This window comes from Monodon monoceros, unplaced genomic scaffold, assembly GCF_005190385.1.
Source record: "Monodon monoceros isolate NGI ecotype Baffin Bay Population unplaced genomic scaffold, NGI_Narwhal_1 Super_Scaffold_21, whole genome shotgun sequence".
Classification (NCBI taxonomy): domain Eukaryota; kingdom Metazoa; phylum Chordata; class Mammalia; order Artiodactyla; family Monodontidae; genus Monodon; species Monodon monoceros.
The window spans coordinates 142,223,257-142,510,293 of NW_021703778.1; the positions used below are offsets into that span (position 1 = coordinate 142,223,257).

General features: G+C 46.0%; 4 protein-coding genes, 1 non-coding gene and 1 pseudogene across 20 annotated transcripts in view; 3 read left to right on the forward strand and 3 right to left on the reverse strand.

Moving 5' to 3' along the window:
- Nucleotides 1-3,897: 3,897 nt before the first annotated feature.
- Nucleotides 3,898-9,240, forward strand: SRSF5 (serine and arginine rich splicing factor 5). Of its 6 annotated transcripts, none has more exons than XM_029238387.1 (9): nucleotides 3,945-4,192; nucleotides 4,519-4,858; nucleotides 4,959-5,100; nucleotides 5,429-5,499; nucleotides 5,637-5,735; nucleotides 6,016-6,085; nucleotides 7,307-7,380; nucleotides 7,830-7,940; nucleotides 8,414-9,239. In XM_029238387.1, exons 3-9 carry the CDS (start codon nucleotides 4,975-4,977, stop codon nucleotides 8,682-8,684), a joined length of 822 nt encoding a protein of 273 aa, XP_029094220.1. In that variant the 5' UTR covers nucleotides 3,945-4,192; nucleotides 4,519-4,858; nucleotides 4,959-4,974; the 3' UTR covers nucleotides 8,685-9,239. The 6 variants fall into 6 exon arrangements, with proteins under 6 accessions (XP_029094217.1, XP_029094219.1, XP_029094218.1 ...); XM_029238383.1 differs by having other exon boundaries at nucleotides 3,951-4,192; nucleotides 8,411-9,239; XM_029238384.1 differs by lacking the exon at nucleotides 4,519-4,858 and having other exon boundaries at nucleotides 3,898-4,067; nucleotides 8,411-9,240.
- A 2,576-nt stretch (nucleotides 9,241-11,816) lies between these two features.
- SLC10A1 (solute carrier family 10 member 1) lies at nucleotides 11,817-35,143 on the reverse strand. Its single transcript, XM_029236202.1, has 5 exons — nucleotides 34,630-35,143; nucleotides 23,962-24,172; nucleotides 16,332-16,510; nucleotides 14,611-14,807; nucleotides 11,817-12,736 (listed from the first exon to the last, which is right to left on the reverse strand). Exons 1-5 carry the CDS (start codon nucleotides 34,983-34,985, stop codon nucleotides 12,630-12,632), a joined length of 1,050 nt encoding a protein of 349 aa, XP_029092035.1. The 5' UTR covers nucleotides 34,986-35,143; the 3' UTR covers nucleotides 11,817-12,629.
- Nucleotides 35,144-90,306: 55,163 nt separating this feature from the next.
- On the forward strand, nucleotides 90,307-241,115 carry SMOC1 (SPARC related modular calcium binding 1). 4 transcript variants are annotated; one of them, XM_029237733.1, is made up of 12 exons: nucleotides 90,307-90,677; nucleotides 154,660-154,825; nucleotides 155,953-156,065; nucleotides 185,595-185,694; nucleotides 187,809-187,856; nucleotides 202,029-202,085; nucleotides 204,112-204,192; nucleotides 221,366-221,558; nucleotides 222,114-222,196; nucleotides 223,958-224,063; nucleotides 233,729-233,973; nucleotides 239,206-241,115. In XM_029237733.1, exons 1-12 carry the CDS (start codon nucleotides 90,579-90,581, stop codon nucleotides 239,220-239,222), a joined length of 1,308 nt encoding a protein of 435 aa, XP_029093566.1. In that variant the 5' UTR covers nucleotides 90,307-90,578; the 3' UTR covers nucleotides 239,223-241,115. The 4 variants fall into 4 exon arrangements, with proteins under 4 accessions (XP_029093566.1, XP_029093567.1, XP_029093564.1 ...); XM_029237734.1 differs by having other exon boundaries at nucleotides 239,209-239,580; XM_029237731.1 differs by having other exon boundaries at nucleotides 90,338-90,677; nucleotides 201,996-202,085.
- LOC114905284 lies at nucleotides 158,251-158,352 on the forward strand. Its single transcript, XR_003796138.1, has one exon. It is a non-coding gene; the product is annotated as a U6 spliceosomal RNA (small nuclear RNA).
- Nucleotides 173,879-174,726, reverse strand: LOC114904177 (annotated as a pseudogene).
- A 13,205-nt stretch (nucleotides 241,116-254,320) lies between the features above and the next one.
- The window catches only part of SLC8A3 (solute carrier family 8 member A3), a 127,566-nt gene continuing 94,849 nt past the window's right edge, over nucleotides 254,321-287,037 (reverse strand). Inside the window, exons 2-7 of one of the 8 annotated variants that reach the window (XM_029239073.1) lie at nucleotides 268,031-268,134; nucleotides 263,167-263,184; nucleotides 259,047-259,162; nucleotides 258,433-258,532; nucleotides 256,504-256,776; nucleotides 254,321-254,697 (exon numbers count right to left, since the gene is read on the reverse strand). In XM_029239073.1, the coding sequence (XP_029094906.1) occupies nucleotides 254,321-254,697; nucleotides 256,504-256,776; nucleotides 258,433-258,532; nucleotides 259,047-259,162; nucleotides 263,167-263,184; nucleotides 268,031-268,134 (988 nt within the window). Of the gene's footprint in view, nucleotides 254,698-256,503; nucleotides 256,777-258,432; nucleotides 258,533-259,046; nucleotides 259,172-261,996; nucleotides 262,006-263,157; nucleotides 263,185-265,950; nucleotides 265,971-268,028; nucleotides 268,135-270,619; nucleotides 270,727-287,037 lie in introns of all 8 variants that reach the window. The other 7 variants (XM_029239070.1, XM_029239069.1, XM_029239071.1 and 4 more) reach the window with 7 other exon arrangements.

Sequence of the window (287,037 nt, forward strand, 5' to 3'; positions counted from 1 at the left end):
GGTTTTTATAGAGAACAAAAAAGTGAGTTCCTGAACCTAGGTCAGTATTAGAGAATACTCCTGGCTGAGTATTAGAATCACCTGCAGTCCTTACTAACAAGCTGGGACTCCTCCCCAGGCCAATTAAAGCAGAATTTTCTGCCAGGAGGACTCAGGCAGCAGAAAGCTTCAAACACGTCCCAGGTGATTTTAATATACAGCTGGTGCTAAGAAAGACTCATCTAGGGACTCAAATTAAAGTAATGGGTTCACAGGTATTTTAATTACTGTGCACTATATTGAACAACAACAACCAAAGCAGGATGTAGCAATAGAAAGAAGTCAGATGAGTATGTAGGGGTGAATCTGAGTCAAAAATCGAACATTTGAAAAAAACATAAATTTCCAAGAGAAATTATTTAAGGATACTTATTCTTTAAAAAAATTGTTAGTATTATTATCTAGAAGCAAGGAAGTCAACACTTCTAGTGTTGGGAGTTTTGGATAGGAATTTTTAAGCATCTGGTGATATTTAGGACATTTTTGGAAAAACGGAATTGTTGGTCAGAATGAATATTTTTTCCTTAGGCATATAGTTGTGTCATATTAAGTGGAAAACAGATAAAAATTTGAATATACACTTTTGATCATAAATATATTAAAGAAACATGGGAAAATGCCCATGATTAAGTTTTATGAATAAAACCCCTCATGATACCATTTCTATATATGAGGATGATTCGTATTTTGAAAATACAGTTGTGCTTATAGAAAAACACTAAAGGGAAATTATAAAAAAACCTAAGTAGTTATCCCTTAGGGTTGGAAATAAGAATGACCTTTTAAATTCTCATATCTATATTTTAAAAAATGATGAGGCATTACTTTTGAATTGGAAAAAAAATTAAACAGTCAGAAAAAAAATCACACACACACGAAAGAAATACAGCAAAATATAAGCAGAGGTTGATTTGATGAGATGAGATTGTGAGCATTTCCTTCTTTCGATTATTCTTCCTGTTGAACATTTTTGTGACAATGAGTATTTTTTTAATAATTGGAACAAAAGAAACTCTATTGAAAAATAAAGATCAAATCCTGTCTCCTTGTTTATGAGTTTACTTTCTGACAAAGGGAGTTGCGTGAAGCATTTACAGAGCTGCTTGAAGTTTAGGAATCACTTAGCTCAGGGGTATGCAAACTTTTTCCGAAAAGGGCCAGGTAGTAATTATTCTAGGTTTTTTGGTCTATATGGTCTCTGTCGAAAGTATTCAGCCCTGCTTTTGTGGCAGGACAACAGATATAGACACTAAGCAAATGAACAGGAGTGGCTGTGTTCCAAAAACACTTTATTGATGGATACTGACCTTTGAATTTTATATAATTTTCATGTGTCATGAAATATTCTTCTTCTTTGGATTCCCCGCCCCCCATTATTAAAAATGTAAAATCATCCTCAGGCCATACAAAAACAGTTGAGAGGCTGGATTAGGCCCAAAGGCCATACTTTGCTGACTCCTGAGTTAGATAAAAATCAGGGATGTGATGAAGGAAACTTCCCACAGTTACGCTGAAAGTCTCCCAAAGAGATGGCTTTGATAAACTCTGTTTATTTTAATCTGTAATTTCTTTGCATCTTTTTTCCTTTACTAAAGATTTGCTACTCACTTGGATGTCTTAGGAAAAAGATGCCAAGTCATTTTGTTGAAACATTAATATAGGAACAGGAACACCTGAAAGAAATGCTAATGCAAACCCAGGTCTACAAATACTGTCTTTTCTGTGCTAGGCATTCCTGGAGACAAAAACATGAATAACACATATCTTTATTATAAGTCAGTGATGAAGGAATTATAGGGGTGTACACAGAATATCGTAGGATCACATAGAAGGGAGAGTAATTCTGCTCATGGAAGATGACCTTGTGTTTATTGGAGAAGTTGGTAAGAAAATCTGGTAGGGAGACAGGCAGTTTTCACTGAAAAAACGAACACTGCAGAAGACAAGTTGTTTAAAATAGAGTAGATTAAGTCACTAGGAACTACTAATGAACAATTTGTGGAAGTCACAAACTTTTTAACAGTAAATAAATCAAGAGACTTTATTAAAAAATTAATCCTGAAGAAAATCAGAACACCTCGGGCTGAAAGCAGCTACTTTTTTTTTGGTGTACAGCACCATCGTTCTTCTTTTTCACCGCAGAAAATATTTTCCAGATTACTTTCTCTTATTGCAGCGAAACTAATGTTTAGTGAGTGAAATCACAAGATGTTGCTTCCATATTCAACACAGAATGTAGAAAATAATTGGGAGGCTGATTTTCTTTTAATTATGCAGAAAGCAAACAAATGCAATTAAATAAGTACAGGTTTGGAACAATTTGTGCATGATAAAATGCCTATGTTTATCAGGCTAGCAGCTAAAAGTAAGTGTTTTAATTTAACAAATACATATTTTCTTTTAAATCCATCCTTAATTGGCCACACCATAACTAACTTCACAATTTTGGTCTGTACTCGCAGAGGCGCTTTTTAAAAATAAACATACAGGGCTTCCCTGGTGGCGCAGTGGTTGAAAGTCCACCTGCCGATGCAGGGGACACGGGTTCGTGCCCCGGCCTGGGAAGATCCCACATGCCGCGGAGAGCTAGGCCCGTGAGCCATGGCCGCTGAGCCTGCGCGTCCGGAGCCTGTGCTCTGCAACGGGAGAGCCCACAACAGGGAGAGGCCCACATACCGCAAAAAAAAAAAAAAAAAAAAAAAATAAAATAAACATACAAACGTATGAATGGATGAGTTCATGCCATACAAACTGTCCAAGTTCTAATCCAGAGTTCCCAAGGGCCCTGGAGGTCAGAGTAAGGGCTGGTAGCTCTGCTCTTTCTTGAACTACTTTATTTCTGTGTAACTCTAGTTGCAAGCAGCAACCCTAGATTCTGGGCATCTCTCAAAAATGGGGTTAAATTAAAGAAAAGTAACTTTTTCACCATCATTCTCTTTATTGCCTAAGTTTCTAAGCCTGCCAAACTTAAAATGCAAAGTTAAGAATGTGAAGGGCTACCGTTTCACACTTACTCTGAAAACACACTTTCTGTTTCTGAAGAATGGTAGACTTTTATGTGTTACATTACAGAAACCGGAACAGGAGTTAACCAAATACCGTTTGGATTTAAAAGTAGCTTGAAACACCTTCTTAGCCAGCACAGTCCTAGAGTGTGGAAAAGCAGAGGTCTGCATTCTGGCCTCAATTTCAGGTGGCCTTCTAGCCACAGTCCCAATTTCAGTATTTCATGACCCCCAAACATTCCATTTAAACAATACCGCAGCTCCTTAGACTTCTTACTATAACTAACCCGTAAGTCCGTGATATGGTTAAAATATTCACTTGAGCATCAGGGAGCGCCCTCCAAAGTGCAACCGTAAACTGCAAGCAGCAAGGGGTCAGAGATGGCCAGATATTTTTGCAAAGCCTGAGTTTCTTTCACCCAGTATGCTTCAGGGTATTAAAAAAAAACTTAAGATAAAGAAGAGGTGTGGGGACTTCCCCGGTGGTCCGTCCAGTGGTTAAGAATCAGGGTTTCCACTGCAGGGGGCACAGGTATGATCCCTGGTCGGGGAACTAAGATCCTGCATGCCGCAGCACGGCGAAAACAAACAAACAAACAAAAGGTGTCATTTGCCTTAGGGTGTTTTTATGGGGGAGATAATTATGAACCGAACTTCACGGCCTAACGGGAACCAGCCAGTCTTCCACCGTGGTCCCTCCGGCGCCGAGAACCTGACGGCCACGCCCATACCAGGTCCCTCCCCTCGGCCCCGCCCACCTCGAGGGCGGGTCACTTAGGCCGTCACCATAACGAGGTCCGGCCCCCCGACACCTCTGTCCCCGACCCAATGGGGCGGTGCCAGGGGCGGTCCCGGAAGTGACGCAAGGACGCGCCCTCCATTTTGTAGGACGCCAGAACAGCTAAGTGCGTCAGTTGTGGAGAGACGTAGACGAGTTGAGTCCTGGTCTGCGGGGAGGCTGCCGGCTCCGTTGCAGACTACGGACCTCTCTGGGTCTCAGCTGCCAAAGATCCTGTCCGGTAGGTGAGTGGCTCACTTTGAGGGAAAGGCTTCTCGGATCGAGGCTTCTTCATGGCCGCTCAGTTCGCGAGTGGTCAGGGCTGCTCTCTGTGCGGAGGACGGCGTCCAATGAGCGCAGTTTATTCGAGGTGGGCGCTGGGGCACGTCTCCCTTTGGGTATTGTTTGAGGGGACCTGACGGGGGAAGGGCGGTCCTGGTCACGGTCGTTTTTACAGAGGGGTCGTGTGCCCCTCCCTGCCTCCTTACTTCACTCTCCGAACCCGGAGAGTAGTGGGCCGAGACCTTTGCTCGGGGTGTGGTCGGGGCTGTCCCGGGGCGGGTACAGTGACCCGGAGCGGTGGGGTCGGGAGGGGGGGAGGGGACAGGGAGTTTGGCACGGGCGGCTGTCCCCACCGCCGGCTCCGAGGCCGCCATTTTGTGACTGCTCCGCGGCCGCCCGCCGCCGTCTGCGCAGGCGAGGCGGTGGCGTCGCGAGATTCCGGCTTCCATCCGCTGTGACTCTCCTGGGAGGCGGCGACGCGCGCGCAGCCCGTCGCCATTGGGCTGGCCTTGCGGAGGGGGGGTCGGCTCCGCCCGCACTTCTCGGCCTTTCCTGACTGCGGCAGACGGGAGGGGGCCAGAAGAGCCGGGGAGAGAGTGCGGCTGCGCAGTTCCAGAGGCGGCAGTGGGCGTTGCGGTTGCTGCGGTCTGGGCCCAGGGAAGGATCGTGTTGGGAGCCGAGTTTTAATTTTGTCTGCAAGGGACCTGGCCTAGTTAAGAGGCACTCTTGGCAGTCTTGTTTATAACATCACCGGGTAAACATTTTATTTTATGCCGTTTATGTTTTTGATCCCTTGACCAGACATTCTTCTGACATTTCACCGGTGTTATCTCAATTGAATTATTTCCTGACAGGAGGTACTAGCGGGACATGAGTGGCTGTCGCGTATTCATCGGGAGGCTAAATCCAGCGGCCCGGGAGAAAGACGTGGAAAGATTCTTCAAGGGGTATGGACGAATACGAGATATTGATTTGAAAAGAGGCTTTGGTTTTGTGGTGAGTATTTAGAACTGGTTGATTTATCTGTTGTTAAGTGCGTAAAGATTGTGGTAAGCAGTGCCTTTGATTTTATTGAGTCCAGGTAGAGTATCTTTAGGAAATGCTTTGCATCATTGAGGCAGTGAATTTTCTTACGGGATAAAAGAGCCTCACTACTGGCTGAGAGAAATCACTGCTGGTCGCTTTTTGATGTGGCTGAGCTATATGCTGTTGTCATTAAGATACTCTGCCTAGGCTCTCACAGGTATTTACTGGTTTTAGTGGGTGGTAGAATACACTTTTAAAGGTGTATGAAGTATCTGGGTTTTTCATGTTTGTACTTTAGGAATTTGAGGATCCCAGGGATGCAGACGATGCCGTGTATGAACTTGATGGAAAAGAACTCTGCAGTGAAAGGTGAGGATCTTCTTTTTAGTTTTATCACTAGTTAGCACTGCAGAAATCGAGCAGACTAGGTCAGCTGGGTGTTTATTTCTAAATAGTTTCTGACGTAGCTTAAGTGGATAATGAAGATGTTTCTTTTCTTTCTGTAGGGTTACAATTGAACATGCTAGGGCTCGATCTCGAGGCGGAAGAGGTAGAGGACGCTACTCAGACCGTTTTAGTAGTCGCAGACCTCGAAATGATAGACGGTATGTGATGGATGGTGGATGGCTGCTTTGAACAAGCGTTACTGCAGGAGGAGTCTTTAATGTTTAAAAACCATTAGCAATAAGCGATTCTGCTGTTTATGTATAATCAGTTCTGTTACGTCCACTGATCCTGTGTGTGTCATAAAATAATGCAGAAACTGTTGGCGGAAGTCATTTGAATGACTTGTCATATCTGATTGCTTGAACTTGCCCACAACTGAACACAATAAGTGCACGTTGCTTCATTTCTTCCATTGTGAGCGCTCATTTTCTTCCTCAGAAATGCTCCACCTGTAAGAACAGAAAATCGGCTTATAGTTGAGAATTTATCTTCAAGAGTCAGCTGGCAGGTTTGTTGAAATACAGTTTTGAGATATTGTAATGTGGCTTTTTAAATATTAGTGGGTAGCTAATGTTTTTATTAATGTTTTATTAAAAGTAATTTTAATTTTAAATTAATGGACTTAATCGTAATTTTAAAATTTTAATTAAATGTAATTGGGGGATATTTCAAACTTTAATATTAGTGATCAAATGTAAATGTTTTGAGGATATATTTTCTTGTTTTTTAAAATCAATTTTAACCAAATATTAAACCCTTTATTTGCCAGCCTATCTGTGTCGTTGGCCTTATGACGAGGAGTGCCTGTGGGTTATCCTAATCGTTGTCTTGGTCACTCTTGGTTGGGCCTGGTTGACTTTGCCAGTCAGCTCCTACAGTGATCAATTGGCCACCTCTAGATCTGTGTTTGCCGGTCTAGACGTAATCGGTGCACTTCCTTGAAGTGCCAGGTTGCAGCGATCCCAGAGCGTTGATAACGTGATCTGATCCCTAAGTTGAGAGCTGTCTTCCTGTAACGCTTCCGAATAAGAGGTCCTGGTCGAAAAGAGTTGAAAGATACGAAATTAGGTGGTCGTTGGAATCCTGATCGCAGTAAAGTGGTCCTTGGTAACTACACAAGAGTAGAACATGTCTGCATCCGCCAGTAGTCTGCTAATAGGGAGGGCTGTGCGATTAAAGGCTTCCATCGATTGGGTAGTGTCCTTCAAGTGGGTGGCGAAGAGCCAGTCGGGCATATGTCATGAAGGTTTCTCCGACCGATTAATGGTTTGCTGCTTGACTAGCCTAGGGAAATAATAATAAAGGTAAAGTAAACTTTTTTAATGACATATGGGGCACAAGATAACTGGTGTCTTGTAAATGTTTTGTTTTTAAATATAAAATTTCTACTTTAGTCTTTACTTTAAAAATATGTATTGTTTCTTTTTCTTTTGTTTTCGTTTTTTTTTGTTTTGTTTTTTTCCTTTTGTATTGAGCTCAGTATAGACTAATACTACTTTAATGTTAAAATCTGAATTTCCTGGCATTTTGCTTAAAAGCAATATGCTATTTGCTTATTTCGTGCCCTGACATATATTATTTTTAAATTCTGATAGAATACAAGTGTGGTAAATACCATGTTTGTACTTTATCTAACATCTTCTCTTTCAGTAGTCTTGTTTTTATACAATGTGGTTGTTTGTGTGTCATGTTTCCTTTTCTCTGCTTAACACAATCGTCTTGTGTTAAGGATCTCAAAGATTTCATGAGACAAGCTGGGGAAGTAACCTTTGCGGATGCACATCGACCTAAATTAAATGAAGGGTGAGTATGTACTGGAGTATGAGAGCCTTTTAAAATATTCTGAAAGTTTTACTCTGAATGTTTGAGCTCTCAAAATTTGGACATGCTGGAATGTAGCAGTTCTCAGTCAGGGTTGAGTTTGCTCCTCAGGGTGCATGTGGCAGTTCTGGAGACCTTTTGGTTGTCATGATTGAGGGTGCTGCTGGCATCTTGTGAGAAGAGGTCTGGGATGTTAGTAATCATCCTATAATGCACAGGAAAGCTTCTCACCCCCAAAGAATCATCTAGCTTAAAATGTCAGCGGTTTGGATGTTGCAGAGTCTTGCTCTCATGTTGTTTTATCCGTAAAGGGATGACTCAATATAGCAATAGCAAAATGAACATTAAAGAGGTACTTAAACTAGACTGATAACATAGTTTGTGAGACTACAAGAAGTATAACTTTACAAATGGCATTTTTTTCTTTGTAGGGTAGTTGAGTTTGCCTCTTATGGTGACTTAAAGAATGCTATTGAAAAACTTTCTGGAAAAGAAATAAATGGGAGAAAAATCAAATTAATCGAAGGCAGCAAAAGGCACAGGTATCTCTTTAAATTGTTTTTTAATATAAATTTATTTTATTTTGGCTGTGTTGGGTCTTTGTTGCAGCGCTTGGGCTTTCATAGTTGCGGCGAGCAGGGGCTACTCTTCATTGTGGTGCGCGGGCCTCGCATTGCGGTGGCTTCTCTTATTGCGGTGGCTTCTCTTATTGCGGTGCACGGGCTCTAGGTGCTTGGGCGTCAGTAGTTGCAGCACCTGGGCTCACTAGTTGTGGCTTGCGGGCTCTGGAGCGCAGGCTCAGTAGTTGTGGCACACGGGCTTAGTTGCTCCGCGGCGTGTGGGTTCTTCCTGGACCAGGGATCAAACCCGTTTCCCCTGCATTGACAGGAGGATTCTTAATCACTGCGCCACCAGGGACGCCCTGTTTAAATTTTTAGGACAGAGTTTTATTTAATGGATTGTAGGGCCTGCTACTTAGTGTTTTTTGTTTTCTGTTTTCTTTCTTTCCTAGTAGGTCGCGAAGCAGGTCTCGTTCCCGGACCAGGAGTTCCTCCAGGTCTCGTAGCCGATCTCGTTCCCGCAGTCGCAAGTCTTACAGCCGGTCCAGGAGCCGGAGCCGGAGCCGGAGCAAGTCCCGTTCTGTTAGTAGGTCTCCTGTGCCTGAGAAGAGCCAGAAACGTGGTTCTTCAAGTAGATCTAAGTCTCCAGCATCTGTGGATCGCCAGAGGTCCAGGTCCAGGTCCCGGTCCCGGTCAAGGTCCAGATCAGTTGACAGTGGCAATTAAACTGTAAATAACTTGCCCTGGGGGCCTTTTTAAAAAAAAAAAAAAATTCCCAAACCATACTTGCTAAAAATTCTGGTAAGTATGTGCTTTTCTGTGGGGGTGGGATTTGGAGGGGGGTTGGGTTGGGTTGGGTTGGGCTGGGCTGGGTATCTTTGTAGATGTGGACCACCAGGGGTTGTTGAAAACTAATTGTATTAAATGTTTTTGATAAGCCTTCTGCTCACATTTTTGTGAATGTCTGAAGTATATAGTTTGTGTATATTGACAGAGCTCTTTTATAACTAAAGCAAATTAATTTTTTTGTACTAGAAAAAATTTGAACGTTTTAGTTCCTGGTTATTCAAATATGTTAATACAGAATTAGTTTAATGCCTCACTTAAACTAATTAATAGCTTTGGACACTTAAAAGAGCTCTAAATTTGCTTGTACGTAAAGGCTTAATTTGAGTTTTCCTTGTTAGGGTCAAGGGTGTCCGTCCCCCCACCCTTTAACAGCTGCCTGGCAAAGACGTTAAAGCAGCTGTTTGTTATTGATAATAAAAGATTATAAAACTGCTTTTGTCTGTTTGTTTGAAGGAAGTATGGCTACATCCTCCTTCCCCATGCACATTTGACACATTTAAAATCCCTGGTAGAGAAGGCTGTAGTAGTGAGGTATGGTGAGCCTTTTTTAAAAAAATTAGTACTGTTGACATTTCTTGGCTAGTCAGAAGATGGGCAAAGAAGCGTGAACTGTTCAAAACAGTGATAACCAACAGTTGTTATGACGGTTTCCCTTGTGTGTGATCCTCCTGTTCTTTAACCACCCAGTTTTATTTGGTGTCACATTATTTAGGCCTTCCATAGCCAAGAGAAGGACAATTTGGGAAGGAAGATTGTAAAATTTAATGTTTCATGCCTAACTTAAAGGTTGTAATATAATTTTGATGGTCGGAGATCATCACATAAAACTTTTAAAATCACTGCATATGAATGCTTTAAGGGGCTTTCACATGATTTTTCTTGTCCTGAGACATGGATGTAACAGTCTGTAGGGAAAACAGTTGGGTAGTGAAAACTGCCTAAGGTTCTACATCTATCTCTGTTAAGTGTTAGAGCCCTATACCTATAGGAAATTAGTTTTATTGTTTCTTCTAGGAATTTCATAGACTCATTTGAGTGCTAGTCTACATAAATACTTGTAAGCATAACAGTGAATAACAAATAGTAGCCACTATTAAGTCCCTTGTCTGTATAGTCACTGAATCCTTAATTATTATATGTAGTATATATATAATTCCTGGTATTAGAACCCAGGAAGTCTAGTTCCAGAACCCCCAAACCACTCCACACTCATCTGACCTAACCTTTCAGGGATTTTGAGGAATGCAGAATTAGAAACTCTGGGAGGATTGGGCTTCTGCAAAGGTGGGGATTGGGTAGTGGGAATCTCCATATGTGGAGGCTAGGGTTAAAAGTTCTTGGCATGAAAGCTGCCCCGTGTTCAAGACTGCAGGACTCAGGCCATAAAATTGTGAAGCTGATCTTTTTAACGCAAACTCTTCCGGGGAGAGTTTGTGTGGTATACTTGTTTATTCACTTAGATGTGGGGTACTCGGCTTACTAAATGGGAACCTAGGTTTTTTTTCTTTACAGTGTATCTGAAATGGAAAGGCACAATTATTTTCCCCCTTGGGCTTTTTAGATATGGTAACTCAGGGTGATATGGTGTAGTTCGGCGTTTTACCAGTGACTTTTCACCTCTCTATCATTAAATAGGTAACATCAGTGGCTTACCACTTTAATAAACAAGGTAAAGCCCTTTCTTTGAACAAATGGCAGAGATGACTAAGTTATTTTGAACTGCTAAGTTGGCCTGAATTCCCAGATACAGGACATGAGAAGTAATGAGTGTGGGTATATAATCCTAAGCAAAGTTCTAGGACCAGGTTTTGCAGGGCGTAATGTAACTCGTTTTGTGTTGGGCTGTGCTGCGGGGAGTGTGGGATCTTAGTTCCTGGACCAGGGATCGAACCCGTGCCCCCTGCAGTGGAAGCACGGAGTCTTGAGCACTGGACCGCCAGGGAAGTTCTTGTAGCTCGTTTTTTATATACAGTTGGCCCTTGAACAGCACAGGTTTGATCTTCATGGGTCCACTTATATATAGACTTTTTTCAACAAATAACGCGTTGCTGTATTACATGATCCATGTTTGGTTGAATCAGTTGACGTGGAATCTTAGATACAGAGGGCTGACTAAAGTATACTCGAATTTTCAGCAACATGGAGGTTGGCTGTTCAGGGGTCAGCTTAGTCCTCTAAGGAAAGTTTGAGTGTAATATATCTCAAGTTCAGCCATTCCTTCCTCAAAAAGCTGAACTTAACACTTGTTTTGCCCCACCCAGTCTACTAGTAGATGATGTCAGCTAGATATGAGAGCAAACAGTTTGAACAGATATGTAAATGTGGGTAAAATATGTAAGGCTGATGGGTGGTAGATCTTCTCACAATTTTTTTTTTAAATTTGCATTTTTAAGACGTTGTTAGTGACCCAAATTATTGGTGTTCTGGTGCTGGGAGTACTGGTAGTTCTGGACATTTGCCAGACCTAAAATTTACTTGTCTTGGTTTCAATCGAACCTAATCACATTAAGTGGTATGAAAATTACAAGAAACTCTAGGCATGGTCAGCTGTTTGCAAGTGTTCTTATTAGTTTGTTAATCTTTCACTTTTTTTTTTCCTAGATTTATTTTATTTATTTATTTATGGCTGTGTTGGGTCTTCGTTGCTGTGTGCGGGCTTTCTTTAGTTGCGGCGAGCAGGGGCTACTCTTCATTGCGGTGCACAGGCTTCTCATTGCGGTGGCTTCTCTTGTTGCAGAGCATGGGCTCTAGGCACACGGGCTTCGGCAGTTGTGGCTTGCGGGCTGTAGAGCGCAGGCTCAGTAGTTGTGGCGCACGGGTTTAGGTGCTCCACGGCTTGTCGGTCTTCCTGGACCAGGGCTTGAACCCGTGTACCCTGCATTGGCAGGTGGATTCTTAACCACTGCGCCACCAGGGAAGCCCTTTCACCTGTACTTTTATGCCTATGAGCCAGATGGAAAATGTCTGAATTTCATTGGGGAAAATTTGAAACTTAAGGATTTTAGTTACTTTACTTTGACTTAGCAGCCGCTGATTTGGGCAATAGCGTACAGTACTCTGAATTTGGAGGGAGCATAATGGGAAAACTACTGATACCTAATGAAGGCGTGGGATAGATGATTAGTGAAACTCTTCTGTTGGTATTTGTACTTTCTTGGCTTTTCTTTTTTAAAGTTTTCGTTCTCTTCTGGAATTGTGTTCTTCAAAATGTTCTTTCATTTGATTATGGCTGAGGTTTTGAGTTTGTCTTATCCAAGTGTTTTTGCATTTTATTATGTCTGCTTTTGCGTACTTGGTGTCATGTTCTCAGGAGCTTTAATTCCAGTGACGTCAAAAGGGAAGGAATGGGATCTGAATATTTAAGGTTAGAAAGGACTTCTGAAGTTTGTTAATCCTACAGTACTCTGAGCTTGTATTTCCCTTTTGGGTCACAAAACTTGGAACAGAATTTGGGTATTTGATTTTAGGGTAAGAACCCATTTATTGACTAGTTCAGAAATTGCTTTTTTGTGCCTATCAGGCACTATTCTAGAGATGCAAGGGCAAAAGACAGTTTTGGTTCCTGCCTTTGTAGGGCTGTCATTGAATAAGTCTTTTATTTTTTAAACAAGTATCAAGTTGTAAGCTGGGAATAGGTGAGGCTTTTTGGGGGAGACTCCCACTTTGTCCTCCATGCAAGGCTTGATGATTCTGATAGTTTATGGTGGAAATGCTAGAGAAAGAGACCCCACTGGTGGTGGTTCATCTTTCTGCTCTCTGTATAGTTTGCCACGTTGGCTTTCTGAATTGCCTTCTGACTAGAATCCAGGTCACTGGGGAAGGCTAGGCTGTGCAAGGGGGGCACGCCTCCCCTCTGTGGGTGCCATTTCCCAGAGCTGTTGGAATGGTTTCTTCAGTTGTGTCAGCTTTGTAGATCATTTTTGTTTCATCTGTAAAGTTGAAGAGGGTCATAGGTTAGGAAGAACAAAAGAATAGTTAAAAAACTTGTTCTATCTGGGAGATAAAAGAATACCAACTTACTCCTAGGGTGTCCTGTGTTTTTGTTTTTTCCCCCATCTCTTTACCACCTCTTCTCCCGTGACAAACTGAGGAAAGATTTGCTTTCCCCTCAACATCCCTAATGGTAATACTAGTAACAAAAGGTCTAATAAAGAGCACTGACTCTTCATCACTCCATCTCTGACTTCTTAGTACACACGGTACAGATGGGGAGTTGAGTTTATGTACGCAAAGGTTGACTGTTGCCTTCTGGGAGCCAGTGGGGGCAGGGAGGAAAATGCATTAAGTGGGAAGTCTTCCAAGGGGTGTTTCCATACCCCATCATTGTGGTGTTGGGTCTACTCCTTTTTCTGCCTGCATGGCGGTGGCGAGCTATGATTATGGTCCCCCTTTCCTGTTCTCCCATCTCTCTAGAAGGGTACAAGGGTCAAAAGCACAGAAACTTGTGACAGATTCTTTAACTTGAGCATTGCTGCTTGGGCCCAGACAGTACAAGAGCTCCAAAGAGGTGAGTTATTTGCACTTAGTTTTGCCACAGAGGTCTTGCTAGGTACATTGGTTTTGAGAGCCATAGACTCAAAATATGGCCTCTTGAGCACATTTCAGGCCTTTCTGGGACTAAAACTGCAAATCTGGAAATCTTCTTTTGTTAAAGAAGGTGGAGTGTTCAATGGGTAACAAATATCTTGAGTTGCTCTCGAGAAGTATCAGATTAGATTCTTTTCCGTAACTCCACTGTAGTATTGAGCCAAAGCTTAGTAAAAATGGTTCTGAAGTATGGTTACTTATTTATTGGTTTCTTTTTGGCTATTTGATAACCAATACTACATCTTTTAAGTTAATTGTAAGTCTTCATTTGCTACTATAAGATGATAAATTCTACCAGGGTAAGTTGTATCTTTCTCATAGGGTGTAAATCAGTCTCCAGGGTCTAGAGGTCTCGAAGGCATCTTCAAGTTTGTGGGAAATGAGTCAGTTGAAGGATTTGAGTGGTTGAGATGAATATACTAATGTTTAGAGTTATAAAATACTGAAATATGTTACCAACTGAGATTTGAGTTTTCTGGTTTGAAAAAAAAACGGGGGGGTTTAAGGCCCACTAAGGGACTCGGTGGGCTTTCTGGAGGTTTCATTATATCTTGAAGAGAATGAAATACTCTAAGCCTCTTAGGTGCTGTTGGCTAGGAAGTTATTTAATCCAGTGGTAATTACATTAAGTTATATTAAATCTAGACTTGATAGTTGTTATCAATTTAATAAGCTTATACCTAAGTTTTGTTTACTGTGTAGCCAGAGTTGGAATCCTCACTTTTCGATTCTGGATTATTGGGCTGCATTGCTTTCATGTTTTCTCATATAGGAGTGCCAGTGGTGCTGGGGCTCTGACCTGGCTCCATGGCTTGAGAACCTACTCTTAACATGGAAACTTAGTGACTTCTTGTGAATAGGACTTTTCACACAACATCTCACAACTATGTAATGTCCAAGACAGTTCTGTCCTATTTCTATACCCTGAGTCCTACATGGTCTCCTGAGTCCTGCATGGTCTCCCCAGTTAAAGTAGCAAAAATCGCCTCTGTTCTATGAGGCAAACTCCACAGCTGATTCTCCCAGCAAAAATGAAGTGCCGTTATTATAGTTAGTCATGGCTCTTTGAAATCCCTTCCTGCCTATTGGTGCTGCCTGGTTCCTAATGACTTTATGGGTTACAGCCCTATCCAAAAGGTCCTTGCTAGAGATGGTTGCTGGCAGAATCATGTCCAAAATGGGAGCAGAGCTCAAAGGGGAACAATTCAGTACTTACGCTTGGAAGGCTTGATTTTCTCATAGCACCGAAAGATGGCAATGAGGAGAAGCCCTTCTCCAAGCTGGAAAATCATATAGAGGAGAGGAAAGAAGAAAAGTGGTCCAATGACTTCAGGGGGGAAGGTCACGTTGAGGATGGTGGAGCAGAGTTGAATATTTTGGCATCCAGTCTCCATGCTGACAGTGCGTCTGCACCTGTGTAGGTTAAAAAAACCACCCCGTGTGCCCTCAGAGAAGGGACGTGAGGGTGCAACTTCACTGGCTCATCTCCTTTCTCCCAAATACTCTAAGAGAAACTGACAGTCCAACACAGGAAGACGAAAATGAGCCACGTGTGGAGTGCACGGTTTTGAGAAAAGTCGAGTTGGCCCATCTCTTAAATCACCAATCCAGCCTTGTGGGAGATGGGGACTGTTAGGTTCCTGTTGGGGAGTTTTTATGAGGGAATTTTTGAGTCGCTTGGAAATCTACAATTTGTCACTTGTGGGATTATCAAAGTGAATTTTGGAGAAATGTCTGGCTGGAGGGATAAAAGGAAGATGGGAGCCAGAATCATTCATTGGCATATGTTGGGCTTACATATAGGACAGTTAGAATTTAAATGTAAAGTAGAAGATTGTCTAAATGTCTGGGAACCTTGCCCTGTGGTCCAGTTTCTGGCTTGGACATCTTTAACTCCAAAACACAATGATTAAATAAAAGCTTGGTTCCATTATCTGTCTTTGGAACACATTCTCGGTTTTGCTTTCCATTTTATGGATTAAAGAATGGAATGTTTGTTAACATTTAATACATTTTATTCACTGAAGTGCAATTAGTATATTAAAATAGTTCTTTGCTAAAAAAAGTCGCCAGCCCTGTCTCAGCACATTTACTATGAGGGAGACTACTGTGGGCCCTTGATGCTGTGGCCATTTATCACGACCTGTATCATTCTGTCTTCGTGAAAATTCATGAGTGGTCATTGGCAGCCTCTTGACTACTATATCACCATGTGTTGCATCCTACAGTAATTTGTTCTTTATTAAATTAGCCTGGTTTTTGAAATGGATAATTATTTTAAAATTGTATTTTAAAAACAGCTCTTCGGGGCGTTGTGGTGCGAGGCTGGAGTGCAACTGTTTAGACCCCTGCGTAAACATGTCTGCCATGTGGCTGAAAATAGGAAATCTTGAAATGGGGTACCACGCTGTATAGACAGGGTGCCTGATGTGTCCAAACCCGGCGCTCAAGCTGACTGTTCCCCTAAAGTAGCAGGTGTGTCTGTGAATTGGATTAGGCTCTAGCAGAGGCCTGCAACTACTTCAGCTCCGAGTGGCACTTAGCAGAGTTGCCACCCAAGGTGGTGTGTCAAGACTAAAACCTAGACAGAAAGGGAGGAGAGGTGGGAAAGGGATTGTCAGCGCTTGTCATGACATGGAGCCACCAGGGAGTTGGGCGGGAGGTGGAACCTAGGCTCTGGAGGGAGCACTTTGCCATGAACTGCTGCCCTTTGGATGATTCGATGCCTTTGGTCTTTGTGTTTTGTTTCTGGATCTGTGTTATTCATTCAGTACCTTCCCTCCCCAGTATTTCTCAGTCCAGAGTTCATTGTTCAGTTGAGACATTTGAATATATTGCTTGAAAAACGCCTTCCTGAGATCATGGATCTTACCTTTTTCTGAGAGACAAGGATGAGCATGAGACCCGTGGGACAGTGGGACCTAAAATAATACCTACCGTCTGTTGAGGCGGAACAGAGCAGAGAGAACGTAGCCTAGCAGGAAGCCGATGAAAGGCATCAGGGAGGAGGTGGCCAGCAAGTGTGGTGTCATGACAAACAAAATGCTCTTGCCCACGTTGAGGACAGAGAGCACTACGACAGCCACACTGCACAAAAGCAGGAGGATCATCCCTCCCTGTGAATAAGGACAAGGAGGAAATGCAATTAGAAGGATACTGGGCATGTGGAAGAGCAGAGAGGGCTGGGGAAACACTGGTGGGTATTGGAGGTGGAAAACACTTTAATAAATGTATTCGAAGTGGGAGGGAATGTGAAAGACCTTTATCTTTCATCTTTTTGGATTTCTTATCCGTAGCTAGGAAGCTTCCTGGAGGTCATAGATCTGATTAACACGTTAGGAAGACTCAGCCAAGCACAGCTTCTGATTGACATCTCTGTATGGCAGGTTTTCAGTGAAGTGCTATGGCTCTGAGGGATGAGACTATTCAGTCCTCTGGCAAAGTGAATATTGTAAATGAAAGTTCTCTTTCAAAGTCTCTGAAGCCCGTCTACATATCCCTACAATACTGCCATTGCTGTGGTCATTTTGGAGCTCAGTAGAAGTTATTCTTAGAACCTGTCATACTTGTCTTGAATACCTCCATTACGGGTAGGGACTTCAACCATCCATTTTACGATGAATTTAACTTCTGGAAATTGCCAAAGTCATTTGAACCAAAGCTGGTTAAAGCAGGTAATGAAGTCAGGTAATGTGGTTTTAGATCCTAAATGATATATAACTGTAAAGGGATGAGCCTACTTTCTTGAGTGACCTGCAGATTGGATGATAAGGAAGTTCCCAAAAGGAGTTTCAGAATGGCTCAGGCAATAATGGCATCATTAGAAGCAGTTCGGGTCCCTGTTGGTGGGAATGTGAATTGATACAGCTGCTGTGGAGAACGGTATGGAGGTTCATTAAAAAACGAAAAATAGAACTACCATACGACCCAGCAATCTCACTATTGGGCATATACCCTGAGAAAACCATAATTCAAAAGGACACATGTACCCCAGTGTTCATTGCAGCTCTATTTACAATAGCCAGGACATGGAAACAACCTAATGTCCAACGACAGATGAATGGATAAAGAACATGTGGCACATATATACAATGGAATATTACTCAGCCATAAAAAGGAGCGAAATTGGGTCATCTGTAGCGACGTAGATGGACCTGGAGTCTGTCATACAGAGTAAAGTAAGCCGGAAATAGGAAAATACCGTATAGTAACGCACGTATGTGGAATCTAGAAAAATGGTACAGATGAACCTATTTGCAGGGCAGGAATAGAGACGTAGACTAGAGAACGGACATGTGGACTTGGGGGGAAGGGGAGGGTGGGACGAATTGGGAGATTAGGATTGACATATATACACTACCATGTATAAGGCAGATAGCTAGCAGGAACAGGCTATAAAGCACAGGAAGCTCAGCTCGGTGCTCTGTGATGACCTAGATGGGCGGGATGGGGGGGGTGGGAGGGAGGTCCAAGAGGGAGGGGATACAGGTATACATATATAGCTGACTCATTTCATTGTACAGCAGAAACTAACACAACATTGCAAAGCAATTATACTCCAATTAAAAAAAAAAAAAAGTGCAGGTCCACCCTGCCTCAGGTAAGTGCTGTGAAAGCAACTGTCATCGGGAACAATGGTATGTTTTTATATGTTTTAAAATACATTATTTTATAGTTAACATCTTACCATTTAAAGTTTTCAATAGGCAGATTTATGAAATTAGAATGTTAAGATTTTTCAGCATGTAACAAGGATGCAAGCTTTCAAAGTGTGCTTACATGTCTGTGCATTTTAGAGGATGACACACTAAACTGAGGAAACATACACATACACCTAAGCCTCTGTCCCTCTCATCTTCTGAGTAAAAGGATATATAGCAAACTTTTCTTGAACTTACCGTGTTGTTTTGTAATGGTTATATGTTTTGGTTCCGTTTCCAGCTCATTCGCACATGTGGGGTTTTATATTTCCTACTACCATTTTTAAAAATTGTGGTAAAATACATATAACACAAAAGTTGCCATTTTAACCATTTTTGAGTGTATAATTCAGTGGCATTAATTACATTACAGTGTTGTCCTAGCGACATTTTAACATTTATTTATATTGCTCTGATTTCAGCTGTACAGTTCTGCATTTCTGTGTTTTTAAGCCATGTTGCAACTGATAATGATCATATGAAACATCACCTGTACTGATGGTGGTCCTGTCCCAGGAAAGGAAGGCATCTCACCAGTAACAACATGCTTCAGGTTTTATTGAAAGGCTGATGAGCTGCTTGGTTTGCCCTTGCATTTTGAGTTAATTTCTGCCTTTTGGGTTTGTCGTCTACCTAATGTCCAGTTTTTGCCCCTATCAAAAGAGTGTAATGGATAACATAGGGTGTACTGGGCTACAGGGATTGTGAATGAATCCAGAAGCCCTCTTTCTCTGTGTGAGTATCACTCTCATCCCCTCACTTTCGTACTCCCAGTCTTGGGGCCTTTGGAGTGGTGAGCACAGACAATGGTGTGACCCAGGTGTGAAAGCCATCCTCAAGACGTGTAAACTGGTGAGTCATGCAACCTCTCTTGAGTGAGGTTGACAGCACAGGACCTGGCATATTAGAACCACTGACTAAATTGTAGCTCCTATTACTACTCATAGGGAAAAGAGAGGAATTTGACATCCCAAAGTTTTTTGTCACTCTCAGTCCTGCTATTTGTGGCGATCTCGTGTCCATGACCTGTTGAGAAAAGAGGCCATAGGTGGGTGCTTCTTCATAGGTCACCATGTTTTCTACCACCTGCACTGTCCTGTCATCGCTGATTGAAGCTGTGATGAGTGTCCATTCATGGGTAGGCGACTCAGCTTGCCAGTGATCCAGGAGATAACCTGGCCCAACTCTTCTTGCATCGGTGACCTAGGCAGGTTGAAGAATGACCTAACTAGTGAGATCCTTCCTCTTGTTTAGGGAGTTTGAAGAGTTACAGAGACGGAAGCAAGAGCAGAGGCAAGTGTTAAAATTTTGACACAAAGGCCTGGGAGCAGCAGAAGCCACGAGTTGGCAGAAGCTGTGAGATTTAGGAGAGTCAGGTCAGTTCATCCGTAGCAGCAGGTATGGGAAAAGCATAGGTAGAGTGGTTGAGTCAGTGTCAGGGCGGGATCCTTATTGAAGAGTGATGGATGGCTTATGGTAAGAGTGGCTCTTAGACCATATGTCATGCTCAGGTTCACCAACTTTCTAACCACGTAGGCTTGAATAAACCCTTGCATGGGTAAGTTAAAGTATTACTTGAATTGCCTTTCCAAATGGGGCATCCCTGAAATTGTATCTTGGCGTGTTTAAATGTGACCTCCTTCTAGGGAATGTAACTGGTTGAGCAGAGTTTGAGCAGATAACCCTAACCTTCTGCCAGAGCCAGTTACCAGAAGTTGGATAATTTTGATTTGAAAGTCTCTAGGAGTGTTCGGTGTGCAAAGAGGCTGGGACAATTGTTTGCTCATTTTCCAGCTTGTAACTCACTACATTATGAAACGGGGAGATTAAGGATGAGCACAGTCCTCAAAGAAATGTAACACGAGGAAACTTCAGCGTTTGCATCTTGACCACTTGTTTTTCTCTGCATCCTCACAGGAGTGATTCCTGTTTGGGAGTAATTGATAAACGGAGCTGTTGCCCTTCTGCTTGTCTAACCTTGGAGGTTTGGCCAGCGGCAAAGTGTCCCAAGATACACCTGCACTTTATGTGATTCTTTGTTACTGACCTCTGTCTTTCCAGCCCAAGTATATCTCAGCCCTTTGAATGTTCTCCGGGGCCTTTTTTTTTTTTTTTGCGGTACGCGGGCCTCTCACCGCTGTGGCCTCTCCCGTTGCGGAGCACAGGCTCCGGACGCGCAGGCTCAGCGGCCATGGATCACGGGCCCAGCCGCTTCGCGGCATGTGGGATCCTCCCGGACCGGGGCACGAACCCGTGTCCCCTGCATCGGCAGGCGGACTCTCAAGCACTGCGCCACCAGGGAAGCCCCTCTGGGGTCATTTTGACTCCATTTTTTGCTGTGGAATTGAGTCATGGATGTGTAACACAAGAGGAACAGGAGTAGAATGAGAATAAGGCAGGAGACTGAACTTCATCTTGAAGGGCTTTATCACTTTAAGATCTGAGATTCTTTTTGCATCCTCAGAAGAACACTTTTTTTTTTTTAATTGAAGTGTAGTTGATTTACAATGTTGTGTTAATTTCTGCCATACAGCAAAGTGACTCAGTTATACATGTATATATTTCATATTCTTTTCCATTATGGTTTATCACGGGATATTGAATATAGTTCCGTGTGCTATACAGTAGGACCTTGTTGTCCATCTATTCTATATATAATAGTTTGCATCTGCTAACCCCTAACTTCCACTCCATCCCTTCCCTACCCCCTGCCCCCAGCAACCACAAGTCTTTTCTTTACATCTGTGAGTCTGTTTCATAGATAAGTTCATTTATGTCTTATTTTAGATATCACATATAAGTGATATCATATGGTATTTGTCTTTCTCTTTCTGACTTACTTCACTTAGTAGGATAATCTCTAGGTCCATCCATGTTGTGCAGATGTCATTTCATTCTTTTTTAAGGCTGAGTAGTATTCCATCGTATTTATGTACCACATATTTGTATTTGTCTTTCTCAGAAGAACACTTTATTCTGAGGTAAGCAGACATGTTCTCATATCAGTTGCACTTGGGTTTCTAGTCTTTGGTTTCACCTATAAAGTGGAGGGGGGCAGAGCTGCTTTAAGTGATATCAGGAGTCACTTCACATTTTTATGTTCTGTGATTTATTTGTCTTTATTCCTGTATCCCACAAACTATCTTGAGTAACTGAAATGATAGACACATGTTTCTGGTTTTTTGTTTGTTTTTGCTAATGTGTGGGAGAGCCGGGGCTTGCCCTTTACTCCTTTGTTTGTTCTCAGGTATCAGCTGTGCGTGTTGAGAATTCAGTGTCGGCGCACAGCCTTAGGATGTTGCTTCTTGCAGGTGGGTGGGGAGTGAGAATGGAGTGGGTATTTGTAATACAGTATGATACATGTTGTTGCAGTGGTGTTGGGTGACACGGGAGCAAGTAGCACAAGCATCCTGCCCAGGCTTGTGGCTTAAGGAAAACTTCCTAGAGGAGGTGCTAATTGTGTTGAGACTTGAAGGGTGAGTAGGAGTGAGTCCAGCGGGGCATGTGCAAAGAAGAGAGCTGACACTGGAGGGGTTGGCTGAGACCGAATCAAGAAAGGGCTGAGGAGCCACATGACTCCTGGGGGAGTTTAAAGAACCAGTGAAGGCCTTTAAGCAGTGGAGTGACATGATAGTTTCTTTCCAGACTCAGGTTAAAACTGGGTCAGGGAGCCAGGTTAGAAGGCTGGGTTGTCTAGTGAGAGAGGAGAGTGCCTGAATGAAGACAGTAGACACAGGGATGGAGAGACATGGGTTCAAGCAAAAGAAGGCAGAATTGACGATCCCTGATTTGTGTGAGTGGGGAGGGAGAGGATGTGGAGAATGACTGTCTGGTTTCCGGCTCAGGCAGTGGGGCACGTTGTATGCCATTCATTGAGATAATCACACAGTGGGAGGAGGGGAAGAGCAGGCTTAAGGAGGTGGTTTAAATTTAAGACATACTGAATTTTAAATGCCTGAGGCATATTCAGGTAGAAAGATTTGGCAGTTAATAAATGGATTCAGGAGTCAGGAGAGAGCTGAGAGCTGAAGATACTGTTCTGACAGTCATCAGCTTGTAGATGGCTGTTGAGATGGACCAGATCTCGTGGTGGGGAGGTCCTGGGCTTAGGGAAGAAAAACAAGAAAACCAGAAAGCTTGGGCTGAATGCAGAGAAGTAACTTTTACCAGAGGAACTCACAAGGGAGTCTGAAAAGCAGTGCCAAAGACGTGGTAGGAAAGCAGGTGCCCTGCCACTGAAGCTGAGGAAGAAGATTTTTGAGAAGGAGGCAGTGGTCAGCCATACCAACAGCTGCTAAAAGAAGAGTTGAGACATGTCCATTGGATTTGGTGAAGAAAGTGGAGCAGGTGGTCATCAAGATGCTGAGTGAATCGGAGGCCAAGGAGTAGAGACTGTTGAGGCCTGGCCACTGGAGAACTGTCCTGCGGGCCAGTGTGGTGAGAGTGGAAGGTGGGTGGGGGCAACGGGTGACTCCCAGGAGCACGGCTCGGAAGGGGAGGAAAGAGAGGTGTTGGCTGGAGAGGGAAGTAGAGTTCCGTGACTCTACTTAGTAAAAAAAAAAAGGAGAGATGTGAACCAGTATCAACGTTGGCTGTGAAGAACTAATATGGAGACGTTCTAGAAATGAGAGCGACGGGGAGGAGGCTATGGGGGTAGAGGACATGATCAATAAAAGGAGATTTCTGAGAAGTAAGGGTGGAGAGAACGGAAGATGCCATCCAGAGCAGAGTGGGGTGATGAGCCGTTTGGCAGGAGGAGGAATGACTTCACATCTTCAACAGGTGGGGAGGGGGACTGTGGCCATGGTATTAGGACTACACCGGGACAAGGGCAAAAACTACCCTTGAACAATGGGAGTGTGAAAATCAAAAGACCCTGGAAACCTGACCAAACCTCTTTGTTCCAGGCCCAAAGCTGCTGGAAGCCTTGGGCCTCCAAGTAGTATGCCCTGTAGCCCGGCCCAAAGGCATAGATCCAGGGGTGGGGACAACAACACGCCTTCAGGAGGCGAGTTTTTCCTGAGGACGGGGATGGAGCCTGGGATCCTGGGCTGAGCAGGGAGCCAGAGGAGAGACTGATGGGAACTGAGCTCCAAGGTCACAAGAGTTGGTAGAGGAACCACTCACTCTACAAGTCCGATTTTTCCATAGGCAGGGCAGTGGCGTGATGCCCTCATAGCACACTCCTACACCTGCTGGGGCCATCTCACTCCACTTTTCTCCCATCACACTCCTAAAGTGATACAAGTGTGCCTACCACCTCTCCCCCTGGCCTCCTCCCCTCTGGCTTCTCATCCAGTCAGCCATGTTTGCCCGTGGTCTCCCTTGGAACTCCTCTATTCAGGCATCTCCCTAGGCTTACCCAAATCCAACCCTTTCTTCATGGTCTGGCTGAAACCGTGCCCCCTCCTTCCATCCTCTAGGGAAGCCTTTCTTGACCGCCTGGCCCTCACTAACCTCACCTCCTTACATTCTGCCAGTACCTGATTGTACATTGTGTTGGATCTTGTTTCTCATCTATTACTGACTTTCTGCAAACAAACTTCGAGGACAGTGGCTCCTCAGAGAGTGTAGCATAAAACTTAGCAGCTACTAGGTACATGATAAAAGTTTAATTTTATTATTAAAATAATGATTATACCTTATAGTTGTGTGTGGTGTTTTACTGTTTTTCTCCTAACTTCAAAAATATTCTCATGTACATTACAATCCCATGAAGTAGGTTGTACCAATAGCAGCAGACTTCTTTTGTTTTTTTTAAACACGGAAGGAAACTGACACAGAAAAAGCCCAAATGACTTGCCTCAAGCCATTCACTGCCATGATGGTGGTGTTCTCGCTCCCTGCCCAGGCCCCCAGGTTCTTACCTTGGTGACATAAGGTACGTATTGTGGCCGTTTGGATTTGAGGATGATGCCTATGGTGCAAGGAATGAGAATCAGGATCAGTGATATCATGATGTTGCCATAGGGCACCTTGTCCTTCAGGGTCCCATCATAGATGCCCCTGGAGTAAATGTACAGGAGGAGGGGCATCATGCCCAGGGCAAAGAAGGTAGAGCAGGTGGTCATCACGATGCTGGGTGGGAGACATAGGAAGAGTGCAGAGAGAGAGAGAGCCCGTTAATATAGGCACAACCTCATTTTATTGCGTTTTGCAGCTGTGTTTTTTTTTTTTTTTTTTTTTACAAAGTAAGGGTTTGTGGCAACCCTGCATCAAGCAAGTCTATCGGTGCTATTTTTCCAACAGTATTTGCTCACTTCATGTCTCTGTCACATTTTAGTAAGTCTCGCAATATTTCAAACTTTTTCGTTATATTATGGTGATTTTTGATGTTACTATTGTAATTGTTTTGGGGCACTGCGAATCACGCCCATGTAGGACGGTAAACTTAAAGGATATAAATGTTGTATGTGTTCTGACTGCTCCACCAACTGGCTGTTCCCCCTTCTCTCTCTCTCCTGGGGCCTCCCTATTCCCTGAGACACAACAACATTGAAATTAGACCAGTTACTAACCCTACAATGGTCTCTAAGTGTTCAAGTGAAAGGGAGAGTCACATGTCTCTCATGTTTTTAAATCAAAAGCTAGAAATGACTACACTTAGTGAGGAAGGCCTGTGGAAAGCCCAGATAGACTGAAAGCTAGGCCTCTTTCCCCAAACATTTAGCCAAGTTGTAAATGCAAAGGAAAAGTTCTTGGAGGAAATTAAAAGTGCTACCCCAGTGAACACTCAAATGATAAGAAAGCAAAAAAGCCTTAGTCCTGATATGGAGAAAGTTTGAGTGGTCTGGAGAGAAGATCAAACCAGCCACAACATACACTTAAGCCAAAGACTAATCCAGAGCAAGGCTCGAGCTCTCTTCAATTCTAGGAAGGCTGAGAGAGGTGAGGAGCCTGCAGAATAAAAGTTTGAAGCTAGCAGAGGTTGGGTCATGAGGTTTAAGGAAAGACATCATCTCCACAACATGAAAGTGCAAGGTGAAGCATCAAGTGCTGATGTAGAAGCTGCAAGTTATCCAGAAGATCTAGCTAAGATCATCAGTGAAGGTGGCTCCACTAAACAACAGATTTTCAGTGTAGACGAAACAGTGTTCTACTGGAAGAAGATGCCATCTAGGACTTTCATAGCAAGAGAGGAGAAGTCAAAGCTTCAAAGGACAGGCTGATTGTCTTGTTAGGGGCTAATGCAACTGGTGACTTTAAGTTGAAGCCAGTGCTTATTCCAAAAATCCTAGGGCCCTTAAGAATTATGCTAAATCTACTCTGTGCTCTATAAATGGAGCAACAAATCCTGGATGACAGCACATCGTTTACAACTTGGTTTACTGAATACTTCAAGTTCACTGTTGAGACCTACTGCTCAGAAAAAAGATTCCTTTCAAAATGTTACTGCTTATTGACAATGCACCTGGTCACTCAAGATGTACAAAGAGATTCATGTTGTTTCATGCCTGCTAATACAAAATCCATTCTGCAGCCCATGGATCAAGGAGTAATTTTGGCTTTCAAGTCTTTCCATTTAAGAAATACATTTTGTAAGGCTATAGCTGCCATAGATGGATCTGTGCAAAGTTAGTTGAAAACCTTCTGGAAAGGATTCACTATTCTAGATGCAATTAAGAACGTTTGTGATTCGTGGAAAGAAGTCAGAATATCAACATTAACAGGAGTTTAAAAGAAGTTGATTTCAACTCTCAGGGATGACTTTGAGCAGTTCAGTGGAGGAAGTAACTGAAGATGTGGCGAAAATAGCGAGAGAGCTAGAAGTGGCGCCTGAAGATGGGACTGAATTGCTGCCATCTCCTGATAAAACTTGAATGGATGAGGAGTGCTTCTTACAGATGAGCAAAGAAAGTGGTTTCTTGAGAAGGAATCTACTCCTGGTGAAGATGCTGTGAAGATTGTGGAAATGACAACAAAGCATTTAGAATATTACATAAACTTAGTTGATAAAGTGGTGGCAGGGTTTGAAAGGATTGACTTCAATTTTGAAAGAAGTCCTGTTCTGGGTAAAATGCTATCAAATGGCAAAATCATTCATGAAAGGAAGATTCAGTCTTGTCTTATTTTCAGAAATGGCCACGGCCACCCCAGCCTTCAGCATCCACGACCCTGATCAGTCAGCAGCCATCAGCATGGAGGCAAAACCCTCTACCAGTAAAAATTACAACTTGCTGAAGGCTCAGATGACGGTTAGCATCTTCTAGCAATAGAGTATTTTTAAATTAAGGTATGTAAATTTTTTTAGACACAATGCTGTTGCACACTCAGTAGACCACAGTATAGTTTAAACATAACTTTTATATGCCCTGGGAAACCAAAAAATCCACGTGACTCACTTTATTGTGATATTCTGCTTTATTGCAGTGGTCTGGAATTGAACCTGCAGTATCTCCAAGGTATGGCTGTACAGACTACTTTGTGGAGTGCCTGCTTTGTGCCAGGCATTGTGCTAAGAACCTTGCATACATTGCTTTATTTCCTTTTCCCAGTAGCTTAGGAGGTAAGCATACTATCTCTGTTTTGCTATTGAGGAAGCTGGGGACTTGAAGAGTTGTGACTTGCCCAGGATCACACAGGTAGGAAGGCTGAGGCAGGATTTGAACCCAGGTCTGTCCAACTGCTTCAGTCCCTGTGTGCTTCACTGTGGAAGGAGCCATTCTGATCTCCTCTGTAGTAGAACTCTTTTTGCTCTCTATACTTGACATAGCACAGCCCATTTTGAAGAAAGCTGTGTGAGCCCATCACTCTGGCTATAGCCCATTGGAACATAGAATAACACCTGACCTACTAAGTTGCTAAGTGCCTGCCTTAGAGCCTAGGGGATGGCTGGACATAGTGATTCTGTCTAACTAAGATAACAAGGATTAAGTACATCAAGAGCATTTTCTCACTTGGGGAGTTTGAATGTGTACACAGTGATAGAGCACTTGGTTTTGGAGAGGCATGGGAGGCATGTTCAGGCAAAACCCAAAAAACATGCAAAGAAAAAGCAGTAAACAGAGGCCATGATTAGGAGGACTGTAAACAATAGCAGCAAAGCAGTAAAAACAGAATAATGGAGGGACCACAATGGTGGAGCTGTAGAGAAGGCAGCAATAGTTACCCATTGTTGAGTAAGTGACAAGATAATCTGGTCATCAGACCTGTTTTTTATCTTGAATAATATTCTAGTCCCCAACACCAATATTCTCATGTTCTTTACTTTCTGGTTTATCCTTAACATTATTTAAGAGAAATTGAGTGTGAGTCTCAGATCCTGAAAAAGAGTATACCCTCCCAACTCTAATCTGTATCCTAACTGTCCTAAATGTCCTATTACCATCTCCATTTGGAATCTCATACATGTTAATCCCAGGACCCTGTGTAGGAAGAGGCCCTCCAGAAAGACCAACCGAGAGAAGAAGCCGCTAGGGAACCTTCTTGGGTTTGTAGACATTCACCTTACAATATATGCTCTGGCTTCCATTCTAGTGGGAAGGTTGGGGACGAGGGCTTGACAAGACTGCAGGAAAACCACACTAAGTGTGTGTCCCTCCTCCCTATAGCCCTATTCACTATCTACACCTCTTCATTGTTTCCATAGAGGTCAAATATGGCTTAAATGAATATCAACTACATCCTAGTCCAAAGGGTCTGGAGTATAGCCATCAAGAACACAGAGTTATCATATGTCCCAGTGACTCTACTCCTAGGTATATACCCACGAGAATTGACAGCATATGTTTACACAAATACTTGTATACAAACGTTCATAGCAGCATTATTTATAATAGCTAAAAAATGGAAAACAAAATATCAACGGATAAGCAAAATATGGTGTATTCATGTAATTCAATATTCTTCAGCCATAAAAAGCGATGAAGTACTGCTATATACTATCACAAAGATGAACCTTGAAAACATTATGGTAAGTGAAAGAATCAGAAACATAAAAGGCTAGATATTATATGATTCCATTTACCTGAAATCTATAGGGACAGAAAGTAGATTAGTGGTTGCCAGGGGCTGGAGTGAGAGAGGAATGGGAGTGACTGACTGCTAATTGGTATAGGGTTTCATTTGGGGATGATTAAAATGTTCTGGAATTAGATACTGGTGGTAGTTGTACAACCTTGTGAATATACTATAAACTACTGACATATACTTTAAAAAGGTGAATTTTATGGTATATAAATTATATCTCAAAAATAATTTTAAAAATCTAGGGAGCAGCTAAATTAATTCTTAGAGGAAAATGTATAGCCTGAAATGTTTATATAGGAAAAGAAAGATTAAAAATTAATGAGCTAAGCATTTCACTCAAGAATTGAAAAGAAAAACAAAGTAAACCTAATGAAAGCAGGACAAAGAAAATATTAAAGACGAGAGAGTAAACTTTAAAAATTATATAAATTAACTGAGAATCAATTAAACCAAGAGCAAGTTCTTTGCAAAGTCTAATAAAATAGACACTGCTGGCGAGACTAACCAAGAAAAAGGAAAGAGGGCACAAATTGATGTTATGAATGCAAAAGGAAACATAATTTCAGATACAATAAAGATTTTAAAGAGTCACAGAAGAAATCAAGGACAGTCTTATACTTTCATTTTTCTATTCAGATTGAATGGACAATTTCCTGGGAAATATAATCTACAAAAACTAACTCAAAATGAAGCTGAAAACCTGAATCAACTTAGAATCACCAAAGACATTTAATCAGTAGTTTGAAACCTGTCATCCAACCCCCACACGATGTACATATGGTTTTACAGTAGAGTTCTACTAAACATTCAAAGTACAGATAGCCTCAGTATTATATAGAGAGCAAAAAAAGTGGAAACATGTCCCAAATTATTATATATGAATAATAAAATTTTACAACCAAAGGTAGAAAATCACATTATGAGAAAGGAAAATTAGGGTCCAGTCTCACTTATGAACACAGAAGCAAAAGTCATAAATAAAATGTTACCAAATGAATCTAGCCATGCCTTTAAAAAATAATGCAATGAACAAAATGGGTTTATCCCAGCAATATAAAAATGGTTTAACATTAGACAGTCTACTGATATATATCACTGTATTATCAGATTAAAGAAAAAATGGTATCATAGATGCAGAAAAGTGCCATTCAACAAAATTCAATGTTCATGCATGATAAAAATTAGCACGCTAGCAACAGAATGGAAATTCCTTAACCTGAAAAGGGTTATCTGTCAAAAATCTACAGGAAATAGTAAACCTAATGGTGAAAAATTAGAGGAATAAAGCAAGGATACCTGTTCCCATCACATCACCTATTGTAAATTATACTATATAGGTCTTTGCTAGCACAGCAAAACAAGAAGTAGAAAAAACATATGGATGGGAAAGGAAGAAACTAAACTTGCATTATATGCCAATGATAGGACTGTCCACAGAGGAAATCCAAGTGAATTTCCATTACAACTAGTAAATAAGAGAATCCATGAAATTTTGATTACATTAGCAATAAAAAAATCAAGTTCTGATATACCAGAAAAATAACTAGCAAATGAATTTTTAAAAAAGATACCATTTATAATATTCATAAAAATGATAAAATATTTAGAAATAAATATAAAAGAGATATGCAAGATCTTTATGAAAGAAGTTATAAAACTCCATAGGTATAAAATAATGATTAGTAAAAGAAAATCTGTACCATTTTCATTTTCATGGATGGGAAGATTCAGTATTATAAAGATAGCCTCTAAATTTATCCATAAATTTAAAGCAAATTTAACCAAAATTCCAGAAATGGTTTTTGTAGATGTGAGACTTAATCCCAAAATTCAAGTGAAAGAGTAAAGGGCCAAGAATAGCTAATGTAATTTTCAAGAACAACAAGGTAGGGCAACTTTCAGATATCAAGATTTATTAAAAGGCTGTAATTAAGAAAGTGTGATATTGGCTCAAGGATAGAGACATAGAACAATAGAACAGAAGGGAGATCCCAGACACAAACTTATGCTTATTTGTGAATTTGGTCAACGAGAGAGATGGAATTAAAAGTTGATGGAGAAAAATTCACTCAGTGGTCCTGGGAATTTTCTCTATTCATATGGAAAAGATAAAATTAGATCACAGCATACATAATAATAAATTCTAGGTTGATCAAAGATCTCCATGTGAAAAGCAAAACTGTAAAACTTTTCGAACATAGGTGAATATCTTTATGACCTTCAAGGCAGTAAAGGATTTCTTAAAGAAACCCCCAAAACATAAACTGCCAAGGAAAAATATTCGTATAGTTGGTTAAGTTAAAATAAGCATTCTGTTTTATAAGACATCATTATCAAAATGTAAGGATAACCCCAAAACTGTGAGTAGACTGTTGCAACATGTAAAAACAACAAATAACTGTAAATTAATGAGAAGAAAACACCATAGTCCCATAGAAAAATAGGCAAACGGCATTGTTTTCAGAAGAGGACACCCAAATGGCCAACAGTATTTGAAAAGTTGCTAGACCTCCCGTGAAATTAAATTTAAAACCACCGTGACTCATTTCACTCTCACCAGATGACAAAATTTAGAAGTCTGACAATTTCGAATACAGATGAAGACATGGAACAACAGTCTTCATACACTGCCCTGGGAAGTGTGAAGTGGAATAACTACTTTGGAGACTTGTTAGCTGCAGATGTGCGAACCTCAAGACCCAACACTCCTGCGTTCATTATGTGTTCTCTCACATGTGAGCACAGGGGGAGCATGCATAGGACTTGCTCATGCAACAAAACATGAAATCCATGTAAATGTCTGACAACAGGAGAATGGATAAATGCAAGCAAACTATACTGCAGTTCAAATGCATGAAGTAGCTCTTTTATTTATATACCTATTATCTCAAAAAAGCAAGCTGTCAAATGATATGGGCAGTATGATACCATTGATATAAAATTTAAAACCATGTAAATGCAACAGTGTATCTTGTTGATGGATATATACCTATGTAGTAATAGTGTAAAAGGGTCTGTGGAAGTGCTGAAAGGCAAATCCTGGGAGGTGCTCCCTTCAAGGTGAGTAGAGGGGAATGAGATTGGGAAGGGCACACAGGGGGCTACAGTGCTAGCTATTGATTTCTTCTTAGGAGAAAAGCCACACAAAACTTGTGTGCTTGTTCTGATGTCCTTGAACAGAGGAGTCATGCTTACTTTGGCTTGGCATGTCGGGAGCTTTGGAATTTGCTCTGAGTCTTGGTGAGCCTCATGCACTGAGGTGTGTGGGAGCTATGCTCCCAGACCCCCGAACCTCCTCCGCATGTGTGAGTGCTGGGCACTGGTCCTAACTTTCTGGTATCTGTGACTGTCATGATCCTGTTACCCTGAAGGATAGGGATGGGAGGCAACTTCCTGACTCTAGCTCTGAGATTGGAATCTGTTCCATAGTAACATTGTGGACCTGGATGCTTCTCAGGGGTCCAGGGACCAGGGAGAAAGGAGCACATTTGGTTTTTTCTTTACCTTTCCTGCTTAAGTTCTTGGAGCACTGCATACAGCCTGCTTTGGGGCATCGGTACACCCTGCTTGAGGAACAGTTTTTGAACTGTCAATAGAGGCACTGGAGGTGGAAGCTGAGAGAGTTGTGAGGGGACCCATTAGAGACTCTGTGGTGAAGTGGGAAACTTCTGGGAACCAGGGTAGCTTCTGTCTCTTCCTGCTTAGTCTCCCTCTGTCATGGTGGGGAGAGCTGTGGGAATCCTTGGGTTATCCCCTCAGCCATTGGCTCTGGTCTCAGCTGTGAGCTGGCTGGAGGGGAGAGGGGGAGCAGGTGAACTGGAGGCAGAGGTGGCCATCAAAGGGGCCCAGTTCCTTCTGGCACTCTCTCCTCTGTCCCTGATGAGGGCACTTTCTCTTTCTCTTGTGGGACACCTGCCTTTTTTGGAGCATGTCTAGCAGCATCCTTGAGGAAGGAGCTGCTGGGCCTGGCTGCCTTGAGAGGTCCACCTTGCGGCCCAGCCTCCTTGAATGTGCCCGACGCCCTGTGACGGCCGCTCCCCGAGGCTTACTCCAGCTGTGAGGCAGAATGACTGGGAAGAGAGAGCCCAGGAATGGCTCCAGACACAACTGGCCCACAGATTCTCGGGAAGCCTCTGGAAAGTTTCTGGACTTCCGCTTCCTCATGTGTAAAGTGGAATAGGCGTCCTAACATTCCTTTCTGCTCTAGATGGGACATCGCGTGGTGTTGTACACAGATCTCAAACCCATAGCTTCTGTGTAACATCTGGGCCTCTGTCATGTCCTGTTTGGCTTGCACAGTGTTTTAAAAACTTGGAGCGAGTTACCAATAATTAAAAATTTGGAGATTTCACATAAAAAGGGGGACTCCATCTTCTCCTGAAAAGCAGGGAGCTGTGCAGGCACTGAATCCCCGTTCCCACAACACCCATGGCAGAGATGCATGGCATCTGCCCCGTGTAGGGCGGCCTGTGTCTCCGAGGCTGGCGGTCACCCTCCAGCCACTCAGTTCCTTTATGTACACACCCGACCCTGAAGATAGCACAGGCTTTGGAGCCTTCAGACCTTGGACAAATGTATTAACCTCTCTAAGTCTCAGTTTCCTCATCTCTAGAATGGGGCTCTTTACAGCACCTCCTCATGGGAAGCTGTAAGAGGATCCCATGTAAAGTGCTTGGCCCGGTGCCTGGCTGTCTTTTATTATCAGCACCATTCTCATTATTATAATACATGTAACAAGTTGTCCCAGATGAAGAACTCAATTTGGAATTCGAGGTCTGGCGGCACGTGATGGTGGAGGATGAGATTCACGCTCCTCCAGTGGGGTCAGAAGCCTGGTTTAACGTGCGGGGGAGGTTTGTCTGCGGGTAGGGGCGTTATGCTAGAAGGTGGCCGTCCCAGCAGAGCATTGTCTCTTGAGGGTCTAGGTGGAAGTGACAGTTCCCAGGTGCCCAGACCAGGAGGCCTAGCAGGAGAGCATGAGTCACTGGAGGCTCTGCCGGAGGAGGCCTAGAGCCTCAGAAACGCAGGTGTTTCAGAAGAGACCTCATTGGCATCCACTGGCTCAAAAGGCTGGGACATCTGGTCACTCACACTTAGAGGCTCCCCCATGATATTTTACGCTGTCCCACCCAGCGCTGCCGCTTCTACAGAGCCACGAAGCCCTGAGTACCCCTTTCCTGACCTGCAACCCTTCTACAACAGAATTAAGGTGTAGTCCAGGTTTCTCTGTCCAAGACACAGAGGCTGCAACGGGCCTTGTCCACAGGCTAGATCAAGACCAGGAGCTTGTTTTGCAGCAGGAAGGACTTGGATTAGATAGAGGGAAGAATTTCCTCACAGTGAGGTGGTCGAACATGGATATGTTCCCATGGGAGACTGTACAAGCCAAGCTCTCTCTCCATCGACCACCTCAGTAAGGGTCAAATCATATGGGTAGAGAGTCCAGAGCTTCTCAGATGGCAGGTCCAGGGAACCCCCAATGATCACTATCATTTTTTCATCTAATAATCAACCCCAGCATCGCTTGGCATCTCCAGGAGGAGGCTTCCGTACCTGGCTAGTTTCCTTAGTAAATTTCAGCCAGGGACAGGATACTGACAGGCACAAGCAGATGGACTGTCTGAATTTACTGCCCTGCCCGGCATGGAAGAGTGGATCGAACCAGAAGAGACCGGCTTGAGACGGAGGCTTAGATAAAAGCAAGAGCTTTTATGCTGGTGAGTTTTCTTTAGCCAGCAGGGGCTGCTGTTGCAGCTGGAGCAGGCCTGACGCGGCCTCACCCTGGGAGGCATTCCAGACCAGAGTCCCACCTGTTTGGAAGGACGGGTGTTCAACTAGCCCCTGCAGGAGGGAGCCCTCGCTGATTTCTGCTGTGATGAGCTGGGTGGGGTTGCTGCTGTTTCCCTCCTACCACTTTGGCCGAGGCGAGGCCCATCATGACTTGGGACCCCGACCTGGTCCTGGGAAACTCTAGGATCTACCTGGCTGTGTCTTTGCATCGAAGTGTTCCTGCGTCTGATGGGCGGATGGGGGAAGTTCAGAGAAGACAGCCCAGACAGCTGGGGGGAATCTTTGGAAGTTCCTTCTTGCTCTGCAGGAATTGGAGGTGCTCTTTGGTTCCGAGCCACCTTGATCTCCCTGGAGATCTTTGAAACTAACCTGCGCTCCCTTTCATATCTCTGGCCTCAAAGCAGACAACTTGCCCCGCCTGGCAGACAGGTAAAAGTTCTCCAGAGGTCCCTTTGCTTTAAGTCAGTGCAGTACTCCTTCAAGACAATCCTTGTGCCCCATTCGAGACAACTCTGGGAGTAAGGGGGCTCTCCAGGGTGCCCCTGGACCAGCTGGGCCCCTTTGGCTTGGTGCTTAAACCCAGATGTACCCCAGATCCTGTCCCCAGCCCAGCATGAGCTCTTGACAATCAATGCCTGCCACCCCCTGCCCTAGCACCCACCCAGCCCCCACTCACTCATGCTTCTGGCTTTAGCCCCCCTCTTCGCCTTGATTGTGATCTCCCATGCAGCCGCTGTCCCCAGATTGCTCCTTCTTCCCCCCCCCCCCCGTCCTACCTGAGGTTCATGTCCCCTTTCATGGCCAGAGTGAAGACGTTGGAGAGGGTCCCCCCCGGCGAGCAGCCGCAGATCAGGATGGCCAGTGCCTCGACGTTGTTCAGCTGGAAGACCTTGCCCAGTGCAAAGGCAGTGAGGGGCATGATGCCATACTGTGCCACCAGGGCGATGGCCAGCCCCTTAGGCTTCCAGAAGTGCACCTTGATCTTGCTGAACTCCATGGTGCAGCCCAGCGAGAGCATGATGGTTAACAGTATGATCACCAGGATGACGCTCAGCGCCCAGTCGGTGGGCCGCTTGCCGAAGTTGTGCGGCAGGGAGAAGTTGAACTGGGCAGACTCATTGAGGGCCTCCATCCTCCTGGACAGCAGCGGTGGAGAAAAGGCTGAAAACCCAGCACGCCCCTTGCTCGCCTGCTGACTCCCTGCCCTGCCCAGTCCTTGCTGAGTGCCTTCCTCAATCACCTCCCAGGGCAGGGAGCTTCAGGACAAAACGTAGATCTGAGCAAATAGAAGGATTATGCAACTGGCTGTGCTTTCTCTGGCTTTGGCCCCAAAGGAGAGAAAGCCCAGAGCCTTATCTGCAGGGCTGTTCCGGCCTCTCCTGAGCTCTTCAGCCTCTGCTGTCTTCCTGGGTGTCACTCACACCCCTCCCTCACCTCTTGGCTGCTTCTGGGACAAGAGGGCTTATATCCACCCCCCCATCCCCCGCCCCCTGCTGAGCACGCCCACAGGCATTCTGTTTCTTGGAACCAATCCAGGTCCAGCCCCTCTCGTTCTCTGCTCAGCCCCTGAGGCCTCAGTTTCTTATTCAGGGGAAGGTGTCTCCCCATGCCCAGGCGGTCACGCGCATCTTCCCCCAAACCCCAGGGAGTGACAAGAGTTGAGTTTTACCTTTCCTTCCTGGAAAGGGGGGTGTGGGACAGGGTAGGGGCAGGTGAGTTGCTGGCTTCCAGGAGAAGTTGTGTCCATGACCCTTGTCCTGGAAAAGGAGAGGTGCCTGTGTCCTTCTCACTTGTGCTGGGAAAACTTGGTCCTATCCCCAAACCTGACGGCACGGCTCCCGGGGGAGGAACATGCTCCCACACACACCTAACTCCAGGGAAGAGCCTGCTGCGCTGGCTGAGGGGCTCTCGGGAAGACTGGGGGCACGTTCCCCAAAGGGCAGCTCTGAAGGAGCCCTGGCTGGGGAGATTTATTTCTGCCCAGGCTCTTTGGCCAGCAGCCCGAGGAGGCCCATTGCTTGGGAAACTTGCCGAGAAGGAAGCAGGAACGCACAGCCTTTTCTTTCCGATGTCCTGACTGCTCTACCTTGGCTCTGCGCCTGTCCGGGAGCCAGGCTCTGGCTGAGCGGGTGACAGTGGACAGAGGCAGGCACGCCTGGTGTGTGTGGCGTCCCGGGCCTCCCTCCTCCCACCCCAGCCTAGGGATAAGCACCTTCAGAGGAAGGACAGGGAACAGCCTTCAGAAGAATTGCGTCTAGGCGGGGCTGGAACCCAAGAGGCCTGAGTGGGGTCTCATAGTTTCGTATTTGCTAGAACATGAGATTAGGCTTTTTGTGTGGGACTACAGAGGACAGGATGAGGACCAGGGTGCGAACCACTCTGTGGGGGTGGGGAGTGGCTTGGTATGAGGAAGCACCCAAAAATAAAAGCTCTCCAACAATGGCCCCAGGGCCTTTAGAATCCTGCATAGATAAGGGCTGGGATAGGATCCATGCATTGGGCAGCGTGGCTCAAGAAGGCTGCTCTCTGGGGTCCTGCAGGTCACAGGGCTACATCCTGTGGCCTCAATGACAAGAACTTGAAGCTCCTTTCCCTCTGAGAGTTCTAATATTAATGATTTCCTGGTGCTTGAATTGATCTGGTCTCAAGGGGAGGGCGGGCCGAGTGGGGTTTACTAGATGCCGATGAGGGTGGGTGGAGCTTGGACTGAGTATGCCTGGAGGGTCAGGGTCAGGCCCAAAAATGCTGGTCAGAAGAGGCCCCCTAACAGAGTTGCTAAGAGAGAATAATTATGTTTTTAAAAATTTATTTATTTATTTTTGGCTGCGTTGGGTCTCCGTTGCTGCGCGCAGGCTTTCTCTAGTTGCGGTGAGAGGGGGCTACTCTTCGTTGCGGTGCGCGGGCTTCTCATTGCAGTGGCTCCTCTTGTTGCGGAGCACGGGCTCTAGGCGCACGGGCTTCAGTAGTTGTGGCACACGGGCTCAGGAGTTGTGGCTCGCGGGCTCTAGAGCGCAGACTCAGTAGTTGTGGCGCACGGGCTTAGTGGCTAGGCGGCAGGTGGGATCTTCCTGGACCAGGGATTGAACCCGTGTCCCCTGCATTGGCAGGCAGATTCTTAACCACTGTGCCACCAGGGAAGTCCCAGGGAGAGTTACTGATCATCAGCTGAGTGCCAAGCACTTGTGGGAGTATAAAAAATTATGTAATCCATGTTCCTGCCCTCGGGAACCTTGTGGTCCATATGGTGGTTCACAATGCAAAGCAAAAAATATTTGAGGGTGGAGTCCAGGCAGGACTGCCACGTACAGTTGTGCCAGCTGTGCACTGAACAACGCTAGGGACACCACCCATTCAGACATCCTGTGCAACCAGTTTTTATACATCTGTCTTATGCCCAAGGGGGTGAGGAGTAATCAATCAGTATCTGTTAAAAGATCAGGGGTTTGTGACGTGACTATTGATCGTATCATGCCCATAGAAAGAGGAGAGTGCCCATTAACACACCTGTAACCTGAATACTAAGCCATTTAATCTCCACCAACTCTCCCCCCTTGCCCCTTCTCAGAAACCCAAAGCTCTACCTCCTACTGTGGATGTTTCCTTCAGGAAATCTTCTTGCCCTGACCTCACTTCCCTCCCCTCTCTTCCCTTATCCATTCTGTTTGTTCTCAGCAATATGCTTTTACAGATAATAGGAAAATCTCTTCCTGGAAGCTGCTAAACTTCATCCTTTTCTCCATGTCTCCTCTGCCCCTACTCTAATGCCATAAAATTTGGAAGGCAGGAAGATCTTTTGTGTTATATTAACAATAGCTGACCGTTATTGAGCACATGTTATGTGACAATTACATTTCTTATTTAGTCTTCACAATAGCCTCATGAGATAGGTACTATTACTATCCTTATTTTACAGATTAGGAAAGTAAGGCTCAGAGAGGTTAAGCGATCTGTCCAATTTGCACAGCTGTTGATTGGTGGAATTGGTATTCACACACAGTCTGAGAGTCTGGGTATTGACACCCAGCCTGGTTCTATGCCCCTAACTGTGGTGCTGTGCTGCTTTGTTGGGTTCCTTGTTCTGCCTCATCCTACCTCTCTACTTACCCCACTTTTTGAGACCAGGAAGCTTCAACTGGAAAAGTCCTGGTAATTACATATTTCTATCCAAATTGGACTGGACTGGCTTTTTCACAGACTGGATACGCCAAGCAACACAACAGCCCAACACTAAGGGCTGAGGGAATTTACTTAAGGGGCACTGTAGCTTCAGCTCTAGCAAAATGAGCTGTTTTGCCACATTCTGAAGTGGCATAAAAATCCTTCAATCAGCCATTGCCCTTGACCCCAAAATTCTACTTGTAGAAAATTATCCTACAGAAATATGTGTTTGAGTGTGAGAAGGTTAGATGTAGAAGGATTTTCACTGCAGCACTGCTTGTCGCAGTGAAATGTTGGGAGCAACCTTAATGTCTATTAATAGGTGATTGGTTATGGTGCATTTAAAAGAATGTAGCCATTTAAAAAATATGGTGGTGACGTGCTATGAAAGTGGCTGTAGAAATCAGCATTCTCCTCTCTTTTCTTGGAAATCATTCAAAAACAATAAGAAAAGTGGAGGGGAAAACCCACAGACAATATTTTTTGGTGAAACTCAGGGACAAATATAATTTGCAGACTGTAAAATATGTAAAAAGCCTGCCAAATTGCCTGATATGAGGCAGAAATCCCAGAAAAGAAAGTGAAGGAAGAGGGATGAAATGTGACATGCAGGAGGGCTCAGAGGGCACAGAGGTGAGACAGCTCCAGAAGTATCTACACCTCCTAAAGGTGGAGGATGCAGCCTCAAGCAGTTATGGGAACTGGGTGAGCAAAGCTGAAAGCAGAAACCAAATGTCTAGGTTCACACCACCAGTGGAGGTGGGTGTTTCGGTTATCCATTGCTGTGTAATGAACTTAGTGACTTTTTTTTTTTTTAACATCTTTATTGGGGTATAATTGCTTTACAATGGTGTGTTAGTTTCTGCTTTATAACAAAGTGAATCAGTTATACATATGACATATTTTTTTTTTTTCTTTTTTTCAGCCGCACGGCATGTGGGATCTTAGTTCCCCAACCAGGGATCGAACCCGTGCCCCCTGCATTGGAAGCACATAGTCTTAACCACTGGACTGCCAGAGAAGCCCACAAACTTAGTGACTTAGTTAGAACAACAAGTTATTATTATCTTTCGCAGTTCTGGGATGTGACAGGCTCAGCTGGTGGCTTTTGCTGGGGGCTCCTCATACGGTTGCTGTCAGATGGTGCCTAAAGATGAGTCATCTGAAGTCTCCTTCACTCACGTGTCTGGTGCCTCGGTTTGTCAGGCCTCTCCCTCCACGCGGTCTCACTACGCAGCCAGCTTGGGTTTCCTCAGAGCATAGTGATCTCAGGATACTCAGACTTCTTCTGTGGTAGCCGACTTCCCCCAGAGCAGTACCTCCGAGTGGCCTGGGCCAAAGCTGAAAGGCATATTATGAGCTAGTTTGGAAGCTACACAATGTCACTTTCACCACATTCTATTTGTCAAGCAGATTACTAAGACAGATTCGAAGGATGGGAGGAATAGATTCCACCCCGAATGGATCAGCAAAGAATTGTGGCCATCTTTAATCCTACATGTGGGGCTGCACAAAGAATCACATGGATGGGCAGTAGTCATAAGAAGCAGGCCTGTGTCTGTGGCTGATGGAGGTGGGGAAAACCAGCTAGCCTGGAAGGCTACCCTGGGCCCTTCTGCAGGAGCCTCAGGCAAATATCTGGCCCATTCAATGAGTAATATACGGCATCAAACTAAAGTCAAAGAGGAAAAGACTACCAAGAGTTTCCAACAGCTAAAGAATACTCACCAGGAAATGTTGCCACAGAGCAGATGAAAACTGTCCAAACATTATGCCATTGAATTTTTTTGATTTATTTTAATTAATTTATTTATTTTGGCTGCACCGGGTCTTAGTTTGGGTACGAGAGATCTTCTTTGCGGCATGCGGAATCTCTTAGCAGCAGCATGCGGACTTCTTAGTTGTGGCATGCATGTGGGATCTAGTTCCCCGACCAGGGATCAAATCCGGGCCCCCTGCATTGGGAGCGCGGAGTCTTACCCACTGGACCACCAGGAAAGTCCCTATGCCATTGAATTTTAAAAAGTGAACGCAGTAATTGCTTCTATGAAGGAGGACTACAAAACAGAAGTACAAGAACACAATTAATTTTTAAAAACTCATCATTTTGGAACCTCTAATGTAATAGTTAATTCAGGTAAGGACCATCAATAGATCCTAAAACCTTTAGGTAAAATGTAATTGGGGAACAGAATATCCATGCAGTGATAAAGTATCACCTTATAGTTTAATAAGTAATTATAGAGGGAAGATACCTACTTTACTTTGGTGAAACCTGGCAGCTAGCCACCTTAACCAAGTGATCAAACTTGGAATTACTAATAGTGAGAAACCCAGACATTATGTGCTTCCTGATGGAATGCAATATCAAATGCACAATATAATTACAGCCAAAACTGTTTAATCTGAATCTAATGTCTTTAGACCTAGCTAGCACTTTATTGGAAATCCAAGTGTTAGAAACACAAATGAACTATAAAGAACTAATCAGACAAATCTAGAATGTGGGGCATTTTACAAAATAACTGGCATGTATTCGCTCTCTCTTTTTTTTTAAAGGATGGAAGACGTGGCTTCCGTGGTGGCGCAGCGGTTGAGAATCTGCCTGCTAATGCAGGGGACACGGGTTCGAGCCCTGGTCTGGGAGGATCCCACATGCCGCGGGAGCAGCTAGGCCCGTGAGCCACAACTACTGAGCCTGCGCGTCTGGAGCCTGTGCTCCGCAACAAGAGAGGCTGCAATAGCGAGAGGCCCACGCACCGTGATGAAGAGTGGCCCCCGCTTGCCACAACTAGAGAAAGCCCTCGCACAGAAACGAAGACCCAACACAGCGAAAATAAATAGGCCAAAATAAAAAAGGGTGGAAGAGGTGAGCCTGGGGTGGGAAGTAGGCAGTGCTTTTTTTTTTTTTTTTGTGGCCTTGCTGAGAGGCCTGTGGGACCTTAGTTCCCTGACCAGGGATTAAACCTGTGCCCCCTGCATTGGAAGCATGGAGTCTTTTTTTTTTTTTTTTTTTTTTTTTTTGTGGTACGTGGGCCTCTCACTGTTGTGGCCTCTCCCATTGCGGAGCACAGCCTCCGGACGCGCAGGCTCAGCGGCCATGGCTCACGGGCCCAGCCGCTCCGTGGCACGTGGGATCTTCCCGGACCAGGGCACGAACCCGTGTCCCCTGCATCGGCAGGTGGACTCTCAACCACTGCGCCACCAGGGAAGCCTGAAGCATGGAGTCTTAACCACTGGACCGTCAGGGAAGTCCAAGGCAGTGCTTCTTCTGTGACAGTTCTGCACTGCTTCCACACATAAGTTCAGCTTCCAAACTTCCATTGTTTTTATTGAAAGGCATGTACTCTTTTTTTTTTTTTAATATTAGTTTTTTTAAAATTTTTATACTGCAGGTTCTTATTAGTCATCAATTTTATACACATCAGTGTATGCATGTCAATCCCAATCGCCCAATTCAGAAAGGCATGTACTCCTAAATGAGTAATTGTTGTAACAGAAGTTGGGGGTCTGTTCTACATTAAAAGAGGATAAAGAGACATAGCAACCAATGCAGTATATGATTGAATACTGGATTTAAAGAATATCTAAAAACATTTTGGGGGTAGTAGAGAAATTTGAATATGGACTATATAATAGATGATATTATGGAATAATTATTAAATTAGTATTGTGGTTATATAGGAGAATGTTCTTGTTTTAGGGGATGTAGGATGATGTTTTTATGGATGAAGTGTCATGATGTATGCAATTCATTTTAAAATGGTTTCTAAAAAGTGTTTGTGTATTGTGTGTATGGAGAGAGCAAAAGCAGATATGGCAAAAACGATAACAACTGGTGAGTCTGTGTGAAGGATATATGGATGCTTATTGTATTATTCTTCCAATGTGTTTGTCAGCTTGCAATTTTTCAAAATATAAAGTTGAAGAGAAAAAGAACACAGGAAAAGAGATGGTGAGATAACCGGAGGAGATGAAGCATGGGCTGGCAGAGCTCAGGAAAAACTAAGTATCAGAGAGATAAAGATGAAATGGAAGAAATACAAATAATAGGCAATTAAGAAAACCATAATAAGGGACATGGAGGAGAGAAATGAGAACGGCAAACAAAATAGAACGGAAATGAAGATTTAAAAAAAGAGTATAGAGAAAATGATCGATATAGAATACAGGAAAAGAAGATTTAGTATTATTTATATAATTGGAGTTTCTCTAGAAGAAAACAAAAACAATGGAACATATCAAATAGGAACATGATTTTTGAAAATATAGAAGACTTTAATTTATATCCTGTATCAGGGCAAATTAACCCAGAAGAGTTAACTTAGAGATAATGTCCTAGTAAAGTTGTTAGACTTCAAAGATGATCAATCAAGCAAAATGATCAAGCCTCTTATAGGGGAGAAAAATCGAGCTTGCCTCAGAGTTCTCTACAGCAACATTCACTGCCAGAAGATGGTGGTGCAATACTTAAAAGATCTTCAAGGAAAAAGTGTTACCCAAGGACTTCATATCCAGCCAAATTACCCTTCAACTGTAAAGACTACAGATAGTCTTGAACGTGAAAGAATTCAGCGAATATCAATTTTATGAACGTTTCTTAAGGAAATAACCAGAGGATGAATGTCAGCCAACTAAGAGATAATTGAGGAAATTATGGAAAAAGCAAGTTTTGAATACATTTACTGTGGACTAATGCTAAAATAACTCTACACATTAGGGTGATTGAAAAGGATGTAAAAATGATGTGTCCTGAGAATATATAAACACTGTAATTAGCAAATACTTGCAGAAGAAGCGAGAGAGTAGGTGAAACGTAGAATAAGTTTACTGATTGCTACACCTTTAATAACTGGGAGCCAAAAAACATTCCTTAAAGCTGACAAACCAAGTAATAAAATAGCACTTTTAAATACAAAGATAAACTCTGAGAAAGATATTATTGACTAAAACTCACCAGGAGAGGAGAGGAAGGAAAGAAGAGGAAATGTGCTTACTTTGTTTTTAAATTGTTCATAGTAAGGAACTAATAGACATTTGTTAAATAATAGAAAACTAGAGGTATTAAAGTTTTCATTGTAAAAGTAACTTCTGAAAACTTTCAAAATTTGAGGATTACTCACAGCAACAAGGACACAGACTACATAGTAAAAGATTTTAAAAAACTGTCAAAATACAAAGTATAGTATAATATTCACATGATAGAACTAAGGCTAACATATGTGACTTATCAATAAATGTTTAAATAGGCTTAACTCACCTATTGAAAGAAAAAATAATTCAGACTGTATTCCTAGGCAAAACCGACCTTATGCTGTTATCAAGCAAATGACCCATCTAGGACAAAGTGTTTTCCAAAAGCCTGAAAATAAAAGTATGTATAACGCTGCATGAGGCAAATGCAAAGAAAAGAAAACACAAGTCCTAACCTCAATATCGCATCAGGTGAAGATGAAGAGAGGCACTTTCTAACATTCAAAGGTGCAATTCACAATGAGGTTATAACAGTTATGAATGCCCGTGTACCAAATAACAAAGCACAATATTCATAAAGCTAAAATTACAGGGGATACGGAAGAAACAGACAAGCAAACAAAGAGTGGGAGACTTTAATTCACCTCTCTCAATCAGTGATCTAGATTACCTAGAAAAAATAAATTGGGATGTAGAAGGCCAAAATATCATATCTGAAGAAACACATACAGGTTCACAATTTCTTATCCAAAACCCTCTGTAATTTTTCAAAGTTTGGAAAGGTGATATAGTACATATATCATACATTATATAACATCCCAATTGGGGTTCGGGGCAGTACCATAATCAAACACATTGATATGTCTGCAGTAAATCGTATGATGACTTAAATAAAGACCATAAATCACCTCATACCAGTTCATTATAGGGTTTGCTGTCAAAAGAATGAGAAAAAAACGTTCAGATTTCAGAACATTTTGATTTAGGAAATGCAGAGTTGGGAAAGTGAATCTGTATTTGATTCTCTAACTGAGCGAGGGCTTGTGTGCTTGAGGCTCAGAAAGCCAAACTCTGACAGCAGGTGTTTGCAGCAAAGTAAGGAATTTTTCTTTCTTTTTTTTTGCAGGGCACTAAGCAAGGAGTGGGAGACAAGTATCAGACCCACTCCATCTTGGTCTTTGAGTTAGGGATGTTTTAAAGGGGAAGAACAAAGAAACTGGAATTAATCATCGTCTTGTGACATTTCTGTGATATTTCTTAATCGTGGTTTCGGCAGTCAGGATGTCTTTGGTTTACAATTCTCTGGGCAGCTGGTCCATGGCTTGAGGGGTCTGTGAGCTCATCTTGCCCTGGAGAAACAACCTGAGTTTGTACATTAATGGTGATATCTATAATAGCAATTTTAGTACATTAACGATGTTATCAACCACTGCAATCTCAGTCATCTGACTGGTTGATTAGTGTTTAGTTAGCACAGGGTTGAGGTCAGAGAGGACAAGAAAGGGATTGAGGCCAGAGGAGACAAGCAAGGAAATAAAGTTTTGGATAGAGTAATCATAAACTCAGTAAGGTAATCCGGTTCTGTGGGGCTCAGTTTCAATTCCATATAGGGAAAACTTTTAACCTGTAGCTGTCTAAAAAAGGAATGAAGTATCTTGAAGTGCCTGTCACGGGGCTGGGGGCAGGTGGGTAGGTGAGGTTCAGGCAGAGATGACCATTTTCCTGAGACTCAAGTATAAGGATCAATCCAAACAGAGATTCTAGGGTTAGACTGGTTGGGGGAGGGGAATATGTTAGAGAAGGAGGATGAACAGAAGGGGTCCATACCATTGTAAGCATCGCCTGTTAGTTATAAGTCTGTTGTGGTTAAAGCAAAATGGTACCTGCTCAGTGTTGTAACATGTGGTTGGGAAATGTGTATACAATACGGCAAGCACTGTCTTTCAAACACTCTCAGAGGACTGATCTCATTACAAAGTAAATATGAAATGTGCTGAAAGGTACATGTGGGGTGCTGAAAGAACAGCTATCCGGTCCTCGTGTTTCCTGGAGTAGAGATACCACTGGAGAGAGTGATACCGCTCCTGGAGTATTTCTGGACACTTTCTAGTCAAGAAAACACATCTGTAACTGTCTGAACTGGGGGCTTCATAGCTGGGGCCCCAGCAAAGTTTCAGGTAGTCAAGTGACACTGATAATCAAGGATGTGGCCCACCTCTGTGAGCTCAGAGGTCACGTGGATTCCCTTGAGAGGAGGCAGTGGTGGGTGGAGGGCATTAGGCCTTTGATGGACCGTGATTGGCTGACTTGATGATTATGAGCTAGAACTGGGGGATGAGGAAGACAGCTCCCAGTGTCTTACAACTTTTACCGAAGAAGTTCTTCCATGATCCTCCCAGAATTGCTCAGGCTGTGATTACTGCCACGCTCACTATGGATCCTACACCACTCAGCCCGGAAAATGGTGAGGTTGGTTGAGTGGAGTTTAGCTTCACCTCCTGAAGCACTCTTACCTACCTGTAAATGTAAGCAAATATTCCGTGGCCAGGAGAGAGCAAAGTGCATGGGAGACTAAAGTCCCTGGGGGCAGAGAGACATGGACCCAGAGGGTCAGCAGTTCTTTATAACATTGATTTCTGTTCAGCTTACACAAAATTACACAAGGCGCACAGGTGGATTTTAGAGTAGGCAGAAAGTGACGATAAGCACGGAGAAGAAAATAAAAATCTCACCACCTGCAACGAGCATGGTTAATATTTCAGTCTGGTGGCTTCCAGCTGGGTTCCTGGAGGACCCAGGATTCTGTGGAGGTGCTTTTAAGACTCCATAAATGCTAGTTAGAATTTAATCAAAGACTGAGAAAAATAACCACATAAAAGTTGCAGTAAGCAAACATACAGCAATAACCTCGTGGGGACCACCAACATAGGAATATGTGCATCTCTCTGCTGGCTCTGGGCATTCACTCACACTTTGTCATAGACGTGCCCCTGTCGGCAGGCTGGAGCCTGGTGGGAAGGTGCACCCGTGGGAAATCCCACAGTAGCACAGGCAGCTCACGTTGCAGGTCCGGATTAAAGGTCTCCAGGCTCAGGCCCTTCCCTTTCGCACGTGGATGTTCACCTTTCAGGGAAGTCACGGCTTTGCAGCGAAAGGTGAATTTGTAACACATCCTGATGCTGTTGCTGTTGTTGTTGTAAAATGATACGATGGATCATTTTAGCATCGGTCTTTTATGTTTATTATTGAGGCATGGTAAATATCTTTGAACAGAAATAACTTTTTATAAGTGGCAGGATGATAATGCTGAATATTAACCTTCCCCATCCCTAAACCCACACAGTCCTGCATCCTGAGGTCCTTCCCCTGCCTGGCCTTTAGAGGAGGATTTCAGAAATGCAGAGAGAAAGAAGCAAGGGAATACTCAGCTTTTTATTTGAAACTTAGAGAGGAGTCTTGATCGCTTTCAAGACCAAGGTCTGAACAACAGTCTCAGAGGATCTGGGAGTGGGAGGAAAGAGAATCAGAGAGGAAGCCAGAGAGAAATGAAGCCCCTTGGAAAGGGGTTGCATCCTGTCCCCCCAACCCACTCAGGGTCACGACCCCAGGTTGGGGATGGTCATCTGAATAAATCTGGGGGCTCTGGGGGCAAAGAGGACCTGTGATCTTTCCTGGGCGGGGCCTGGGGGAATCCACTGTGATCTAGGCAGCCCCCTCCCTGCTGTGGGCACAGAACCCAGGTTTAGAAAAGTAATTCTGAATGAAGGGTGCCAAGGGACCCTGTATCCTCACCGGGGTGGCAGGCCAACCCCAAACCCTGCCGGTTCTTGTCTATTTCTAGTGTGATCTGACCCTCCAACCTCCTGTGAATTCTGTGAAAACCCCTCTTTTCTTCTACCCCGCCCCCCTTTTTGTTTAAGACCATCAGAGTTTTTTGTTTTTTTTTTTCCTGTGGTTTTCAGTCAGGCACTCTGGACCGCACAAGATGCAAAAACATTGTTATATTGGATTCCCCTTGTTGGGGGTAGGGGATGGTGGGGGGAGAGATACAGCACACAGGGCCTTACAGGTCATTGTCAGGGTTCTCTTTCTTGATCTGGGGGATGCATACTGAAGTAGATATTTTATTGTTCATTATATACATGCAGTCTGTTCGGTGCAGTGCTAGGTCACACTACCAGCCCTGACAGCCGTTTGAAATCAGCTGAACTCAAAAAATCATGGCGTAGCATTATCATAGGGGTGATGTATTATCTACATTTTAAATCCTTAAATTTGCCTCTCAGAAAGTTGCCCAATTAGGAATATTGTAAAAGAAAACAGAAGAGGGAAGAAATATAGGAAAGTTGGAAACATTTTGTTTACAAAGTCAGAAAGAAAATGTTTAAGCAGTTTTGGACATTGTTTTATATCTGTGTGCTTGTAAATGATCTCTTTCCTTGGTTACGTGTGAATGATTAGAGCTTTATATGAGTACTTGGAGGAGATTTCTTACTTGAGCGTAAGGAATGATACAATTTCTGTTTTTATTAAATAGAGGATCCCTACTCCAACTAAACATATGTTAAAACAGGTTGAGGGGTCGCCAAGTTATCATCAACTTCCAGGAACCCAGATGTCTCCATCTGATTATGGGAAGGAGTGCGGGTGTGTTGGTCCACCCTTACACTCCCTGTAACCCCTAGAGTGCTGTTAGATACATGTTTGCTGCAACTGCAATCGTATTGCAATGTATAAATGTATCAGCTCAAAATGGTTTACACCTTAAACTTACAGAATGTTCCATGTCAATCATATCTCAATTTTTTAAAAGATGATTTGTGCGTGCTAGATCTCGTTCTGTCATTTTTACCAGAAAAATCAAACGAATACAAAATTTTAGCTGCCCTTACCAATGCTGCCACCAGATGGCAGCAAGTCACCTCTGATGGGATTGCCCTACACCCAGGACTGCTGGGGCTGGGGGACCAGGGAGTAAACAGGGGTGTGTGTAGAGGCCACGAAAGGGGTACGGATGGCATTTTGTTTGTTTGTTTGTTTTGTTTTGTTTTTGTTTTGGGCCATGCCACGTGGCTTGCGGGATCTTTTTAAATTTTTTTATTTTTACTTTTTATTGACGTAGAGTTGATTTACAATGTTGTGTTAGTTCCTGCTGTACAGCTAAGTGATTCAGTTATACATATATATATATGTGTGTGTGTGTGTATATATATGTTCTTTTTAATATTCTTTTTATTATGGTTTATCACAGGATATTGAATACAGTTCCCTGTGCCATACAGGAGGACTTTGTTGTTTATCCAATCTAGTTTGCATCCGCTAACCAACCCCAAACTTCCAATCTATCCCTCCCCCACCCCCTCTCCCCCTTGGCAACCACAAATCTGTTCTCTATGTCTGTGAGTCTGTTTCTGTTTTGTAGATGTGTTCATTTGTGTCATATTTTAGATTCCACATACAAGTGATATCATATGGTATTTGCCTTTCTCTTTCTGACTTACTTCACTTAGTATGATAATCTCAAGAGGCATTTTTAAATGCATAAGTTTAATCTGTGACATATCTATAGTTATTGGCTACCAGTTTCTTGAGACCCAGTGGAAACTCCCCAAGCCCTGATGGAGCTTGCCCAGCCAGGTGCCGCTGGCTCTGAGCCATGTCTCCAGGTGGCCCCTAATCTCTGCCAGGGGAAAGCTGCATTTGAGGAAAGACCTTGATTTCCTTTAGACAGAGAAAATTTCTGGGCTTCCCTGGTGGCGCAGTGGTTGAGAGTCCGCCTGCCGATGGGGACATGGGTTCATGCCCCGGTCCGGGAAGATCCCACGTGCCGCGGAGCGGCTGGGCCCGTGAGCCATGGCCGCTGAGCCTGCGCGTCCGGAGCCTGTGCTCCGCAACAGGAGAGGCCACGGCAGTGAGAGGCCCGCGTACCGCAAAAAAAAAAAAAAGAAAATTTCTGATTGTAGGAGGTTATCTCCTGCTTTATGCTTCTGGGCTTATCGCGTCTTGAGGATCTTAGAAGCAAACAGGTGATGCTTGCGGGATCTTAGTTCTCCGACCAGGGGTCGAACCCGGGCCCCAGGCAGTGAGAGTGCTGAGTCCTAACCACTGGACCGCCAGGGAATTCCCAGGATGGTGTTCTGATATAGAAAATTCTTTGTAGAAAAGGCAAAAACCTGTGAGAAGTATAACTCAGCCTTACACAATTCGCAGCATCCTACAGCACTATGTATAAACAACTTTTTTGTTGATTAGCCTAATTTAAGACTATTTTTCTACACATCCATTTTTCCTCTTCATCTTTTATGCACAGTAGTTCTGAAATATCATAAGCTTCTCTTGCTTTCACGGTTTAAATATTCTCTTCCAAATTCCAACACTTTTAATTGATTTGTAAAAAGACCGTGAAGAATTCAAAATTGGCTTACTTTCCCATTTAAGAAGCACCTATAACCTTTGTGGGAGACCTACTTTGTGTGAGGCATTTTACATATCAAGTTCCTTTTATTTCTCACAACAGCACTGTGAAATATTTACCATTAACCCCATTATACAAATGAGAAAACTGAGGCACAGGGAGATTTAAAGATGGGTCCCATAACCAGTCAGTGGAAGGGCTGGGGGGCTGAACCCCAAACCTGTCGGCCTCCACACTCATGCCTGTCTCATAAGGTTTTTCCACATCAGCACTGCTAACACTTTGGGCTGGGTAATTCTTTGTTGGCAGGGCTAGGGGTGGGGGCAGTGTGGTCTTTATCCTGGTTATGGCAGGATGTTTAACAGCACTGCTGGCCTCTACCCACTAGATGCCAGCAACGTCCCTCTCCCGACTTGTGCCAACCAACAATGTCTGCAACGTTGTCAAATGGCCTCTGGGAGGCGAAGCCGTCACCAGTTGAGAACCACTGATGAATTGGAGGCTTTGGCTGGGCTTCTGGGTGCTGCCTTAGAGCAGGGAGACAGGGCTCTGCCAGGTGCTGGCTGTTCGAGAGTCCTGCTCTGGCCGCCTTCCAGCTGCTGCCCTCCCCACAGGGTAAGGAGTCCACGAAGCCAAGGAGACATGCCCCCCTGGAGCAACCCCACCCTCCTGGACCATGTTCTGTTCTCCAGGGCCCATGAGGACTTACTGCTAGTTCTCCCGGCAGATGGAGTGTGCAAGCCTACCCCCGAGAGGTGGCCCAGCATGTCGGCTGAGCGGGGAACAAGGCATCCTAGACGTGCAAACTATGTGTTTTGGATGCAAACATGCACACAAGGCTCCTCCGATGAAGGATGGTGGTGAAGGTAGGAAGAGAAGGGTGGTGGGCTATGGGCAGGGGCCTCCACTGGAATCTTGTGGAATCAGCCTGCAGATGTTTGGGTGGCCTTTCCAGACCCCAGCTGCTGGTGTAGCTGGCGGGCGGTGTGGTTGTAGGTCACACATTTTTGACCCATCAGCTTGAAGACCTCAGAATCACCATATTTGCCAACAGAAAAGGGCTCTTAGGCTCCAGGCTTTCTCCTGAATTACATTTTCTGCAGAGAAATTTTCACTATATTTCTTCCTCACTTGATGGTCACTTCTTACCAAGAAACAGCGTTTTTCTCCTGTAAAAGCAGAAAGGAGTCAAACCAACAAAGACACACAGAGAGGTGGGGCTCAGCTGGGCTGTCTCACCCACAGCAGGCTCCTAAGGGGTATAGCCAGCTCTGCAGAGGAGAGATGATGGCTTGGAATGATGGCCCTGCCCCAGTTCCCCCAAAATGGATCTATCTTGAGGAATTCACACTGAGATGACCTCCAGGTATACTTGGTCACAATTAATACAGGGGTGGGAAAGTTTTAACTCATTTGGAATTACTTAAAGTACAAAGCCTACCTATAATCCCCATTAATGGATATTTATAAGGTTTTCAGTTAAATTTTTTTATTGAGATATAACAGCACAATAAGTCTCGTTAACATCTGTCACCGTACATAGTTACAGAATTCCTTTTTCTTGTGATGAGAACTTTTAAGATTTATTTTCTTAACAAGTTTCAAATATGCAATACAGTGTTATTAACTATGGTCACCATGCTGTACATTACATCCCCGCGACTTATAACTAGAAGTTTGTACCTTTTGACCCCTTTCACCCATTTTTCCCACTTCCCACCCCCCAACTCTGGCAACCACCAGTCTGTTCTCTGTATCTGTGAGCTGTTTTCAGTGTTTTGAACATTATAAATAATACATGTCTGTCAGTGGAGGACTGGTTATTCATTTATAGTATATCCACAGGCTGGAAACCAAGGCAACCATTACAACCAGTGGCAAGCTTTAAAAGACCAGCTAAGATTCATTTCTTCATTTATCCATGTAACAGATATATTCTGAGCACATAGTATGTGTTGGTGCCGGGTTAAGCACTAAATAATAAAGAAATACATGTTTTAACTTGCAAAGATGTCCATAATAGAATAGTAAATTAAAAAACTCCAGCTCACAGTGTATAATGAAATCACATATATGCTATCATGTATTTGTATAACCATAATAGTAACCATTTACTGAATGCTGAGATCCATTATGCCTGAAATACTAGGCTAAGAACTCAGACATGATAATTACATTTAATCCTCATATGTATGAGGACTGTATTATCCTATCTATTTTACAAAAGAGATAGCTGAGGCTTTAGAAGGTTAAGTAGCATGGCTAAGGTCCTCCATACAACCTTAAGCTGTAGAGTTGGGATCAGTTCCGACTAAAGAGCCTGAAATCTCTGCCACTGTGCTTTACAGCTTTCTCAGAAATGTGTACACACGTAAGATGATCCAGTAAGACCGTCGAAAGAAGCAGTCTGTGCTGTTTAGGATCGTGGGCAAATGGCAGATTACACTTCCTCTTTTCTATGTTTAAATGAATTATATAATAAATTTGTCAAGTTCCAGAAAGAAATTTGGGATTTTGATTAAGATTGCATTTAATTTATAGAATACTGTGGATAGAATTACCATATATAACAGTCAGAATTCCTATCTAGGATTATGGCGAACTTTCCCATGTATATTCAAGTTATTTCTGCCCTACACTTAAATTAGGTGTGATCATTTAAAATGCCTGGACCTCACATCTTTCCTGTTAAGTTTAATCCTAGGTAATTCATGGTTTCTGTTGCTGCTTTAAAATGGACTTTCCCTCCAGTTTCCTTTTCTAACTGGGTATTTCTGTTCTATGTCAAGGTAACTGATTCTTAGGTGTTAATTTTCCATTCAGCCACTGTATCGAACCATCTTATTTTTTAAATTGATATGAAATTCATATAAAATTAACCATTTTTAAGTGAACAATTCAGTGACATTTAGCACATTTACAGTGTTGTGCAACGCCCACTTCTGCCTAGTTCCGAAACATTTAATCACCCTGAAATCAACCCCCATGCCCATTAAGCTATTATTCCCCATGAACCATATTATTTTTTTGAATTGGTTATTAGGAACTGGGCTGTGAAACCCATGGATGTCATAGGCTACGTGTCATTGCCACCTGATGGAGGTGGTAGTGATGGTGCTGTGACGAGAGAGGCTGTGGATCTCCTTGTCTCCTAAAGTGTGCAAAACCCCACAGATGTGGAATTTTTTCCATTACAGAATCTCACTCGGATTCCAACCTTCCCTCCTTACAGCCGGCCCTCCCCAGTTCCAAGATAAAGCTGAGGCCCTGCTGACCTGCTTCCTGGGCTCTGCACTGCCTCTCCTGTTAGGACTAACTCCTCAAACTCCATGGAAAGCCCTGGACATGTGGTTTGGGATGAGCCAGGTCGGGAAATGAAATGGGCCTAACGTTTCTCCAAGTCTTAGACTCAGCTCTAGGTCCATTCTAAGTCTGCTTGAAAATAAATTGTTCAAGAGATTCACACTGAAATGACCCTCAGACCTCCTTTGGCCAGTCACAAGCCTGGGTCTTGCTGCCAAGGAAAATCAGTGCTTCCGCACGGCTGGAGCTGAGCTACGTGCTGCCAGGCTGGCCAAGAAGCCCTGGTGACTTCTTGGTGAAGGTGGAGGTTTGGGAGTGAGGGCAAATGCCTGGAAAGCCTGTTCGGTTTGCGATTGTCAACACTCAGGGAATATTCGCATGATGTCTCATATTATTTGTATAAACTGAAATTTATTCTTAGTTAAATCTCCCACATTCTTAAAAAAATTTATGTTTAATGACACAAATAATACATGAAAACCTTCCAATGTTTTTACTGTTATTGTAAGTCTGTTTCCTATTCGACTTTTCATCCATCACTGGGTCCAGGTTGCTGTGTGTGTGTGTGTGTGTGTGTGTGTGTGTGTGTGTGTGTTGATCTGGGTGCCATACCCTGTGCTAGGCTGAAGATATTAAGACAATGTTTTTAATGAGCTTCTTTTGGGAGGACTAGATTCCCAACTCCCTTGGCTTCCACCTCCATCCCATGTGACTTCTCTCTCTTTCTTCACATGCAGCCACAGCTGGGCTTGTGGGACTGGATTAATTACATCGAGCAGAGATGAGGTATGAGGTGAAGTACGCTCATAAATGAAGAATCAGCTCCCAGTGGATCCCAGTAGTGCCGGGAAACTTGTGACTCTTAGTGAGTGTGTGGAGACCCTGTGCTCTCTCAGCCCCTGCCTTGGGGTTTGGTGTCTGTTACAGACTGAATGTCTGTGTCACCCCCAAATTCATATGCTGAAACCCTACCTACCCCCAAAGTGATGATATTAGGAAGAGGGGCCTTTGGGAGGTGATTAGAATTAGATGCAGTCATGAGGATGGAGCCTCATGAATGGGATTAGTGCCCTTTAAGAGTCATTAGAGAGATGGTTTCCTGTCCCTGCTTTCCACCGTGTGAGGATACAAAGAGAAGCTGGCAGTCTGTAAGCCAGGGGAGGACTTTCACCAGAACTCAGCTGTGATCTCAGACTTCCAGCCTCCAGAACTGTGAGAAATACATTTCTGCTCTTTATAAGCTGCTCAGTCTATAGTATTTCTGTGTTCATAGCTCAAATGGACTAGGACGGTATCTAATGCTGGTATTCCAGCAGTACCATGGGCTTGCATCTAGGCAGCAGTGGGTGAGGACCCCTTCTGGGTGGGGCAGGAGACTGATCCTAGAAGACCTTCTAGATTACGCCTGGACTGGCTGGTTCAGTTTTCCTTTCCATCCCCTTCCTGGAGCAACCTCAGAGTCTATGCTGATGGCCCCTCTACCTGCTGGTCTCACAATTCCTACCTTACCTCTCCCATCCCCTCACTTGCTCTCTTTTTCAGTTGTGTATTTTCTTCATGGATAACTTAACTAATTTTCTGAGATATTTAATGTGTTGAGTAAATTAAGCATTCAATAATTTGCCAATGATCTTACTGTATTGAGGAAATAAATATCAATGGTAAAATTTTCATAGAAAATAGAGTGAAACAAGGTTTAAAGTGGAATCAAGCAACAGAGAGCTGCCACGGAGGCAAAATGATCCACAAAGGTGAGCATTGGAACCCAGGACTCAGGTCATGAGATCTCAGTTACACCTGTTACCTCATATGTTATGTCTAGAGTTCTACCTATATGTAAGTCAACAGAAAAATTTTGTGCCAGCCTTTGTAACTACCATGGCCAGTAGAGTATGGTGGAAAAGATGCTATGTGACATCTGAGGCTGGTTCTTGAAAATGCCATGAACTTTTATTGGTGTGTTTCTTTATATTTTTCTTGCAAATGTTATAGTTTCTTCCTTATGAACGTCGTTGTTGTATATTAATAACTTTATATCTTCATGGTGAATTATAGGCTTTATCATCATACAATGCTCCTCTTTGTCCCTTTTAATGTCACTCCTCTTGTTTTTTACATTTATGTATTCCCTGCATACCTTTGTCCATTTAAAAATTGTTAACCTATCTGAATTTCTTTGTTTTAGGTGTGTCCTTTGCACATAGCGTCAGTAGGTTTTCATTTTGTTTTGTTGGCCAATCTAAAAATCTTTTCCTTTTCACACATGAGTTAAAAGGAAAATGATATGATCAATATGTTTGGCTCATTTCTGTCATATTATTATGACATATGTCATATATCTCTTTTATCTTTCATATGTTTTGTCATATAACTTTCACTATGCGGACTTTTACATTCTTTCTCTCTCTCTTTTTTTTTTTGCGGTACGCGGGCCTCTCACTGCCGTGGCCTCTTCCGCTGCGGAGCACAGGCTCCGGACACACAGGCTCAGCGGCCATGGCTCAAGGGCCCAGCCGCTCCGCGGCATGTGGGATCTTCCCGGACCGGGGCACGAACCCGTGTCCCCTGCATCGGCAGGCGGACTCTCAACCGCTGCGCCACCAGGGAAGCCCCCAAATAGTACTCATAAGGCAATCAGCATGCTTATTCTACTTTTCGTACCCGCTCTCCATTCTTATCCAGTTTATGATAGTTGCATTTTATTTACATTGTCAGAGCATGTAAGCATCACATGCCATCCTGTCTCACTTATAACCATCATTTGGTCTTAATTTTACAGGTAAATATACATTTAGTGCCTACCACCAGTGCTCGTGTGGGTATCTTTTCAGTCTTTTTGTTTGTTTGTTTGTTTTCTAAAACTAATTTTCTAGTAGATTCCTTAGGAAAGGATCATGGAAAAATACTCCTGAGTTCTTGCATGTTATCAAAAGTTTTACCTGTGGCCTTTATACTTGAAGGTCAGTTTGGCTGGATATAAAATCCACAGCTCACATTTTCTTTTCTTGAGTGTCTTAAATATGCTATTCCATTGTATTTTGGTAAAAAGCATCACTGTCAGAAGGTCTGATGACAACCTCATTTTCTTTCCCTTGTAAGTGATTTGGTCTTTTTGCCTGGATGTTCAAACAATCCTCTTTTTTTGGGGGGGGGCTTGTCATGTGACTTGCGGGATCTTAGTTCCCCAACCAGGGATTGAACTTGTGCCCTTGGCAGTGAAAGCACTGAGTCCTAACCACTGGACCACCAAGGAATTCCCAAACAATCCTTTTCTGTTACTACTATTTTTTTTTTTTAAAGTGAATTGAGTATTTTTGGAGAAAGTGTTGAGTCAAAAGAGTTTTGTAGCTTCTTGGTTCTAGAGCTCCTTCTTCTGTTGTTCTTGCAAAGTGATAAAAAATATGGTCTGGCATTTTCTGACGTTTCCTCTACTTCACTCTCCTACTTTTATCTGACTTTATCCTTTGCTCCTATTGTCCAGTCCTGTTCTATTTGGATACTATCTCCAGCACCTCCTCTTCAGTGTGGGGCTTCCTCTGCAAAGGAGTTTTGGCTTGTTAGTTTTGAGAGTTCACAGGGCCCAGCCTGCTCTAGCACCACCAGCCAACACTGCATTGTGGTGCCCTTGTCCTGACCTGTGGATGGGTCCTGCAAAAGACCCTCTAGGTTTCAGCTCCTCATCTTAGATCGACTTGCTTCATTTTCCAGTGAATTTTTAGGATTTGGGGGTACTTAGTGGTTTGGGGGTATCTTGTCACCTAATACTGTTGTAGATGTTGTCTGGGGCCTCTGACTTTGCTCTCCTGAAAACTCCATCTGTGTATGGGAGATTAAAAAACTGTGCCCCTGCCACTGTTTTCTCCAAATCCATTCTTACCCCCACTTTTTAATAATAAACTGTATCTTCGAAGACAGTTTTAGATTTACAAAAATATTATAAAGATAGTACAGAGAGTTCCCATATATTCTGCCTCTGGGTTTTTCCTCTTATTAACATCTTACATTAGTACAGTACATTCATTATAATTAATGAACCAATATTGATGCATTATTATTCATTGAAATCCATATTTTATTCGGATTTCCTCACTTTTTACTAACGTCGTCTCCAGTCCCAGGACCCCATCTAGGACACCACATTACCTTTAGTCGTCACGCCTCTTCACGCTTCCCTTGGCTGTGGTGGTTGCTCAGACTTTCCTTGTTTTCGAGGAGTATTGGTCAGGTATTTTGTAGAATGTCCCTCAAGTGGATTTGTCTGATGTTTTTTCTCATGATTAGACTGAGTTTACGGGTTTGGGGAGGAAGACCCCAGAGGTAACATGCCATTCTCTTCCCATTGTAGCAAGGGTACAGGCTGCCTCAGTTTCCTTGCTCGTTCTGATTTCTCGGCCCAGCTTAGAGAATACAAGATTTATTAAACTTGAATAATATCTCAGAGGTAGAAAGTGGCAGAATCCAGGAATCCAACCCAAACTCAGTCTGCTTTACCTTGGAGCCTGTACTCTTAACCACTCTGCCATGCTTGTTCTAGGAATTAAGTCATTAATTTAGCAAAGGCCTCACACCACTGTCTTCTTTCTAGTTCCTGCACTGTGCCCTCTCCCCAGAGCCCCTCTCATCCAGGGGCCATGCCTCCCCTCCTATCCTTGCTTTATGAAGGACGTCCACTCTTCCTCCCTACCCAGGGGCCAGGCCATTTCTCCCTTGCCCACCTCCCCCCATCAAGCTGCCAAGAGGCCCAGTGATGAATGGGAAGGGAAAGCGGAAGGGGAGGGAGGGGGGTAGGAGGTGGGGGAGGAGGAAGAGGGGGAGGAGGGGGGGCGGAGCAGTCAGAGTGGGATGGAGGGGGGGCCAGAGTGGCAGAGCCACAAACTCTAATTTAATCACAGGGCCCATGCTCAATTTAACAGACACAAGGGCTCAGAATGGGGTCCCTGTGTGACGGAGGGGCAATCAGCCCGCTGCGGTTCCTGGGAAAGCATTAATTGCGGATGACAATGTGTAAACAGTGGGGATGAATGGAGCGTGCAGGTGTGAGTGGCTGGGGCCAGCGGGGTTGTTTTCACACGAGCTGCAGCCCCTCCACTGCTGACCTGCTCCCCAGAGCAGGATTAGTGGCAACAGTTGGGGACCGTTGAGAGTGCTGGAGTTTGGCACAGAGCAAGAGGCTGAGAGCAGAGGGGAAGCGGGGGAGGGTCTGGGAGGGCAGAGGCCTGGGAGACCAAAGGCGGTGGAGGGTGTGTGTGTGTGTGTGTGTGTGTGTGTGTGTGTGTGTGTGCGTGCGCGCGCGCACACGTGCATCTGACCTACCCCCAGCCAAGCCACCGGCTCTCTGCAAAGCAAGGCTGACCTTTAAATAACAGCTGAAGGTGTCAGGGCCTGTCCACCGGGCCTGGGAAGCTGGAGAGAGGCCCCTGAGGTCTTGAGGCCTGAGGGTCTGAGGGCCCGGAGGTGTCTTGGGGAAGACCAGGCAGTGCTGGGGCCCCGGAGCAGCTGGGCCCTCCTGAACCAGCACGAAGACGCCCAGAACATCTGGATGGGAAAGCAGGGGTGCTGTGTGGAATTGGAGAGTTGCTGAGAAACAAGTCCAGAAAAGCCTTGATATTCAAACATCTTTCATCTCAGGATCCCAGAGCTCCTTTCCAAAGCTGTCTCCACTTGACAAAGGTAAAAAAACGTAAATTCCCAGAGTGTGCAGGATGGGGGTGGGTTCTCTGTCTGGCCACAACTGGCTCCTGGAATCTGCCTGCTCCACGCACCTCAAGATTTTGACTCATAATATCCTATAACAATAATAGCGCTGTTTGTTACTATTACGGATTCTGCTATGTGCCAGGCCTTCTGCTAAACACTACTTCTATAAACCGCTGGGTCTGCTTCATGGACAGCTTCCGATGTGTCTCTGGTCTTCCCAGGTCTGTTGTGACTTTCTGGGGACAAAAGCAATGCCCCCCATTTCTCTCGTCTCTCCCACAATTTCTAGAACACAGCTGGGCCCTCAGGAATCCCAGGAGTTCTTCAGCCTTTACCCGGTAGGCACTGGAGGTCCATGGCCTGTTTCGGGTAATTGTCATTGGGTTTCGGATGACCCTGGCCACCGTGATGACTGAGAGGATGGAGGAATGACTTGGAGGTAGACAGGATGCAACAATTATTTTGCGAAGAAACTGTGGGCCCAGTTCCACCAGGAGCTTCTGCAGCCTCCACAAGGGTGTCTATCCAGAGAAAACTATAATTCGAAAAGATACACGCACCCCAATGTTCATCGCAGCACTATTTACAACAGCCAAGACATGGAAGCAACCTAAATGTCCATTGACAGTTGAATGGGTAAAGAAGATGTGGTGTATATATATATAATGGAATCTTACTCAGCCATAAAAAGGAACGAAGTTGAGTTATTTGAATGAGATGGATGGACCTAGAGTCTGTTATACAGAGTGAAGTAAGTCAGAAAGAGAAAAACAAATACTGTATGCTAACGCATATATATGGAATCTAGAAAAATGGTACTGATGAACCTAGGGGCAGGGCAGGAATAAAGACGCAGACATAGAGAACGGACTTGAGGACACAGGAAGGGAAGGGTAAGCTGGGACAAAGTGAGAGAGTAGCATTGACACATATACACTACCAAATGTAAAATAGATAGCTAGTGGGAAGCAGCCGCGTAGCACAGGGGGATCAGCTCGGTGCTTTGTGACCGCCTAGAGGGGTGGGATAGGGAGGGTGGGAGGGAGACACAAGAGGGAGGAGATATGGGGATATATGTATACATGTAGCTGGTTCACTTTGTTGTACGGCAGAAACTAACACAACATTGTAAAGCAATTATACTCCAATAAAGATGTGGAAAAGAAACCCCAACACAGTGAGATACGACTACATACCTACTAGAATGGCCGAATTTTTTTTAAAAAGATGGTACAAGTAGTGGTGAGACAGTGGAGTAATGATAACTCTCATACATTGCTGATGGGATAGCACGATGGCACAAGTCATCTTGAAAAACACTTCAGCAATTTCTTAAAAAGTTAAAGATATAGTTATCATTCAGCCCAACAATCCTACTCCCAAGAGAATTAAAGTATTTAATGTCCAAACAAAAGTCTGAAAGTGGATGTTCAAAGCAGCTTTATTTGTAATAGCCAAAAACTGGACACCCAAATGTCCATCCACCGGTAAATGGATAAACAAATTACAGTACATCCATCCGTACAATGGAATGTTCCTTAGCAATATAAAGGAATGAACTCTTGATACATGCAACAACATGTATGCATCTCAAAAGCATGAGGCTAAGAGAAATAAGGCAAGCTCAAAAGGCTACATACGGCATAATTACAATACATTATATGACATTCTAGGAAAAAGAAGACTGTAAGGGCCGAAATCAGATCAGTAGCTGTCAGGAGATGGGGGTGGGAGAAGGGGCTTGACTACAGAGCAGCACGAGGGAACTTTTTGGAGTGATTAAAATATTCTATATTTTGACGAGGATGGTGGTTACATGACTGTGTGCATTTGTCAAAATTCATCAAACTGCGTCCCTATAAAGAGCAAATTTTACTGTGAATAAATTATTGTACCTCAATAAATCTGAATTTAAAAGAACAAAAAGAGATGTGGTACATATATGCAATGTATATAAAAAAGAATGAAGTAATGCCATTTGCAACAACATGGAAAACCCGCAGATTATCATACTAAGTGAAGTGAGCCAGACAGAGACAAATACCATATGACGTCACTTACATGTGGAACACCCTCACTCCACACATGATGTACGTGAACTTATTTACAAAACAGAAATAGACCCATAGACATAGAAACAAACTTACAGTTATCAAAGGGGAAAGGGGGGTGGATAAATTAGGAGTTTGGGATTAAGATATACACACTACTATATATAAAATAGATAACCAACAAGGACCTACTGTATAGCACAGGAATCTCTACTCAGTATTTTGTAATAACCTATAAGGGGAAAGAATCTGAAAAAGAATAGATATATATATAATATATATATATGAATCACTTTGCTGTACACCTGAAGCTAACATTTACATTTACGCGACATTGTAAATCAACTACACTTCAATAAAAACAAAGGAGTTGCCACAAACCAGGTGAGGGGTGAGGACAGGTGAGGCAGTGGCATTGTGGAGGAGCAGGCAGCATTGACGGACATGGAGGAGATGAATTCCCAGGACTCCAGGGCTGGTTGGCTATGGGGTGTGACAGCCCAGGGCGCTGGTTTGAGTGACTGGCAGGGCATACAGACTGAAGTGTGGGTTCATAGTGCAAGATAATGAGCTGGGTGTAGAATGACTTCCTTTCTGACGATTACTGTGGACTCAAGGTGGGTGAGCATGAACTGAAAGCCAAAAAAGAGTCCCATGGGCATTTTCTGGAGGACAGTCAGCATGCTGGGTCCCCACATCTCCTTTCAGTCGAGAGCCCTGGACCAGGCTGAGTCCCCAGCAGGAAGGTTTCCTGCCTGGGAGTGCCAACCTCATTCTGAACACCTGCTGGGTGGCAGCCAGTAACTGGGGAGCCGGAGCAGGGTGAATTGATTATACAAACTGACGACAGGCCAGAAGAGGAAAAGAAAATCAAGCTGGCTCTAAAATATCTCACGTATAACCGAAGGAAAAACAACACACAGATGTGAATTGAGTTCAGGACCTTGAACCTGCGCTTTTTTCAGGTAGACTGTGCCCTCTCTCCCCACCTGTTTTTTTTTATTTCCTTTTTTAGAGAGAGAGATGAATTATTTTTTTCCCCTGCAAGGCACCTGAAGTGAAGTGACTTTCCAGCCAAAGGAAGGTCACTGGTAATCCAGGCCTAAAATACTGGGTGTGAGAAGCTGGATACTGAGTCCTATCTGTATTTTGGGGTCATTTTCCTATTTTAGTTTTTAAATAATGGTTTCTGGTATAGTGGTTCTGGAGTCAGAGCCTGGGATCAGATCCCAGCTCTATCACTTGCCAGCTGTGTGATTTGGGGCAAGACCTAAGCACTCTCTGCCTTAGTTTCCCCACCTGTAAAATAGGGATAGTGATACCTACCGCATGGCCCTACCGTGAGGACCACGGGAGTTCATGCACATCCTTGCTGAGAAGTGTGTCTGGCTCATCCTAAGTATCACTAAATATTATTATGACAACGGGGGGTTTCTCAGCTTTTCCTGCTTCGGCCCAAGAGGGGCTCTTCTCGGGGACCCTTCTGGCTTTTCTGCTCCATCAGTCCCTGTACAGATGCATCAGCTTCTGGGGCCCTCAAGATGAAGTCCTAAAAGGAGGTCAGGGCGGTCTAGTAATTCATCATTCCCACTCTCATCTGAGATGGGTTAGCTCCGTGGGCCAGACTTGAACAGTGGTTCCTCCATGTTGAGATTTATTAAATCAGATTTAAAAATAAAAACTGATAGACGGATATAGAGTATTAACTATTTGGGGAAGTGGGAATATTAAAGAAAGAATACTCATCATTTCATACAGGGACATTTTAGCACCGAAAATGTTGAAAGGGAACATTGGACATTGATGAGTTTTGACCACCAAGCATCCATGTACCTGCTTTAGGTAACAGCCCCTATTTTGGTATGTCCATCTCTCCCCAACAATCAGCCCCTGACTCAGAGTTGAAGCCTGGGACAGGTGTAAGCCCATCAGGGCTTCTCTCACCTCGGGCCCCAGCAATGCGGTTCAACCAGATGCAGTGAGGCACAGGATGACCAGGATTCTGGGGAGGAAGCAGCTGCTCCTTTCTGCTGAGCTCGGACCTGAAAGTGCACAGCGTGGAGGTGGTGCCGCCATATTGCTAGCTTGGGAGCCTGAGGCCAACAGGCAGGAAGGCAGAGTCAAAAGGCATGAGCATGTTATTGGAGCTCCAAGTCCAGCCACGCCGGAAGCTTCTGGATTTTTGTTTTAATATAACCTTATTTATTTTAAAATAGTTTTAGATTTACAGAAGCATTGTGAAAACAGTACAGAGAATTCCCATAGATGCCATACCCAGTTTCTCCTATTATTAACATCTTACATTAGTGTGGCACATTTACCTCAATTAATGAACTGATACTGGTACATTATTATTGAATGAAGTCCATATTTTATTCACGTTTTCTTAGTCTTCCCCTAATGCCCTTTTCTGTTTCAGGGGCCTTACTTAAGGAATGGTTATATTTATTCTTTAAACACTCTTTCAGAAAACCTTAAGGATGCCTCACTTTACAATGGCTGGACACTGTCAAATTATTCTTTTATCGCCCTTTCCATACTGTTCCTTTTGGAAAGAAGTCAGTATGTGCAACCCATGCTTAAGGAGTGGGGATTTGTGTTGCTTTTTTTTGAGGATGGAGTATCTACATAAATTATTTGGAATTCTTCTGTATGGGAGATTTCTCTTCTCCCCCATTTATGTATTCATCCTTTATTTATGTACGTATGGACTCTTGCATATTCATATTATGCTTTGGGATAGAATCCAGTGCTACTTTATTTGTTTTGTTGCTCAGACTATTCCAGCTTTGAGCACTGGGAGGGTCTCTCAGTTGGCTTCCATCATTGTGGTCACCTGGGCTTTTCAGTGACACGAACTATCAATTTCTATTTAGTCTAAGTCTTTTTAGTCTTTTTATACTTTTTAAGTCAGTTTAAGTGAAGGTTTCTGTCGCTTATAACCACAAGATTCTTTTTTTCTCCCCACTCAGAACCTTGATATGCTTATTTAATTAATTAATTTATTTATTGGGGTATAGTTGCTTTACATGCTGTGTCAGTTTCTGCTGTACAGCAAAGTGAATCAGCCATACGTATACATATATGCCCTCTCTTTTGGATTTCCTTCCCATTTAGGTCACCACAGAGCACCGAGTAGAGTTCCCTGTGCTACACAGTAGGTTCTCATTAGTTATCTATTTTATACATAGTATCAATAGTGTATATATGTCAATCCCAATATCACAGTTCATCACCCCCCTTCCCCTTGGTATCCATACGTTTGTTCTCTACGTCTAGCGTCTCTATTTCTGCTTTGCAAATAAGATCATCTATAACCACCAGATTCTTCACAAATCTTAAGAGAGAGTGCCTAGGTTGTATTACTTGTTGAACATTTCACATGTTGCCAATCCTTCTCTTATGTCAATGCAGCTGAATGACCATTTTACCCTGGAAAGAACCAATTCTCCCTTGGGCTGTGGCGACCACTTCGCTGAGCACTGTGATAATAGCAGGAGGCTTGGGAGACCGGGGCCGTGTGTGGTTCAAGTTTCAGCCTCGTGCTCATAGACAAGTCACGTAACATCTGAGTTAGAAAAGGGGCACAGAGATGAGAGGGGATTAAGTGACATCACACTGTTGTAGTGTCATCTGGAGGCCAAGACTGTACCCCTCATCTGCTGAACTGGCTGCTGGGGAGTATGAATGAGGCTCCCCCAAACTAGGCTGCCAGATGAAATACAGGACACCCTGCCAACTGTGAATTTCAGATAAGTAATGAAGAAGTTTTAGTACAAGTATGTCCCAAATATTGCGCAAGTATATTGTGTATAAGCACAATATAGTTATACTAAAAAATGTATTCACTGTTTATCTGAAATTCAAAGTTAATTGCGTGTCCTGGGCCCCTGCCCCAAATGCCCTCCCATGTTTAGACTCCTCAGGGCGTGTACCCCAGGAAGGTAACTCTGCAACTTCAACTTGACCGCATGGCTCAAGCTATGTGGTGTCCTGGGAAGTGTAAGACTTTGTCAGACTCTAATGAGTTCAAATCTCACTACCCCCTGCTTTGAGCAAGCTGCTTGACAATTCTGAGCTCAGTTTCCATACTCCATCGTGCAATGGGCTGATAATTCATGGATGCCGTTATAACACTTTATAGGGTTTCTTTTTTTCTTAATATATATATATATATATATTTAATTAATTAATTAATTAATTTTTGGTGCGTTGGGTCTTTGTTGTTGCACATGGGCTTTCTCTTGTTGCGGCGAGCAGGGGCTACTCTTCGTTGCGGTGCGCGGGCTTCTCATTGCGGTGGCTTCTCTTGTTGTGGAGCACAGGCTGCAGGCATGCGGGCTTCAGTAATTGTGGCATGCGGGCTCAGTAGTTGTGGCTTGCGGGCTCTAGAGCACAGGCTCAGTAGTTGCGGCGCACGGGCTTAGTGGCTCCACGGCATGTGAGATCTTCCCGGACCAGGGATTGAACCTGTGTCCTCTGCATTGGCAGGTGGATTCTTAACCACTGCACCACCGGGGAAGTCCCTTTATAGGGTTTCTGTGCGGATTAAATGGTCTGACATTTAGTGGGCACTCAGTCAATGGTGGCTGCTGTTGATGTTACTCTCATCTGGACAAGCGAACAGGAAGTCCTGAGAAGGCAAGAGAGGAGATTCAAGGTCATGGCAAGTCAGCCTCCTCACTCCTAACCTGTCCCCTTCTCTGAGCCAGAGGGCATGCCGAATCCCAGAGGCAGAGGCTAGGGGTGCAGATGCGGTGAGGCTGCTCTGTGAGAACTTCTCTGGGGCCTGGGCTCTGTGCTGGAGCTCTGCATCCCATCGGGGTCCAGCTTTCCAAGACATTGGGATCCTCCAGGTGGTGCTGGGCTTGAGGCTGAAGGCAGGAGCCTGTGTTGATAGGGTTTGCAAGGGGCTAGTCCTGGGGGACAAAAGAGGAAACTGCTTCCTGGGGAAAGCTGAACTTTCTTTTCATAAGCAGGGCAGGTACACAATAATGAGGATAGCTAAATTTACTGAGCACTTAGTATGTGCCAGGTACTGTTTTAGACACTTTTATTTCCAGTTCTTTTTTTTTTGTTATCAGCTTTGAAATTTATTTTTAAAGGTGTTTTGCAGTATGCTGTATTATGATTATTTCCAATTTTTTTGAATTTTATTTTATTTTTTTAATATACCAGGTTGTTATTAGCTATCTTTTTTTTTTTTTTTAAAGAAGATGTTGGGGGTAGGAGTTTATTAGTTAATTTATTTATTTTTGCCGTGTTGGGTCTTCGTTTCTGTGCAAGGGCTTTCTCTAGTGTGGCAAGCGGGGGCCACTCTTCATCGCGGTGCGTGGGCCTCTCACTATCGCGGCCTCTCTTGTTTCGGAGCACAGGCTCCAGACGCTCAGTAGTTGTGGCTCACCGGCCTAGTTGCTCTGCGGCATGTGGGACTTTCCCAGACCAGGGATCGAACCCGTGTCCCCTGCATTAGCAGGCAGATTCTCAACCACTGCGCCACCAGGGAAGCCCTTAGTTATCTATTCTATACATATTAGTGTATATATGTCAATCAGAATCTCCCAATTCATCACCCTCACCCCACTTGCACCCTTGGTGTCCATACGTTTGTTCTCTACATCTGTGTCTCTATTTCTGACATGCAAACCGGTTCATCTGTACCATTTTTCTAGATTCCACATATATGTGTTAATATAGGATATTTGTTCTTCTCTTTCTGACTAACTTCACTCTGTATGACAGTCTCTAGGTCCATCCACATCTCTAAAAATGACCCAGTTTTGTTCCTTTTTATGGCTGAGTAATATTTCATTGTATATATGTACCACATCTTCTTTATCCATTTGTCTGTCGATGGGCATTTAGGTTGCTTCCATGACCTGGCTATCGTAAATAGAGCTGCAGTGAACATTGGGGTGCATGTGTCTTTTTGAATTATGGTTCTCTCAGGGTATATGTTCAGTAGTGGGATTGCTGGGTCATATGGTAATTCTATTTTTAGTGTTTTAAGGAATCTCCATACGGTTCTCCATAGTGGCTGTATCAATTTACATTCCCACCAACAGTGCAAGAGGGTTTCCTTTTCTCCACACCCTCTCCAACATTTGTTGTTTGTAGATTTTCTGATGATGGCCATTCTGACTGGTGTGAGGTGATGCTTCATTGTAGTTTTGATTTGCATTTCTCTAATAATTAGTGATGTTGAGCAGCTTTTCATGTGTTTCTTGGCCATCTGTATGTCTTCTTTGGTCTATTTAGATCTTCTGCCCATTTTTCAATTGGGTTTTTTTGTTTTTTTAATATTGAGCTGCACGAGCTGTTTATATATTTTGGAGATTAATCCTTTGTCCATTGATTCGTTTGCAAATATTTTCTCCCATTCTGAGGGTTGTCTTTTTGCTTTGTTTATAGTTTCCCTGGCTGTCAAAAGCTTTTAAGTTTCATTAGGTCCCATTTGTTTATTTTTGTTTTTATTTCCATTACTCTAGGAGCTGGGTCAAAAAAGATCTTGCTGTGATTTATGACAAAGAGTGTTCTTCCTATATTTTCCTCTAAGAGTTTTATAGTGCCCGGTCTTACATTTAGGTCTTTAATCCATTTTGAGTTTATTTTTGTGTATGGTGTTAGGGAGTGCTCTAATTTCATTCTTTTACATGTAGCTGTCCAGTTTTCCCAGTACCACTTATTGAAGAGACTGTCTTTTCTCTATTGTATATCCTTGTCTCCTTTGTCATAGATTAGTTGACCGTAGGTGCATGGGTTTATCTCTGGGCTTTCTATGCTGTTCCATTGATCTATATTTCTGTTTTTGTGCCAGTACCATATTGTCTTGATTACTGTAGCTTTGTAGTGTAGTCTGAAGTCAGGAAATCTGATTCCTCCAGTTCTGTTTATTTCCCTTGGCTATTTGTGGTCTTTTGTGTCTCCATACAAATTTTAAGATTTTTTGTTCTAGTTCTGTAAAAAATGCCATGGGTAATTTGATAGGGATTGCACTGAATCTGTAGATTGCTTTGGGTAGTAGAGTCATTTTCACAATATTGATTCTTCCAATCCAAGAACATGGTATATCTCTCCATCTGTTTTTGTCATCTTTGATTTCTTTCATCAGTGTCTTATAGTTTTCTGCATACAGGTCTTTTGTCTCCCTAGGTAGGTTTATTCCTAGGTATTTTATTCTTTTTGTTGCAATGGTGAATGGGATTGTTTCCTTAATTTCTCTTTCTGATCTTTCATTGTTAGTGTATAGGAATGCCAGAGATTTCTGTGCATTAATTTTGTATCCTGCTACTTTGCCAAATTCATTGTTTAGCTCTAGTATTTTTCTGGTAGCATCTTTAGGATTCTCTATGTATAGTATCATGCCATCTGCAAACAGTGACAGTTTTACTTCTTCTTTACCAATTTGTATTCCTTTTATTTCTTTTTCTTCTCTGATTGCCATGGCTAAAGCTTCCAAAACTATGTTGAATAATAGTGGTGAGAGTGGACATCCTTGTCTTATTCCTGATCTTAGAGGAAATGCTTTCAGTTTTTCACCATTGAGAATGATGTTGCTGTGGGTTTGTCATATATGACCTTTATTTTGTTGAGGTAGGTTCCCTCTATGCCCACTTTCTGGAGAGTTTTTATCATAAATGATTGGGTGTTGAATTTTGTCAAAAGCTTTTTCTGCATCTATTGAGATGATCATATGGTTTTTATTCTTCAATTTGTTAATATGGTGTATCACATTGATTGATTTGCATATACTGAAGAATCCTTGCATCCCTGGGATAAATCCCACTTGATCATGGTGTATGATCCTTTTGATGTGCTGTTGGATTCTTTTTGCTAGTGTTTTGTTGAGGATTTTTGTATCTATATTCATCAGTGATATTGGTGTGTAATTTTCTTTTTTTGCAGTAACTTTATCTGGTTTTGGTATCAGGGTGATGGTGGCTTCAGAGAATGAGTTTGGGAGTGTTCCTTCCTCTGCAATTTTTTGGAAAAGTTTGAGAAGGATGGGTGTTAGCTCTTCTCTAAATGTTTCATAGAATACACCTGTGAAGCCATCTGGTCCTGGACTTTTCTTTATTGGGAGATTTTTAATCACAGTTTCAATTTCATTACTTGTGATTAGTCTACTCATATTTTCAATTTCTTCCTGGTTCAGTCTTGGAAGTTTATACCTTTCTAAGAATTTGTCCATTTCTTCCAGGTTATCCATTTTATTGGCATAGAGTTGCTTGTAGTCAACTCTTAGGATGCTTTATACTTCTGTGGTGTCCGCTGTAACTTCTCCTTTTTCATTTCTAATTTTATTGAGTGCTCTCCCTCTTTTTCTTGATGAGTCTGGCTAAAGTTTTATCAATTTTATTTATCTTCTCAAAGAACCAGTTTTTAGTTTTCGTCATCTTTGCTATTGTTTTCTTTGTTTCTATTTCATTTATTTGTGCTCTGATCTTTATGATTTCTTTCCTTCTACTAACTGTGGGTTTTGTTTGTTCTTCTTTCTCTAGTTCCTTTAGGTGTAAGGTTAGATTGTTTATTTGAGATTTTTCTTGTTTCTTGAGGTAGGATTGTGTTGCTATAAACTTCCTCTTAGACCTGCTTTTGCTGCATCCCATAGGTTTTGCATGGTCGTGTTTTCATTGTCATTTGTCTCTAATTAGTTTTTGATTTCCTCTTTGATTTCTTCAGTGATCTCTTGGTTATTTAGTAATGTATTATTTAGCCTCCATGTGTTTGTGTTTTTTACGTTTTTTTCCCTGTAATTGACTTCTAATCTCATAGTGTTGTGGTCGGAAAAGATGTTTGATATGATTTCAATTTTCTTACATTTACCAAGTTTGATTTGTGACTCAAGATGTGATCTATCCTGGAGAATGTTCCATGTGCACTTGAGAAGAAATTGTAATCTGCTGTTTTTGGATGGAATTCCTATAAATATCAATTAAATCTATCTGGTCTATTGTGTCATTTAAAGTTTGTGTTTCCTTATTAATTTTCTGTCTGGATGATCTGTCCATTGGTGTAAGTGAGGAGTTAAAGTCCTCCACTATTACTCTGTTACTGTTGATTTCCTTTTTTATAGCTGTTAGCATTTGCCTTATGTATTGAGGGGCTCCTATGTTGGGTACATATATATTTATAATTGTTATATCTTCTTCTTGGATTGATCCCTTGATCATTAAGTAGTGTCCTTCCTTGTCTCTTGTAACAGTCTTTATTTTAAAGTCTATTTTATCTGACATGAGTATTGCTACTCCAGCTTTCCTTTGATTTCCATTTGCATGGAAAATCTTTTTCCTTCCCCTCACTTTCAGTCTGTATGTGTCCCTAGGTCTGAAGTGGGTCTCTTGTAGACAGCATATATATGGGTCTTGTTTTTGTATCCATCCAGCAAGCCTGTGTCTTTTGGTTGGAGCATTTAATCCATTCACATTTAAGGTAATTATCGATATGTATGTTCCTATTACCATTTTCTTAATTTTTATGGGTTTGTTTTTGTAGGTCCTTTTCTTCTCTTGTGTTTCCCACTTAGAGAAGTTCCTTTAGCATTTGTTGTAGAGCTGGTTTGGTGGTGCTGAATTCTCTTAGCTTTTGCTTGTCTCTAAAGCTTTTGATTTCTCCATTGAATCTGAATGAGATCCTTACCGGGTAGAGTAATCTTGGCTGTACGTTCTTCCCTTTCATCCCTTTAATATGTCATGCCACTCCCTTCTGGCTTGTAGAGTTTCTGCTGAGAAATCGACTGTTAACCTTATGGGAGTTCCCTTTTATGTTATCGTTTTTCCCTTGTTGCTTTTAATAATTTTTCTTTGTCTTTAATTTTTGTCAGTTTGATTACTATGTGTCTCAGCGTGTTTCTCCTTGGTTTTATCCTGCCTGGGACTTTCTACGCTTCCTGGACTTGGGTGGCTATTTCCTTTCCCATGTTAGGGAAGTTTTTGACTATAACCTCTTCAAATATTTTCTCAGGTCCTTTTTCTCTCTCTTCTCCTTCTGGAACCTCTATAATGTAAATGGTGTTGTGTTTAATGTTGTCCCAGAGGTCTCTTAGGCTGTCTTCATTTCTTTTCATTCTTTTTTCTTTATTCTCTTCCATGGCAGTGAATTCCACCAGTCTGTCTTCCAGGTCACTTATCTGCCTCATTTATTCCGATATTGATTCCTTCTAGTGTATTTTTCATTTCAGTTATTTTATTGTTCATCTCTGTTTGTTTGTTCTTTAATTCTTCTAGGTGTTTGCTCTTCAATTCTTCTAGGTCTTTGTTAAACATTTCTTGCATCTTCTCGACCTTTGCCTCCATTCTTTTTCTGAGGTCCTGGATCATCTTCACTATTATTATTCTGAATTGTTTTTCTGGAAGGTTTCCTATCTCCACTTCATTTAGTTGTTTTTCTGGGGTTTTACCTTGTTCCTTCATCTAGTACATAGTGCTCTGCCTTTTCATTTTGTCTGTCTTTCTGTGAATATGGTTTTCGTTCCACAGACTGCAGGATTGTCATTCTTCTTGCTGTCTGCCCTCTGGCTGATGAGGCTATCTAAGAGGCTTGTTTATCTAAGATGCAAGCTTCCTGATGGGAGGGACTGGTGGTGGGTAGAGCTAAGTGTTGCTCTGGTGGGTAGAGCTCAGTAGAACTTCAATCTGCTTGTCTACTGTTGGGTGGGGTTGAGTTCCCTCCCTGTTGGTTGTTTGGCCTGAGGTGACCAAGAACTGGAGGCTACAGGCTCTTTGGTGGGGCTAATGGCGTACTCTTGGAGGGCTCATGCTAAGGAGTACTTCCCAGAACTTCTGCTGCCAGTGTCCTTGTCCCTGTGGTGAGCCACAGCCATTCTCTGCCTCTGCAGGAGACCCTCCAACACTAGCAGGTAGGTCTGGTTCAGTCTACTATGGGGTGATTGCTCCTTCCCCTTGCTCCTTCCCCCTGGGTCGTGATGTGCATACTACTTTGTTTGTGCCCTCCAAGAGTGGAGGCTTTGTTTCCTCCAGTCCTGTTGAAGTCCTGCAATGAAATCCCTCTAGCCTTCAAAGTCTGATTCTCTGGGATTTCCCCCTCCCGTTGCTGGACCCCCAGGTTGGGAAGCCTGATGTGGGGCCCAGAACCTTCACTCCAGTGGGTGGACTTCTGGGGTATAATTATTCTCCAGTTTGTGAGTCACCCAGCCAGCAGTTATGGGATTTGATTTTATTGTGATTGCGCCCCTCCGACCATCTCATTGTGGCTTCCCCTTTGTCTTTGGATGTGGGGTATCTTTTTTGGTGAGTTCCAGTGTCTTCCTGTTGATGATTGTTCAGCAGTTAGTTGTGATTTTGCTGTTCTCACAAGAGGGAGTGAGAGCACATCCTTCTACTCCGCCATCTTGAACCAATCCCGATTTCCCTGTTTTACTGAGATATAATTGACATAATATTGTACTCGTCCAAGCTGCACTACATAATGATTTAATAATTGTATCTATTTCAAAATGAGCACCACAGTAAGTTCAGTTAACATCCATCACCTCCCAGTTACTATTTTTTTTTCTTGTGATGAGAACTTTTGATATTTATTCTCTTAGCAACTTTCAAATCTACAACACAGTATTGTTAACTAGAGTCACCATGCTGTCCATTATGTCCCCAGAACTTATTCATCTTATAACTGGAGTTTATACCTTTTGATTTGTTTCACCCATTTTACCCACCCGCTACCTCTGGTAACCACCAATTTCTCTTCTTATCTATGAGTTTCTTTGTTTGTTTGTTTTAAATTCCACAAATAAGTGAAATCATACAGTATTTGTCTTTCTCTGTCTGATTTATTTCAGTTAACATAATGCCCTCAAGGTCCATCCATGTTGTTGAAAATGACAAGATTTCATTCTTTTTTACGGCTGAATAACATTCCATAGTAAAGGTTGTTTTCATGTCTTGGCTATTGTAAATAATGCTGCAATAAACATGGGAGGGCATATAACATTATCCTCACTATCCTGTTCTTATCTTCCTTTGGGTATATACCCAAAAGTGGGATTCTTGGATCACAGGGTAGTTTTAATTTTTTTAAGGAACCGCCATATTGTTTTCCATAGTGGCTGCACCAATTTACATTCCCACAATGGTGTGCAAGGGTTTCCTTTTCTCCACACCCTCACTAGAATGTGTTATCGGTTGTCTTTTTGATAATAGCTATTCTAACAGATGTGAGGTGTTATGTACTTTTTATGTATGACTTCATTTAATCCTCACAGCTTCCTATTTTATTGGTGGAGAAACTGAGGCACAAAAGAATTAGGAAACTTGCCCAAGGTTACACACTTAGTAAATGGGACAGCCTGGCAGCTGTGTCCTAGCCACACTCTGTGCCCTGTGAGCCGCGGGGTGAAGCTTGCCCTACATTCCCCTGCCAGCCCCACTAGCTTGGTGGGAGCTGGGCCTCAGTTAACAAGGAGGGATGTCTAGGTGCTAGCCATCTGGGAAGCCGGTTGCATATCTTGTTTCATTTAGTTCTCACAACTGCCCTCTGAGGTCAGTAGGATTGTATCTTTATTGTGTAACTGAGGACTCTGTGGTTTATACAACTTTCTTGGGGCCATGATTTCACACGTGAATTTCCAACTTGGAGGTGTCAGGGAGGGGAGGAGGAGGCCAGTGATGACCTTTCCCCTTCGCACCAGCTCTCAGAAGAGGTGGAAGAACGTCCCTTATTCCTTTGATTTAGAGTGGGGCATGGGGTTTCGTTCCGCTGTCAACTTAGGAAGCCACTTGAAGATTCTATTAAAAGAAAATTGCCTTGTAATTTATAATAGTGGGGGGGGAAAAAAGAAACCAAAAGACAAACCCCAAGCAAAGAGGAAAACAATTTAAATGATCAACAATGGGGGAACCCCTTCACTCAATTATGGTACAAGCCCTTGATGGTGTATTTTGCAGCCAGTTAAAAATGTTTTCAAAGACTATTAACATAGGAAAATGCTCCAGATAAAGTAAAAGCAGGAGATACAAACTTACTACCACATACCTGAGTAAACGATGATAAAGTTATATGTGACTTATTTTTTTTCTGATACATTTACTTCTAATCTTTTTTTTTTACATTTTATTTTTTTAATTTATTTTTTTACATCTTCATTAGAGTATAATTGCTTTACAATGGTGTGTTAGTTTCTGCTGTATAACAAAGTGAATCAGTTATACATATACATATGTTCCCATATCTCCTCCCTCTTGCGTCTCCCTCCCACCCTCCCTATCCCACCGCTCCAGGCGGTCACAAAGCACAGAGCTGATCTCCCTGTGCTATGCGGCTGCTTCCCACTAGCTAGCTATTTTACGTTTGGTAGTGTAAATATGTCCATGCCTCTTACATGTGGCTTATTACACATAGAAAAAGGCCAGGAGAAAAGACTCTGTAATATCGATAGTGGTTCTCTCCCCGCTGTGAAATTAGCAGCAATTAAAAAACTTTAAATTATACTCTTATGTACTTGCCACATATTTTACAACATAGAGACCACTGGAGTTGAAAGGCATCCAGGTGGCATCCAACCACGGCATTTTAAAGGTGGGGAAACTGAGGCCCGAGCCTGGGAAGGTGGTTCAGGCTGGCGGGGAAGCCAGGCTCCTTGCCCTGAGGCCCTGCCCGGAGGGGGTCAGCCTGCACCTCCAACTCGCCGGATGGGGGCGACTGCGTGGGGCGCCCCCTCCAAGGGGGAGGGATGGAGCACAGGGGAGGGGAGGAGGGAGGGGAGAAGGTGGGTGGGGGCCGGCTGGAAGCGAAGATGGGGGACCTTTCAAAAAATGGAAACCAGATGAGCCGTTCAAAGGGGAGCACATTCTCCACGGCGCGCTCCTTTGTTGAGAGCGTGTGAGGCGGTGGCAGCTGCGCGCCTCACCCCCGGCCCACGGCCCGATGGGGCGGACACGGATAACTGCATTAGATGCACTCAGCTCTTTTCAATAAAACGCTCTTGTTGGCGGCACAATAGGGGGAACGAGGCAGCAACCCCAGGCCGGGCCCGGGGTGCCCTGCCCTCCCCGCGGAGAGCCCAGAGAGCTCTCATTTTTCAGGGCTCTGCTAATTGACGTTGGGTCGCTGTGGGTTCAAAAGAAAAGGCCGAACTCAAGTCCACTTCCACCGGAAATGAGGCCGCCCTCCCCGCCCCCCCTTGGGTCAGTCTCTGGGGGCGCAGCTGGGGGCCACAGTGCAGCTGGCCACAGGCGGCGTGGGAGACGCGCACCCTGCAGAATCCTTTCCCCAGTGTTGCTTTGATCGGAAGATCAGGTGTCCAGAAGGTGTCTCCCCAAGGGCTTGGGCGCCCCGCCTTCTAGTTTCTGTGGGAGAAATACATCTGGAGAAGGGGGCTGGTGACAGCTGCGAGTGTAAAAGACAGTTTCGAGGCTGGAAGACTTCATTAGAGTTTACCAAATGCCACATTCTTTTAGTGATTCTAATAAAGATAGCCCAGAACATTCTTTATAAGTTTTTTTTTTTTAAAAAAAGGAAAGAATGAGTACAATGCTTTATCTAGGAGTGAGGTATTTACCATCCCTGTTTTACAGATGTGGAAACCAAGAGGTTATTGACTTGCTAAAATTGCAATTAGGAAATGGCCGAGCTGGAGTTTGAACCCAGGTCTGTTGACTTTAAGGCAGCGTTTCTCAACCCTGGCACTATTGACATTTCGGCCTTGATAGCTATTTGTTGGGGGACTGTCCAGTGCACTGCAGGATGTATGGCAGCACCGCTGGCCTCCACCTTCTAGATGTCAGTAGCACCCCTTCCTGGTCATGGCAACCAAAATGTCTCCAGACATTGCCAAATATCACCTAGGGGGCAAATTCACCCCCTGTTGAGAGGCAATGTCTTAAAGCAACCCCTGCATGCTGCACATCCTGGTATGCTGGTTTACATTGGGCTCAGTATTTCGTCTTTTGGGGAAACCAATTGGACCAGCAATGTGGGATTCTTTTCATAAAGATCAGCTGTGTGGTTTGTAGAGGGTATGGCAGAAGAAGAGTTGGCTGAATCAGACAAAGACCAAACTGTCTGGACACCAGAACCCAAAGCTATGTTGAGTGCTGGGGGTATTTTGAATTGGGTGTCTGTCTGTCTGTCTGTCTGGAGTGGCCCTCAGACCCTTCAACTGTTCTCTCCATTTCTCTCTGCCAAGACAGTTCCACAGAGGGTGAGCCAACCTCCCGCCTCCGTTCACTCTGTCAAAGAGCAAACGTAGCCTTGTCCACTAGAAGGGCTAAAATTTTAGGGAACGCAGTCTGTGAAGGCAGCATGGAGGAAGGTGACATTACCCGTGCAAAACAGAGCCTGAGCTTTACTGTGAAATAAGAGGACCTTGTTGCGGGCAGCCAGCTGCTCTGTTGGCTCACGATGATGGGAAGGGGCTTGAATCTGACTTTCGTAAGTAAGTGCTCACAACATTTCTAGCTGCAACTTATGTGTGACCCTTCCTCCACCTCCTCGTCCTGCTGTGGCCCGCTGCTCCTTTAGCTTACTCAGTGGTTCCACTCCCCAGTCCCCAGAGCTGCTTGGGTCACTCAAAAGCCAACCCCAGGCTCTAGGGCCATACTGAACTGAGGCCTGTTTCAGTCCAACTGCCTCCTTCTCACTTAAAGCTGATTGATAACTGAGCTCCATCATATTTGTTTTTCCAGTTCTGACCTTCCTACCACCCAAATGGCTGTGTTGACTTTTTACTGGAAATGCCATTTACAAAAGACCCTCTGGGAGGAGTGTCAGATCCGCAGGGAAGTCAGAGACATCAGGGCCTACCAGGCTTTACCCTTGTCCCCAGTACCCTCCCGGGCTGTGGTTCATGGGGGGGTCGGGTGGCTCAGAGACTCGGGGATGGGGTCTTATCTTTTTTGATGGAGCCCTGTCAAGAAAGCATAGAGGATAAGGACTCAGAAGAGTTAAAAATAACAGACATCTGGATAGAAAGGAAGTGGGAGATTGGGATAGTAACAAGCAATCAACATTTCAGATAATGAAGGGTTAGTACTTTCAATAATTGAAGTTTGTATCTTGCTCTTCCTCTAACATGCCCATATGCCTTTGGGGCAAGCATAAAAACGTGTAAGCTGTCCCTCAGGATTGGTTCCAGGACACCCCCCCACCATACCAAAATCCACAGATGCTCAAGTCCCCTATAGAAAGTGCTGTACTATTTGCATGTAAACTATTCACATCTTCCCATACACTTTATACTTTAAACCATCTCTAGATTATTAATAATACCTAACACAGTGTAAATGCTACGTACATAGTTGCCAGTGCAGCAAATTCAAGTTTTGCTTTTTGGACTTTTCTGGAATTAAAAAAATATATTTTTTTGATCTGCAGTTGGTGGAATCTGTGGATACAGAGGGGGCGGACTGTGTGTGCAACACACACACACACACACACACACACACACACACACACGCATCCTTAGTTTGGCCCAGGACTCACATCTTTTCTGTTTCCCCTCTTAGCCAATAATACAGATTTGGTGGCCACAATTTCCTTCTAAAAGGACCATGTTGAAGAAGGAAGACACGAAAATGAGTGTATGTGTGCCTCCACCACATGTAACTGCTTTTCTCTGCTCATTCCCCCTCCCCTGGGCGGCTCACACTGGCCGCCCTTTTGCTGAGATAATTTGCACTCTCCACCTTCATTAGTTGCAACCCCATCCTGCCTGGGACAAAAAATAGGGCCAAACTGTTCAGAAGAACACATGGAGACCCCATTAATGCGGGCCCTAATTGTGCCAATTCAACCCCCTCAAGAACTCTAATTAAAACCTGTCTTGTGCGGGGCACTGAATGGCTACACAGCTGTTATTTCAGACAATCCCATGACAGCTATGAAAAAAAAGAGGCTCTAGATGCAAATTTTGGGTGGTGGTTGTTATGCAAAGGGTCAGTGGAAGAGGATTAAGACAGGGGTGCAGTGGGTCTGGGGACCTTGAAAAAGTCTTCTCTGTCAGGTCACAGTTTGAAATCCAAAGACCTTTAGCTTTTCCCGCTGGCTTCCCCCTCCTTTTTCTCCCCCCAGGGCAGGAACACCTGCGCACTGACTGGAAGGGGCCATGACCACCAGACACATGGATACCACAAGTTGACTGAAACATATGAAAGAAAAGGAAAAAAACAAAAAACCAAAAACCCAGCCAACAAAATCGCACACCCAAACCCCAGAAAGAGCTTTTTTCTCTGCTTCCACCCTTGTCTGTTAGGACCCAGCTGCACTTTGCTGGGCACCATAAATAACTCTGTAATTACATTAATTGGTTGCATATTTGTTGACACTGAAGGAGCAGCCCTTGAGGTTGGGGGAGGTGGGTTCTGGCTGCCATTTAACACTCTCCGCCTCTGCCCTCCCTCCAGGTCTGATCTCCAGCCACCCCGTTGGGTTTTTCTGGATGGAGGGAAGCAGTGGCTGCCAGGCCCATTTCTGAATGAGCCTTGACAGCCCCCAGTCACACTTACCTGCTGGCTGTCCCTGGACCCGTTTGTCAATCCACTGGGTTTAGAAGTTACATCCCACTGTGGGAGAACTGAGAGATGGGTTCCTGGCAACACTCGACAGGGTTTAATTCCCTTTGGGGGCAGGGGGTGTGGTGGGCTTATTGTTTGGATCAAATGAGTACTGGCTAGACCTTTGTCTGAATCCCCAAACCCATCTTGGATGCTTCCAACGGCTTGACCCACCCTATGGAGTCTCTTGAATTCCATTCCTTGGGAAGCAACAGAATCTTAGTTACCTCATTCACTCTACCTCAGACGGTGGGCAAGAGTAGGAGAGTTTGATTTGAAAACCAGCTCTCTGTTATCAGGGAGGATTTCACAGAGTGCGGTGGAGAGCAAGGTACTGAGCCCCAGCTAGCAGTTCAAAGTTGGCTGCGGACCAGAAACTCGGGACTCATTCTCCTTCTGCCAGAACCAGAATGGGAGGAATTCCTCTGGGGTCCTGGTCTGGGGCTGGAGGGTGGGTGAGAGTACATGTGACACCCTGAGGATGTGTGTCTTGGAAGTGGCCCTGCTGAGTGATTGGAGCCATCCTTGGAAGGAGAGACTGTGTCTGTCTTATTCATCACTGTATCCCTACAGTGGCCAGCATGAGCCCAGCACACAGGAGGCTCTCAGCTAACACTGGATGGATGGATGAAGACCTGAAGTCTGGTTTCCTGGTGCTCTGTGCTCTTAGGAAGGAGGGAATTACATCAGTCTGAAGTCATATGGTTTACTTTTACATGGCATGATGGAAAGCGCATAGGCTTTCGAGCTAGCAGACCGTAACTTTAAAATCCCCACTTTTCAGAGACATTGTAAGGATAAATAAGGTCAGGTAAGTAAACACAACAAAAATTACTTCCTTTTCCTCTCTCTGTGAAACCAGCGAGCAGAAGAACTTTCTGAATTGAGGTCTCTGATTTCCTCACTGTAAAATAAGGATAATATGGTCCTGAATATTAGCAAAAGGGAAATCAGGCTTGAGAACCTGAAAGGCAGGCCAACCTGGTCTCCAGGCACACTCTCACCATTAGGTCTTTGTATTTGCCGTTCTCTCCCCCTGGAATGCTCTTCCCCCAGATCTCTGCAGGGCTCTGCCCCTCACTCCTTCAGGCCTCTGCTCAAATGTCACCCACTCAGAGTGGTCTCCCTCTAGCACCCTACCCAAAATAGCACCCCTCTTGCCCGTCACTCTCTAGCTCCCTTACCTGCTTTATTTTTCCTTGTGGTGCTTATCACCCCTGTCATATTACATATTAGTTGTTTTGTTTGTTTTCAATCTTCTCATTACATTCTTAGTTTTATGAGAATAAGAACTTGTTTTGTTCATTGCTGTATCCATGGTACTTAGAACAGTGCCTGGCACATAGTAGGTGCTCAGTTAGTATTTATTGAATGAATGGATGAGGGGCTGGTGACAGTCTCTGATCACCTACCAGGAAGAAAATACTTGGCCCTAAATATTTGCTGGGTCAAGTTATTTCATGAGAAATGCATTGTAAGAAGGTGGTGCTTCTCTCTTTGGTTTCCAATCTGGGGTTCCTAGAGCAGTGGTAAGGTCACGGCCTTTGGAGTCAGATAGCTCTGGATTCAAATCTTGGCTCCAACCCTCAACAGTAATTCGAACCTGGGATAATCACCCAGCACCTCTGAGTCTCAGTTTCCTCCTCTGAAGATAGTAATAATAGTCCCATAGGGCCATGGGGTGAATTGAGGTAACGTTTGAAAGTGTTTATGACAATTCTTGGCACAAAGTACGTGTACAACAAATGGGGTACCATTGTCGTCATGGTCATGGTCATCTTCATTATCTTGACGCTGAGATGCTTCATAACTGAGAGTGGGGCTGGTCTAAGGCCCGGCAATACCATGCGGGGAGTGACGAAAGGCAGTGTAGACTGCTATTTCAAAATCCTCTCCCCCACTAGTCACACTTAGGAGGATGCACCAAGCCGTGTTTTGTTGCCTCTATTCCTCTGTTCTCTTATTTTTAAAACTTGCATTTGGTTGCCAGTCACTCAGTCACGTAGATGCAGAGGGACCATAAATTCCTCACTGAGTTTGTTCCCTCCAGCTTGGACAGCTGGTGCAGACGGTCCCAAATGGTATTTGGGTCATTATCACCTTGACAAGAAATTTGATTCCTCTTCAAACAAGAACAGTTTTCTGTCCAAGGCTGGAGTAAATGCCCATTCCTTCAAAGAGGCCAAACAGATGAGTCAGAAGCAGACAAATCTGTTATTTTTCAGTGTCCCTGGGAGGTTATGAGTGGGCATACCCTCATTCCTTACCAGCCACCAAGAGCTGGTCTCAGGTGTGGGCCGAGGAGAGGGTCTGCTCCAGGGACTGTCAACCTGTCAGTCCGTGTTTGGACCTATGGCTTTTCTGGAACATGTCAGCATTTCCCTACTCAGTTCCTTATGTACCCATTCACTCTGTATTCATCTATACTGCACGAATAGATATGTATGTTTACGTGCACATAAGGAAACACACGTTATACATGCAAACCCTAGTCACTCCCTGCTTTTGGAGAGCTGGAAACAGTGTGGGTTTTGGAATTATCTAGACCTCAACTTCAAATCCTAGCTTTGCCACATAGTAGATTTGTGACCCAGGTCAAGTCACTTACTCTCCCTAGAAGCAGAACTGGTCGAAAGGTCCTAGATGGAAAATCCAATGCAGTTCCACCTGTGTGAACACTTTATACATTAAAAGGAGCTCTCCTTATTTCTCCTGGCAGGAGAGGTGGGGCTGCAAAATCTAAGCAAAAACTGGGTTCCTGGGTAGGGGAAGAGGGGAGGGGAAGGGGACAAGTACTGTGGAGAAGGGAGAGACCTACTGGGTGTGGAGAGTGGGGATGAAAGAGCAGTGGAGAATCATTCCCCAGAGCAAGACTCCGCCCCCACTCCGGATCACCCTGTGAGGCTGGGGTCGGCGGCCCAGCTGTGCCCAAGGGCACTAAGTGCTGCTCACCCCAGACAGCATGGCCCTTCGTGGTGTGCAGACCCCAGTGCAAGACATGACCTTGGCTCAGCTCTCAAGCAGGGCATGCTGAGCAGCAGCAAGCGGATTGAGGAGCAGAGAAAGATCCCTATTATGGAGACACTGGAGCATCAAAGAACTTTATTGATAAGGAGATTGCAGTTGTTGCTCAAAGGTGGCCCCAAGACAGTCTTCTGGACAGTCGGAAGAGAAGAGTAGAACTTCTATTTGTAGTCTTCCTAAAGACAATAAACCCAAGTCCTTATTAATGTTCAATCACAGAGTGGCTCTTATTCCCTCCATCAGTCCATACAACAGATGCTTTGCGCCATGCCGGCTGTGTGAGTGGAAAGCTATGTATCAGGAGGGAGTGCCCTCATCCTTTTCCATGCTTCCAGCATGCTGTGATATATTATAGTATGCTTGAGCCTGTTAATAATCATTTACGAAGTATAATATTTAGCTTGAACTAATAGCTACCCTCACAAAGTAGACAGGCAGCCTTAAAAGATTCCGGCAAAAGAAAACTATTTTAAAGATAATATTAATAATCTAATATGGTTTTGCAAGCAAAAACAAACAACGACAATGGCTGAGCTGAGACTTCTCTAGCTTTTCTTATAAATTCCTCTTTTCGGCCACATTACGAGGTAAAAACAATGATCTGGCAAGAAATCAGTGACAAAAAACAAATGGAAATTATCTTAAGTCTACTTGAAAAATGGATTTACAGCAACAGTGAAGAGTCTTGTCCTAAGAAAATATTTTGCCTTGAAATATTAGTGAGTGATAAATTGAAGCCATTATGGTTAATAAAACATAAGAATACCATTGATTTCACATTTATTTTATCGTTTAAAATTCTCTGTATGTTGTGTCTGGAATATATCAGTACAAACAGTACAGTACAACTAGAAATACGTATAGTGGGAACGAATGCTCAAAATGTTTTTACTGAGAGAGGCATACAATAAAAAAAGTTTGGAGCCCACCCATCCAGACTGCCCTTCTGGTTGTAGAGATGAAGTAATTGAGGGGAAAGAAATCAAGCCATGTGTTCAGGCTCTCACTGTAAGCTAGTCCTGGGTACCACGTAGGCACTCGGTCTCTGGTGAGTGCCTGTCTAGAGCTTTTTAGCTGTATGGGATTTTGTTGTTGTTCTTAAGGATATAGCACCTCACAGCTACTTACTGTGCAATCGTGGAAAGAGTATAGGGTGTTTTGTTTTCTCTGCAGTTCAGCTATATCTATAAAAAATGAGATGGTGCCACTGACCAGATTGTGTCCAGAAAATGTCACCTCAAGAATAAGAACTTTTAATGGCAACACGTGCATGCTAATAACTAATATACAAGTTATATTTAATTCATATCTATCAAAGACTTTGAGTGCTGTTGTGCTGTAACTCTTGGTAGGTAGTGTATATTCTATTTATTCATTTATTTTTGGCTGTGTTGGGTCTTCATTGCTGCACTCGGGCTTTCTCTAGTTGAGGCGAGCGGGGGCTGCTCTTCGTTGTGGTGCGCGGGCTTCTCATTGCGGTGGCTTCTGCACGGGCTCTAGGCATGCGGGCTTCCATAGTTGTGGCACGCGGGCTCAGTAGTTGTGGCGCATGGGCTTAGTTGCTCCGCGGCATGTGGGATCTTCCCAGACCAGTGTTCGAACCCATGTCCCCTGCACTGGCAGGCGGATTCTTAACCACTGAGCCACCAGGGAAGCCCAGGTAGTATATATTCTAGAATGCAATAAAATCGAATTTCTTTAGACACTTTCCATTCACCAAGTATTTGGAAATATTCCATTCATCAGGGTTTTGAGTGATGGGACTGCTGTTCCTCCTTTGGGGAAGAAAGAGAAAATTTTACTGGAGCTCAGAAAAGTGCTGGGCACTGAGAGGAAGAGGCTGCTGCGAGTGAGCTGGACAGAAGGTATGAAAGGGAGGTGTGGGTGGCAGCACCGCATGGAGGGAGAGAGAAGAGTGAGTCTAGGAAGAGAGAGCTAAGCATGGTGGAGGAGCAAGGTGGAGAGGGGCGGGGAAAGTGTGGGGAGGGGGACCCTGGGGAGGGAGGACCACTGTATTGGGCTCACTACACTCCCGGCTTCTATTAATCCAATTAAAGTGTTGAAAATCAGATCATATGTGAAGCTTTTAGCATGTCATTATGTCATGGGAGGGGGTGTGTGGAGGAGGGAAGTAGGAAGCACCAAAAATCGTCACATGGGGATGGGAAGGCCCCCTATCCTCTCGAGGACACTCAAGCCTGTGTGACGCTGGGCCTCTGGTCTCCTCCCTCAGGTACCTCTGCCCTCTCTTTATTTCCTTTAACCTCTGACCGCCCCATTCTGTGGGTAGGGCGCTTGGCAGAAAGGGTATTGGTATTGCTGATAAGGATACTGGGCCCCAAAGGCAAAGGAGAAAGGAGTAAGATACCAATGCCTGCTACCATACATTGAACCCCCATCTGCTTCAGGACTTGGTGTGAGAAAAATAGCTCAGGAACCCCAAGCACGCAGAAATGTCCCTTCTGATCCTGGGAAAACATCACAGGAAAGAGAAAAGGTTCACTCAGGTGGGAAGGGCAGCTCTCCTTTCCCTCGGTGGCTCCCCTTCCATACTTTATGCAGGCGACTAAAAAACATGTACAGGCCAGACTTGACACCTGGCACTGTGCTAGCTGCCGGGGCTCCAGCCCTGAGCTTGCGGTGTCCTGTTGGGTGAGACAGACCATGACCAAGTGAGCAGACACGTTCCTTCAGATTGTCCTGCGTGGGACGAAGGAAATAACCCAATCACACATCTTACTGGTTTCCGGTCTTGCTTCATGGCCTCCCTAGTTGGAGAGCAGGTAGAGGGCCAAGCTGGGGCAGTGGTCCCAGGTCGCCCAGTGAGCTGGTGGAGCCCGGATGAGAACCCAAACTATGCCTCCTTTAGGTTCCTCCTCGGACCCCGGATTTCCCTCCAAATTAAGTTTGTTGTGTGGTAAATAAATCTGGTAAATTAAAAAAAAGTCGAGAGGGAAGTCACATCTGGCCACGTTCAATGTGGTGCACTGATCTTTCCAGGGTACTGGCCTCTGCGCCCTCCCAGGTCTGATGGAGGGATGGAGCAGGGCCGTGGTGAGGTGAACGATACCCTGGTCACCGGGTGGGCTCTTCCCCTTGAACTCCACGCTCCAGGCTCCCTTCCCCTTCTGTGTGAGGGTGGGGCACCCTCCCCGCCACATGGGGTTTAATCTCTGCCAGGCCTCCGAACCGCTGGGCCTGCTGCTGTGTGGTCTTCCACACTGATGTGCCCCTGCAGCTGGAACTAGTGAGGAGGGAGGGGGGATCGCGAGCTTAAAACCCTGGCACTTCTCAAAACAAAACGAATGACTCCAGCTTTTAATCAGTTTAGGGCTGAGGCCAGGGAATTGCATTTGGTTTTACATCGACAAAGCCCTTTTTTAGGTCTCTGCTGAAATTTCAGAGGAATCTTCAACTGCCTTTTCTGCAAGTGGCCACAGCAGCCTGGGCAGGAGATGCTGGGGCTGGTTTAAGCCGGCCCTGTGGGGAGGAGGCCAGACCCTGGGGCCCAGGGTGGTGATTTGGCCTTTATCAATGGGGCCCCTCTGTCTGCAGTGCCCTCTGGTATGCGTGACCGCCCCTCCTGATCTCTGAAGCCAGGAGAAGCACAGTTTTTGGGACCGTGGCTGGCACTGCCTTCAACTTTGACAGGTGGACGCCTTCAAAAGTGGGGCTGGACATTTAAATTTTTGTGTGTGTGTGTGGTACGCGGGCCTCCCACTGTTGTGGCCTCTCCCATTGCAAAGCACAGGCTCTGGACGCGCAGGCTCAGCGGCCATGGCTCACGGGCCCAGCCGCTCCGCGGCATGTGGGATCTTCCCGGACCGGGGCACGAACCCGTGTCCCCTGCATCGGCAGGCGGACTCTCAACCACTGCGCCACCAGGGAAGCCCTAGGATGCCAAAACTTTTGATGTGCAAGCCAAATTTCAAGACTACCCTTGGTAAAGTAATCTACTTGGTTAAGCCTCAGTTCTTCATCTGCACAATGGGACTAATAATACTGACTTCATATGCTGAGCCTGAGGGATGAGATCATGTAGGGAAAGTGCTTAGCAAAAAATTCAGCTCTTGATGGAATAAGGTGGATTGGGCTCAAGTTCCGATTCTGCTATTTGTTTCTGGCTGAGTTATGTAACCTCCCCAAGTTTCCGTTTCTTCATTAATAAAACGGGGGAAATGATGGTACCTACCTTGTAGAGTAAATGCAAGACTGTGTATTAAAGTCTTTGTGTTACTGCTGTATTAGTAATTTTGAAACCAGTTCACAGAAAAGTAACCAGGTGAAAAGAGAGATTTCCCTATAGGTGGATGAGGGAGGGAAAGAAACAGAAGAATACAGACCACAGCTAAGAATATTTTCACGAAGATAGCGTTATTCCCGATGGTCCTAATTGACTGCTGGTCTCTTCAGGGGGCTTCTTTCTTGCCACCCTGGCACTACGTGGCTTGAGCTTCATCCAAGTATGTTCTCAGATCCTCCCACTTGAAGGTGCCTAAGAGAGGGAAATACCAGAAGTAAATTTTTGTGGCATCAAGAGTCTGCATGTCTGGCCCTAAGGTTATTAATGTTTTGAGCATGAGGGAGCTAGATGTGCAGAGCTAGAGGAAAGCCACAACTAAACACTCTGGACTGCATTGCATTGTCCATGGTTCCTTCGCTTGGCAGCTCAAGATATGTTAATGATGATGGTGATGATATTATGTTAACAAGGATGGCCCCCACTGCCAGATGGCCCCAGGATTTTCTCCTTCCTTGGTAACATAAACCCGGATTTTCAGCTGGATACATGTGGCCACCTTGAATTAAGAATACAATTTTTTTTTTTTTTTTTTTGCAGTACACGGGCCTCTCACCGCTGTGGCCTCTCCCGTTGCGGAGCACAGGCTCCGGACGCGCAGGCTCAGCGGCCATGGCTCACGGGCCCAGCCGCTCCGCGGCATGTCGGATCCTCACGGACCGGGGCATGAACCCGTGTGCCCTGCATCGGCAGGCGGACTCTCAACCACTGCGCCACCAGGGAAGCCCAAGAATACAACTTTTTTAGCCTTATTTGTAGCTAGATGTGGTCATGTCACTAAGTTCTAACCAATGAGATATAGTGAAATGTGACTGCTGGGAGTTATCCTTAAAGAGAGGAGCATGCTATTCTCTTCCCCGTTTTCCTCCCTGCGGGCTGGAAAACAGATGTGATGGATAGAGCTTGAGCAGCCATCTTGGACTATGAGGGAGAAGCTGCTTATTAAGAATGACAGACTGATACTAGAAGGAGCCTAGATTAGAGAGTGCTATCCTAGACTTTGAAGGGAGTTTGTGTGCAAAAGAGATAAATAATCTTCCAAATTGTTTGTCATTCTAATTATTTTTGTCATGTATATATATATTTTCAGCTTTATTGAGGTATAACTGACAAAATTGTAAGATATTTAAAGTGTACAATATAATATGTATACATTATGAAAGGATTCCCCCCAACGAGTTAATTAACACATCCATCACCTCACATATTTACTTTTGTTTGTGTATCAGTTGTCATGTATATTTAAAGTGTAAGCACTGACCTTGGTAAGATTAACTTCTGTGGGTCAATCTCACCTGCGTAATGGGACTAATAATAACTATCTCAGCCCAATGTCGGTGTTACAGCAAGTTGTCATAAATTCAGAAACAGACCCCAGGATTCTTGACGTCCCAGGCTTCTGAGCTTAGTAGTACTTGAAAAGAGTCCTGAACCTTAGACATCACTCACCTTTCTCTGTCCATAGTGGTGTCACAAGTGAAGCAAGTATGAATCAAGGTATGTTTCTATTATAGAAGCACTTTTTTTCCAAAGCACTATTAAAGACTCACCTTCCTGAAACCTTCCCTGCCCATTAGGTTTATAGTGGGTCCCTGCTCTCTGAGTCCCCAAAACACACTGCAGTCTTTGTTCTTAAATACAGTCTCCAGGTATCTGTTTGCTGTGTCTTAAATTAGATTATAACCTCTCAGAGGGCAGGGTGTACATCCAAAGATCTCATAATAATGAGCATTGTGCTGGGCACAGAAGGAGATTCATCAAAATGCTTGTTAAAATGAATAGAAAGATTCGACTCTGAATATGAGACAAGACTCCTGGACTGGGGCTTCCCTGGTGGCGCAGTGGTTGAGAGTCTGCCTGCAGATGCAGGGGACACGGGTTCGTGCCCCAGTCCAGGAAGATCCCACATGCCGCGGAGCGGCTGGGCCTGTGAGCCATGGCCGCTGAGCCTGTGCGTCCAGAGCCTGTGCTCCGCAGCGGGAGAGGCCACAACAGTGAGAGGCCTGTGTACCGCAAAAAAAAAAAGACTCCTCGACTATACAAAAACATATATTGAAATGGGCGTTCCTAGCTAGTACTAAATATTTGAGGCCCTCAGACCTCAGTATGGGATATAAAGTATTATTTTTCTTCACTGAAATATCCCCTTGCAAACAGAAGTCCCACAGGACAAGGAGCATGGCTGAAACTGGACAGACCAGATGCCAGGAGAGCTAGATTTATTTTTGGACCATAAGCTTGGCCTCCAGGGAAAGAAGGAACTTGTCAATTTCACTTTTTTGCTTGGATCAGACGATTGAGCCTGGCAGAGAGACACTCTTTGGGACTAGTAGTTCTCTGGAATTTCTAACCTTCTCTGGGCTTGGGAGGAGTTGGGAGAAGAAAATGCATCATTTGAATGATGGCCATGGTTACGGCAGGCCTCGCATGCCAACCAGAGGGAAAGAAAATACTTGCTGAGCAAAGTAACTGGAAAGCAGTTACTCATATTTTAAACTAAGCTACATGGTTGAAATCCAGAATAATGTAGACTTTTGGACCAGCGACTACTTGGAAATAAGCTTTCTGGCTGGAGAGCAGCCTCTGGTGTTGTGGATGGAAAGGACTACTGCAGTGTCTTTTCCCTCAGTGCTTTTGTGCTGCCAGATGCTGGGGGGGTCGGCATCTCAAGCATTTACTTACTCCAGTAGATGTCTCAATAATTCCAGCAACAGAAAGGAGTTGATCACTTTGATGGGGGTGCTTGTGGCCATGTGGTAGAGTCAGGACAAACCCGTCAGACCACTGACCCTGATAGTGACATTTTCATCCCTCCAAGCCCCTGGTGGAGGAGCACTTAGGCAGGCACAGGGAAATTGATGTAAGTGCTTCACAAGGCACAGGAGAAATGGACAAGTCCAGCTGGGCAAATTCCCAGGATGCCAGATCATAAGGGCTGTTTCCAGGAAGGGCTGACCCTTGCTGGAAGGGCTGACCCTTGCTTTTCCCTGAAGCTCAGTGCCGCTAAGAATCTCAGCTCCCTTGTAGGCCACTGAAAAAATTCCCAGTAAGCACACAGGAACTGTTGAACCCTACAGCATTTGCGATTGCAATTACCAGATGATGGAGGAAGAATTAGATTCTGAAAATCTGGGCTTGAATCTTCCCTGTCATTTACCAGCCAAATGAGGCCAGGCAAGTCCCAATCGCATGGAGTATCCGTTTACTTACCTGTAAAGTCGGATCTCTCTGTCTACTTCACAGGATCGTTCTAAGGATAAAATGAGATGAGGCATTTGTCCTGCCCTCTTCATATGCCAGATGGTGATATTTATAACTTAGTCATTCTAAGGGCTTTATATACTTCATCTCCTTCAATCCTGAGAACACCTCATAACGTGGACACTATTTTTATCCCCATTTTACAGACAGGAAAACTGGACCCCAGATTAAGTAAAGTGACTGATGCAAGGTTACACCACTAGGTGGCAGACCCAGGATTTGAACCCATCCTGACAGGCTCCAGAGAGCATGTCAGACTGTTACACTATTTCCCAGCAGAGGAAGACAGGCGATTCTCTTAGAGCAGTTCTTCATTTTTGTTTGGAGAACAACCAGTACTTTGTTATTGTTTCAGCAACCAGTCAGGGCTTTCTGATCTGAGGGCGCTGGGGAAAGTTGAAGCCTTTTAAGCAGAGTGTGGTGATTCAGGTCTGCTTTTTAGAAGGATGACTAGCTGCCTGGTGGAGGCTGGATGGCAGACAAGGGGAGTGGGCAAAACTGAGTGCAGGAGTTGGGTGAGAAGCTTGTTTATACAATCCAGGAGAGAAGCAGTAAGGGAAAGGAGTTAACCTTTGTCTGGACCTCTCAAGCCCACAGGGAGAGGAGTTAAATTCTGGCACTGCTTCCAGCCTGGCTGGAGAAAAGTATCCCTCCCCTTGAAGTGAGCGGTCCATACCGATGAAAATAAACACTAAGGGCTGTATTCCACATAAGAAGGTAAACCATGGTTCTCTTGGGTTGAATGCAGTGGACCACCTGGTTCCGTTGAGAAGCTGGTGTGATGTGTCTGTGACCATTCCCAAGATGAACCCCTGGGGACTGCCCTGGGCAGAGCCTTCCAACATCCTACGGGCACTCAGGAGAGGTCTCCCTCCCTCCTCTGACCCATCTCTGGGGTCTTTGCACCCACAGACTACTCCTCCTACCAATGCTTTTTCCTCTCTCTCCCCCCACCAGGAAACCACCTCCCCTCGAACCTCTCCTCCCAGGGCTCCTAGGCCTCAGAGAGGCTGCCTGTTGGCCCTCCAGTTCCAGGCAGGGAGCCAGGACGCTTGGGTTCTAATCCCAGATCCACCACAGGGCCACGGGTCGGCATCATCCCATACCCACAGGGGCCCTCCCCAGCAAGGAGATGCCCAGCACGTGCTTTCTCTCTCTTCTCGACTCTGCTCCCGGGGCAGCCGCTGTAGGACTTAAGTGTGTCACCCGCTGGAATCTTGTTTGCAAGCAGCGAATGCGCCTAATCCCCACGCCCAACCCCGGTCACAGCCAGCGCTCTGTGCAGATGACCTGGCGACTTCCCAGTTGTTCTTGGTGTTGATGCAGCCAGGAGGCAGATTTCTGAACCCCTCTGCGCCCTAGTACCCGCATCTGAAAAAACGAGGCGAGGAGTGTTTTCCCTGCCTATTTCATCCGGCTGTTGTGACAAGTCACGTACTCGTGCAGAAAACGGTACATGCTTAAGGTGTTATCATTAGCCGGGCGGGCATTCTGGTAGGTTCAGGCTGCTGGAGCTCTCGGAGGCTTCACCAGACCCAAGGGCCAAGAGGAAGTTCCTCTTTATCCCGCTCTCTCCTGGCGCCCACTTCTGCCAAGCCACCGAGAGTCATTCCTCAGTGGGGACGACCGCGAGCCGCCCCTCTTTCCTCTCTCCCATTGGCTTTCACCTGCCAGAGGGGCGGCTGCCACGGGCCTCTCGGCCCGTCAGTCAGGGCCGTCGGGCTCCGCCCCACCCCTCCCGGGGATTTATAACGGGAATTCCCATGGCCCAGCTCTGGCGTCCAACCTGCTGCCGCCGCGGCCCGGCCGAGCCGAGAGCACCACACGCAGAGCACACGCTCGCGCTCAGCTCCCCTCCGGGGCGGTTCATGAGCGCGCGCTCCGACCGCAGCCTCCGCGAGCTCGCGCCGCACCGCCGCGGCCCGCCGTCGCCAGGGCCCCCCGGGGGAAGGAAGGCAGGAAGGCCGGCGCGGCCGTGCGCCCCGTGGAGCCCGCCACCCCTGTCCGCAGCCGGCTGCCCGGCCCGCCTGGCACCATGCTGCCCGCGCGCTGCGCCCGCCTGCTCGCGCCCCACTTGCTGCTCGTGCTGGTGCAGCTGTCCCCGACTCGCGGCCACCGCACCACGGGCCCCAGGGTAAGTGCGCCCCCAGCCGCGCGCCCACCTGCGGAAGGAGACCCAGGTCGCTGACCCTCCTCCTGTGTGGGGGGGAGGTCGCTGACCCTCCTCCTGTGTGTGGGGGAGGTGGCGGAGAGGGGGAAGGGAGGCGTCAGACCTCGTCCCCCTCCTCACCTACTACCCAGTCCCCCGTGGGCTTCTCGGCGAAGTTGCTGAAATAAAAATTTCTCCCATTGTTACCCCCGCCCCCCACCCACCCATTCTTTCTTGCAGCACCGATTCTGCCCGCTCCCTCCTGCCCTCCTCCCCCGCTGTCACTGGTGCGTTCTCTCTCCCAGTCTCTTCTCCCAGGGCCTTTTGCTCCAAGACCCTTAGAGGTGCCTTCCGCCTCCGAGGTGCCTCATGCTGCTTGCGGTCCCGGAGCGCTGGTGCTCTTGGCAGGCGGCGGTGGGGGGCAGCTCTGCCTCCAGGGTTTTAGGTTACCCGAGAGCCACACAAGGACCTTGTGTTGTTGCTGTTTTAAAAAGCGATCGCTGCTCATAAAACCCGCAGCAGATAATTTTAATGCTCCCTCCCGCTAGGCACAGCGGCGGAGGAGGGGTAGAGGTGGAGGCTGGGGAGAGCTGGTGGAGAGGAGCTGGCAGTGTTCAAGGGTCTCTTCCCCTGCGTTCGGGCGCGGGAGGTTGAACTACTTGTTGAACCTTGGTCTGATTGGAGTTCCTGAACGATGTGAAACGTGCCAATTCTGTGCACAGGCCAGGCTGTTCAGGGCATTCTAAAACCTCCCGGAACCGACGGCATTGTGTGCGTTGCTGGGCTAGGTTATTGCTCCCATGCGCCCACTCGGTCTAATGAAGGATTCCACTGGCTTAACAAGTGTCCTCTTAAACCGCTTAGGTGTTCATTTGATCAAATTTATCCAGACAATCTCTGGCCGAGGATTAACGTATGTCAGGGCAGTTGTCTATGGAGATAGCTGCTTGCCTCCGCCAGGCAGTGGGAGAGTCCATGTGGAAGTAGCTGGGATCTTTGTGAACAGGTGGGCTCCTTAACCAACTCACGCTTTCCTGGGTATTGTTCGGCCTAGCCTGTTGCCACCTGTTCCGACTGCAGGTTCTTTATTCACAGCTCTTGCTACCACGAGAGTCATCTTTATAGCTGTCGTGTGTGTGGGAAAAGCCTTGCAGAGCTCGATGAGCCGTCATGACCGCCCAGGTGCTGGTTGATTACATCCGAGCCCGGCTATCACTGTGAGATCAGATTTGCAGCCACTTAGGAAAGAAAAGTGTTTGTCCCCGTGTTGGGCCGGCCCTTGCTTTTATGACCAGATGTGCAACAGCAGCAGTTAAAGTGCGGCCGATTAGATCCAGGGCGTGTCATAAATCCTCGACAGCAGGCGTTCCCAAAGCTGGGGCAAGTCAGGGCTCCAGGAGTGACTTTTATGGATGCAGATGAGCATATGCCTTTTCAATGAAGCTGCTTGGTTTGATACTAGGACTCACAGCTCTTAAACTCTGAGGTCAGGAGAGCCACGGCGTTCCCTTCAATAATTAGGAACAGTCAAGACAAGAGACGCAGACCAGAGCACCCCAACTGAAATCTGGATGCCCGCCCACATGAGAGGCCCGGAGACAAATGGCGGGGGGCTCATTTGCTGCCGGGCGGGTCTAGCGTCTCAAGCCATATGGCTCTCCTTCCTTGCCTCCTGAATCTGGGGGAAGCAGCTCTTAGGGGAAAGCTAGGGACTTCAGGGGAAAATAGAGACATTGGTTCGTTTCCCCTCCAGCTTCTTTAGTTCATTAATTTGACAGAAATGGTGGAACACAAACAGGAACTGTAAATAGGCTTATGTGTCCCAGCTGCATTTTCTCTCTCTCTCTCCTTTCCTCTCTCTTTCACACACACACACACACACACACACACACACACACACACTTAGAAAGTACCAAGAGGAAGCTACCGCCTTGAGCGTGTGGTTACCTGGATGCATTTATAGGCCCCATTGAAAGCCACCACTTATGAGTTCTTGAGCTGGGCACTTTCCATGATCACTTATGTTTATAAGAACAAGAAGATGGGTCTTTTTAGTGTCATTTTGCAAGTGAGACTTAGGGAGGCTAAAAGCCTTGCTTGAAACACTCATGGTGCATCCACAGCAGTGGGAGCCAAATCCCAGTTTATACGGATGTGCAGGTCGTGTGCTTTCCATACCACCCAGAAGCTGCGGGGAGTGTTCATCCAACTAGTCATGCCGTTCCTGTTAAATGGGCATCAGGCGAGTCTGTAAGAAAGCATTACTGATACTTTTGGGTGTCTGTATCACTAAAGGGTGATGTCTTTGAGTTTCAACCTATTCCAGAAGACTGCAGTTCTCTTCTCTGTCTTCTTGGTGGCCTCAGAAATGTGGCCCTGGTTGTGAATGGCAGTGTCACAGGAGGAGCAGAAACATCTGGCTGTTGCAGTATTCCCTTGGGCATCCCTGGGTCTCTTCTGCTAATCCTTTGAGTGACAGAGGCTTAAGGATTGGCATCTTTTCCAGCTGGCTTTCTAGGAAACCGAGAGCATGCCCTTTCGGTTTAACTTTATCTGGCTCACTAATTGAGCTCCCCCGAGGCCTAGACCCCAATCCTTGCCCCTTTATTTGTTTCCTGCCTTCATAAAATGCCTGACATTTGTTTGACTCTGGAAACCAGCAGCTATCAAGTATCAGATTGGAGGCTATTATGTAGAAAGCACCTGATTTCTTGGCCTCTCAGCTCTGAGCAGCCGCGTGGCTACCTGGGATGCTGGCCAGGAGCCTTTTAATTATGGAGGAGACAGCCATTTCTTTAATCCTGCACACTTTACTGAAAACCTTTCTGTGGAGGATTGAATGGGGGAGGGGCTCTGCCAGGCTGATGGAGTCTGACTAATGCCTGTCTTTGTCTAAACCTCTGTCTGCCTGGCAGACTGGGAGCTGGGTGAGGGCAGGAATCGTGCCCGTCTTGTCCATCGGTGTATCCCCAGAGCTCAGCACAGGGCCTGGCACTTGTGAAATGAACAAATAAATGCAGATAATGCATGTTTAACAGTGATTCACAGGTTCCACCTTCTTGGTGCAGGACTGGAGGCAGGAAATAGATTTAAGAAGTTTGGGCTTCCCTGGTGGCGCAGTGGTTGAGAGTCCGCCTGCCGATGCAGGGGACACAGGTTCGTGCCCCGGTCCGGGAAGATCCCACATGCTGCGGAGTGGCTGGGCCCGTGAGCCGTGGCCGCTGAGCCTGCGCGTCCGGAGCCTGTGCTCTGCAACGGGAGAGGCCACAACAGTGAGAGGCCCGCGTACCATAAAAGAAAAAAAAAAAAAAGTTTGAGAAATAGGAGAAAAGGTCAAGAAGTCTAAGAAATTTTATTTCTTAATTGTTTTAGCTATATTATTTAACTGTCCTCTCTCCTCTCACATACTTGATTCATCCTTTAAAACCTAGTTCTAGCATCACTCTCTGGGAACTTTCCTGCACAAAAGCATTTTGGTTAGAATCGATCACTCTCACCTTTGTACAACTTCGGTATCTCTTTCACTTGTCTTCCAGCTTTTGCTAATTCTTCTACAGTGAGCATCTTGAGATCAGACCAGCATCTTCATCTTCTCAGCTCTAACTTGCCCCTTCGGCACTCCACGCATAATTCTGTCTTGTTAAGTGAACAAGCTCACAACCTCTTGAGGGCAGAATAGAGATGTTATTTGTCAGTGTGCTGGTCATACTGCAAAGTGTTCTGTAAATATTTATTGAAATGAATTCGACTGTGATGTCCATGCTGGACTCCCTGCTCTCATTTAAATGTGAAATTGGTTACTTAACAAACTATTATTTTTTTTCCATTTTAGGCTTTTGTTCCTTGTTTAAAAATAAGCATGTGGGGTGGTTATAGGAGGGGTGGGGGAGGAGAGACTGAGCAAGCGGACTTGGATGGGGGAACAGGCTTTGACTCCACCTAAACCCTTTCTAAAAAATCTTGCATTTGCCAAATGTGAAGCAGCTTGTAGACAGTTCCCTTCTGTTTGACTAACCTGTCTCAGTGTCTGGACCAGGGTGTGTCCTTGTGTCTGCAGAGATGCCTTTCTTATTGTCTGTGTTCAGGACAGAAACCTTTTTTTTCCACATGGGGGTTTTAGCTGAGGGGCTACTCAAGGTGTTAGACCAAGAATTTCATTTAAATATTTTGATAGAGCTGACATGTGAAATTTAAAGAAATAAAACTGAGGAAGACAGGAAGAGGAGACAATCATCTTAGAAACTCTAGGAAATTCAATCAAATGGAAAACACTTTGATATTATCTCCTAAAGTGGAACATTCACTTTTTTTTTTTTTTTTGGCCGCCCCTCTTGGCTTGTGGGATCTTAGTTCCCCGACCAGGGGTTGAACCTGAGCTCTTGGCAGAGAAAGCACGGAGTCTTAACCACTGGACCGTCAGGAAATTCCCCGAATGTTCACATTTTTTAGAGCCCAGGGATTCCACTCCTAGGTGTATATGCCCAAGAGAAACTCATGTCCAGAAGGAGACATATGCAACCGTGTTCACGCTATCACAAGCCTGGAAAGAGCTCCAGTACCCATCAGTAGGAGGGTAGATGAATAAATTGTGATGTATCCACACAATGGAGAATTATAGTCAGTCAAAACAAATGAACAACAGTGACACGCAAAAATATGGACGCATCTGGGTAATATGATATTAAGTAAAAGAAATGCACTGAAAGATGCAGCGTGACATCTTTTATAAATTTATAAATAGCTAAAATTAAATAAAAACACTTTTAGGAATACATATAGCTGCAAGAAAACTATATGAAAAGAAAAACAAGGTACACAGGATCGGGGGAGGTTAGGGTGAAGCAGAGGGTTGGATTGGCCAGGAAAATCATATGATTTGTGTAAGTTAGTATCAATACTTTACCTTCTTTTTTGGGGGGGGGCGTGAGTTTGAAAGTATTTGTCCATTGGTAAAGATCAATAGCTTATTTAATAAAAAATAAGAGTGGCTCCTGCTTAGACCAATGTTGAGTGTGTCACGAGCCAAAGATTATGTTTAATTCCATTCTTTGCACCTGAGGTCAGGCAAACACAAATTCCCTTTGTAGAGACTCCTTTCTTGCCTCCTCTGCTCCCTCCTCCCCCTTTCCAGATGTGCATCTTAGAAAATACCACGTTAGGGAGTGATGATTGGTTTTTCTTTGAATTCTTGGCTGGTTAGACCAGGGGCCCCAACCCCGGGAGGAGGAGGACTGGTAGGGGTCCGTGGCCTGTCAGGAACCTGGCCGCACAGCAGGAGGTGAGCGGCGAGTGAGCGAGTGACGCTTATCTGCCACTCCCCATTGCTCCCCGTCGCTCGCCTTACCGCCTGACCCATCGCCGCCCCCCATCCGTCCGTGGAAAAATTGTCTTCCACGAAACCGGTCCCTGGTCCCAAAAAGCTTGGGGACCGCTGGGTTATACCCAGAGCCGGCCCAGGCTCCGGCGTAAATGTCTACATCAGCTGGCCAATGAGCTCATTTGCAAAGCTGAGCCCGCGGTAGGCAGTCTTCTCTCTCCCTTGTTCAGGGGGATCAACCCTGTACATCTGAGTCCCCAGCCCTGCAGAGTAGAAAAGTTCACCAACTGACGCTTGGGCCAGAAGCCTTATTTGCCAGCGGGGGTGGGGGAGGCGTGTTTCGGGCTGATCGCTGCCTTCATTCCAACCTCCTCCCTCGCCTGCCTTGGCAGAGGCTGGGGAGGGGAGCATGGCCCCGCTTAGCAGGTACAGGGCACCCTTTCTCTCCCGACCACATAGAGATCTATTGTTTAAGCAGCCAAGTTCCTGGCATTGCTGGGGGGTGGGTATGTCCATGTGGAGGGCCCCTTCCTCCTGAGCTTGTCACCGCGGAGCAGTTTGGGAGAGGACAAGGGTTAAGCTGCGGATGGGAAATCGATCGGAGCTGCTTGTGAGGCATGCCAAACAGGGTTAGCATTGTACATATGTGCTGTGCAGGAGCCCTGAGTCACTGAGGGGATAGGAGAACTGGATCTCCACCAACACTCCCAACGGCCTCACAGAGACGCCAAAGCGACATAGGTCAGTATAGCAATTAATTGGATTTCCTTCTGCACCTGACGTCATTCTAAACTCAATCGCTAGATCACAAATTAATCTTACCTTTGGCAGACATCTAATCACGTTAGGTGTGGAGCTCTATGTACTTCCCAGCCGTTGCCTTGATTGATTTTGGCCTCCTTCTTCTGGAGCCAAAGCAGGGCAGCCTCTACAAAGCAGGAAAGGCCACTCAGAAGAGCTGGAGCCTCAGAAGAGCCCCTGCCACCATCACGGAGGACCGGGGTGGAGCCAGGTTCTGGGAGATAATGTGTCAGGTGCTTTGAAACCTGACAAATACTCTGCAAATGTGAGCGACTGTGTCCCTTCCCCTTAAAAACCATTTCTCACTGCAGCATTGATCTGATTCCGTTAGATAAGGGCCAAATGTTATTTTTTGTTTGTTTGTTTGTTTTCAAGTATTGGCAGTGGAGAAAAACTGGACCCACTTCCCGGAACGGTTCATTTTTAGGACTAGATAACATCTCTAAGACAGCGCTGGGAGTTAAAAATATTTTGGGGGCATGTTTATCATGCATCGCTTCTTGAAAAATTCTGCAAAACCCCAGGGGAGAGGACACAAAAGCAGTAACAAGTAAGAGGGTGAGGTGGGCAGTGTTATAAAAGGACATTGAGCCTGCTTTCAGGAGCACAGTGCCCCTGACTGGCTCAAAAACAATGACTCCAACGACTCCCCTTCGTCAGTGGTGCTGTCCGATAGACCTTTTTGCTAGGATGGAAATGTTCTGCATCTGCACTGTCCAATATTAGACACATGTGGCTATTGAAGGGTTTTTTGTGGGTTGGTTTGTTTGTTTTTGTGGGGTTTTTTGCTATTGAATTTTAAATGTGGTAAGTAAAACTGAGGAACTGACTTTTAAACTTAATTTGATTTCAATTAAGAGTAAATGTTAATAGCCACGTGTAGCTAGTGGCTGTCATACTGGACAGTGTTGGTCTCTCACCGAGGTGCCCAGCCTTACCTCTCACTGTATATCCCCACCCTCATGTGCCCCAGACTTTGGTTGCACTTAACCACATTGCATTTCCTGACCTCTCCTTCCCTCCTCATCTCTGTCTGTCCGAATCCCGCTCATCATTCAAAAGCCTCCACACAGTCCTCCCAGCCTCGCCCCAGGAAGGGTTCTCTCACCCACTGTGCTTTGCTTACCCCTAGGATAGTGCGTGTCCCCATCTGCCCTGTGTTCTAGCTGACCGTAGAGGGAGGGTAGTGGGGCAGCCTCAGCACAGGCTTTGGAGGTAGACAGACCCAAGTTTGAGTCTGTCTCTGCCACTGTGAGCCTGGGCTAATAAGTTAACCTGTTGGGTCCTCGGTTCCCTAGTTTCTCCAATGGAAGGCATAGCATCTCTGTTCCAGGGTGGAGGGAGGATGAAGTGGGAAGTCTTAGCTTCCTATTCCTATTCCTGTTGTAACACATAGCACAAACCTAGTGGCTTAAGCAACACAAATTTTTGGAGGTCTGAAGTCTAAGACAGATCTCACTGGGTTAAATAATCAGCAGAGCTGAGTTCCCTTCTGGAGGCTTCAGGGGAGAATCCATTTTCGTGCCTTTTCCACCTTCTAGAAACTGCCTGCATGCCTTGGCTTGTAGCCTCTGTTCATCTTCAAAGCCAGCAATAGCTGGTCAAGTCTTTTTCATGCTTCCATCTCTCTGGTTCTGACTCTTCTGCTTCTCTCTTCTCCAGTTAAGGACCTTGTGATTTCTGACCCTTGGGCCACCAGGAGAGCCCAGACTGTTCTCCTTATTTTAAGGTCAGCTGATTAGCAACCTTAATTCCTCCTTGCAGTATACTGTAGCACTATTAGGATTAGGACATGACATCTTTCGGGGGGCCATTATTTTGCCTACCACATTCATTAAGGGTCTGATACAGTGCCTGGCTCATACAGGGTGCTTGATAAGTGGGGGCCATTATTATGACCTTCATCTATGAGTTTCTTTCGTTTTAGCCTGGGGGTCTTGCAATGGTGGTGTTGCTTAGTTTTCTTTATAGACTCCATCCTGTTCAAGAACAGGTGCTTAGTAAATATTTATTGAATAACAGAATTTTTGGTAAATGTAGATTATTTCTTTCCTTGTAAAGAAATATTACACAGTAAAAAGGGTCAAATGCAACCCAAAGTACATAATCCCCTTTGTGCAAAAAAAAAAAAAAAAAAAAGTTGGCTTATGATTTTTTACGGAACTAGAACAAAAAATCTTAAAATTTGTATGAAGACACAAAAGACCCCGAATAGCCAAAGCAGTCTTGAGGGAAAAAAACAGAGCTGGAGGAATCAGACTCCCTGACTTCAGACTATACTACAAAGCTACAGTAATCAAGACAATATGGTACTGGCACAAAACCAGAAACATAAATCAATGGAACAAGATAGAAAGCCCAGACATAAACCCATGCACCTATGGTCAACAAATCTATGACAAAGGAGGCAAGGATATACAATGGAGAAAAGACAGTCTCTTCAATAAGTGGTGCTGGGAAAACTGGACAGCTACATGTAAAAGAATGAAATTAGAACACTCCCTAACACCATACACAAAAATAAGCTCAAAATGGATTAGAGACATAAATGTAAGACCAGACACTATAAAACTCTTAGAGGAAAACATAGGAAGAACACTCTTTGACATAAATCACAGCAAGATCTTTTCTGATCCACTTCCTAGAGTAATGGTAATAAACACAAAAATAAACAAATGGGACGTAATGAAACTAAAAACTTTTTGCACAGCAAAGGAAACCATAAACAAGACAAAAAGACAACCCTCAGAATGGGAGAAAATATTTGCAAATGAATCAATGGACAAAGGATTAATCTCCAAAATATATAAACAGCTCATGCAGCTCAATATCAAAAAAACAAACAACCCAATCGAAAAATGGGCAGAAGACCTAAATAGACATTTCTCCAAAGAAGGCATACAGATGGCCAAGAAACACATGAAAAGCTGCTCAACATCACTAATTATTAGAGAAATGCAAATCAAAACTACAATGAGGTACCACCTCACACCAGTTAGAATGGGCATCATCAGAAAATCTACAAACAACAAATGCTGGAGAGGGTGTAGAGAAAAGGGAACCCTCTTGCACTGTTGGTGGGAATGTAAATTGATACAGCCACTATGGAGAACCGTATGGAGGTTCCTTAAAAAAATAAAAACAGAATTACCATATGATCCAGCAATCCCACTACAGGGCATATATTCAGAGAAAACCATAATTCAAAAAGACACATGCACCCCAATGTTCATTGCAGCACTATTTACAATAGCCAGGTCATGGAAGCAACCTAAATGCCCATCACCAGACGAATGGATAAAGAAGATGTGGTACATATATACAATGGGATATTAGCCATAAAAAGGAACGAAATTGGGTCATTTGTAGAGATGTGGATGGATCTAGAGACTGTCATACAGAGTGAAGTAAGTCAGAAAGAGGAAAACAAATATTGTATATTAACGCATATATGTGGAACCTAGAAAAATGATACAGATGAACCGGTTTGCAGTGCAGAAATTGAGACACAGATGTAGAGAACAAACGTATGGACACCAAGGTGGGGAAGTGGTGCGGGGTTGGAGGTGGTGGTGTGATGAGTTGGGCGATTGGGATTGACATGTATACGCCGATGTGTATAAAATTGATGACTAATAAGAATCTGCTGTATAAAAAAATAAATAAAATTAAATTAAAAAATTAAAAAAAACTAATACTAAACTTTCTTTGGGTTATTTGTATGGAAATATGTTAATATAAATGTTTCAGACATTACATGAAATTCCTAAAAATCTTATATGTTCTGGTATAATGTTATAAGTCATAATTCTAGTTATTATTTTAAAATGTATATCTCAGAAATAACTAAATTTCCTTGTCAATTGCATTATTATGAACTTCCCTCAAATCTTTAACCGTGGTCACTTTTAAGTCTTTGGTCATTTACAGACCGTTCTGGGTGTACTCTGAAGCTTTCACAAAAATGTTCCTATAAAAGCGTTTCATCTTCAAGGAATTCACGGAAAAGACTCTGACAAGTACAGGTTTCTGGTAACTGACTATACTGCTCAACTGAATGAAGAAGCATTTTCAGAACTCTAATGGAAAACTGATGAATTCATAAAAGTGCGAACAAAAGATCAAGACGAAAAAAAATTAATCACACGGGACTGAGCGAACTGATGAGGATGATTATAATTTCTGGGACTTTCTGTTTGAATAAAAAAAATTGATGACTAATAAGAACCTGCTGTATAAAAAAATAAATAAAATTAAATTTAAAAAGTTGGCTTATGTATAGAAAAATTGTGTGGATTATATGTCATGCTGTTAATGGTATTCATTGGGGGATATTCCATTTCTATGCGATGTGTCTTAGTAACTAAAATAATTTTGTTTACAATGAGCATATTTTAATCTTAGAGGAAAATAATGAAGATTAAAACTTGCATGATTTAAAGAAATCCCCAAAGCTGTCTCAATCCAGCCCAATCCCCATCTACATCAGACACAGCCAGCTCATGTTCGTGTTGGGTTGATTTTTAGGGTTAGTAACTATTAGTACCAGGCCTCCGACTCAATTTCTGCTTGCTTTGAACTCAGTCTGCTTTAAAGGAGAGTTTTCAATTAACCTCAGCAGGATGTAACTGTAAAAAATGCATTTATTGATGCTGGTGGGAATATAAATTAGTCCAATCACTTTGTAGAATTACAGTTGAAGTTGCACACACTCTTTGAGCTTGTAATTCCACTCCAGCATATACCCTAGAGTAACGCACTGACATGTATACTAAGAGACATGTTTAAGTATGTTCACAGCAGCAATGTTTGGTAGTAGCAAACCTTGTAAACCAGCTAACTGTCCGTCAACAGGAGATGAGAAATAGAAATTTTGGTATATTCAAATAATGGAATATTACACAGTGCTGAAACTGACTAATATAAAGCACCACTCATTATTATGGATCAATTTCATAATCAAAATGCGGGGTGAAAAAAGGCAAATTGTAGAATACATATGTTATGCTGCTATTTATATGAAGGATGAAAGCATGTGACAACTATACGTATTTTATTTAGGGGTGCAAACATATGTAAAAAATGTATGAAGGGGCTTCCCTGGTGGCACAGTGCTTGAGAGTCCGCCTGCCGATGCAGGGGACACGGGTTCGTGCCCCGGTCCGGGAAGATCCCACATGCCGCGGAGCGGCTGGGCCCGTGAGCCATGGCCATTGAGCCTGCGCGTCCGGAGCCTGTGCTCTGCAACGGGAGAGGCCACAAGCAGTGAGAGGCCCGCGTACCGCAAAAAAAAAAAAAAAAAAAAAAGTATGAAAATTGAGGGCGATGATAACTCTGAAGCTCAGGTTATAGTGGTTACCTAGGGTGCGAGGGCAGGAGGGAGAGAACCATTGGCTGGTGATGTTTTATGTTTTTAAAATGGAAGATGAGTACACAGATATTTAAATTCCTTTTTGTGTGTATTACATAATACATCATAAAATTTTCCATAAAAGATAAAAATGCATTTGGATAGATCACAGCAAAGTTTTAAGAGCAAATAATAAAAGTGTTGCTTCTGCACGGGGTCCTCTGCTCCAAGCCGCTGATCATATTTTTCCTTTCCCCTGAAGACAATGCTCAGGGCCATTCAACCAAACTTGTGACCCCATTGCCTCAAGTGCTGGCTACCTCCCTCCTGCCCTCGTGAGGCCCTAAGGTCATGCCTCCTCCCCTGAGCTCCAGGTGGGCCAGGTGGGTGCAGGTGCAGTGTCCTTCTTCCGCCCCTGCCTGGTGGGACCTCTGCTCTTTTTGCTGTATTTGCTCTCCCTTGATAATTAGAGCTGAGGTTGATCATTTTCTCAAATTTATTGGCCATTAGTTAGGGTTGCCAGAGTTGGCAAATGAAAAGTAGGATTGCCTAAATTGTAAATTGCGTAAATTGGAATTTAGATAAACAACAAGTAGTGTTTTAGAATAAGTATGGCCCAAATTATTTGTTATTTATCAGAAATCCAAATTTAACTGGGTATCCTATATTGTATCTGGCAGTCCTACATTAGTTCCTTCTGGGAATCATCTGTCCCGAATTTTTGCTGATTTTTCAAACAGGAGTGGTAGTTTTTTTTTTTTTTTCACCTCACAGACTGACTTGGGAAGAGGTTTTTTGTTTTTTTAAATACTAAGATATTAATCTGTTTTGCTGTCATGTCTGGCAAATGCCTTTCATTATGAAAAGACACTGGTTTCAATCTTCTAAATTTTACATCTTTGTGTAACTAATCTGTCATTATGGTTTCTGTCCTTGGTGTCAGGATGAGAAAGGTCTCTCCCTGCTAAGATTATGGAAATTAAGGTGAATAAGTTTATGAAGGCTCAGATTGCACAAGCAGCAACAAATACAATACACAGGTCAAACATTGATTTAATGTTTGATATGAATTTATATAGTATTTTCTGTGAATTAAACTTCTTAATGTAACCCTGTGGGAGGAGTGCTTGTCCTGTGTTTCAGAAATTCTCAATAACATTTGGAAAGAAGATGTGTCAACCAGAAGTATTCTGTCAAGGTAATTACTTGGGGAAATTTATATAGAAAGTGTTACTTTGAGTAAACAGGCTTTCTTGGAAATGACACTAGGACTTTGGCAAAGAGCTTAGACTCTCCTTCATCTTTGGGTCCTTTCTCTTCATTAAAAAAAACATTTCTTTGTTATGAAAACTTCCAAATATATACAAAAAAGCAGAGACTAGCATTAGTGAATTCTTATGGAACCCTCACACAGCTCCAACAACAGCTCGATTCTTCCACCCATCCTCTAGTCCTCTGACCATATTATTTTGAAGCAAGTTCAGACATTATATCTTATCATCATAAATATTTTCATATATATCTCTAAAAGAAAAAGACATTAAAAAACACCTAACCACAAAACCACATCACAACCAAAGAATATTAACAACCATCCCTTAATATAGGGATTGCAATGTAGAATTCAATCAACAGTCAAATCTCCCTGATTATGTCTCAGATCAAGATCCAATTAAGGTCCACGTATTGGCTTCTCTGTATCTTAATCCTCTTTTAATCCACGAGTTTCCTCTCCACCTCCTTTAACTTTGTAATTTATTTGTTGAATAAACAGGTGTTCTAGGGTTTTCCACACTAGCTTTTGCTGGTTACATTTCCATAGAGTTGTGTAACATGTTCCTGTATCCTTTATATTTCCTGGAAAATGATAGTGAGATCCAGAGGCTTGATCAGATGTAGATTTGATATTTTTTCGGGCAAGTATGTTTCATGGCAGTTGGTGTGTACTTCCATCAGGAGGCACATAACATCTGTGATATTAGCACCCAGCGATGGTCATTTTGGGACCATTAATTTGTTAGCTGTTGTCACTGATTTTTTTTTTTTTTTTGCGGTACGCGGGCCTCTCACTGTTGTGGTCTCTCCCGTTGCGGAGCACAGGCTCCGGACGCGCAGGCTCAGTGGCCATGGCTCACGGGCCCAGCCGCTCCGCGGCATGTGGGATCTTCCCGGACCGGGGCACGAACCTGTGTCCCCTGCATCGGCAGGCGGACTCTCAAGCACTGTGCCACCAGGGAAGCCCTGTCACTGATTTTTAAACAAGTAATAGGTGATACTGAAAAGCACTTCTACCTTTTGCGTGGCATTGCCGTCTTTCGGTCTCTGTGTTGGCATGGAGGGGTACAGAGGAAGGGGGCCTGGGGGCCAATGTTCCCTTCTCAGCATTGGCCTCCCGGTGGGGAGGCTGCACGTGACCCCAGCACTGTGAGAGAAACTCTGCCTGAATTCTTGGTTGGTGGCCTAGGAAGGGAGTCTCCTTGGTTTCTGGTGGAAATAGTAAGAGCATGAGGGAGCTGGTTTTACTCTCTGGTGCTAATCGGGAGGCCTTTGAAGTGTAACTGTAGATCAGCTTTGTGTGTGATCTTTGGTACGTACACATTAGTTGGGAATTTATCTTGTAAGAAACAGATACCATGTTTTGAACTGGCTTATCCATGAAGGGGATTCATTGGCTCAAGTAATAGAAGGTACAGATACAAAGTAGGTTTCAAGATTGGTTTGATTTGGTGACTTAACGGTGTTATCAAACACTCAGTGCATTTATGTCTCTTCCCTCCGCCTTTTTGTGGTGTCTGTTAATCTGAAGCCTAGCTTTTCCTGGTGGCAGAATTGCTGCAGTGGTTCCACGCTTCATATCTAAACATCACACTTTCTAGGGGAGGGAAGAGAGAATTGGCTTCCAGTCACCCTTTCCTAGATACTCTCAGAAAACTTTGGCTCTCAGCTTATTGATCTAAGTTGAATCAAATGCCCATTTTTAACCAACCCCTTTGGCCAGGAGAGTGCCATGCTGTGAGTGATGTAGGCCTAAATTCCTTAGACTGATCTCTGTGCAGGGTAGGAAAGAAGATACCCATTTCTGGAGCTGGCAGTCAGGTTATTTTTCCTACCTCTTCCTGACCACATGGCTGTATAAGGTGGAAGGGTGGAAAGGACGCTGGGGCAACAAGCACAGTATCCATCTGGGGATTTGTCACATTCGTAGCCCAGCAGAGTGGTGGGTGGGACGTGTGGTGAGAAGTGTGCCGACATTCATGGTCAGAGCCCAGAGAGGGAGATCTCCTGTTACTGTGTGACCAGTTCCCTCATCATTACAGGAAGAATAAGTGACCTCCAAGGTGACCACCAGTGCAGACATCCCAAGGTTAGGAGCCGATAAGAAAAAGCGAACGTAGGAAAAGTTTGGATACTTTCAGAGTAGAATCGGCCGAATGAAGATGATTCCAGAGGGCCCCCAACATGAAGAGAACATGACCACATAGTCCCATAATTGGAAGGAATCTCAGGGGTCCTTCATTTTACATTAGGTAAGGACTGTCCTGAGTCCACACAGCTAACTGGTGGCAGAGCCGGAGCCAGAGCCCAGATCTCCACTCTCCATTGCTCTGTCCCTGACTTTTCCATTCAAAGGTGTCCTGGAGAACTTGGGAAAGTGGCAAAAGTCTGGCTGAGGGCAGGAAAAAACCTGAATTTTAGGAGAGGATTATATTTCTGAGTTGCCTTTGGCCAATTCACCAATGTACAGTGGTTGGAACATGTGGCCAAAAAACTCAGGACATGCAGAATCTTCACCATCCATGTTATTATACCTTCCATTTCATAGGGTTCTGGTTTTTCAGTCCCTTAAAGACATGGATTCCGGTTTCTGCAAATTCTGAAGATTTCAGTTAAGAAATGTGCAGCTGAGCAAATAGAACAAGTGACCTGCGATAGATACAGTTTGAAGTGAAGGTAGATCTTGGCGTAAGACTCTCCATGCTTGTCAATAGCAGTGCAATCAGTGCAGATGTGCCCAAATTAAATGGCAAGTGGTCTAGAGCACAGGGAATGTGGTTTTTGGTTGGCACAATATTTTCCTGGGAGACCTTTTCAAATCAATACTCAATTTGAGGGTTGAAGTGGAAACCCTTTATGTTTGTTGAAGAGCGTCTGAAAATGTCCAGGGCTCTCCTTCTGTGGATGGTTTTTCCCTGTCTCTTGGGGCAGATTCACATCTGCACTGGCCCAGGCAGCCTGAAGTCAGGAGCTGCACAGAGGACAAGATGCATCATTTCCATCCTTCTCATCTTTTCCTTTGCTTTGAGGATCACGTGCCCTCTCCTAGTGGTGTGTTATTGTACTTTCTTCTCCCGTCAAGGGGGAGGCTTAGAAAAAGACTGGGCCCACATCTGTTGCTGATTCTCAGTTTGTATCTTTTCTTTCATTAAAGCTGCATTTACCTGGAGAATGAAATGCACCTCCCGTCTCACTGTTGGGTGACGGGAGAAGTCTGAGCTGTTACCGTTTGAGGCTTTCTTGCCCATCCAGAGTCAGTGCAGAGTAGTGGTTTGGGGGCCAAAGAGACCTAAGATTAAGCTACTTTCTGCTGGCTCTGCTGCTTTCTAGCTGTTGTGTCCTTGGGCAAATTAACTAACCTCTAAGCTTCAGCTTCCTTATCTGTAATTTGAAGATATTTTGTACCTCATTGGGTCATTGTGGAGCTTAAATGAAGTAATGGCAGGAGGCTCAGTAAATGTTAACTATTCATAAAAAGAACAGCGGTAACAAGAAAGATGACTCCTATGAGAACCAAACGTTTTTTCCCTATAGTTTTCCCTCTTGGAGTTAAAGCTAAAAAGCTCATCAATATGTGGAAGATGTCTAATTTGTGGTTCTGTTTCCTTTTGTTTAAAACAAAGCTAGTTTTTTTGTGTGCAATAAATCAAATATCTCCCTCCTCTTATGCCTTTTCCATGAGGTCAGGAGGACCCCCTCATGGAAACGTGTGGAGGAAAGATGCTCTTTGGCGAGGTCTTCCTCCATATGCCATGTGGCCATGTCTTCTCCAGACAACTGTACACTGTCTCCTTCCTGAAGTCTTCTTTCATTTTCTTTCTTTCCTGGCATGGTAAGTTGCTGGTAAGAGGTGACCAGAAGGCCCTCCTCATTATTTCTGAGCTCAGGGTCATAAGGGTCAGGCTGCCCAGTGACTGCCCAGTACGTGCCCAGATCCGGTCCCCAGGCAAATTCCATGGAGCTAGAGGAGCAGCGCCTGGTTTTTCTAGGCCTCCTCCTCCGCTCACTGGATGCCTAGCTTTCCCTTACCTGGAGTTGGGAAGCCAGTCCCATCAGAGCCTGTGGGTGGGCCTGCATCTGATCTCCAGGCTGCTTTTAGAGCATTTCAGAAACAAAAATCCTTGCTGTTAGCATGACTTCCTGGAGGGCTATTTCCAGATAAGGGGCTTGTGCCAACCACACGCACTTTTTTCCATCTAAATACTTTTAATTGCTGTATTTAGACCATTGACATTTAAAGTGATTATTGATATCTTTGAATTAATATCTCCCATATTTGCTACTGTTTTCTATTTGTTGTTCATGTTCTTTGTTCCTATTTTTGTCTTCCACTTTTTTTTCTGCTCTTGTGTTTTTAATTGAGCATTTTACATGATTTCATTTTCTCTCCTTTCTTAGAATATCAACTCTCTCTCTGTCTGTATATATATATTTTTTATTTTTAACTTTTTTTGTAGGTGCACTAGAATTTGCAATATACGTTTACAACTAATTCAAGTCCACTTTCAAATAACACCATACTGCTTCATGGGTGGTGCAAGTACCTTATATAATAACAAAGTATTCCTAATTCCTCCCTCCTGTCCCTTGTATCATTGCTGTCATTCATTTCGCTTATACATAAGCTATCATCATTGAATACATTGTTGCTGTTATTATTTTGAACAAATTGTTATCTGTTAGATCAAATAAGAATAAGAAAAATAAAAATTTTTATTATTTCTTTAATGCTACTCCTTTCTTTATGTAGATCCAAGTTTCTGACTTAAGTAATCTTCTTTCTCTCTGAAGACCTTCTTTTATCGTTTCTTATAAGGCAACAAATTCCCTCAGTTTTTGTCTGAGAAAGTCTACTTCTTCTTCATTTTTGAAGGATAATTTTGTAGGTTACAGAATTCTAGGTTGATTTTTTTTTTTCCTCTCAACACTTTAAATATTTCATTTCACTGTCTTCTCACTTGGATGGTTTCTGAGGAGAACCCCAATGTAATTGTTATCTTCGCTTTTTTATAGGTGAGGTGTTTATTTCTTCTGGCTTTTTAAAAGTTTTTTTCTTTATCTTTGATTTTCTGCACTTTGAATATGAAATGCTTAGGTGTCGTTTTTTGGAATTTATCTTGCTTGGTGTTCTCTGAGCTTCCTAGACCTGTGGTTTGGTGTCTGATGTTTATTTGGGGAAAATTCTCAATTTTTGTTTCTTCAAATATTTCTTCTGTTCTGTCTTTTTTCTCCTTCTGATATTCCCATTACATGCATGTTATGCCTTTTGTAGTTGTCCAATAATTCTTGGATATTATGTTCTTTTTTTTTTTTTTTAGTCTTTTTTTTCTTTGCTTTTCAGTTTTCTGTTTGAAGTTTCTATTGCTATATCCTCAAGCTCAGAGATTCTTTCCTCAGTCGTGTCCAGTCCATTAATAATCCCATCAAAGGTGTTCTTAATTTCTGTTACGGTGTTTATCTCTAGCATTTCTTTGGGATTCTTTCTTAGAAGTCCCATTTCTCTCCTTACATTACCCATCTATTCTTGCATGTTGTCTGCGTCTTCCATTTGAGCCCTTAGCATACTAATCATAGTTTTTAAAAAGTTCCTGACCTGATAATGCGAACATCTCTGCCATATCTGAGTCTGGTTCCAATGGTTGCTCTGTCTCTTCAAATTATGATTTTTCCGTTTCAGTAAGCCTTGAAATTTTTAATTGAAAGTCAGGCCTGATGTACTGGGTAGAAGTGACTGTAAATAAATAGACCTTTAGTGGTATGGTGGTGAGGTGCAGGGGCCAGAGAAGTGTTCTACAGTCCTATGATCAGGGCTCAGTCTTTTAGTGAGCCTGGGCCTCTGGACTGTGAACTTCACAAGTGCTTCTCAGTGTGTTCCTCTCCTTAGGTGGGTAGGATGGCTACAAGGGGCTGGAATTGGGTATTTCTCTTCCCCCAGGTTGGTTAGGCTCTGATAAAACCCCAATGAGTTAGGCCCTGGTAAAATAGTTTCTCTGGAGGGCCGGCCTCGTTCACAGCATGAACAGAATGCTCTGGCTGTTTCAAAAAGGCTGCTTCTCCTCCTGCTGGAAGCATGAAGGGATTTTTCTCTGATGTTTGTTGTGAGACCCTGGGACATATTCTTGCCTGTCCCCAACACCCAAAGGCTCTCACCTTGTATTACCTGTGAAAAACCTGATAACCAGGTATTCCCCAGAGCTAAAGCAAGTCGGTTGTGCATCACAGTGTAGATTGCTTGCCCATACCTGTCCTAACCAAGGCTGGTTGGGCTTATGACCATATACCCCCAATAGCTTCATCCAACTCATGGAGTGTTTAATTTTGCCAGCTCTGAGGAGCTGAGACCCAGCAGATAAGAATCTTGTTACATCCTGTAGATGTGCATTTCTTAAAGAGTATATTTCCTAAAGTATAGTCTGTAGCTCACCTGAGATGCTGGAGGGTCCAGGAATCTGCATTTCTAAAAAGTACCACAGGTGATTCTCATGCATACTCTAGTTTGAGGCTTCTTTAGGCTAAAATTTTAGAAAGGAATAAATGGACTGGAATCCATGGCCTATGCAACCTGTGACTTCAAAGAACATAAACAAATGTAAATTCCATTTGCTCTTGCCAGTAGTTACTTACATATATCAAGACAAGCTCGCTGGAAGGAAGGGAGCTTCTTGAAGTCTCTGGCCTCTACACTTCCAAGTGTTAAGTTCATGTTTGAGGGTAGAGGAGCATCTTGTTTTGGGGTTGGAGCCATTCCTGTACTGGCATGAACTTGAGAATCTTATCTGGGCAGCAGTTCTAAAAGGTTAGTGTCCAATTCCGTGGAAGACAAGTCTTAAGGGCCACATGCAGCTGCTTTACCACGTGATAAAATTTAAAACGAAAATTGCTTCTTCCAGTTCCTTGTCCCATACTCAGGAGAAGTCCATGAAGATGAAAAGATGAAAGCTCCAGTGTAGATAAGTACAGCAGAGTCCAAGAGCTTCCAAAGAGACAGACTGGTTGGATTTCTCCATGACCACCTTTGCTCCCTGTACCTGAGGGCTTTGGATCTGACCACAGCTCTAGTTAGGGAGGGGTATTTTGATTCATTCTCTCATTCATTTATTCATTTATGAGTTGGCCCTTGATGGGACCGTGGGAGGCAAAGGGGAAATTGTGTTTGCATCTGATCCAGAAAAACCACTGAGTTAAAAGACAAAGCATCCTGCTTCCTACTAGGGAGGGGCATCTTTGGGAGCAATGTGACAAATGCCCAAGAAAGGACATCTTTTGCCAGATGGAAGAATTGTGCAAGTGCATGGCGCCAAAGGCTTTGTCTGACGTCTTTGTTTTTCAGATGTGCAACAAGTCATTCAATGGTTCACATACTGCCCCAGTGGGAAACTGGGACTTTTCGGCTGGCCTAGTTGCATGATGCATTGGGAGAGAGCCGTTCACTGCATTCTGTGGGGACTCTGCCCTGTGACCTACTGAGAAGCCTATTGTAGTAAACATCTGTGGTTTTGGTCTGCTTAATATCTACTCGCTCTTTCCTGGTAATAGAATCTCTACCTTCTTCTGGGAGAAACCCCTCCCTTACTCTCAGTCCCCATCATCGAAGTGCACTGATCCCACCTCCCAGTTGCTGGGTGCGGGTGTGACCTGGGCTTGGTCAATGAGTGTGTGCTCTCTCTCTCGGGTCAGGGATGGTCACGAGACCCAAGCTGGGCCCATGAATTCAATTCTGGGACTTTTTGTTGCAACTGTTGGGGAAGAGAAACTCTTGGCTGGGCTGGGACACTGTGAGGATGTAGGCCTAGAGTGGTTGGTGGTCACTTGGTCCTGACGAATGAACAGGAGAATAAAGCCAGCACAGAGCAAAACAAAGCTGAGAGAGGAAAGAGCCCGATTTCTGATAATATGTTGTGAGCATCTGGATACAGCTAGGCTTAAAGCTCCCCTGTTTTTCCCATTTATATGTGCCAATAACTTTCTGTGGTGGCTAAAGCATGGCCACAGTTCTTTTGTGGCTCCTTCCATTAAGAGGTGGAGCCTATGACCCCACCTCTTGAATCTGGGCTGGCCTGTGTCTTGCCTTGACTCATAGAATGTGTTGAGAGCAACCCTGTGTGAGTTCTGGAGACTGGGCCTCAAGGGGCCTTGCAGCTTCTGCCTTCACCCTCTTGGACTTTTGCCCTGAGGCCACCATGTAAGAAAGTCAGTCTTTCTTACATGAGCGGCCATGTGCAGGAGAACAGGAGTGCTCCAGCCAACTGCTGGTACCAATTGCCCACCATGTCAGGAAGGCCAGCTTGGACCTTCCAGCCTAATGGGCATGCCAGCTGAATACAGCTGCATGAGTGAAACTAGCAGAGGAAGATCCCAGTCAGCCCACAGAATCATAAATTATTTCAAGCCACTAAATCTTGGAGTGGTTTGTTATACATCAATAAATAGCTCATATACTCCTTTTTTGGCTTAAGTCAGTTTGATGTTAGTTGCTGTCATTTTCAACAGAGACTGATTTGCAACAGTTCTGACTGATGTAGTTATGTCATAAACTAAGCTTTACAAGAAATGAACCTTTGTGGAACTTCTTCCCACCTCTGTCGTCGAGGCAGTGAAGTCAGCTGTCTCCATCTAGATCTTCACTTGTTGGGTGTGTGCATGAACTCACTTGTTGGTGGAATGCATTTCTTGCTCGTGTTAGGAAACTTATCTGAATGATAAGTGCCACTGTCTCCAAAAGGACAGATTTCTCCAGCACAGGCACCTGAGGGGAGACCACTCAACAACTCTTTGAGTCCTTCATGGAACAGAGAAGAACTATCCCCACTGTGCCGTTTCTGGATTCCTGACCCACAGAATCTGTGAGCATGGCAAAATTGTTGCTTTAAGTTACTGAGTTTTAGAGTGTTATGGATTGAATGTTTGTGTCCCCCCCACCCCAACATTCATATGTTGAAATCCTAACCCCTCAATGTGATGGTATTAGGAGGCGGGGTGGCCTTTGGGAAGTGATTAGGTCATGAGGGTGGAGCCCTCATGAATGGGATTAGTGCCCTGATAAAAGAGACCCCAGTGAGCTCTCTTGCCCCTTCTGCTATGTGGGAACATAGTGAGAAGATGCCATCTAGGAAGCAGGAGTTGGGTCCTCACCAGACACAGAATCTGCTGGTAAGGACAATGTGCCACTAATTCAGTGACAGTCAGTAAAAATGAGGGTGGATAAGACAGAAACAGAAGAGAAGAGTTAAGAATGAACCTAAATAGAAAGTAGGTAAGTTGTGGCATAGACCTGTGGCACAATCTATAAAAATTGTGCTTTGTTTTTGACATGGATAAGTTCACAATGGATTTAGTGTGGAAAAAAGTGGAGGTCCATACATTGTATATAGTATTGTAGAGTCCCATTTTGTAAATGATAAATATGCACAGAAAAAGAATACACATTAAAATGTTGATAGTTTCCTCTGAGTGGTGGGGTTATGGAGATTTTCATTTTCCTTGTTTAAAAGGAAGCTGTAAGTTGGTGCAACCACTGTGGAAAACAGTATGGAGGCTCCTCAGAAAACTAAAAATAGAATTACCACACGATCTAGAAATCCCACTCCTGGGCGTATATCCAGACAAAACTATAACTCAAAGAGATACATGCACCCCTATGTTCATAGCAGCATGAGTTACAATAGCCAGGACATGGAGACAACCTAAGTGTCCATCGACAGATGAATGGATAAAGAAGATGTGGCACTTATGTACAATGGAATACTACTCAACCATAAAAAAGAACGAAATAATGCCATTTGCAGCAACATGGATGCAAATAGAGATTACCATACTAAGTGAAGTAAGTCAGAAAGAGAAAGGCAAATACCATATGACATCACTTATATGTGGAATCTAAAATGAACCTATCTATGAAACAGACACATAATCACGGATGTAGAGAATAGACTTGTGGTTACCAAAGGGGATGGGGGTGGGAGAGGGATGGATTGGGAGTCTGGGCTTAGCAGATGCAAACTGGTATATATAGAATGGATAAACAACAGGGTCCTACTGTATAGCACAGGGAACTATATTCAATATCCTGTGATAAACCATAATGGAAAAGAATATGGAAAAGAATATACATGTATAACTGAGTCACTTTGCTGTACAATAGTAATTAACACAACATTGTAAGTCAACTATACTTCAATTTAAAAAAAAAGGGGACACAACTGGAGACCAAGTTTCTTTTTATTCCCTCACATATCAGTTACCCCTTTGAACTAGGTTCCCTGACTTGGAGCAGATGGTTTCCTCCTGGCCTCTGATCATTTGCCTCTGCTTTCTGTGTTAGCGATGTTTTCAGGTTGACGTGGGTTAATTCCAGATAGAGGCAATTACCTGGGGGAAAGGATTCTTAAATGTGATGAGCATGTTTTATGAGTCAAGTCTATGTTAGATGTTTTACATAGACTCTCATTTCTGTCAACAGTCCTGCAGAGGGGACCAGTTATCCCCGCTGAAAAGTGCACAAGCTAAGGTTTGAGAAAAGTGCTCCGGCCCTAGGAAGAGACTGGACTTGAATCCAAGTCTGTCTATTACCAAGTCCTTGTGTTTTCCAACACACGACTCTGCCTTCATAGCACATCAGAGCGGGCTTCAGGTTACCAAGCATAGGTGGGTGGAAAGAAACAGTTGGGAAGAAATCTTTCTGTGAAGGTTTTGACTGTATTTCAAGCATGTAGGGTGGAGTTTATGATGGCCAGGCAGGAGGCCTGAAGCTGGCAAGCTACTCTGGCACCTTGTGCCCGCAAGACAGGCTCTGTTTATTTCATGCCAGCTAATGTGGAGGGTGCCATAAATGATTTATGTTCGAAGGATTTGTTTTTTGGTTGACAAAAGTACCCCTATTGCAATAAGTCTCGGATACTCAAGTTTTAGTAAACCAGGCTTAGTAGCTGCATAAGGTTAAGAGAGACACACTGTGTTTATGCAGAGGAGGTGTCTAGTCAAGTGTGCCCCTGGTCGGAATCCCTCCTTAGCTGATGGATTTTCCATGGCTTGACTCTCACGGATTAACCCTGGACATTCAAAGTTTTCGGGTACAGTGTCCTCTGGGAGGTCATCAGGAAAACTGTTAGGAAGCCTGAAGCTGGGGGACTCCAGTGGGAGTGGGTCTGTTGTCTATATTATTACCAGGGGGTTTCCAAGGATTGAGACTGTTATGAGCTATAGATTTAACTGACATATTGAACTGTATCCAGACTCCACGTTACCCTGGGCAGATCCTCAAGTCCTGGCAGTTGGGCAGCTGCAAAGGCCAGTAGCAGGGAGTCACCATGGAACTTGTTGCTAATGTTTATGCAGTGGCTTGTATGGGGCCGCATACAATATGGCTATTGTTCTGAGTTTCAGGGGTGCCAGTTAGTGGCTGGTGTTAAAATGTGTCCAGGATTTAGCAGAGAATCCTCTCTGCCTACCACTGTATTAGATGCGGGGGAGGGGATGTCCAGACGGTGTCTGGGGTGGGGACTGGGGATAGAATGGATTGGGGCAGACGTTGAGGCTGGAGCTAAGGAGAACATCCCAGGAAAGCCATGCCCAGACCTATTTTCCTGAAGGGCATTCATTTAAATTTTTTTAAAATTTATTTTAAAATTTACATAGAGTAAATGAAACACTTTTTGGTGTACAATTCTATGACTTTTTGGCAAATGCACAGAGTTGTGTACCACAATAAAGATACAGAGCAGTGCTACCACCCCCCAAAATTCTCTCATGTTGCTCCTTTTAATCGACCCATCCTCCTTTAACCTTTGACAACTGCTGATCTGTTTTCTGTCCCTGTAGTTTTGCCTTTTCCAGAATATCCTATAAATGGAATGATGTGGTCTTTTGAGCCTGGCTTCTTTCATGTATTATTATAGTGCATTTGAGATTCATCCATGTTATTGCATGTATCAATAGTTTGTTCCTTTTTATTGCTGAGTATATATCACGGTTTGTTTATCCACTCACTACTTGAAGGATATTTGGGTTGTTTCCAGTTTTGGGCCATTTTGAACAAAGCTTTGAACAAAGCTGCTAGAAACATCCATGTACAGGTTTTTGTATGCACATGAGTTTTCACTTCTAAGAGTGGGATTGCTGGGTCATAGGGTAAGTGTATGTCTTACTTTATGAGAAGCTGTCAAACATTTTTCCAGAGTGGCTGCACCATTTCGTATTCCCATCATCAGTGTATGAGGGTTCTAGTTGCTCTGTGTCCCTGTCAGCACTTGGTATTGTCATGATTTTTAATTTATTTATATTTGTTTTCAGCATTCTAGTAGGTATGTGGCATCTCATTGTGGTTTTAACTTGCATTTCTATTTAAATGTTTTGGATATTGCTTCCAAATGAGGTTACAATTTTCAGGATTGAAAGAGGTAAATAGCACAATTATAGTAAATTGCATTTTATGTGTGGAAAAAGCCCATTCATTTGTCAAGTGTATATATTTAAAATGTAATACAATTTTGGTAACCTTGTTTTAGTATATCTTTATATTTTGATATACCCTGAGCCTCTAGTGTTTAGGAGTGGTGTCTGGCTGCAATTAACAGAGACTCAACTATTGTCAAGGCTTCTTTATATCTGGATTTATTCACTCACATAAAGGAACTCCAGATGTTTGGTGGTTCTACATGGTTCTACATCATTAGGGACCCAGGTTCTTCTATCTTTCTGTACCATCATCCTTACACTGTGGCTTCCTTTCACAAGGTCACAAGATGGTTTCTAGAGTTCTGGCTATAGCCTTACCTTCTAGGCAGAAGAGTAGGAATGGGAAAAGGCTCTTTCAGCTTTTTCTCCTTGGCTTATCCCTTCCCTGTTAAGAGAATTAAAAAAAAAAAAGAGTTGTGTGTCTTTTTCTCAAATAGCTGTTTTTACATTTGAACCTAAAGTTAGAACAGAAAAGCTCAAGTTTACTACAGAGTCATGAATAAGATCTTCATGAGATGAGCACGGTAGACCAATGTGGACATATTCTGGGTTTTATCTAAACCAGTGGTTCCCAAAGTGTGGTCCCTGAACCAGCAGCACCAGTATCACCTGGGACCTTGTGAGAAATGTAAACTTGGGCCCCACCCCAGACCTATTGAATCAGATACTCTCAGTGCTGGGCCCAGTAATCTGTTTTTTTTTTAAAAAGATTTAACTTTTTATTTATTTTTGGCCGCGTTGGGTCTTCGTTGCTGCACACAGGCTTTCTCTAGTCATGGCGAGCAGGGGCTACTCTTCATTGCGGTGTGTGGGCTTCTCATTGCAGTGGCTTCTCTTGTTGCGGAGCACGGGCTCTAGGCACACAGCTTCAGTAGTTGTGGCTCACGGGCTTAGTTGCTCTGCGGCATGTGGGATCTTCCGGACCAGGGCTCGAACCTGTGTCCCCTGCCCTGGCAGGTGAATTCTTAACCACTGCACCACCAGGGAAATCCCCCAGTAATCTGTTTTTAACAAGTCCCAGAAGAGGTTCTGATGCATGGTAAAGTTTGCAAACCATTGCTCTAAATCAGAGGTAGGCAAACTTTTGGGTAAAGGACCAGATAGTAACTATTTTAGGCTTGCGGGCCACAGGGTCTCTGCTACTCAACTCTGCTAATTGTAGTGTGAGAGCAGCTACAGACAATAAGTCGAAGAGTGGGTGTGGCTGTGTTATAAAGTCAATACAGCTTTGCATTCACGAAAACAGGGAGCTGGACCAGATGTGTCCCCCGGAGTAGTTTGCTGACCTCTGCAAAAACTACAACGCCTTCAGGGTAGTCAGCCTTGCTGTTCCTTGCCTCTTCTATGCATTGACAGATGTGAAATGCTCCTAAACAGCCAGTCAGAAGTGGGAGACACCAGAAGGAAGAAGGAAGAAAAAACAAAACAGGGCTGCCTGGGTCTGGTGAAGTAGCTGCTGTCGTAAGACAAGGCTCCCTCTTGAGGGGCCCAGTGACTAGAATGTCTTGGTCCATCTGTAAGTCTTACCCTGTTTCCAACTGGAATGCTCACTGATGAGACCCTTCTGACTGTCCTCACTGAAATTTGTTGCTGTTTATCCCAAGGGCTACCTGGCAGTCCTGTTCTGTGTCTCTAGCCCATTCAATCTCCCTTTGTTCTAGAAGACTAGTCCACACATTCTCCTCAAGGACACACATTCTCCCCTCAACCTCCAGCACATCCACCTCCCTCCTCATCCTCAGGTCATGGCCTTGCTTCTTCTTTCACTGAGAAAATATAGGCAAGAGAAAAGAACCTCTGCAGTCTGCCATTCCTACATCTCCAGACCTAGAGGCCATGCCCATCCCCAGAGGCTCCATCTGTCCTCCCATCACGGCGGATGAACTGCCCTTGCATCTCTCCCAGGCAGGCCCTCCGCTCTGGCACTAGATCTCATCTCCCTGCACTTATGAGGACATTATTTTAGCGTTTGCCTCCCTGTGTTCTGTATCACTATTTCTCCCCCTCTCTACCGGACCATTTCCTCCATGTCCACCCTGCTATAATTTCTCCCATGTGTCCTTCTTGCTACTACCCTGTTTCTCTGCTGCCCTTGACAGCAAAACTCTCTGGAAGGGTTGTCTATACACACTTTCCCCAAGTCCTTGCCTCTGTCTTCATTTTGAACTCACACCTATCAAGCTTCCCTCTTCACCTCTTCTTTGAGACTTGTCAATGTCACATTGACCTCCAGGCTGGCTAATTCCATGGTCAGTTCAGTCCCCATCTTACTGGGCTTTCAGCAGCACTTGACACACCTGTTCTCTGCCTCCTTCATGATACACTCAGTTCTCATCTTACCTTCCCGGATGTTCCCCATCCGTCTCATTTCCAGTTCTTCCTCATCCCCTGGTTCCGCCTCTGACTAGTGGAGCTCCTCAGGGCTCGGTCCTTGGAACACCTCTGTATCTATACTCGTTCCTTTGCCGATCTCATCTAATTGGATAGTTTAAACAGCATCCGTATGCAGAGCGATCGCAAACCTATGTCTCTAGTCTGGATATAGCCATACACCCACGTCCTACTCAACGAATCTCCACGTGGATGTCTAAGAGGTATCTGAAACTAATAGTGACCAAAACCAAATTCCAGATTTTTCCCACCACCCCACCAAACAAACCCATTTACCCTGTCCTCTTCCAAACTCAATCAGTGACAAAGCCATCTTCACACTTGTGACAAAACCATTGGAGTCATCCTTGATCTTTCTCTTTCTCTCAGCCCCCAAATAATATCCGTCAGCAGATTTTATTGACTCTAAAGTGTGTCCAGAATCCACCCACTTCTTACCTCCTCTGCCACTTTACCCTGGTGCACGCCTATTTCTCTTAATAGGATGACTGCGATAGCTGCCATGTGGTCTCCTTTCTTCAGCCTTTGCCCCTCTTTGCTGTCAACACAGCAGCAGAGTGAGCCTTCTGTGACCAGAATCGGCTCAGTCACTGCTCTGCTTCCCATCTTCCCATCTTACCGCGGCTTCCAAAGCCCCGTGGGATTTGCTCTCTGCTGCCTCTTTGATCTGACCTCCTGGTGCTGCCCCTTTGCTCCAGCTGCTACGGCCTCCTTGCTGCTCCCTGAGTACTCCAGGTACACTCCCTCCTCAGGGCCTTTGCACTTGCCATGCCCTCTGTGTGAAATGGTCTCCTCCCAGAAAACCGCAGGGCTCGCTCATTCAGTTTTTTCGGGCCTCTGCTCATGTGTCACCTTCTCAGAGATTCTTCCCTGACCAACCTGTGGATAAGAACTGACATCCTGTGTCTGGCTTTGTTTTTCTCCCTAGCAACCTCCATACCTGTTAGATTAGAGATTTACTTGTTTATTAGCTATGTCCTTCCACTAGAATGAAAGCCCAATGAGGGCAGGGACCCAGTGCCTAGAACAGTGCCTGAGATCTAGAACATGCTGGCAGCATGTGGAACGAATGGTTTCACTTCTCAGACTTAAACTGCATTATCATAGGGCAGTGACCTTCAAACTTTTAAAAAGAAAGATAATTCTTCTTCCAAAAATTTTGGAAGGAACTTCAGTCTGCAGGACAGATATCAGTGATATTTGATTGGTTCGAAGTTATCTGATTTTTATCTTGTTTTTGTTGTCTTTTTGTAAAGTGTTGAGAAAGTCTGGATTTACATTGCAGTAGCAGAATGCTTTTGAGTTAAACTGACCCAGAAGTATGAAGGAAGGATAGTAAGATACTTTTAATTTCAAATTACTAGTAGCATTTAACAGCTGTTCATTCTCCCCGCCTCCCCCCATACGTCAGCCAGGGAAGAAGTATCCAGGTTTATAATAGAGTCTCAAACTGTCAACAGCGGGCTGTTATTATGACGTGTTAAGTTACACATTCATGGGTTCTCAAGCAATTGACCCAAACGCTTTGAGGAGAATACTTGCTGAGTATATGTGCCTGCGCATTTGACCTAGTGCACATGTGCTGATCGAGTGACCTTTACTTGTTTCTAGAATTTCACGTGAACAGACATGTGCAGCCTGAATGAAAACGAAACACAGACCCATAGTTTCTTAATCAATGAATGACACATTTAGGAAGCATCTAAATATTGCACAGCAATAACCCGGGAGAAGTTCTGTGACTGAGTGTTCTGCAAAAGCCTCGTGTACAGCATGAGACAGCACGTTTGCAGTCTTCTGTGTGTTAACATTTGGACTGCAACACATCAGCCCGTTTAAAGAATGGCTTAACACAGCTGTACTCTTCTGGCGTATTCTCTTTCTTAACCCTCTTTTTTAAAACGGCAAACACTGTTTTTCTGGTTTCTACATGAACAAAATCCTCTGAGCAAAGTGCAGTAGGCCAGTGAACTTGGATGTCTTTTCCAAGGGGCTTGTAGGGACGATTCCAAAGTCTAAACACACAGTAGACGCTCAGTTAATGAACATCAGATGTTGAATGAACACAACGGAAGTCAGAAGGAGAGACAACATGAAGTGTCCTCTTTAAAAGACAAAACCTTACCTCACCTTCCTTCATGCCTGTAGGATGTGGTTTTGACCATGAACCCTAGCGTCAGACTGGTTGGATTCCATTCCTGGCTCCATCACTTACCAGCTGATGACCTTGGCCAGGGAACAGAACTTCTCTGTGCCTCAGTTTCTTCAACTTTAAATTCTGTAAAAAAAATACCTGTCCCACAGGACTGTTTTGAAGGTTAAATGAATTAACACATTAACTACCTAGAACGATGCCTGGCAATAAAAAATGTTTGTTTTTCTTATTATTACTATTATTATTCTGAGAGGTAACACTTTTCATAGCTGCCCAGCTGGCAAAGGCCATGGGTTATTGAGAACAAAGTTTCTCTGTCCCTTCTGACATGTAGCATTTTGTGGTGCTTTGGGTAATTCTCAGGGCACCAAACACACCCAGGCAAATGATACAGGGATGAGGACACGTCCTCTTTCCATTAACGTGGATATCAAGGGGGTGGTGATTGTGGTGCCTTTGATTCCTGCTTCTCTAGAGTTTAAGCTGTATGTTTTCTTTGCTGCTGCCTCTGGGGGCCCACACCCTTGAGGTGGAGCAGTGCTGACTTAGGGCTATTTTTATAGAAGGGGGTAGAATCTTTTTTCTCATGGAGCGGGCTTCCCATTGGGAAACCCTGTTGCTGCCTGGTACAGCCAGGTCAGGCCCATGGGAAGAACTGGGCTGAGCAACCCTCCCCCATCCTGGGGCAGAGTGGACGCTCAGAAACCCATGTGTTCCTATGGGCTGAAGAGTGACACCCAGCTCCCTGGTGTGGCCCTCCCAGCCCCTTCCTCCCATTTTGGACTCTGCCTCCCAGCATTTCATGTCCCTTGTCCAGCTTGTGTTCCAGCCAACGGGGGGAGTCACTGTTCCCCACACATACCCTGAAAGCTTTGCGTTATGTGCTTTCAAAAATGATAACGATGATTATTTCAAACACAGCAGTTATTACTGCTAATACTTATGGAGACCTAGAAGGTGCCGGGCACATGCAGCATCCTCACAGACCTGTGATGGACATACAGAGGAAACTGGGGTCTTAAACTTGACCTAAACCCAAGAGCACTTGGCCTGTGAATGTGAAGCTGGCCTTCAAGCTCTTATGGCAACTTCAGATTTCATGCTCTTAACCCACCATTGTCAGACTGAAGTTGGGCTCGGATGGACCTAAGACCCACAGGGAGTTCTACTTCATTCCCTCTCCTGGCTTTGAGGAATTTAGTGGAAACCTGCCAGAAGTAGATTTGTCAAAAAGTGTGTTTTTGTTATGTAATTATTCAACATAAATTTGGAGGATTAGCCAATATAGAATTAACACAACCACCTGGACTCAACTGTCCTATTAAGACAACACACAGGCACACACACACACACACACAGACACACACACACACACACACACACACTCCTGGAGTGGAGGTAAGAAGCAAACATCATACCTTAAGACCAGCGTGGGCGCCTGCCATACACACCGTGTCCTGGGCGGTGTGGGTGGGCTTCCTCTCTCCGTAGTGGCTGCCGAGGCTGTGGCTATAGAATGGATTCATTTTGAAGGATCTCATCGGAGCGAGGCCCAGAGCCCTGATATTCTGTTGTGGGAAACTCCTTTCATGACTGGTTTCTCCAGGGCTTTGCTGTGATTGACTCTTTGTGAATGAATGAACCCTAATGTGCTGATAAGATTAGTGCCCAGGCCGGCTCTGTCCTTGCCACCCACCTGGCTGTAGGTTTTACCAATATGCAAATTAGGCAGGTGCAGATGAGAAGGGGGGTCCTTCCCTGGGAGCCTGCAGCCCCCATGTTATTATTGATTGATAGCTGTTGCCACAACTGGGACTTAGAGCCGTAACTCAGATGCTCATGCATCACGGCCTCTTCCTGCCGTATCAAACTATTTGCTCCACCCCAAACGCCATTACTCTGTCCTTCCAACCTTATTCTAACGTTCATCCAGCACATTCGCTTCTGCTCTGTGCCAGACTCAGCCACAGGTGGGGATGCAATGATGATGGCGAAACAGACATGGCCCTCAGTCGTGGAGTTGGTATCTAAGTCAGGGATGCAATAAAATAATCACAGAAACAAAATACAACTTGCGCGTGGTGAGAGCTACAGAGGAGAGCTGCTTGGCCCCAGAGCTTTGATCCTATCTGGAGGGTCAGAGGGGCAGGAGGGTTTCCCTGAGGATGCGCTGCTCCAGGTGAGGTCTGGAGGGGGAGGTGGACTTGCTCAGTGAGGGGAGGGGAGGCGAGCGCTCTAGGTCAAGGGCAGGCATGGGGAAAGGCTTGGAGCCTGGAGGTGGCCTGTTGCAATTCCACCCACCCTTTAAGCCAGTTCACAGTCACCGTGCAGATGGGGAGCCCTGCTCTGTGCTTTTTAACACTGGGTTCCTTAGGGTGTTCGACACACCCTGGGTCCTTTGAGACAATTCCTAGGGGCTGAGAGCCCACATTTGGCTGCTGGGAATGGGCCCTGAGCTACCCCCTTTCACACCAGCTTCCTGCCGCAGGGCTGGCCAGATGCCTCCTGAGCTCTGCTTCCAGCCTGAGTCACAGCTTGGGGAGGCCGGGGGCAGGGAGGGGAGTGAGCTTGACTCTGCGGCCCGTAGCACCACAGCCTTCTGCCTTGGTCACTCCATCGTGGGTGAGATCTTGCAGGCTTGGGGGGAGAAGGAGTGGCCTGAACAGCCCCTCGCATCTCACACAGTGTGCCTGGACTTTCCCAGGTCACGAGGCTCACAGCCAGCCCTGTTTTCCATTTCTACTTACTCACCGCAAAATTTAGAGTGATGCGTTCTTCTCTGTTCTGGGCCAAGTTTCCCAGTAGAGCAGAAGGAGACATCAATTCATTCAACAAACATTTATTGCACACCCCTGATGCGTCATGTTCCGGGTCTCTGGGCTCTGGGTCCCGGGGCCTCAGAGGTGAACAGGCTCCACCCTCTGTCCTCTGGGGCTCCCATCCTGGTGACAGTGCAACCTCCCCCTCTCTGGACTTGTCTGCGAGGTGGGTGAATGATATCCCATGTCTGTCCAGGGCTTTGTATTCTGGGAAGGGAGACGGCTGACATAAATCCCAGGAGAATCTTATTAGTTTTCTGTTTCCAACGAAAGAGCATTCCCAGGGGCTGGGCTGGGGCCCTAACTTGGGTGGTCTCACTGCGTCGTCTAGCTGGAAAATGAACCAATGCTTCTCATGTGTTTCTTTCCTTTTATAAAACGCTCCGTCAGTCTTGAAGCCTCCAGTACTTTGTGGTGAAAACCAGAAACATCAGGCTAGGCATCAGAATGGGGAAAAATGGGGGCCGAGGGAAGAAGGCCTCCTCTCTCCCTCAGGATCCCTGAAGTGCCCCTGGTGAATTTGGCTGGTCGTGGTCATGGGATGCCCCACCAGGCATACTGCTCCTATCTGCCCCACCCTCTCCCTCCCGGGACCCAGTGCTCTGTTGCAGAATCAGGCAGTGCCCAGCGCAGAGCAACTCCATTAGCTCATCAGATGTCAGGACACAGAGTGCAGGCTTCCGGGTGGGACTCCCTTTGTACCGGCTGTGCTGTCCTGGATGAGTAATTTAACCTCTGCAGCTTTCTCGTTCGTAAGATATAAGGGCAAATACGACAAGCTGTACAAATAGACTGAAAAAGGCACTTCATGTCCTTCGCACGGGCCTGGCATAAAGTCAGCAAACTCGATTAACAGAGGTGGATGTGGCTACCTGCTTCTTTTACTCTTCCTATCATGCTTCAGGCTGTCAAGGTTCTGCGCATCACTATGTGTTCAGGCACTGTACGTGCTGTTGCTGGAAATGCTGGAGTAGGGCCCGGGGTTAGCTGAGCCCTGCCTGCTGCAGGAACAGGCTTTTCTGGGGGAAATCATGGCTCAGGTTGACCTCCTGCTGTTGCCTTGGATCCTTGCTGTTGGGTGTAATGTGTTCTCTACACCCTTGATGCGCAAAGCGTGGTCCCCAGCCAGCATCACTGACATCCCCTAGAGGCTTATTAGAAATGCAGCATTCTGGGTCCCCTCCAGACCCGCTCAGTGAGAATCTGCATGTTTATTAGTTCCCAGGTGATGCATATACCTTAAAGGTTGAGAAGCACTGCTCAACATTGTTTCAGCTCATGGGCATAGAGGCCTCCTCACTCTGTTTTTGGTGTGTGGAGAGGGTTCCTCTGAGAAGAGGAGGTGAGTGGAATGAGCAGATGAGATAACTGAAAGCCAACAGAACTTGACCCATGACTTTCTGCATCCCATCAGTTGTCACACTGAACCTCACTTACTTGCTGACTCTCTCCTCCCCTAGGTGAGCTCCCGGGGCAGGGTGTGTAGTCTTTTTTTTTTTTTTTTTTTGCAGTACGTGGGCCTCTCACTGTTGTGGCCTCTCCCGTTGCGGAGCACAGGCTCTGGACGCGCAGGCTCAGCGGCCATGGCTCACGGGCCCAGCCAGTCCGCGGCACGTGGGATTCTCGCGGACCGGGGTACGAACCCGCGTCCCATGCATCGGCAGGCAGACTCTCCACCACTGTGCCACCAGGGAAGCCCAGGGTCTGTAGTCTTTACACCCGCCACACTGGCTCACTGCCTGGCTCACTGTGGGATCCAATAATGTTTGAGTGAACACAGCAATTCTATTTCCACGGAAATGTAGTTTCCTCTCCTTGGTTCTGAAACCTGGGTGCAGATGGTGGGTGTGGTGGAAGCGTATGGGACTTAGTGTGTACTAGAAGGAGCGAGAGACTTGCTGGCCCTCCTGTGATCTCGCTGGGTTTTCCTTGTCAGTCTCCGTGGCTGCCTCCTCCCACTCTGCCCCTTCTCGGTGTGGGGTTGCCCCAGGCCTTGGTCCTGGACCCTCTGTCTCCAGCTATATTCTTTCCCCCGATGATCTCATCGAAGCCCATGGCTTTACATCTGTGCCCTGATGACTCTCAAGTTTACATCTCTAGCCCTCACCCCCAGACTCCTATGGGACATCTTTGTTTAGGCCTTGTCTTAGTTTGTGTTCCCTGGTTTCAGACAGAGCCTGAGACAGGGATTCTGGTGCAGGATTTATTGAGAACATGCTCTCCGAGGAAAGGGAGTAAGGGAAGCAGGATAGGGCAGGGAAGAGGCTAAGCAAGGATGTGGTGCCACTCCCTTACATGTGGAATCTGAGAAAGTCAAACTCATAGGAACAGAGAGAAGAATGGTGGTGGGGTTGGGGGAGGGTGGGGGAGATGGGGAGATGTTGATCAAAGGGTACAGACTTCCAGCTATAGGAGGAATAAATTCTAGGGATCTAGTGTACAGCATGGTGACTATAGTTAATAATAATGTACTGCATACTCGAAAGCTGTTGGGAGAGTAGATCTTAAGTGTTCTCACCACACAAAAAAGGTAACTATGTGAGGTGATGGATGTGTTAATTACCTTGATTGTAGTAATCATTCCACAATATATATCTTTTTCAAAACATCATGTAGTATACCTTAAATATATACAATTTTTGTCAATAATACTTCAATAAAGCTGGGAAAAAATGATATGGTGCCAGGAGATATCTGGCTTTGGCCTGAACTACTGGATGGGGGTGTGGGGACAGGCACATAACTTCCCTGGTGTCCCCGGGGGGAGTTGCTGCCTTCATTGAGGCAGTTCTGTAGAGAAGTTCTGCAGTACTTTGAGCAATTGAGGGATGGACACACCGGCCTGAAAGGGGATCTAACACTGATGTCCAATAAGCATCTATAAGTTCATAAGTCCCAAATTGCTCTTCCCTTGCAAACTTAATCCTTTCCAGACTGTCTGGTCTCAGTAAATGGCACCACCACTCACGCATTTGCTCAAGCTAGAAGTCTAGAGATCACTCTTGGTCCTTCTTTTTTTTTTTTCTTAACCACCCACATCTGGTTCATCAGTAAATCCTGTTGCACTACATCCCATCTGCAGTGACTACTTGCTCTCTCCACTGACACCATCCTGCTCTGAACTGATGTCCCCATCTCTTGGGCCTGGACACCCTCAATAACCTCACTATTTTTTTTGTGTGTGTGTGGTACACGGGCCTCTCACTGTTGTGGCCTCTCCCGTTGTGGAGCACAGGCTCCGGACGCGTAGGCTCAGTGGCCATGGCTCACGGGCCCAGCCGCTCCGCAGCACGTGGGATCTTCCCGGACCGGGGCACGAACCCGTGTCCCCTGCATCGGCAGGTGGACTCTCAGCCACTGTGCCACCAGGGAAGCCCAATAACCTCACTATTGATCCCCTTGCTTCTTATCCTTCTTCACGTAGCAGCTGGGGTGAATCTTTTAAAAATTTTTTTAAAGACTATTTTTTAGAGCAGTTTTAGGTTTTCAGCAAAATTAAAAGGAAGATACAGAGATTTCCCATATACTCCCTGCCCTGACGTATGCACAGCCTCCCCTATTATCAGTTTCCCCCACCAGAGTGAGACATTTATTACAATTGATGAATGGACATTGATGCATCATTACTACCCAAGGTCTGTTGTCTATATCAAGGTTCACTCTTGGTGTTGTACTTTGGGTTTGGACAAATGTTTAATGGCATGTGTCCATTATCATATTTTGATACGAAGTATTTTCACTGCCCCAAAAATCCTCTGTCCTCTGCCCATTCATCCCTGTTCTGCAACTCCTGGCAACCACTGATCCTTTTTCTGTCTCCATCGTTTTGCCTTTTCCAGAATGTCCTGTAGTTGGAATCCTACAGTGTGTGGCCTTTTCAGATCGGCTTCTTTTACTTAGTAACATGCATTTATGTTTCTTCCATGTCTTTTCATGATACCTCATTTCTCTTTAATGGTGAATAATATTCCATTCTCTGGATGTGCCACAGTTTAGTTATCCATTCACCTACTGTTTCCAAGTTTGAGCAATGATGAATACAGCTGCTACAAACATCCATGTGCAGGTTTTTGTGTGGACATAAGTTTTCATCTCCTGTGGGTAAATACCAAGGAGCATGATTGCTGTATTGTATAGTAAGAATATACTTAGTTTTGTTAGAAATCACCAGAGTGTCTTCCAAAGTAACTGTACCATTTTGCATTCTCACCAGCAGCCAACAAGGGTTCCTGTTGCTCCACATCCTCACCAGCATTTGATGTCAGCGTTCCAAGTTTTGGCCATTCTAATGGCATATAGCGGTATCTCATTGTCGTTTTAATTTGCATTTTCCTGATGATGTGGAGCATCTTTTCATGTACATATTTGCCATCTGTATATCTTCTTTGGTGAGATGTCTGTTAAGGTCTTTGGTCTACTTTTTTTTTTCTTTTTTGCGGTACGCGGGCCTCTCACCGCTGTGGCCTCTCCTGTCGCGGAGCACAGGCTCAGGACGCGCAGGCTCAGCGGCCATGGCTCACGGGCCCAGCCGCTCCGCGGCATGTGGGATCTTCCCAGACTGGGGCACGAACCCATGTCCCCTGCATCGGCAGGCGGACTCTCAACCACTGCGCCACCAGGGAAAACCCTGGTCTACTTTTTAATTGGATTGCTTTGTTTTCTTATTAGGGGTGAATCTTTTGAAAAAAAGTTTATCAAATCACATCATCTCCTTGCGTAAAACCTTTCAATGCCTTTCTACGGCACTTGGGATGAAATTCAAACTCCTCAACCTGGGCTGCGTTGAGTCCTACATAATCTGACTGTTGCCCCCCTCTCTCCTCCCCCACCATCTCCCACCTCCTGCATCAGCTAGGATATGGTAAGGTAGGTAAGGTGGGATGTGTCTCTTGTGTTTGTGCATCTTTTCTCCTCTACTAGACGGGGAGGCTCTTGAGGGGAGGAGCCATGATCTTCCCCGGATTTTGTGTGGGCAGCACATTCTTGACATGTATGTCTGTGCTCAAATGTCATCCACCCTCCAGTCTTGCCTTGACCACATGACCCAGACACTTGCTGTGCCATCAACTGTTTTATTTTCTTCAGAGAACAAATTCCTGGCTGAAAGAGTATGTCCGTTGCTTAGTGTATGTGTCTGTCTGTCTCAGCCCCCTAAGATGTGAAGCCCATGAGAGCAGGGGCCTGGTGTGTATTTTGCCCACCACCGTATCCTCAGCACTAACAACGGTGCTGGGCACACACTAGGTTCAAGTATGTGTTGACTGAATGACTGAACACTGGGAGGAGTGAACAAAGAGACATGAGGGCTGCGAGCTCTCTGGGAATCTATCTCCAGGGGCCCATTTAAGGTCAGGCAGCTCTATCCAGAAAGTTCATTGTAGGTTAGAAGCTGTTCTTTTTCCAGCTTTCTTCTTATCAAAATAAGCAGAGAAGGGAACGCAACCCAGTTTCCTGCTTATACCTCAGACCACCAGGAAAGACAGATGGATCTGGAAAGAATCTGAGCACACACAGAAAGGGTGTCCTGGCTCCTCCCAAGTGAAGACACACCTCCCCAGGGATGGCTCAAAGGGGCTTGTCTCAGGGACCCTCTGGCACCGAGGCCTAGGAGGTGGTTAACATCACAGCCTTTTTGAATTTTTTTTCCATCTCCCGACTTGATATTACCAAAACCCTGACAAAGTCTGGAAGTCGCACGTCCAGAGAACAAACACAAATGAACTACGTTCTCCAAATGCCAGCTTTGTTTGAAGAGCAAGAAACAGGACTTTTCTGATGGGAGAGCCTTAGGGTAGTAATGAAGCTAAGCCGGCCAGGCCTCTGAATTGTATCCTGAGGAGAAGTTCCAGAAGGAGAGGCCTCAGTCCTAGGACCAGTCAAGCCCCTGCAGACTAGGTTGGATTTCAGTATTGGATTTTGTGCCAGGGGGTCAGGGAGGACTGAGCCAGCCTCCCTGCTTCAAGCTGCGGGTCAGGCCATGGGGCAGGAAAGGTCCTTTTTCCTCTGAGAGCATGGGGAAGGGGAAGTGGAAAAAATAGGGCTCCAGTGGCCAGGCAGCGGACGCAGGAGAGATTTGGAGTCCTTCTCTTGCTGTATCTCTCTCTCGTGACCTCCAATCCTAGAGGCTCTGCCGAGGACAAATGGCTTTCTTTTGAGGCAGCTGAGCCCTGCTCTGTCCCACAGCCAGCACCTCTGACCAAGCCTGTCCAACTGCCCCCAAACCAGCTTGCTCTCTTCACACGTTCTGCTCCTCCAGGGGGCGTAGTCGGGGACCACGTTTGCCTTGCTAACTATTGTAGCTCCTTGAGCAGAATGGCGCATAGGTGTCAAGCATTCCTGGATGTTGAATGGTGGGAAATATGTTGGAGGAAGAAGACCTCACTGAAAGCTCTGTTCTAGCCCTTCTTTCCGTGGTGACCTTGAGGAAGTTGCTTGACCTCTCTGAACCTCCGTTAATCTCTGCCAGGTTGCTGTGAGAGCCTAAAGGTGGTTATGGTGGTGACAAGAACAATGGTGAACATTTACTGAGAGCTGTCTGACGCCAGGCGTGATTTTACATGTCCTCACTCGCATTTTATTTTGCTTAAGAAGTATCCTGATGTGGTGGTTCTATTATCACGTGCATTTTACAGATGTGGACTACGGCACAGGTACCTTAAACACCATGTCCAAGGCCACAGACCAGAGCTAGGGATTGAACCCACGCCTGTATTTCACACGACCAGTTGAGGTAGTACGTGTAGGATGTGCTTTGGCAAGTGCTGGCCAACTTCCGGTTGCTTTGGTATTACATATCCAAGGAGGCCTCGCAGGGTCCAGGCCTTGGGTTCGGTCTTGGAGGTCATTGACAGCTGAGCATGTGCCGTGTGTGTGCTGGGCCTGATAAACGCCAGGCAGGAAGGGCTCTGCAATCACTTGAGAGTGAGAGGGGGCCGGCAGGATAAGGAGCTGGACTCAGTAAGGTGATAAGAGGAGGCCTCTTCCCCGTGCCAGGGAACCTCAGGGGAGGTACAGGATTGCTCGGGGCCAGGCTGCTTCTCCAGCCATTGCTCTGGTTTTCTGGACGGAGGCTGGAAGGGCCTGGTCCTTCTTCCCTGCTCACAGCTGAACCAAGCAGTTGGCAGGACTGCTCAGCCAGCAGGACCTCCAAGCCACCTCGGCCAGGGGGAGTGGAGCAGAGTTCCTTTCTGTCCTGTAACATGAGGTTAAGAGAGAGCCCTTGATGAAACGAGAAGGGGATTAAACAGAGGCAGGGGTGAGTGTGGGGAAGAGAAGGTGACCGGGAACTGGGCAATGAAGTCAAGGAGGGCTGCTGGGCTTGGTGCAGTGGGATTCCTGCCAAAGAGGAGAGATGCCTTGAGTAAATGCAGGAGGCTTCAGACCTGAGACCCAGATGGGAGAAGAGACTTACCCAGGGCCAGGCCTGGGGAAATGTCTGTGGCTGGCACCCAGGTTGGGAAGCAGGAGGTCAGGTTGACCTCGAATAGGCCTCCTCTCCGGGAAGCAGGCTTTGTCGTGCCCGTGTGCAGCCAGCGCTGATTCTTTTCGAGATTTTCCTCGTCTGTATCATCAAGAGATGATTTTTCTTGGCAAGCTGCAACTTTTTCAGAAAGCAAGACTGCAGTCTCCTCATAGCCTGGGTCAGGGTAATCCCCTGTTTGTTTCTGCAGGCTCAGTGTGTTTGAGGCCAGAGCCAGAGCCAGCCAGGGGTGAGGGTCCAGCCCAGGCCAGACAGCTTTGTAGCTGGATTTACAAACTCCAGGGCGGCTCCAGCTCTGGATCCTTCTGATCCTTGGTGCACGTAGTCTGGCTGGGTCTTGGGTTTTCTATGTGCCCTACTTTGTGGTGCTCCTTGGTGGGCCCTTTTTCTGCTTCCTGGGACCTTTATTTCAGAGTGCAAGTGAAATAAGAACCTGCCTCACGTAACACCTTGGGAGGAAAATCTAGATTAATTCATTTTGCCCAATTCAGGTGTGCATCTGGGTAGACTGATTTACATTACATATATTCAGAGCCCAAATAGTTAAACCACGCATATACATGCATCCTATGCTTGCATTTATTCTTGTTTTGCACCTTTATCATAAACTCTCCAAGAGCAAGTCAGGAAACATAGCTCTTGAACCAACAAGTGGTAGATGGTGTGAGTGCTGGGATACTTGACGAGGACAGAAGCGTTTCTGGACAGGGAACCATCCTCTGGAAGTCCCTCTATGCTGGAGCAACAACCCTCTGGAGGGTCTGGATCTCTCAGGAAGACCTCTTTCAGGGACAGGAGTCTCTTCAGGAGAGACAGGTTCTCAATGATCACAGGAAGAGACCTTTTTGGGGCCAGCATCTGCCACATCTGAGGTTCCTGGAGGCTCTATGCTGACCCTTAGCAGAGGAAGAGGAAGGAGCCAGCTGGAGCCACCCATGTGCTGAAGTCTTTCTTTTCCATTCCCTACTCCCTATGCCTCCCCGGTCCTGTTTTGGTCTGAGGGCAGTGGAGTGGTCCTAATAGACATAGCTACTGTTTATCAAGTGTCTACAGTGTGCCAGGCATGTGCCGAGTGCTTTATACGCATCATTTCACTGGTCCTTGTGACAAATCCATGGAAGGGTGTTATTCTTATTTTACAGATGAAGCAGCTGAGGCTCAGAGAGGTTAAGTGACTGTCCCAAGGTCACACAGCGAGTGAGTGGTGGAGCTGGTTTTGAAATTCTGCTCTGCTTGATTCTAAAGGTCATGCTCTTAAATATTGTGCTGCACTGGCCACAGAAATGCCTGAGAAACTGAGTACCTTCTGGGATGTTGGGGTGAGTGTCTTAGAGAGATGTTCTGGAAGCCATTTGAGAGTTAAGTCTGGGACACAGGGTACTGAATCTTGGAGGCTTCTTTAGGAACCTGAGCTCCCAGAGAGGGAGGGCTGAGAGAAGTGGTCTCCAGGGGAAACTACAAGCCAATCAAGAGCTTCTTGGGCCTGGATTAAACACAGGTGGGACTTCTTAGTAGTACTAATTGGGAATTTGGCTAGACTCTGTGGGGCTTGTTTCTCAGTGTGGACACGGAAGGCGACAGGCCCAGGGGTGCTGGGCGGGTGAAGGAGGAGAAAAGTCTTTTTACAAGGAAACCTCTTTGTGGTATCTGGACCGAGCTGGACACAGTCTGTCTTTTGGAGGTTCGACCAGGGTCTGGTGCAGAACTTGACAAGGGCCCACTCAGCTCCGCACCCACAGTGATCCTCCTCTAAGGAGGTCAGCGGGCGTGGGGTGGGTGGCCAGGAGATGTCACAGGCCCTGAGAGAGGAGCCCGACTCCCAAGTCCACCTCGGAGACTGGGCTGCAACATCCACACATGCTTCTGCTGCCCTTGCTTCTGGATCGTTCCTGGCTCTGTTCTATCTTCTCCCTCCCACCTCCCCTTGGCCCCTGGCGACCAACACCCCTGACGGAACCCTTCCCACCTCTGCAAGTCTCCAGTGGGTCCCGAGAGGCAGCTGCTGGGCCGCCTCACTCAAGAAGCGCGTGTCGCGCTGGCCTTGTACCGAGGACATTTCTGAGGGCAGACGGATGTGTCCTTGGGGCGAGGGTCAGGGGATACCCAGTCGTCTTTTGTGGGACATTAAATTGCCTGAACCAAACTGTGGCTTTGGGGAAGGTGTCTTTTTCCCTTTGGTGGCCGACAGGGTGCAGAGTAACACCACCCAGCCACTTCCAAAGACTTCGGGGTGGGAGCCAGCAGCTGGGTCCCCGGGCTAGCGTTTGGAGGGCCTGAGGTCTGAAGAGGGTCCCCCAGGACACTAGAGAATGAGTCAAGGGCCGGAGTTGCTGGCCTCCGGGGTTGGGCTTTGGAATGGTAACTCTGGAGTTACCGTTCTGCGGTTTGGGGGAGGGGGTTAGGGTTTTTTTTTTGTTTCTTTTCTTTTCTTTTTTTTCTTTGCTTTGCGTTAGGATGCTCTGATCTGACTTTTTTTTTGTTTTTGTTTTTTGTGTTTTTTTTGCGATACGCGGGCCTCTCACTGTTGTGGCCTCTCCCGTTGCGGGGCACAGGCTCCGGACGCGCAGGCTCAGCGGCCATGGCTCACGGGCCCAGCCGCTCTGCAGCATGCGGGATCTTCCTGGACCGGGGCACGAACCCGTGTCCCCATCGGCAGGCGGACTCTCAACCACTGCGCCACCAGGGAAGCCCTGATCTGACTTTTTTGATATGAACACAAAAGTGCTAGATGCTCTTGTTGAGTTCCAGCAAATGGGATGGGGGAAATATAGCAGTTCTTGGTAAATTCCTTTATAATAATGGTTTGATTTTTTTATTTCGAGAGAATCTTCTTTTCCAATGTATGCTTTTTTCCTTTTTGCCCGGGAGGCCCTGGAGGGACCGTTCCAAGAGGAGCCTGGCTGGAGAGAGGGCACTCGTGAAGCTTGCTCCTGACAAGCTTACACATCCTCCAGCGCCTGAAGCAGCTCTTGGCCTGGAGCGGGGAAGGCAGGAGGTGACCCAGTTGCATCGCATTTACTGAAGCGGGCTGGAAGCAACAGATGGTGATAGCCATTTCCAGAAACTTGCTCTACACAATCTCCCGAACTGATTCTTTCTTTCCATCCCCCTTGCCACTGGGTAGCCCAGATCCCTGTCAGCACCTCGGGTCTGGTTTTCTGCCAGTGCCTCTTAACGGTCCATTTTGCATTTATTCTCTTTCCCCTTAAGTCTCTGCTACCCACAATGGCCAGAATGACTAGCTGAAAATACCATTTTTATGAAGTGACTTTCCTGCCCAAGCCTCCCAGGGTTCCTTCTGGCCCGTAGGACCGAGGGACCCCACCCCGTCCTCACACAGACACTCTGCTGCAACCACTTTGGTCTCTCCTCTGTCCCCTGCACATGCCTGGTCATTTTGCTCAAGGCGCTCTGCCTTCCTTCTCTCAGCCGTGAGCACAAATCACATCTGCCCTCCAAGGAGGTGCCCACGTCCTCTGTTCTGTGTGCAGTCCCCTCAGCTGCCCCAGCTTGTACTTCTCCTCACCCTGTAGCCCGCTTGCCATCACTGGTCTTGGCAGTTAGGGGATGAGGCAGGCAGGGTCTGGTGCCTTCCTGTTTGTCCATCTTTTCTCCTCAACCAGAGCATTGGCTTCTGGAAGGAAGGAGCCAGATCAGGTTCTCTTGTAGCCTGGGGTGGCCCTGGGTCAGGCCTCTAAGGGGGTACTCGAGAAATAATTGTTGGATTAATCAATAAGAAATATTAACCAATAAGAAATATTGCAGTTTAAAAAGCTTAAACTGCAGTGTGAGGGATTTATTTATTTATTTTTAATATTTGTTTTTTAAAATTTATTTATCTATTTGGTTGCGCCAGGTCTTAGGTGCGACCGCGGGCTTCATAGTTGCGGCATGCATGCGGTATCTACTTCCCTGACCAGGGATCGAACCCAGGCCCCCTGCGTCAGGAGCGCAGAGTCTTAACCACTGTGCAACCAGGGGAGTCCTGTGAGGGATTTAGATTAGACTTAAGGAAGGCTTTCTAGACGGCAGTTAGATGTTTCAGATGTTTCGAAACGATGACTGGGGAAGGCTGTAGCAGTACTAGGTCTTATAACGTTTACGAAAAATAAGAGAAAATTCTCCTGCGAAATGTCGTCAGGGTATGTGGTGGCAGCAGTGGCAGCAGCAAAAGGGGATGAAGAAGAAAACGGCCATGTCCGGTCGTAGCCTCCTGTTTACAGAGGCTCTCTGCCTCTTCACTGCCGCTTCTTGTCATTGGCTCAGGGCTTTCTTGGCTTTTGCCTCTTGTTACCCAGCCTTGCTGTGGCCGTAAGTGAACTGGATTCAAGGGGTGGGGAGAGAAGGGGAGAGGAGGCCGGTGGGGGGCAAAACCTGGCCAGGGCCAAAGCCTCAGAGCCATTTGCATGTTCTGGGCGTCCCCAACCAAACAGTGGCTTTGCCATCCTGTCCCCTGAAACGTGAGCTGTTCATCAGCCAGCAGCCAGGTGTGCGGCCGTTGGAAGGTGCTGGAAGGTGCTGGCATGCTCAAAGGAATGGAAACACCACTCTTCACCACTATCCCCGCATTTCCCCAAACTCAAGTTGGCCACCAGGGAAGTGGGAGGGCTTTGGTTTGCCAGAGATGTGTGGAACCACGGGTTTAGCTCCTCAACAGTCAAAGCCTCTCAAAGGGCCTATTTGAGGAGTAGGTGGGACGTATTTTGCAGTAGAATGCATGCCTGCCAAGCTAGAATAGGCTGTGCCCCAGGGGTGACCTTCCTCTGCTGTTCGGGCTGCTTTCGGAGCACACTTTCAGACTACTGCCTGCTCCCCCTGTCCCCAACCCCGTGCTCCCCTATCTCCCCACGGGTGGGCTGGGGGGCACTGAGGGAAGGGAGTGGGAGACGGGAAAAACAAAGGAGTCAGGAGGAAAGGGGTAGTGGGAGCCAGAGGAGCCTTTCGGTACCCATTTGGGTTATAGATGTAGCATTGTTCACATGGGTGCAGCCCTTTTTCCCCGCTCGCAATGGCCAGATTAGGTGCATCCAGTGGGCCTCTGCTGCTCTGTTCATTCAAGGGCCGTTCTGTAGGTCTGGGGACTGATCCTTCTGCTTTGGGAACCCCTGGGCCTGAAGATGAGAGATGCTGGCTGGCAGGGCCGTGTCGGTTGTCTCCTGGTGACCGCAGGAGCTGGGATGGGGAGGATGAAGGGAGGGGGCAAAAGTGCTCTGTCAGGCGGGGCTGAAAGATTTGGGGAGATGGGGATATTGGTTCTCCTACTGTCACCTTCTGTTCACCCCACAAGGAGTTCTGAGCGATTGTGAGATGAGCCACATAAGACCAGACCAGCCTAGGGCAGCAGTTCTGAGACTTCTTGAATACATGGCACTCTTACATTAAGTCAAACCATATTTTAGTGTGTGTAGGGGGACACACATATTATGATGTACAAAGCGAAACTTTAAAAGTGATATGCTTCTCTGACATTCATGTTGCAACAAAGCTGTACCCTCTGCGCAAGCAAAAAAGGGTACAGTTTTGTTGCAACATGAATGTTTAAGTTTTTATCGTACTCTTCAAGCCAGTGACCCTTACTGGAAAGAATGAGGTCTAAATAGAGTGTTTGGAGGAGGAGTATTTACTTATTGTGGGAGTCAGATGGCAATTGTGGGTTTCTAGGAATATTATTCTCCCATTGAAAAATATTCATTGTTGCCCTCTCCATAAAGACGTTTTGATTATAGTTAGTAATTGTGGCACTGTTCTTTAATTTGAAACTTTTTGGAACTTAAATATTTTCCACTTCTTTTTGCCATGGCTCTGGATGATACTGCTGTGAGTTGAAAATCACTGTACTATAAAATTAGAAAGAAATGCACTCACACAAATGGAAAATACAAAGAAAATGGCCAATTTCACAAAATATCCAAAGTTTACCTTTTTTTGCCAAACAGTCCCCAAGGGTCTTTAGTGAGAACATGTGAAACTCAGAATGCAGTTTGAACAACCCTGATTTAGTTGATAATAGAAGTAATAATATAGTAGTAGCTAAGATTTATCAAGAACTTTTAAGATACCGACCTACTCTTTTATTCTCAGTTTTACTTTTGATAGTAGAACTGCTACATTTCCAGTCTTAACAGATGAGGAAACTGAGACTCATAGAGTATCTTGACCGAAGTCCACAGTCCAGGGACTGGATCCCGGGACTCAAAGTCTCTGCCTTTAACACCTGCATTTTCTGCCGGGTACAGAGCACTTTACAGATAGAACCTTCTTTGCTGTGTTCTGTGAAAGGCTCAGATCTGGTTCCTATTACAAATGTCACAGCTGCCTGACAGTTGGGGTATTGAGTTAGTTTGTCATCCATCTTCCCCCGGACTCATAAAGAAGGACAACCCCCTTTCCCCACATCAGAAATAGAATGGCATTGACTCTGAACTTTACCCCCGTTATTTTCACCTGACTCTGTCAGAGAGCAGCTCCCCGAGAGAGACAGAGCAGCCCCCAATCCAGCTGGAGGAGCTGGGAAGATGGGACTGAGCTAGACCACAGGGGTGGGAAGTGTGGGGTACTGGGAAAAGTGCCTCTGGGGACCAGCTGTTGCGGCCTGTGAAGGATCCAGAGTCTTTGTTTAGTCCTACTCTTCCTCACTGCCCTCCTGTCCCATCCTTTTATAAGGGGGTGGGTGGGACGCAGTGAGACTGTGGTGACAGGGTATTAGAAGTCTACATCTTCTTTACTCAGTTATGTGTGAGGACATAGCCACGTCAGATTGCATTTTTCGGATTGCTGAGCATTTATGTAGGCCAAGGCTAGATCAGGTAACTCTTGTGGGTCCTCAAACGGTTCTCTGGTCCTTGCTGGCTGTGATATTATGCAGTCATAGCTCTGGGCTTGGATTCTGACTGTGTAACCTTGAGCAGTTGCTTAACTTCTCCGAGCCTCAGTTTCCTCACCTGCCAAGCAGGATGCGAAGTATTATCTCTTGGGTTGTCAGGGCCACTGAAAATAATTTATGCAAGACGCCTGGCACTGTACCTCGCACATAGAAGTCAATACAACAAATGAGAACCCCCTCTCTCTTTTTCCCTGCAATTTATTTCTGTTATGGCCCCATCCCCTCCAACTTTCCCTTAGAGTGCTTTGAAATTTTAGCTGTGCAATTAGGTGTTTTATAGCCTAGGTTAGATAAATATAGTCTTCTTTCTTGGAACTTCCACACTAAAATATAGGGTTTTTAGGCAGTTTTCTGGTGGATACTGAGACCCCAACAGATTTAGATCTGGCATGGAGAATCTATTTAAAGTAAAGATGCTTCTTCTTCAGAAATGTTTTTTAAATGCGTTAAGACTTGGGAGGACACACTCTATTCAGGTAAAAAGGGGCAGTTGGGAAATTGTCTTTTTCTGCTTGCCCTACGAAGAACAGTTTCCTCAAGCGCTCCAGCACATTACCTTAGCCCTGTCTTTTTGGAGGCCAGGCTGGGAGGCAGTCTCCCCTGGATCTTGACACTGTCTGATCTTGACACTGAGCAACGTCAGGACTTGGTCTGGGGGCCTCATGAGTCCCTCTAATAGCCAGTTTTCTGGGCTCTCTTTAGGCCCGATCTGTTTCTCTGGATAAGCTCAGGAATGGCACTGTCTTCTGTGTGTGGGATCAGCCGTGTTAGGGTTCAGACCAAGAAGAACCTTCCCCGAGGAGTCTGTTACGTATGGGTGGCATGTCCTACTTTGACTTATTCCGACTCTGAGATCTGTGCCTGGGTCTCGACTCTGTAGGGCTTGGGGGTACCTAGGCTCTAGAAGAACATTATCTGTATGTGAAATATGAGCAGGAGGGTTGTAGAGACTCAGCGCAGCCCTCGAGGGCAGGGACCATATCACTGTGGCCCTCACTGCGCCCAGTGCCCAGCACCAAGCCTGGTCCATAGGAAGGTTAGTAAATATTTATCCCATGAATGAATGCGGCAATTTGTGGAGCCAGGATACAGAACTACTTTGCAAGTTTTGATTCATTTTGCAAGGAAGGAAATGCAAGGACATTTTTGTTCTAAAAGGCATCTTGCAGGAATGATGGGAGAGCAGATGGCCCTCTCTTTCCCTCCCATACCTGAAGCCACAGCTGCTTGTCCCCCCAAGGCCTCATTTTTAGCCATGGATTTTCACTCCTCCCGCATCCCCACAGATGACAGCATACTCACCACCCGTCATCACCCTGCAGTGTGATGGTTGATGCCAGCTACATGTGTGCCTTTGGAAGGCTGCTGAAGGCTGCTGGAAAACCCTGTCACTACATCGCTTTGGACTGGAAGATTAGAGTTCATTCCGATGGGTGAGATTCAGAGTTCCTTCAGTCGGGAAGGCTGGAGACTGGCTGGGCCACCTGAGCTGAAGCAGGAGATGACATGGTGACAAGGCTGTTGCCTGGATGGATGCTGCTCTGGGATCATCCGGCCCAGCATGACACCCCGTGGAAAGGATGCTGAGTTGTTCTGTGTCTTCTTTACGAGAGCTGTGTGTGTGGTGCAGAACAGGAAATCTGATCAGACGCCAGGAGATAAAGAAGCCCAGAGGAAGGCACCCTGCCCTCCCACTCCCAGCTAGAGCAAGTTCCTCCCAGTGCCTGGCCTGGGTGGACCTCTGGCTCTCAGGCTTTGATGATCCTGAGGTGACATCAGAGCTTGGGCTAGAGTTTTGAAGGCAACTTTGCTTAAGAGGCAGGCCTGGGTCAGTGGAGTTTTGTGTGTGCTTCCCTTTCAAACTCCCTTGAAGCTAGCATATTGTAGGAACCTTGGAAAATAAAGAAAAGTGAAAAGGAAAATACCAATCAAACACATCTATATTCCCAGCATTCGGAGATAGCCACTGTTAACATTTTGGTGTATTTCCTTCTATCTTTTGTCCTCTCTCTTTCTCTCTCTCTCTCTGGAGTGGAAGGAAGATATACCTAAGTAAACATGTGTACATGTATGTATTATGTATATGCATGTATGTATGTGTGTGTATATATACGTGCACATTTATCTATCTCTCTAGTATTATCTATCTATCTGCACACACATATATATGTTTGATATTCTACTTTGGTTTTATTTCGCTTTATATTGTGAGCATTTCCTTGGCCTTGAGACCGCCCTTGAGGCCTGGATTAACAGTCTTTAGTGCGCAGTCTTTGTGGGCACTGCACCTCACAGCACAAAGGAGGAGTCCCATTCCCTGGGAGTGGGCGGGCTTGCTCTGTGGGCCCTGCAGGCTCTGCTGAGTAAATCTAGCCTGCCCCTTGCTGCCTCGTTTCCACAGGATTGCTTACCTGATGGGATCTGCTAAGTGCAAAGGTAGATGTCCTCTCAATCAGGTCACCTCATCCAACATTTGAGGGAGATCTGAACTTAAGGGTTATAAATGTCTGGACTAAAAGAAAAAGGTCCTCACAAGTCAAATACAAGTTTTTATCCTTAAAAGAAAGACTTTCTCTGTGCCCGGGACCTAAAAGGGTTGGAAAACGGAAGAACCATTCTTTCGGTCTCTCTCTCTCAGGAATGGGCTTGTTCTGGGTTTCCACTCAAGACCATCCCTGCCTGTAGAATTTGACATGGTTTTATTGACTTTTCCTTGGCCCAGTTTGGGCAGGATTTCTCTCCTGCCCGGAACAGCCTCAGACTTGTGTGAAGTAAGATGTGAGCCCGGGCTCTGGACAGCAGTAATTAATCCTTGTCTGAGCTACGCAGTGGGGATTTTCAGCCCGAGACAATGTGACAGCATCAGGTTTCACGTGGCACATGGCAGTCCCACATGGGCCCACCTCTTTCTTCTCTTGTCTGTAAGTGACTTTAAAGGCATTGGGTGTGTGTGTCTATGCTTGTGTGTTTGGTGTTTGGTGATCTGGAGCCCAGCATACTGCAGCAGGATCTCAAGATGACAGTGGAAAGAGCAATAAAAGGAAACACACAGTTTAAGCACACATAGCCCCGACATAATTCGATGACATAGCAAGACTGGGATTTCCTCTTCTGTTTGTTTTAGTCTGTACTTGCTCAGCTCTCATCCCCAGGGCTTAGTGCTGTAAGGGAGTGGATTTCCTCAAGTGCTGTGGATAAAACGTTTCTTCCTCTGTTATCTCCCTTGTCAATATAAATTGCTCCACTGTGTAAGTAGAGACGAAGATGCGCCTGTGTGTATATGCCATAGTATCTGGCCCAAGCGAAATGGGCATTAAAATGACATTTTCCTCCGCGATAATCCCGTGACATTGAAAGTATACCAGTTTCTCCATTTAGTTATCGTGGAGCCATGGAATAATTCCCAGGGGCTGGGAGTAATACTCCTGCCTCTCCTTCCCGTTATGTTTATACTTTGTGTGGAAGCCTTTTATCTTGGGTGGGCTGTGGTGAGGCTCTTTGGGGCCCTTTTGTGGTGATAAGGGGAGCAGTAAGTGGAAAAGGCTGGAGGACTCACTGCAGAATAGGCAAGTGGACAAATATCTTCTAAGGGCAGAAAACTAACAGCAGCAGCATCAAGAATCCCAAGTGGCGGATGGTGAGGGCTAAAGGTGGCCCTCTAGCAAGATGAGGAAGGGGACGCGGCCAAGACGAGGGTCTGTTTTTCAGGTTAAGGGGTTCAGTCCCGAAGGGGGCTTTGGGGCCTCTCCACCACACAGGATGCTGCGGGCTCTCGGTGTGAGGGGTGTGGACAGGAAGCTGGTTGGGGATCTCACCTGCACAACTCACCCATTGTCAGGGGGAGGGGACCAGGAGTGTCTGATCGTGACCTCTCTGGGTGCAGGAGTGTCTGATCGTGACCTCTCTAGGTGCTGTGGGGTTCACTAAACAGTGTCCATTCCCCTCCTATGGGGAACATTTGGTGGTGTTGAAGGACTTACAGCTGACAGCACAGAGCAAATCCACAAGGAGAGGAAAACAAAGACTTCCAGAGTCATTGTTTTTGCACGTAACTTAGCTAGCAGCTTTCTCCCCTAATGTTCTTCACTCTGCACTCTTGAACCAGGGGTGATAATTGCGCCCCGCAAAAGATTACTTGCTAAGGGCTCTTAGTAAGTGTGCGAATGTGCGCACACACATGTGCGTGTGTCCGTACAGTGGACACACTCAGGTCTTAGCTCACGAACAGGTTCAGCTGCCCAGCCCTTTCATTTGGGGGACTACCTGACTCCCACCCCTCTGTTCTGGGCTGCGTGTTAGTTGCTTTATTTTAGCCACATAATGAGGTACTGAGGCATTTTGTTGACCAGCCTGGGAGCCTGACAACCATATCAAGTGTGGCCATTTTGGAAAATGGATTTCTGGATGCTCAGTTGGCCTTTGCAAATTCTCCTTAAGTTCAGGCTGCTTCTTTTGACTTCTGCAGCCTGCTAAGTGGGCCTGCACTCCTTCTAGCGTCTTTCTTAGAACTGGTATTTCCAGGTCTCTTCTGTCTGTTGAGGACAAAATGGTGACACATTGAGCTTTACTCCCAAATTGCAATGACTACAAGACCCTCATCTACTCAAACGGCAATTCCTCTCAGTCCCTTCTTTGGGGTGCTTTACATATTTCCACAAACTAGTCATAATTTTACCCTTTGCCCAGAGGAACCTCATTGCTGGCAGTGCCCATAATGAGAACATCCGCGTCTGTGCCAGTGCAGCTATCTCCAGCTGCTGCCAAAGCTGTTGATTCAGTTGCCAGAGCAGGGCTGGGTTTCAGGCAGAGATGGGGAAAGGTCCTGCCTCATTTCTGTGTCTCTTTGTCACCTAGGCCCTGAAACAGCTCTGTGTATGCCTAGAATCTCTCAAAGTGGTCTGGAACCTCTTGAACACACCCTTTTCAGATTCTGCATCTCCTACTTTTCCCAGAATCTCACCAAGCCTCCTGTGAAAACAGTTCTGTTTGGGGACCTTGTCCTTCCAGCCAGAGGGTCTCAGTCACTGCCCAGCACCCAGCTGGATCAGGACCAAGCCCAGTCATCTCTCACCGTAGTCATTACCCCCAGTCCTGACCAGTCTCCTTACTCATTCCCCTGGTTATAAACCAAATGTCACACATCACAAGGCATAAAATGCTACTAGTGAGGGTGGGACTGAGTATGGTGGGGCAGGGCCAGGATGTGCAGGAGTCGTGTCTGGGCCCCATCGCCACTAGCCAGGATGCTCAGTGATGTGTGAGATAGTTCCGTTCTTAGTAATACCCACTGGAAACTTGAAGCATGTCCCTGGGCAGAGCCTGTGGGAGTGTCCAAGGATAACCTTGTAAGGAACCACTAGCCTTGGTGGAATAAATTGCTCTTGCCAGGTAGAGAGGTAGTGCTAATTTAGCAAACGCTGACTGCCAGACGTGTGTGTCATTGAGATGAATTGGCACTTAGAGCAAAACAGGTACTTAAGAACACCTTCGCTGTCTTCTTTGCTTTGCATCCCAAGTCTGAGTTCTCTTGTAATCCACCATCTCTTGGATGCACCCTGAGTACAAGACCACTTTGTTGTTCCTTGTTAATATCATCAACGTAACCTTTATTTTTTTCCGGGGCTAATGGGCTGAGAGAACTGAAAAAAAAAATCTGGGTCCTGAAGAGCACTCTGTTTATTTGATTTGGAGAGCAAGGTGTTTTTATTTACACTGGTGGCAGAGTTTGAGGGATGCGGGGTGGGGGGATGGGCGAGTGACTTTCTCTATGCCCTCGCTTCCTGAGTTCCATTGGCTAGAATTTAGTGACTGGGGTCTTGCAAGCGGGAAACAAAAATAAATGCTTTGTGCCTCTGATCAGAAGGCTTGTCTCCCTGTCGGTGATCGAGGAGGGCTAAAACCTAAACGGTTTTTAAGCTAAGGGATCCCGCTCGTTCAAAGAAATATTTTCATCTCTACCTGTTCTCCGTGTCTCCTTCTTCCTTGCCGACACGCGTGCTTGTGGCATCCCCCTGCCCCGCGCCCCCGGCCTTTCCCTTCCTAGCCTCGCGGAAGTCCCTCCGGGCTGTGATGGAGAACACAGAGCATCTCCACCGGGCCGCAATCCCACTCCCCACAGACAGCAATTTGGTTCTTGGTGCTTTTATCTCACCCAGTTGTCTCACTCAGCCACTTCCTTGGCTCATGTATGCCCCCTCTTCTCGAAATTCCTCCTGCTTTTATGTTCAGCTATAGTAACCCCCTAATCAGTCTCTCTGTTGTCTTTCGCATCCCTGCCAGAGGTTTCTAAAGCTCACGTCTGATCTTGTCTTTTACTTTTTTCACTGGCTTCCAATTCTTTAAGGAAACAAAAGGTAAATGGGAGTTTTAAGACCCTCCATGATCTCACCCCAAACCTGGCCGTAAAGCCTTATGTCTTCCATAAATGGTCATTTCAAAACTATCTTTCGAATTTGCTTCTATACTTTTGTGTACCTGTTGCTGTTGCTTAGAATGCCCTTAACAACCCTTCCTGCTTGTCGAAATCCTTTACCACCCAGTCACGGCCCCTTTTCTGAGAAATCCTCCTGCATCCTTGCAGCCTGCATTAACCTCTCGCTCTGACCCCTCAGAACATGGGGCCAGCTGCTCTGTCCCCAACACTCAGCATAGGTGCTCAGTTATTCTTTGCTGAATGGATGCCTCTTTTTCCTTCCTCTCCTCTCCTCTCCTCTCTCTCTTAAAGAGTTAGCCATCTCACATCTTGGACTTCCTGGCGTCCCATTTTCAAATAGTCTGTCCTTTTGTCTGTTTGTGACTTAGGCTTTGATTCCTGGTTGCTGGTTTTGAAAATGATGTCCTGATGGAGTTAGCTGTACACATGTCCGTCTTGGCAACCGGATCCACTTTTGGGGGCAGGGCCTTTGTTCCTGTTTATTTTCATAACCCCCAATGCACCTAGCCTGACTCCTGATCATTGAAGGGGGTGGGAGGAGAAATCTCCAGAAACCTCTTTGTGTACCTATGGGAGGTCTGATGTTTTTCTTTAGTTTTGTGCTTTTCTCTTTTTTGTTTATTGAGATAGGATTTATACACAGTACACTTCACCTTTTTTTTTTTTTTTTTTTTGCGGTACGTGGGCCTCTCACTGTTGTGGCCTCTCCCGTTGCAGAGCACAGGCTCTGGACACGCAGGCTCAGCGGCCATGGCTCACGGACTCAGCTGCTTCGCGGCATGTGGGATCTTCCTGGACCGGGGCACGAACCCGTGTCCCCTGCATCGGCAGGCGGACTCTCAACCACTGCGCCACCAGGGAAGCCCCACTTCACCTTTTTAAGGTGTACACTTTGATGGTTTTTAACAAATTTATGTAGTTCCATCACCACCACCATAATCAAGATAGAGACTACTTCCACCTCTCCCATTCTCTCATACTTCTCCCCCTACCTCCAATCCCCGGCAATCACAGATCTGATTTCTATCCGTATAGTTTTGCCTTTTCCAGAATGTCACATAAATGGACCCAGACAGTATGTAGCTTTTTGAGTCTGGCTCCTTTCACTTGGAAGAATGCTTCATATTTTGGAAATCTGATGACCTGGGCCCTAACCCACACTTGATCTATGCCCACCTTTCTAATAGACTGACATGGGGCATGGTTTGGGGGCGTGGACAGGGTCTGTGTGAGTTAGAAGCTTTACCTTTGCAACCTTGTTAGTGCCTCTTTCCATCCAGGGTCCCAGCTGCTATGTCAAACCCACTGACCCTCCCCCACCCCTCCCCCACAACGGCACCTGGTGTAAGACAGCCTTGTCCCCTGGGTCCTGCTCCATCATCCCTGTACTGTGGGGGGCGCAGTGGAGGAGGGAAACTGGGTGGACAGGCTGGGGTGACCACGAAATTCCTCCCTTGGGGAGGGGGTGGGGCTGGGGTGACAGGGGTCAGGCCTCTCCTGGCTAAAGCAACAGAAGTGGTTCCAGCTGCCAAACAGCTGGAGGGGGACGTCTGCTTTCCCTCACCAGCGTGAAAAGCCCTTTAATCGGGCGTGCTGTTGTCAGGCCTCGCTCGTGGAGGTGTGGAGAAGAAGAGCAGACGCCGCTGACACTGCAGACCTCCCCTTCCCTTTGACCTCCCTTATCTCCCCTCCTCCATCTCCGGGAGCCGCACTCTGAGGCCGGCCCTGATCGAGGCCCTCCTTTGCACCTGTGTGAATGCCGTGGCTCTGGGGTCAGGGAAGGGTGAGAGCGAGCTGGCAGAGATGGGGATGTGGATTTTCAGGGCAGATGGTGGGTTAGGTAGAGGGTGGGTGAGTGATGTTCTCTCGTGAAACGGCTCCTTGTTCCCAAAGACGCGGTCCTCGGAGAAAAAGGCCAAAGTCTGGTTGTGAGGATGGTGAATCCGGTGACGGGAGGCGGACAGTGCCTGACTGGAGAGTGAGCGGCCGAGCTGCATGCAGCTAGACGTCCGGAACGTGGTTCTCGACTCTTTTTTTTTCTTTTTTTTTTTTTGCGGTACGCGGGCCTCTCACTGTTGTGGCCTCTCCCGTTGCGGAGCACAGGCTCCGGACGCGCAGGCTCAGCGGCCATGGCTCACGGGCCCAGCCGCTCCGCGGCATGTGGGATCTTCCCGGACCGGGGCACGAACCCGTGTCCCCTGCATCGGCAGGCGGACTCTCAACCACTGCACCACCAGGGAAGCCCCTGGTTCTCGACTTTTTGTTCCAGGCACTGCTATTCCCCCTTTCAAGAGCAGACATACCTCCCAGAAATGCTCTTTAGTGCCTGAGGTCTAAAAACTTGAGCTGGACTTGGACTTACAAACATAACGGGGAAAAAAGAAATCCCTCCTTGCGGAAAGCTCCCTTTGCTTGCCGAGTCCTCCTCCTCTGCTGTCCACCAGAGGGGCCGCCGCCAAGACCCCAGCCACTGATGCCAGAGCTAACAACAGACCGCCCCCAGCTCCACCCTCCGGGGCTCAGCGCTCGCCATCCTGCCCTGAAGGAGGCAGTGAGGTGTAGCAGAAAGAATCTGGGCCAACGAGTCAGACTGAGAGGCGTGGTCTACCACTTACTAGCTCAACCTGGCCGAGCCTCAGTTTACTCTTCATTCATTCACTCAATAGATATTTATTGCATCTATTGGGCGAGGCCCCTGCTGGGCACTGGGGATCCAGCAGGGTGACACCCAGCAGAGTGTGGTTCTTGCCTGCAGGGAGCTTTCAGCTTAGTGGGGAGGAGGGGCAAGGAACATATAATTAAATAGTTGGTTATTTAATTACATACGTGACCCAGGCCACAGTGGAGAGTGCAGGGTGTGTGGAGGCTTATCACAGGGTCCTGGCTTAGCAGAGAAGTCAGATGCCCTGAGGAGGCAGCAGCTGCACTGAGACTGAAGGATGAACAGGAGTTTATGAGGTGGAAGCACAGTCCAGGGAAAAGGGCCCACACGCGCCAAATCCCGAGGCAGGAAGGAACAGCACAAGGGGGCCAAGGATTTCCGCCCAGTTCGGGGGGCTGGCACTGGGGGCCTTGACCGTGCCCGTTACCTACTCAGCAGGCACACGGGGTAGGGCTCCTCCTTCTCTTCCTTCCAAGTAGACATTAGCAGATTGGGTTGGGACGCTCACCATTATTTATAACATTGATTCTATGGAAAAAATACATTCAGGGTGTCAAAAATATGATTAATAAATGAATCTGGCTGTTGTTCTTACTCAAGTACGTGCATATGGTAGCTCAGAAAAACCAGAGTGCTAATCACATTGGCTGTTAAATTGTCAGAGTTTCCTGCCTTAACATAACTCACTTCAGGCTTAGCAACCTTGGGCATCTCAGATGACTGCCAGACTTATGGGTGACATGACTTATCTGCAGGGTGGTGGAAAGCCTTCCAAGGCCTTGTGAGGAAAATTCTCAGGCTAAGGCCAGTTTCACTGGGAATGAATTCTAGGGACAATTACTGATGATATCTTATTATGACACTGTGGGTATATGGATACTGTCTCAGCCGCTCAGCTACATTCTCTTCAGTGACTCAGGGATGTTTTTTTCCTTTCCTTAAATTCAAGGGGAAAATCCAATGGTTAATGTATGGCTTCCTTTATCTGATAGATTTTTCTTAAAAGAAAAAAAAAAGGGACCCAACAGCTTCCATTATTCTATGCATTTGAGAGTGTTAAGCTTTTGGTGGTGGCTGGACAAAGAATATCTCTTTTTATAGTAAGTGATAGAAAAAGGGTATCTTTTAGGTAAGGTTTGATATTCACCCATTCATTCTTCAAACATGTATTGAACAACTGCATTGGATCAGGCACCGGGTTAGGCCCTGTGTATATAAAGAAGAATAAGACACAGTCTTTTCTAGACATGTACCTACATAAATGATAATGAAGTATATCAAGGGTTTTGATAGACATACGAACACAAGGCAGCAGGAGCTCCAAGGAAGTTAACAGTAGTGTTTAAAACATGAAAGCATTTGCTTCTTAGGATGGTGACTTCAGTGGCGGTGTGGAATTGGAACTTGGGAGAAAGTTTGGTGGCAAAAAGTCAAACATCTATACGTGAGATTTAGGATTGAAAGAAGTCATCATGGATAAAAGAAGAAAACCTGCTGGAGAGAGAGGCCCAGCCAGGCTCCCTGCCACTTCAGGCACTCCAACTAGGCACCAGTGCCTGAAGTCACAGTGTATGCTCCAGGCCCCAGCCATGCTCCCAGATGAATGCAGCCTGGCTGTTATCTCAGCTGAAACCATGTGGATCAGAAGAACCTCCCAGCTGAGCCCAGCCAACGCATAGAATTGGGAGAAACGATGAATAGTTTGAAGCCACTAAGTATGGGGGTGGTTTGTTTTCCAGCAATTGATGAGTGAAACAAAAAAGTTAAAAGTGAGTAGCCGAAGCTGTGTTACGAATGAATTTATTTAAAAAAAACCCTCAAATTATTTGAGTTTGGCCTGTGATTTTTAGTCTGATATCATAAAGGGAATGCCACTTGCTCCTCCAACTTGTGGACCTCACACTTCCAAACCATTGCCCTGGTTGTAGAGTACAGTTCCTGCCCCCTCTTCTATACCTGGGAAAAATATAGATATAGGCATGTTTCCAGCAAGATGCCTTTTTAGAATTTTAGATGCTGGTGAAATCAGCATGGTACAGGTGGAAGTTAAGGCTGTGAAACCAACTCCCTATTATAAAGAATTGAACATCTCCTCCCAGATGGAACCTTAGGCTGCCTCTGTTGTTCCCTCTATTGTCATGGAAACTTGGCAGTCTGTCAAACCTAACACAGCTTGTGGTACTGGAGTGGTCTCCCTGAGCAAAAGCTGTGGCAGGGTTTACATTCTACTCTTCTGGAACCTGAGGGCAAGGATCAACGTGTGCGCATTTCAGACAGAAGGGACTGTAGGTCTAACATTGATTTCATTTATCCCCATCTCTTCTCTGGTGAACACAGCCCCCATCGGCAGCTTACTTTTCCAGTAGGAAGGATGGATTGTTTTTATGTATTTCAAGTGCTTGTCCTACTTTACAAATGTGAGCAGAACACAAAATGCTGTGTGTTTGCTTTGGAATCGCTCACTCCCCAAGGAGAGAGGGAGGGAATAGGAACCGTTTGCAAATGCACAATTGTCCCGGCCCCTTTTGTTTGGTTTCTGTATTACACAATCATACTTAACATAATTATTTTGTTTTTGTTGTCTTTTGGTGAGGAAGAAGGAAGGGAATGGATGTGAGGATTTTTATGAAAATACTATTTCCTCCCCAGAGGGAAATGGTTTAGCGTCTGCCTCGTCGGGGAGACAGCTTGCCTCTGCCCAGCACCAAAAATTTCCACCAACTCTGATTGCTCTTGAGCCCACAACAGACTTCTGTGGCCCGGGGGTTCAGTTCCAGCAGGGTGACTCAGACTCTTCAAGCTTTGTCTGTGGGCCGAGAGAAATGACCCAGTCATGGGAGGTCCTGGGGACTTGCAGCCTGTCCCTCTTGTCTCCAGAAGAGAAGAAAAATCTGTCTTTGTGACTGCAGGTGGACTGTGTTGAACTCCTGGGATGTTCTGCTGTTGAAACCCATAATAATGAATTCATGATTTCATGTCCAGTTTCCAAATGCAGATATTATCGCAGGATCTGCTTCTTGGTCCAGTCTGTCGTAGCTTGGCTCAACTAGGAGAAACTCCAGTGAGGGGGAGCCATTCCCTCCCCACCCCCCCGCCCTTCCCCACAATAGCTGTGCTCTTCAATCTGGCAGCCACTAGCCACATATGGCCATGCAAAGTTAAGTTAACTAAATGCAAATAAAGATTTAGTTCTTCAGTTGCATCAGCTACGATTTAGTGCTTCATAGCCACACGTGGCTTGTGGCTTCCACACTGGATGGCACAGATATAGAACATGTCCATCACTGCAGAAAGTTCTTTTGGACTCTGTGGCTTTGTAGCATTGCCGAGTCCCAAGAATGAAATCTTCTCTTGGTCCTGTGGTATCCTGTTCCCTTGCTGCACGATCAGTGTCATTGTTCTCTCCACCCTAGAGTGCAAGCTCGTTGAGGGCAGGACTATGCTGGCTGTGTTCTGCTTCCCATGTCTCGCATGCAGGGGGCATCATAGTGCTTGCTTGTTAAGTATAAAAGTGGATCAGTGGATGGCTGAACAAGCAGTGTTTGTGGACCCAAGTAATGCCCTAGGGTCCCTGGAGGTTTGGGTGAACCTATTAGGGCATAGTCATTAATGGACAAAGAAGATGTGGGGTATATATATATATATATATATATATATATATATATATATATATATATATAAATATAATGGAATACTACTCAGCCATAGAAAAGAATGAGATGTTGCCACTTGCAACAGCATGGATGGACTTGGAGGGTATTACACTTAGTGAAATAAGTCAGGCAGAGAAAGACAAATACTGTATGACATCACTTATATGTGGAATCTAAAAAATACAACAGACTAGTGAATATAACAAAAAAGAAACAGACTCACAGATATAGAGAACAAACTAGTGGTTACCAGTGGGGAGAGGGGTAAGATAGGGGTAAAGGATTAAGAGGTAAAGACAGCTATGTATAAAATAAATAAGCTGCACAATATAGCCTTATAAATAAGGCTATATTGTACAGCACAGGGAATATAGACAATATTTTATAATAACTATAAATGGAGTATAATCTTTAAAAATTGTGTATCACTGATTGTACACCAGAAGCTTATTCAAAATGGTAAATCAACTATACCTCAATAAAAAAAAAAAAAAAACCTCCATTTTATAGAACTCATTGTCTTTTTTGGTTCCTAAAATAGATAAAAATTAGTCACCACAGATGATTGGAGATGGTCTTTAGCAATGGTCCTGGACTGTTTCAGAACTTTTTCCCTTGGCCTTGGGGGCAGTCATTTCTAGATGGACCGTTTTGGGAATGGTCCCAAAGCCCGGAAGGATCTCTGTGTGTGGAGACAGGTGGGGCTTCGTCTGAAGCTGCCTTTAACCTGTCTTTCTCCAGGCAGTGTTTCCCTAGCTATGAAGCTGGTCTCTGGCAGAGCTGCCATGGCATCTCTGTTGGCCCAGGGCAAACCATTTCCAAACCAAATTTATGGCCTGTTCTTCAACACCACAGGGATGCCTGCAGCTCCCCTCTCCCATGAGCTGTGAAGAGACAACAGGGCAACCTCTTTGAGTTTGAAAAGAAACTGTGTCTTCCTCAATTCCTCTATTTTGAAGGTGAACAAAGCTGTATGAGGAGCTTCTCACAGTAGGTTTAAAGTGCCTGGAGGGCAGGGCTGTCTTATCTGGATCTTCAGCAGTTGGTGTCTCACATGGAGTAGGCTCTTGGTAAACAGTTTTTGACTTGGGAATCCAGTTGTTTGTTTGTTTGTTGTTTTTCCATTATAGTTTATTACAAGATATTGAATATAGTTCCCTGTGCTATACAGTAGGACCTTGTTTTTTTACTTTTTATATAGTAGTTTGTATCTGCTAATCCCAAACTGAATCCAATTTTGCAATTGGGTCAGAGTTTCTGTTTGCAGTGTTACTCTGTAATAGTTCAAGGCAGTTCGGTGTAGTGGTTAGAAGCGTGGCTCTGGAGCCAGGCCCTGGGTGTCAAGTTCAGCACTGACGCACACTTAGCGTACCCTGCCTCATAGGGCTATTGGGAAGGTTAAATTAATTAACGTACCGTAAGTGATGTATAATTATCAGCACTTATTATTATCACTCTTCAGACTTAAGGTCTGGCAACCAGATCCCTCTGTGACCAAGGATGAGTTCCTTGATTTTCCCAGGTGTTAGAAGATACGGATATTTCTCTCCTCGTGTGATCGTGAGAACAAAGGGCATGCTGTTCCCTGGCTCCTGGGGATTGACATGGCAAAATAACTAACAAATAGGTCTTAAAAGCAGGCTCTGACTTCATGTAAGTAGCCCTGACTTCCACGGACCAGGAGAGAGTAGCGTGACAGCAGTGTCTTGATCTGTTCTTGGACAGCTTTGAGGCTACTGGTTGGCCTGCAAGCCAGAGCGTGAGAACACTGATCCCAGCCTCTGGCCGGCGCCTGCTGCTCACCAGGCAGAACTACAGAGCCAAGTCTGGCTGCATTTCTAGGCTGCAGACACATGAGGAATGAGTCTGAGGGAAAAAGAGAGACTTCTAGTCCAGCTTTGCTGGTTGCAGCCACCTGGGTCCTGTGCATATCCAGGTGCCCACAGCCAGGGCTTCCAAGCCTGCGTCATTCAGCTGGACCTTTGGGTCCCAAGTTTTCCCTGGTGCCCACTGGGTCGGAGGCTTAGAGGGCTGTAGTGGCAGAGGGGCCTGGCTTGGGGATGGAGAGAGAAGAGACCCACCTCTCAGCCTCGGAGATAACTTATGTTCTGAAGTGGAGCTAGGGCAAGAAGCTGTGGCCCACCTCTGCCCACCATGTAATGTGGGAGGGAGGGGGAAAGCTTAGAAAGGGAGATGGGGGGTGGGGTAGGGGAGTGGCCCAGTGATCCCCGGGGGTGGCAGGAGCCTGGGAGACCAGGCCTGTCACGTCACACCAGCTGGTTTGGAGGTAAATGCTGTGTGGGAAAGGCTGCTTCAGGGATGCGTTCATCCCACAAATAATCAAGTACCCCAGCATTGTGTTGGATGCTGGAGGTGTATTCACAGACAGAAGAGACAGAATCCTTGTCTTCTTGGAGCTCAGAGTGGGGGATTCCATTGCTAATCAAATCACACAAATCAGTTCATCATCAAACTGTGTCAAGAGCCCTGAAGGAAAAGTGTGGGGTGAGAGGTTATTAGAGGGGGACCTGTCCTCACCTGTGAGAGTCAGGGAGAACCTCCCAGATGAACCCAAATCTGAGTAGGGGTGGGAGGAAAGGGAGAAGGAGCAGTGTGTCTAAAGGCCCAGGGGTAGGAGCAAATGTAGCCCATTTGGGAACTGGAAAGTAGGCCAGTGTGCCCGACCAGCAGCGAGCAAGGTGGGGACAGAACAGGAAGAGCTGAGGCCAGAGAAGGGGCCCCAGCGTCAGATCTGCCAGACCAGGAGACCATGGGAAGGTCCCCAGGGACAGAGGGGCATCACTCAAGGGTTTTAAGCAGGGGCAGCCTGAGGGAAGTTGATCCTGTGCAGGGGTGAGTTGTGGATTGTATTGTCCAGTTATTGTTTTCCAGCTGTATTCTGCAGTTGTTAACAGGGGTCCACTGGGAAAGGGGTTCATGGTCAAATAAGTTTGGGAGATACATAATCATATATGCTCTTGATCTGGTTATCTATTGCTGTGTAACAAACCACTCAAAACTTAATGGCTTGCTGTACGCCTGAAACATTATAAATCAACTGTACTTCAATAGGAAAAAATTTTTTTAACTTATTGGCTTAAAACAACAACTTATTAACTCTCACGGTTCTGGCGAGTTGACTGGGCTCAGCTGGGTGGGTCTTGCTCAGGGTCTCTCAAGCAGTTACTCCTTCTCATCTCTGTCGGTTGCAGTCAGATGATTGCTGAGGTTAGACTCATCTGAAGGCTTCCTCACTCACATGTCTCCATGCCCGTGTTGGTCGGGCATTTCTCTCTCCACTTGGTTTCGCCTCATGTTAGCTTGGGCTTCCTCCTAGCATGGCAGTCTCAGTGTTGTTGGGCTTCTTACGTGGTGGCTGGTTTCCCCCAGAGTGAGTGTTGCAAGAGGCCCGGGAAGAAACTGCAAGGCTTCATGTAACCTTGCTCAAAAGTCCCAGAACATCACTGCCACAGCATTTTATTGGTCAAGCAAGTTACTGAGGCTGGCCCAGATTCAAAGGAGGGGAATTAGACTCCACAGCTCAACAGGAAGAGTGGCAAATACTTTGCAGCTACGTATCTTTAATCTGCTATACCTCTTGGAGATTCATAATGCGTACGAATGTACCAAAGGTGTCTGGGAAGTCCTGCAGTGAAGAAAACTGTTTAACTCAGCATTTCACAATCTGATGATGGTGATATATTGAATCAGGAAATTCCTTTCTCATAGAAAATTGCTTAACTTGTATTCTGCTAGAGAGCAGTGGGCAGAATGGAAAGGTGATAGATTTGGGGGCTCAGTACTACTTTCTAATCAATAAAACTTTCCAAAGATGGAAAGTAGAGATTGCTAGTGAGTTCTTGGTTTGGGGAGGTACCCAAATAGAGCCAAGTACGGAGACCATCAGCGTGGACCAGGAGACCAACTGTCCCGATGGTGAAAGCTTGGATTTGACCTCTGACCAATCTAGGTTCAAATTCACCACTTAGAGCTGTGTAAAACCGGGCAAGTTACCTCTCTCTAGCCTTCAGTTTCCTTATCTACAAAATAGGTAGTTCCTATTCCATAGGGTTGTGAGGATTAATGAGATCCTGTATGTGAATTACTGAGCACAGGATGCCTTCCTTGGTTAGAGTTTGTGGCTGCTTAGTTTCCTACCACTTCTAGGGTTTAATAACTTTGGGTTTATTCTGGACTTGCTTCCCAAGAGCAAACTAGTATTGTAAGTCATGGACTCATCCTTACTTTTCTTGCAAAAGTAACCTCTGTACCCTTTCACTTTTTTTCCAACCTAGTTTCTCATAAGTGACCGTGACCCTCAGTGCAACCTCCACTGCTCCAGGACTCAACCCAAACCTATCTGTGCCTCTGACGGCAGGTCCTACGAGTCCATGTGTGAGTACCAGAGAGCCAAGTGCCGAGACCCAACCCTGGGTGTGGTACATCGAGGTAGATGCAAAGGTGAGTGTGCACGTGCCCAGCAGAGGAGAGATACCTGAGCACCACGCTCCCTGCGTGGGGCACTCCCCATAGGGAGAGCTCAGAATGAGTCTGTTCATTTCACTTGCCAACCTCTCCCCATGTCCTTTCCACCGGGCAATGTGGGAAGGAGGACTGGCCCAGTGAAGGATGAGTACTTTTCTGGCTTTTAAACACTGCCACCAGGGCTTAGAGAGATATGCTATTTGGCTAGTGCTTTTATTTTTTTTTATTATTATTTTTTTTGTAGAGGTGTTTAAAATGGCAAGACATTGTGGCTGGCTCCTAAATAGGAATTCCACATTGTTGGCCAACAGATGTATTTTGTTTGGTCTGCTCGCATGTTTAAAAATATTTAAAACATTTGAGACAGCATTTAAAAGTTGGGAAATTCAACCTAAAAGTCTGGATTTTTGTACTTCCCATAAAAAATTGGAAGCTCTGGTGATGTTACGTCTGAGTTCCCTCCTTCAAGGCAAGCATGTGGCTGGAGCTGAGTAGTAGCTACATCCTCCCGTTTTCCAGTTTGCCACAGTCCTCAGCACTCCCTATGGTGTTGCCAAGCTGAATGCCATTCTTCACACGCCCAGCCCCTTCTCTAATTTATATCACTTTCCTACGCCCTGTAGGTATTTGAGTTTGTGACCCCTGGACTGATCAGAGCTATTATAGGAATTGTGGGAGGCTAAGCCAGCTGCTCTGGAATTCTGATTTCCCAAAGAAAGTGCTTGCAGTTCTTGAACTACAAAACATCTTTGAGACTCCTTGGGCTTGCGTGTTTTTGAATAAACCCAGTGAAAAATAATAGAAGTAGAACATTTTTTTCCCTAGGAGGGCCTGGGGATACTTGGGAGAAAAAGAATAAACAGACCTTCGTATAAATATGACCACCCCCCACCCAACTTTTCTGAGTACCACGAAGAGGAAGGTGAGGCCACGTGGCACTCACCAGCCCCTGCCCTTGTGCCCTTGGGACAGCCAGCTGGCTGTGTGTGGGCCCCCTGCACGGCAGAGTGCTTTCCCCGGCATTTCTAGAACCAGCAACTGCTTTGTCCATGGCTCCTGTGTGGGATCCAAGTGAATCTCAAATGCACTCCTCCCTCTTTTAGACGCTGGCCAGAGCAAGTGTCGCCTGGAGCGGGCTCAGGCCCTCGAGCAAGCCAAGAAGCCCCAGGAGGCGGTGTTTGTCCCGGAGTGCAGCGAGGATGGCTCCTTTACCCAGGTAGGCCTTGGCCACGTCTCTCAGGCCTGGGTCCTGGGCTGAGGCTGGGGGGAAGGGCCTGGGAGCAGGAGGGCCCTGAGTGCCTCGCTTTCTGGAAACAGCTGAGGACTCTCTGACACCCTCCATGTTGCTTTCTGGGGCCGGCCTCCCCCTCCTGGGCCCCATGCCACCCCTTGCCAGCTGGCAGTGGGTCCTGAAAGGCTCATGCAGGTACGAGCCAGGAAACTGGCATTGCTTGGTCCCCATCCTCCCTGCTGGCCGTCTTCATTTTTCTCTTCTGTCAAATGTAGGCTGATTATTTTTTCTTATCCTCGCCAGTTTCCATGGGCAACCCCCATATTCCCTTCACTGTTTATTACTACCCATTTTATATGCCCCTCCTTCCCGCCCCCAAACCTCTAACAAAGCTCTGCTCCCTTTGAGTGTAAAGTGTCTGGGGGTTGTGGAGTGTGAGTGCATGTGTGGGTGTGTGGTATCTGTGTGTGTGTGTGGGGGGGTTGTCTGTGTGTGGGGGTATCTGTGTGTGCGTATGGTGTATGTTGTGTGGTGTGTGATATTGTGTGCATGTGTTGTGTGGTTTGTGTGTGTGTGTGAGGGTTGTCTGTGTGTGTGTGTGTCTGTGTGCGGTGTATGTGTGTGTTGTGTGGTATCTGTGCGTGTGTGTCTGTGTTGTGTGGTTTCCGTGTGTGGGCGGGGTTGTCTGTGTATGTGGGTGCCTGTGTATGTGTTTGTGGTATATGCGTGTGATGTGTGGTATGTGGTATCTGTGTGCGTGTGTGGTGTCTGCATGTGCATGCATGTACACTCGTGTGTGCATACACTCAGATTCTAAAATTTCCTTTCAGGCAGTCCTACCTCTGATCCTGTATGATCTGCTGGCTAGAGCTTGTGTAAAAGTAATGCTGGCTATGTTGAAGTTGGCACAGACTGAAACACGGGCAGCATGGGACAACGGGGTGGTAAAGCTTTCAGGCTGCAGGTGGGGACACAGTCTAGGGGTGGAGGTGGCTTTAAGAAAGTGGGGAGGACCAATGGACAAGGGTGGGTCAGCACTTGCTTGGGACGGGCCTGGTGCCCAGACTCCCTCTGTGGAGTGGAGTAGCGTCCGGGGACTACTACCTGAGGGCTGGAAGCAGAGGCCTCAGGACTTACACAGCTTCCCAGTAATCCTGAGTCTTGGGGCAAAGGCTGTAGTAGGCTGGCCTCTGGTCCACTGGGTTTCAGGTTTCATTTCGGGGCTGGGCCCAGGGGATTGCTGATTTCAGACCGAGGGCAGGTGGAAGTGGAAATGGGAGGGGTGGTGAGGTCGGGACTCCGTATTTTTTAAAGTTTCCCCGCTGATTCAAGTGTTCAGCCAGTTAGCCATAAAAAGAAACGAAACTGAGTTATTTGTAGTGAGGTGGATGGACCTAGAGTCTGTCATACAGAGTGAAGTAAGTCAGAAAGAGAAAAACAAATACCGTATGCTAACACATATATATGGAATCTAAAAAAGAAGTCATGAAGAACCTAGGGGCAGGATGGGAATAAAGACGCAGACCTACTGGGGAATGGACTTGAGGATATGGGGAGGGGGAAGGTGTAAGCTGGCACAAAGTGAGAGAGTGGCATGGACATATATATACTACCAAACGTAAAATAGCTAGCTAGTGGGAAGCAGCCGCATAGCACAGGGAGATCAGCTCGGTGCTTTGTGACCACCTGGAGGGGTGGGATAGGGAGGGTGGGAGGGAGGGAGACGCAAGAGGGAAGAGATATGAAAACATATGTATATGTATAACTGATTCACTTTGTTATAAAGCAGAAACTAACACACCATTGTAAAGCAATTATGCTCCAATAAAGATGTTTAAAAATAATAATAATCCATAAATAAAATTAAAAGACAACCAATAAAGTAGAGTTTTAAAAAAGAAAAAAAAAAAAAGTGTTCAGCCCGGATCGAGAACCACAGGGTTAAGCTGACCTTGGCTGCCCACCCTGTGAGAGGTGCTTTTATTCATTCTCTTGCTTAAGTCTCACCACAAGCCTGCCAGGTAGGTGTTAGTGTCCTCATTTACAGAAGATGCAACCACAGCGGGTCGCAGCGTGGCCAGGGAGCTGGGAGTCCAACTCAGATCCCTCCACCTCCAAAGCCCTCAGTACTCTTGCTCTTCTCTGAACTGGCAGCTTTAAAGGAGGCTCTGAGTGCTCGCTTCGGCCACACGTGTACTAAAATTGGAACGATACAGAGAAGATGAGCATGGCCAGGGGTGACATGCAAATTCGTGAAGCGTCCCATGTTTTATCGTGACTTCACCCCGTCTCAAAATTCTCCCAGAAATGTGACTCTTTAATGTGTAGCTATCATAATACATAAAATAAACGTATGGTGCAAAATTTTAGATGAAATGTATAGAAATATTAAAATTCATATCTATATAAAAAACAAATATGTACTAAAATTCCATTCTGAGAGGTTTAATCAAGTTCTCTCCTTTAACTTGAATATTATACTGTTTTGTTTCTTTTCTATAGAAATAAAAATGCCTATTAAAAAAAAAACAAAGGAGGCTCTGAGGTGGAGACTGGAGGAAGGCAGTCTAGTGCGGTAGTTAGCACACTGCTCCTGGAGCTAGATGGCCTGGGCATGAATGCACGCACCACCTCAGGCGCGTCGCTGAACTTCCCTGGGTCACAGTACCCTTATGTGAAAAATGGAGACTGTGATCTCCATTATCGTGCTATGTGGTAATAATTATTATTATATTATACGTGTTCCATGTTACTATTATTATTACTATTATTGAGTATTACTGTAGCTTACCTCATAGGGTTGGGATGAGGATTAAATGAGTTAACACATAAAATCTTTGGAACACATAACTGCTATATGGATGTCTGTCATTATCGTCATCATTGTCCCCATCTCTACTCTGGTTCTACTGCTCAAATCTTCCCAAATGATGTCACCTAAGGAAAAGAAAGTCTTTTGTCGAACCTTCCCCCCCATCAATTCTTCATCATTTTTTCTAGTGAAAAGAGTGCAGGTGATCTTTGTGCTGAGAATTCATGTATGCGGGAGAAAATCAAACCCCTCACAGCTGAGTTTGGGGCTGAGACGGGGCTAATAAGGAGGAGGCGGGATCCTTTTTTCCCCCTTTCTCTAGACCTCTGTAATTCTGAGTGTGTTACTTATGAGAACGGTTGACCCCTGCCCCCTTGGTTCTGAAGCGTTTGCTGCCTCGTGACAGACAGCCGCTGGCCAGCTTTTGTTTCGGTGAGGCCAGGCTGGACCAGGTGGTGTTTGCCGGGGAGGGGAACTTCCAGATTAGTCCAGGCAGAATTGCTAAGTGAGGGGGCCCCTGAAGTGCAGCAAAGGGTGGATAGACAGTCAAGAGCCCCCTCATTTGTTTGACACACTAAGCACTGCCATGTGTCTGCAGGCTCGAGGCTGGATCACCCCGGTGGGCAGCCAGGAAGCCAGACAGCTGGTCAGTCCCCGTTACAGGGACTGAAATGGATGTGCCTTTTCCCTTGATCAAAGACACTGCAATAACTTCACAAAATGAGTCTGCCTCTTTGAGTGTGCTTCAATTGTACTGACAGGCTGCCAAAAGGCTAGGAGAAAAAAATGCTTTTCTCCCTCCTCCAGCCTCCACTGTCTCTTAGCTGGACTTCTTTGTTTTTGTTTCTTTTTTAAGACCAAAACCCAGAGAGCAGATACATTGTTTTAATATTGTTTAGAATATTGACATGCATGCATCCTGGTGTTAATAACATATTTTAGTCCTGTGAATTATTACTCAGTAACATGCTCTTGAAGTTTATGGAGGGAGTGAGAGGACCCTAATGGGACTGGGTTTGTCTGGCATGGGACACAGCTTGGGACCACATGACTGGGTTGCCTTTAATGGGGTTCATGTGGGATGCAATGGTCTCTGTTCTCTAATTTGTTTCCCCTTGACCGCTTCCCTCGATACCCTCCAGCCCAACTCACACAGCAGAGTGGTAAACATTACAACATTAGGTTTTTAAAAACCTTGATATCTAGTCCACATCTCAGACCATTAAGTCAAATTCTGGGAGAGGCACCCAGACATTGTTATTATTTCAAGCTCCCAGGTGATGCCAGGGTTCGGTCCAAGTTGTGAATGACCTGCTGTTGTAAGGGCTTCATCACTCCTGTTCTTGGTTGCGTCACTGGAATGTGGAGTTAAGGCTTTTAGCTGACCTGTTGAGTAAGATTGGGAGCTACTGGTTTTGTCCTTTGGTGTGGTCCTATCTGTTTTCTCTTCTGGGTATCAGGAATGTAACTCCTGACATCTGGTCTACCGAGTCCTCTGCCAAGCTGTTTTCTGCTGCCCAATATAACTGAAGTCAGAGCCGTAGCAGCGATTTCAGCAGTGAAGGGTATGGGATCACCACCACCAGGATGTTGGCTAGAGCTTGTCAAGCTTACGCAGCACTGAATAATAATGATGGCAACTCTTTATTGAGTGCTATTTGGTACCAGGCACTGAGTTTTACACCCATTAATCTTTACTAGGACCTTTTGAGGTAGTTATTAATACCCTTATTTATACTGGAAAACTGAGTTTCAGAGGGGTTGAATAACATGTTCAAGGTCACTAAGGATTTGTGCCTAATTTCAAGGCCTGTGCTCTTGACTTTTTTATGCTACAGAAGTGTCCTTGATGCATATGTAATTCATTTTCATTACCATTGTTATTCCAGAAGTCCCCTCTCTGATGCTGTTGACCAATCAATCAAGCAAACATAAAAAAAAACTCCTTTTGCTTATGGAAATGTTCAAACATACAAAAAAGTAGAAATAATAGTATAATGAACTCCATGTACCTACCTGTCACCCAGATTCAACAATGATTAACATGTGGCTGATTCTGTTTCATCTTTACCCTATTTTCATCTCCCACCCCAAACTGGATTGCTTCAAAGCAGGTCCCAGACACAATATTTTTTCATCTCAGACATTTTGGAGCTCTGCTATGTTCTGGGTTGTGAGCTGGTTGGCTATGGTGGAGTCAAGAAATGTCATGGTCTGTGCCTTCAAGGAGCTTACATGCAGAAAAGATATGAGAACATACATTGAAGTAGCTAGTTACTATACAAGACCCTATATGTACAATGGGGTATATTTCAAATGCCCACTTACAGGTCAGTAATTTGGAATTCGGAGTGATTTTATTGCTGAGAAAATATATACAAATTAAAAATTTCTGAACATAAAAAATGCCTTAAACAAAGCAAAAAGGCAAGTGATGTATATTAGCCTTAATGACAAAAGGCTAATATTAGACAAAAAACTCTTACAAACCAGGAAGAAAGAGATCCTAGTAGAAAAGTGGGCAAGAGATATCAATAAACAGGTCACACAATAATAACAAATAGACAATAAGTGACTATGAATGATATTTTCCTTAGTAATTAAAGAAATACAAATAAAAATAATGATGTGTCATTTTGCTTACCAAATTGTTCACACTTGGAAAAGAGATAGTAATATTCAGGCCTGGGTGAAGGGAAAAGGCTACCTCCACACTGTACTTGAAAAGGTAAATTGGCACTGACATTTTATGAGATAATTTTGCAATATGGGTCAAAAGTCCTTAATTGTGCCCACATCTTGAGCCTGAAATTTCACTTCTAGGAATATATTCTAAAGAAATAATTAAAGATACGTGCAAATATTTAGCCACAAGGATTTCCATCTAAGTTCTGCTTATAGTTGCAAAAATTTGGAAACAATCTAAGTATCCACAATAGAGAAGCGCTTAAACAAATCATGGCATAGCCATACTTTGCAGCTAGTAGAATGACGTGTTGTAGTTGCTTATTTTACACAGTGTGTGTATATATATGTATATTAGATACTTAAATAATCAAAGGAAATATTTTCATTTTTTTCTAAATAGAAAAGCTATATACACTTTGTAAAAAAAATTCTGACAATACAGAAGTACGTAGGTAGAAAGGTAAAGTCAGTGATTTCATCTCTTTGAAGTAATAACAATTAAGTCTATAACCCACTAGTTCTTTTTTCTTTATGTACTTATCATTATTTAGGACAAAAATGATAAAGTGTCATATATCGTTTTCTAATGCTTTCTTATACTAATTATATTGTGGACTTATTTCCAGGTTAATTACACATAACTCTACCTCATTTTTTTAAATGGCTGCTTTATATTCCATTGTATGAATGTACCATGAATTCTGGAAATTTGGGAATTAAATTTATGGAAGTTGAGTACGGGGTCAAAAGGACATGCACTTTTTAAGGCATTTGATACATACTCCCAAATTGCCTTCTAGTGTTGAGCAATAATGTGGTCGATTAGCGGTTGTTACCAAATACATTCCCAATCCATTTTAATTTTTTTGTGTAGATGGATTGTAGTTCTAATAATACTGTACAATATAAAACACCATTCATAATGTTACTGCTACATGAAAAAATGTACTATGTTTCCCACTTTGAGCCCCATGTTCCAGGAACAGCCTTTCTTGATATAGCTCTGTTTGGCACCCACGCTTTCCCCATTTTTCCTCATTCTTTTTTTTTTTTTTTTAAACATCTTTATTGGAGTATAATTGCTTTACAGTGGTGTGTTAGTTTCTGCTTTATAACAAAGTGAATCATTTATACATATACATATGTTTCCATATCTCTTCCCTCTTGCGTCTCCCTCCCTCCCACCCTCCCTATCCCACTCCTCCAGGCAGTCACAAAGCACCGAGCTGATCTCCCTGTGCTATGCGGCTGCTTCCCACTAGCTATCTATTTTACGTTTGGTAGTGTATATATGTCCATGCCTCTCTCTCGCTTTGTCACAGCTTACCCTTCCTTCTCCCCATGTCCTCAAGTCCATTCTCTAGTAGGTCTGTGTCTTTTTTCCTGTCTTACCCCTAGGTTCTTCATGACATTTTTTTTTCTTTCCATATATATGTGTAGCATATGGTATTTGTCTTTCTCTTTCTGACTTACTTCACTCTGTATGACAGACTCTAGGTCTATCCACCTCATTACAAATAGCTCAATTTCGTTTCTTTTTATGGCTGAGTAATATTCCATTGTATATATGTGCCACATCTTCTTTATCCATTCATCCGATGATGGACACTTAGGTTGTTTCCATCTCCGGGCTATTGTAAATAGAGCTGCAATGAACATTTTGGTACATGACTCTTTTTGAATTATGGTTTTCTCAGGATATATGCCCAGTAATGGGATTGCTGGGTCATATGGTAGTTCTATTTGTAGTTTTTTAAGGAACCTCCATACTGTTCTCCATAGTGGCTGTACCAATTCACATTCCCACCAGCAGTGCAAGAGTGTTCCGTCTTCTCCACACCCTCTCCAGCATTTATTGTTTCTAGATTTTTTGACGATGGCCATTCTGACTGGTGTGAGATGATATCTCATTGTAGTTTTGATTTGCATTTCTCTAATGATTAATGATGTTGAGCATTCTTTCATGTGTTTGTTGGCAGTCTGTATATCTTCTTTGGAGAAATGTCTATTTAGGTCTTCTGCCCATTTTTGGATTGGGTTGTTTGTTTTTTTGTTATTGAGCTGCATGAGCTGCTTATAAATTTTGGAGATTAATCCTTTGTCAGTTGCTTCATTTGCAAATATTTTCTCCCATTCTGAGGGTTGTCTTTTGGTCTTGTTTATGGTTTCCTTTGCTGTGCAAAAGCTTTGAAGTTTCATTAGGTCCCATTTGTTTATTTTTTTTTTATTTCCATTTCTCTAGGAGGTGGTTCAAAAAGGATCTTGCTGTGATTTATGTCATAGAGTGTTCTGCCTATGTTTTCCTCTAAGAGTTTGATAGTTTCTGGCCTTACATTTAGGTCATTAATCCATTTTGAGCTTATTTTTGTGTATGGTGTTAGGGAGTGATCTAATCTCATACTTTTACATGTAACTGTCCAGTGTTCCCAGAACCACTTATTGAAGAGGCTGTCCTTTCTCCACTGTACATTCCTGCCTCCTTTATCAAAGATAAGGTGACCATATGTGCGTGGGTTTATCTCTGGGCTTTCTATCCTGTTCCATTTATCTATCTTTCTGTTTTTGTGCCAGTACCATACTGTCTTGATTACTGTAACTTTGTAGTATAGTCTAAAGTCAGGGAGCATGATTCCTCCAGCTCCGTTTTTCATTCTCAAGATTGCTTTGGCTATTCGGGGTCTGATCATCTCAATAGATGCAGAGAAAGCTTTCGACAAAATTCAACACCCATTTATGATAAAAACCCTGCAGAAAGTAGGTATAGAGGGAACTTTCCTCAACATAATAAAGGCCATATAGGACAAACCCACAGCCAACATCGTTCTCAATGGTGAAAAACTGAAACCATTTCCACTAAGATCAGGAACAAGACAAGGTTGCCCACTCTCACCAATCTTATTCAACATAGTTTTGGAATTTTTAGCCACAGCAATCAGAGAAGAAAAGGAAATAAAAGGAATCCAAATCGGAAAAGAAGAAGTAAAGCTGTCACTGTTTGCAGATGACATGATACTATACATAGAGAATCCTAAAGATGCTACTAGAAAACTACTAGAGCTAATCAATGAATTTGGTAAAGTAGCAGGATACAAAATTAATGCACAGAAATCTCTGGCATTTCTATACACTAATGATGAAAAATCTGAAAGTGAAATCAAGAAAACACTCCCATTTACCATTGCAACAAAAAGAATAAAATATCTAGGAATAAACCTACCTAAGGAGACAAAAGACCTGTATGCAGAAAATTATAAGACACTGATGAAAGAAATTAAAGATGATACAAATAGATGGAGAGATATGCCATGTTCTTGGGTTGGAAGAATCAACATTGTGAAAATGACTCTACTACCCAAAGCAATCTACAGATTCAATGCAATCCCTATCAAACTACCACTGGCACTTTTCACAGAACTAGAACAAAAAATTTCACAATTTGTATGGAAACACAGTTTTCCTCATTCTAATCACTCTTCCCCACACCAACACACATGTATATAGGCTTTTTCATCTCCCGAGGTCTTTTTTTTTTTTTTTTTTTTGCCATAGGGATCTGGGGAGCTGTATTTTCTTCTTGATGATGCTTTGTTCAGAAGTTGGAAGTGCAAAGAGAAAGTTCTGTGGTTTTTTGGCAAAGACAGTGGGTCCCCCTCGTCAGCATTTTTATAGCTCTTACTGTTGCATTTTCTAAAACCTGGGGAACTGCAGCTTGTTTCCTAAGTGCTGGTGCCTGAGCTGTGAAGCAGGTCTTGAGGTTCCTTTTTAGCGCCTCTTCTCCCCACCCCCATAGTACAGAATTGCACGTCCTGAAATCACCCCCGCGGGCTGAGTTGTGTGATTAGCTTGCCTCGGAAACACCTGGGTTTACCATCTGGGTCTCCCTCTTCCAGGTTCTCAGCGAGTACTGAAGGTAGGGATGTTTTTCATCAATAGTGAACCTTTGCTGACCTCAGCTGATGAAACGTTGGTAGGCTGGAGCGCTGAGCATCGTCTTAGGGGAAAGGATTTGTCCTATCTTTGATGAGTCCAAGGGCTACGTCTTTTTGTCATGTGGAACTATCTTGCCTAGAGCAATAGTGTGGATGTCTCTTCAGACAGTGCAGAGGGCTCTCTAGGTAAAGTACTAAGAGCCTGCCTGTGTCCGTAGCTGGAATGTTCTGAGCTTCTCCAGCCATAACCAGTTCCTTTGGATGTCTCCAAACACAGCCAGTTCTGTATGTCTTAGTGGACTGTGCCAACTTTTTTTTTTCTTTTTTTCAAAGGAGTCACACTGTTAAATATTTAAGTCCATCCTTTATGTACAGATGGCATAATGGCCAAGAGACCCACTGTTGGGTCAGCTGTTGCTTTTCTTTGTCCTTTTCTGTTAAAGGACAATTTGAACATCTACTGTGCCCAGGGCATCTTACTACTTGTTTTACATGTGTTTTTCATTGCATTGCTTTTGTTCCAAACAACCAGATGTTGCGTATGGTAATTTACATGAAAATGCCCATAACACAGCACATACTTGCTGTTCAGCAAGTGTTAGTTTTCTTCCTCTTTGGTCTCATTTTGCTCAACCGTAAAATGGGAGAGCTAGTTGGGCTCTGCCAGAGGTCGGCAAACGGTGGCCTGTAGGCTGGCCACCTGGTTTTGTTATTTAAAATAGCAACTCTATTAAGATAGAATTCACGTGCCATAAAATTTATCCCTTTAAATGTATGATTCAGTGGTTTTTAGTGTATTTACAGAGTTGTGTAACCATCACCACTGTCTAATGACAGAATATTTTCATCACCCAAGAACAAATCCTTGTACCCACTGGGAGTCATATGAAAGTAAATGTTTAATTTTGTAAATGAGGGCAGGGACAGGGCCTGATGCCTCCACGTGCAGGAAGGACTTGTCTAGTAAGTGACTCATCTGATCTCTCACACATGGTGAGAGCCACCACTGTCAACTTTTCAGTGAGAGAACTGGCACCCCCTGGGTCACCCACAGGTGCAGAGGAGGGCAAGATGAGGGTGGATGGAGCTCCAACACTGTACCCATTGTGTTCCGTGGTGACTTGCCTACCCTAACCACTGCTCCAATGGCCTATGGCCACTGAGCATCTTCTCCCAGATTGGCTGGCATCATTTGCTTTGGAGCAAGTTGCAGGGTCTGGGTGCTCCCAGCTGAGCATCGGACCTCTGCGTAGCCTCTGGTGAGTCTGTCCCTACAGTCTATTGTGGAAATGAAAGGAGCAAGCTCTGGATGGTATCTGCAGCTGCTCTTCTGCAGAGGGTTGTACTTGGGAGGGAGGGAGGGAAGGATGGAGGCCTGCTTCTCTGGCCTTCCTGCTGCTTATGGAAAAGGGGAGACTCAGTGAAGGAGGTTTCAATCACCCTCTCTGCTGTTCTTTTCTTTTTCAGATAATAACACCACCACCTGTATAGCACTTACTATGTGCAAAGGTGTTTTATAAGTGGCTGACACACATTAACTTATTCAATCCTCACTATGACCTATGAGTAGACACTATTATATTCTTATTTTATAGCTAAGGAATCTGAGCCACGGAGAAGTTGAGTAGCTTGCCCGGGGTCATGCAGCTTGCAAGTGGCAGAGTCAGGATTCAAACCCAAGCAGCCTGGCACCAGGGTTCTTGGTCCTAACCACTACTCTATACTGCCTCTTAAAGGAGATTGCCATAAAGGAGATTGCCAACTTTCATAATGATATTGCCAAACTGGAGCATATCCAGGAGGATAACTAAGGTGAGAAGGTTAGGAAATTATGTCACATGAGGAATATTCAAAGGAGCCAGAGGTTGGTTTCAAGATAAGAAGAACCAAAGGGTGAATGGGAAAGAGGTGACCACAGGGCTGCATGAGAGTTGTTTCAAACTTTGTCTGTGGATGACAATAGCTTTTTCTTGAACAGTCCCACAGAGCCAACCCAGGATCACTGAGTAAAATATTTGATGACTCAGATTCTGACTCAAACTACGGAACTATTTTCAAGAGGAGGAAACCATAGATGGACTGTTTTACTCAAACAGAACTTAACTTTCCGTCCCAGGAAGAGGGCAGGCAGGACTGAATGGGCATCCAGCAGGGCTGCTGTGGGGCGAGGGGGTTAAACTGATGACCTCTGGGAATAACCTCCACACTTTTTAGAGTTTATGTTATGAGACTAATGTTCAACCCGGTGGTTAGGCACATAGTAGGCCCACAGCAAACACTTATTCGGGAACCTTTTCAGGCAGAGCCATGAATACACACATTCAGGGATATTGCCACTCCGCTATGGATGCATATGACATGCTAGGAGGTGACCCTGCAGGTCAGTCTACTAAACTCTTCTCAAAAATGAACAGGATCAGAATTTTTTTTTTTCCCTATCAAAGTAGGGAAAAGTAAAAGGAACATGGAAGGGAGGTATGAAGGCAGAAAATTTTAACTAAAAGTGAAGTCAGATATGGGAAACAAGAAAGAGCCCCCACTCCTGTAGGCCACTTTTGTCCCACCACTGGCCAGATTGTCACAGTTCTGATGTGAACAAGGCTCCTACACAAGAGGGACTTTTTAATTGGATATATTTTTAAACATCTTTATTGGAGTATAATTGCTTTACAATGGCGTGTTAGTTTCTGCTGTATAACAAAGTGAATCAGCTATACATATACACATATCCCCATATCTCCTCCCTCTTGCGTCTCCCTCCCACCCTCCCTATCCCACCCCTCTAGGTGGTCACAAAGCACCGAGCTGATCTCCCTGTGCTATGCGGCTGCTTCCCACTAGCTATCTATTTTACGTTTGGTAGTGTATATATGTCCATGCCACTCTCTCACTTTGTCACAGCTTATCCTTCCCCCTCCCTGTGTCCTCAAGTCCATTGTCTAGTAGGTCTGTGTCTTTATTCCTGTCTTACCCCTAGGTTCTTCATGACATTTTTTTCCCTTAGATTCCATATATATGTATTAGCATATGGTATTTGTTTTTCTCCTTCTGACTTACTTCACTCTGTATGACAGACTCTAGGTCTATCCACCTCACTACAAATAACTCCATTTCATTTCTTTTTATGGCCGAGTAATATTCCATTGTATATATGTGTCACATGTTCTTTATCCATTCATCTGTTGATGGACACTTAGGTTGTTTCCATGTCCTGGCTATTGTAGATAGAGCTGCAATGAACATTTTGGTACATGACTCTTTTTGAATTATGGTTTTCTCAGTGTATGTGCCCAGTAGTGGGATTGCTGGGTCATATGGTAGTTCTATTTGTAGTTTTCTAAGGAAGCTCCATACTGTTTTCCATAGTGGCTGTATCAATTTACATTCCCACCAGCAGTGCAAGAGTGTTCCGTTTTCTCCACACTCTCTCCAGCATTTATTATTTGTAGATTTTTTTTGATGGTGGCCATTCTGACTGGTGTGAAATGATATCTCATTGTAGGTTTGTTTGCATTTCTCTAATGATTAATGATGTTGAGCATTCTTTCATGTGTTTGTTGGCAATCTGTATATCTTCTTTGGAGAAATGTCTGTTTAGGTCTTCTGCCCATTTTTGGATTGGGTTGTTTGTTTTTTTGATATTGAGCTGCCTGAACTGCTTGTAAATTTTGGAGATTTATCCTTTGTCAGTTGCTTCGTTTGCAAATATTTTCTCCCATTCTGAGGGTTGTCCTTTCGTCTTGTTTATGGTTTCCTTTGCTGTGCAAAAGCTTTTAAGTGACATTAGGTCCCATTTGTTTATTTTTATTTCCATTTCTCTAGGAGGTGGGTCAAAAAGGATCTTGCTGTGATTTATGTTATAGAGTGTTCTTCCTATGTTTTCCTCTAAGAGTTTTATGGTGTCTGACCTTACATTTAGGTCTTTAATCCATTTTGAGTTTATTTTTGTGTATGGTGTTAGGGAGTGTTCTAACTTCATTCTTTTACATGTAGCTGTCCAGCTTTCCTAGCACCACTTATTGAAGAGGCTGTCTTTTCTCCATTGTATATTCTTGCCCCCTTTATCAAAGGTAAGGTGACCATATGTGCGTGGGTTTATATCTGGGCTTTCTATCCTCTTCCATTTATCTATCTTTCTGTTTTTGTGCTAGTACTATACTGTCTTGATTACTGTAGCTTTGTAATACAATCTGAAGTCAGGGAGCATGATTCCTCCAGCTCCGTTTTTCTTTCTCACGATTGCTTTGGCTATTCGGGTTTTTTTGTGTTTCCATACAAATTGTGAAATTTTTTGTTCCAGTTCTGTGAAAAATGCCATTGGTAGTTTGATAGGGATTGCATTGAATCTGTAGTTTGCTTTGGGTAGTATAGTCGTTTTCACAATGTTCATTCTTTCAACCCAAGAACATGGTATATCTCTCCATCTGTTTGTATCATCTTTAATTTCTTTCATCAGTGTCTTTTAATTTTCTGCATACAGGTCTTTTGTCTTCTTAGGTAGGTTTATTCCTAGGTATTTTATTCCCTTTGTTGCAGTGGTAAATGGGAGTGTTTCCTTAATTCCACTTTCATATTTTTCATCATTAGTGTATAGGAATGCAAGAGATTTCTGTGCATTAATTTTGTATCCTGCTACTACTTTACCAAATTCATTCATTAGCTCTAGTAGTTTTCTGGTGGCATCTTTAGGATTCTTTATGTATAGTATCATGTCATCTGCAAACAGTGACAGTTTACCTCTTCTTCTGGTTTGGATTCATTTTATTTCTTTTTCATCTGTAATTGCTGTAGCTAAAACTTCCAAAACTATGTTGAATAATAGTGGTGAGAGTGGGCAACCTTGTCTTGTTCCTGATCTTAGTGGAAATGGTTTCAGTTTTTCACCATTGAGAATGATGTTGGCTGTGGGTTTGTCATATATGGCCTTTATTATGTTGAGGTAAGTTCCCTTTATGCCCACTTCTGGAGGGTTTTTATCATAAATGGGTGTTGAATTTTGTCAAAACCTTTTTCTGCATCTATTGAGATGATCATATGGTTTTTATCATTCAATTTGTTAATATGGTGTATCACACTGATTGATTTGCATATATTGCAGAATCCCTGCATTCCTGGAATAAACCCCACTTGATCATGGTGTATGATCCTTTTAATGTGCTGTTGGATTCTGTTTGCTAGTATTTTCTTGAGGATTTTGCATAGATGTTCATCAGTGATAATGGCCTGTAGTTTTCTTTTTTTCTGACATCTTTGTCTTCTTTTGGTATCAGGGTGATGGTGGCCTCATAGAATGAATTTGGGAGTGTTAACCCCTCTGCTGTATTTTGGAAGAGTTTGACAAGGATAGGTGTTAGCTCTTCTCTAAATGTTTGATAGAAGTCGCTTGTGAAGCCATCTGGTCCTGGGCTTTTGTTTGTTGGAAGATTTTTAATCATAGTTTCAATTTCAGTGCTTGTGATTGGTCTGTTTATATTTTCTATTTCTTCCTGGTTCAGTCTCAGAAGGTTGTGCTTTTTTAAGAATTTGTCCATCTCCTCCAGGTTGTCCATTTTATTGGCATATAGTTGCTTATAGTATAATCTCTCATGACCCTTTGTATTTCTGCAGTGTCAGTTGTTACTTCTCCTTTTTCATTTCTAATTCTATTGATTTGAGCCTTCTCCCTTTTTTTCTTCATGAGCCTGGCTAATGGTCTATCAGTTTTGTTTATCTTCTCAAAGAACCAACTTTTAGTTTTATTGACCTTTGCTATCATTTCCTGCATTTCTTTTCCATTTATTTGTTTTGTTTTTTTTTGTGTGGTACGTGGGCCTCTCACTGCCGTGGCCCCTCCCATTGTCGAGCACAGGCTCCGGACGCACAGGCTCAGCAGCCATGGCCCACTGGCCCAGCCGCTCCGCGGCACGTGGAATCCCCCCAGACTGGGGCACGAACCCACTTCCCCCACATCGTCAGGCGGACTCTCAACCACTGCGCCACCAGGGAAGCCCTCCATTTATTTCTGATCTGATCTTTATGGTGTCTTTCCTTCTGCTACCTTTGGGTTTTTTTTGTTCTTCTTTCTCTAATTGCTTTAGGTGTAAGGTTAGGTTGTTTATTTGAGATGTTTCTTGTTTCATAAGGAAGGGTTGTATTGCTATAAACTTACCTCTTAGAGCTACTTGTGTTGCATCCCATAGGTTTTGGGTCATCGTCTTTTCATTGTCATTTGTTTCTAGGTATTTTTTGATTTCCTCTTTGATTTCTTCAGTGATCTCTTGGTTATTTAGTAGTGTATTGTTTAGTTTCCATGTGTTTGTATTTTTTTACAGATTTTTTCCTGTAACTGATATCTAGTCTCATAGCGATATCTAGTCTCATAGCATTGTGGTCAGAAAAGATACTTGATACGATTTCAATTTTCTTAAATTTACCAAGGCTTGATTTGTGACCCAGGATATGATCTATCCTGGAGAATGTTCCATGAATGAGCACTTGAGAATGTTCCTGGAGAACGTTCCAAGAATGAGCACTTGAGAAGAAAGTGTATTCTGTTGTTTTTGGATGGAATGTCCTACAAATATCAATTAAGTCTATCTCGTTTAATGTATCATTTAAAGCTTGTGTTTCCTTATTTATTTTCATTTTGGATGATCTGTCCATTGGTGAAAGTGTGGTGTTAAAGTCCCCTACTATGATTGTGTTACTGTCGATTTCCCCTTTTATGGCTGTTAGTATTTGCCTTATGTATTGAGGTGCTCCTATGTTGGGTGCATCAATATTTACAATTGTTATATCTTCTTCTTGGATTGATCCCTTGATCACTATGTAGTGTTCTTCTTTATCTCTTGTAATAGTCTTTGTTTTAAAATCTATTTTGTCTGATACAAGAATTTCTACTCCAGCATTATTTTGATTTCCATTTGCATGGAATATCTTTTTCCATCCCCTCACTTTCAGTTTGTATGTGTCCCGAGGTGTGAGGTGGGTCTCTTGTAGACAGCATACATACGGGTCTTGTTTTTGTATCCATTCAGCCAGTCTATGTCTTTTGGTTGGAGCATTTAATCCATTTACATTCAAGGTAGTTATCGATATGTATGTTCCTATTACCATTTTGTTAATTGTTTTGGGATTGTTATTGTAGGTGTTTTCCTTTTCTTGTGTTTCCTGCCTAGAGAAGTTCCTTTAGCATTTGTTGTAAAGCTGGTTTGGTGGTGCTGAATTCTCTTAGCTTTCGCTTGTCTGTAAAGGTTTTAACTTCTCTGTCGAATCTGAATGAGGTTCTTGCTGGGTAGAGTAATCTTGGTTGTAGGTTTTTCCCTTTCATCACTTTAAATATGTCCTGCCACTGCCTTCTGGCTCGTAGAGTTTCTGCTGAAAGATCAGCTGTTAACCTTATGGGGATTCCCTTGTGTGTTATTTGTTGTTTTTCCCTTGCTGCTTTTAATATGTTTTCTTTGTATTTAATTTTTGATAGTTTGATTAAAATGTGTCTTGGTTTGTTTCTCCTTGGATTTATCCTGTATGGGACTCTCTGCACTTCCTAGACTTGATTGACTATTTCCTTTCCCATATTAGGGAAGTTTTCAAGTATAATCGCTTCAAATATTTTCTCAGTCCCTTTCTCTTTCTCTTCTTCTTCTGCTACCCCTATAATTCAAATATTGGTGTGTTTAATGCTGTCCTAGAGGTCTCTGAGACGGTCCTCAATTCTTTTCATTCTTTTTTGTTGTTGTTTTTTGCCATTTAATATAATGTGTTTTATTTAATATAATGTGTTTTATTTATTTTATTTTATAATAAAAAGTTTGGTTTTTCTTTTTAAACCACCATAAGCAAAGTTAAAAGAGAAACTGGGAAAAACAATTTACATCTCGTATTATGAACAGAAAACTAACATCCACCAAATGTAACAATTAGCTCCTAGAAACTGCTAAAATTATCAAGAAGCCAGTAGGAAAATGGATTGCCACAGAGTTCCTGGCCCTTCAACAAATTAAAAGACTCACTCTTGGAAAGATAATGGCAGGTTTTATAAACCTGAATGGTCTCTTGAAAGATTTCCCTTGAAAATCTAGGTCCTATCCTTTTTACTTTCTGGCTTAAAACCTGCCAAGTGCTGCCCATCTACTCAGGTGTGTGTGTGTGTTTTATCGATGAGTTATCATTCTGTCCTGATCTGTTAGCGGTGTATGGTTTTTTCCTCCATCAAAATCACTTGTAAGGATACAGTGAAACTGAAGCGCCTACCTCTTGTCCTTCCCTGCCACTAGCTGTGCAATATTTCATCCTTTAATGAAAAACCGCAGCTGATTTATGCATCAGGTTGTTACAGTTGTTCAGTGATATGAGCTAACCTAACAGGTTTGTGCCTGCCTGACATGAATACATCCTGAGACAACACAACTCTAGAAGTGGTTTCATAGTAGTGACTTTCAACATTACTCACTTTGCCTCTTCAAACTTCCCCACCTAACAAAGTTGGAAACATGCAGACCAGAGAAGTATTAAGGAGGGAGGAACAGCTTGGGTGGGGGGCAATCTGTGAAGGAAGAAGGCCTGAGATAATGCAGCCACATCAAAGAACAGCTGTGCTCACTGCCTTGCTTCTGTGGTGGCAGGTCAGGGAGCCCCGGGCTCCACTGCTTGAGTTTCTCCTGCAGCCCCTGGAGCTGGCTTCGACCCCAGTCGATGCGGATCTGAAGGCTGGCCATGTCTGCAGCCAGCTGCAGACCCTCCCGGAAGCTGGCTTGAGCTTGCTGTAGACTGTGAGGAGCCAGGATTCTAAACCAGTTCAGAGGGTCCTGGGGAGCTGGGGAGCGGTCTGGCTCTGGGGCCCTCGTGAGGCCCTTGCGCCTGTGCAGAACTGCCTTGTGGGGTCCCACGTCCTCTGGAGTCTGGGTGCCGGCTCTCACATTCAGAACCTCTGGAGTCCGTCCTGGGCCTCGCTGGTGCAGACGTGGAGCTGGGGCTCCATGTGGGAGGCATACTGCAGAGGCCCTACCGACTTGGCACCCATGGCGCAGCGAGCTTTGGAGAGTGAGAGCCAGCCCTCCACCCGGGCATTCAGCGCCGCCCGCTTTGCCTCCAGTTCCTCCAGGTCCCTGAGCAGCTGCAGGAGAAGCGAGTCCAGCTCGGCTCGCAGATACCGTGCCACCATGGGCTCCGCACACGTTCCTCTTTTCATTCTTTTTTCTTTATTCTGCTCTGTGGTAGTTATTTCCACTATTTTATCTTCCAGGTCACTTATCTGTTCTTCTGTCTCAGTTATTCTGCTATTAATTCCTTCTAGAGAATTTTTAATTTCATTTATTGTGTTGTTCATCATTTTTTGTTTCCTCTTTAGTTCTTCTAGGTCCTTATTAAACGTTTCTTGTTTTTTCTCCATTCTATTTCCGAGATTTTGGATTATCTTGACTATCATTACTCTGAATTCTTTTTCAGGTAAACTGCCTATTTCCCCCTCATTTGTTTGGTCTGATGGGTTTTACCTTGCTCCTTCATCTGCTGTGTGTTTCTGTCTTTGTATTTTGCTTAACTTACTGTGTTTGGGGTCTCCTTTTCACAGACTGCAGGTTCGTTGTTCCCGTTGTTTTTGGTGTCTGCCCCCAGTGGGTAAGATTGGTTCAGTGGATTATGTAGGCTTCCTGGTGGAGGGGACTGCTGCCTGTGTTCTGGTGGATGAGGCTGGATTTTGTCTTTCTGGTGGGCAGGACCGAGTCCAGTGGTGTGTTTTGGGGTGTCTGTGACCTTACTATGATTTTAGGCAGCCTCTCTGCTAATGGGTGGGGTTGTGTTCCTGTCTTGCTAGTTGTTTGGCATAGGGTGTCCAGCACTATAGCCTGCTGGTTGTTGAGTCAAGCTGGGTCTTAGCGTTGAGATGGAGATCTCTGAGAAAGCTTTTGCCATTTGATATTATGTGGAGCTGGAAGGTCTCTGGTGGACCAATGTCCTGGTCTCGGCTCTCCCACCTCAGAGGCTCAGAGGCCTGACACCCAGCTGGAGCACCAGGACCCTGTCAGCCACACGGCTCAGAAGAAAAGGGAGAAAAAGAAAAAGAAAGAAAGAAAGAAAAAATAAATACATAAATAAAATAAAGTTATTAAAATAAAAAAATTATTATTAAAAATTAAAAAGTAATACAAAAAAAAAGAAAAAACAAAAAAGAAAGAAGAAAGCAATCAAACCAAAAAACCAATCCACCAATAATAACAAGCGCTAAAAACTATACTGAAAAAAAAGGAAGCTGCCGCTTCTTGGTGGCTGCAGCAGCAGCCTTAGCGTTTCATGCCTGTCTCTGGGGTCTTTGCTGATAGCCGCAGCTCGCACTCGTCTCTGGAGCTTTTTAGGCGATGCTCTGAATCCCCTCTCCTCGCTCACCGCAAAACAAGGGTCTCTTGCCTCTTAGGCAGTTCCAGACTTTTTCCTGGACGCCCTCCCAGCTAGCTGTGGTGCACTAGCCCCCTTCAGGCTGTGTTCACACAGCCAACCCCAGTCCTCTCCCTGGGATCCGACCAAAGCCCGAGCCTCAGCTCCCAGCCCCGACCTGTCCCGGCGGGTGAGCAGACAAGCCTCTCGGGCTGGTAAGTGCTGGTCGGCACCGATCCTCTGTGCGGGAATCTCTCCGCTTTGCCCTCGGCACCCCTGTTGTTGTGCTCTCCTCCTCGGCTCCGAGGCTCCCCGCCTCCGCCACCCGCAGTCTCCACCCGCGAAGGGGCTTCCTAGTGTGTGGAAACCTTTCCTCCTTCACAGCTCCCTCCCAGAGGTGCAGGTCCCGTCCCTATTCTTCTGTCTCTGTTTATTCTTTTTTCTTTTGCCCTACCCAGGTACGTGGGGAGTTTCTTGCCTTTTGGGAAGTCTGAGGTCTTCTGCCAGCGTTCAGTAGGTGTTCTGTAGAAGGTGTTCTACGTGTAGATGTATTTCTGATGTATTTGTGGGGAGGAAGGTGATCTTCACATCTTACTCCTCCGCCATCTTGAGGGTACCCCCATTGGATATTTTTAAAAAGTAAAAACGTATTTGATATCTTTCCCCTGAAATGGAAATAGAAGTGAATGAACAAGAGGTGTCATATTTGCTGTTTACAAAACCTGGGCCATTTTAGGCACCAAATCGGAGGGCAGAAGTCAAGAAAGTAAAGTTTTTTGTGTCCCTGAAGCCCTAACACTAAGATTTTTAAAAATACCTTTATGTGTGTGGTGGAGGGGATGGTGTTCACACTTTTTGGAAAATACAAAAAATGTTTTTCATCATGTATTTGGAAAAATGGTCCTAACACTGACAATTAGGTACCAGTTCTTAAATTTCCACCTTACTCTTAACCAGCGAAAGTTCAACTTAGGGCACAGTTGTAAAATCACAGAACTTTTGGGTCACAGGGGACCTCAGATGTATCTGGTTCATCTCCTTCCTCTCCCTGACCCACCACATCCAGGGACAATCTCTCACCAAGCAGTCATCTATCTTCTGCTTGATTGCCACCAAAGACAGGAAACTTATTACCACCAATGAAAACATAATGCATTTTGGGACAATTTAGTTGGAAATTCCTTCCCTACATTGACTTGAAAGTTGTAATTTCCAACAGATGACCCCCATTCTAGCTAAGGAACTTACAGATTCCATAGAAATCACACTTTCCACAGAAAGACCTGAAGACAGGCACCATTATGTCCTTGTGAAATCCTGTCTTATAGCCAACAAATATTTCTTTTCACCCTGGCAAAGATCTTTAGTTCTATTGCTCATTCCCATATCACAGGGTTTTATGTCTCTCTTTCCTCCTGGCCTCTTTCCTCTTAATTCAGTTTGCTAAGGTGCCCCTTATAGAGTGTCCTTCTTCAAACTGGACACAGTATTTCAGATGTGGTCATAAACAGCTTGGGGAAGAATGGGATTATCTCTTGTTCTAAACACACTACTGCTTGACTAATATCACGTTGGCAACCACATTACACCATCGACTCATAAAAAACATAGTCAACAAGGACTCCCACATTTAGGAGGATTTGAAATTGAGGGATTATCTTCCTTCCTTGCATCTTCTCCATTAAAATCTGGAGGACGAGGCAAATACTCTAAAAGGAAAATCCCTCATTCCCCAGCAGACAGTCCTCCCTAGACTTGGCATAGAGCAGGAGACAGTGTCTACAGCCAGTAAGAATAGCAGTGCTTTTAAGTTACAACCTACATCCTCTCTGTAAAACGGAAGGGGAAAGGGATGAAATCTGCTTGTGCTGAGTACATACTCTACACATGACACTATTTTAGATGCTTTATATATCTTGCCTCATTTTGTCTTCTCAGTAACCTTCAAGGTAGGCACCATTAGCCTTATTTCATAAATAGGCTCAGAGAGGTTAAGTGACTTTGCCAAAGTTACACAGAGATGGTATTTAAACCCAGCTAATTTTGACTCCAAAGCCATGTTTTTTTTCTTCTGCACCCTGTTGCTTCTCAGCCAGACCTGACTAAAGATGAGGGGGAAGTTTGTGGGATAACCTCTTCTAAACAGAGGGAGAAACAGCTCATGCTAGCCAGACCAAAAGGATTACACCATCCCTCCTGTCTCCCCTGCTCGTCTCACTGCAATCAAACTTTCTTCCATGTGTGAAATCACCCAGAAGATTTAATGCCACGAATCACTAGACCCATGAATTAAAAACCACATGTCATCAGAACAACGGGAACAGAAAAACTTCGGAGAGAAGTATTGTCCCAAGGCCCCTTGCTCCCAAATTCCCACCTAGAAAAGTATTTGTTTCTTGAGTAGTTCATGATAAATGCCAGAAAGGATAGAGTGACGAAGTGTCTTTTAAAACACTGGTTCTTGGAGTGTGGTCCCCGAACCAGCAGCAGCATCACTTGGGGACTTCTTAGAAATGCATGTCACCCAGATGACCCCAGAACTAATGAATCCAGAAATTCTGTGGATGGGGCCCAGGAATCTGTTTTCATAAGCCCTCCAGGTAAATATTACTGTGAATGCAATGAACAATGTTCTCCTGCAGCTTCTGATGGAGAGACAGGTTCTAGGGGGATGAGTGGCAACCTCAGATGGCCCAGGGACTCAGTCATCCAGCCAGGGTACATGGCACCCATAGAAAAACAATTTCTTAGAGGTCCTATAGAGTATGCAGACAAAAGGAAAATGTGCCTGCTAAAAATACTGCCCTGAAACAAAGTTATTGGGTGGATCTACTGCAAGATGCTTAACTATCACTGTGCATTAGCTTAATCCAAAAAACCTACTAACCGATTTGGAGCAACTGGAATATTATAAAGAAAAAAAAAAAAAAAGGTCTCATACTCCCACTGCCAAGGAGAGTTAGAGAAATAGCCACATGCCTTCTGCTTTTAGTTTAACTTTTTCCCACTAGGAGATGTTCCGGTACATGATAGTAGTCATTTCATTACAAGTTTGGTAGTTGCTAGAAGAATGCTGAATCAAGCCTGTCCCTTTGCATATGGTTCACATTTTTCTATTTTACAAAAGAAGTGCAAAGAAAAGGGGTGGGAATGGGGTGATGTAGCCACAGGGTAGAGGTGCCTTGGAGGGGATCTCAGTTGTCAATGAAGGTCTAAGGCAATTCAGGATGGATTTCTTAATAGATAGGGCATGAGAAAGCATTACAGAAAAGGAGGTGGGGATTTGCCAGAGGAAAATTGTTTCAAAAAAGAGTAAACTAAATGAAAGCCTGATACCTGGATAGTGAGAAAGTATGACTGGGAAAAGCAGAGAAGTATAGCAAGGCCCTGCACTTCATTATACTGCTTTTTGTTTTCTTTTTCTTTCTTTTTTTTTTTTTTTTGAAAAAAATCATGTTTCAGAAAACACTAGTACTACCATGGAATGCTCCCTGTGTTACCAAACCAAACTTGGGTCCATTTGCCCTCACCCATGTGCAGCAAAGCCAATCCACTGACACCAGGTTATGGTGAAGGAAAGTAGAGCATTTATTGCAGGGTGCCAAGCAAAGAGAATGGGCAGCTCACGCTCAAAAGACCTGAACTCCCTGACAGCTTTCAAGGAAGGGTTTTTAAAGGGAACATTTGGGGTGAGGCTTGCAGCTCATGGACTTTCTTCTCATTGGTTGGTGGTGAGGTAACAGGGTGATGTTTCAGGATCTTAATCAGCAGCCTTCTGGTTCCAACCAGTCTGGGGTCCACATGCTTCTATTCAGCTTGTAGTCACCATCCTCCACCTGGGTGGAGGGGTCTTAGTTTCTGCAGAACAACTCAAAGACTTGTGTCAGATTGTTATGTATATCCCTTGAGGAGGAACTAGGACTCTGTTTTACTATTATTGAAGTACTGTTTAAGCTATCATTACTTTTCTTGCCTGACTGCTTTTCCCTTATTTCTGTACTCTCTCACTTCCCTAATTAGTAACTGCTTGAGTCTGCTCTTTGGAACTCAGGGAAGGCCTAGGAGACTAAAGCCTTTAGTTTAGTGTAGTTTTCTACAAATAAGAAATGGGGCTTTGGTACCTGGAAGGGCCCCGCAGGGTCCTGCTTGGTTTCCCCCTTTTCTTTGATACTCCTCAATCCTGAGGGGAACAAGGGTGGGACAAGAAAGGGAATAACGCTTTAGATAGAGAGGTTAAAAATAATAAACTCAGTGTTAGGGGGATTTGGTTTCACCCACACAAAGTTAAGGGAGGGTCCCACAGTTCATTGAGTTATGGATTGCTGCAAATGATATCTTCCTCTCAGAGCTGAATCATGAACTGATTTAAGGCTCTGAGAAGTTCTGCAGTCAAGAAATCTTTTAATTTTATTTGACCCAATATTCCAAAGTTATTTCGGTAGAGAACCCTTTCATCTCCAATAATTCCTAGTCACACCCAACAGGACACCAATTGTATTCATCACTGTATCAGAGTGACAGACGTAAAGGTGGAGGAAGAGCAGCTTCACATTCCAGGAGAAGGGAAGGAAGTGGGCACACGCAAGGGAGACCGTTCTCCTAGGGGAGCTGGTAGGAAAACCAGCAAAAGTCCAACAACAAAGAAGCTACTTTAGGATGCAAGGTCCGACCCCTGTCTGAGAAGCCCCCCAAGAACAGCCAGAAGAAAGCAGGCTGGCCGGGGGGCACAGCAGAGACCCCCATGCTATTGTCCAAACTACTCCAGATATGGCCTCTCACTCAAACTGGAGCAAAAGACTCTTGATTTGAATATTTATCTTACCTCCTCTCCCTCTCCCCCAAGAGAGTTCCATCTGCCAGAGAATTACAGGGCACAAAGACAGTTCCCTCAGACACCAGCACTGGGACCCAGGCCTTTCTTCATCTCCCTTCCAGGTCTGGGGGGTACTTCTGTCTGCCAGGACTAGGTCCTGGCCATGATGCTACCTCTCTTGTCTCTGGGTCTCAGTTTCCTCATTTGTAAAGCGTTTGGGTGAGACTGGTGATCCCTAAGGCTTTTTCCAGCTCTGTCAGTTCTGAAATTTTATGAGAGCTTGGAGATCGGTATCTGAATTCCTGTGCTGTTACGAACTAGCTGTAACATTTGAACAAGTAACCTCTGCTCCCTGTACCTCTCCTAGGAAAGATTTGCACACTGGGTGACCTTGAGACCCAAAAGAGATAATGTGTCTGTCGTGGTGGTGATTGAAAAGTCATTGTAAATGTAGAAGGTGTTGTTTTCCATTTGGGGCGTGGCACCTGAGTGATCCTTGTCTCTCTACATGGTCCATTGTCTCCCTTTTTCCTCCAAAGCCCCATTGGCTTTGCCCTGTGAGCTGGTGTTTGCTCTGTCCTCCTCTGCTCACCAGTCACTCAACTGCACTCACTGGGAGTGCTGGCCTCCCACGTTCTCCCAGGTGTCTACACGCTGACCTAATGTAACAGGCTTAAAATAATTTCAGATTTGCCTTAATTTGGACAGAAAGGTTGACCTGAAGCACACCGCTGGGCTGTTTTTGCAAAGGGCTTCTTGCCCAAAATATTTAAGTATATGAGTCAGAGATGAAATTTACCTACCTAAGAACACACTGTTTTTAAAGCACCTTTAGGAGTACCAGATATATATGCACAGCGTAGTTAGAGTATAACCAGAGAGTAACCTCACTTAGGTTGATGTAAAAACACTTTTTGTCTCTTAAGGAAGACCCATCAATTTACCTTTTAGCCTTCCCAGAATATTCCAGAGTGGGGTAGGAACAAATGCCGTGGTTTGTATCTGTACCTTTGTGGCTAGAACAACCCTGAGATTTGAAAGCTGCACTAGATGCTAGACACCAGAAATAGTCAGTTGACTTGTCAGTTCCTCTTGGTCCATAGATTAAGTCTGAGAGTTGATTAATTTGAGGCTGGTGTGTGGGCTGTGGGGCAGAGATAGAGCAAAGGGGATTACTTACTAATTTAAAAGAATAAATACATTTGCAAGGGAGAAGGTGAAACTAGGTAGGATTTACCTCTTGATCATGTATATATAAACCATCGATTCTATAGAATTTACATCCTGATTGCTTTTCTGCAAGAAACCTGACTTCTCTCATCTGACAGTAACAGAACTATTTCTATATGAAAACAAGCTTCCCCTTCCTTTACTCAAACTTGTTCACACTTTTTGCTGATTTCAGATCACCCCTTCCCTTGGGGCTGGTCAGAATAGAATGTTCTTTAGTTTCTACCAGAGAATCTAGCTGTGCTTTTTTTGAGTGTACAGAGAGTTGGCTGAAAAATAACATAATTATAATAAAAATAAATAGCTAAGTTTAACTGGGCACTTACCATGTGAACTGAGTGCTTTATTTACATTATGTAGTTTAATCCTCCCAGCAACTGAGTGAGGTAGGTATTATTATCTCTCCCTTTTTAAATAGTCATGGACAGGCTGAAGCTTGGTTTGACCGCGAACCTTTCCAAAGCTGCAGAGGGCTGGAAAGTTCAGTGGTTCAGTTAAAATGAAGTGGCAGAGCTGGTCAGTTAAGGAAGGTAGGCTGCAGTCTGACTCCGTGACCATTGCTTTCTGTCTCCTTGTAACTTCTTTTTCTTCAAGAAGACATCTTGGAAACTCCCCAAGACAACTTACAAACAACCTCTCAATTGAGAACCATGGGTGCATTCACTCAGCGCTCCTTCAGCAAAGGAAAGTGACCTTGCTGGGCACTCCCGGCACTTCCTGCAGGCAGAGACCCTGCCTGCATCCTCTGGGTCTTCTTTTGTTCACTGTTGTTCCTTCTCCTGCAGCACACCTGGGGCAGGTGTGCCCATAACGGTGGATTCCAAGCCTCAGAGGAACATGGCAACAATTCCTCATTCAATTCCAGTTATAAAATGCTAAAGGACTTGGAAGCAGCTTTCAGCCTGAGGATTTTGTCATCTGGAGTCTGTTCCTTGGAGCCTGGCCTGAGGAAAACGCCGAGGGCCCTGGGGAGAAAGGGCCCGTGTTTGGGCCTGTGGGCCTGGCTGGGGGCTGGGAGGCAGTGGCCCCGAGCCCATACGGATGCAGTGGGCGCTGTCAGTGAGCATGTGGCCCTTGGGACCTTCTGAGCTGCGAGGTCAGATTAAATCCGTCAAAACAAAGATTTGGTCTCAGTCTCTTCCTCAGGCATGTGCTTCCGTCCCCAGCAGCCTTGGCTGGGACTCTGCAGGCCCAGGAGGAGGGGCGCCCCGTGCAGCCTCGGAGCTGGACTTGGGTGGGGTACCTTCCTCACGGAAAGGGAGGCTGGCCTTGGCCGTGGGAGCCAAGGGGCCCAGGGGTGAGTCGGCGTGGCCACCTGGCCCCAGAGCCAGGCTTCCCCAGAGGTGATTATTGGCCAAGGAGGAAGAAGCAGCAAGCCAGGCCCCATTAAAATGCTGCCACTGGCAAGGAGTCATCCCTCGGAGGCATCCCCTGTGGGCTGGACAGAATCTGAAGGGGCGAACTCCAAGTTTCCAGCAGTACTTCCCACCTGAACCTCTGGGGGTTCCCAGGGGAGCTCTGGCCCGCTAGGAGGCCGGCTTGCCGGGTGTTTCTGACACAGCCGAGAGCAATCATTGCCACAGCCATCCTGCATCCGGCCACCGGCCCGTGCCAGGTACTGGACTCACACTGTTTTCATTGCCAGAGCCCTTGAGGTTTGGCGCTGTTATCCCCATGTTATAGATGGGGCTCAGAGAGCTAAGTAACATGCCAGTTCGTAACTGGCTGGATCAGGATTCAAACCCAGGTCTGTCTGGGTTTCTTTCCATTCCACCCTTAGGCTTCCTCAGAAGGTAGCACTAACCTGCCTTAGGACATTGATCTTGGGTGAGAATCTGGGGTAGGAACCATGGCCACGGGGTTATGGATTGTCTCCACGAGAGGAAGCAGGAGTGAAACATGGTCCTGGGGTAAAGGCATTGACTACAGTTTACCTGCATGGACAGCAGACGTAAATAAAAATGCTCATTTTTTACTGGTAGGAGCAAGATGCCCTACATCTTGTTCTTATCCTGATTTCTATGGGTAGGTCTCAATGAAGCAACTAGTTTTGGGGAAAGCTGCGATGTTTGGTACCCACACGAGAGCAGAAGCCTTTTCTGTAGCTTTTCTGTCTTGCTGATAACTTCTGGATTTTACCCAGGCTGTCAAATCTCTCCTTTACCCCTGTACCCCTTGTATCCCTCACCACTTGGTTTGTATGCTGTTATTGTCTATTCTCAATTCTAACGTGTCCTTGATCCCAAGAGGCACCTTTTCCGCACAATTTAATGCCTGTACAATTGGCACACATCTTGTAATTGAGGTCTACATTTAATGTGGCAGGGCTGTTTAAATTGTTGTTATATTTTTAGAATGGATGGAGACCAAGAATTTAGGAAATATGGTAATTCATGCATTTATTCAACTCATCAAATGCCCACAATAAACGTCAGGCATTGTGCTAGATGCTTGGAATATAGAAATAGCCAATATTCAGTCCCTTGCCTTAGGGAAGTCACAGTCTAATGGGGGAGATAGACTAGACAGATCAGCAGTTAAGCTCATTGTAATAAGGGCTCTGAATTTGGGGAACCAGGGTGTGTGGAGGGTCGGAGGAAGGAGGGAGAGGAGGTGGGGAGGCTGGGGGCACCTTAAGGAGAAGGTGTATCATGAATGGGGTGGGAAGACAGAGGGTTTGGGAGTGTGCTGGGATGGGTTGGGGAATGGTATTCTGGGCAGATTGACCAGTTGGAGCAAACAAAAGTTCAGAATCATGAGACACTAGGATGTGTTTGTGAGCCTCAAAGGCTCATTCCAGCTTGTGGCTGGAATGGTGGGTGTGGAGACCTGGGAGTAGAATGAGGCTGTGGGGATAGGCAGGGGGCAGATCATGGGGGCCCTCAAGCTCGTGCAAATCGGCATCATCTCCATCCTGAGTACAATGGCCAGTCGTCGAGGGGTTTTACGCAGGGGGATGATGCCCTGATTTGTGTAGAAAGTGGGTGGGAAAAGGATGGTGGGGCGGGGTGGAGGACGTGGACAGAATGACAGCTATTTAGGAGAAAGGAGAGTTACTCCGAATGAAGCCAAAAGCCTCATTCTTATTTACTATTCCCAGGCAGCGTGGACCTGATCCCGGAGACTTGAGGAAGATCACACAGTGGTGCCGCAGGGCATCTAGAGCTAGAATCTGCAGGCCCAAGTGGCCTTGTTTTTACCTTAACCCCATCACATGTGCCCTTTTCTCAAGAAAGCCATGTGATCAATAGGCAGGCTGACTATAGGAACGGATGCTGGGAAAAGCTAGAAAAAGAAGAAAAGCTTTTCCCTTGTCTCTGCTTCTTAAAGAAGGGTCATATCAACCTACAGTGGTGACATTCCAACTTGTACTTGCCAAATTAGTTCACCAGTCAATTTTTTACAAATGGATGGAATACACAGCGGACGGATCCGAGTACGGTATAAGAGATTAAGCATTAAATGTCGTAAGGAAACAGTAAATTGCTATGGTTGCTCCCGGGGGTCACACAGAAAGTGTAATCAACGTTGTCTGGCCAGACTTCAAAGGACACTCGGGGGAGGGATGCTGGGTGAGAGGTAGAAGGAGTTCTCCGCTATGCTGGGGATGCTTTGAAGGAGGTGGGAGGTGATTGTGGAATACTGTGACCCAAGACTTACGGTTCTTTTCCCCTTCCCACTTCCCCGAACAGGTGCAGTGCCATACTTACACAGGGTACTGCTGGTGTGTCACCCCAGATGGGAAGCCCATCAGTGGCTCTTCTGTGCAGAATAAAACTCCTGTATGTTCAGGTACCGTAGGGAAGGGCGGGAAGAAAGAAAAGGGTGGGAGACAGACCCCTTGGCTGGTCTCCTGAATCTTGTGGGTACACTTTTGAAAGATTGGTGGTGGTTATGAGCCCTCTTCCAGGTCAGGGAGGAGTCTACCCAAACATGCTTGCTCTGTTGTCAGCTGGGTGATAGGGCCAGTGTATGTCTGTGTGTATGTATTTATTTTGAGTTTAAGTTTCTGGTTCAATGCTCTTTTCTCAAGCATCGGCCATAACCTCTAGAGAGCATGGCATATAAGTTTGTACCTTGTGTGCTCTTGGTTGGTAGTGGCCCTGGGTGCACACTTTATTGAGATAAATTTCAAGACTGCGTTGGAGTTCAACATCAAAGGCTGTGACAACCAATTAGCGATGTCTTTCACGGGTGCAGGAGAGGAGAGTGGTGGCCTACGTTGTGCCATATGTTTGCAACCCCTGAACAATGTAATGTACGGTGATGGAAAACATTCATAACCGCGGCCCTCAAATCTGGCTGTCATCAGCAGTGCCTAGGGAATTTAAAAAGAACCCAGGTGTGGAGGCTCCTCCTTCCGTGTTCGGATCCAGTGGTCATGGAGACTTGGAGTCCACATGTTTAGGAAGCTTCTCAGGTGGTTCTCATGATGAGATAAGTTAGGAAACCACTGCTTTATAACAACCCTCTGGGTGAGTCCATAGGAAAAATTAAGCCCTTTTTATTTCCAACTTTATAGGCATGGAGAAATTTTGTTCTTAGGTCAGTTTTGTGGGATTGTGCATTACGGATTTAGGCAAGCTTCACACTTCCCACTTCCATTCAGATGGGAAGGGACTTCAAGACACTCCTTTAATTCACTATGCAGCTCAGCCCACGTTAACAAAAAAAAGCCTATCCCATCCACCAGCTGCTTCCTATTTCTCTGTAATCTGTGTATATGAGATTTTATTTATTTACTTATTTTTAATTTTTAAGTGCAAGCAAAGTATAAAACATTATTCTAAAAACCTCTGGGAAATTCCAAAGACAGTCCTGCTGTCCTAACGTTTTCCTTTTTTCCCCAAATTTATTCATTTTTCAACCAGCCCTGCTATATAAGGGGAAAAGTGAGTGGAAAGGGCAGTAAGTATCTACATTAGGAAACCAAAATGTGCAGGCCAAAAAGGAAAGTTTACTTTATTTGTGGTTTACATGGAAACTGGAAACCTTAATTGGGCTTGGTGTGGGGAGGGGGAGGAATGAGGCCTCCTTGCAAATGACCTGGAAAGTTTCATTTAAGGCAAACAAATGTGCTAGAAACAAGTCATGCAGGGAAATATAATTGAATTCACACAAAGCTAGTATACGGAGAAGGGGTTGGATACGGATTGCGATGTGTTTCTCCTCTTTTGTCGCGGGGACTTCCACAGATGCCCTGGTGTGCCTCGGCTGGCTGTGCCCTGCATGTGCGGGGTTGGGTGTCATGGGAAAGGCAGGTGCAACAGGGTCAGGACCGTCGGATGGCGGCACAGGGCATCCAAGCACGTGCAGGGCGAAGCGTTTGGCCAACCCCCCAGACTGCCCCCTCCTTGAGGAACACGCTGCATCTAGAAAATTGTTTCCATGCCTCAGACTATTTTGGCCCATTCATTACAATTGGGCCAACAATTTTCTACTTAATGCAGATGGAAAATCGCCGATTTCCTGCCCTAACCAGCAAGGGATGTCAGTCATTGCATTTGCAGTGAGAGGGGTTTTCTTTGCAGTTGGCCCCCCTGGCTGGATAGGGCTCAGAACATGGAGTTGGTGGGAAGTGGAGGTGAGGGGCAGTCCGTGGAATGTTCAACAAAGGAGTTATGTAGTTGTGGAATTTTGTAAAAATCTGGTCAAGACTATTGCCAGGGAGCCTGGAAATCATTGTTCATCTCAACAGTGCTGTGATATCAGTGACATTGATGTTAAACAAACCCCAGTCGCATGTATGTATGTACTCACTTTGTATATAATGTTCCTAGATGTGTATACAATATATATATATACATAACCACATGCTCATAACATCAGGCTTTACCAACTCTTTGAAAGAAACCAACCGCGACGCATTCTGAATGTCTGTGTTTTTGTTTCCCCTCTCACCCAAGGTTCAGTCACCGATAAGCCCGTGAGCCAGGGTAACTCAGGAAGGAAAGGTGAGTGGAGTTTCACGCTTTATCTGAATGTTTGCTTCTAAAGCCAGTCCAAGCAGGCATTCTTAGACAAGATGGAAGGAGCCTGGGGTGAAAGCTAAAAGTGCCCTGCAGAAAATTCCCATTCTTATTCTGTGTTTCCTCCCAGAAGCCCAGAGGTAAGTAAGGCTTGTACGGTGGTGGGGACCAAGCTCCCAGAATTTCTGAGAGAGGTGAGCAAGTGCAGTGCACAGAGCTGGCAGGGACCCTGAGACTCTTGGTTCCTGGGAAGTTCAGTCAATAAGCTACCAGTGTAGCCAGCATTAAACAGAAAAGCACAATGAAGGCAGGGATGCCCAAGTCTGCCCTGACTCTTTTATTTTGGAAACCCATCTGAACATTTTCTCCTCCTTGATTTCCCTTGATAATTGTCCCAGCACATCCAGATTCTTTTCACTAAGACTAGATGCTTCATGGGCAGGTGACTTATGCAGCTGTTATCTTGAAATTCTTAATTATTTTCCTTTGAACTTGGGTTTTGTAAGTATAGTCCAGTGGGACAAAGAAGCGTGTGTGTGAGCAGAAGAGACACGTGTACTATACCTACCTGCTGCAGCCTCATTGGCAGAGGGCTCCTGTGATGCAGGCTACAGGGCTTCCATGGTACGCTTAGAATTTTCACTTTTCATTACCTAGAACAACGCTAAATAACAAATTAAGAAACATCGTGACAAGTCAGGAGAGAGACTATGGAAGAGAGGATAAGCCTTGATATTTTAGTGTCTTTTGTGGCACCTTTTCCCCTGCTTTTCGAACAAAAGGCTTTGCATTTTCACTTGGCACTGGGCCCTACAAATTGTGCAGCTGGCCCGACCAGGGCATTTGTCTGAGCGCTGTTTAGCAGACCAGCCGACATGAGGAATAGGTCCTTGGGATGTGCTGACCATACCTTCCAGTGTGCTGACACTAGGCTTCACTGCTTCTTACTTCTAGGACAGCATACACACTGGTAGTTGCATGGAAAACAGGTATCGGTTTTATTGTACATGCAAGCACTTCAGAAGCCCCATTTTGTGTCCTCGGGTAAAACTCAGACCGGAGGTCTCGACTGAGTTGGAGCCCTCCCACCTGAATCTGGGCCTTGGGAACTTCAGGCTCATAAGAACCCATGTGGAGAGTTGGGCACGCAAGGATCAGTGTGGGGTGTACAGGCTTATCCTCCACCGTGGTCACAGGGAGACCAAGGCAAAGCCTTGGACCTTGCCCCAAGTGCTTATTCCTTGGGGACCAGAACAGGAGGCAGAGTCCCACTGCCTGAATGCAGGAGCCGAGAGTCTGGAGAACATGCTGTCGCTGCATGCTGTCCCTCCAAGAAGACGTGGAAGTGGAGCTTGGTGATTCCACCACCCAATAGAAACCATGGACCAAGCGACCCGATGGGCTGCTCCCCTTCCAGCGAGCAGGAACGAGTAAGTGGGTGAAAGAAGGGAGCAAGCACCTTTCCAGGTCCTTCCAAGCACAGGGGGAGACAGCTTCAAGTGTTGGTAGTTCCCTCCTAGGAGGGAAAGGAGGAGAGAGGATGAACGTTTCTTTCTGCAAAGATCTGAAATCATCAACACTGTGAGTGGCGTGTCTGCCTGTAATTTATTGGGGTTGGAAAAGGGAGCTGCCTTCAGTTTTGCTTGTTGCACCTGAAGTCTTCAGGAGCATAGCCTTTATTCCTGGGCATGAGGTCCTGGTGGTAGGGGAAAAAAAGAGCAATCGTGCAAAACGGACCACCCAGACTTTCCCCACCAAAGGGAACTGAGTACACGATGCTGAATGAAGCACCTGCAGCAAGAAAGGCCAACCAGAGGATTCTGGATCTTCAACTGCACAGAGAAGTACTTCCCCGCTTGTCCTTTCAAGTTTGTTGTGGCTTTGTACCCTGTGGATAAGAGTAAGAACCAGACCTGTGGTCATGGCGGGCTCTTGCTGATCCAGTTGGAAGAAGGCGGGGGAATCCAATTCCTCCAAGGATGATGCAGGGAACAGGGGGGTAGAGTCTGAAGCCTCGTGTCAGGGGGATAAGTTTCCAGCAGTTTCTAGCTCTTTGCTCCCTTACCCCGGTGGGTTCCTCCCTCCTAGATGGTTGTGTGGAGGCTTCCTTTTTGGTGCAAAGGGCTGGCAGAGGGGTGGGGGAGATGCTAGGGCTGACTCGCCCCTGGACACTTGACTTCCGCCCAGTGGCCTCTCTTTCCTCCTACTTCAGAGGGTCCACAGAGGTGTTGAATCTCTTCTGTTTGTCTGCCACGGGCAGTGCAGTGAAAAGCAGGTTTGGGCCACCTGTAGGAAGGGCCACCTGAAGCCACACCTGTCCAGGAAGCTGGGGTTTGAATGGGAACAGGGTGCGAGAGGGCATTTATAATATCCTGTGTCAGCCCCGCCGAGGTCCCTTTTTCAGCTGCCGCTTAAGAATGGAATGTGCTCCGGAGGGCAGCAGGTGGGAGGACACAAAGGGCCGTTGTCTGAGCTCATGCCCACATGTGGGGTCTCCTAGAAGGCATCTCCCTGGAGCCGGAGCTTGCAGCCCAAGACCTGCCCAGAAGGATGCTAGGCCCAGAGGACGGCCAGAAAGGGGGCGAGGCCGGGGGTCTGGGTGTGTGTGTTGGGGGGTTGGTGGGGGGGGGGTAGGAACGGACCCAGCTCCTTCTTTCCCCACCCTCTTGCCTTTTTGAACATGCTCCACGGATGGGGCTTGGAGGGATCAGTTCTCTCCACCGGGGAGGAATGAAAAGGCGTATTGTGCGATGGAGGGTCTGGTTGCCAGCCAGGAATCAGTCCTCCAAAGGAGAGGAGGAGAAAAAGGAGAAAGGCAGAGCGGGTGGAGGCTGGGGGAAGAGGCCCAGGGAGATAGCGGGAGGCAGGGGAGAGGGAGAGAGGCCAGGCGGTAGCAGGTCACAGCCGTCTGGCTCGCAAGGAGGTCTGGGTCGCTCCTGATCCTGGGTCCACAGGTGTGGGCCCGAGGGGAGAAGTGGGGGACGGAGGGAGGGAGGTCCGGTTATCTTACCCAGATGCATGTGCTCCGGGAGGGGAGGAGGGTCAGAGCTTCAGACTATTTACTTAATCCCTTGGAATGTCCTTGCCTCGCTCTGTTCTTTGGGCCCCTTGTGTTTCACAGACTCCTTTATGGGCACATGTGTGGTAATTAACACATGCAGGGTAGGTCCCGGGCCATGTGTTTGAGTTTCAAATATCCATTGATCTGGGGCACTCCCATCCTGCTGCCCCTCCCTTCTCCGTCGATCCTCGCCCTTGGAGAGAGATGGAAGGAGTATGTGTGTGTTTTGGGGGGTGGAGGGCACACGTGCATCCACATGTGTTTTATTGACGCTACAGAGGAATATCAGAAGAGAGGAAAGGACCCCCAGCAGCCCCTTGAGCTCTGACGATCTGCTGCTAAAACAGTCGAAAGCTGCAGAAGTTGAGAGACAGAAAGGAATTTTGGGTTTCCACTGAAACAGGAAAGTGGATGGGAAGCAAAATATGTTTAGAGATGGTGGTTTTACCCTGAGAAGCTTTTCCTGGCCCCCCAAGGCTTGTGGATTTTCCTGAGGTGCCTCTTTTAGTAGGGGTCTTGATGCTAACAAATGTGGGTGAGTTGGGGGGTTTCCAGGATAACCAAACACAAAGTCAGGGACTGGTCCTGGGCTTCATTACTTATGAGATGTGGAAGGGAAGTTCTCAGCCTCCAGTGGGGTGTTGGTGGGGCAGGTGAAGAATGATTAAATGGGAGAATAGCGGGAGAGCACTTGGGCAATGATTTCTGGCAGTTCTCTGGGAACTTTTTCTCCCGAGCGCCCAGGACCTTACAGATCCCAGGGTGATGCTTCGATAGGGGGCAAATGAAAATTTAGGGTTATTGGGAGTTTTCTGCAATTTTCTCTTTTCCTGCTTCTCTTTTCCTCACTCCTGGGAGTGAGCAGTGTAAGGAAAATGAGAGAAGAATAAAAACAATAGCAAACTGCTTACACTTTCTGCATGGGCTTCTGTGTTTGTGAAACCAATCTTGGAGAGAAGCGAAACTTCCAAAATCCAACCTACCTTTAATTTGCTGAAACTTCTTTTATTCCCCCACTGGCTACTCCGTAGTCTGTGTTCCAAGTGAAGAGTGAGTCACAGTTATTTCTCCAAGGTCCCTCTCTGGGTCTCAGTTTTTAGAATCTCTCCTGACGTCTGGTCTACAGGTTGGTGCCAACTTGGAGACCTTTGTCACTCAAGTGACGGAGCTAACCTCACTCTCACTCAGGGCTGAGGGAGGTGCTTAGGGCAGGGATGGTGGATGGCGGGTCTCCCAGATGAAGGGGACCAAGCAGCCTCTAGCCTCCACCCTCATGGTGGTTAAGCACACCTGAAGGAGGTTTACTTCATTGCCTCAAGCCTGGCTGAGGTGTGCAAGGCTGGCTATCTCAGGGCATTCTACACATGGAGCGTCACCCCTGTTCATGTGACTTTAACCTCTTCCCAGCTACCTCTTTTTTCTCTTCCCCAGCACAGAGGGGGAAGCTGGATCCATAACTGATCTTTCAGCCTTGCCATCAGATAGCTCAAGTCCGATTACCTACCAGGCTGGGCTGGATTTATTTTCTTTTATATATATATATATTTTACATCTTTATTGGATATAATTGCTTTACAATGGTGTGTTGGTTTCTGCTGTATAACAAAGTGAATCAGCTATACATATACATAGATCCCTGTATCTCTTCCCTCTTGCGTCTCCCTCCCTCCCACCCTCCCTATCCCACCCCTCTAGGTGGTCACAAAGCACCGAGCTGATCTCCCTGTGCTATGCGGCTGCTTCTGGGCTGGATTTGAATGGAGCTGGGCAGCTAATGACCTCTGTGGGTTGGCCTCGGCTCACACTGGAATTCCCTGTGGAGAAGCATTCATTCTGATACGTGCCTACTACAAACTGTCCCTAAGCAGCTCCAGGCCCATGAGAGGTGGCTCTTTTCCTCTCTGCATGCACGTTACTGCTGCTTTCTGGTGTCTGAGCCACCCTGGACCAAGCCTGGCTTATCACTATATCAGCTTTGAAGAGATGGGTTGTAGAAGGGGTGTGTGCGAGGGTGCTTGAGTGTTCATGCATGTACCATATCTCTCTCTACCCACGCTTAATTACTGCCCCAGCAGGGCTCCGTCTACTCATCCCCCGCCCTCCATCTCAGCCCCTATTCTGTGGTCTCCAAAAGAAAGTTTATGCATGGAGGATGCTAAACGAAGAGTGTGAATCCTTGCCGTATCCTGATTTCCAAGGACTAGAGAGGAGATGGGGTTTAGTGATCTGGAAAAGCCTTCTAGCCATGGATTCTAATGAGTCCCTGGCGTTGTTAGTAACCATTAGTGTTTTTATGCTTGGCTCTTTTGTTCTTTCATTCAACAAATTTTCATTGAGACCTTACTAAGTACCAGCTTTGGTAGTTACTGAGGATCCAGTGACAAGTGAAACGATAAGAGCCCTCGCCCCGTGGAGCTCACGTTCTAATGGTTCTTAGCCTCTTCTTGTAGAGGGTATCGTCGGGTGGAGGTGAAGCCTCCCAGAGGGGCACAGACCTCTAGATGCTGGGATGCTTGGGAGCAGGGGAGGGAAGGCAGGTGGCACCTGCAAACGCCCTGGTCGGCAGCTCCCACGGCCAGAGCCTCTAAGGAAAGACCCTTGGAGGAGGCTGCCTGGGATGAGCATGGCCCACCGGCAAGTTCTTGATTCCTATGCCTGGTACCTTTGTGGTGCCCCCAAAGTCCAGGTGAGACAGCCCAGAGCTTGTCAGGCCGCCGAGAGTATGTCCATTTGCTCACTGTTCCTTGGATGAATGAGTTCAGTCCCAGCTGTGGCCCAGCAAGCTGGAGGGAGCCAGCGATTGCAGCCTGTGGGTGGACAGGCCTCAGGGCCACATCCGAACTACTTCTCCAGCTCTAAGCGCCACGTAGCTCCTGTGGTCAAGGCCGAGGAATTGTCACTCTCCGGTCCTGTTGCACCCGTTGAAAGAAAGCCATGAGTTTCAAGGGCTGTTTATTCTAAAATTGATGTGGAAAGGCAATGGAACTAGAGTAGCTAAAACAATTTTCAAAAAGAAAAACAAAGTGGGAGGAATCACTCTATGTGATTTTTTTTAAACCAAGAGATCTTTAGTGTTTTATTCCCTTCATGACCCTTTATGAATTTTCAATCCATGCTTCCGTTTGATCATCTGAACAAATGTGGTGACTCCACATCTTTTTCAATGTTTATTTTATTTCTTTTTGTTTTTTAATGACTTAGTTTTAAATTTGAGAAGAAGGTACAGAAATTTTCCATATACCCCCTGCCGCCACACATGTGCAGCATCCCTAACCATCAATATCCCCCCCCACCCGGAGTGAGTACATTTGTTACAACTGATCAACCTAAATTGACACATCATTATAACCCAAAGTTCACAGTTTATATTAGGATGCACTCTGGGTGTTGTACACTCTGTGGGAATGGACACATGTGTAGTGATATCCACCATTATAGTATCATACAGAGTATTTTCACTGTCCTATTGACCTAGAGATCAATGGAACAGAAAAGAGAACCCAGAAGTAGGCCTACACAAGCACGGCAAACAGATTTTTGACAAAGGTGCAAAAGCAATTCAGCAGAGGAAAGATAGTCCTTTCAACAAATGGTGCTGTAGCAATTGGGCATCCACAGACAAAAACAAAAACAACTCCCCGAGACCTTCCCTAAATCCCACACCTTAAACAAAAACCAACTCAAAGTGGATCTTGGACTTAAATGTAAAATCTAAAGCTATTAAAACTTTTAGAAGAAAGCATAGGAGAAAATCTTCAGAACTTACAGCTAGGTGAACCTTGAGCTTCGGTGTCTGAGAACATCAAACACGTGATCCAAAACTTTTAAAAATCGATAAATTGGCCTTAATCAAAATTAAAAACTTGCTCTTGAAAAGATCTTAAGAGAATTAAAAAACTACAGACTGGGAGAAAATACTTACAAACCACCTATCTGACATAGGACGTGTGTAGAAGATACAGAGAACGTTAAAAAACTTAACAGTTGAGAAACAATTTAATTTAAACATGGGCAAAATAAATGAATAGGCATCTCACCAAAGCACATATGCAGAGGGCAAATAAATACACAAAAAGGTGTTCAACATCATTAGCTATAAAAAAAGTGCAAATTAACCAACAAGGGCCTACTGTAGAGCACAGGGAACTATACCCAATATGATGTAATAACCTATAAGGGAAAAGAATCTGAGAAAGAATATACATATATATATATATATATATATATACACACACATATATACATATATAAAAAACTGAATTGTGCTGTACACCTGAAACTTACATGATATTGTAAATCACTATACTTCGATAAAAAAAATTTTTAAGTGCAAATTAAGACCATGATAAGATATCACTACACACCTATTAGAAGAGCTAAAATAAAAATAATGACAATACCAAATGTTAATGAGGCTGCAGACGAACTGGATCTTTCATACATTGTTGGTAAGAATGTAATATGATACAGCCACTCTGAAAAATACTTTGGAAGTTTCTTAAAAAACTAAACAACAAAACATATGTTACCATATACTCTAGCAATTGCACTCCTGGGCATTTATTCCAGAGAAATGAAAACTTATGTCCATACAAAAACCTGTACACAGATAGTCACAGCAGCTTTATCTGTAATGGCCAAGGGTGGAAACAACCCAAATGTCCTTCAATGGGTGAAACAAACTGAGGTGCATCCATACCATGGAATACTACTCGGTAACGAAAAGGAGCACGCCATTGACACATGCAGCAACAACTGGGTGGATTTCAAGGGCATTATGCAAAGTGAAAAAGTCCAACCTCCAAAGGTTGTACACTGCATGATTCCATTTATATAACATTGCAGAAATGACAAAATTATAGAGATGGAGAAAGGATTAGTGGTTGCCAGGGGTGAAAGACAGAGTGGAGGAGAGGAAGTGTGATTATAAAAGGGTAGCACTTGGGAGATCTTTGTAGTGATGGGCTAGTTCTATATTTTGATGGTGGTGGCGGTTGCATGAATCTGCACATGGATAGAATTGCATAGAATGGCACACCACCCACCCACCCACCCACAGACAAATAAGTACGTGCAAAAACTGGTGGAATGTGAATAAGGTCCCTGGATTATACCAATATCAATTTCCTGATTCTAATATCATGATGTTATCCGTATAATTATGTTAACTATAAGAATGCTATCACTGGGGGACACTGGGTGAAGGGTACATGGGACCTCTTTGTTTGCAACTACCTGCTGCAAAATCATTTCTATAATCATTTCAAAATAAAGAGTTTTAAAAAAATTAGCCCCGTCTCTGGGGGAACCCAGCCCTGAACCAACTCTGCTGCTGCCAGTGCCACCTCTCCCCTACTTCTCCTCCGCTTTGTCACCACGCCCCCTTCTTCCATCTCTGGTCTACCTTTTTCACCAGCCTCTTGTTTCCGTACTTACTCAAGAAAATGTGGAGCTTGACGGTGTGGGCAACTGCTTGCAAAAAGACAGCTTTAAGCTTTTTTTGGGAAGGAGTGTGCAAGTGGGTAGATGGAATGTAAAAGATTCATCTCTTGCTCTGGAAAGGACCCGAAGTACCCAGATAACTTGTGTTCTCAAAGGTCAGAATCAAGACAGCTCACAGTATATTTCTGAGCCTCGTTGGTCATGGGACATGCATCTCAGGAAAGGTGGAGGTTAACTAACATTCCATCCTCCTCCTGGTATGATTCAAGCCAGGTTCTTAAGGGACATTTTTGCAAACAGGCACCACTGTCTCCCTGTGAGGCCCAGAATAAGTCACCTTGACTTTCACACTGGGTCCCTGAGTCACATGCTGAGGGGCATGATGGCTCTGGCATAAATGTGGTCCCTTCAAAAGCAAGAACCTTCCAGCACTTCTACCAGGCTGAAGTGTATCTCCATGTCTTGGTTAAAGACGGCCAATGGCAGCCTAAATGAATACAAGAGGGAGGGTGTCCAGTGATGGACATGGTTTGGGCAGAGCCCAAGAATTAAAGGGGACTTGGGATCATTGAGAGACCTTCCGAGTCTCAGGACGGGGGTGGTGGTTTCTTTTTCTGTCATTCTCCAACGTTCCTCAGTCTCAGAGACCCCAAGAGATGCCATTAATACAGATTCCTCCTCTGGCCCCTTTGACACATTTGCTTTTGAAGGACCTGGAAGAGAAAGCTCTTTGTATGTGGTCAGAATAAACTCATTGTACACCCAAACAATTAACTCCTCAATGGACTTGCCAGCCCCTTGAAAGGCCCGGCCCTGCTTCCTTGGACCTCTTGGGCTCTATTCAGTCCCATAAGCACACCAATGTTTTGGGGGTTTTGTTTTGTTTTGTTTGTTATTCTGAAAAGTCTTTCCCTGAGAATAGTCAGAGCCGGTCAACATTGTCCTCAGCCCCGCATTTATCTCCACTCGCCAGCGAATGTCAATCAGGAATCAAAAAGCCAAACAGAGGAGGCTTTGAACGGTGTCATCAGGGGTCGAAGTGACTTCCAGCTGTCTGTGCGTGGGCCAGGCCTTCTCGCAGGGCAAAGAATTGTGCTGTCACACAAACCCACTGTCTGGATAGGCTCGCAGAGCCCGTGCGGGGGCTGCGGCTTTCTGGGGCTGCACCTGCAAGGAGAGGCGTGGTTGGGGGCTGGGGGATCTCCTGCGGCCAGACGCCCCGCTCTGGGCCTGGGTGGTTTCCAGCGCCGTTTGCTCACTGCCTCTGGAGCCTTGAGCAAATCACTTTCTTGCGCTGCAACTCAATCTCTTTTTATCTGCCTGGTGACTTCCTCTGCCCTGGCCGGTGGTGAGAATAGATGAAGAAAGCCACCTGCCAGAAACTCTGAGTGTTGCAAAATGTGGTAACACTTATTATAGTTGATCTTGACATCATCCTTGAGAAATTCTCTCAGATTTGCCTTTTTTTTTTTTAATGTTTCCTAATTTACTTTTTTCTCCCTGTAAAAGAAATGGTCATCTTTGAATCGGGTTTTTTCAGTATTCTATGTTCTTCTCGGTCTGAAAGAGTATTATGGTATCAAAGAGAAAGAAAGTCTTACTATTTGAGGTCTAAAAGAATCACCAAGATTAAACATACACGCACATGAGATCATCATATGCATTCATGTAAACTGAGATTCAGATATAGTTTTCTTTAAGATATACAGGAGAGTCTCCCCCCAAATTAAGGATTGCTCAGATAATCTAGCTACTGCCACCTGACGATTTACCTGTGATGACTTTGGTACTCCATCCCCGCTTTGTTTTAAAAACTTTGTTAAGGTATAATTACATACCATAAAATTTACCCAATGTAAATGTACAATTTAATGAATTTAGTACCGTTATAGAGACGTGCGGTCATTACCAGAGAACATTTCCATCACCCCCAAAGAAACCTTGTACCCATTTATAGTTATACCCCACTCCCTCCTCCAGGCAACCATGTATCTGCTTTCTGTCTCTATAGATTTATCTTTACTAGGCATTTCATATGAATGGAATCAAACAATATGTAGTATTTGCACATGGCTTCTTTCATTTAGTATAATGTTTTTGAAGTTCAGCTATATTATTACGCATATCAGTAATTCATTCCTTTTAATTGCTAAGTAATATTCCATTGTATGAGTATATCACAATTTGGTTATCTCTTCACCAGTAGACGAACATTTGGATTATTTCCAGTTCAAGGGTATTACGAATAATGCTGCTATCAGTATTTGTATACATGTCTTTGGGTGGATATGTCTTTATTTTTCTTAGATAGATTCCCAGGAGTGGAATTTCTGGATTGAATGGTAAGTTTATGTTTAACTTTTTAAAGAATTTGCCAGACTCTTTTCCATCATGGCTACCCAGTTTTACATTCCCATCAGCAAGGAATGAGGGTTTGAGTTTCTCCACATCCTTGTCTCTTGATAGTGTCTATTTAAAAAATTTTAGCCATTCTAGTAGGTATGTGGTGGTATCTCACTGTGGTTTTAATTTGTGGTTTCCTAACAACTAATGATATTGAGCATCTTTTCATGTATTTATTAGCTGTCCGTGCATCTTTGAAATGACTATTAAAATATTTTACCCATTTTAAAATCAGGCTGTTTGTCTTCTTATTGAGCTGTAAGGTTTACTTTACTTTTTATTTTTAAAACTTTATAGAATTTTAATTCTACAAATCCAGTTTTAAAAGCAAGCAGTTGGATAAGATGATTTAACACTCGATGATTTAATACCTTCTTTAAGAGGCCTTTAGAGTCTTTTACAGCTACCCAGTGTCCTGAGGCTAGGAGTGCAGCCATCCTTCACTTTTAGAAGAGGATATCACTGCCCAGAGAAGAAAAGTGAGGGGTTCAGGTTACCCAACTTAGTTGGTTGCAAAGCCGGTATCTGCACTGTGACCCCACTGGAGACCGGGAGGCCAGGGGCACATGCGGAAGCTTTTCTCTCTCCCCCGGGCCCAGTGTAGGTCCTGGTGTTGCCCCAGGGCTTGCCAGGAAGCAGGCCTGATGTGGACCTTGGACCCAGGCCTTGGACCTATGTTTGGTAGAAGGGTGCGCTTGTTTGCTGGGTTGGATGCCAGGTGCCCAGGTGCCCGGAGATGATGGTCAGGGGGTCCTGTTGGCTTTGGCTTGGCTGCCCATCCTTGGGGCATGCTGGATTTCACAGGTGGCTCTCCTGGCAGCAGGGCACTTTATCTCTTCTCACTTCATAAAGATTTCCAGCTAGGGCCTCCATGGTGGCAGTGCAGCTGTATGTCTTCACCCTCGGTGACCCTACCCTGCAGGAAGATTCACTCCCTGCACGTGGCTTCATGCTATGTGGGCTTCTGGGCCTGCATCTGGGCAATTGTGGAGGTCCTCGACTTCCCCGGGGAGACTGGAAACCCTCCTTCCTCTCCTTGAGCAGCAGATTTCTTTACTGATTGCTGGACCAGATGGGCAGTCCCAGACTCTCATGTGGATGATGGGAGAAGTAAACAGAGTATTTTCTGTCATCCTGCTCCAGAGGGAGATACAGCTCTTGGAGTATGGGAGGATCTTAATTGAATATTAAAATATCTCATAAGCCATTTTTCACTTGGCTTGTCATTGCCGTCCCTCTGAGAATGTTTGATTTCTCACTTTCCCTTTGTTCCCTTTAAGACTCCTGAAATGAAGCCACCCTGTGTGGAGGGGCTGAGCACGCTGTGCAGGTCTATTTAGACTGTGAACTCTGCATCCGGCAGCAGCAACCAAATGTGCACTGCAGCTGCCAAAAAACTTCATTCAGTGGTTCACTGAATTCAATGGAAAGAGGTGTTAATAGAGTCAGGGAAGTGATGCCATTTTTAAAAATGACACTGTGTGGCTCTGCTCTGTGTTTCTTCTCCCTCAATGACTTCCAGATCAAACGTACACAGTTTGGCATCAAAAGATGGCTGTTCTGGATCCCAGTTTGAGGCAAATAAGATATTCAGCTTCATTACTCCTCTCCTCCTGCCACGTCTCATGTCTGCGGGTGATTGTCGGATAGGTCAGGATCACCCTGGCCGCTGCGGGAGTTGGGTCTTACGTTGGCACATGAGAATTATAGCAGGGTCAGGTGTCACACAACTGCCAGGTTGCTGGCCTCAGCCTCAAGCGAGGGTTAGGGTCTCCATAGCTATTGGATCTTAAGATTCCAGAGGTGGGGTGTTGTTGTAAGAAAGGGATCAGGACTCTGTGTTCTCTCTCCCTCCCCTGATAAGATGCAGGGAACTCTGCCAAGAGTTCTGGGAGCTCCAAATGGTGACGGCTGTCGTTATTGATGATCTGACTGGCGTTGCAGGCTATATGAGAACTTGCATTCTCCATAGTTAATGCTTGGAGAATATAGCGTTCAGTCCTAAAAGATCTCTGGGGGTCTTGGGAAGAAGGGATTGTGTAACCACGGTGTCCGAGACCACGGTGCTCTTCTTCCCTCCCCCTCCCAAGGGAGAAAACAGAAAAATCTCGGAAGTATGCGTTCTCAACACAGGTGAAAGCTCCCAGCTTTCACCAAGGAGGTGGAAATTGGTTCTTAGGGCACAAAAGAGCACTTGCTCTTTTTACATATAAAGCACAGATTTACATACAGGACACAAACAGGTATACAATGTATCTTTGTTATTAACATTTCACTAGGAAATTAATTAGGAGAAAAAGTCTTTAGATGGGCAATAAAAAAAAAAAAAGTTGAGAAACACTGTTCAAAATTAAGCTTTTGGGATCTTGATGAACATAATTCAGAGTCCTGAAAGGTAAATAAAGTCTGAACTTACTCTGATCCGTAGAGGTTTTTGGTCTACAGAGAGAGCTGCCAACACTACTAGGACCATAAGTATTAGAACTTTGTTACTGAGAACTCCCTGCTCCTATCATCTGTGTTAGAAATTTCAAAGCAAACCCAGGGTGCAATTACTCATGTTTTCTCCCATTTTGTTTGCCCCAACCTCTCCTTGGGAATTGGGGTGCATGCTGTTTCAAGAGTTCAAAGTGTTCTAAGGATTCCCCATTCTTTTTAGTTCAGCATGCTGAAGAGAGAAATGTCCTTCTTACCTTCACTTTGTTTTTAGATGAGGATGGAGAAATAGCTAGGACTTTGGGAGGAAATGGCACCATGTTTTCTTGTTTTCCTTAAGCTCTTCAGTGAAGGCCACTAAAAAGGTACCAGCTAGTACCTTTCACAAGAGGGCAGGAAGGAGCTGGGGACATCAGAATTTGATGCCACAAGTGTGCCAGCATCTCCTAACATTTCTGGCCAAAACTCAGGGCTGCTGGTGAAGATAGCCCTCCCAGCTTTCCTGAGGAAAGAACAAGGGCTGACGGAGTCATGTTGGTACAGAGTTATGAGAAGGGGCCCTCCAGAGCCATGACAACTTGGGTCCCTTCCCTGGAATGGCAAGCACACACCTGGATTGTCTTACTGTTTGTGTCTCTCTGTGATTCTCTTTTCCTTCTTGTTCTTTTCTTCTTTCTTTCCCTTCTCTTTGGTCTGTTCACTGGGACTTGGCCGGGCCATGTGCAAACCCCAACCATTCAATAGTGCTGGAGAGTAGATAGTATTTACCTCAATAATGGTAGTCTCTTTTCGATTCTTTTTAACCCTCAATTCAGATGACGGGTCTAAGCCGACACCCACGATGGAGACCCAGCCGGTGTTCGATGGAGATGGTAAGCTCTTGTATTACTTCAGATTCGAATTCTCCCACCCATTTTCAGATTTGGGGAGGTCTTTCCTTCGGTTGTTTGTTTAAGCTTTACTATTATTGTTTTTTTTTTCTTTTTTAATTTGAATTTTTCCCAGTTTAAGCCAGGTTGTTTTAACCTTTAAAAAATGCAAACCCTCCCAGGAACTAGTACACCCTCCACTTCTGGAAAGGCCCACTCTTCTTGCCAGGCTTCCTCCCTGGCTCTAACGTCCAATAATAACACAGCCTGGATGGACCCCGTGGGCTGCCAAGACCAAGGAGCCAGGGCTGAGAAAGACAGGCCAGCAGCATCCCTTTTCTAAATGAATCAGCACTTAACAAGTTCCTGTAGTGCTCTGTGCCCAGCATTGTGGGAGGCCTCTGGGGGACAAAGGAGAAGTAGATGAGATGGAAACCCTTGCTCTCAAGAGATCGGCAACTATAGGAGAACTTTCTGTATGGAACTCTATGTTGTTTGTTTGTTTTCTGTAATAGACATGTATGGAAGAAAGAGATCACAGTGGTATGGGAAAAGATTCTGTGAAGAGAGGGAACGTGAGCTGGATCTTGAAAACGTGGGGGAGGAATCAGGGTGTTCCAGGCAGGGGCACTGGCATGGGCAAAGGAGAGAATATGGTGGAGATGGGGTATAGTGAGGAAAGTAGCAGGAAAGAGACTGGTGTATGGAGCTGGTTTGGCTGAGTTGTAGGGACCTTGAGAGTTGAGTCGAGACATTGGGAGAGGAAAAATTCTAGGTCAAGAGAAATAGTGGTGGTTGGTGGCAAAATAGAGTTTGGATATCTCTGGAGGTATGAGGAACGGACAGGAGGAGCTTGGGTGCAGAAGACTGGCTTTGATTTGAGTTTGAGCTGCTCAGGGCCTACATTCTTCAGTGTGCTTTGCTAAGGTCTCCAGGCTCCCATGAGGAGGGGCAGGAAACTCGGCAGAGTGCTATTTCTAGAAAGTCTGACAATGAGATGTGGAGCTCGGTGCAATATATGGCAACCTTTCAGCAGCTTTCAGCCGAGTGTATCCATGCTTGGATCCTAAGACTGGACAGTGAGACAGAGGAATAAAAAGAAATGATGCCACTGGTTGGTTCTGTGGCTAAGGATGTCTCTAGCCCAGGCTCAGCTTTAGATAGAAATGTGAAATATCCTTTGCAACTGGTCATGGAGTGGAACATATGTGTGTGTTCATGCCTAGAAGTTAAAATGTTTCTGTGATCCACAAATGTCCTAGATCATTGGTAAGTCTGGGACCCTGGAGGATTGACTGGGGAGGGGGCAGTGGAATGGAGACCATGTCAGCTTGGAAGACCTTCCCAACACACTCATGGAAGATCTCGTCCCTCTACAGTGTGTTCAGGGTCATCCTCAGACTTCCGTGGCACCTGTCCACTGGGTGACCCTGCCCCTGGAGAGCCTGGAGGCACCCTGGAACTCTCTGGATGGAGGAATTCAGCCTCTGTTCGATGAGAAACTATTAGAAAGGGGATTGAAGCACACATTAGACCCATTACTTTCTTCCCCATGTGAAGCAGAATCTCAGCAAAAGCTAAAACCTGCTGCGGCTCAGCTGTTTCCTCTAAAATGGTCTCTGTGGTTTCTTTGGCATTCGTTTGTTGATTTACCCCCTTTAAATCCTCTTCCAGGGAAGCAGCTGAGAAAGGCTTGGCTTGGCGCGTGTTCCTCACCTCCTGGGATAATATTTTTATTCCTGGATGGAGTGGCTCAGTGCCTCTGGACTCTGACCACTCGGATTCCCAGCACAGGAGGCCCTGGTTGGCTCCTATGAGCTGATGGGGAGATGATCTTCCATAGAAAGGAAGCAAAAGGGTGTTGGGACAAAGTGGATATGGGACGAGGGAAATGGCTCAAGCCTTGATGCCTCAGGCTTTTAGAAAAGCTGTTAAAAAGTCTGGGGGCTACACTCCAAGTTACATACTCTCTTTGCCCAGACATTATTTTCTCTCTTCTTCTTCTTCTGTTTCTTTTTTTTTTTTCCAGAAATCACAGCTCCCACTCTCTGGATTAAGCACTTGGTAATCAAGGACTCCAAACTGAACAATACCAATGTAAGAAATTCAGGTAAATAATCTGCCTTGGATTATGTATTGATATGTACTTGATCTGTCCACGGGTGCCATATGGTTGCTTCATGACTATCACTGTGTGGGCTTGGGTAAGTCATTTAACAAGTTTGGCCTTCAGTTTCTTCCACAGCTGTAAAATGCGGAGATGAGACGGGATTATTCCCTTCCAACTTTGTCTTCAATTAATAGTTTAGGGATCGTCTTTCATGAGTAGCTGATCCTTTTAGCTAAAAAAAGTTTGATGGTATGTTTTAATATTTTAATTGACTTTCTATATGCCATGCAGAAGAATTTGAAAGGAGAATGGCTGGGCATAGAGAAGTTGGACTTCAAACCTTAAGAGCCTTGGATCTATGTGTTTTTAAGGCTCTAAATAGCTCCCTCCAATCTTATCTTTTCTGGTTTGATCTTTTGAGGGTCTTGTGAGTGTTCAGGTTTTGGTACTGGCTGAACCCTTGTAGAAAGGTGGTAATTTCTGAAGAGTGGTCAGATTAGAGTTCATTTACCATCAATGAAGACCAAAGTTGATAAAGTTCATTTACCATCAAAAAAGACCAGATGTCCATCGACAGGAAAATGTATTAACAGATCCAATCTGTATCTCTTTCTGGGGGGATGGGGTGGAATCATCCTTCTTTCAGCCTCAGACTTCGTTGTGAGAAACGCTACTTGGCATATTTATGCCTGGTTGTTGAATTTAGCCATATCATCGTTTTCTGATAGATAGCAAGGACTGTAAACTAAAGATACATCCCTTTCACCTGGCAGGCAGGGTTTTGCATGACCATTAATGAATGAGTGTGCTGTCCTTGCCCCCCTTTTGGTTTCTGTATAGTATGCCAGCTTTGTCCTAAAGGTCATGGGGACTGGAGTGCACGGAATGGTTTAGACCATGAGGTGAAGTCACATAGCCCTGGTTGATTTTTTCTGCTGAGTACCTCGGCATGTGTCTGGTTCCCTGTATGATAGAAGCCGGAGGAGGTGTGGGATGCTGGGGTGGGAAGGAGCCCATGTGACATCCCATGGGCCAGAGTCTTTGGCAGAAGAGTGCCATGGTTAAAACACAGGCTTTGGAATCAGCAAACAGGGGTTCTCGTTCTGGCTCCAACACTTAGTAAGTGACCCAGCCAAGTTAAATGCCTGCCCCACCCCTGCCCCGGCCACGCCCACTGAGCCTCAGTTCTCAGCCAGGATCATAATCTCTCTCTTAAAGGACGGTGAGTAAAGATTAACTGAGTTAGTCTGTATGGTACTTAACCAATGTCTGGCTAAGTGATAAATAGTAAGTGCATGATAAATTGTAGGTACAATTGTATTTATTATTATCATCATCATTGGTAGGGAAAATGGGACTATTAACGATACTTCTTCTAGTGATAATTCTTCAATCGAGAAAGAATTTGTGATTGTCACCCTAAGCAAGAACATCTATTAGGAAGCTTCTTAGATCCTTCCTCCACTCCCCCTTCACTGTTAGGCAAATATGATAAGTCAAAGAGAAGTGGTTTTGGTGCCTGTGGTATCTGGAAGTGATATCTGCAAAAGGTCCCCGCATTCCCTGAGCCCCCAGCAGGTCTGCAGAGCCCCAGTAGGAGGCTCAATTCTCATACGGTGACCAAGGGGTAGATAAGAGGGAGGGCTCTCTCTGAAATTACACAGCACCTTTTGCCTGAAGCATTCGTTTGACATTTAGCAACTGCTTCCATGATTTTTTTCCGCCTACCAGTGGTTAATTTCTCTACCTAAGTTATACTCTGTGAAGGCAAGGGCTTTACTGCCTGTCTGTTATATCTATTAGGGAATCTAGCTCAACGTGTTTGCTTTGGAGAAGGATGAGGAGAAAAGATCATCGTCAGTAAAGTCAGAATCATCAGTGTCATCATAGCTAGTCCATATCAGCTATGTGTTTTCTCATCTGAGTGTCACCATAACCCTATAAGTATTGTTATTATCCCCATTTTACAGATGAAGAGTCAAAGGATGAGAGAGAGGAAGTAACTTGTCCTGAGTCACAGCTAGTAAGTGGTGGGGCTGGAGAAAATGATTTCTCTTTGGGAATAGAGCGCCTATCTTCTTGGGCTGCATTCTCTGTGTATAGTAAAGAGGCAGTGTCAAGTTTGGTGATGTTTGCTTCCGCTCAAGTCCTTCCCCTTCCCACTCGTTCTTCCCCTGTGTAGTTTCCAATTGCATGAGTATGGGATCATATTGAAAAATGGTTTCCAGGCAGGTACAATCCCCTTCCTTTTGTGAGAGGCACCCAGCCACCTTTATTTTTTCCTGGTTTGCCCCAGTTATGTCTGTAAGTTTAGCGTATAGGACAGGATAGTTGGAGGAGGGCTAAAGGTTCCCTGGGAGTAACTGAGACCAGCAGTCACTATCAGAGGTTGATACCATAGGCATTTTCTAATAAATTAGGGACATTCTCCATCATGGTCAGGTGGTAAAACTGACTGAGTGCCTGTCAACCTTTTTGATGTAATTAGGTGTGAGGGACACTGTGTCACATAGGCATGTAACAGAGGGTGGCAAATGGCCGCTTGCCTGATTTTGCAAGCAAAGTTGTATTGGAACACAGCCATGTCCATTTCTTTACATACTGTCTATGGCTGTTTCCGTGCTGCAACCATTGAGTTGAAGAGTTGTGACAGAGACCGTCTGGCCTGCAAAGCCTAAAATATGATCTGATCCTTTACAGAAAAAAAGTTTGCTGGCCCCGTTATATAAGATTGAAGTAGAAGGCTTTGGATGGGAGCGTGTGTAGGGGGTGTGTGTCTTTCTCAGGTTTTGGGGCCCCTTTCCTAGAAGTAGGGACTGTGCCTCCTGAGATGTTTCCTGACATGCCTGGGGAAGCCTGCATTAGCGCAAAACTCTTTAGGCAGCTCACGTTGCACTTTCTGCTCTCACGTGAGCTTTAACATCCTGTCCTGTGTGTGCTCTCACAAGTGGGTTGCCCAGGAAGCATCCTGAGGCTTGGCCTTCATAGGTGGGGGGTAGGGAATCTTTGTACGTAGATGAGATCAACCACGTAATGGTAGAAGCATGGGCTTTGGTATCAGGCAAACCTATAGACCTGGCTTCTGATGCTTGCTTCCCACTGAGAGGCTGGGTTACCTTGAGAAAGTTAATTAACTACCCCGAGCTTTGATTTCCTTACTTATTAGTTAAAATCATTAATGCCTTGCAGGATTTTTCTGAGAATTCAATGTATCTAAAATGCCTGGCACATAGTAGGTGTACGTGAATTATTGAAAACAAACTTAATGGAATATCCTGATGTATTGTGCTAGCCACTTTTCACATGATCTCACTTGGTCTGATGAGAAGTCAGATAGACTTGTATGTTAACTTGGGTCTGGGCGGCTGGTTCTGGTATGGACTAGAGCCTCTGAGTCAGGCCCCTGGGCCGCTTTCCCATTAGAGTTTAATGAAAGATTCTGGGTCCAGGAGAGCTTCTGCCCTTGCCTCTGGGGAGGTTGGAGTGGGACTCTGAGAGCCGACTGAGTGAGAGCTCTTCTTCTCAGCTTTCTCTCTCTCAGAGGCAAAAAGGCATCCCAGTTTCTTTTACACCCCAAACATCCTTCTTTCACATTCAGACCCTCTGACGCCAGGTTTGTCTTCTGGCCTGGGGACTGTTGATGTTGGAAAGGTTCCACTGGGCAGCTGAAGTTTTGCAATAACATGACACATATGCCTGCAGACTTATCCCGTCTCCTTCCCTCCTCCTGGAGGTTTTGGCCCTCGTTTTTAAGGCTTTGTCATGTGTTCATCATGGTCAGTGTCTCCTTCTGAGTATGTGGCAGGGTCAGTGGCAGCAGGTTTGCCTGTTGGACTTCTGTTTGATTCTTGCCTCCATTGTACCAGGAGTTCTTCTTGCAACCAGGCAGACAGCACACCTGGCGGCGAACATCCTAGAATTTGGGAGACAGCATCTTCTCCTATGCAAGCTGGCCAGAGACTCTGTTCTGCTTTTATAAGAAAACAGGAACTCTTGCTGAGTTTTTGGTATCGGGGCTAGTGATGAAGGCATTTCTCAATATAACTAGAATTTCAAAACATTGTAATCATCTATAATATATCTTAGAGAAGAGAGTAAAGAGATTAAGGAAATGACAATAATTAGGCTTCATCTCATCCTTCATCCTTATCTTACTGCTTTGGATTTTACTACATGCAGGGACTTTCCCACAGCTGTGATTGATAGAAGTCTTGTTTTTTTTCTCTTTCTGTATGACAAAACTCTGTGCTTTCTCTTCTGGGAAAAGGCCATCTCCCAGGAAATGTGGTCTCGTGAGCCTTCACTCTTTTCCTCTTGCAAACCATGCCCTCAGGCATGTACGAAGGCCCTTTGCCTCTGTCTCCTCCTGGTTCCCTCCTGTGGCCACTCTGAGGTCACTGGACTTGCCTTCCTCCCCCCCCCCCCCCCCCCCCCTTTTCTTTCTTTCCTTTCTCTCCATCTTTTCTAGTTCACTTCCTTCACGATCTGATCTGGGACTCCAAGAAGCCCTAGAACCTGGCCCTGTGGGTTAAATCCAAAAGGACCACGCCTTTCCTTCCTTACCTCCTTGCCCGGCAGACCCCCCTTCTGTAGATCTGTGAATGCAGCGGCTGGTGGTAACTCTGCTCCCTGCAAACAAGCCATAAGCGGGGACACAAGGTGGAAATGCATTTCTTATAAGTTCTGCCATGACAGTGACCCCTGTCCCCCTGGTAAGTGAGAGTGTTTGCCTCTCTCACCATCTACATCACAAGGAAGCTGTTTACAGGCTCCTGTCCTGACCTGCCAGGCTCAGATCGGTGCTCTTCTAGGCCTGCTTTTTGGGCCCATTGGTCACATTTTGTATGCTCCTCCCTCACCTGGAAGCTCCTGCTGGATTGGCTGCTGCTAGGACTGGGATTTGGGGTCACAGAGGCAACAGCACCTCCTGGCTGGATCCCCCACCCCCCAAACCAGTGCTCTTGGCCTGCCCAGAAACCGCGGGGTGATGTAATAACCTTAGGCCTGGAAAAATAAACAGTTCTCAGGGAAACCAGCGGTAGCTGTTGTAAGCAAATACCTCACAGCCACCTGGAACCTCACACACAACGTGGCTGGAAGGAAGAACGAGTCATCCACGAACGTTAGCCGCCGCGGATGGGGCTGGGCTCGTGTGCATTTAAAATACCTGTATAAAAACAGATCCTTGGTGTTTATGTCTATCACTGGCCTTCTGGACGTCTGCCCATCTATCTTATGCAGGTGTCTTGGTCCACCAGGGCCAGTAGAATAGAGTCGGGGACAGGCATGGGTGGCCACCCCTATGGCTTTCTCCCTGGCAACAAAGGCCTTTCTCAAGTTCTCCCTTTGCCAGGAGGAGCTGAAACACGTCTGGAGGCCCCAGAGAACCTGGCTCCACAGTCCATCTTAACCTGGTTTTAAAATTAGTTTTCCCAGTGGCCTTGCTCCTGCACCCCGTGTTGTCTGCTTGGAACACAGAGGTGCAGTGGTGGCTGTGGGGGTCTGGAACTTGCTCCACCAGCAAAGATTTTATTGAGTATGTATGCTTTGTGGCGTTAAGGGCAAACCCACCACATCCCAATGTTCTCCTTTGGCCTCTGCTGCTAAAAAGACCTAATTGAAGGCCCTGCCGAGGTATTGTAATGGGCTTCTGCCACTTTGCTAGAAGGCAACTACTATCTCTGCTTTGGTCTGAGGGTCCTCATTCTGTGTTTATTTGTGAAATGGCTTTGGAAGTAAACAGGGTATATATCTTACTAACACATTCACATGTGCAACATTATTGTTTGGGGGATGAAGTGTGAAGTTATGATACTTTATTTGACAAATTAAAAAATATCTCTTCCATCTCCCCGCCTTGGCCCGTGACCCCTCCTTCCTTCTCGCCTGAATTTTTATTTGCTAGCTCTTGTCCTTAAAGGACAGAGCTTATCAGGTCAAGGTCAACAAAGTTACTGAGAAAAACTAGAAAGACGCCAGCTTGCCACTTCTCAGTACTTGTCCCTGCAAAACCACTCTGAAGCGTTTCGTATTCTTTTTGGTGGAAGGGTCATATGAGCTCACTTAATGGCATGAGTCAGTAGAGGTGGAGCCTTTTCTAAAATTTGAGTGGATGTGAGTCAGTGATGCTTTGGGGGAAAAGTTTGAAAAAAGTGCCTATATACTATATTGGGACAATCCATCCTAGAAGAAATATCTTGTTTTCCTCCACTTCTCAGTTTCTGTCTGTGTGGGAAGGACGAGGTCACTGCTTTAGACAACAGTGAACAGTGCATGGCCATTTTAGGTGCCCCAGGGAGAAATTATTTAGACAGGCTGGTTGGTTTGTAATTGTCCCTTACACCCCCTCACCCACTACACTTCATCCCAACGCTGTGCCCTATTTACAGAGCCCCCTGCAAACGCTCCTGTGAGTGGGTGCTTCGGGGACGTGGGGCAGGCGTTGTTAGTTTTGTTCCAGGGGGAGCCTCTGAGCCACAGACGGCTGGACACAGTATGACCGTGGAGAGGGGTGCCAGGCATGGGGGCGAATCTGAAGGCCCCCAGCAGCCTTGCGCCTCACTCAGCCGCTTGCTGGTGCTTGGGCTCCCCTGGGGTGGGGGAGGCTGAGCTGGATCCCCCTCTGAGCCGTGGGGAAGCTCTGGGCTAGTAGTAAGACTGTGGGCTATGGGAACCGTAGCCTCTAGTACCACCGCTTCATTTTATTTTTTACATCTTATTTTTACATTTTATTTTTTATATCTTTATTGGAGTGTAATTGCTTTACAATGGTGTGTTAGTTTCTGCTTTATAACAAAGTGAATCAGCTATACGTATACATATATCCCCATATCCCCTCCCTCTTGCGTCCCTCCTACCCTCCCTATCCCACCCCTCTAGTTGGCCACAAAGCACCGAGCTGATCTCCCTGTGCTATGCGGCTGCTTCCCACTAGCTATCTATTTTATATGTCCACGCCACTCTCTTGCTTCGTCCCAGCTTACCCTTCCCCCTCCCCGTGTCCTCAAGTCCATTCTCTACGTCTGCGTCTTTATTCCTGTCCTGCCCCTAGGTTCGTCAGAACCATTTTTTCTTTTTTTTTAGATTCCATATATATGTGTTAGCATACGGTATTTGTTTTTCTCTTTCTGACTTACTTCACTCTCTATGACTGACTCTAGGTCCATCCACATCACTACAAATAACTCAATTTCGTTTCCTTTTATGGCTGAGTAATATTCCATTGTATATATGTACCCCATCTTCTTTATCCATTCATCTGTCGATGGACACTTAGGTTGCTTCCATGTCCTGGCTATTGTAAATAGAGCTGCAATGAACATTTTGGTACATGACTCTTTTTGAATTATGGTTTTCTCAGGGTATATGCCCAGTAGTGGGATTGCTGGGTCATACGGTAATTCTATTTTTAGTTTTTTTAAGGAACCTCCATACTGTTCTCCATAGTGGCTGTATCAATTTACATTGCCACCAACAGTGCAAGAGGGTTCCCTTTTCTCCACACCCTCTCCAGCATTTATCGTTTGTAGATTTTTTGATGCTGGCCATTCTGACCGGTGTGAGGCGATACCTCATTGTAGTTTTGGTTTGCATTTCTCTAATGATTAATGATATTGAGCATTCTTTCATGTGTTTGTTGGCAATCTGTATGTCTTCTTTGGAGAAATGTCTATTTAGGTCTTCTGCCCATTTTTGGATTGTGTTGTCTGTGTTTTTGATATTGAGCTGCATGAGCTGCTTGTATATTTTGGAGATTCATCCTTTGTCAGTTGCAAATATTTTCTCCCATTCTGAGGGTTGTCTTTTCGTCTAGTTTATGCTTTCCGTTGCTGTGCAGAAGCTTTTAAGTTTCATTAGGTCCCATTTGTTTATTTTTGTTTTTATTTCCATTACTCTAGGAGGTGAATCAAAGAGGATCTTGCTGTGATTTATGTCATAGAGTGTTCTGCCTTTGTTTTCCTCTAAGAGTTCTATAGTGTCTGGCCTTACATTTAGGTCTCTCATCCATTTTGACTTTATTTTTGTGTATGGTGTTAGGGAGTGTTCTAATTTCATTCTTTTACATGTAGCTGTCCAGTTTTCCCAGCACCACTTATTGAAGAGGCTGTCTTTTCTCCATCATATATTCTTGCGTCCTTTGTCAATGATGAGGTGACCATATGTGCCACCACTTCATTTTAAATGAGGAAACGGAGCCCTGACTAGCAAGGACCTTGCCCAGGGCCACAGGCCCATCAATAGCTCTCGCGTGCCAAGGCCTCTACTTGGTGCTAAGGGGGCCAAGGAAAGAAACATAAGGAGCATCTAAGGAAGGAGCTGACCATCAGGCAGTGGTGTGTCAAAGACAGGGGCGGAGGCACGGTCCACCCCAGAGGGGAGGGATATTCTCTCACAGACATTGTTTTGAGTTGCTGACATAGTGATCTTTGAAAGTAGACTGGTTCTTAGTTATGTTATTATTTTTTTAGGTAAACTAAAGACAGTGTGCCCCTCATTGCCTGTACCTAGAGCAGACTGCTCCCGCTACCCCGCCCTTGGTCATCCCTGCAGTCCACCTGAGAGACTGCTCATTCACGGGGATGGGTCAGGAAGGCCGGGTTTGCTGTACATTGGCTGAGGACACTGCTACCCTAGACCAGCTAATAACCTACCACTTATCAACTAACTGTGGCACTGGGTTCAATGCTTTACATATACTATTGTGTTTCATCCTCACAATGACCCTGTGAGGCCTGTGCTTTTACAGGTAAGGACCCGGGACTTGAGAGCTAAAGTAAACAGAGCTAACAAGTGGTGGAGGCTGATCCATCTGGCCCCAAGCCCGCGCTCTTGATCACCGAGCTATTCTGCCTCTATTCTGATCGTTGTTGACTTCCGTGAGCAGTGACAGAAACTCCCATGTGCCAGGCCTGGGCTGGAGTGCACAGGGGCAGGAGTGCTAGGCGCTTACTCTTGCTCTCAGCCTTGGCGAGGAAGCCCAGGTATCCCCATCTCACCCTGACTCCTGTTCCTAGAAGCTCTTCCCTCTGACTGCTGGAGTTCCCCTTGGTGTTTGGGAACAGCCATCTGACTGAGCTTTTACACCATCCTCATTTCTCCCATGACCAGAGCTGAACAGCATCTCTTCACTTGGCCAGTGAGTTCATCAGAAGGGGTGCCCTCCTCCAGAGACGTGGTCCAAGGTCCCTTTGTAGGTTAAGATTGGGTGATGATGTTATCTTTTTCACATCATTTACCTGCCTACTCTATGGGGAAAAGGGCCTTTAGATTAAATTAAATGGAGAAACCCATTCCAATGGAAGAGGTGACATTTTAAATTTGTGCATATTCTGTTTCTATTCTCACTCCCTCCACCCCTACTTGATGCACACCTGAGCACAATTTCAAGGACTGACTTTGTTCTGTTTATCAGGGAGTCTGCCTCTTCCCTGCCCTGACAGGACCTCTCTTTTCTTGACCATTGTCTGTTCCAAAGGGAGCCCTGAGGAATGGTTCTTTGAGGTCCCCTCCTCTTCAGGGTTTTCTCGGAGTCCCTGGATGACTCTGAAACTTGGGGATTGGTGATGGCCAAGTGGCAGCTTGGTGCCAGACACGATGGGAGGGCAGAAAAGCAGTCCTCCAGGGGACGGGTGCTGAACCCCGTGTGGCCAAATGAACAGAAAGGGCTGTTCAGTGATGTCCTGTGAATCACTCCCCAAGATCATGCACTCTGCAGCATCTCCTCCTTGGAGACCACGTGTCCAGTCCCTGGGCCAAGCCCTCAAAAAGAGGGGAGTCAGTGCCTTCAAGCTTGGTCCCCCTGGTCCCTCCTTTTGCTCCTGCAGTCTCCTCCTCGGCCAGATTCTCTGCAACTGTCCCGACAGCGCACGCCGCTCATGCCGACCCAGAGGCTCCCGAGGCAGGAGCCGTGTGATTTCTTACGCCTCTGGAATTTCATGTTGTGATTCAGGAAAAGTTGTTTTTAACAGAAGGCTTGTTATTTTGGGTTATCCTTCAGCATTTCATTCATTTTTGATAAGAGGCTAAGTGGGTGTGAGGTATTTGAAGGGGCTTCAGGGTAACTGTAGCCGACACAACGCTAGTGTTTCCCTTAATATTCTTGGCCCAGTGGGATGATTCCTTTTGCAATGAAACATAGATAAGCTCCTCTTGTTTTTCAGGCGGGTAACTGTGTATCGATTTTTCCCTTAAGAAAATCTAGTGCCGGATGGTCTGAGGATTGAATGTGGCATTTCCCAGGATGAGTCAAAGGGACACATTTTCTTTTTCTGGCCTCTGTGGTCTCATCCCCCATAACTTGGCCTTGACTCAGAGGTGGGTGGTCCCACCTCTGAAGTGTCAGGCTAGAACAGAATCCTGTGGCTCGAGATGGAACAGCAGAGATTCAGCAATAGAGGGGTTCTTGGGCTAAATACTCTGTGGATCCTTTATACCCAAGACTCTGTGGTTCTCCTATGAGTGAGGCGCCGCAGGTCAGGGATGGGTGTGGGGAAGGATCAGGAAGTATGCGATAGCTTGCAGTCTTGTTAAGTCCTGGTGCTAAGGGTGAGGGGTCCAGGAGGGGAACAGATACTCAGACTCAGCAGAGAGAGGCTTTGCTCTAGGTGGGACCCCCCCAGGGAAACCTTTGGGGATGGAGGAGGCCCGGAATGAGGGTAGGTTAAGATCTTGTGGTTAGTTCTTTCTTCTTGCTACGTCTTACAAAACTTTTCTGACCTCTCCAGAGCCTGCCATGGTACCAGCATACACCCAGTACCAGCCTGTGTGAGAGCCTGGGGCCAGGAAGGCCCCTGACCCCCTCTGCATCCTCTCTGTGAGCCCTAATCTCTGTTACTCAGGACCCCACGTTAGATCTGAGACGCCAGGAGTACCATCCTCTCTCAGGACATTGCCCTCAGCCCTGTCAGCATCCCACTTCCCTTGTCTGTAGTATAGGCAATGCTTAGTCAGGGCAGCCTGAGAAGCTGCCCTTAATTAGCAACTGAGCCGCCACTCAGAGGAGAGCCTCTGGTTCTTTCTCTGGGAAGATGGCATCATTCATCAAGGCATCTTCCCAATTCGTGTCTCTATGACCCATGACTCTTCTCAGCTTCTCTGTGTATGGTTTTCTGTAAGATTTGGCTTTTTTCTTGGTCTCATTTTTCATAGGGACCTAGTGATGGTTAATTTTAGGGGCCAACTTGGCTGGGCCACAGTAGCCAGTTTGGTCAAACACTAGTGTAGACGTTGCTGCAAAGGTATTATTTTAGATGTGATTAACATTTATAATCAATTGACTTGAAGTAAAGCAGATGACCCTCTGTGATGTGGGTGGGCCACATCCAATCAGCTGAAGGCCTTAAGAGCAAAACCTGAGATTTCTTGAAGAAGGAATTCTGCCTCCAGACTGTAACATAGAAATCCTGCCTGAGTTTCTAGCCTGCTGGCCTGACCTGTTGATTTTGGACTTGAGACTGCCCCATCACTCTTACCTGAATTTCCAGCTTGCCAGCCTGGAGCCAATTCCTTAAAATAAATCTCTCTCTCTCTTTTTTTTTTTTTCTTTTTTGCGCTACGCGGGCCTCTCACTGTTGTGGCCTCTCCCATTGCGGAGCACAGGCTCCAAACGCTCAGGCTCAGCGGCCACGGCTCACGGGCCCAGCCACTCCGCGGCTGGATCTTCCCAGACAGGGGCATGAACCCGTATCCCCTGCATCGGCAGGCAGACTCTCAACCACTGCGCCACCAGGGAAGCCCTCTCTCTCTCTCCATATACATATGCATACATATATATTTTTTAATCTATCTATCTATCTATTTTTTTCTATTGGTTCAGTTTCTCTGGAGAGCCCTGACTGCTGGTGATCCTCTCTGACTACTGCCTTTTCTCTCCTCCCGTCTCCCCTGGCCTCCATCACCATAAGGTTCCCCTGCTCTTTCTCCCAAGAGTTCAAGATATGACTGGCTCACCAATACCTGCTCACTCAGGTGTTGGGTTACCCAGCATCCCAGCTTTTTTGTCTGCTCCTTCCTGCAGCAGCTTCTCCTCTGGAAGGCAGCAGCCAGAAAGAAAGACCAGTCCAACGACCTGAATCTCGAATCTTTTAATGTTTATGTTTGTTGGACATTTTTTTTTTCTTAAGTGAAGAAGAAAAAAGAAACAGATGATAAAGGAGAAAAAGTTCCCAGAAACAAAGGATAAACTGTGGGCTAAAATCAAAATTGGGGATTAGCTGAGGGTTGAGGTTGTCCACGCTCTCCTTTGCTCCTAATTACCACAGGTCACTGAGAGGCACAGAGGCAGGGGCTGGCCGTAGCAGCCGGGGCTGTCCTCCACGCTCCTCCCGTCTTGGCTGGACACCTGAGAACCCGTACCCTGGGCCTGCACACAGGGTTTGTGTTGTCTGGCTCAGCCCGGTCTCCCTCTCCCCGGTCCCCCTCCCTGCCCACTCCCACCCGGACTTAGCCCTGCTTTGCTCGGCTGCTGTGTGATTGTTGGGATAGAGGACTGTGTGCTTTCCGGTGGCAAGGGCTGGACCACGTTCTCATTCCTTCCACAGGCTACTTTTCTGTTGTGTTTCTTCTCTCAGGCAGTCAGAGTTTTGTGAGTGAGATTTAAACCACCCACTGCCAGGTGAGGAGTGAACCGGCTCTCACTGGTTCTCGGAATAGGATTAGAGGGGCTGGGTGTGCATGGGTGTGTAAGAACGTGTGGCTAGGTATTCCCTTGTCGCCCTGGACAGCCCTGATATTTCCCTGTCCCCCGCTGTTTATGTCTTCCAAGTATTTACACATGGTCCCGGGCCATTCTCATAGTTATCAGGCCAGACCTTCTAATCTTGTCATCTTTCCCTGAACTTCCCTGAGCAGAGGCTGAATGTTTTAGAACACTGAGTACCCACTTCTGAGGAGCTTCCTCTCTGAACCAGTGGTCATGAAGAGGCCCTTGAAATAGATCCCCTGGCTTGCATTCTGGAAGGTGCCTTCTTGGTATCTGGATAGTTGTGAATTTTAAGATTCATTTGGGAGGTGACTGAGAAGGGCAGAGGGTGACAGTGGCCCTAAGGATGGGGCTGGCTTCTGGGTCCTCAGATACAGAATAAGCTTATGCCCCCTGGTATGTACCGATTAGTATTCGCATGAGGTCTGGAGAAGCACTGAAGGAATAATTGGTTGATTGATTGATTGATTGGCTGAAGGGTCTGAGAGGGCTGCAGAAATACTTACGGGATAAATTGATAAAGAGTTGAGCAAGTCTAAGTGTCTCAGTTATCTATTGCTGTGTAAGAGACCACCCAGAAATATAGTGGCTTACAACAAGAATAATTTATTCTTTCTAATGTGTCTGTGGATTGGCTGGGTGGTTCCTCGACTGATTCTACCTGCACTGACTCCTGGACTTGTCCAGCTGGAGGGTCAGCTGGGCTGGGGTGTCCAAGATGACTTCACGCACACGCCTGGAAGTTGGTGCTGGCAGTGGGCTGAGCCGCTCTGGTTTTCTTCCATGTGGCCTTTCATCCTCCTGGAGGCTGGACTGGCTTTCTTATGTGGTGGTCTCAGGGTGGATTCCAAGAAAGGGAAAGTGGAAGCTTCAGGCCGAGGTCTAGAAACCACACACTGTCACCCCCTTCCTTTCCATTGGTCAAAGCAAATCAGAGTCAGCAGGGAGGGGTTTACCCTGAATACAGGGAGGTGCAATTCACTGGTACCATTTTGTAACGATCTACCACACCAAGTAAAAGAAAAACATAGGTTAGATTAAAACTCAGGCTAGCACATGGCAGTGAGAGCTGATATCAAAGAGAGGTAAAGACCATGGCCTGGGAGCAGACTGCCTGGGCTGGAATCCAGGCTCTGCCACTTCCTAGTTGTTGACCTTGAGGAAATCACACAGCCAGTCTGCTCGGTGAGGATAATAATAACACTTTTCTTAGAGGCTTGTGATGAGTTTGAAGTGAGTTAGTGGAAGTGCCCAGTACAGAGCTGGGCACACCATAAATACTCAGTTAGCTGTTAGCCATTATTATTCATGTTACTGTCTGTAAATGGTGGGTGAGTTACAAATCTGGCCTTAGGTGTTCCAGTTCCAAGGCAAAGAGGGAAAAATATGAGGGTACAAGGTTTGGAGTGTGCTTAAGCTGAGAATATCGTTGGTTCAGAAGAAGCAGTGCTGTTTCAAATGGATAAGCACATGTTTTTACACATTTGCTTTCAAATGCAGCAGATCTGGGGCAGTCTACAAAGCAACTGGCCTGGCGGATCTTCACACCATAAAAATAAATGTATTTTTCCCCGAAAGCAAATAATTAGAGACAGTAACCTCTGTCTAGAGTTCAGCAAGACAGGCTTGACCGTCAGAAGCCCTTGACTGGGGCCCCAGCCCTCCTCTCTCCGGGGTGAGTGAACTTGGGAAAATTCATGAATCCCTCCACGACTCAGCTTCCTTGTCTACAAAATGGGCATAATAACGGTGCCTACTTCACACGGACAAAGAGATTCGGCAAGTAAAGCCCCTAGTCTGTCGCCTGCCTGGCTCATGCTCCTCCATGAATATTTGCTTTGACTATTAGTAGTATGAAGAGGATCTTAGGGGAGATTTTTGTCTCTGTCGGAAGACAAACTCTCTGTGTTTTCTTCACAAACAGTTGGTGCTATGATTATAAACCTTTCCTGTCTCTTTCTTAGAGGAGCCCTTGAACTTGCAGGGATCGTCATAAAGTAATAAACAAGCAAATAAAGACAAGAAACCCTGCATTTCACCTTCTCTCGAATTCCACGCTAATCCCCAGTTTTTCCATATTATCGAGCGTCACCGTTTGTATGGTTTGTAGTATTCTCCGTGGAACTCCGTGCAACCTCTATGGAAGCGGGCTACAAACCTTTCAGAACAGACTTCAAGGACTTCCAGAAATCTGTCGACAGTCCCCAAACCACAGGTTCCCACCTCTCCTCGGCTGGCTGGTCTCCACATGCCCGCAGTTTCAGGATCCCCAATGCTGTGAAGTCAGGTCCATCATTTGCTCTGTCCCTGGGGAAGCTTTCTCCACCTCTGTTCGCATCTCGCTTTCTATCTGATTTATGGCTTTAGAATGTTGGCCTGGAAGATCTTAATTTAAAGCCTCTGTCAGACGTTGTTACACGAACGCGGTGCCGGTAAAAAGCTGTTTTCCTTTGGTTTTTCTCCTCTGTCACTTTTTCTGTGGCATGAACTATGAGGTAGGAAAAGAAAGTTACCAACTTGGGGTTGGGAGAGCTATTGAAAAACTCTTGCGTAATCCCCTGGAAGGTGCCAGGCTCCATTCCAGCCAGGGGCCGAACTCAAAATTCTGGGTCTTCAGGCCAGGTCTCCCCATGGCCCCCCTCTTCCAATCAGTTTATGTCTCTTTCCTAAGCTGCCTCTTAGGGGCAGTTCTGGTGGTAGTTATAATTGGGCTCAGAATCTCGAGTCTAGTGCCTGTCAACTGTTTTAAACTGCTGTTCCTCTAGCTAAGGAGATTCTGTTTAGTTTCACTGTGTTTGCGTTATGAAAACAATAGTTCTTTATTTTATCATTTTCCAGATCAGTATTATATTTTAATAGCAAATGTACTATTCATACCTGTCCCCTGAATCTCAGATATTTTTATGCGCTTAAGGGAATATTCCCTCACCCTGCAATGAGAATTTTTTCAGCATTTTTCCTCAGAGTGAGACAAAAATCATTTCCCATCATCTGACTTCCCTCTAAGACAGCGTGGAGCTGCTTTGCGTCTCTGTGTGCACCTACAGTCTGCTTCAACATCTGTCTGGTTCATATGTGTATCATTACCACAGTCATTATTTCAAAGGGTTTGGCTCCTTCAGAGTTGAGCTTCTGTATTTTCATCATTTGTGCTGTTGTTCAGTGAAGAGAATGAATCTCCACATTGCTGATACCAAATTCCTGGCTCTCGGAATGGTATTTTGTAAAACACTGTGAAAATATCATGGGATACCCAAGACGATTCCTGTCATCTTCTTCAAGGGGAAAGTTGTAGAATTTTGTTCATGAAAGAAATAAAGTGATAATAAAGTAAATAAATAAAGAAATAAGTAGATCAAAAAAACAATAGTACAGGTATATGATGTGGTCCCTTTTATTGTCAAAAAAAACCCCAGTGGGCTTCCCTGGTGGTGCAGTGGTTGAGAGTCCACCTGCCGATGCAGGAGACACGGGTTCGTGCCCCGGTCCGGGAAGATCCCACATGCCGCGGAGCGGCTGGGCCCGTGAGCCATGGCCGCTGAGCCCGCGCGTCCGGAGCCTGTGCTTCGCAACGGGAGAGGCCACAACAGTGAGAGGCCCGCGTACCACAAAAAAAAAAAACAAAAAAAAACACAACCCAGTAGATGTGTGCATATGTATTTATGTGTGTGTACATGAAAAAGAAAAGGTCCAGGGCAAGTAGTGTTTAACTTTGGTGGGATTAGGGCTTTTTCAAATTTTTCTTTATAACAAGAAAAGGAACCTAATGCTATTTATTTATTTATTTTAATGCTATTTATTTTTAATAACTAAAAAGAAAAAAGAAAAAAAAATCCCCACAAAATCAACAAAAAAACAAGAAAGGGAAGTCAGGCAGGTTGACTGGTCAGGGGTCGTGTGGGTCTGAGGCCCCCAGGCCTGGCACAGGACACCATGCACTGCCTCAGCCTGGGCCTGACTCTGGAGAAACCAGGTTTGGCTGTTCAGAGACGTTGACATAGTTCGTGAGGCCACTGAGTACAGACACCTTCCTGAGGGCCTGTCTCTCTCTCGCACTGGATGGAAGCAGTGTTGTGCAATCAGCTCAGCTCCATTCAGCCCTGTTGGAGGCCTGGAAGGGAGTGGGTTTGGGCCTTGTTTCTGCTCCCCTTGGGTGCCGAGCACCAGAGCATCTCCCTGCCCTGAGGACAGTGGCCTGGCCCTGTCCTGCTGCGTCTGGGCTTGGGAGAGTGTCCACACACACGGGCATTCCTGCATCAGCTGTCAGCTCGCAGGGCAGCCAGGCTCCTGCCCCCGCCTCTAGGGGGCCGCAGGGAGGTTCTGGGCCTCCAGCCCCTCACTAAGGGCTGGTGTGGGAGACACAGCTCCCCTTGGTGATTCACCAGCCAGCCATCAGTTCCCTAGGGCCAGGCGAGGTCCTGGCAGGGAAGGCACAGGAGTGGGAATCACCACAGGCTGTGTCTTCTCTTGCAGAGAAAGTTCACTCTTGTGACCAGGAGAGACAGAGCGCCCTGGAAGAGGCCCGGCAGAATCCCCGCGAGGGCATTGTCATCCCCGAGTGTGCCCCAGGGGGGCTCTATAAGCCAGTGCAGTGCCACCAATCCACTGGCTACTGCTGGTGTGTGCTGGTGGACACGGGGCGTCCGCTGCCCGGGACCTCCACACGGTAAGTCCCCCAGAGCCCGTCCTGCCCCTCACCCCTCAGGTGAAGCCTGGGGTAGGAGAGCCAGCTTCCTGTTACACTGTCACCTCACATCTCCTGGCTTTATTGTCCTGGCCTGGTGGGAGTCGAGGCACTAGGGGAGCAGCATCTCTGCTCGTGGGCAGATGAGGTCCCAGTATCCTGGATTCTGGTCACAGGTCTGGCCTTTCCTAGCTGGGCGACCTTGGGAAAGTAGGTAACCTCTCTGAACCTCAGTTCACCAGTGAGAAGGTGATTGCCCTGCCTGAGTCACTAGGTTCTATGGATCAAAAAGATCCTGTGTGCAGACATAAGGTAACAGCGCTCTACTAGACTGGCTAAGATGACATGCCTGAACATGTCTCTGTGGGAACACCGACGCTGGGATTGCCTTGTAGCTGCTGGACAGTACAGGAGATATTCTGCTACCAGCTCTGGGAGATCTAGGCTTCGAGACCACACGGATCATTGCTGGGAGTAGGAGCTGAAGTCAGCTCAGTTTCCAGCCCCTCCTCACCCCCTGCATCTCTCTCTTCTCAGCTACGTGATGCCCAGTTGTGAGAGCGACGCCAGGGCCAAGAGTGCGGAGGTGGACGACCCCTTCAAGGACAGGGAGCTGCCAGGTGGGAGACGACACTACCCCTTGCTGGTGCCTTCACCTCTTCCTGTTCCTCCAGGCCCTCATCATGCAGAAGCAGCGCCCTCCTCTGGGTCTGCTTCCCCATCTGTAAGGTGGAGCGGGGACACTGGGCAGGGGCGTCGCAGGAGCCATGGGATCTGCATCCAGTCTGGGATTTGTTCCTAATTAGTCCTGTGCTCTTGAGCACAGTGTTTCTCCTCCTTGCTTTTACCTTTTTATCTTTAAAATGTAGTCACTGGGTTAAAATCCTACCCTTAAAAGCTCTACAGTTCTTTCTCTAAGGGTGACTGGGAAAATGATCGGGGTCTGTGGACCCTTTTCCCCAGGGCTGCAAAGAGAAGATAGCTCACAGGGAAAGGCTGTCCTGAGGAGCAATGATTCCTGGTGGCCCAGAACTGTCACTGGGGTATGACACAGACTCACAGGCAGGGACCCAGGACCTCTAAATGGCTGCTGGGTTGGGTTTCTCTTATTTATAGTGTTCTCTGTCAGTGAGTTACAATAAGAGCACTAAATATTGATGGCTCAGAACCCTGTAGTCTTAGCACAGATGCAGGTCAGCGCTGGTGGGAGCTGGGCCTACTATTCCCCATCAGGACTCCAAAGGAGGACTGAAAACAGAGGCTCCTGAAAGTCTAGGGGTTCCCAAGTGAGGTTTGTAGGTCACTCTGTCATGAGAATGGAGTCGTAGAGACCAGGGTCCCTCCTTCTAGCCATCTCTTCAACAAATGTCCATTGAGATTCCCCTGTGTGCCAGGCGCTGGGTTTGTCTAATGATCAAAACCGAAGTGAAGCTTGTCTAGTGGGGGAGACAGTATCCAAATAAATGAATCCAAACACAGATAAAAGGTGGTGACAGGTACTCTGAAGGGAAAGAGTGAGGTGCTGGGAGAAGGACAGGAAGAATCTGTGGTTTCTCTGAGAAGGTAGCGTTTAACCGGAGGCCTAGGGGATTTGCAGAGAGCAGAGAGTGAAAAAGTTGCCGCAGAGAGGAGGATCGTAGGTAGTGTTGAGGGCCCATTTGGGGCTGGTAGTCATGAATTTGCAGGAAAACCGTCTCTCCAGTTGCGTGGTGGTGTTTACGCTAGCACTGTTCAGCTATGGGGGTGTAGACTTGGAGAAGGCATATTGGTGAGAAGGTTCATCCATGCCTGGGGTTTTGCTGGAATCACACAGTGCGGAATAGAGAAACAAAGGGTTTGAGAGTACTTATAAGGGAGGGTTGATAATTATAATCTAAGCTGGTTGAGGAGAGCTGTGAAAAAAGGAGGAGGTTCTTGGATAGGTAAACAGGTAGATCTACTTGAGGCAACTTTGACCTTGGAGTTCTCTGCATTCCTTGTGCCCCTTCAGCACCTGGTCCTTGCTGCTAGAGTCGCTCCGTCCTCCTGTACCAGAACTAGCTTGAGTTCCCCAGTAGACTATGAACTTTACGAGGGGAAGAACCGTGTGTATAATATCCCTAACATTTAGCATAGTGCCTGAGTTGATACTCAGCAAAAAATTTGAGGAATGGAAGAACATTGAGAGCATTATTATCCGTTTGGTCTATTGGTCCCTTGCGGGCTGTGGGTAGAGGAGCTATGGAGGTTTATGAGAATCATCTGAGCTGTGGACAATTCCCAAAGTGGATTTAGCTGGACAAGAAGGACTTGGAGAGGTTGAGGAAACAGTGGTAGTTGAGGAAGCTGTTTACTTGATCATTTACCTGGCATCTGCCTTCAAATCTCACTTTGTCTTTCAGGCTGTCCAGAAGGGAAGAAAATGGAATTTATCACCAGCCTACTGGATGCTCTCACCACCGATATGGTGCAGGCCATTAACTCAGCAGCACCCACTGGAGGTGGGAGGTGAGAATGCGAGCGGGACTCAAGCCCAGTGGGACCTCGGGGCCCCTGACTTTTCAGATGCTGCGGGTCCCTGGGAGAGTGGGGAGGGGTGGGTAGAACGAGAGCTGGAAGTTGATCCTCTTCCTGAAACTGCGTAGCTGTGACTTTGTCTCACCTTCCACCCAAAATCTCGCCGCCCCTCTCCCCTTTCTAGTCTTTGGGAGTTGCTTTTCTCTAGCTTGTAGTTACCTGATTATAGGCAAGTCTGGGAGTGTCTGGAGACTTCCAGCACTTCAGTCTCAGAAATGGATGCATTGGAGTGAGTCCAGAATGGCAGGAAGGGGGATGGGCATACGATGGGAACAGGGATGGCAGGGAGGGAGTCCAGAGCATTTGGTGGTTTTCTTCTTTTCTGAGAAGGCAGGAGCCACGTGCCATTTTGGCTTCCTGAGAATCCCGAGGGACTCTGGGCATTGGGATTGGACACTGCCATAGCCAAATCCAACTTAGTTCAGGAGCTGATATGCTGACCGAGGCAGTCCTGCCCCGAGGCCGAAATGTACATGCTCCCCAGCGACCAGCATCGCCGGTGCTCACTAATTTGGGCCCATTGGGTCAGTTGATCGGAGCACGCATGCATTCATCTGTCCTCTGCTCAGAACTATTGAACGTGCATGGCACGCCAAGCACTGGGCTAAGGATTGGGAATCCAAGGATGTGAGGCATGTCCCTACCTTCAAAGAATGCAGCCTAATGGGGATACTAGGCTGTAGAAAGATACAAACTGTGTGGTAAATGCTAGAACCGAGGTGAAAGAACAGAGAAGCGCTTGCTAATTTAGTCTGGAGGAGTCAGAGAAGGCTTCCTGGAGGAGGTGATACTGAGTTTTGAAGGATAGGTAGGACTCAGCTAGTAAAAGAAGGAAAGCCATTCCAGGAAAAAGGAAAGAACATTGTGACCTCAGGAAAGTGCACGTCCGTAGTTCAGTATGGCTGAGCTGGGGTGGATGGAGGAGGGGGTGGAGGAGATGACAGTGGTGGTAGATGACACAGAGGATGCAGGTCCCAAAGGGCCTGTGAGATGTGCTTCCCATTATGAAGCCGGAGCGGGAGGCACGGCAGGAGTAGGGAGAGTTCTGGCTCCTTAGCAACGGGAAGTACCATGTGCTTGGCAGGGATGGGCAGCCTGACTCTCAGCTTACGTGGCTCACCAAGGAGGGAGCGCTAGTCCCTCCGCATCTCCCCAGAGGCAGAGCTGTCAGAGGGCAGGGAGTGCCACCACGACAGGCCCAGGCCCCCGGGCTGGTGGAAGGGCCCCAGCATGACTGCATCAGCACAACCGCAGGGCGTGTATCTGGGGTGGGCACCAGGACTCCCAACACAGCTGTCAGTGGTTCTGTGTCCCGAGGCAGACAAGGGCAGCAATCCTGAAAACCCACTTTTATGTCACATCACAGTGAGTGCAGTGGCTGCCTTGTGGGTTGCCACTCTAGGAAACTGCTTGTTCAGGGAGCTTGCTCTCAGCAGCCCCCATGGTCCTGTGAGCTCTGAGGCTGGTTTCTGGCCCTGCTCTGTTTTGCTCACCCTGTGGAAGGGTCCAGGCCTCCCCTGGGAGGAGCACAGCAATAAGTCTGAAAAGGTGGAGACAGAGTCTGACAGGTCGGCAGATGAGAACTGCCCAGAGGCAGCCCACGGTGCTCAGCCACTGGAAGTCTAAAATCGAGAGGGCTCTGTCCGAACCTCCAGGAAGAGGGAGAGGAAATTATGAAAAGGCATATTCAGTATTATATGCCTTTTTGTTATTAATGCTTGGAATGTGAAAACATACCTGATGTTTCATGCAGAAATGGGTATGAGCTATTTATGGTTTTTAGAAGAGAGGGAAAAAAGAAACGAGAAAGGGGCATGGCCTTAACAATTCCAGGTCTGGGTGCTTTCCACCCACAAATCCCCAGGGCTGCTGGCTCTGACCCACTGCTCAGGGAGCCTGCCTGGTGCTTCTACTTGGGTTCTAAGGAGACAGGACTTCACCCTCCATCCCATTTGCTTCTGCGGGAGCGCAGCCCTTGAGCCCGGCCTGGCCTCGGATCCAGGCAGCCTTCAGTGCCAGGGAAAGGACCAAACCCAGCTAGATCCTGGGCCGGGAGGCCACAATCACAGGTGGGCCCGCTGCCAGGGCAAGTTCGGATGGACACTTGACCCTCAGATAGCAGGCTGAAGACATTTTTACAGAAAATAAAAACTAAGAAGTTCGTAAATGCTTTTAATCCCAGTGTGTCATTAGGGAAGGGAGTTTTTGTTGCTGTGGTTTCCAAAAAACCTCTTTTAGGTATAATATAATGTTGGGAGAAATTAAAAAAAAAAATTCTTTCCTAAACATGTTTTTCATTTCAAGCTCATGTGAGCCTGACCGTGTTTGGTTTTGATGAGAATGAAAGGTTTGAACTGCGTTTGGTAATTGTGTTACCTGGAGGCTAGACTTGTAATCAAAAGACAGACAAGATGTATCAAGAAATAGTTTAGAAATCAAGGAAGTGGGAGTGGGCCTGCGGAGAGAAGGAGAAAGAATCAGTTATACAGGGAGGTGGCTGGCCAGGATTACCGGTTTTACTGAGTTTAAATCCCTCTCAGGTCTCCCTAATATATTTTGAAAAAGCAAAAAGCCCGAACTCTGACCACGAACTGGCCGTGCAGGATGGTCTTGCTGGCGCTCACCCTCCTCTCATATGCCGCTCCCTCCTGTCATTATGTCCCAGCCACTGGTCCTTCTCAGGTCCTCAAACAGGCCAAGCTCTTGCCTGCCCCAGGGCCTCCAAGCCAGGTGCTCCTTCAGCCTGGAATGTGAGTCCCCCATCCTCCCGTGACTGGCCCTGCTGCTCCATTTAAATATCATCTTCTCAATGACCATCCAAACTAAAGGAGCAGCCCTGTCACCCTCTATCACAACACCGCTTTTTTTTTTTTTTTTTTTTTTTTTTTTTTTGGTACGCGGGCCTCTCACTGCTGTGGCCTCTCCCGTTGCGGAGCACAGGCTCCGGACGCGCAGGCTCAGCGGCCATGGCTCACGGGCCCAGCCACCCCGCGGCATGTGGGATCTTCCCGGACCGGGGCACGAACCTGTGTCCCCTGCATCGGCAGGTGGACTCTCAACCACTGCGCCACCAGGGAAGCCCACAGCACCGCTTTTTAATTCTCAGCCTAGTGCTTATCCCTATCTGATGTTTTGCTGGTTTGTTTATTTGTATCTGTCTCCGCTACCCAATGAAAATTGAACTCAACGAGAGAAGGAGCGTTTTCTGCCTTCTTCCCTGCTGTATTCCTAGAACTCACGATAGTGCCTGGCACGCAGTAGGTGCTCAGTAAATATCTGTTAAATGAATAAATAACCAGAAGGATGGGTGGATAGATGGATGGATCCCTGTTAGATACAGAGAGGGATGTCTCAATAAGGCCTCTTTTTCTTGGCACACGTCAGAGGCTCCAGCAACGACTTCAAGACTAATTATGAGGCCAGATCTAGCCCTGAAGTTCACTGTAATGCTTCTTTGTCACCAGGGCCTTACTGCGCCCTGGCTGGGACTAAGGGACTTGGGCACCCTGTGGACAGCCCCTGGTCAGGCACCCTTCTACAGTGGGAGAGCCAAGGCACAGGGCAGCACATCTGGAGCAGGACTGGCGAAGAGAATTATGGAATCCAGGGTCCCTGGGTTTGGGCCTTGGCTGTGAATTCAGGTAGAATTGAGGTTGCAAGCGCAAGGTCAAAGAAGCCACAGCTGATCCCTCCTGCGTCCTCTCAGGGTCTGGCAGTTAAAGCTGGACACCAGCTGGAGCCAGCGGGAAAAAGTCCCATTTGGGGACAGTGGGAAGAAGGGACAGGGAGGAGTTTGGGCTGAGCAGAAAAGCGGGTGTCTTCCCCCCAAACCACCACCTGTCAGGCTTGGAGATTTTAGCTTTGCACAAACTCTTACATCTCACCCCTGGCATAAGCTCTGTGCTAGGTTCTGGGGACATACAGGGATGAGGGCATGGTTCCGGGCTGGAGGAGCTCCTGGGAGAAGAGCTATGTAATCACGTGAGTGCGCTGGAAAGCCAATGTGACAACAGAGGCAGATGAAGTCCTGCAGGGACTCAGGGGAGGGAGGACGTGTGAGAGAAGGCTTTCCACAGGAGGTGACATTTCAGCCACATCTTCACTTACGAGTGAGAAAATGCCCCGACCTAAATGGGCCAGGAATAAGGGTATCCCAGCAGAGGGACCCTAGGGGTAGCGAGGTACGAACGAGGTAGGGTCTGTGGAAGGAATTGTGAGGAGTAAGGTTTAAGCTTGGGAGGCAGGCTGTGGACAGGCAGGAGATGAGACTGTAGAGCTGGGCAGAGCCCAGATCATGCTGGGTCTTGTGATTCGCACCAGAGAGGGCCACAGGGAGGCATGTGACTAGATGGGCATTCGTATGGAAGCCAGATGGGGGGAGGGGAGCTAAATGGGGCTGGAAGGTTACAGCCCACACCAGAGGGAAAGGTGGTGAGAATGTGGACTAAAGCTGTGGCGGACGGGATGATTTACTGAAGCTTTAGTAATGAAATCAATAGGATTTGAAGACTTGCTGGATGTAGGGCGTGGAAGAGGGAGATGTCTACTTCCTTTTCTGGTCTTCTAGCCTGATTTAGGGGGAAAGCAGTGCTGCCCAAATCTAAAAATAGGCAAAGTAGAATGGGGTATCCATGGAAACATCTGTGGCTAGTGCCTGGGAGTGGGTGGCCTGCAGGTATCATTAGATGAGAGCTGTTCTCAGTGAAGGGTTGCTAGATCATTGAATTATGCTCTTTTTTTTTTCTTTTTTTTTTTTTGCGGTACGCAGGCCTCTCACTGCTGTGGCCTCTCCCGTTGCGGAGCACAGGCTCCGGACGCGCAGGCCCAGCGGCCATGGCTCACGGGCCCAGCCGCTCCGCGGCATATGTGGGATCTTCCCGGACCGGGGCACGAACCCGCGTCCCCTGCGTCGGCAGGCGGACTCTCAACCACTGCGCCACCAGGGAAGCCCTGAATTATGCTCTTGGTCCTTCCCGCTCCAGAAGGCAGAGTTCCGCCCCCAGCCCCTCACCCCACCGGCTACATCAGCCTCGCCATCAGCATTTCTCAGTCCCACAGGGGGAGTTCTGAGATCCTAGCTGGCAGAGCCTTCTAGAGCAGGGGAACCCTCTCCTTTCTCCACTCCACCCTAGAAAAAACCAACGTTGAGAGGAGCTGGGCTGGGCCGTGTGAGCCTCGCTGCCCCTCCCGTGGTCCTGCAAGAAGAGACTGTGGGTCTTGAGGCTTCCTCCTTCCTGCCCAGTGCGGTGACTTGTTGATGTTCTTGCAAGGAGGAGGCTGGAATGCGGCTGACTTGGCATTTCCCAACTCTACCCACCCGCACAGCTGGCAGGGCCTGGACCCGGCTCCAGATGGGGCTCAGTTGGCCTGCTTGGCTTGGCCCGTGCCTCCAGGCCATCCCACCTCACCTTGTTTAAAACTGCTTGGGACAGCGGAATTGGGCCCAAGATCTTGGGCAGCGCCCGTTTCCTTGTGGTAAAAGGGGCTGACTCTCCAGCTGTGCGTTGCAGCCAAGGCCCGGCGGGCTGAGGCTGCAGAAGCGACACTGAGAGGGCTGCAGGGGAAGGGTGGCACCTGCCGCCTCTTAATTTGGGAGAAGACTCGGTGGGGCCCGGCCAGTCCAGGGAGGGACCTGGCTCTAGTGGTTTTCCTCATCCCTGGAGACGGGAGGCAACAGGACGGCCACCAAAACAGCCCAGAGGCGGGGCTGATGCCAACATTGCACTGTGTCTCTCCGCACCATATCCGAGGAACTTGGATCCTCTACACACCCAATAAGCCCTTTTAATGGAAGTGGAATTGTACCTGTAGGGAGGCCCATAGCAAGGACCTGGGCATCACTGTTAAGTGATCCTAAAGAACCATCACACTCTCTAGCGTAGGGTCCCCAGCCCTGGCCTGATGAGCAGCTTTGAATTCCAGCGGTTTTGTTCCCAGTTCTGTGCGCATGTGTGAGAGAGAGGCCGGGAGTCTGATGCCAGTGTAACCCTAGAACTGGGAGTGCAGGTTGCCAGTGTTTTTAAAGGATACTGCTAGAAAGCTGTAAGAGCTGGAGGGCTCAGTGGGCTGTGGCTTTGAGGTCAGGGGTAAATTGTGAGGAGTCCAGCTGTGATGGAAAGGGCTCCAGCACAGACTGCTTGAGAGGTTTCTGGAGACTCAGGGAGGCTCTCTTGCCCCACCCCATCCAGCACTCCCCTGGGAAAACCTTAGCTTCTCCTTAGTTAACAGAGGTTTCTCGTGTCTTCTTTCACACGTGCCCACCGCTGGTTTGGCTAAATCAGGACTCCTGATAGATGTCAGGCTTAACTAGTTCTTGCATGAAGCATGGTAGTTTGGGGACTTGAGGCCGCTGTGAAGCCAGAAACCTCATTTTCAGCGTTTTGAGCCAGATGCCTTCAGTAGTTTTCTTTTTTCTGGTATGTTTTGTTGGAAGCATGAAAACTACCCCCAAGCCCCTCCCAGTTACTGTCTTTTGTCTCACCCAATCTTCTTCCAGAAGGTTCAGACTTATTCTTCTGGGGTCATGGCTGGAGTCTCCTTCCCTCTAGATGAGGGTTCTTAACTTGAGTCCGTGACCTTGGATGAGGTTTAGGGAGTCCATTAAACCCCTAAAATCTGCAGAGTTCTGGGTGCTTGTGCATTTTAGAGAGAGGGACTGTGGCTTTGTTTACGTTTTCTGAGGGTCCATGATCCCACCCCACTGCCCCGCACCCTCGCTAAGAAATTCTTGCCTTAAATGTACTTGGCGCTTGGCCTAGACAAAGCCTTGGCTTCCAAAGTAGGACCCTAGCGCTGCCTAGCTACACGTGTGGAGCCTGGCTCTGATGTTTGGGGAGGGGGTAGCATGGGATTCTGGAAGTCAAAGGATTTCAGAAGCAGAGTGCCTTACACCAGCTGGGGACGGGGGCGGGGAGAGGCAGGCCCCTCAGGCCCACAGAGCAGGCTGCCGGTTGGGGAAGTGCTATAGGGAGGCAGAGGCACTGCTTGCAGGGCTCTCGGGGGACGTCTCCTGGGCGTGTCCTCGGCTGCGGGGTATGGGGGACATACGGGGGGTAGCAGGCAGAAGGCATGGGCACTCTGGGCTGGGGAGCTCCTGCTGGGAGAGTGAGGGCGGCAGGAACACGGTTCTCCAGACAAGGAGGCGGGGAAGGGAGGGAAAACGGAGCAGCCCCCAAATGACAGTCACTCTCTGGCATAAGAGGAAACACTTAGAGGCTGTAGCACGGGAGAAGAGCTGCTTCTTGCTGCAGCCTAGCCCAAAGGAAGGTGCGGGGAGCTCCAGCAACAGAGTCGCTGAGAACTGGGCAGGCAGGCGGGAGCCCAGGAACACGTGTTGGAGGCAGCGAGCCTCTCCTGGCTGGGCGTCTAGGCGGGATGACCTCATCCCTTCCCGTCTCAGCAAGTGAGGCTTTATTATTCCAGCCTCTAGGTAGACATTACGCTATGCTGAGCCTAAAGGTTAAAGGAAGAGCTGCCTTCGCGGGGGGGTTCTCGTGGCCCCCTCACGGGAGGGGCCGAGGGGGAAGACCCTCCCCTGGCCGCCTTAGAAAGCCTGGGTGGGAATAGCTGGAGCGTCTCCCCTGGGTCCCTCCCGGCTCTCCTCCCGCAGCTGGGTCCTCCCTCGCGTGTAGGAGAAGGCGAGGGCAGGCAGGGTGCCCTGCAAGGGAGCTGGCCACCCTCCCTGCTGCTCCACGAGCATCCTGATAGAGAATTTTCTGGGGCCCGCCTGGTATACCCTGCAGGCTCGAGAGTGAATGTTGCAGTGAAAGTAGAGGAAGCTTAAAACCACCAAAGAACCATGTACTGGCAGAGACAACAGTCTGAGCCATGCCTGTTTGAAAGCCCTTCCAAGCCTGGTTTCTATGACAGACCTAGCAGATTCCCCAAGGGCCAGAAGCAAACGGTCCCTCACACCTTCCCCAGGTGCTCCCTGCGCCAGACCTGTCAAGATGAGGTCCTGCTGGCAGATCCACTAATTGTGCTCTCTTGGAATTGGTCCAGGGTGCCCAGGGGGACCTGCCCAAGACTGCAATCCACTTAATTAGGAGTGGGCATTCAACAGGGATGCTTGGCTTTTTTTTGGTAATGAAACATCTTTTTCCCTAAATGGTGAGGCCACTTGGGGGTTGGGGTAGGGGAGGGAGTTTGCTGGCTCATTCATGGCGGAGGTGTCAGGGATGGTCCCCTCCCTCCCAGAAAACTCGGCAAAGCCTAGAGAAGAACCCCAAGGCACTGGGAAGTGCCTTGAATATTTTTCTTGCCAGGTACACCTTCAGAGTGTGCTGGCAGGCGCTGAATCCCTGGTGTAGGATCCCTGTGTGACAGCGAGCCCCTCTGCCCATGCTTCTCACCCATGGTCGTCAAGTAGTCTGTCCCAGTGCCCTGCAGACTAAGTATTTGAATGTATGGACCTCCCAACCTCAGCCTTAGTCCCCCAACCAAAGGAAAGTTACCCAGGGCTTTAAACAAAAGGGCGTGGACCATATTCACTCCGTGCCAAGCCCTGGCAGCAGGAACCATGGGACTCGTGTGACTCTGTTCTCCTGGCCAGAGACCCCAGTCACCCCCTCTAGAAGAGACGCATCATTGGCTTCAAAAGTTCCAGCTAACGCCCTGAATCCTTTTTGGGAAAAGATGAGGCGTGAGTAAATGAAATTGATGGGTGGGCCTTGTGTACATTACATGTGTAGGCATTGCTCTTGTCACGTTACGGTCACCATGCATACATGGGCTGTGTTAGATGCGGTCACCGCTGTGCATCTCGACACCGGGAAGCTTTCTTGGTTACTCTAGCCCAGTGCTTCTTAGCAGAATCCCCTGGGGGTTCTAGTTAACATGTGGCTTCCTGGGTCCACCCTGGGCCTCCTGTCTTGAAACCTCTATGTGGACAGACTCACGCTTAGTAGGTCTGGACTTGCCAGCTGTAGAACCTCTGTTTGCGTCCATCTCAATTGCCTCCTTTCCTCAATTCTTACCGCACTTGATACCTGACAGGGACGGCCCACAGGAACTTCACACTGACCTGTTGCTGCTCGGTTTCACTTTTTTGGCTCTGTTTCGCCAAGACAGCAGTTTGAAGCCAGGGGCTCTGCCTCCTGCTTTGGAAGCCCTCCCAGGACCTGGACTGGCACTGGGTGGGTGGTGCAGGCTCTGAGCACCCTTTCCCATAGTCACGTTCATTTGGATGCCAAGTTCATGTGTAACGGGCAGCTCGTGTGGCAGCAACACTAGGCTGGGAGAAGGACAGTTTGGATCCTTGTGGTTTCTCAGGTGAATTATATCCAGCCAATATGTCTTGAGCATCCATCTTGTACGAGAACGTTGCTGGCTATGGCGGAGGGGGTGGCGGGCTCACCTACTTGGGGACCCCCGAAGAACGAAGTGTCCAGTCTTGTGGCTCAAAGTTGGAAAGGATGGTTTGATTCGGCTGCAGGCTCATTGGGGCTGGGAGGGCTTGGGCTCAGATAAGCCGTTTCTGCCCGGCTGCCGGCAGCCCTGGCATCTGAGCACGTGGGAGGGAACTGAGGCTGGGCTGGTGGCTCCTGCAGGATCCTGAGCGGTGTGCTTGGGGATGGGGGTGTCTGCCCGTGGCCCAGGTTCTCAGAGCCAGACCCCAGCCACACCCTGGAGGAGCGAGTGGTGCACTGGTACTTCAGCCAGCTGGACAGCAACAGCAGCGACGACATTAACAAGAGGGAAATGAAGCCCTTCAAGCGCTACGTGAAGAAGAAAGCCAAGCCCAAGAAATGCGCCCGGCGTTTCACTGACTACTGTGACCTGAACAAGGACAAGGTCATCTCACTTGCCGAGCTGAAGGGCTGCCTGGGTGTCAGCAAAGAAGGTGAGTGCTCGCCTATGCTCCTGGCCCGCTAGGACTTGCCCCGCCCGGGCCCGGGGGCCAAGGGCTCCCCCAGTAGATGAGGTCCCAGGTGCGTGTTTATTCACCTACTTACTGGGAGTGTGTTATGCTTCATGCTAGACGCCTGATATAGTGGAGGAATGGATGGATAAGGTCCCTATCCTTCCACAGTCTATGGAGTTACCTTGTGGTAAGTGCTATGAGGGTGTATTAGGATAGGCCAGGCTGCAGTGACAAGTAGAACCACACATGTAATGGCTCAGCTCAGCTCAGCTCCGTAAGTGGATATTAGTTCATCTTGCCCATATAACAGTTCACCACGATTCCAGGTCCTAGGGGTGTGTGTGTGTGTGTGTGTGTGTGTGTGTGTGTGGTGTGTGCAGGGGAAGGAATAGGAGTGGGGATTGCTTCGTGTGCAGTCACTGAGATTCAGGCTGAGAATGACGCTGCCATCTTTATTATGTGGCATCCAGGGTCACCCTGGGGGTCTTCTCCCTTCCCAGCCAGCCAGATGGCGTAAAGCCTGGAGCAGTGCCTGTGGTGGGGGGTTGACGGGCCGGTCCCGGAAGTGACACACATCACCTCTCCTATTTCACTGGCTTGAACTCAGTCACTAGACCACACCCCACAGTAAGGAAGGCTGGGAACCCAGGAAGAGGAGGAGAGCGTGAATTCTGGTGGACACCTAATGATCTCTGTCACAGTGGAGCAAGTGCAGAGTATTGTAGGAACCTACGTAGGGCACCCCCATCAGCTCAGGGGCAGACGGGCTTGGAAAACCTTGGGAAGGAGGTGATGTCTAGACCAGGGGTCAGCCGACCGTGGCCCATGGGCCCAATCTAGTCCACGGCCTGTTTCTGTACAGCCCGTGAGCTGAGTGGTTTTTCTATTTTTAATGGGATGTAATTTTCAAAAAAGAAGAATATACAACCGAGACTATTGTATATGGTACATGACCACCAAAGCAAAATACTTACCAGCTAGTCCTTTACAGATAAGTTTTCTGCCCCTGCTCTACAGCAATCCCTGAGCAATGAGTAAGAGGTGGCCAAGCAGAAAGATCAGGGGAGGGGAGAGTGTTCTGAGCTGAGGCAAATGAAGAGTGAAGCTGCAGAGGTGAGGGAGGAGAGTTCTAGAGGAGCTGAAGGATGTGAGTGTGACTGAGATGCATGTTTGAAGATGGAAGGGGAGGGGAAGGGGTAGGAGGCAAGGTGAGAGAGTTTCAGCTCTACAAGGGCAGTGGGGAAGCTGTTGAAGGGATTCAGTCAGAGAAACAAGAGCATCAGTTTTGCTTAAAAATTATTGTGGTGCAGTTTGGGAAATGGATTGGGGATAAGCGAGGCAGAGTCCCCAGTAGGAGGCTGTGGCTGTCCAGACAGGAGGTGATGGAGGCCATCCCCCAGTAGGGGATGCAGAGTAGTGGGTAGAGGTGACTAGGTAGACCTGCAGGCCTTGGTGACTGAGTGCATAGAGGGATGAAGGTTGGTTTGGGCAACTGGACAGTGGGTCCGTTCACTGAGATGGGCAACATGGGAGGAAGAGCCGAGCGGGTGCAGGGGGACAGGGAAGGTGACGAGGATGGCTTGGACGTGTCAAGTTGGATGCACCCAAAGAATTAGAGGGTCTGTAGTGCCAGTGAAAGGTCTGGGCTGAAGATACCAATTCGGGTGGTGCTGACTTATTTGAAATGGAAGCTTGGGAAATGCTGAGATTGCCTTGGAGGAGACATAAGGGCTTTTCCTCATTCTAACCCTTGTTTCACAGTGTAAACCCAAAAGGTAGCTGGGGAAGTGGCTGAGTTACCATGAGGTACCCAGTCTCGGGACCTGCCCGCTCCATCACTGGGTTCTGGCCTTTGTTCTGGGGCGTGTGGCCCTGGGTGAGTGACTTCATCACTCTGGGCACCCCTGTCTGATGAGGGTGCCTCTCTGTGTTCCCACGACTCTGAGTCCCCAGGACCCTGCCTCAGCCACAGACTAGTTCTTTCACCCAAGTACAAACTACTCAGCCATCCCGGGTTTGATGGAAATAATCATAATATCCACCTCATAGGGCTGTTGTGCTGATTCACTGGGACAGTGAGTCAGAGCAGTTGTCATAGTGCCTGAGACATTGAAGGAACTCCGTGGCAGTTCAATATTACTATTCTCCTTCATAAGATCATTGCCGCTGGCGGAAGCCTTATCACACTGCATTTGCAGTCCACGTTCCTGATTCTCCCCTGCAGCTCCCCTGTAGCTGTGGGTGTGCCTTCTCAATTTCTAACCTCAGGCAGAGTGCACCGTGCACGGTGCACGGCGTCCAGTAACAGTGCATTAGATCCTTGTCAAATGATGAAGGGATAGGAGAGGGATTGTCCTGTATGGTGACATTACGCTTTGGCATTTGGAATCTGTGCCCATTTCTCAGAGCACAGGCTGAGGGCCAGTATTGGAAAGAGACTGTATGTTAGTATAGACCCCAGGCCCACCCAGGAGCACTTCTGGGCTCAGTGGGGTTGGAATCACAGAGCTCTGTAGCCCCTCTGCCCTCAACCCCCTTCCCGTGCTGGTAGTTCAGGTCCGTGCAGCACACAGCGGCCAAGGGGAGGCTGAGTGTGGTGACCTCGGGTCCACCGAGCTCAAGGAGGCCTCCCGGCTGTCCTCTGAAGCTTTGTGGGGCACCAGGTGCACAGAACCCAGAGGAAGCATCCAGCCCTGACACTTACTAGCTCTGTAATCTTTAGCAAGCTACCCAAACTCTCTGAGCCTCAGTTTCCTCATCTGCAAAATGGAGATGATAGCGTCTGCCTCGCAGATTCGGTGTGAAGGTTTAACAAGCTGGTGCCTGTGAAGAACTTAGCCCAGTACGTGGTTAGTGGTGAACGCACAAAAGAAATTGGGAGTAGTAGAGTAACGCACCCCCAGGCTGCCGGCAGCTTCGCAGGGTCCCTGTCCTCTGCGGAGCAGCAGAAAAGCCACTTGGGTAGATGGTATGTAGGGAATGGAGCAGATGTTGGTCATCTGGTGTTGTGCAGCGCCCTCTGGTGGGCTGAAATGGGCTTGCACACCAAGTTGGGGGCAGAAGTCGGGTGTGGGGCGGACACAGAGTTTGGGGGTGAATGTAGCTTTGGGTGTGAGGGACTGAATTTTCGGGAAATGCCCCATGAACACAGGCATTTTTACCAACCGGATTCCTCACTGGGGAGCTGAATTCTCTGCACAGTGTTCTGAGGGCTGGTCTTTCTTAACTGGCCCTTCCCAGTATATAAAGCACCATCACTAGGATTACTGTCACCACCCTGTGAAGCAGGCAGGCTGGAGCCCAGTTCTTCCATTGAAAAAAGTTGCCGGCTCTCCCGATGAATTGCCCAAGGATGGCACCTGCTCCGGGCTCGGACCTTTTCTCTCCCCTGCCTTCCTTGGTAGTTAAGAGCATGATTCCGGAAGCAGACAGTCAGGTCTGAGTTTGCTTCACCACGTAAAAGCTACGCCATCTCCAAGCCTCAGTTTCATCCTCATAAAATGGGGATAATTTGATTGTTTTATTAGAACCATATACAGTTGCTCTGAGGATGAAGCGATATTTTGGTAAAGGGATTAGTGCGGTAAGCCTTCAGGGTGAGAGCTGGTTACCGCTGGCTGTACGTTTTCTCTCCTGAGTTTCAGCGTGGTGGGCGGGACTATTTGAGGTCCTCTGTGCAGATCCTGTCACCCCTGAGAGAAGCAGCTTCTGGCTGGAGCAGATGAAAGATGGGATTCAGGGCCTGGCAACCTGGCTCACCTCCCACCCGCCTGCCTTCGGCTTGTCCCTCTATCTTTCCAAGTTTGTTTTCTCATCCGTGACATTGGATATACCAGTATCTACCCCTCACCCCACCCCACCCTGTGTTCTGTCTTTTTTCTCAGGTCTTAAGGAATGTTAGTGTCAGTTGGGGGCGGTTGAGCTGAGGGTGGGCGTGTATCCCCCACAGCACTTTACACTCCTCCAAGCCCTTTCTCCGTGGACTCAGTTGATCCTCAAGGCAACCCTGTGAGAGGCACAGTAGAAGCAGCACAGCTGTGGTCCTAATTCCTGCTCCACAGACTGACCCAGAGGGGTTAAGGGCTGTGCACAACATCACACAGCCTCCAGGGCCCACGTGGAGCTGGCCCAGCTCTTGGTGTGCCTGCCTTGCAGCTCCCTGTTCCTCCCTTAGGAGACCTGGGCCCTGCAGAGCCTCCAAAACCGATCAGCACCCTATGGGGTGGAGTGGGTGTTCGCAGAACAAGGCTTGGACCTCCGTTAAGCTCCTCAACTGCTCTGAGCATCAGTTTCTGGATTTGTTAAGTGAAGGGGTGGACCAGATGATGGCTAAGATTCCTTCCACCTGACCTTCTGCGACTGGGAGAGCCAGGACCCAAGAAGGTTATGCAAATGTCCATCAGCACTAAAGCCCCTCTCAGCTAATGAGGGGGCCCTGGCCTTAGGGAAGAGGGACTGTGTTTAAAGGTGTTGGCTAACAAGGGGTTTACCCGGGTAGAACAGGAAGCCTGGCCACACAATCTCTGGCTCTTCCCCAAGTGCCCTCTTCATTCTGGGGCTAGAGGGGCCAGGGGCCCAGGTATAGAAGAAGCCCTACCAGTTCTCTGGGTCAAGGCCACTCAAGCGTCCTAAGTTCCTGTTTTGGCAGGTGGTAGTCTTGGCATCTTCCCCCAGGGAAAATGATCAGGCAAAAACCCACTCAGTAAGTTGCCTTCTTTCTGGGGTCCTTTCTATGGGCCCCTGATGCAGCTTCGGTAGTGCAGCCGAGTGTTGGGATTGGCCAAGTTACTTGGACTCCCATGTTCGCTTTGTTTGCTGAGGACACAAGAGAAAGGTTAGTCAGTGCTACAAGGATCCTACCATTCCCACCTATAAACGAGCACCTACCACTTCCGCCCCAGCCCCAGGTTGAAAGGCCGGCATCTGGGAGTAGGATGGTTTGTACAGAGTGCACGCCCCCCAACTGTGTTTACTGGGCAAAACCTAGTTCTCTGGAATGGCAGCCTCATTTTGTTGCCATTGTGATGCCTCATGGTGGCAAAGATGGGCTGGTAAAACATGGGCTTGTCTGCAAGTCCAGGATACCTGTGTCCCACCCAGCCCCGTCTTTAACAGCAGGTAGAAAAGCCTGCTGCAGTGAGGAAATGGACGTGTGTAGTTGGATTGCTCGTAAACCCAACCCTAACTTCTCACTTATACCTCCCTTCTCAGTAGGACGCCTCATCTAAGGAGCAGAAAACCAAAGGGCAAGTGGAGAGACCAGGGAGGCAGGATGGATCACCAGACACCTGACCTTGGACGCTGCCCACAGCCCAGCCACGTCCCATGTAACATGAGTGATGCCCACCGTGTTTGCACTTTTAATAACTCTTACTTGTGTGTTTTCTTTTTGGTTTCATTTTTAAACACCAATATCTAATACCACGGTGGGAAAAGGAAAGGGAAGAAAGACTGTTCGTTCTCTTTTATTGTTAAGGTTTTGGATCTGCTACTGACAACTTTTAGGGTTCTGAGGGGGTGAGGGTCTTGTTGGGACTGAGAAGAAAGAGATTTATATACTGTATATAAATATATATGTAAATTGTATAGTTCTTTTGTACAGCCATTGGCACTGCTGTCTGTTTATTCCCCTCCCTGTTCCTGCTCTGGGTTGTGAGGGCTCTGGACCCACGGCCCAGCTTTCTGGACCCCAGAACTCCATCCCCAGCCCGCTTGGATTCTGTTTGGAGAACGACCCCTGTGGTTAGAGCGCAGACTCCATTAGTTCTTTTCTAGTGGGAGGAGGGCACCGCCTCTTGCTCTGTCTGTCAGAGCTGGCAAGTCACTTGACGGTTGACCTTCTCAAGGGAGGCTGGGTGTGGGACAATGTGAGGGGCCCCTGAAGGGAGGGCTCCCGTGCCCATGTGTTCCTGCCATCCGGATCCCCAAGTGGCCCTGACCCCGTGGGTGCACAGTGTCCTGGTGGCCCACTGAGCAAATTGTCCTCCAAGGATTTGCGTTAGGGTCAGTTGAAACATTACCACCCATGTTTAGCATCTCCTCCACGTAAAGCATGAGAAGGGAGCCAAAGAAGGAAAAGACACACAGAGGGGCCTTTTATTTAGTAGCTGTTTAGTATCTGAGCAGTGCAGGGAAGTGGACAGAAGGCCTGCCCTGGTGAGTGCAGTACCCACAGGAGGCTTCTCACCTCCTGCAAACCCATGAATGAGGTTTCCCGAGACAGCTCCCAGGGCCAAGGTCAGACTAGGCTTTTACTTCCACTCCCCTCTATCTCCCCTTGCCAGCCTCTGGCCATCATAAGCCTGAGGGAAGAGTTGTGTTGGCCACCTTGTGGGAAACTCAGCCTTTTTTCTTTTTAAACTCAGTACTGAGGTTCTTCCTGTTCCCTTAAATGCTCTTAAAGGCTTCCAGGCTTGAGGCCAGTTCCAGAGCAAAGCTCATCCTGGGCCTCCCACTTCTGCCTCGCCTAGAAGTGCAGAGATAATAACCCAGCTATGGGGAAATCCAGGCCTAGCTTTCCACAGACGTTTTACTGTGATTCCAGTGTGGAATCCAATGTGCTGGGCAGCCTTCAGGTCAGATGCCAGCTTCTTCTGCCCGGGTGACCATGCCTATCTGACAGTCATCAAAGAGCAACACGTGGCACTTAGCACCCCTGCCATGAGCAGGCGTGGCAGCAGTGAGGGAGGGTGGGTAGTAGCCCAGGACTGGTGCCCCTATGGATTGCTTTTGGAAATCTGGCCACATCTCGTGCATCTCGTACCCCATCCCGGTATCCCATCCTCTGACTGGAGAAGGTTCTTGCTGTCTGGATGAAAGTCCCAGAGGTTGTGTTAGGGTGACTGGAGGCCCCATCCCAACACGGTAAGGTGGAAGGGGAGCCCTAGCCCATTAGTTTGGACCAGAAAGCTCAGCGTGCTGGAACCGGATGGACTTTCCAGGAGACCCCAGTCCCCTACTCTGGCCAGGAGGAAGCACCTCCTTGTAGAAAGTCAGACTCTCCCCTGGGCATCTTCTCTCTCACACATATGTGGAGGCTGTGTTCTGTGGTTTTCCTTTGTGAGGAGGGAGGGAGACTATTTGTAGCTTGTTTTATAAAAAATAAAAATGAGTCAATCTTGGTGGCTGTTGCCTCTTTCTTTGGGTGGCTTCCTCTGATGGAAAGGTTTCATTTCCTTAAAAGGTTAGTTGTTTTCTGTGGCCCGGGTGCCCTCCACTCTGATCTTGGGAAGTCTGAGGTGCTAGATGGGAAAGGAACCCAGAAGTGGCTGATAGGTGGCGCCACACTTTGCGGTTAGGACGTCGATGCCCTGGGCCCTCACCTGCAGTGTTGGTGCCCTCTTTGTAATTCTCCCTCTTGCCCTCACAAGGAAGGTAGGGGATGTTGGTGGTGGTGCTTTTGGGGCAGGGCTGGGGGTAGCCCATTCTGTGGCTTCAGGCTGGTGGGAGTGGGCTTTGTGGCCATGATCCTTACAAGACCCCAGGCTGGAAAGCAGCCGTAGACAGGGAGCAGGCCCCCAGTGAGGGTCACACCATCCGTGCCCCACTTTTGTGGGACACATGTTCAGGTCACATATTCAGGTCGAGGCTGCTGGCCTGCTTGGCATTGCTGGAGGCCTTCAGCGTGGACATTGCAGCAGAGATGAGGCTCTAGATTGTGTCTGGTGCTATGGGGCATCTTTTCCCTTTGTATCCCACCCCTGCCCACACACAGCTGTCCCCGGATGTGGCTTCCTCACCAGTCTCTTTTTGTCATCTCTGTTCCCTTGTCCTTTGCAGGTGAACAGAAGATAACGCCCCTGAGAAATTCTCCCCTAGCCTCCTTCAGCTTTTTCCCGGGAAAGGCTGTCAGCCTTTGGATGGGGTCATATAGGTCCCCCTTCTCTAGTGCTGACACTGAGCTGCTCTGTCCACGGGCCCTGAAATACTAATACTCGCCCCAGCCCAGTGCTACTGGCGTCATCAATCCCATTTCACAGGTGTGGACGCAGACTTGGGAGCTCGGTGACTTGCTGGGTTACACCCAGCTGGGAAAGGCAGAGCTGGGTGTCACCCTCAGATCTTCCTCTCCAGGCCTGGAGCTCTGCCCACTGCCCAGATGCCTTCCTGGAGGGGCTAGAACAACAGCCTTCTCCCTCCTTAACCCCGGGTGGCTGCATTCAGCTATGAGTACACTTTTTTCTCTGCATAGTTTAGAGTCTTATTAAAAACCACTAATTTGTAGAGGTCTATCATGGGCTTCAGGGATTTGGGGAAGAGAAATAAGGGAGGTATTTGCCCATGCAGGACCTCATTGGGAGACTTGGGGTTGACCTAGCCTCCAGCAGAGAGATCCAGGCTGATGTGGGAAGGGGGCAGAGCCAGCCTGCAGCCCCGCTCAGCCTTCCTCTGCTTTCTCCAGAGACAGGAGGGCCATTCCCAGTAGCGGTCAAGGAGAAGTGAACGGTAGGTCCATCCTGTTTCTTCCTTCACCAAAAGTCTCCTGAGCCATGCTTGGCCTCTGTGGGGAGGGGAAGACTGGGGATGTTGTCAAGAGATGACTTGGGACTTCCCTGGCGGTCCAGTGGTTAAGACTCTGCAGTTCCAATGCAGGAGGCGCAGATTTGACCCCTGGTCAAGGAACTAAGATCCCAGATGCCGCACAGCACGACCAGAAAGAAAGAAAAAAAAAAAAAGAGAGAGGTGACTGCTGCTGGGGCCAGGCATCTTGCCAGGGCCCCTCAGATGCCATCAGAGGAGGGGCTTCCAGGCTGGTACTCATCCCTGGTTCCCCGGGGGATCTGGGTGGGATGGGAAGCTGGCAGCACCAGAGCCCTTGTAGAAAAAACCCAGAGAGAGAGCCAGCCTGCTCATCCGGCCATTTATTCCCAAGTTCCTGAATGACCCACAGGGCCACAGGTGTGCCCACCAAGGAGGTTGAAGAGCTTCCTGGCAACATGATCTTCTGGTCTGTGGCATTTGACTTTTTTTTTTTTTTTTAATTGTACAAGGGGTGACAGGTGAAACTTGACCTTTTTCATGCAGTACCACCAAATCAAGCCCTCATTCCTATGGCCTGTATCACTACTCTCCTTTGTGTGACTTTCCTGAATTAATACAGGGAAGGGTCATGACCTTGGTTGTATGCCTGCCAATGAATGCCTGTGCTAGGTGTGTGACACAGGTATCTCTCGTCATTTCTTGTCAAATCTGGCTCATCACTTATACTCTTCTATGTCACCCCAGCCAACACCTCATCGGTGTAGCCTCATCCCTCCCACTGTCTGCATTGCTTCCCTTCTTCCCTCAGCTGCTCTGTGAAGGTCCTTTTGCCTGGGGTCTTCGTAGCAAAGCTTTGTACTACAGCTAATGGTGCACCATCCTGTATGTGACACACCCAACCAGGGCAACCTTGATCATCCACACGCTTGGTGGTGCAGGGGCATTGAATACTTGGATGTGGTGTCTTCACTGGATGATGGGCACATTGGTGAATTACCCATAAGAATCAGGAGAGACCAGGATGAGATGCAGTAACATACTTCCCCCGCACCCTTAAATCACAAAGCTATTCTTCTCCCTCCTGGAACATATCCATCATACGTCAGCAGGGGGCGCTGCTTTTCATCAGGGACCCAGGTTGAGGGAGGCTCAAAAAAAAAAAAAAACGCAAAAAAAAAAAAGGCGGGGAGGGTGCAGGGGGAACATGCTAAATTGTACCCTTCTTCTTAAAGCTTCCATCTGGAAGTGACGTCACTTTGTTCACATCTCAATGACTACAGCAAATCACATGGTCCCATCTAGCTCAAAGGCAGTTGGTGAGTGCCCAGAAGGAGAATTAGAAATATTTGGTGAACAGCTCTGGTGACTATCACAATGTAGATTATCTTTGTGTTTTCCATATTGATGAAAACTGCAATTTTTACCTTGTCCAAGAATAAAAAGACTTGCTTTTCACAGTTTACATGGTGCATTTTACGTCTATTATTTCTGACAGATCTATCACATTTACGGTAATTACCGTTCTCCCTGTCGTTGGTAAAGCAGAGGGTGAATGCACCTTCCCTCCTGTGAGCTCCCCCCACCCCACCTGGGAGCTAATTCTCAGGTAACTGAGGCCCTGGAGTAACTAGCCATGCCCCCAGCGCTTGAGAACTTGGTGGGGCATCAAGTAACGCTGGGTGAAAGCAGCTGGGGAATAGCAGTACCCTGGGGTACAGATGTGAAACTTTCCCTCTGCAGTCATCGCTTTCACTGTGCTTCTCGGCATATCCTCCTTCCTCCGTGGAGTGGATCCCTTAGGACAACTTGGGCAGTTCCCATAACTTCCTGGTTACTTCAGGTATTTTACATGCTCAGTTCCAGCCAATGACAAAGCTTCAATCTCCAGCTTGATTTAGATACTCCTCCCCTCCTTGCCCTGGCACAGCCGTTAACTGGCTTGGAGGAGAGGGCAGTGGGGCTTCGGTCAGGCTCTGAGACAATTCGTCCTCCACTTTATCCTGATGCAGCTCTCCTGAGATGATGGGGTAGGGGAGAGGGAAAGGAACACCGTGGAGGCCTCCTAACAGACAACAGTTGTAGTCCTCCCCATTCATTGTAGCAGCTTCTCAGGTTAGCGCTGCTCGCCCTCTCTGTAGCAGATGTTCAAATACTGGTCCTCGTATGGAGCCCACGCCGGGTCTGGGTAGGGCCCCCCCACTGCACAGGGCCTTTATGTGGGAAGTCCATCTCTGGCTTGACCTTTTCCACACTTCCCTACAGCAATATACCCCGTGTCCACTTTGCTCCGAGGACCCTGCCTTGGGTTTTGTACCTGAATTATGGCTCTCACCAGGCTCCCTGCTGGGGTGTCCATTCACCCGTGGGAGACTTACACATCCTTCCTGTACCAGTTGATGGGGTGCAGGTCGATCCTCAATGGCACCTCTCTCGGCTCTGCACCTCTCCCTCTTCTCCCCTCCCTGCTTCACTAGGTAGAGGGTACTGATCAGCAAATAGGCTGCGTCACAGATGCCCAGTTGGGACAGGAGGTGTCAGGCCAGCAGCCAGCTTAAATCCCCACGGACAGTTCTCTCAGAGCCTCCCTGCTTTTTCAGCTTCAAGGAGGGGAGGAAGCCACCCAGAGGTTCTTGTCTATCTCCTTCCGCTCTCTCCCCCAACCTTCTTTTATAGAATGGGATGGGGAAGGGTGGTTAGTTACAAAGCTATTTCAAGTATCATGCCCTCTTTGGGGAGGGTATCAGGCCCTAGCTGTTGATCTTTACGATATGGGGTACTTTGCATCTCTTTTTTCTTCATTTTGGGTCCTTATCACCAATTCCGGGAAAGTAGAAAATGTTCCCCCCTCAAAGTCCTATTATGGTGGGTTTAGTGACAGATTCAAGGGAAGATGATCCCAGAGAGAATCTCCCAGTAGCTCCAACTCCAGGCCCAGGGACCTTCTGGCTCCCACCATCTCAGAGCCCTAATGGGCCTGCTGTCCTAGACAACTTTGCCCTTGGGGCGTCGACCCCAGGACCAGGTAAGACTCCAGGTGACCCACTCACCTCCACTCCTCCCACAGACCTCTGTGCTGTATAAATACATCTCCTAAATTCCCATGAGTGGCCCGTTTCTGTTATTCTTTAACCCCCTGTGATGCCCAGAGGAAGGAGTTGGAGCTTTTTAAGGGGAGTACTTTTAGACATGTGCTATGTAGCTGCAAACAGAAACGCCAGGTTTTTCAGTCCCCCATCCTTTCCACCGCCCAGTGTTTAGCAACTCTCTTCTCTAGGCATCCCTCCTCCCCGTTAAAGACGCGAACTCTGCTTTCTGAGGGGTCTCCCTTGAGACCCAGGTCGAGCCATGCGGGGCAGAGCTGACTCCAGAGTATTTAATTTGACCCCATTGAACCTAGGTCCCTTTAAAATCCTTGACTGGGTGTGGAATGGCCTGGTGGAGACCAGGACCCAGCAGAGCTCAGTGACCAGAGGAGGTCTACTGACTTGAGGCAGGAGGTTTGGGAAAGCTTTGCAGCATTCTCCTTGGGGAGGGTAGTGGGGAGTCAGCGGGAGATGGTGGGGAGGACCCCTGGGAAGCAGCAGGAGCCCAGCTGAGGTGAGACGTCAGGGTTTGTGTAGACCCTAGTGCACCTGGTGTTGTAAATTTCCCAGGGTCCTGGACTTAGAGTCAGAAGGTCAGCTTTTCATCCTGGTTCAGCCCCTGGGCTACCTTTGGCTTCAGGTAACTCCCTTCACTTTTCACAGACAGATCCTTTCTGTCTGGGCTCTTTGCTCTTCTGTGCACAGCTAAACAGGTCCTGCACTGCACGAGGTTTGTGCGTTTCAGGGGATGAGGAAGCACACCAAATGGGAAGACACGCTGAGGGTCCACAGCGCGAAGCGGGGCCGGTGCAGAATGGGGAGATGAAACAAATGCACCTTTAGGGAGTGGGACAGGAGTTAGAAAGCCTCCTTGGAGGGGATCCACATTATGGGGCTGTGATTGGCAGCAAAGGAAGAAAAAAATGAGAAGATGTGTATGCTTTAGAGAGGAAAGAAAATGCAGACAGACCAAGAGGTAAAGCGATGTGCAGGAGGAGGGGGAAGAGAGGCAAGAGGGAAATCAGGAGCGGCTGAGAGAGCCGTGGGGAAGGGTCAAGGCTGATAAACAGCCAAGATGTGGAGAAAGGACAGCCTCTTCAATAAGTGGTGCTGGGGACACCGGACAGCTACATGTAAGAGTATGAGATTAGATCACTCCCTAACACCACACACAAAAATAAGCTCAAAATGGATTAAAGACCTAAATGTGAGGCCAGAAACTATCAAACTCTTAGAGGAAAACATAGGCAGAACACTCTATGACATAAATCACAGCAAGATCCTTTTTGAACCACCTCCTAGAGAAATGGAAATAAAAGCAAAAATAAACAAATGGGACCTAATGAAACTTCAAAGCTTTTGCACAGCAAAGGAAACCATAAACAAGACCAAAAGACAACCCTCAGAATGGGAGAAAATATTTGCAAATGAAGCAACTGACAAAGGATTAATCTCCAAAATTTATAAGCAGCTCATGCAGCTCAATAACAAAAAAACAAACAACCCAATCCAAAATTGGGCAGAAGACCTAAATAGACATTTCTCCAAAGAAGATATACAGATGGCCAACAAACACATGAAAGAATGCTCAACATCATTAATCATTAGAGAAATGCAAATCAAAACTACAATGAGGTATCACCTCACACTCAGAATGGCCATCATCAAAAAATCTAGAAACAATAAATGCTGGAGAGGGTGTGGAGAAAAGGGAACCCTCTTGCACTGCTGGTGGGAATGTGAATTGGTACAGCCACTATGGAGAACAGTATGGAGGTTCCTTAAAAAACTACAAATAGAACTACCATATGACCCAGCAATCCCACTACTGGGCATATACCCTGAGAAAACCATAATTCAAAAATAGTCATGTACCAAAATGTTCATTGCAGCTCTATTTACAATAGCCCGGAGATGGAAACAACCTAAGTGTCCATCATTGGATGAATGCATAAAGAAGATGTGGCACATGTATACAATGGAATGTTACTCAGCCATAAAAAGAAACGAAATTGAGCTATTTGTAACGAGGTGGATGGACCTAGAGTCTGTCATACAGAGTGAAGTAAGTCAGAAAGAGAAAGACAAATGCCGTATGCTAACACATATATATGGAATTTAAGAAAAAAAATGTCATGAAGAACCTATGGGTAAGACAGGAATAAAGACACAGACCTCCTAGAGAATGGACTTGAGGATATAGGGAGGGGGGAGGGTAAGCTGGGACGAAGTGAGAGAATGGCATGGACATACATACACTACCAAATGTAAAATCGATAGCTAGTGGGAAGCAGCCGCATAGCACAGGATCACCTCGGTGCTTTGTGACCTCCTGGAGGGGTGGGATAGGGAGGATGGGAGGGAGGGAGACGCAAGAGGAAGAGAGATGGGAACATATGTATATGTATAACTGATTCACTTTGTTATAAAGCAGAAACTAACACACCATTGTAAAGCAATTGTACTCCAATAAAGATGAAAAAAAAAAAAGAGCCAAGATAGGCTGAGTTCAGGGGAAAAAACTATGGTCTGGGAGGGGACGTGTGAGGGGAATGAAAGGCCTGGGGGAGGGGTGGAGGAAGACGGGTTGGGAAGAATGAGACACCTCAAACTGGAAAAACAAACTAGAAATTGGCTGAGGTGTCTCTGCTGGGTTGCTGGTGTTTGAGGTTTTCACACTGGTGACTAAGGAGGGCTGCAGGGCAGCGTGTGGCTATTTTAAGTAATTTCAGAATAGACTCTCAGGAGAACGGCAACTGCTCTGGAAATCTGCTAGGGAGATTGTTCCAGACTCAGCTCAGGTCTCTGCTGAATCCAGGCTCCTGGACACTTCCACTTGGGTGTCCCACAAGCCCCGAAAACTCAATATAACTAAAACTGGACACGCCATCTCCACCCACCTCTCCTCAGTGCCGGGCACACCAGCCAGCCACTCCCCCAAGCCTGGGACCCCAGAGCCCTGCTTGCTTCCTCCCTACAATGTCCTCCCTTCCTTGTCCATCCAGTCTGTTGCCATGTCCCGTGAGCTCCCCCTCTTAATTCTCTCTCCCCTGGGACCTCCTCTCCAAACCCCCCACTGCCACCATTCCATCTGCTTCCTTCAGTGGTCGATAGTTGTAAATGGTCTCTGGTCTTCCCTTCATCCACTCCCCACCTCAACCATCCTCCACGACACAGACAGCTCAGACTGAGCTAATGAAAAGGCAAATCAGATCATGTTACCCTCCTGCTCAAAGTCCCTCAGTGGGGGGATACTGAATTGTGTCTCGTCCACAAATTCATACGTTGAAGCCCTAACTTCCAATGTGACTATATTTGGAGATGGGCCCTTTAAGGAGGTAATCAAGGTTAGATGAGGTCATAAGGGTGAGGCCCTGATCCAATAGGACTGGTGTCCTCATAAGAAGAGGAAGAGATACCAGAGATCTCTCTCTGTGCCCAGAGAAAATGTCATTTGATGACACAGTGAGAAGGTGACCATCTGCAAGTCAGGAAGAGACACCTCCCCAGAAACCAACCCTGTCATCACCTTGATCATGGACTTCTAACTTCCAGAACTGTGAGAAAATAAATTTCTGTTGTTTAAGCCACCCAGTCATGACAGCATGACATAGTAGAAGGTGTGTGTGCAGTGACTACCATTTACTAGTAGTAGCAATTCTGTACTAAGTCTTACTCTGTAAGACAGTTGTAATATTTTTTGGTGACCAACCATCCCTATTTCCCAGGACTGAGGGGTTTCCTAAAATATGTGATTTCAGTGCTAAACCCAGGAAAGTCCTGGAGAAACCAAGACAAGTCATCCTATTTATGCTCCTAACTTTCTTCTTCAACACTATGAAAGTAAACAATGCTTGTCTTACACACCCAACAGGTGCATATTCAGTTAATAAGCAGTGACTTTGAAATCTGGTGGACCTATGTAGTTAAGTCCTGCTCTGCCACTCACTTGCAGGACGACCTTGGCCAGACTACATGGCTTCTCCCAAGGCTTCACCTCCTTCTGCAAGCCCTCAGGTATTTCTGTCCACCATGACCCACTTTACTATTAGCATGAAAGACTCTATATGGGCTGTTGTCCCTTTCTTTGTCACTCTTTCTTTGATGCCAAACGTATCTGCCCCACTTCTCCAATGTTCCAAGGGGCTTGCTTGACCTGGGGGTCTTGGTGCCCCTTGGCTATCCCTCTAAATCTTAACCTCTGTGCCCCATGCAGTCTGAGGAGCTAGAGACCTGCTCCTGCTACAGAAGCAAGACCATGGAGAGCTTTTCTCCACTTCCGTGGAGCCTGCCTGGACCAACATATAGAGGGACGGTATGTTGGATGAAGTGGCCTGAGGCCATCCATCACCACCACCCCACCCCAAACACTGACAGTCCCCTGGAACATGTCAGACCCTGATGGCACCAGCTGTAAGGGATTTTACCACAAACCATTAATGTGAGATGAAAGGAATATTTCCAGGGTACATGCTAGGTATAGGGCACTATGGTAACTGCCTTGAAAAATCGTTCATTTAACCTTTGCAACAACTGTACGTCTGGATTGGAGAAACTGAGGCTAAGGGAGGTTAAAGTCCCGCGAAAGGTAAAAGTGGTATAACTGGGATTCAAACCTCACAGGATACTGGAGGTTAGCACCAACACGTGGAAGGCCAACATGCAAAACCCAGACCTTGACCCCATAGCAGGTGTCACATGCATAAATGGCTCCAGGGACCAGGAGGTCCTGTGAATGAAAGTGGCAGGCTGGGTAGGGACTCTGGTGAATCGAGAACATAAAGCCTGTCTACGTGGGGTGACCACTGATCAGCTCCACTGCCACGCAGTGTGGCCAGAGAAGCCCAAATCCAGAATTTTACACAAAATGTTTGTTTTAAAACACTGACAAGCCCGCTGCCTCGTGTAGAAGAAAGCCACCTGCTGACTGGGACCATTCTCACTGGATTATTACGTGAGTGAGAAATGCACTTTTCATTTTGCTCAGCCCTGACTTACTGGGGTTTCTTTATTATAGCAGCTAACATTGCTCTAAGTAATAAATGAGTCAAGGGGATGGGAATGCTGCGGCTCTGCCAGGAAAAAATGCTGAAAATGACATGTGCACCACGCTGGCCGTGTCTTTTTCACACTAATAGACAGGCCGTGGAGCCAATGGATTGCAAATGGACACCTGCTGTGCTCCGTCTGATGAGGTCGACGGGCACTTTGATTACACACACACACACACACACACACACTGCTCTTGTATATATATTCTAGAATCTCAGTGTTAAAGGTAGAAGTAATGGGCTTCAGAGGCCATCTATTAAAACCTTATTTGTAGTTCAGGAAGCTGAGAGGAGGTGGCCTGGCTCAAGTCCACAGAACTAGTCAGTGGTGGCATCTCGACTAGTACCAGGTCCTCAGATTCCTCTTCCTCATTCTCTGTGGTTCATCCCAGCTTCTCTCTTGACAAAGCCTAACATCTGGATAACCCAGAAATGACTCACAAAAGGGGAAAGATGGGGAGGAATTGATTTCTTGATTCTGCATCTACTATTTCATCAGCTGAAGGGAATTTTTCATTATCAACTTTGTGGCTGGCAAAAAATTGAGTCTTCCAGCCAAGTCCTTCTCCCGGACTGCTTTTTTGGTGTTGTTTTGTGTCCTTTTGAACACTATCTTCTAGCCGTGACAACTCTTGTTAACCCATGACCCCACCAGCCCCTGATTCACCCCTGTGCCTTCGAGCATGCTGTTTCTTCTCAAATGTTCTTCACCACCAAGCCCCCTCCCCAAGTTAAATCACTACTTATTCTTCCTTCAAGATCCTACCTAACTGTTCCATTCTCTGTGAAGCCCTCTTCAATTCTTGCAGGCTGAGTCAGTGTTTCTTTCTGTCATGTCCCTGTGATGCCCTGTCTATGCCATTTTTTGACCACTCATGGCACAGAACTGTAATTTTTCTTCACACCTTGATGGCTCATGCGCTTCATAGCCTTCTTCCCGTCACTTAGCTTTCGGAAAGGGTGACAGTACATACAACGTGGTCGCCACCCTCCTCTCCTTACCTGAGTTGTTCGGACCAGGAGTGAACACATGACACAAAGTAATCAGGCCGCGGCACCCCAACCCCTTTGACACAGCCTTCTACAAGGGTTCTGCCTTTGGGGACTGGCCCTTTGGGGATGGAAAATTGGCCACGTTTTCTCCATTGAACCCGCACTCAGATTTAAAAAGGGACGCTCTAGTTCGTTGTGGGGAACAGAGCTGTGAGGTCATGGCAGAGTGTCAGGGCTGGTGGCAGTGCTGGTCACGTGCAAGACAAACAAAGCAAGAGCACGTTGGGAGGGGGAGGAAGTGGACAGGCCTGACAGGCAGAAGGAGGAAAGACAGGGGACACCTTGCGGTTTCGGGGAGGTGGAACGTGGCCTTGCTTCCTGAGGGCTTTCAGGCCCCCGCGGCCTGCCGTGCTCCTGCCTTGGGTTCCGCAAGAGCCCCCCACCAGGCCTTCGCAGTATCGCCCCAGCCCCCTTCATTTCTTGAACTAGCTTAATGGGTTTCTGCTTCTTGTAACCAAAAGAGCCTTGGTTAAAAGAAGCTCTACCGGCCTCTCTGGACTGTGAGTTTCTTGAGGTCAGGAACTCTATCTTACGCTTCATGGTAGCACCAAAATGTAGCTCAAGGCACACAGGGTGCTCAAAATACATTTGTTGAAAGAGTCATGAATAAATGAATGAATGAATGTGCCTATTGGTAATTAATACAGGACGCTGTTTGTCCAGCTGGAATCCTGCCCTACCAGGCCTTTCTAATACAAAACGCTCTTTCCCCTTTAGTCATCACAGCTCCACCTCTTACGTCCTCCAGCATCTTAAAGTCCAGACTTTGACAGGTAGCATTGTCCTCAAGCATTTTTTGCTTTAAATATCCTGGGTCTGGCACATTGGCATCTGAGGACATGACGGATACAAATAGGAGACACAAATAGGAGATGACACTTTCACCTCAACCACTTCAGCTCCAGAAGGAACCCAAGGTGACCCCCTAGACCTTTTCCTGAGGCAACATGGGGAGAAGCAAGCTGTCTTTAGAGAGATATAAGTATAGCTTTTATTTTTTTTTTTAAACCAACCCAACATTTCCACTGGCAACTGTCAACATAGCTTATGACATGAACACTGTTTCTTTTTCAGCTATTTTTTCTTAAAAAATGTGTTTAAAATTAAACAGGTGTTTTTTAATTTCTTCTTTTCCCTTAAAAAATGTATTTATGTCAATGCAGAAAGCCTAAAGGTCTGTGGGCAGTCTTTTGGTGATTTCATATGTGTGGTTATTTGTGTGTGTGTATGTGTGCGCGCACGCATGTACGTGTGTGCGTGTGTGTGTGTGTTTTAAAGCCAGGTCCTTTCAAAATTTGTTGGGAAAAGGTCTGTAGGGCACGCCAATCTCTCTATAAACCCAGGCTCCATGGGATTATGGCAGCTTAGATTCCTCCTACTGGGGCAAGAAATAGCCCACAGGCTGGAAAAAGAGCTTCAAGAGGTTTAAAAACAAGCAGGAATGTGGGAGAGATGAGGAATTCCAGTTCCTGTCTTGTGAAAATACTTTCAAATGTGACCAGAGAGTCCAGGAGAGGTGGAAGGAGGCCCTCATTTTCTTATAAAGCTTTTTTTGCATTAAATCAAGAGACACAGTCAGAGCTCTTAGTCTGGTGCATTAGGAAGTGAGGGTGTGGTAAAGCTGACATTTCTCAGAAGCACTGACATTTTACATATAATCTTTTCCCTTAAAGATCTCACTAGGTGGACATCGCATCTCTCCTGCCTCAGATATGAAGCCAAAGATGTTCTAGAAGGCATATAGCCCTTCTGTTCCCCTAGCTGCCCTATGTCATCATATTCCATTCCTATTTTTGTCCCCTATCTCCTGTTTGGTGGGTCTTCCTGCAGAAGGGTAAACATATAGACATTGACACAATGAGACAGAATTTGAAAGGCTCGGGCAGGGAAGAGAAAAATGACTTCTTTTTTTAAACTGGATTTCGACAGAAGCTTGATAGAAAGCTGTGCTCCAGCCACAGCCCCAGTTCTTTAGCGCGCTGCCTGGGTGTGCAAACTTACTGCCACCCAAATGCCACCAGCCCATTCAAGAATGAAGAGAATAAAAGGAAAGGGGGAAAAGGACCTCGATGGAGCAAGAGACAGCTGTTACCCAGTGCAAGTGGGAGAGGGTGTGTCTGAAAGTTCATGCTTCTACCCATCGGCTCAGACCTTGAGTTCCTTCACAGCACTGTTGTCACTAACCTCAGAGAGAAAAGACAAGATGAACAAACAAATGATGAGCAAAACCTGATGGGAAAATGAAAGCCACCACGATAATGATGGCAATGAAAAGAGAACCCCAAGCCAGCCACGTGGATAGGACTCATTTTCGAGCCTCGCCAGTGGAGTGAGAGAACGGTGATATATCAAATTGGACAGACAGGAGAAACCCTGCCCCCGAGGAAAGTAGAAGCAAAGGAATAATCAGAAGAAGGTGGTATCGAAGGTGGTGAAAGGGTCTATGTGATGGGTCAGGGACATCTCGGGAAGATGGGCTGGAGTTGGATTTGTCGCCGCTGTTGGTTTGTATTGAATTAAATACTTTGTAAAATGGGTATCTCCTCCATTCTGTTGGATTGACTAAGACTCCGCCCTTTCAGTTCACTGCCAGGGCCTAGTCGGGGGGAAGTTCCTGGGGCTCGGGTCCTGATGCTGCCTCTCCAGGGCTGCTGCGGCTCAGAACCCCTTGATGTAGCAGTAGGCTTCCAGCGTGGCAAAGAGTATGTAGAGAAGCCACAGGCTCACAAACAGCCAAGTCGTGGCCAGCTTGCAGCCACGAGGGCCGCCCAGCTCCCCGCCCAGGTGGGGCCGCCGGCGGTACAAGAGCACGCTGACGCACACAAACGCGAAGATGGTGAAGAGGGTGACAGAGAAGGCCAGCGTGCCCGCTGACACGTGGAACTCCTGTCCCTGCAAGGCCCAGTAGATGGCGGCCACGGACCAGGCCAGGCCGATGCCCAGGAAGACGTTGACGGCGTTGCTGCCCGTGACGTTGCCAATGGAGGCATCTGCGTACACGTCCTGGATGGCGGCTGCTTTGCTGGCAAACGTATCTGAAAAGAGGCAGACAGACAAGAGCTGGTGGGAGGCTGGGGCGCGGAGGGCCTACCTTTGAGGGTGTCCAGTAAGGCAGCTGGGGCCATCAGGCCGAGCCTGGGAATGACAGGTGGGGGGTCGGGGGCTACCCCCAGCTCTGCCATTAATAAGCTGTGTGGCCTTGGATGGGTCACCTTACTTCTCTGGGCTACCCGTTCCTCATCTGCCTGCGTCTGAAAGATTCCCAAGGTTTTTTTTTTTTCTGGTCCTGGTATTTACTGAATGGGTTTATTGTTCTCCTTTGACTACTTTTTCAGTAAGGGGAGTTTGCTTTCCCATAATATCTCCCCAGGGAACCTTGACACCCAGGGACGCTTCTTACAATTAAGTGCCTGATTGCACCTGTCACACGGGGCGTTTACTTACGTAACAGACTGTGATTGAGCCCATGGGCTTAGCATTGCGCTAGGTGCTGGATTTATGGGGACAGAGGACATGCTGGGGAACCATGATGGGGAGATACAAGGGGAGCTGTGGACTCAAGGAAGACGGGGCTCTGCCTTTGCAGTTAATATACAGAGCACAGGGCCTTGCAGGCTGCTTGACATCTCTTTAGATGTCAGCATGAATTGTAAGCACTGGAAGGACTGCCAGCCACCCTTTTATTTGACAAGTTAGGAAAAATAAGGTTCAAGGAATCTACTCAAGGTAAGTTATCGGGAGATTTGACCTGAAAACCCTCATGTTAAGAGCCCTTTCCATAGCGTCACCCTACATCCAAGGAGCTTCAGCCAAAGCCACACACCAGCTGAGTGGACCACAGGATAACCTTCAAGCCCCTAATGCTGCCAGCTGTTCCCTGGACGCATCGCAAGGACTTGGATGTGCCCCAAACGCTCCCTTGCCCGGCTTATCCTGGCTTGCCTCCTTGTTGCCAACTTTCTCCCAGAGAAAACCTCTTGCCTTTTCTCGCCTGTGACCTTGCTTTAAAAATTTTTTTTAACGTTTGATTCTCTGCAATTTCTTCCCACATCTGTTCCTTTTACCCACATCTGCTCCGTCCCCTCTGATAGCTCCAATCCCTCGAGGCCCCGGAGCACAGAAATAAATCGCACATGGAGATTTATAAACTCCACAGGGAAAGGGAAGCATGTCTGTCTTGTTTCCCGTTGCTGGTGCTGGTCCCAGCAACCAGCACAAGACTGTATCAGGCTCAGTAAACATTTGTCTAATGAATAAATAGAGGCATGCTTGTTCATCTTCACTTTAGGTGTTTATAAGAAAAAAGAAAAGAATATGTAATTCATCATATGAAAGGACAAGAGCTTGTGAAGCTTTCTTCACCTATCCTGCTGGGAGACACTTTGTACTCACAGGTGCCCTAAGCAGAGGAGGCTGGTGGGCATTTCTCCAGCACATCTCCAAGCAGGCTAACCTGTAGCCAGAGGGAAGTGGCCCATTCCTCTGACGTGGAGGTTAAGAAATTGGCCACTTAAGCAGGTAACTTAACCTCTGGGCCCCACCTGACAGATGAGGATAATAACACGCCTTATTGAATAAGGTTTGGGTGAGCGTTACAGGGCTAAAACAGGTGAGCTGTTTAGCATACACACTTCCTGGCGCATCAAAAGTGCTCAAGAAATGTTAGCTATCATTCTTAATAGTGGCAGTGACCCCTTTGACCGACTTCTGTGCACCTAAGGGGCAGAGGCTCTGTTAAGCTCAGATCTGAGATGGTAAGGAAGATAATGAGGCAAAGTGTGTAGGGGTCACTTGAACCAGGTAATATCCTCTTCGCAAATGCAAGCACCCCTCACTCTCACCTGGCACAGAGGTGCCAAACGCCACAAAGACAACAGCCGTGACCGAGTCCTTGAGGCCAATGGTGCAGCCGAAGTGGGAGGCCAGGTCCCCGATGATGGCTGTGAGCATGCCGATGACGAGAATGGAGACGACAAAGCAGGCCCAGCCGTGGCAGTACTCTGTGGGGGGCACGCAGGCAAAAAGCACCTTCCAGAAGACCGTTAGGAAGTGCATGACGTAGTCAAAGCAGGAGGGCAGCCTCTCCTCACCTGACTCATCCTCATCTTCGTCCCCTGTTGCAGGCAAGACAAACAGGCCCGGGAAAGGACAGCGGGGTCAGATCCCCATTCATGAGAAAGTCCAGTCCAACCCACATCGTAAGCATCACTGGCTGCACGGAGACTCCAGCTCTCTCCTGGGCAGCTGGTGCGGGGTGCGGGAAATTGAAAACGTGTTGGGGTGCCCCCGTGGTCAATTTGAATGCAGGGCACCCAGGGAGAGTGGGTGAGAGAGGACAGGGGAGTAGGAAAGGGAAGAGAAAGAGATGAAGAGAAAGGATGAGAGAACCTGAGAGGGACAGGGCAGTGGGGGAGAGAGGGAGGAGGATGGAGCAGGCACGGGGCTGCCTAGGTGAAGGAGAGTGAAATCAGCTGGGTTTCCACTCTTCACTGGACACCCGTGGGGCTCCTCTAATCTTCCTGACGTGACTGCTGCAATAACCTCGTGGTTCTGGTCATCTTCCATCCCCAGCAGGACAGCTTTCATTCCAGATCATGTGGGCATCCCGGGGAGACAGTGCCATCCTCCAAATATCCCGTGGGACGGAGCAGGGATGGGCCTGGTTTGTCCTTGCCAGGAAATGTGGGCAGAGTTGCCCATTCAGCAGTCCAGGAGGAGAGGACATGCTGGCGCCCCGTCAAAGGCAACCTCTGTCATGTTTTGACATAACCGGTGGAAGCAGGAGTCAGGACACTTGGGTTCCAACTGCAGCTGCGCTATGAAGAGAATCTGGAACCTGGGGTCAACCATCTTTGGTTTCTGAATCTCGGCTCCCTCATTTGAAAAAGGAGGGAGTTAGATTACGTGGCTGATATTCCGCTTATTGTCTCTATAGGGGCAAAGAAAGGTCCTCAGAGGTGGGACTGGGAGTATATGAAGCAGGTGATAGGAAAAGAGGGGCAGCAAACGCAGCAGCAGTGGCCCTCTCTTCCTGGCTGTACTTTGGCTCTGGTGCTGGGACCTCAGGGATGTGACCCCGTGGGTTGCTATGACAACAAAGCTTCATGAAAAGAGACAAGGCCAGGAGTGCGGGGCAGTACAGGAGGCCTCCGTGGTGCTAAGAGGCAATGCTGTGAGTGGTGGCAAGACCCCTCCCATCCCCATGCCAACCCGCATGCAGGCCTCTGGGATGCTAGCTGTGCTGTGGGTCCCCACTGAGGAAACCTGTCACTCACTGCCGAGGAGAGGTCTGAAATCATCCAGGGCAGGGGTTTGTCAGTCAATGCAAGGTTTTTACAAACCCCAGACCCCCACATCTCTAAATCAGAATAGTCCCGCATTTTACAGAAAAGGAAGACCAAATTAATAAGAGGACGGAATGATGAAAAAGAGAATTTCTTAAGTTCCTGTTCAGTACCAGACTGTGCCACTTTCTACTCTCTTTGCTGAGAAAGGTAGCAATAGTTCCCTTTTTGGATGAGGAAGTCGAAGTACAGAGAGGATAGCCTGTCCCAGTTCACACAGTAGAACCAGGGTTTGAAACCAGAGATAGCCATGCTCTTCTAGTTACCCCATAGTTCTCTTCCAAAGTGACTCAGTGAAAAGGCAAACATCTAGGGTTAGAGCTGGGAAGACTGGCCACAGGGCCCTCCCAGAGACTGGTGAGTTGTTGACATGGCTGTGTTCTTGCTTCCCTGGAGCTGCCTGTGCCCATCTTGGGACCCTCTTACCTGCACTGACAGTGATGGCCTCCATGAACTGGTCCCTCCAGGAATGGGTCCCCACAACCAAGGCCAGGTTTGTCTTCCTGATCAGCTTGTCCACGGTAGTCTGTCAGGAAGATTAAAACTTGGAACCATGAGGTTAGAATGCTCAGAACCATTGTAGAGTCTGGTACTTCATGGGAATGAAAGATACCCTGTACTCCAGGGGGTATCTTCTGGCATAGTCGTTCTAATGTCCTTTTCTTCAGTTGTGACTGCTGACATTGGATATTTAGAGCAACACAACAGAGAATAACACTAATGATGTCAGTAAACCTAGCCTGGAGTAGTGAATTTTAGTATATTTGTTTTAAAAATACAATTAAATAGTGATGATACATTTAGGAGCTTTATAGCTCATTTATTCCACAGGCTGTGTTATGTTTCCTCACAATATTCCTAAGATACACATGGCCAGCACTGTTTGCTCCGCTTTACAAATGGGAAAACTGAGCCTGGGGTAAGTGAGTTGTTCAGTTTCAACTTCACGTATTCAGTGGTGACATTGGAACAAGACTCCAGGTCTTCTACCTCCCACCTCATTACTTTATTATTCAATTACATCTCACTTATGGCCTGACCTTGAACTCATAGGACTCTTCAATGATGACCTCTAGTTTGGGGTGTTCACCCAATATTGGCTTTCCCATTTCTGCTATCCTCTTGGCTTCCTCTTCCTCCACAGTCAGCTTCCTGTCTGTCACCTCTGCAACAAAGCAAAATCAGACTAGCTTTAGCTCATTTGCCATTCCCTGGAAGTCTAAAGCTCAGGGTATTAGGCATGGGCAGTGGGCATACAGCAAATAGCCCTTGAGGATGAGGACTCTGTGTACTTTTTAGTGCCTTTTTCTATAAGGTGCTAAACACTTTATGATCATCAGACCATGAGAGTGTTCCTTGCAGGCCTGGGCTAAACATTCCTCTTTTGATTTGATACCTGGGTGGGCAATCTGACCCAAGGATCTTCTGAGAAATAGCACCAAGTGAAGTCCCAAGACATTTGGTGAGATATCGAAGAGCTGGGAACCAAAGCCAAATCTCTTGACTTTTAACAATTTTGAACTGTTGGGCATGACTGGTCAACTACTTCATATAAGAGTTCTTGGGGGTCAGAAGCACATTTTCACCCAAAGGGAATGTCCACTGGTTCCCATTAACATCTCTCTCCAACACTCTTGGGAGTGTTCTCCTCTATAAAGGAGGAAGAAGGGATATTTCCAGGAATAGCTACATTTCATACTAGTGACTATTATCCTCACCATGAGAAACTTGGAAGATTTCCCCCCAAACTTCATGATTTCCAAATGAAAGATCCCCAGGATTTCTAAGGAACCAGGCACATTTCTTCTGAAACACAAATACTTGTTCAAAAACAAAACAAAAGGAAGCTCTTCCTCTATTTCCTTTTGAGGCATCCCCTGTCACCCCTCAGCATCTTAACTCAATCACCGGTGGTCCCTTCTCATGCTGAACAGTTAGACATTTTTTGCACTTCAGCTGGTGAGTCCATTTTAAGACCACTTCACCATGAAGATGCGTTTTCTAGATTAAAGTGGAATAGAGATTGTCTTTTTATTCCCCTTTGATTAGAAAATTGCTCTTGGCGTCCTGTTTCTTTCAGAGCTCGTTTAAACATCTTTCCAGCCGAGTCCACATTCTTACATGCAATTAATTCTTTTATTTGGCTCTTTAGCTTTCATTCCACACAGTGAATCTCCTGGGGGGAATTCTCTAGTCCTTAAAGAATCTCAAGGACAAAATGGGTCAGAGGCCAAGAAGGTCTTCTCTTCTTTTTATCTTGGGAATTTGTGAAGCATGGGGAGGGGTGAGACTTGAGCTCTCGAGGTTGCAAGGAAAAGAATTCACTGGAAAGATGATAAGCCAAGCAGAGAGTCTGTTTTCTATAAGAATGTCTGAGTTGTCTTGAATGAAACTGGTAAGAGAGTATGCGGAGGATTCCTGAGCTGGCTGTCCTACTCAGTGCTTCTGGCACCAAACACAGAAGGCAATCCCAAAACGCTGGGGAGCTGTCCGTGGTGCTGTCCTCCCTTTCGTGTTGGTGACCACTTTAGGAAACAATTATTTCTCAACGATCAATATCCTTCTGTACATTTCTATGCAGACACCCCCTAGCAGCCTGACTTCATTTAGTCCATATGAGCCTCTTATTAGTTAATTCTGAATATAAGTCTGGCTATGAAGTCAGTGATCCTAGAAGCCAGACTGCAAGCCACTCTGAATAAAAGTCTTTGGAAAAAGATGTATACGTAGATTCTTTAAAAGCATGGGTACGCTTTTCCTCTACTTGTAGCTTTTGGCACCATATCGCAATGCCTATCCTAGTAGTGACAGTATTATTCCACTCCTCCCTCCCCGACTCTCCCTTGTCATATTTTACATGTGCCACAAGAACTTTATACCAATGTAATGAGCTCTCCAGTGACTTATAAATGTACCTGTCTAACCCCTTGTCTAGCTATCAATCTAGCACTATATCCATCTGGCAGGATATTGATCTAGCCACTGACCTGTCTACCCCTGTGGTGACAGTCAGTTTTTCCTTCTAGCTCTCTGCAGAAATCTCTTTGACAAATAACCAATCCTCTATCTTTCGATCTCCCACAGTCCCACAGTACCCCACAGAGGTACTCTCTCGCTCTCTGTCTATATATATATATATATATATATATCTGTTAATTGATTGATTCACATGCCTTTAAATCAACTCTGATTTAGTATCTGGATTTGGTATCAATTCCTGCCTTTTCCTACTTCTGTAATTATCATTCCTTTCCATTCAAATAGTTAATTTCTTGAGAGAGTCATAAGTCTCAAACCTAAAAGACCATAATTATTCTGATCACTTGTTTATGTAACTCCTCTGAATTTCAAGTGTAGAGAATAAGTGACAGGTGATATCTTGATATTCAGACTGACTAAACAAACTCTTGGGTCTAGGAGAAGGAGGAGGAAGGGGAAAAAGAGAGAATGAGACTATTCATAGGGTGGAAGACTAAACAGATATTGGAAGAGGAAAGAGCTTGCCAGGTAAGACTGGAATAGATTGCCATGAATGTTCTACAGACATCCTCAGAAGGAAATGGGGCGATGCAGCCAGTGCTCTAACTCCCAGGTCCCTGAGCTTGGTGATGTAGTTCACACCGAACATATTTTCTCTCCATCTTTCATCACCAGGCATTGTGAATCATGTTTGCTTGGCCACCTGGGAAAATCCAAACAAGGAGTTGAGATTTCCGGTGAATTTAAAGTCTAACCAAGGGCTCCTAAATTGCAGGTGTACAGATTGAAAGATCTAGGAAATGACACCTTCTTTTCCTGTTTTAGCTTCTACTGGTATCTGTGCCAATGTGTTAAAAGTATAATGAAGCTTAAATTAAATCACAACCTTTGGTATGTGCATATGTGTGTGGCTGGTGGGGGGCGGGGTAGAGGCAAGCATTGGAACAAAAAAGCCCAACTGCCTCCTCAGGCGAGAAGATGAGTGAAGTGGAGAACACCCAGTGCTCTGACATTGAAACCCTGAGAGAAGAGTGGAATATATGGGGTCGGAGATAGTCATTATCCTATTGATATAGGATGAAGCAAGAGGCCAGGGAAGCTGGAGTAATTTTTTTCCATACAGGGAAAATGTAGGGGTTTACCTACATATATCTTTTATTTTGGTTTGAGACTCCAAGGAGGTAAATGTCCTTACTATGTACACTGCCTCTTCCTCAAACTCAGCGTACAGCCTATGGTGACTAAGTACCAATGAATTCTGTAAAATGGTTTGCCTCTCAAATGACCTTAAAATTTTTATACATTCAAAGAACTAATGAAGTATAAAATGTTATTTTAACATATGCTGAGACATCTTGTATAGCTCACTCTGCCTGCACCAAGAGTTACCGTATTGCCGATATGCTGGAAGCGCATTCCTAACTGCTCACAAAGTTGGACATTGTCTATGATTTGATTCCACTGATGCAAGCATACTCTCAAAGTAGATGTGTTTCCTACAACAGGCTCTAGACTCTGCGTGAGAATATCTCCAACATAAATTCCCCCGAAATTCTATATACAATCAGATCATTGCCCACCCCCACCCCGCCATAATATTCTAATTCTTCTTGTTGTTCATGGCACACGTGACTTCAAGGATCAATGACTAATGAACCAAAGTTCTAGAAATTTAGGTCTCTGCTGTGATGAAATGGAAGATCTTCAGGATCAATAAAATACCAGATTCCTTAAAAATTGCTTTTCATGTTCTCACAGCAGATCCTGATTATTTCTCCCTGGACCCCTTAAGATCAAAGTATTTTCTTTCTCATCCCATCATGATCCTATTAGGAGAGTCAGCTCTGACTCTCGTCCTCTCTTGCCCCACAGCATGAGATGACAGAGGAATTAAGACTCAGGAGAAGTCTATGACCCACCATTTCTTTGGTAAGTTTCAATTCTCTTCCTGGTCTCAGAGAGGACCAGCTATGCCTTTACCCACAACCACTAAAATGGTGCTCAAGGAATTGTCTATCTCCTCACAATTACTTCAGGTAGGGAAATATCTCCAAGTCCTTAGGAGAACTTGTTAGGTTAAGTTGGGCCCACAGTTCCTAGTAAATAAATCAAAGGACATTGGTCTTAAACTACATAATGACACTGGCAAGAAGCAGAAAAAGGGGGGAAGACTCCCCTTACCTGGAGACAACAGGAGCGCTGTTTGCAAATGGGTACCAGACAGGGGAAGAAAGAAAAGGAAAGAGCATTAAGGTCCCATCTTAAAAGTGTACCCAGGCTTTGTGGTTGCAGTAGCGCAAGGAAAGCAGTGAGCTCAGTAGATGAGAACTTTGCAGCCACATGCAAAAGGCAGCAATTGGAGCATGCGCGCAGCAGCAGCGACCGCAGCAAGGGGCGTGAACTACTGGCGAGACTGCTGAGCACCAGGGGCCTGCAGCTGCAAACCTGCCCCACACCTTCCCTGCAGCTCTGAGGGCCAGGGATAGAGGAGTGAGGACGGGGGAACCAAGCGGGTGGAGAAGAGACAGAGTTGGTCATTTGTGGTCTTCTGTGGGATCAGGTTATCACATCCATTCTGTAAAGGAGTGAGAATCCAGTTCTCTTGAAAACTGTATAGGTTGCAACCCTGACCCAGCTCTGAGTACCCCTAAAAGAATGACCTTGTGAAAAGGTAAATCCTGCAAAATGTTTCCCTTGAATAGTATGTCATTTTAGAGAGAGAGCCTGGAGGTTGGAGGCCATGGACTCCTCCCATTTTGTATCACCTGTGCCTACAAAGTCACTGCAAAGTCATTGTAATTAGTAGATGCTCATTAGAGATTTACTGTTGGTCACCTATTATGGCAAATGTATTTTTCATAGATCCTGTGGAGCTGCATCTCTGGATGGTGTTTTGTTTCAGAAAGGACAGGCTAAGTCAGAGTCCAGATATTCTGGACCAGGGAGACTGTCATACTGAAAGCTATTGGTAGATGGAGATGACAAATACAAGGTACCTGCATGGCCTGGGAACCATGGTTTGGTTAAAGATGTACCCAGCACAGGTCATCCCTAGCCCCTGAGTTTTCACTTATGCTAAACTCTCTTAGATTTCAAGATCCAAAAATTTAAAAATTCTTGTAACATACCACATATTCACCTTGATGGTGTCTTAGTATGGCACCTCACTCCCTGGTTCTTGTCAAATAAAAGCCTGGGAACATCCTGTTACATACTCCTGGTGCAGCTGGCAACTGAGGGAGATTGCTGAGGAAGGAGTGGGGCAGGGGGTGGGGGAAAGTGTCTGTAGATTGTTTTTTCTAAAAATCTCTAAGAATGCCACTCAGGTCTGTAATCTCATATTCACAGCCACTGAAAATACATATGGATCCAGAATCTTTATGGTACATAAGCAGGGAGAACAGCAGTTGACTTTTCCTGGTTTCTCCCATATGGAATTCCAAGGGGTAATGGATCAATGGATCTCCTTACTACATTGAGATGATAGATAGATAGATGATAGATAGATGATAGATAGATAATAGATAGATGATAGATAGATAGATAGATAGCAAGAGAGCTTGTTCATTCTGCTCCTTCTATGAATCTGGACAGAAGAACCCCTCCTGCCCCCCAGGTTCCAGTGGAAACTAGAGATCCAAACACATTAGTGTATCCAGGGAGGCCAAGGGGCAGCTCTTCCAGAAAGACCCCTGCTGCCCTGCTTTTTACTCAGACATCCCTCCCAACACCAGGATCATCTTTAGCACTATGAGAGGGCTTTAAGTCAGCTGACCTGCACCATTTGCTGGTCATGTCTACACGAATCTGAGACTTTCCACTTAGCAGTTACGGATGGGTCAGTGAGATCCAGGTAGACCAACTCTGAGTGACATGATATCTCCAGGGTGTTTTTCCTACTGTTGCTGATGAGAGAAGCTGGAGCCGAACTTTCCCCTGCATTGATCCCCAGGGTCAGGTGAGAGTCATTTATCCCTGCTCAGACATCCCAGAGACAAGCAGGAAACAGCATAGCTCTGAGTATTTGGAAGCATTTGGGCAGCTCGTTAGGGTGAGCCCATGGATGTGGTAAGAGGGGGAGCAAACAGGCCTCATTCCTGGCAGAGAGAGCTTTCCTTTCCCACCTGAGGCTTCCAATGTCCAGGCCTAGGCCTCACATCCTTGACCATGCTGCTCAGAGTTGCTAGACCCCAGGGCTTCCTCTATCGCAAGGCAACTGTGTTTCCTATTCATCCTCCCTTATTCCCTCCCCCAACCTGTCCAGAGCATTTAATCTCACCTCTGAAGTCTGTTTTGTTTGCCAAGAATAGAATCTCCTATTTCAGATATAGTCCTTTACTTTTTTTTGTAATGCAATTGTCATTTTGACCATGCACACACTATACTGTGTTGTACTGAATGCCTAAGACTCTCCCATGTAGCAGTGATAATGAAAAGCAATTTCCGCTGTGTAGTTTCTCACTCTGAGAACAGCAGGACATTCTGGAAATCAGGATGGGGTTTCATTTGACTCTGAATCTAGACAATCAAGTTTTATGACCTTTCAACTTGTGCTCTAATGCCAAAATATGAGGAGATCTGAAGAAACTGAAAATGAACCCTATAGACAATAGAAACTGACAGAAGACTGACACCTTTCCTATTGGCACCTTCCATCTTGGTCACTGGGAAGATCTGGAGGCATATTACACCAATAGCTCGATAAAATCCTTATTTTCTCACCTACTCCCTCCCCCAGGACTGAGCTCCACCAGGACTCTGCTGACATCTCCTTGGACAGAAAATCCAATGCAGTAAAAAGGGGTCCTCAAATGAGGAGTAGCCATAGGCATTCATGTTTGGCCAAGTCTCTTGAAGACCGCAAGGTTTATCTGAGGTCACTCTCTGTCCAGCTGTTGAATGGGGTTTATTGGGGAGTCAGAAAAGAAGAGTCTCTTTACCGGTAGAATAAAGTCATGGATGGACTTCCAACCCATTCTTCTTGTCTGGAGAAGACTGCCTTCTTTTCAGCTACCCTGTGCGATCCTTTGTCCTGCTTTCATTTGCACGTAAGTAGCTGGGACTGTGGAAATTGATGACACTAGTTTACAATGGCCTTAGGTGTCTGCTACGTCCATCCAATCATGAAGATGTGCATTAAATGCACAAGGGAGATGAGAATGAAGTAGGGCAGGTGTTGAGACAATTTCTGAAAATATTCTGGGTGGCGGGAACACAATCTGGGAAGCAAAGGAACTGGAGATTTTCTCTTTTCTTCCAGCACTCTTTGGCAATCAGACTCATGGCAACATCTTCTTAGGTGGCCAACAAGAGGATGAATAATGGAAGGCAGAGAGGGCTTCTGCCTCTCCAACAGCAGGTGTAAAACCAGTGTGGGCACAGAACTGGTCAGGTCTGCAGAGAGAGTCCCCAGAAGACAAGGGGAACTGAACATTCGTGTCTGAGAAGAAGACCTGGGCATGAGCCTTTGGGAGCATAGTCGCTGTATCTCTTAGATTTGTCCTTGAGTGAAAGGCTTCGTGCTGCTCTTTGTCACGTGACTATGAAGTAGCTGCAGAATCATCACCTTTTTTGACAAACAAGTAGGTCTCACCGTTCTATCCTTCATGAGGTTCCAGCAGCACATCTCTCCTGAAGGGGAGTGTGAATGACCTCCTCTTGATATTTCCCAAGAGGACTCTTACCCACATATATTCCTCCAACACTTTCAAAGTCGTAGCTTCTAACCATTTTCTTCAGGGGAAGAAGTCTTTCCTTACTACTACCTTGGTTGCAATGTAATCAGTCCCTTAGGCAGGTGTCCCAAGATACAGGGCCGGAGGAGAGGAGGAGAGGAGGAGAGGAGGAGAGGAGGAGAGGAGGAGAGGAGGCCACGTCTCTGGTGTGCGATGAGGGTTATCTCAAGACCTGGGTGATACGCTCATTTGCAGATGTCAAGCCAAGGCAGACTTCTGTGAACCGTCCAACACCTGTTTCTCAGAGATCAACAACAAGCAAGCCCTTCTACTGGAGTCCCTTCCATTGGAAAACCTGTAAGACCATACTCTGGGCCTGCCCAATGTCAATCCTTTTCCAGGACCCTCCGGCTAAGGAGATTTCCATACCTGGAGTTAACCACTTTCCTTTTGCAGACTCAATTTTCTGCTTTTGGGACTGCGTTATCCTAAAGTAGTCTGAATAAAGTACCCTACCTTGGGCTAGAACAGAGGTAGAGTGGGATGGGGTGGGATGTCAAGGGAAGGATGAACAGCTCAGGAATCCAGATTGCACGACTAGCTCAGAAGGCAGCTGTCTCTCAGAGAGCTCTCAGAAGCGTGGCCTCTGACAATTGGTGTACCTTTCCATGTTTTGCTCTACCCAACTGTGAAATAGCCAGATAAAACACTTACCTCCATGAAGGACAAAGGGGCCCATGGGCCACTCTGCAAGTGAATAACCTGCCAAGCACTCAACGGAGGTTGGGAGATGCAGCAGAAGACTCAAAGCATCATGGCAAGACGGGCTCCAGCCCCCATCCCAGACCCTCCCTCATTCAATCCGGGCTAGAGAGTGAGGGGTGGAAGGGGAACAAGGCAGGGAAGGGGCAGAGGCATGCATCGCATTACATTCCTTTCTTTATCTTCTCCTCCCCACCCACCAAGGAGTTTGCACATTTACAGGTGACTGTGTGTATGGTGGGGGGCTGTGAGGATGGGGAGTGCAGGGGACATTGGTAATCGGATAATTGGAGCACAAGGCAGAAGTAACTCGTCAGGGTCATGAGGGGTTGAGGCTGCAGTGTGTCCAAAAGGTGAAAAAGGAGGACGTGGAAATAAGCTATGGCTAAGAAGGCAGAGATGGTACCGAAACAGGGTAAGAGCGAGAATACAGGAGGGAAAAGAATAAAACAAGTCCATTGGTCAAAAGGAGGAAGGAGGAAAAGGAAAGAAAAGGGGGGAGAAAAAAAACATAGTTTCTTTTTGTTGTTGTTGCTTTTCAACTTGTTTAAATTTTTTTTCTTTTTGTTGTTTTATTTTGTTTTGTTTTGTTTTTAAGAATCTCACACCTGATAGTCCACGTTCCATCCATTTCGGTTCACCAAGGACAATGAAGAAATTCTCTTGCCTTTCGTATTCCTCCTCATCTACTATTTTAACCCTTACGGTTTTCCTGTAGGGACAACAAGAGAGAGAGTGTCGACTGGGTCGGTAGATTGGTTGGTCACCCGGAGCCCAGCCTTCAAAATCATTCCCCATCACTCCTGGCACATGCAGCTCAGTGCTGCCACGGTGGCTTTTGACAGGACTTGGTGGATTGAATTGCTCTTGTGTCAAAAATGGTCTTAGCTTTTCTTATCTCCTTGGTCACAGTTGTCCTTACAGGTGAGAGGGAAAGGGAGCCAGGAGGCAAGGAAAAGTTGGCAAAGGAAGGGATCCAGAAGGACAGGAGGGAAATGGGAAGGAAAAAGGGGGCTGAAGGTGGGGAGGAGTCATTTTCGATCCTGCTGACGGTTAGTAGGAAGTGAGCTGGGCAGCACATTCCACTGGGTGTCACGTGGTAATTGGCATTTCTTTGGGCAGTAGGTGAACTGCTGGCCCATCGGGGGTGACTCAGGGCTCTTCTACAACAGGAAATATGTCAACAGTCTAGGGGTTTTTTTTCCCTTCCTTGTGTCTATTCCCACTTGTTATGTGGGCCTCAGAAAGAAAATCTTAAAAGGAAAGTATTTATGAGGTAGGGAAACCAGAGAGAGAGAGAGAGAGAAGGGAAGGAAAGAAGGCAGAATTCTATTATCTTTCTCATTCTTTATCTCACAGGGCTTAGGTGGTGGGAAGTAAAATAAATATGTATTAACCACGATAGGATGTAGTATTCCTTTAATATTTACAGCTGATGCACTCCTGAAAAATGTGGTAAAAATGATGTAAATCATCGATTCTAAATCATCTTTGGACTTCTATCATATAGCGGTGATGTGTACCAAAGCTGGCTTGAATGCTGATTACCAAGGGTCAGGTGGACATGATAATGGAGGTTTCTGTTCATTTCTGGGTATCTCAACAAAGCACAGTGTCTTTTAATAAAACCAAATCATACGGGGAAGCAAAGTTTTCTTGAAAATCACTTCCTTCCAGAGACTGGCCTGAGGCTGGCTCAGGTCCGTTGTCTTTGGCAAAGTTGCCATGTGGGCCTGAGTCTCCCTGTGTGGCTTCTCCTGTTCCTTCATGGAACCACAGTGGTGTCAACGGGTCCTAATAGTGAGCCCTAATTGTTATTTTCTGCTTTTTTTTTTTGGTTTTGTTTGTTTTATTTTTGTGGGGTTTTTTCTTTTCTTTCTCTCTCTCTCTCTCTCTCTCTCTTTTTTTTTTTTTTCTTCTTTTTTGGCCTGGGACCTAAATGCTCTCTAAAGGGCAAAAAAATGCTAACAAACATAGCATAAAAAGTCTCATCAGAGCCTCTGATGTTCCTGTTCCATTCTGAAGACAGGCTCAGCTTTGTGCATTTGTGGGGTGTGTGTGTGTGTGTGTGTGTGACCTTCTGGGCACTTTTTGGACACCTTTCCACACCTTGCTCATTGGACAAAAGACAAAGCTCACTGATTGTCGAGAAGCATTTTCTGGGAATCTCTCTTGCCCTAGATATGGTACTCTAGGGCTGTCTAAGTGATATGAGCCTGGCCTGTCTTTCCACTGCAGGGACTCTGCTGTGGGATGGGAAGGGGGTGCTTGCTCTGTGACCACGGGCATGGTCTGGAGAAGCACGATTGACAGCTCCCCCTTCCACAGTATGATCCATCCAGAAGAGGATTTTCTGACTGTCTATTGGAGGCTGGGGTGTATGGGGCCATTCAAATCAAAGGCAAAACTGCGTCCACTCTGAGAAGTCCTGTGACTTCTTGGGGAAGCCTCACCTCAGGTCAGAATCCTCTCTCCCACTCTTCTAACTGCCTTCACACCTAGATGCCCTGCAGAGGGAAGACAGAAGACGGCAGGTAGGCCTTTGACCTAGATCTAGAACTCAAACGTGTATTTTCAGCTCAATCAAGGTCAGGGAGAGAAAAACACACTTGCTAGCAGGGATTCCTAAAGCCTGTCTTGGGGAATGGGATGAACCACAAACAGAACCCAAATACAAATGCATTGATTGTCAACATCCAGAGACTATCAGCTTAGCCCTGAGAAGAGCTGCGCCACAGATCTCTGTGCTGAGAGCTGGGCCAGTTTCCCAGGGCTGTCCTTCTGCCTGGGATTGCGCTATCTTTTTCTTCCTTGTATCCTAAACCACTCAGGAGGAGCAGAGAGCCTCATATATGATACTCTCAGGGCTGTGGCTGGTGTTTTTTTCTCTCTCGCTTTCTCTCTCTTGCGTTTTTTTCCCCCATATCCATCTCCCCATCCCACAAAAAATTGCCATGGGGTCTTGAGCATCCCTCTTACAATACCATGTGACAGGCTGGCAGGTGTTAGGACAGAGCTGGGTGCAGAGAGAATATAGGGAGAGGGAGAGGGGAAAAGAGAGAAACAGAAAAGAAACAAGGGACAGTGAACCAGAGAGGCAGAAGAAAGGGGAAGAGAAGGAGACAAACGGATTGGAGAAAGGAGGAAACAGAAGAGGAGAGGAGATGCTAACGTTAGTGTGCAGGACTGGGTGCTACACCTTTCTGAAAACATATCCACCATGTGGGGGCCCATCATCTCAATGAAGTAATTCTTGTTTTTCTCATGCGCCTCATGATCAATTACCTTGATGTGAATTATTTTGCTGTGGATGGAAAAATAAGTATCATAAACAAGGAGCAGAGTGGGGGGCCGGCCAGCCAGGATAAGAAACGGAAAGAGAAAGAAACAGTGAAAAGATCTAGAAAGGTCAAAGTTTGCCCCGACACCGTAGGGACACGGAGGAGAGTGGCCACGCCAGGTCCCCTTCCAGCCCCACTGGGCTCCTCCTGGGCTTCGTGTGGCTCCATGGCATGATCAGACTGGAGCTCAGGCTTTGAAGTCAAAGGATCTAGGTTCTAATCCTGGATATGCTAGGTGATCTTGGACGAATTATTTCCCTGAGACACAAAGGGGTTGAATAATGCGTAAATTACACCATCTCAGGGCAGTCGTGAGAGCTACAAAATAATATACGTAAAAAGGCTCAGGCATTCAGGTTCTCCTAAAGTATTTGCTTCCTTACTCTCTCTTGCTTCTGGGGCAAGGGGGAATTTAAAACAATTTTTTTTTTTCTTTTGAAATTAGCTGATACCGACTTGAAAGTTTTATTTTATAGAAAGGGCAGCGCGTGGGGGGCTGCAGTTGGAGCCTGTCCCTTTCTCTGTGGTGGTGGCTATCACAGGGAAGCCAGGAGGGCCATTTGGCTCAAGTCACACCTTCTGGTAATTCACAGCAGGCATCGAACGCTACCGACCTGATCTCCAAATGAGCTTCTGCACTCAGAGGAATGCACTGGCTGGATCACAGGAACTCTAGGGCTCTCTGAATTACGATTAGTTCATAAATCCTACAGTGATCTTGTGACTAGCACAATTATGTTTTTTCTTTGTGTTAAAAGGAGTTGTTTTGTTAATTTAAACATTGAAAATTATAAACCAAGCCAGGAACCCTGTTTTGCATTTCTTTACTTTAGAAAAATGTATTACTAGGATCTTTAAAAACAGAGGTGGACCTGAGCTTCTCCCAGCCTTTGCTAGATGAGGGGGACATTTCCGGATCAGACCCCGGACAAGATGTTTAAAGGTCTCTCCCAGAGGGTGTGAGACATTGCCGGACGGGGGTGGGCATGGAGCTGAGTCTCCCCTCAGCGGTGGGAAAGAAGGGGCCACGCAGAAGCCCTGCTCAGCTGCCCACGGGCATGCACCCTTTCGCACACGGGTGCCCTGAGCGAGGCCTGCCCTTTGTTGAGAAGACCAAGGCCTTCCGCTCCAGCCTTTATTCTTTCGTATAAAGTAGGAATATTGCTACATTCTGACTTGGAACAAACTCTCAGCTCTCCTGTGTTTCCCAAGTCACCGTTAGAGCTTTGCATGTCGACAGAGCTTCTGTCGGCCACACTGTCGATCCTGTAGAACCAGATGTAGGTCCGTCGCTCCTGAAGTGAATGTAAGAGCAGTTACTAACCCACCCAGCTCCCGCCACCCCAGTGCTTCAAAAACAGACTCCAAACCCTCCTCACTTGCTACACCCACCCCCAGTCACAGGAAAACCTGGCTGGTCACCAGAGATAGTGTGAGTGTCCCGTCTCTGAAAGGCCACAATACTTTGGCCTTCTCTCCTCCAGGGCCATGGCATTGGGATGGGAGACTGCGACCTGGGATCAAACCCAGCCCCTCCTGGGCCTCAGGCAGCTTGCTAAAGCTCGCCAAGTCTCGTTTGTAAAGTGGAATACTAATATCTCTTCATAGCATTCTTAATTGAGAAAATGCACGCAAAGCACTTGGCAAGGTGTACGTTTCCTCGTAAATATTTAATAAATAGCAACTATCATTACTAAGAGTAATATGACCCCAGTCTGGTGGTTTGAGAGTAGCATGTAAAGAAATCTTTTCATCTCCAGTCACTGAGTCAGAGAATAAAAGGAAATCAAGCAATAGAACTGGTGACCCAAGAGGTGGTACAGGCTGGAAATAGATGTCAGGTCAAGAAAGAATTGGATAAACCAGGATGGGAGATCCCAAATGGGTTCTTAGAGGGGCTTGGCATGTTAAAGGTGGTAGCATGGAGACAGACTCTTATATTCTCCCCAAATCTGGTTTTGTGCCCCTGTCAGTGACAAGCTCTGGGTTGGGCACACCCCACGTCAGACACAGCACGGCTTGTGCTTGTTTGATTTTTAGCGAACAGATAAACAGAAGGAGAGAAGCCACTGACAACTTAGTTGAAGACAGGGAAATGAGGCCAGGCATTAAGCAGTGGCAAGAGAAACTTAGGTGAGCTAGGTGGAACCCCCAGCTGGAGGGTATCATGCGCGGAGGAGGCACGGTGTAAGACTCCCTCCCTGAGATGGCTCGTGCAGAAGGCACCACATCTGTTTGGGCTTAGGGTGTTACCTTGCCCGGAGAAAACCGAGAAAGTTCGCAGTTCTGCTCAAGCCACACGTGAGGCCACAAGAACATTTAAATTTATTAAGAGTCACCAGCCAGGTCTCGCGTTCTCTTTCCAAACTTGTTCTCCCCCATTTCAGTCGATGGCACCATCATCTATCCAAACCCAGAATCACCCAAATCCTTCCTCTCCCTCATCCCTCCCCATCACCAGCCCGACGCCCATCTCTGACCCTAAAAGATTTAATGCGCCCATTCTGCTATCAAGACCTAGATCAAAGCACCTCTCCCTTGGACTTTACAACAGCCTCCTAAGAGGTTTTCCTGCTCCTGACTCTGCCCTCTTCCTTAAATCCCTTCCCTAAATGACAACCAGGGTTATCTATTGAAAATAAAATCCAGGTCCTATCACACCTCTTTAATTGGAATAAATACAAAGTCTTTACCACTGCCTATAGGATCTTGTATAACCCAACTTAATTCATCACGTGGTCCATGCTTATCCTCGTCCTTTTGGTTGTCTCATAAACATTCCTTCCTCGGTGTGGCCTTCCATGGCCACGTTATCTCTTTGGGTCTCCCTCCCCACCATGCCCACCTCTCCAACCTGGGTCACCTTCTATCATGTTCCATCATGTTATTTCCTCAGCTCATTCCCTTCAGTGCACCGATCACAGCCCAAAGTCAGCTGGGTAGGTTATTAACTTACTTGTTTACAGCCTATCTGTCCACATTACAGTGTAAGCTCCCTGAGGACAGGAGCATGTCTTTCTTACTTGCCACTATAGTCCTAGTGCCTGGTGTAGAGGAGGCCCTCAATCATATCTTCCCAAGTGACTTGCTAGTGGCGAATTTCTAACACATTAGAAATTCACAAAATTTCTAATTTCATGAAATTAATCTGAAATTCATGAAATTAATCATGAAGCTGAAGCTTCATGAAATTACTCTGCCTTTTCACAGTAAAAATGTAACTCATTAGGAACAAAAAAATATACTGAAGGCTACTTTGATGGAATGACTAAGCATTCTCAGTGGCACCAAGAGGCCAGAAGCCCAAATGTCATTGAACTACACCCTCAGCGTACTTAACCTACTCTATTTGTCCAGTCTTCAGGAGCTCTCTCCAACAGCCAGCTGGGATCTAACTCATGGGTTTAGGCTAGGGCTTTTGAGCCCCATATCTCTCCTATTCCCAATTCCTCCTTCGCCCAGTGGCAGTTACTAAATGGTCACGGGGTCAGATCATCCCAAGCAGCTGTTCCTAAGAGCCAGTAATGCTTTCAGAGGCTCTAGGCCTGCACCTGCCTCTCCTCCGAGCCTTCTGTGGAAGGAGGTTCCAAAGCATGCGGCGTTCCCAGCTAAGACCTAACTGTGCTGCTTGGAAAAGATGCCCCCAGGAGCTCGCCCACCAGCAACCTGGAAGGGATTAGGAAACACATTTCTGGGCTTCCTGACTGGCCTCTCAGAACATTCCTTTATAGGAGGACACCGAATTCCAAATCAGGACCTTGTGAATTTCACTTTACACAAGGAAGGAATCTAATGTAATATATGCATTTACGTTGCCTTCAGCACCATGAGAACTTTCTTATTTCATCCTTACTTCAGCCAGGTAAACTAGGTATTATTCCTTCTACTTTAAATATGAGAAAACAGAAACTAACACACCATTGTAAAGCAATTATACTCCAATAAAGATGTTTTAAAAAAATAAATAAATAAAGATGAGAAAACAGATGCTCAGAGAGGTTAAGTAACTTTCCCAGAGTCACACAGCTAGTAAACAGCAGAGTTGGGATTTTGGCATATGTCCCCTGTTATTCCTATAGCTTATTTTGTACAAGCAGGTGGGTAAACTCTGGCTGCCATTCCCAAGCTGTGGCCACAGTAAGAACCCTAGAATTCTCCCATTTAAACTCAGGCAGCATAGGCAGGTAATAAAGGGATCTGCCTCTGCTTTGCGACGTGAGTAGCTGGCTTCTTAACCCTTTGGCCCTTCCTTGCTGGAAATAATCTCTAAAGAATCTCTGACTTGGTGACCTCTTCCCTCCTGATTTCCACTAAATTACTCTTCACCCCATCAACAAAGGTTCCTTTTCATCATTTCTAAATTTATCCTGAGTGTTCCAGGCCACCTAATGCCCACAAAGCTTCCTTGACCTGGGGCTGCAGGACGGAGCTGGCAGCAGAACTGTCAGCCTTTCTGTGGGAGCTTCCAGAAGGCTCACATCCGTGTTGGGTTCTTCTTTTAGTCCTTTTTATCTCCCTAGTTGGTGCCAGCAGCCCCCATCTCTTTCTTTGTCAAGTTTCTGGCTTTGAACCAGGGCTGAAGAAGCACTCCCACCTCCAATCGCAGCCTGACAACCCAACACTGACACTCCCCCGACCCCTACCAAGGTCTGGGGAAAGAGCTCCACGTCTCATGAGAAGGTTTAGGATGCTTTCGCCGAGCTTTCTCTTGAACATAGGTGTGGCATAGGGTCCCCGAAAACAGCGCTTCTCAAACTTTGGTGTGCATATGTTTTCCCTGGGAATCTTGTTAAAATGCAAATTCTGATTAGGTAGGTCTGGTGTGGGGCCTGAGAGTCTGCATTTCTAACAAGTAACCTCGGTATTCCTATGCTGCTGGTCCAGGGCCCGGTACTTTTGGGGGAATTCTCTCTGACTCTACTAAAAACTTAGGGAAAAGGAGGCAGCTACTCAAAAACTACTGCCAGTCAGGGAGAGGGGGGCTGGAATCAAAGTGTAGCATTTCAGCCAAAGACTGGAGTTAGGTCCATTCTGACAGTACACTTTGAGAGGGAACTTGGAGAGCACCCAGAACAGGGAGACTAAGATGATGAAGAGTCTAGAAACCATGCTTCAAATTAATTGACTAATATTTATATTTATAAATATTAAAATAAAATTATATATATATACTAAATATTAGTCAATTATTTTGCGGTACGCGGGCCTCTCACTGCTGTGGCCTCTCCCGTTGCAGAGCACAGGCTCCGGACGTGCAGGCTCAGCGGCCATGGCTCACGGGCCCAGCCGCTCCGCGGCATGTGGGATCTTCCCGGACCGGGGCACGAACCCGTGTCCCCTGCATCGGCAGGCGGACGCTCAACCACTGCGCCACCAGGGAAGCCCTGTCTGACTGATATTTAATAGTGCTTCCTTTATGCCAGGCACTGTTCTATTCTGGCACTTTAGTTACATTAAATAATTCAATCTTCACAACAAACCCAAAAGGTAGGTACACGTCAGGCAAGGTGCATACATCATCTCATTTAGTTAGTCTTCACCGTAACCCATGTAGGTAGGTACTGTTTTTATAGATGAGGAACCAGAGGCTCAGAAAAGTTGAGACTAGCCCAAGGTCACAGGTAAATGAGTGGCAGAGCTGGAATTTGAACTCAGACAGTGTGGCTCTAAAGACTGAGCTTCTAACTGGGATCTGATATGTGATTCCGGAGGAAAGATGTCTCCTGAGGGAGACGGCGCCCACTCCAAATGGTTCTGGGGCTGTCACAAGTGGTTCGTCCAACGGACTGAGTCCATTGAAGGGGAGGCAGAATTCAACTCTACCACATACCATTACATCAAAGAGATGAACTGATTTAAAAGGGAGTTATCTCCCCTTTCCTGGTGGCTAGGGTGATGACCATGCATGAAAAAGGCTGTGGAAAGGATTCTGCGTGCTACAGGAGATCAAGGAGATGACCTGTAAAGAAAGGTCGACACCCAGTGGTATGCTGGTAAACGTGCTCATTGGAAAAAAAAAAGGAGCCCTGATTTGGGGTGATGCCTTCCATGGTGTAAATACTCCCACTATAGTCAATTTTAAGGTACTAATTATTTGAACAACCAGCTTGCAAAAATCTTCAACACTTAACAATCAGGTCTTATGAACTGGTAGGAGCCAGTTCCAGCTGACCACTGACAGTGTCAGCTTCTGCCAACACGTTCGAGAGGGGTTATGTTGAGAAAAGGTAGTTCTGATCGATTTACAAATTATTTTACCACATGCTAGTGTTTGCTCAAAATGCGTAGCTATCTGAATGAGCTTATTCAAACAGGCCTTTGGGGGAAAAAAAAGGCTCAAAGATTTGGCTTTTAAAAGGAATGTGGGTGGGTGACGAGGCTGTGGTAGACTGAATTTCTAAAATGTCCCCTCTTAGGTGGAGCCACTGCCAGTGGCTGTGGACTGCGCCCTCGGCTCCACTTGCATGATGGTCCTTGTTGTGGTTTGGTTTTATTTTGAGGAAAATATCCTGGGGTAAATTTTAGTCGACTGCAGCTAATTTGTTTTAGAGGAATTTTGTTTAAAAGAAAAGGATCATTCTGAACTTTGCAATGACCCCTTATACATTTTCTGAAAACGAAAATGATCAGCCACGTGAAAAGATTTTTCAAGGAGGATGTGTCTGCATTTTATGAAAAGCCAGAAGTTATTAGAGGAAAGCAGTTGTTGAATCTTTCAAATATACTTGATCATGCACAAACTGTAAGTATTTTTTCTCTTAAACTGGAAATAAATCTATATCTGGGGCTTCCCTGGTGGCGCAGTGGTTGAGAGTCCGCCTGCCGATGCAGGGGACATGGGTTTGTGCCCCGGTCTGGGAGGATCCCACATGCCATGGAGCGGCTGGGCCCTTGAGCCATGGCTGTTGAGCCTGCGCGTCCGGAGCCTGTGCTCTGCAACGGGAGAGGCCACAGCAGTGAGAGGCCCGCGTACCGAAAAAAAAAAAAATCTATATCTGTTAGAAACAATGTAGCCAAAAGATATGAACCTGAAGAATTTTGTTGCCAATACTTTATAGCAAGTATAGGAACCAAAGTGATTTGAGTTTGTAAAAGTGCAAAATAGTATGAACAAAATTTGCACTATACCAGATTTGAACATCTAGTGAGATTCACATTCATACTAAGTTTTTAGCATTGTGTTCTTCTGCATTCATTTTTTACTTTTATTATAGGTTCAAAACCAAAAAAAAAAAAAAAGTCCCATCTTACACAACACTGTAAATCAACTATACTTCAATAAAAAAATAAATAAAATAAAATGTCCCATCAAAGATGTTCTGCCCTAATCCCTGGAGCCTGTGAATACGATACCACCTCCATAATGTTATGTGATATGTTATGTTATACGATACAGTTGACCTTAAAATAGGGAGATTATCCAGGTGGGCCTGACCTAATCACAGGGGTCCTTAAAAGCAGAGAGGTTTTTTTCTGGCTGAAGAAGAGGAAGCCAGAGGGATTCATGCATGAATCCCTTTGAAGCATGAGAAGGACTCAACATGCTGTTTCTGGTTTCAAGATGGAGGAATGCAGGCAGCCTCAAGGAGCAGAGTGGTCCCTGGATGACAGACAGCAAGGATGGGGGCCCTTAGACCTAAAGCCAAAAGAAATTGGATTCTGCCAACACCCTGAATGAGCTTGGAAGCAGACACTTCCCCAGAGTTTCCAGATAAGAGCCCAGCCACCCAAACTTTGATTTCAGCCTTGCGAGACCCTGAGCAGAGAACTCAGCCATGGCCATGCCTGGACTTCTGAGCTATAGAACTGTGAGATAGGTATTGTGTTACATCTCTAAGTTTATGGCACATTGTTTCACAGCAATAGGCAACTAATATGAAAGCCTTTTAAAATTTTATAAAGTCAGGAACTGAGCCAGATAATCTCTTAGAACTGTCTTGCAGTGTCTATTTTGTAATCAGACTATGTCATCCTGATGGCAGGGCCACTGTTAGGCTCTAAGGCGCCTTTGTGAAAAACTGAGAAAAGATACAGCCCTAGGAGATACACAGCTTGGTGAGGAGAGAGCGCCTTCCTCCGGCTTGCAGAGCAGCATGTCAGGGCACTGGGCTTGGTGTGGAGAGTGCTGGCTAGATTTTCAGCCTCCACTTAAGGGTCTTTATGCAGTGCACAACCTGCACAACTGTACATGGCAGTCCTGCTTGGCAGACTTTTGCCTGATTCATTAAGCCACACACGTGCCTGAACCAACAAGAATATGGGACAGGTGGAGGCAGAGACATGGATTTCATTGAAGAACTTTCTGCAACCTGGGGGAGTGGCCAGGGAGGTACAGAGTGGGAGGGAAGGATATTTGGGTCTGTAAGGAGGAGCGTGCACAAATGACCTTTGCTGCTTTGGCATCTATTCTGGACCCTTCTGATGAGCCCGCTGCTGCTTGCAACTTCTCCATACCTACGACTAGCTGTGCCCATCAGGGAAAACCCACAAGGATGTGGCTTCCACTAGGCAAAATGCAGGAACATTCTGTCTCCACTGACAATTAAGACCCCACTGCTGGGCAAGTCGATGGGTGCGCACCCACATATCTGAGGACTTGACGTGCATTCTGTCCATTTGGGAATGTCTGGGCTCATCACTGGGCACTCATGACCGATTCCTTTGCTCTCCTAATCCCCACTTTTCCCACACCTGAAGAGCGAGCCTCTTACCCGTGGCTAAAGGGTAAAGGACATCTGAAATGACTGTATGATCATGAACCTAAGGCTTCAGGGTATGGTCAGAGGCAAAATGGTGCCCAAAATCCCAAAGGGGCCACTCATTCTGCTTCCCAAAGTTCAGGGCAAAATGAGGAAAAATTTTAATTTCTTAGGTCTTTTAAATAGGCACCCTTTCTTTTGAAGGCTGTCATGCCTCACAGAGCAGCTCTACAGGGTAGAAAAGATTTGAAATCACAAATTTTTATCCCTCTACCTTTTCATAGAGGATAAAGACTGGACCCTTCATTCCAGGAATTAGATGCTCTCTGTAATGTCCCTCCATACATCCACCCACCCACCCACTCATTATTGATCAAAAGCCTGTTCCCACTCTCATGGAGCTTATAGTCTAATGGTATGAACATTTACAGAAAGTACACTTTTGCCCCTGAACTTTGCTTTTATGGCATTTCCATGGCATAGGAGGTAATATTAAGAAATGTAGTGTCTCAGTGGAGGGCATCAGCTTACATTCCTCAGGCAGCTCAAGTCCGTCTTGCTTTGAGTATACCGCAAACCTCAGGGAGGCTCCTAAGCTTGACTATTTCTCACGGCCACCATGCAAAGGTAAAAGTCTCTTGTGTGCACTTGCTCACACACATGGGAAAGAGTGTGTTCCTCCATCGTCTAACTACAATGTCTCTGCTAGGAGAAGAGTGCTCTTCAAATCACAATAAAGATTTCTCCCCCTCTTTGCTGCCGTATGGTGGGGAGTGCTTCATATTCCTGATTGTGTGTGTGTGCATATGAGTGGGGCTATGACGGGGTGGGGGTGAGGGTAAGGAACGTTCCACTGTACATTAGAGGGAGAATCTGGCCTTCTTGAAAGTAATCTCTGTAGGGGCCTTGCTTAGTTATCCTCAAAGGGGAACTAAATTTCCAATCCCCATGGCAGTGGACATGTGTGGGCCTCAGTTCCATATGTGACTCAGTTCCCTACAGGCCTATTTGGGTTCCAAGTGTGCCCTGCCTCACCCCAAGGGAGTGGGGTGGAGAGAGAGGACGATTCACAGCTCCAATTCTCTTCCTCTTCTAAGTCAACAGGGGGAGTAAAAAAAAAAAAAAACCACCGATGATCTGGGAATAAACCACTTCTGCATCTTGAAATTGATAAATCCCTTTCTTGGAAAGGTAGTGAGAATAATCTATAAAATCATTTTTTTAACAGTGTGTCTGCTCCAGGTCCGAAGAGAACAAGTGACTGGTTATCTGATTCATGGCTTTGGAGATACTGGGTCTCACTGTCTTGTTTTCTCTCTCTGCTGGGGATCTCATTTTTTCAGAATGATTTTGATCCAAGCAGAAAGGAGAGAAGTTTGTACTGTAAAGATGCGAAAATTCAGGTCCAAGAAAAAGCTTCTAAAAATTAGAGAGAAGAGCTGGCTCCTCAGGACCTGAGTCAAACACAGTCAAAGCTCCGCCTTCCACCTCACATTCCTGTCCACTCGAGCACTTATAAAGCCCATCCTTCCGGGGGATAATTTCTAGAGATCCCAGTGAATAGCAAGTCCAGGAAAGATTACTGTCTCAGGTCTGGGTAGAGAAACTCCTTCAATTAGTGACTTAACTACATGGAAGATGAGCTGATCCTACAAGCGTTTTGTTGACTGGATCAATCCAGTACTAAGCTAAGGCAGAGCTGCAGCATTCCATCCATTCACGTAGATATCCACAGGAACGCTGGCCCTGGGGTTGTGCGATGCAGTGGCCCTGGATGAGAGGAGAGCATCCAGGTTACCTGTCAACCATTCTCACCATTTTTGGTGCATTGCGTTGTGTGTTCCAAAAGGGTTGTCAGAAATTTCTGCCTATAAGACTTTTTTAAAAAAAAGACTAGCTGACTTTATTTTATTTTGGCCGTGCAGCATGCGGGATCTCAGTTCCCCTACCAGAGATCGAACCCGTGCCCCCTGCAGTGGAAGTGCAGAGTCCTAACCACTGGACAACCTGGGAATTCCCTGCCTGTGAGATGTCTAAATGACCTGTTTTCCAGTTCAGGGTTCTTCCCTTCTTCTACCTGCCAAAAAGCAAATTCTTGTTTTGCACCACCTAGAAAGAAGATGGGGCCCAGGCTCTCAAAGGGTGGGAGTCGGCAGGGCTGAGTCCTGGCCCCAGCTCAGGGCAGCAGTGCTGAGCACTGTACCCTCCAATCCAATGTGAGGACCTAGCCTATTGCTAACTGGTGATCTCGGCAGGAACATAGTAGGCAAACTTCTCGAGGAATAGAGTCTAAAATCTGCAGGTGAGCTTTTCCCAAGGGTGAGGGGAATGGAAATCCTATTTGCTTTGTGTTAAAGGTCTGAAGTGCTGCTAATGGTCAATACAAGAGGCTGATACAGAATCGTGTAACAGATCCAGGGCTAGAACTGGGATGAGGCAAGCAAGGGAGAGGTGCAAAAGTTAAGGGTCCACCAGGCAACTCAGTAATCAAGATAAGTAATATTTTATTGCAACATTTTAAAAAAATAAGAATTAATGTAAAAAATGCATAATGAACAAAATACCAAAATTATAAATAAAGACAGGACCCACCCTGTACTTGCATGACTCACCTCACCCTAATCCTAATTCATTCCAGGGGTCATTTGGTGCCTTGTGGGATAACGGAGAGGGTGTTAGGCTTGGAAGCAAACGACGGGAGTTTGAATTCTGCTGTTGCTTCTTATTTGCTGTCTTCTCCTAAGGCATTCACCCTCTCTGAGCCTATACAGGAGGCCTTATTTCTCTCTTGGGGTTTTTGTGGATAATGACATGAGCAAAAAAGCACAACCCTTGCTTTTGGAAACTACAGGTCTCACTCAAATGTGTGTGTGTGTGTGTGTGTGTGTGTGTGTGTGTGTGTATGTGTGTAATGTGTAGGGCTCCTACTTCACCCTCTGGAACTAACCCCTTAGGCCTCTCGGGAAGCCACCCAACTTCCTCAGCCTTTCAGAGTCCATCCTTCATCACTGCTCCCCCATCACCTGTGTCTATGCACCAGAGGAAGCCCCTGTCCTCTTGAGACAGGCCTGATCTCTGCTTTGAACTCCCTAATCTTAGGCAAAAGGGAGGAGGCTGGGAGGGCAGAATGTCTTCTCTGAAGACACTGCTTCTGAACCGTCCTCTGGACAGTGGCAGCCAGTTCTCTGTGGTCCTAGCTTCTGCCCCCTGCCCTTGTCAGGCGTGGTCCAGCTCTCCCTGCTGCCACACACCCCGTTCAAACCACTGTCACCATTGGCCAGGACCCTTGCAATAGCCACCTAACCCAAACTGGCTCCCTGCTTCCATTCCTCTTGCCAAATTAGAGTCCATTCTCTGCTCAACAGTCACGGGGCTTTTAAAAATTTTTTAAAGAAAATCATAACATGTCACTCCCCTGTACTTAAACCCTTAGTGGGTTCCCAGTGCACTTAGAATAAAATTAAAACTGCATAATCGAGCCCTGAGTTCTAAAACCTCTGCATACTCAGAATCACCAAGAGGACTTGATGAAACACAGAATGCTGGGCCCCACCCCCATTGTTTCCGATTCAAGAGGTCTCGCGGTAGTGCCCGAGAATTTGCATTTCGAACAAGTTTCCGGCGACACTGACGCTGCAGGCTCTAGAACCACCCTGAGGACCTTAAGGGGTCTGCAGAGCTCAGCCTGGCTTGCCCCCAGCTTACCTCCTACCACTCTTCATCCACTCTGCCCAAGCTGTGCTCACCTCCTTTCCATTTTCTCAAATGCATCAACCTCATTCCTGCTTCAGTGCCTTTGCACTGTTTCCTCTGGCTGGGACTTTCCTCCTCCTTCACCAGGGCCTTTTTAATTTTTTTTATTATTTTTTTTAGCTTGAATTTTAAAAAATGTTTTATTGGAGTATAGTTGATTTACAATGTTGTGTTAGTTTCTGCTGTACAGCAAAGTGAATCAGTTATACATATATCCACTCTTTATTAGATTCTTTTCCATTTAGGTCATTTCAGAGTATTGAGTAGAGTTCACTGGGCTATATAGTAGGTACTTATTAGTTATCTATTTTATTTTTAACATCTTTATTGGAGTATAATTGCTTTACAATGGTGTGTTAGTTTCTGCTTTATAACAAAGTAAATCAGCTATACATATACATATATCCCCATATCCCCTCCCTCTGGCGTCTCCCTCCCACCCTCCCTATCCCACGCCTCTAGGTGGACACAAAGCACCGAGCTGATCTCCCTGTGCTACGCGGCTGCTTCCCACTAGCTCTCTATTCTACATTTGGTAGTGTATATATGTCAATGTCCAGGGCCTTTTTAAATGTCTCAGTTTACCTGTTACTTCTTTGTTCACCCAATCCGATTGGCTCTGCAACTACTCTCCATCCAATCACCCTGTTTTGTTTTTATCTTCTTTACATATTTGTTTTATCTGTGTACAGTCTGTTTTCCCCAGCAGAGTATAAGCTCCATGAGAGCAGAAACCATGACTGTCTCATTTACCAGTGCCTGAACAGCCTCTGGCACATAGGAGGTACCTCCCATATATATTTGTTCAAGGAATGAATGAATGATTAATGAAAACTACTGAGTGGCGGAGCGAGGATTTGAGCTGGGGACTGACTGCAGAGCCTACACTTAACTCTTAACAAGTGATTATACTGGAAGCAGTGCCGGGGCAGACCGGTGCTGGCCTCCCTGACTCCATTCCTGCCCATATTACTCCCTTCAGGGCATTGTTATTGGGCTACACTTACGAAAAGATCACTTTAATCGCTCCCCTTTCCCTTCCCAAACAAATCTAAACTCCTTTGGCCTTCAAAACATGCATGAATGGAGTCCCCTTTGGCTGGAACCTGACTCTACTGTCACTTCAGTAATTCAGTCATGACTTTAGTGAAGTGTTAATATGCTCCATTGTTACTTCCTGTGACCCATGCCAGGAAAACAATTTTCTGTTCCATCATTTAGTGGTTAAGAGCATGAGCCCTAGGGTCAGAGATACCTGGACTCAGTCCTTAAGAGTTTTAGGACTTTTCTCCCAAGGCAATAGAAATAAAAGCAAAAATAAACAAATGGGACCTAATCAAATTTATAAGCTTTTGCACAGCAAAGGAAACTATAAACAAAATGAAAAGACGACCTATGGACTGAGAGAAAATATTTTCAAATGATGGGACCGACAAGGGCTTAATTTCCAAAATATACTAACAGCTCATACAACTCAATAACCAAAAAACAAACAACCCAATCAAAAAATGGGCAGAAGACTTAAATAGACATTTCTCCAAAGAAGACATACAGATGGCCAATGCGCACATGAAAAGACGCTCAACATCGCTAATTATCAGAGAAATGCAAATGAAAACAACAATGAGGTACCATTTCATACTGGTAAGAATGGCCATCATTAAAAAAGTCTACAAACAATAAATGCCAAAGAGGGTGTGGAGAAAAGGGAACCATCCTACACTGTTGGTGAGAATGTAAATTGGTGCAGCCACTATGGAAAGCAATACGGAGATTTCTCAAAAAACTAAAAATAGAGTTGTCATATGATCCACCAATCCCATCCCTGGGCATATATCCAGACAAAACTATAATTCAAAAAGATACATGCAGGGACTTCCCTGGTGGTCCAGTGGGTAAGACTCCTCGCCCCCAATGCAGGGGGCCGGCGTTTGATCCCTGGTGGAGGGACTAGATCCTGCATGCATGCCGCAACTAAGAAGTCCGCATGCGGCAACTAAGATCTGGCGCAACCTGAATAAATAAATAAATATTCAAACAAAGATACATGCAGCCGAATGTTTATAGCAGCACTATTTACAATAGCCAAGACACAGAAGCAATCCAAATGTCCATCGACAGACGAATCGATAAAGAAGATGTGGTGCATATATACAATGGAATATTACTGAGCCATAAAAAGAATGAAATAATGCCATTTGCAGCAACATGGATGGACCTAGAGATTATCATACTAAGTGAAGTCAGTCAGAAAGAGAAAGACAAATACCATATGACATCACATATATAGAATCTAAAATATGACACAAATGAACTTATTTATGAAACAGAAACAGACTCATAGACATAGAAAACAAAGGTGGTAAGGGAGGGATAAATTAGGAGTTTGGGATTAGTGGATACAAACTATTATATATAAAATTGATAAACTACAAGGTCCTACTGTATAGCAAAGGCAACTATATTCAATATCCTGTAATAAATCCTAATGGAAAAAATATGAAAAAGAACATATATACACATGTATATATGTCTGTACATATGTCTATGCCTCTGTCTCTATATATCTGAATCACTTTGCTGTACACCAGAAACTAACACAACATTGTAAATGGACTATACTTTAATAAAAATTTTAAAATATATAATTAAAATAAATAAGATAAAGCAAAGTTAACACATGGGAGAAAAAGAGATTTAGGACTTTTGGCAAATGGCTTAATCTCTGTGAGCTTTGGTTTCCTTATCTGAAGACGGGTGCAATAATAAAATCTACCTCATAGGGGTTCTGAGAGGATTAAATGGGGCGATGCAAGTAAAACTCATAGTATAGTAATTGGCATGTGATAAGCAGCCATAAATTTCGCTTAATTTGATGATGGTCTATTGTTATGACTAGAGCAACCAGTGAAGGGATTATTCCTTCCCTAGTTTCCAGGATAGGGTCAGAAGAGGGTGAGATGACTGGGAGTTTGACAAGTGTTGGTTTCGCTCCAGGCGGAGCATTTTCTGAACTCCATGGTCTGGCCTGAGGAAGAATTACAAAGGGGTGTGTATGCCTGGAGAGGGCTTGTGTTTCCTCAACATCATTCTTCACTTTCCTATCACCGCATATGGACCTTAGCCTGTCTTAGGAAGTCTGTTTGGAAACGAGGATCATCTTTCCTCTGCACTTGCCGCCCCAATTTTAGCCGCATGCCTGTCAGAATGTAACCTTCCCTATTATCCAACCCTGCTCTTGGTTCTCTCCCGGGACAGGAGTTGGGAGAGTGATTGCAGAGGTGGTTCATTTGCATATTTTAATCCCATTGGTTAGAGAAGGGCCTTGAGGGGTCCTGTTTGATGTCCATGGGGGAATGTTAGGAAGAAGCAATGGTACCAGTTTGTCCTACTGAAGGCTTCTTGACCTTGGAGGAGGAGAAGTTCTCCATGGGAGGTCAAGTAGGTGGAGGCAGCATTTGAATTCACTTCCTCCCAGCCCAATCCTAGCTGCTCCTGTTGACAGATAAGCTCCCCAAGTCTCCACTCATCCACACCTTTTTCTGTTCCCAGAGACGCAAGAATCTGATTTCATGGTTGCAATTAGTGCCAATTCCTCGAGCTCCTTTCCCGGCCTGGCCCCACTTCCGTGACTTCTCCTGAGCTGTGCTCCCTTTCTCTGTTGGCCTAACTGGGTGAGGTGGGGGAAGAGAGTCTGTTTCCCTTTCCTGACACATCTATCTGCCCTTCCTCCAACTGCCACCTCTCCCCCCTGTTCGGGACCAGAAGGTTTGCAGGCAATACTCATTTCCAGCATGACATATGCATCCTCCTGTCCTAGTG

Coding starts and splice junctions, on each gene's coding strand:
- SMOC1 (XM_029237731.1), top strand. CDS start 90,579: ATGCTGCCCGCGCGCTGCGCCCGCCTGCTCGCGCCCCACTTGCTGCTC. Junction 202,086..204,111: donor GCCGGTGTTCGATGGAGATG/GTAAGCTCTTGT, acceptor TTTTTTTTCCAG/AAATCACAGCTCCCACTCTC. Junction 224,064..233,728: donor GCACCCACTGGAGGTGGGAG/GTGAGAATGCGA, acceptor CCCGTGGCCCAG/GTTCTCAGAGCCAGACCCCA.
- SLC10A1 (XM_029236202.1), bottom strand. CDS start 34,985: ATGGAGGCCCTCAATGAGTCTGCCCAGTTCAACTTCTCCCTGCCGCAC. Junction 16,511..23,961: donor ACGTACCTTATGTCACCAAG/GTAAGAACCTGG, acceptor CCTTATTCACAG/GGAGGGATGATCCTCCTGCT. Junction 12,737..14,610: donor GAAAATCAAGCCTTCCAAGC/GTAAGTACTGAA, acceptor TCAACTTTACAG/ATGAAACAAAAATGATCTAC.
- SRSF5 (XM_029238384.1), top strand. CDS start 4,975: ATGAGTGGCTGTCGCGTATTCATCGGGAGGCTAAATCCAGCGGCCCGG. Junction 5,736..6,015: donor AGACCTCGAAATGATAGACG/GTATGTGATGGA, acceptor TTTCTTCCTCAG/AAATGCTCCACCTGTAAGAA. Junction 6,086..7,306: donor CTTCAAGAGTCAGCTGGCAG/GTTTGTTGAAAT, acceptor TCTTGTGTTAAG/GATCTCAAAGATTTCATGAG.